Here is a 288358-nt window from a genome sequence, read left to right on the forward strand (position 1 = left end):
ACTGCCGCCGGTGCAGGGAATCCGTCGGTTCCTGGATCTCGAGGGGCACTTCGACTGATACAGTTCCCGCCACCAGGTATCACTAGCACACTAACTTGATGTGACAACTTGATGTCAACAACTCGAAAGCAACAACTTGACATGACTTTGGTCCAACGCAAGTATGGTCCTACTCAGTTTTCACGTCAATACGCTTATTTTGGCCTTACATGAACGGACGGAGCAGTGCTTCGCTTACGTTACCACCATAATCGGTTCGGAGATGGAGTATATTGTAGTAAACTGGAAGCAGGTCTAGTTAATCTGCCTGCCTTTCCGTCCCCCCCTCTCTCTCTCTCTCTCTCTCTCTCTCTCTCTCTCTCTCTCTGAGGCGCTTTAAGACAGGACAGTTTTAGACATCGCATTTCTGCTTATGAATTTAAGTATGATGCAAACTCAGTTCTAAATAGGATGGTCAGAGCCATGGAACGCGGCAGGTTAGGATCTAGACTTACCACCCTAGACGTTCAGCTGTCTAAAGTGATTAGAACATCGTGAATACAGTAGGAAAACTAGGAATAGATTCAGCAGGAAGTCTGATAGCATTAAAATTAGACAAATTCTATATTTTCCTCTGTTGGCGACGCCCCATCCGCGCATTGTAATTCATTCCTGAATGCTTTTTTTTTTTGTTCTGTTAGTTGAACACCCTATACCTCTTAATCCCATTAAGCAGCTTCGTGTGATTGATACGACCTCCGATTTCATACGACAAGCGGTTCGCGGTGCTGTGACACCGCAGCGGCGCCAAATGTCTTAAGACTACGTTGCTGTGCTAGTTGGTTCAAAATGGTAAACTACAGAGCGCAAATTAGGTACGGGACACAGAAGAACACACACAACACTTGTCCGGTGCTTTTAGTGCTTTTCCTGTGCTGTGTATGCTCTATGTCCCTTACCTAATTTGCGCTCTGCAGTTTACCATTGCCAAATATCTGGTTACCGCCAGCATCAACATGGAATCGCTTGATGAAGGTGCCACTGGTGCTGACTATTCTGCCCCGCAGGACGATAGGCACCACCATGGAACATGAGATCTTCGCCGGTGCGGATACTGCTGGCCACGAATCCCTGGTCTTGGACCGCAGTGGTTTCTGGATCCGGCCGCCTTTCGCGATGCCCCCTGTGGTCGTGGGCGCGCCCCATGCGCTCCAAACGGCCGCCGCCGGCGCTACAGTCGAGGGCCTCGAAGTGCCGGAACCGCAGCGCGAAGGCAGCCAGCGGTCTCGCACCAACACGCTCTCGAGGCCCAGCCCACGTCATTGCCAAGATAGCGCGCGCGCCCAATCGCAGGAGAATGGTGGCGCTGCACGGCGTCCATCACAGGTACTAGAATCTCTCATCATCACTATCAGCTATGTCATGTTCCCGCTACGAAGGCCTCTCCAAATGATTTGCAATTCATTGCATTGTAAAGTGCAAGCGGAAAACAGCAGGAACGGAAAGGAATCGACAGCACAGACGCTCAACTTACAACAGGAGTTTATTAGAAATTTTTCAGAAGACCACGGAATCGCTTATGTGCAGACAAACTTATCACAAGGTGTTACCACGCCATCTTGACCTCTAACCCATCCTGTCCTGCACTACCTGATTCCTTTTGATGCCTACAAATTTCTTAAGTTAATCGCTTCACCTAACCCTCTGGTATCCTCGGTCGCGCTTCCAATCTCTTGGTGTCCTTTCAGACGCTCTGACCATCGCTTATCTGTCCTTCTTATGATATGACCTGTCCAAGCCTTTTTTTTTCGTTTTAATATCTACTAGGACATGGTCAAACCTCTGGAATACAAGCAAAACTTGTTGCTGGGCTAGTTGGTACATGCTTATACTTCTTTGCACCTGCCGGCTACATCTGTTCGTCCTCTGATACACTCTGCTGCTTTCCCGTCTCTATCTGTCTCTGTCGCCTATCATTTTTCGTTTTACCGCACGTTGTGTAGTTCTTAACTTCTGGAGTTCCTTTGTTCTTCTCTCGGCTTCTACCCCGTATGTTAGCACTGGCAAAATACAACGATTGTACCACTTCCACTTTGGTTACTATGGTAGATCGCCGGTTATGAGTTGAGAATGTCTCAACGTACCAACCAATGTAGGCAAAGGGTTTAGCTCGAAGTACACGCACATTAGACCACAAACAAACAAAAGAGTCAGTTTCGCAAGGGCGAAGCAATGAATGCGATAGCACCAAATTGGAATGTCCCTCGAAGAACGGCAAGCAGCTCGAAACGTGCAGTGCGCTGCTCAAGCACAAAGGAAACACACACAAGACGAGCGCGAATTGACAACGTTCACAGCTTGACACTTAAAGCGCGCTGCTCAAACACAAAGGACGCACGAAACGAACGCACAGGTATACACAGGACAAGCGTGAACTAAAAACTGTCATAGTTGTTACTTCTTTGTGTTTGAGCAGTGCACTCCTTTCACAAACGCGGCCGCTGCAATGAGCGAAGTGACGTTCGTGTGCTCTGTAACTTCAACGCAAGCTTTCCGGTGAGAGCACAAGACGTAAAAACCGCCCCCATCACGAGATAAGCGCGCGCGCACGGGGGGGCACGCCCTGTATGGCAAAGTACATGTGGTAGAGGAGTGCGCGCATCGCAACGAGCAGGCCACGAACTTTAAAGCGCGCCATTCGTGCCATCTCGTTGGTAATGCAGAGAACACGCTGAAATGCCTCCGAGCTCTGCATACCGTCAGCGGTAAATGGTGTATAAAAATAGCCCACCGTTAATATGCTGAAGGATGTACGCTCCATGGCCCAGCCGTCTAACGCCGTGCGTTGCGGTTCGAGGGGTCGCAGGTTCGAATCCGCGCTTCAGAAAATATTTTTCTGAATTATTTTTCTTAGTAGATTTCATATATATATATATATATATATATATATATATATATATATATGACATAAAGGCAACGGTGACGCCGACGGCAAAAACCAGCCTAGAGTGTCCCTATAATTGCTACCGCAATAAAAGCAACGATAAAAGGACGCGAAATCACCAGCACCGGCACTCTTGGCACGAAAGAACAACATCCTCGGCGTGTTTGTATTATATAGTAGTGTTAGATGAGTCTTCACGTTGCATTTTGACGGGTGCAGTTTTAGTAGTTCTGAGTGACGTATATATTTCGCTTAATGCAACAATGGCGGTTCGTGTCTACATTTCGGGCACATGTACTTTTCCCTGACATCAAGCTCGCTTTGATCTGCTGATAATGCTGTTTATTATTTTCTCAAATGAGGTATCATGCTCAAACCTTTGATTCCTGCCTACTGTTGATCATGACATAAGCCAATCAGTTAAGAAATCACTCACTGCAGGAAAGCCGGAAATCGCGCGGAGGCAGCACCGGTTCGATGCAGCGCAGCGTTGGCAGTATCAGACCGAACCAGGAAGGAGACAACCTAGATGAGGCCGTCGGCGGCCGGTTCCAAGGACCGCGCTCCACAGCGGAGGAGGACGAGAACCGACACATCCTGTACGCAATTCTCTCGAAATTCTTTGCATGGGACGTCCATAGCAGAACACGATGCTGGGACCTTCCCTAGCATCGTATTGGGGAGCACTGTATGAGAGCTTACTTTAATGCCTCGCTAGAATTCACTGTTGTGCACCCTTTTAATGTTAGGTCAACGTCGACAAATCTCTCATTTTTGGCACAGTGGAATTGTGTACACGAACTTTTCATATGTGGGACCACTGAACAAACGAAATGGCACAACACTGAATTCTAAGAAATGGTCGTGTGCAACGCAAGCCTTTTATTTGTTCATTTATTTTTGTCACCCGGATCGATGGTCAAGCAGATCGCAATTTCTTATGGACGACAACCTAATATCCTGAATGGAAGCAGCTGATAACGTCAGAAATGTATATGCGAAATACAGCAGCTATAAAAGCGGCTTCTACTAGCTATAGTAATGGCGCTATGTGTGTATAAAGGCTCAATCCATTAGGAGAAATTACTCTTGAAACTTTAAAAAAGGTCTATATGCGCCACAAAGGCATTTTGGCCCTTACGCAAAATCAAGATAAAATATCTAATCAAAGATCAGGCGAAATGATAACACCGAAAGAGACTGCCTATACACATCTGTATATACGTACAACAATTATGTGCCCTCAATCTTTCTTTCTTTTTTTTCTTTTTTTTTTTTGACGCAGGGCGACGAAGGACCGCAGCCCGGAGCTGTCATACGGGTCGTACATGATCTTCTTTGCTGCCCTGATTCTCGTCATTTTTTTCCTCAGCGTGATGATGTTCATGCCAGGTGAGTTTCCTTCTTGCAATGAATTTCGTTAACTTGTTAAGCGACGCGACGCTGCAAGTTAAGCAAACTCTCAACCATTTACACACTGGAAATTGCTAGTAAAACGTTGCGCAAAAGCTGAAACAGCACATCACGATCAAATACGTATACAGGGTTGCTTTTGTATAATTAGCACGAAAGCGCGTGTCCTCACTACCATATAGATAACACTTTTACGATATGGGAATAGAGTTTTTTGCCAGATGTAATAGATAACCCGCCTGATTTGTGAAAACGTAAGCGTACAGGTTCTGACTAATCATCAGCTCCCTTTTTTCGATTAATAGCTCGTAGGCTTTAGGCAAGACGTTGGCAATGATCGCGACAATGCTTTGGACTCCTTAGCCAAGTACTGACATACTGCTGTTGATTAGCGTACCTTGGAGAAGAAACTAGGAGCTAGTAAGTGTCACGTGATGAAACTGGAGACAAAAAGTAGGCTTAGTATGTGATCACGTCGCAGCAGGTTTTTTATGCCTCACGCTCTTCTCAGGATAACTATATATTGCTGGGGCAGCGTGGTATTGAGATATACTGCACTTGCAATGATGATAATGCACAAGCAGATCGGGCTAAAGAACTTGAGCCGAGAACAGCCGAGGCTCAGTGGTCGCGTGGCGGGCCAACATTCGGAAGTAGGGCAATGAAAGCAAGCGAACAGAATGGCTGCAAGGAGGGTTTGCTTGTGAAGGCTGTGTGTCATGATAATCGCTCCTAGTTCACAAGGTTCCCTTTCTTCATCTATAACGCGGACTTCTTTTTCGCACATTGGCGTCGCCTGTTACGCGAAACGGTAATAACACCCTAAACTCACTATTATCCTGTGTGCACGTTCAGCTGCTAAAGAGAGCAAGCTATCCTAAGAAAGAAACGCATATTTTGTATGGATATGATGCTGCTGTAATGCATTCTTGATGAAACTTATAGTAAATAAAGCCGAATTCACAGAATGGATAGCTGAAAGTCTCCACGGCTTTCGCAGAAAGAGTGCTCCTACGAACACCCGGTGATGTCGGAGCATCCAGACAGAGGGCCATCGTCGTGGAAACGACCACAGGTGTGTTTCTATTAACTACAACGACCATCGGTGATAGAGCCTTTACATGAGCTGGTTAACTCGTTGAATAATTAATCTCTGATTGAGCATACGAGTAGCCTTAATAAACGCACTCCTTTTGTGTCTCTCATTCCCAAGGGACAAAACGATATCTTAAAGATCGCCCCACAGCGGTGACTTCTCTTTCTTTCTTTCTTTTTTTTTTTTGCGCACATGGTGATGTATGCACACAGCGGCGGAAAAGAAAGAAGACACGAAGACTTATCTGAACATGCCCAAGCAATATAGGCGAACCTATCAATCCGGCACGCGTGGTGGTCTACGTGAGAGATAACTATTCAGACACTTGATTTCTTCTTTATGCAGGTTAATCGATGGTTGGCTCACGCATGCGCTACCACTATTATCGATATGCCACGCCTCAAACGTTAAACGCGTTTCTTCATTCCTGTGTACTGGCACAGGCATGAAGGAATGCGTTTAATGCCTGAGGCCTGGCCATTTCAGTTGTTAGTCGGCGTTTGTGGTGTGATGTATGCTATTCAACTGCTGACTGGTGATCTTTGTTATAGCTTGGAGAATTGAGGCTAATTCGTTATCATATCCGCAGCCTTACGTTAACTATTCATACAACAACAACCTATGTTGTCAGTGTATCGACATTTTGATCAGGCGGGGAAGCAGTGTCAGTCAGACAGCGCGGCATGTCAGTTTCTTTCCCGGAAGATGGCGCGAGCTGGCGCAGTGATTATAGCGTGGTGCGGAACGATATGGAGATGTTTTACTTATTTCTGCGAATTTAAAAGCAATTTCAAACAAGTTAAAAGAAATGAAGCAAAATAAATAAAGGCTACAGCACAGATCGCATTCCTATCATCTGAAACTTCTTCCGCACTAAAAGTGGGTTTGCTTGTCTGAAAGATCAATCACCATCCAAACAATCTGCCCCAGTGTTAAGGATTAGCCAGTATATACCGCGCCTTACCGTCACTACCAATGCTTTTGTTTTCCAGTTTCAACTGCAAACGAGACGGAGCCGCTCACCAATGAAATGCTGGGGACAGCGGCACCTAGAAAGGCTTCTCATCGAAGAACATGACACACGTTTTCATACATGGTCACTTATCAACATTGCAGGACTTTACATGTGCACTTTTTCTATTGCTTTGTAGTTGCTGTAGGCTGCCGTGTGTTAATGCGGCAGTTCACCCCTCAGTGTATGCATCGTAGAAGGTTTGATAAAGTCTCTCATTAACGGCAATTCGCTTTTCTTAGTTCGTATTATCGTCCATTTCTCGCAGCTCCCACAGTCATCTGAAGCTAACGCATCATCCTTCTGTGTTTTAAAGCTACGTGACTGTTGACTATTGCGTAGATTAGCATGCGCCATGTGATCTGAAAAGAGGAAGCGAGAGCTCGTTTGCCCAACCCTACATTTTTTGCCCGTGTCATCTTAGAGTCAGAGCTCTCATCGAGACATTAGTATCACTCCAAAAACTCGAGCTGCTTTCATGGTGTAGGATAGGGGCCCGGCGCTAAAGAAAAAAAAAGGGGGTGGAGTAGGAACCATATTGCACTACCCCTCTGAAGCTATACACGCTGTGCACTCGACCCCACTCTAGCACGTTGGATGTCATTGCCCAGATGTCATTGCCCAGATGTCACTTGCAGCCGTGCTGGTGTGAATAATGCAGCGATGGGCGTAATTACTCCTAGAAAATTATTTAAATTACATTACTAGATACTTTTCTAAAAGCCTTTAAAATGTAATGAAATTACATTACAAATTACAGCGTGCCGAAAGTAATGACACTACATTTGACATTACTTTGGAATTTAACAAAAGTTCATCATTCGTGAGAAACTCATGTACAGTTTTGTTTACAGCACATATACACTGAAAACTCGGATATCTTTGTTCAACTTCCCACACTTGAGGATTGACACTCATGTTAACTTGTCTTTAGTACTTTTCTTTACAGTTTAGGTCTATCATGCCATAAAGGAAGTGTACATACTGTATTTTGGTCAAAAGTGATTGAGCAAATAATGAGTAATTTTCTTCAAGTCACTTCCTTGAAGTAATTACATTACTAATTTACCAGCCAACAGAAGTAATTCATTACATTACTCGTTACAGAAAAAAAGTAAATTACAGTAATTATATTACTCTAATGCCAATTCTGCCAAGTCTGGAATATTGTCATGATCGACAATGCGCTTATGTGATTTTTAAAGTTATCATAATCATGTTGGTGACAACTCCACGAGTTTGTCGACCAATACGTCGTGCCATGACTGTCCACATAACCACGATCTGAAAAAAGCATCGCATAGAATTGAACGCTCCCTTCTTCCTCACAGAATTTCGCATAGGCCATCGCTTTTCTCAATTGTAGAATATGACATTATACACGTGTGTTCTTTCGACGTTATCGAAATAAGTGAAAGATCACTAGAAACGAGGTGAATCACCGAAAGCCGGCTGTGAAGACGAAGACCGAGCTGCAGGAAAGTGTACTACGCGCCATGACGAGTGTTAACTAGTACATATGTTCCACATGCGCGACAGGCAGAGGATATTAGCTCCGAAAATAGCTGAAATGCTAATGTAGCCGAAGTAGCTGCAATACATCATGTCCTATGCCACACGCCTAGGCTAGTGCAACTGTGATTAGCGCTTTGTAGGTGTTATATGCAAGTGGTACACGTGTATTCCATATTTTGCTGTTTCTGAGCACGCATAGCCTCATTAATGTGGTCCACAATGTTATCAGGTTTTCTCGATTTCATAGATCGATGTAATGATAAAAATATTGGTGCACTGAAGGAAACCGCCGCCCCTCTCCACTTTTTTTGTTCTCGCTTAACCCTAAAAAATATAGAGAAACAGAGAAGTGATATTCCATGGCATGTCGTATGAGAAGCCGCCGCTGTGGTCTAGTGGGTTACTGTGCTCGGCTGCTGACCCGAAAAACGCGGTTTCAATCACGGCCACGACGATCACATTTGTGGAGGCAAAATGGTTGAGGTCCCGGCATTGTGTGGTTTCAGCGCACGGTAAAGAACCCCAGGTGGTCGAAATGATCTGGAGCTCTCCACTACGGCGTCTCTCAACCAGCCATATCGTTACTAAAGAACAACTAACCAACCAACGATATCGTCCTAGTTTGCTGAAAAATACGGTGTACCGACAACAGAATACAACGATCGACACGAGGTCATGAGGACGACGGTTTGAAGCACATTTAAAATGACCTTCAGTTGGCATCGAAATCTCGAAAAGTTAGTCATCGCTCTACGCGAGAGCGTCAGAGCGATGACTATCGTCAAGTTCATGAGGTCTTTAATCACAAATGTCACTGCCCAGATGTCACTTGCAGCCGCGCTTTAGCTGCACACCACTCGCTTTGTTTTTCTGACCGGCTGCTCAATACAGTGAGACTGCAGTGCGGAGCACTTTGGCAAAATGATTTTATCGCTGAGTGCGCTTTTTGCACTGCTACCGCTCGGTGGTCGCGGCGACTCAGTTGATACATGCAGCGCAGGAGAAAGCGCTCCCAGCATCGCCAGCTATTTTCAGCATTACCCGAGCGCTGAAAAAGTAAGCTTTTTCAAATGTGTACCTCTGTTTGGTGTCGTGAACATACACTGGTAATGCACGAGCTTCTATCTTTCGTTGAGCTTTGGGCATATGGCGCCGATGGCCATGATTCTCGCGGCGGCCAGAGCATAGATACCGGGACCCTACACACTAAACATTTTACACCCTCAAGGGTGTAAATGACTAACACCCTTTTCGCATTGCACTTCCAGTGTGAAAAGGGTGTTAATGTCATTCACACCATTTTTACACCCTTCATGGTGTAAAATGTTTAGTGTGTACGCTTAATAAGGCTTCGTGTAACGCATATTTATACTAAAAAATGGCAGGAGGTGGAAGACGGAAGCTTGCGATGGAAAAATCCGTGAGTGCTCGAGCATCAACCCCCTGATTACGGATTTTTGTATTTATACTAACATGTCGAACCTTGTTTTTTTTTCTGCAGTTTTGTTAACAATGGTTATCGCACAAGTACCGCATGCATGACAGTTATAAATAGCCTTCCTGCACTCAATTGCCTAAAACAAACAAATAAACGTACGCCGTTATGCGAGGAGAACCTCTGTGCGCTCTTTTTAACACAACCACCGTGCTCGCTGTGTTTTCTTTGTCGAAAATGAAAGAAAATAGTGGCTTCGAACGCTGAGGATATGTTTATATGTATTATCGTATTTTTGTCTTCGTCGCGTTCGAAAATGGAAATGGCGTTCGTTTTTTTAGAGGTTTTTCATTATTTGCATCACAGCGCTTGAGCTAGTTTCATCGTTTTTTTTTAAGTTTTTGTTTATAGTTCGTGAACAGCTGGGATTCAATATAGGAACAATGAAGAGGCAGCGTTGTTTATAGATGCCGTTAAGGTTTCTTGTTCACTGACACTGTGGCACAGTGGGGAACTTTAATGTCAGTGTGTGTGCTTGGCATTGTGTGGCAGTGCTTTAACATCTGTTCAGTTGCACATAGCCACCGGTGAACGCTGACAATTATTTGTGGGCAACATATTGCACGAAATATGAGAGCAGCCGTAGTGGAGGGCTTCGGAAATTTCGACCACCTGGGGTTCTTTAACGTGCACCTAAACCTAAACACACGGGCCTCAAGCATTTTCGCCTCCATCGAAAATGCGGCCGCTGCTGCCATATTGCACGAAAGGGGAACGAAACGGTACCACCTAAGTGTTCTTTGAATAGATGGACGGATGGATGGACGATATTTTGAAGTACTTATTTTGTAACATATACATAGGCGGACTTAGTTGGTCGGTTGATTCATTGACCGATACCGGACTAGACGTGTGTATAACAATTGCGTACAGCATGTCTCGAATGCTACCTTAGTGAATAAATTTATACCAGTTGGAGTTTGCTACACAATTAAGTCACACAGTTGCAGAGAAAACGAAAGACGTCATTCATAATTACTAGAACTATACCCACGGCCTTTATCGTGGGAACACAATCAATTGGAGGACGACTCAAATGTCGCGAATCAAGTCATAAGTAAATACGGAATGCAAACTCCGCTCCCATGTTTTTGCCTAAACGGCCCCTAAACCACTCCGAGTTCAAAGACGAGAGAGTGTCTTCTTTCTCGCGATCCCTACTCATCCTACAGACGCTATCTCCTCGTCGCCGCTCATTTCTTCATAAAACGCGTGGACAATATCAGCAATAAGCGTTGAACTATTCAGGATTTCACGTTTTTCGGCTACACGCTGTTATCTCCGCTTGCACGTCGAAAACGTCCAAATCCAGTGAAATCACTTCATCGCGCACGATAGACAAGGCAGAACGGGCGTGTGACTGCATGACAAAGCAGGCTAGGAGACCATTCACAACTGATAACACTCTGATATGGACCAATCGAAAGCTTACTTTCTCATGACGTCACGTGAACACACTGCTGGCTTCACGAATTGTGCCGAAATGACTGGAAACGCCGGGAGAGAATAACGCGCTCGTTCTTTGCATTTTGAGAAGTTGTTTAGGGGCCGTTCAAATGTTGCTTCCCACAAAGCATTTATTTGAGCCCCGATAATGTATCCTTGCAGCTAATCAATCACACGGAGTCATTACACTGTTTGGTGTACCATTCGGCTAACGAAGATTTTCGAACGAAAATGCCCTGTCTGTGCGCGCGTGTTTCTTTAAGGGGTGACAGGTTGGAAAGCCTCACGTTCTTGTACCAATACTCACCCAACAAAACACACCTGTAAGTATCTTCATGTACCTTGGAATGCTCATGTGAGATTATAAAATTTAGAAGTCGCGAAAGAAATGGCAGCGTGGCTTCTCTGCATCTATATCTATTCTAATTTTCCTACTCTATTTCTGAAAGAAAAAAAAAAGATTGCTTTTAGAGTTTTGCGTATTTTTGTGTTTTGCGAACCGCTCGCCATGGATGTGGTGATGGTAAGCGCTCACCACAAAATCACCACCGTTATTTATTTATTTTATTCATTTGCATATTCTCGTCTTGCATAGCAAAGATACCGCAGGAGGCAGTACATACATATTGTCAATCATTTGAATACATATTAGAAGCAAAAATAACAAAGAAAACAAGCTATATAAGAAAAAAGTGTGAGATATTTTATTCATGAACATGATTAGGCAACTGCTCCGCAAATTCGTCATTTAGTAACTCTCGCAAGGATATTCAACGTAGTTCCGCATCCCAATAGTATGTGAAAAAAAAGGAAAAACCAACACAATCAATCGATAAATTCAACGGAAAATGTTAAGATGGCGACTGCTGGTGCGCTGAGAAGACGGGGTTTTGAAAATAGCTGCATCGATGATGGTCTTCCCATGAGCAATTGTATGCAGTAGAGCAACGCGATCACAAGTGCGTCTACAACCCAAAGGTCTTTGTAATAGCTTGTTAGCATATAGTGTGGACGAAAAATAGCAATCGTAATATGAACCTATGAACCTAAAAGGTTTTTAAATAGATCTCAACAACTCTGTATCTGTACAATGATGTGGCAACCACAAAACCGACGCATACTCATGCAGATGCCTTATTATTGATATTTATGACGTTAATTTACATGCTTCAGTTGCATCTCGCAAGTTTTTCTTAAGATAATCCAACTTTCTTGAAACCTTGTTATATGTCTAATCTGAGCATGCCATTCGAGATTAACGGAGGAAATAACTCCAATATATTTAAGTGTTTGGACGCATGGTAGCTGATTTGCTTCATTAAAATAAGTGAATTGTAATAGTTGTTTATCGCTTGAAAAAGTGTAATGAAGCTGTTTGCTTAAAATTAAACAAACAACATTCTGCAACATTTGTAAAAACAGCCAAGGACTTCATTCAACTCTAACTAATCATGAGTGCCAGTTATAGCAAATTAAAGGACGCAGTAATCGCCATATAGGCGCATTTTAACTAAAGAGGTCGCAGTTACTTTAATGACACCATTTATATATATAACCAACATCAATGGACCCAATACCAGGGGCGTAGCCAAAAATTTTTTCGGGGGGGGGGGGGGGGGGCGGGTTTCAACCATACTTTATGTATGTTCGTGCATGCGTTTGTATGTGTGCGTGTATATATACGCAAGCAAAACTGAAAATTTTCGGAGGGGGGCTGTTGGAGGGTTCAACCCCCCCCCCCCCCTCTTACTACGCCCCTGCCCAATACAGACTCCCGTGGCACGCCGGATGTAACACAGGATGAGTGAAGAAGGTTAAATGCATCAAACTAGTTTCTTGAGCTTAGGTAGTCCTGTAGGTTCAGTCTAGCAGTTTGGAGCCGTGAATTATGGCCTTTATTTAGTTACAGGACTGTTATGACATGCTGTATCAAAAGTTTTGCTGTAATCAATGAAAATGGCGCCAGAACTGTCATGTAACGTTAAACGTGAATGCAGTATCATGGGAGAAGTTGCGTTACCGTCGAGAAGCCACAACGGAAACCATGTCGAACACAAGAGAAAATATTATTACCAGATAAGTACTCAATGATATATTTGTGAATAATGTGTGCCAATAGTTTACAAGATGTTGGTATCAAAGAAATAGGTCCGTTGTTAGACATTACCTGCTTACTTCGGTCCTTGTGAATGGGAAGAACGTTAGCAGATTTTCAGGGCAATGGAGCAGTCGATGATTCAACAGACTTTGAAAAAGACTAGAGATAGATATAGATAGCTCGATCCAGAATGTCGTCGTAAAAACGTATACGGTATATTTTGTGGCCCAGTACTCTTCACAGATATCCATTTTGGGCACAAGGTTGTGTACACCGGCTGTAATTATTCGCATACTAGGAAGAGGCGATGACGAAGAAACAGCGCAAAACGCGGGCTTGCGTTCATCATCTCAGGTAAACACATAATTAAAGTAGTCATTAAAGTAGTCAATACAAATAGCGTACTTTTGGCGATGTAGATTACTTGTAACCTGTGCAAAGATTATGATGGCAAAATATTCAAACTGTACCCCCACTGCTGTTCGATTTCGCGCGAGAATCGCACATTTACGTTGCTATTTGATATAAACGGATTTTAGTTTGAACTTCGGCACACTATTGCGAAAGACGTGACGACAATTTGCAATTTCAAGAAATACACCCTGTATCAGTCGACGGTGCATTAATGAAAACGCACGTGACAATGCATCAACTATGTCCACGTCCGTTTGTGAACCGTAGCATTCAGTATAAATCAATATTTACGAAAATACTCCCGTGGTATGCTTTATTTGCAGGTACACCGGAGCATCATCTGCGAGTACGAACAGAACGGATATAGCCTACAGGCAACACAACGAGATAATCGTTCAGTGGGTTACGGGTACGTGTTTATTTACTGGTACAAGTTACTTTGTCAACTGCGTCAAAAAGTATTTAAACTCGTGTATTAAACAGCAGCCCAACACACTCCTCCATTTCACAGTAATGATATTTCTCATATTCCTGGAGGCCGGTCTTCTGACATTTCGAAACAGCAGCAGCGATAATAATAACAAACGTAACACTTTGCTTGTCGGATTCGAGTTCTGTTGCAACTTGCGTTGACATCATCCAGGGGCGTAGGCAGGAGCGGGAGGGTTTCACCCCCCCCCCCCCCCCGAAATTTTCCAGCTTTGCTTGCGTACATATACACGCACACATACAAACGCACGCACGAACATACATAAAGTATGGTTGGACACCCCCCCCCCCCCAAATAATTTCTGGCTACGCCCCTGATGTCATCCAACACAGTTTCTCATGAGTTTGCTTGGATTCGAAAATATTAAAAAAGTAATCGGAGGCTAGATCGGGACAGTCTGTGGGAGGTGGGATGTTCAAGGCTTTAGAAAGCACATTATCGGCTAGCAGTTCCTGTAGCAAAAGAGTTGCGTTGTCGTGCAGTGTGAGGACGCCGCTTGTCACGGTGCTCTGGTAGCTCAGGTAGGCTCTTATTTCTCAATCAGGAACATCTGCTTGGCATGCAAAAAGAAAATCGTCGCCACCTTTCTTTTAGATGCGAAGCAGCTCTTTGACTAGCCTGTGTAACGCTGTCCCTCCGTCCGCACAAACGCGAGGCAACGCGCTTCCCTCGCCGCAGGTGTTGGAGCGGTGCCAAGTAGGTCACGCCGCAGCTGGGCGTTGACGTCACGCTCCCCTTGCAGGTGCGCGCGTACGTCACTCTCTCCCTCACCCGCCGGAGCGCCCGCAGCTGCCGGCTACAACGCCCGCTCGCCTCCCGTGTCTGCGTTTCAAGCAAACGTTTACACCAGTAAACGCTACACCGAGTTTCGCTTCAAACGAATCTTCCAGCGCTCACCGCAGCACCCGCGTTAGCGCCGTTCAACCCGTGACGCCACCCGTGCGCAACGCTGCTGCTTCGCATCCCATCAGGGTTCCCTTCGGGGAGATGGTCCAATCTTTTCTTCTTAAGCTTAAGTTGTTAGGGAGTGGGAAGAATCCGAATGCCTCCAATTTTATTTCTAGGTCTCACTGGTAAAGCAACGTTTCATCTCCACTCTGGAGGACAAGAAAATAGCTTATTCGTTCTCACAGGCGTGCGCAGGGTTCCCCAATCGGGGGGGGAGGGGTCATCGCAGCGCCCCCCCCCCCCTCTTACCCTCTTAGGTGACAAAGGGGGGACGGCCGCCCCCCTCCCCCCCCCTCCCGGTGCGCACGCCTATGTTCGTTCCTATATAGGTACATGCTCAAACGCGCCCATGATAAACGCAAGCTGTAATGCCGATATTGGAGTCGCGAGACTTTATGACACAAATTCGGTTGACATATCTGACATACCCAATGCGTTGTGGATGATTTCACACATGTTGATATGCAATTTTTTCAGCTCGATGGCCGTTGAGGACGCTTTAACAAAAAGATTGTACGAATGTCAGCTATGGCTGAATCATCCACATGAGTAGAAAAGGTGGGATAGCACCTCAGCTACACCTTGCTTTATGCTGGGAGTATTGACATGTTCCAAAATGCTTCAAGGGAATCCGCCAATTATAGTCCCGCTTTGAATGCGTCTCTGTCGCCATCTCGGCCGCAAACTATAAAATCAAGTAGCCCAGAGTTGTCGTCATAAACTTAAATTTATATTTATGTTGCTTCCAGACGGCAATGTTCACAAGGAGAGGATAAGAATTTTATATGCCGATTACCATAGCTGCGCCGTCCTCAACTCAACATACTTGGGTGAGTTGTTCGACGCACAGTATGCACGTAACATACTTACGATAAAACAAATAGGCTTGCTGGAAAAAGGCAAACAGCAGAGTTTCTTTTTTATTGCGATGGCAATTATATGGACACTCTCAGTTGGTTTTTGTTGTCGGCGTCGCCGTCATGTCCTGTATATGTATGTATGATATAAAAGTCACAGCCACAAAGAAAAGTGATTCAGAAGAATTTTTTTAAGCGCGCGACCGGGGATTCGAACCTGCAACCCCTCACTCCGCAGCGCTAAACGACTCGGCCACGGAGCATACACCCTTCAGCATACTAACGGCGGGCTATTTATATACACCATTTACCGCTGGCGGTATGCAGACCTGGGAGGCAGCTTCAGCGTGTTCTCTTCATCACCAGAGAGATGGCGCGAAGGGCGCGCTTTATAGGTCGTCGCCCCGCTCGGTTTTCACCGGAGGTGCGATGCGCGCGCGCGTCCCTGTACTTTGCCCTATAGGGCGTGGTGGCCCGTGTGCGCGTGCTCATCTCGTGAGGGGGGCGGTTTGTACGTCTTGTGCTTTCACCGCAAAGTTGGCGTTGAAGTTACAGAACGCACGAAGGTCACTTCGCTCGATGCAGCGGCCGCGTCTGCAAAAGGAATGCGCAGCTAGCTACAAGAGCCAAAGTAGGGGCAGTTGGTTGTGCACAGTCGACACTTGCGGCGTGCTGTTCAAACACAAGTAACAATTGTGACAGTTCGCGCACATCCTGGGCATACCTGCGCGTTTATTTCGTGCGTTCTTGTATGTGTTTGAGCAGTGCGCTGCTATAGCGTCAAGTTGTGAGAGTTGTTCGCGCTCGTCCTGTGTGTCTTCTTTTCGTGCGTCCTTTGTGCTTGAGCAGCGCGTTGCAAGTTTCGAGTTGCTTGCCGTTCTTCGCGTGACATTCCAATTTGTTGCTCTCGCATTTATTGCTTCGCCCTTGCGGCGAAACTGTGACTTTTTAAACAGCGAAGCTGTTTAAGCTAGCCGTAATTTGTGTGTGCGGCCTATCAGAAAACTATCATCATTATAAACTTGTATGTGCCACAGAAATTGGGCAAATCCCACTACTCAACAGTGGTTCACTAAGAGAGCAAGAGAGAGAGAGAGTAATGAAGCTATGTAAAGAGAGAAAAATATAGAGAAATAATGTGAATAGGCAAAAAAAAGAAAGACAGAGAAAGATATAGAAAGAGAGAGACAGACAGAGGAACACAGAAAGAGGGAGAAAGAAGCAGAGAGAGAAAGGGAAGAAAGAGAGATAAAGATAAAAACAGCAAAAAGGAGAAACAATAGAAAGGAAGAAAGAGGAAGAAACAGATACAAAATAGAGATACAAGACAAAAAAGAAAGAAAGAAAGAAAGAAAGAAAGAAAGAAAGAAAGAAAGAAAGAAAGAAAGAAAGAAAGAAAGAAAGAAAGAAAGAAAGAAAGAAAGAAAGAAAGAAAGAAAGAAAGAAAGAAAGGGACGAAAGAAAGAAAGGGACGAAACAATCAGAAGCAGAGAAGGCCACCCAGCTGCGCTCTTCCTTCAGGCTTGGCACGACTAATGTGAAGCTGCCATACTAGAGAACGGGAAAGGCAACGGTAGCTGCGAGAAGAGCCCAAAACGATGGAAACCCTACGTCAACGACGACGCACCCGTAGATCTATGAGAGGTGCGCACGCTCGGTTCTAGTTTGGACGTCCGTGTCGTGGCTGACCTAGCTAACTAGGAACAACCTAGAAGCAACCAGATTAGACTTCAGAATCGTCCAGTTTCGCTGTTTCAAGCCATACGTGACTTAGTACAAGCTGCGCCATCTTTTTTTTTCATGAATCATTTAAGGCTTCTCAATTTCTACTACATTTTAGAATCTGTCTCATGAATCAATTTAAGAATAAGCAATATTTTTCAGTTCGACCGTCTCACGAAGATAGTATATGTTCTTTTTTAGATGCCAAGCATCTTATGGCGGAGCTGAAACGGTGTGTGGCGTGACCACCCTGACTGCGCATGCGCATACCCTCTCCACACACACCTCCTCACCACTCCCCGATTACTCTCCCCTATTCCTTTTTCCCTCTCCCCTTTCTCGTCTCCCATTTCCCCCTCTCCTCGTTTAGATAAAAGGCTCGCGTTAAGTCGTACACAAGCTCAGTCATTGCGCCGGTTTCATGAGTTCCAACGTCAACGTCGGCGCCAGTTGCAGTAATAACTTAACGCCTGCCGAGATCGCGAAGCAGCGGGTGGAGCAGCGGAAGGCTCGACGCGCCGAAGCGTAACGTAAACGTCGGCAAGCGGTCCCCGAGCTCCGGGCTAGGGAACCCCAGCGCAAACGGCAACGTCGGCGGGAAACCGCTAGGGATGAAACGCGGGCTCGGCATGCTGAAACGTAACGGGAGCGTCGTCAAGCAAACCCAGCCGTACGCAACGCCGACGTCGAAGCCAAGCGTCAGCGTCGAGCCAACGCGTCGGCTGTGGACAGACGACGCGTGTCCAACGCCCGTGCAGAACGCCTCGCTAGACAACTTCAACGCCCGGACTTCGACGGTGCCGACGCCCGGTTCCAGCGCGAATTCCTCGACCGGATCGAGCTTCGGGAACGTGTGCGACCGACTTTGGATCGATGACATTCTGACCGAGGTCGGTATACCATGCGCAACGAACGCCAACGGAACGCGATCGTGAAAGTGCTCCGGGCATCGCCTCATGGTCCCCTTTAGCGGGAGATGGTGTAATTTTTTGTGAACCACCGCCTCATCTTGATTATTCGTGTTGAGTCTCATCCTCATAATTTACTTATTTTGAGCATTGTGCCTTGTCTTCTCTCCACTCTGTCGCTGTTTGTGTGCGCCACAACGTTTCTAAGATACAACAGCAACTAGCCCAGCAAGCCATCCTCGTGGCATGGAGAACAAATAATACAACGAAGAAAACGAAGACGTGGTTAAAACCTTATGCAATAATCAAGGCCGGAACTTCAAGGCTGGAAGTTCCAGCCTTGAAGAAGACAAGTCCACTTGTCGAAACGTCGGCTCGAGCACCCACCCCCTGTTTACGGATTTTTTCATCGCAAGCTTCCATCTTCCACTTCCTGCTGTTTTTTTTGCATTGGGAGATATTGAGTTTTATTACACAATGGGATGACCACGTTGCGTATACATTTTTTGGAGGAATGCTTTTGCGTTCTCTGTCGTTATGCTACTAAAGTATGTAGTAGTTCGTACAAAGAATCCTAATCAATGAGAGCGAAATAATATTCTTTGAATCATGTGTTCGTAAGAAAGGCACAGTTCAGAACTTTGACATATACAGTAGAACCCCGCTGATACGTTTTTGAAGGGACCGTAGGAAATAAACGTAAGAGCCGAAAAACAGGAAAAAACATGGCTGATCCCTCCGTCATAGGAATCGGTATAACACGAAAGTTAAACGTGTCTTCACAGAAGTAGTGCTTATTGTGTAGTGATATATGAGAGCTTGTACAATGTCTATTCGTGTTTGGCAGCTATAGCACCGTTTGACGTGGATGGACCCATGTTGACAGCATGTCTCTATCGCGACGACTAACGCCCATGATCATTATTAAACCGTTGTGGTAGCTGACGATGTGAACATATATTTGGACACAACGAATCGTGAATCCCGCGTAAGGATGATATCAACAAGCTCATAACCAACACTGGTACCCAGTATGCGCTTCTTCAAAGCGTCGTCAATTAAGGAGAGAAACGGCACGGTGTGCGCTTTCTAGCAATGGGTAGCCGACGCCTGTGCTCATGCATACATAACACACACTGCGCTTCAGCAACACGGGAGGTAGAGGTTCGTAGCCTGAGCCGCAAACGCGTGCGTTCCGCTGGCCTCTGTCTCGCAGGCGCGGCTCCCGCTCCACCAAGGCACGACATTCGCCCGTCGAAATCGCGTCCTTTCTGCAACGCATACTGCAGCAGTTTTGTTAGTCAGTGCTCTCACAACTGAAGCAGTCGGCCGCGGAGAAATCCCGTTGCTGCACGTGGAAGCTGCACTACTCCGATGAGCCGACGCACGCTAACACGAAGCCAAAGGCAAAGAACGTAACTGCGTCAAGCGTGCCTCGGCGACGCCAGCGCGGCCAGTCTACCTCTCTGGTATCGAGACGCTTTAACCATTACCTCCGATATCGCGTGCAATCTCGGAGGAAACGCTAGTAAGTGTCGATCGTGAAGCATTACTTCTTTTCACACCTCACAGACGGCGGCACCGCCCCGCTCCGCCCGCCGTGAAAGAGAATGTGTGAAAGATATAAGGCGCGTTCGCGCCGTGTCTGGCATCTCCCGAGTTAGCTGACTCGGTAGAGCGTCGGGCGCTTGCCGTCGCGGCCGCAACGTCGTGGGTTCGATTCCCAGCGGGGTATATTTTTCTTGGTTTTTTCTTTCTCACCCGTTGGCGTCCATTTTATAACGTCATATCCGTGACGGATGTACTTGGTGGACCCCGGCATAAAACACTTTCGTGTTAAAACGGCAAAATATTTAGTGGTACAGAATTTTATTTCAATTCTTACGAGCAGCACGAAAATTGGCGCGCTCAGCCGCGATCTAGTCGATGGATAGAAACGCGGAGCTTAGGACGGCCTCATCCACAGAAATGTAATCAACGTATGTGATTTTTTTTTAACACCAACAGCTGTAGGTATGAAAGAACTAAGCACACGCAATCACGACCGGCGCGGCGAGTCCGACCGCGAACCGCACGCACGACCATGCGAGCTCCAACCAGCTCGAACTCCTCCCAAGGTCAATCTCCTCCCGTTCTCCGACAAATAACGATGATGATGAATCTACGCCAACGCGATGGCAGAAGTGAATGCCAATCTCAAAGGCCTTGCTTTCGCAAGCAATTACGTCATACACGCCATGTTTGTGCAATACAAATCTCAAAGGCTACGCTTTTGTCAATAGTAAATGCCAATCTCGAAGGCCTTGCTTTTGCGAGCAGTTACGTCATAGACGCCATGTTTGCAATTTGAATCTCGAAGGCCATGCTTTTGTTTGCATCAATTGAAAGATTCTGTTGCCTGCGCCTCTCATGCGGCTAATATTACGGTCAAACGAGGCCAAGCTGCGTGAAAATGCACCATGGCCGCTCTCTTTGGTAGTCACTCGGTCGGCTCCGAGCGCACTTCGCGACGTATCATACGGGAACGGTCCGACAGTTACGACGTAACAGCGGGGTTCCCAATACATTGTATCCTATGGCAGCTATGCCGGGACCGGCGGAAAACGACGTAACAGCCGGGAAAACGCAGCAGTGAGGAACGTAACAGCGGGGTTCTACTGTATCACAAAAGAAGCATTGTCACAGTTCTAAGTTACGTTTGCACGAGCCGTTACACGATCATATTTTAATCTTTAATTATTGATGCGCGATGTGCCATTGCTTCGAACAGCACTTTAGCGTGGTATCACTTTTACGAAAATAATTGCAGTTAACACCAAATCTTGAACATTGCAAAAACACTTCAGCATTTATGTTCGACTGGTCACAAATAGAAACATCATGTTAATTCAATGACTAACACGTTGGATGTGACACAATTTTTACTTTACTGATCGTGTTTGTTCATACTTAACAAATTACACAGAATTACGCAATCACCAAAAACTGTCACCAAAAATTATAAGCAATCAACACAGCATACACAAAAAACAAAGGGAACAAAATTGGGAGAAGCGAATAAAATGAATGACGACGTCTTCCTCTTAGCGCTAAAAGGACAAACACATGAAAGACCACAGTACAGGGGCTTTCACGTGCCTGTCCTTTTAGCACTAAAAGATGTCGTCAAGTATAGGCCAACTAGCCCAGCGACAAGTTCTTATTGACCAATATGCACCCGCGTCAAAATTCATGTACAAGTTCAGTAAGCTGTCACACGCGTAACGTGCGAATGTCATTTTTTTTTTCAATTCAAGTAGACATATCAAGCACTCAACAAAAATAGGCTTAATAATATCTACATCAAATGAAGTTACCCAGATTCCTATTTAGAAGGAAATCCCATAAGACTGTCAAAGCACGTTTCTGTTTAGCGGGGCACGACCATCAAACGATTCTATGATTCAATAACGCCTATGATTCGAAAAACATTGAGGGTGGCATTACGCTGACTCTCCCAACATCTGCGTTCAGCTGCTTTGTTTTTGAAATAAAATAATTCTCTACTGCTCACCCTTTTTCGTCGTTTTGTATTCAAGGCACAATGTTGTGGGTTAGAAGCGGACTCCTACTTGAAGAAAAACCGATGCCATACTTGTGCACGCTCACATACGAGCTCGCCGCTCAAGACACCCGTTACATGATGTACGACTGGAAGGAGTGCCCAGAACGCGGAAGCTATGTTAAAAATGTTGATAAACCTACCCGGAAGCCTCAGAACAAAAAAAAAGGTGGAAAGCGTGCGTGAACTTGACGTTTTACTGTGTGCTAAAACAGTGGCCAATAAATGGATCTGTGCTACTCCATCGTCTCTCTCTTGCTTCGAGATTTAGTTGTGGCGAAGGATAACAAAGCCCAGCGGAAGGAATAGTCGCAGCAGTAAGAACGCCAACTGGCATGTTGGCTCCTTCTATATACGACCTATTCCTTCTGATGCGCTTTCTTACAATACACCACAGCCATTTAAAAGGGTGCAATTTGATTCTTTGAAGCCATGTTAGTATGACGACGACCGTCATCTTTTTCAGTTACATGAGTGCTTATACCCGGTCCTTGTTATAGTGAAATGTGTCAATCAAGCAGTCGTGACATTTCTATAGTTAAAGGTCATCGCCTCGACGGCCTCCTTAGGAATTGTGCAAGCTTGTCGACAAGCCAGTTCTGTTTTCTGCGCTGCGAGGGAGAAGCTGCAAGTGGAGTTGGCAATAGGCTATGGCGGTAAGACTGCTCCTCGTTCAGCTCCTTCTTGAGCTAACGACCGTATCTGGTAACGTGAGAGAAGCTTACACGACTGAAACTTGCGACGAGGGGAAGAGCCTCGCGAGCGAATTTCTTCACCCACCGGATGCTTGGAAGGTAAGGGTGTCCTCGGAACCTTTACGACACACTTAGTCTTTGTCGAGACGTCGCGTTTCAACAAGCGCTATGACCTTAGCAAACTTCGAACACATCACAATGACGTACGGCTAAGTTGTCAATACTATAGTCAGGCACAACCATAGAAGTCAGCAGCATTTCCTCCTCAAAGGTGGGTAAATATGAACCTGAACCAATAGGCGCGCACTCTAGACCGACGTCATGAGCCACACAGCCGGTGACTCCACGCCTGGCTTTTAAAGTTGAAGTCTGTGTCAGTTGGTACATAATGCTGAAAGAATAAACCAGTCCAGAAGACGACGGACACAGGTGAGAAGTGGCACACACAACACAGTTGTTAGTCCAGTCGTTGCGTGTGCCACTTCTCTCCGTTGTCCGTCGTTTTCTCGACTGGTTTATTCTTTCGGCTTCTTCTTTAGTCGCGGATGAGGGAATCGACGGTCGCGCTTCGGTCATATGGGTGGGGCCTCTACTGCCATCTTAAGTTGCATCTTACTATACATTCCTGTATGCCAAGAGCATGCACGTCTGAGCACATAATGTTGAGAGTTTCCGAGTTCAAACTTCTCTAATTGAGCTCATGAGCTGTTGTGAGCTCAACAACTGGCCGTCTTCAACGTTCGTAGCGCACCAAAGGAACAGGACACAGTAAGGAGACCCAGTTTCAATTTTGTCAGAGCAGAGCAATTCATTTCTATTTAATTGCGTCGAAATGCAGCGGTGCCCACTACCGCACTCACAATCGTGGGCGTCTGAAATGGAAGGGGCAAGGAGGGGGGGGGGGGAGGGGGCTGCCCCATCCCCTGGAATTTCAGATATCCTTTACGCACTAGCAGGCAACTACACAGCTTGATTAGCAGACGTTTCACGTTGGACACTATGACTAATCTTGGCAGTTGTCACGGGAGTGAAAGAAAGGCTGCACTGGATATGCCTCCCCTCCCCCTTGCAAAATGTTCTGCCGACGCCCTTACTGACATCCGCATTTATAGCGGAGCTCTTATAAGCTAGTTTCCAGCCGATCGCTGTGCGCGTAGACCAAAAACAGTGGTTGTCGTCTCGCCATTGGCCAATATACGTGGGCGCGCCTGCTGCGGCTGCTGCCCGTTATATGGTGGTGTGCTGCTGGTGGAATAAAAGGCCTCTGCAGGACAACATGTAAAGCGGATATGGAGAAATGCACACTTTATGAAAATTCTGGCATCGCGAAAATTTCATGCGAAACACGCGTTTCGACGAAAGCCATAGAAAGAAGGCGCATTGCCAATGTCGCCCGAAAACAGCGTTCTTGGGCATTCGATTTGATACGATTTGCTTCTAGCACTATTGGATTCGTGCTCGATTTAGCATAAAAAAATCATTATTCAAACAACCCTGAAAGGTCTCCTTGTTTTTCAGCTGGTAAATCACACAAGAAATCTATTTTGTTTGGTGTACCACTCTGCGAACAAAACAATCCGACATTTATTGCCGTGCCTGTGCGCACGATTGTCATCCACAGAGGAAAGCAGGCACAGAGCGAAGTATCTGTACCAGTATTCCAACAAAACGATGACGTAAGTATTAGCCCACACTGATCCTGTTGTGTATGCCGGAAAGGGCCCCTAAACCATTTCGTATTCAAAGACAGGAGGAGAGTGATTTCTTTCTCGCCTTCCATATGCCTCCTGCATTTATTTCATCATAAAACATGTGGACAACGTCAGTACTTAGCGTTGAGCCTGTCAGGATTTCGCGCTTTTCGGCTACACGCTGTTATCTCTGCTTGCACAGTCGAAAACACGCAAAACGAAAAGGCGTGCGAATGCATGGCAAAGCAGGGTAGGAGACAATTCACAACTGATAGCCCTCGTACACGGACCAATCGAAAGCCTATTTCAGCTTATCTGTCTGTTTCTGAGTAGGCACAAAGGACTCCCTCTATAACTAGGCGCGAATGACTCTTGCACCTGTCGCACTGCCTGCAAGAAGGGGCGCCGTAATGTACACCCGAGTTTTACGCTGCACAGTGTGAAGCAGACTATGGAAACAGCGATTCCTTAGAACACAACGTGAAAGAAACAGATAAGCCCCAACATCACACGAAAATTTAAGCATAAGCGATTTGCTGGTGTACGTGATACAACTTGACACTTTGCACGATGCTGCCACGAAGCACCTTCATTTTAATTTCGTCACTTATGGTCACAGCGCGTTTCTGTTGGACATGGTACAACATTTCTGGCGCTCTGGGGGGGGCCCTGAAAATCGATTTCGGCCATCTCAAGTTACGTGCGGGTGTACACTTAATCGCGCTGACAATAGACGACAATTGATAGTCCGCGCTTGTGTTGTCCCGTGCCGTTCCTTCTACGTAGCTTTCGTCTATTTTCAGCGCGCTTAAGTGTACACTATGAAAAACCAACTGGCCCTTACGCTGGCTCTTTTACGTGCGGGTTTTTGAATTTCTACAAAATGGCACTTCCATAAACAGTGACACTCTACGACTTTTTTCAAAGAACTACACTAAAGTTAGTAATTAAAATTTTAGTTACCATTTGCCTGTTAATTATAGTCTTTTCGATGTCATTTTAGAGGTGGCAAAACATTTATGCCTCGACATATATAGAGTTCGCCTGCAAAGACGACTGGTGCTTAAATGGGTCCTGAAGCACCCCTTGGGCTTGTTGAAAAAACACGTCCTGTGGAAAGCTGACACGGCTATGAACTGCTCTGCCAAATATTACAGTCGTGCGCGCCGCGTAGGCCACAAGCGGAGCGCGAAGTTGCCGTTTCCCCAGGCACCCTCTTTTCAAACAGAGGCCGGTTCTCACTCTCGTAGGTGTCTGCACGTTGACGTCGCGGATCTGCCAGTTTACGTCGCAAGAGACATAGCATGCTTATTGGCCGATAGCCGACGTAAATCGAGAGCGGCGTTCGGATCAGATGCGCTTCTTGCCACGGGGTGCCGCCACTTGCCGGCGCCGCACTCCTCAGTACATGGTAGCCGCACTCGCGCACGCGAATCACAGCGAGAGCGCGATCGCGTTTCATGACGCGCGCTGACGTAACTTCTTTCCCCCGTGCCATCCCTCCCTATGTAGCTTCCAGTGCGCTCGTCGGCACGAGAAGAGAGAAAGCGCTGAGAGCGTGCGCCAAACCCCCGTAACTCCGCTCATTCTTGACGGATTCGAGAAATTTTTGCGGCAATCGATTCGGGAGGCAGTAAACTCCGATACTGGGGTCATTGGATCACTACTTGGAAAAGTGGTTCATGACCCCTTTAAAGGGACACTAAAGAGCAAAACAATTTTTCTCATATTAGTAAAGTACTCTTTCACGATACGAAAGACATCTCGCAGCATCTTCTCGCAGCAAGCGTGGTCGCTTGGTGCGAGAAGATGCTTAGTAAGCGAGAAAACGTGCAAAAACAAAATGTGGGTGGCGATGCCACCTTGAAGTTTCTGCACCATTCGCCGTGACGTCACATGTTTTGACGGCGCCTACTAGGGACTAACTAGTTCCTAATCGGTAAATATGAAGTACATTGTCCTGTGAGGGGGTCACAGACTTAACATACCAAGTTTGGGGTAATTTTGTTGAGTCAATGGTGCCAAAATACGATACATACTTTGAAATCCGTGACGTCACGCGGCGAGATTTCGGCGCGAAACGTAAAAATGAAACTTTGAACTTGATTTTCTTTTCTATTAATAAACCTATGATGGCGAAATTAACGACATTAGAGTTATCAGAGCACAATTTATCGATCTAAACTGATTCATTGTTTCTCTTTAGTGTCCCTTTAACTCCTTCGTTACCCCGCCTATTCAAATCGATCACCGGTGATCGATGCTTTGAATCGTCGACTTTGGCATGTTGAAATTGTTTCTAGTGCACCTAGCACCTCCTACTAGTTAGTCCATCCACTGAACTTTCAGAATCAGTTTGAATTTGCCCGTTTTGGCAATAGTGATTTCTGACAGACCTTTGCGCAAACCAATGTACCTGTGTTGTTGGGAAAATGCGCTTGGCTGACGAACTTGAGAGAAATGCATGCCGCTTGGGGTTATGCTTCAGTTACATCAAAGTTCTGCTCCAAAAGAACTTTTGCAAGTCAAATATCAAATTATGGTGTCAGCTTCGCAATCTGACAGTGTTCAGCGGTAATAATGGCCTGAAATTTATGCCAGCTATTCACTAGAGAGCTGTTTGGAGTCGAGGAAGATTTATTTTGCCAAAAATTATTTCCGAAGGTCCGCCGCATGCATGACATGTGGACGTGGCCTTTTCAGCCAGTTTGCAGCAGCTTCGGTTTCGCTTCTATTGTTAGATCAGACACGAGGTCGCATCCCGTGTCGCTAGTCGCGCCTATGGCGTCGTCGTCATGCGCGCATGGGTGCTCTCCTGCGCCGCGATTAGCGCGCGCCGCTCGAAACTATCTTGCAACCACACCCGACGAGCTTTGAGTCCGAAGATGACAGCACCTCAGCTTCAAGCTCTGACAGAGCGGCGCGAGTCGTTTTAGGACTGCACGTGATTTCTTTCTCTTTTTTTCATACTATCTGCAAAAATACGAATAAATATGCTTCGACGCATATTTTGGAACGCCAACCTATGCGGAGAGAGGTGTCTCATGGAAAGAGGTGACGCCAGACAAAGTGGTGAAATTCATTGCAAATCTGATTTATATAGGTGTTGTTCACATCGCGGGCATCCATCAGGCTATTCTCGTAAAAAAACAAAAAAATTACGCGAAAAGTGCACGAGGGCACTTGTCTCACGAAAATCAGATGCTTCACCGCATTGCACCAGCCGCGAAGCAGTACCTCGGTTCAGATTTTTTTGTATGTTTTAATAGAAACATTGCGTAGAACATTTATTATTTTTATACTATTCCTGGGCCATTTATCTTCAAATGTATATTCTAAATTTTCTTTGTTCCGAGTCTTTCTGCATATAGTGTTCTTTATTGCTGTTTTCAGCTGGCAACAAAAAGTTACTTTCAAATTTTTATACATTCCACAATACTTTTGTTGCTTTATAACTTATAATTTTTTGGAAAGACCATTTCATTGTGCCTTATTTGGTATGCTGCAATGCAAGCTGGAGTACTTTCCAAACTGGCAGAACCTTTCTTCCCGCGAGACATATGAAAAATAACCATTTTCTCGCGGTACCGAAAGAGTTAATGTCACATGACATTTTTATTTTAAACTCTGCACCGTCAAAAAAAAGTGCGGTATATTTCATTCCTGAGGAAATAAGTAAGTATACCGACAAAATGCAATTCGATTTCATTTCAGGTTGACAGGCCTGAAGCAGGTAGAAATAAACAGGACAGACAAAGCATTCAAGCACAAAAATGAATTTGTTGTGACAAACTATGTTGGTACGTTCTGCACAATTTTTACGTGTCTCAAACGCGTATAACAGAATAAGAGAAAGCTGTCTCCGCAAATAAACGAAACACGCCAAATAGGCGTATAACATTAATTCTTTATGCATCGATATACATACACCAGAAGCAAAAATTAATTATGCAAGAGCAATTTTCAGCTATTTGTTTCGACTATAAGTTACCACTCAAAGAGCTTCCGCAGAGAAACGCGAAGCATTTCCTACGAATAATTTGCATGTGTTGCAAGAAAGTTTTGATTGAGGTGAAGTTCGCATCTATAAAAGAAATTTGGATGTTGCGACTTACGCCGACCTTTACTCTCAGTAAAAATTACACTGTATAATGTACCAGCCTATTTTGAGCGCATTGGCAAGTAATTCTACCTCATTGTGCGCGCACTTTTGTAGTCCACATCACTTGCGGATGTCTTTCAGCCCCGAGTATACTGAGTGCGTTTCAGCCATTTTTTTTTTCGTGTAGATGATGTTTGGAGAGCGCTAACCAAAAGATTATAAGCCAGCCGCAAATTTTAAGACGTTCTGCACAATTCTGGTCATCCTTGTTCCAGATGAAAACACTGTCAAAGAGCGATTTCGACTACTATACACTGACTACAAGTCCTGCGTTGTTTTTAATTCAACATCCCTCGGTGAGGAGCTAACTGACTTATGAATCAAACAAGTGTACCGATTCCTCCACCTCCCCCCCTGCCTTTTTTACATCGGTACCTAGAGAAAAATTGTGCCACCGAAGTATACACAATTTTATTTTCGGTTCGTAGGCGCCGCCATCTTGGGCTGATAAGCGATTGTTTTGCCGGTTTTCTACGTCGTAATATGAAATGATCATGACCATGAAACGTTAAGTGTACCGGCCCAAGCGTTTTCGTCGGTGCTAGTTCACCGTAGCACTGTTTGTTTATACGGATACAAAACTGCAACGTTATCAGTCCAAGATGGCGGCGCTTGAGCGCGTCCGGAAAATAATGTATATGCAAATTTCCTAACGGAAGCTTCGCTGTCACGTGGACGCCAGGATATAGACAGTTTCAATTGTCTGCATTGCAGCTTGGCCTAAAACGTGGCCATAGGAGGAGTTTTACGACAACCTAGTTGCTGCATAACATACGAGATTTAAGAGTGCTGTGGGCGAGGGAACCACAGGAGAGCACTACGAATTTATGAACTTTCACTCTAAGTTTAAGTGACATAATCACGGAGACTGCCTTGTTTCATTATCCTTTTAAAGACTCCGTATGAGATCCCAATTTTGTTTTTAAGCAGTGCAACGTCCTTGGGAAGTACAAGTTTTAGCACATTGAACTTCTTTTGTTAACAGAATGGAAATAGGAAACAAACAACAAAAAAAGCCGGCTCTGTACAGGCAAAAGCTATTGCTGCAACTTCCTTGAAGAAGCTCATTATAATGATATAATACTATTGCAATCACTGTTTTAACTAATGTGACTAAGCTGTTGACATTACAAAACACTCAGAGGATCAGATTAAAGTTACCTAATGCACCTAGACATGGGATGAATTTATTAAGCTTGCTTTTGTTTGTTGCATAATGTATGTACAATAACTGCTTGCAAAATAAAATTAAGCACAAAGTTCCTGCCTTTTTGCACAATAGTGCAAGACCAGTGTTCTAATTTTTACGCAGGAAGCAGTGAGCACACAATGCTAAAATGTTTGAGCCATTGGAATCAAGAGTGTGTGTGTGTCAATATCGTTAATTTTATCATGCTAATTATGTAATAATATTACAGCGAATGATACCCACATCATTTTAGCAATCTCACTGTGACAACTGTTATTTATCAACTATATAGCTGTAATAGAAAAGCCACGATGACCCATATAACATCATGAACAATATTATTGAAATAATGATACAACAACCAGCCACAAACTGCACCGACACGTCTTTCAATTTAATTCTAAAAATCTCTCTTTTCCTTCCCTGCTTCAATGCAACTGCTTCAGGAGCACAAGTTTGGGTGGAGCGCCATCACTTAGTCAAGCTAAGAGAAGTTCCTTACGTCTGTGCCGTTGTGTATGAGCTTGCAGCAGGAGACATCCGTAACATGGTATTCAACTGGAAGGAATGCCCAGAACGACAAAGTTTTAAAAGACACACCGCAGCCCCTGCTACAAACTCATGAACTAATAAAGTGTACTCTCTTAATTCTCTCATCTGTTTATCATGTGAAAGTAACTATCTTCTTTTCGGTAGCAAAACCGCAAGCTCTGCTCATTAATTGTCTAGAACAGCGCATATACAAGGGAAAAACAAATAAGAGGAGACATACATGAAATCAAGTAGCCCGAATCACCGCCACTGTAAACTGTAAGTGCAAGGAAGCAAGCGTGAAATTTGTAACAGTTTACAACAGAGTAGTCAGGTTTTTCAATTTTTGAAGCGATGCTCACAGAAGTGTAAATTTTTTCTAGCAAAGCAAATAAATTACAAAAGAATGAAACGCTTTTTACTTAAGACGGGGATTGAAAAGGAACACGGTATGGTTACGAATGTGCAAAGTGTATCTTAGTTGTGAGGGATGGCTTGGAGTATTCGGTGACCTCCAGCTTGCCGTATTGCTGGGTGATCTAATGCATGAGATGCATGCGTAAATGATGCGTCCCTTTAAAATGACACTAACGCGAAACGATGACTCAGTTTAGACAGATAAATTATACTCCCAAAACTCTGCTGTCATTAATTTCACCACTCTAGGCTTATTAAAAGATGAGAAAATCAGTGACAAAAAGCTTCATTTATAAGTTTTCCTCTGAAATACTGCGCGGCTGATGTCATGGATATTAAGGTGCTATTTTTTTGTATTTTGGCCACATTGGCTGGATTAAACTTACTCAAACTAGGTATGTAAAGTCTCTGCCCTCTCGGAGGAAAATGTACTTCATTTTTGCTGATAGGAACTACACAGGCCCAAGTAGACACCCGTCGTATTCCATGACGTCATCAATTTGGTTCGGGAACTTCAAAGCGGCATCGCAATTTGCATTTCCTTTCTTCACTTTCAAAGCATCTCCTCACGGCAAGCATGGCTATCTTATTATTGTGAAAGCATAATTTACTAAGGCAAGAAAAATGTTTTTTCTCTTTAGCAAGCTGATTACATTTAAGCCTGCATTTGACTGCACGGCCTTATATATAATGGCTGGAAATCAAACCCATTATCTAGTACATGGTAAAATAAACGAAGGCGCTGGCATTTTATTGACACCACATTGACACAGGTATCTCTGAATTATCAAAACAATTAACCTTATCGTTTTAATGTGGGGTGCGGTGCCTGGGCCATATGCAAAAATAAAAAACGCTACTAACATGTGTTCATTCACTTGAACGTTTATTGCATACAAGGCAGAAAAAGGCTGTCAAAAAATAAACATGAAAAAACAACTCAAACGCTCTGAAATACTGAGCACACTCACCAGGCCCATTTGGGAAGCAGAAATGGTTTTCAAGCTAAGTCACCGTGTAACTCAATAATAAACAAGGTATTTTCTGGCAAAACTTAAGTGCAGGAAAACATGCTTAGAACCCAATTGTGTGCGCAGTATATGTTACTTTTAAAACTCTTTTGAAGGTTGTTGCACGATCTTGTCATCAATACTTGACCCTTGAGAGCCTTTGTCATGGTCTCGTTCGACAATGTTAATAGCATCTGGATATTTTCCACTGCCACGGCAGGTGCTGGTGCCAACTCCAGTCGACTGACGGTGGCAGTGATGGGCCTTGTGGTACTTCAACGCGGCCGCGTAGGGAAACGACTTCGCACAGCCGTCACAGTGGAATGGTTTCTCTGTGGAGTGCGAGGACAAATGGTTTTTGAGTCCGTGGAGCGCCACGAATGCCTTGTCGCACAACTTGCACTGATATGGTCGCTCGCCGGTGTGTGCGCGCATGTGGACCCGCAAACAGTTGTTCACGCTGAACCTGCGGTCACACACTTCGCAGCGGTACGGCCGTTCACCCGTGTGCGTACGCATGTGTTGCCGCAGCGTGTAGGACAGCCGGAAGGTCTGGCCACACACCTCACACTGGTGCGGCTTCCCGCCCGTGTGCAACAACTGGTGGGGCCTGAAGGCGCTACGGTGCCGTGTCTTGAACGGACACAACGGGCAGGCGTACTCTGGCTGCTTGACAGCCAAGATGCCCTGCCGGGAACTGTACGAGTGCTCCTCGGCTATGTTCATGGGCCCGAGGCTTGACACCGTGACGTAGTAAGCACTGTTGCCTTGCCGCGCCTCTGCGGCCCTCGAAGACTTGTCACCGGTCACCGAAACGGTCCTCGAAGGTTCAGACGCACATTTGATGACTGCTGCGAGTGCTTTCTCCACTTCCGTAGCATTCAATTCATTATCATCATCATCGGCAGTCGAGGATGCGAGTGATCCGACACTTGTAGCTTCGACTGAGGACTTTGCAATTGTCAAACAGCCTTCTGCTGGTTCGACACCAGTTGACGAAGCACTCCAAGGTGTGGGCTCATCTAGAAATACATGCGCTTGCTCTTCTCCGATAGCACTGCCCGTATTGCGCTTGAGCAAGAGCGTTGAAGGTGTGATCGACACAGCGCTGGCTGCTAAACCAGCGGAGGTATTCTGCGGCAAAGCGTCACTTACCAGTATGTTTGCTTGCTCTGTGCCTGTATTGCCAACTACATTCCGACTGGTGGATTGGGCATCAGTCCCTATATCTGTCACTGCACCCTTTTGCACCGAGTCAGCAACTAGCACGTAAGAGTGTGCTTCTCCCATAGTGCTAGCTACGTTGTATTCGGTGAAGTCTGATAAAGTTGTGGTTAAGTCAGCACCAGCTGTTGAAACAGTGGCTGCATGCAGCGGTACAAAGCCGGTGTCTAGAACATAAGTCTGTCCTGACCCTTCTGCACCAACAACCTTGAACTCGCCGAAAGAACTCAAAGCCGTGGTTAGCGCAGCACCATTCACAGAGCTAGTCACTGTACCCTGGTGTGCAGCATCAGCAAATGGTACATAGACTTGCTCTTTCTGTGGTAATCCCTCAACGTTATTCTTGCCAGGGGTCGTTTCTGATATGGGCGGAGCATTCTGCCTTTCAAGCTTGGAGTAGACATAGACGCTGCCAGACGAATGAAAGTGGGAACTGCGTGACGTCTTGGGGATCTGCTGCGGTTTCACTTCACGCATGTGATGACGAAGTTTGTCGGGCACTGCGAAATTAAGAGAAATCATTCAGCAAGGATATATGTAGTGTCCAGTTACTTAAATGTTCTTACGTCACAATGCACAAGAACCTCAATGAACTTGCAAGCACAGGAATACAATAGGAAACAAGAAATACATGCAACTAAACTGTCCTATCCTAACAAACCAAATGATAATAGGCACTAAGTTGTGCAGGTGCCACGACAATGGAGCTAGATAACAGTGGGAAATGAGCTCTGCTAATAAGAGCCCAAGGTATGAACACCACACTATTTAGTGAACACTTGAACCCACTTATAAACTCACTCATTTATTTGTTTGACAATACATAATTGTCGTGGTGCAGGAGACTAAAGGTGATATTATGAGTTGCCTGACTAGGCCTCAAGCACCACCCTGTACATTCATCACACAACGCAACTACATTGGAAAAAAAAAGAGTGCATGAGTACAACATTTTGATTAACGGGGGAAAAAAGCTTATAGAAACACAGTATAACAAGACAAGGAAAAGACAAGGAGACATGCGACAAGTCTGAAAATGAGGCCGTTATACATCAGTACTCAGCTATATTTGAATTTAAGCCAGGAAATAAGGGTAAAATACAAAATTACAATATAAGCCAACAAAACTTCACAACGAAAACCGGATGAAATATGCCTTTTCTCCTATGTACACCTTCGGCACCACTTTCCAGGTAGTTCACGTACAGCTTTTCAGTAAGCTCTTTAGACAAAATGCGATTCTAGGCAGGCATATCACGATGAGACATTTCTGTTTTGTATTTTTCCTCGTCAGCTTTCACAAAGAACGGCTGATGTCAGCTTAAAAGTGGTGTCCGATGCAATGAGCCAATGATGAAAGTGAAAAAACAAACTAGGCTCGTACAAAATGCAGCTCCAGGATAGCGATGCTTGGCAACGCCTCATTGTACAAGGACACAGTCGACGCAGACACGCAGCCAGTGCAGCCACGGTGAAAGGAAATTCACAGCGTGGCGACATGGTCGAACTGTTGCCGATTCCTCACAACACAAGCGAAACGGCACAGACATGCAAGGGAGATAACTTTCTTTTCATTTCACATCCATATTCCCATTTTCTTCAGCAAACTTTGAGAAGTACATTAACACAAATCAAGACCTTGCAGTCTTTTGTTTAACTCCAAGCTGAGTATTACCAGTCGCCGGAAACCCTCACTGTGATATGACCCTTTGAAAATCAGCCCATATTTTTGTGCTTTCATGTGGTCAAGGCCTCCATCTTTAAAACTCAAATCTGGTCATTATAACTGACAGGCCATTATAGGTGGGATCGTTAAACCATGTTCCGAATGTAGCCCCCACACACGAGGACCAAGATTGCATGTTTTCGAGTATACTTGGAAAATCAATAAATTGAGACCCATTGGTATTCATACTTATTCGCTTGACGCCCGAGAGTAAAACGAATTTCGAGATATCAGAGGCATTTGCAACAAATATATATAAGCTGCATTTTCCAATGCAAATAAAAAAAACAGAAACAAGAGGGAAATAATCATGTTACTGTTGCAAAACACTTTTACCACAAGCTATATTACGTGTATATGCAACTACAAAGCATTTTTTTCTTAACATTAATTGAATTTTCATAATTGCTCAAGGCATAGAGCTAGAACCTGTTCACTGATTTAGATTATTCAAAGAGGTGGATGTTATTTCACAAGAACTTAAAGTGCATAGTTAATTAACAAACTTCATTAAAAATATAATATATAGTATGAATACATCCCCTGTTTTCTATTTTATGTTGTCGTGTATTTCGTGCCTTTTCATGTCAGGAGTCAAAACCAACTCGCACAACTTTCCATTGAGCTGAAATATAGTAGCCAATTTATTTACCAAATGCACTGCAATTTACAAACCAAATCCAGTAATCTTACTAGGGGTGTGCGAATAATCGAGTTTCGAATTCAAATCGAATAGTACCTAATCGAATAATTCGATGTGGCTAGTATTCGAAGTTTTGAATAATTCGACAGGACGAATATCTAAAACACGACAAAGGGCAATGGTGCAACTTGGTTAGGGTGGGGTGGCTAAAACTAACGCTAATGTCGTTACAGTAGGCCTTTCGTTAAAACTTTCACCGACACCCTGGTTCAAATGCGAGCGCATGCTGATCTTAAAGGAGATTATGTCATTTCTGCACGTAGAAAAACACATGAGAAAACTGTCAAGCCCTTCACAACTTCGGTCCCGAAACGAAGTCACGGACTTCTTGCGCAGTTCGGTCGCATATGCCGCAAGCGCCGTGCGTCCTGACTTTGGCCTGCGAAACCCTCGGTGATTGGCTTTGCATGTAAAAATTTGGCACGCTCGGCAATCGCCGTCGCACCGCACCACTCGTTCAGAAACCGCCACCTTTCCGGCGCACAGTTAAAACGCTGCTGTGAACGGGCGACCGAAGATTTTTGGGCCTGGAGCACCCATGGCAATTAAGTACATTACCGTTGTCAGATGAGCCGTATTACGCAACCATAGGGGAAAAAATCTAGCTACCTCTGTTAGCTGTTAGGAGGTTAGGAGTGGCGCTGATGACTGGAATGGTGGCTCCTCTATCAACATGCTTTCGTGCGCATAAAAGCTGAAACAAAAGCCACTCCCGAGCAAGTGCATAATAAAGGTGACAGCACGCCGTAGCGTACCTGATTTTTCCTTTGTCTTGCCAGAACTGGTGGTACACATTTTGTGCAAGTATACTATTCGATATTCGATATTTTTGGCCACTATTTGGCACTATATTCGATTTGAATTCGATTCGAGATGAAATTTCACTATTCGCACACTGCTAAATCCTACAATAGAGTTGCTTGGAGCAAATTTTGAACGGCCAGAGGATTTGAGATAGGTGCTGTCAATCATGTTGTAATACTACCCTTTCATTTTACATATTTATCAATGTGTTTATGTGAAGCTAGAAAAAAACATCATCACAAATGCATTTAGTCACTCATTTTCAAAATGCACATCTAGAAACTGGTGTCAGTCTGAGAATTTTTTCGAAATGAATATGGGCCATAAGGCAATCAGTTTAAGTACTAATTAGAAAAGCCTTTCTTCATTATTATGTTATGCATTATTGTTTTTTAGAAATAATGTTCACCTACTAGTGTAATGCTGCTCAGGAAATTTTAGAAATAATGTTCACCTACTAGTGTAATGCTGCTCAGGAAATGGAATCGCAGCATCGCATCTGTAACTCTACCTCCGACTTTGCAGGTTCCAAGCACAACACTCATTAATTACAAGTATTAAAAGCAACAAGGTGACAAGCAAAGTAACATGTCACAAAATTGGTCGAAGGCACCGGTCCTATATGCTTAATCTGTGTACCATAGAATTTACTGCAACAGTTTCGAGAACAAGGCAGACTTGTGCTTCATTCACAGATAATAATGGAAGCAATTCCGGCAGACTGCAAAAACTAGTGACAAATTCCAAATGTTCTGACGGACGGACAATACAAAACCTAGGTCCATTAGTTTTCTGCACCACAGACACGTCCTAGTGTCAGTCTTCACTTCTAAGCTAGATTAATTGTGAGCCAGTGATATTGCTGCTCATACTGCTGCTCACCTGTGTGTGTGCGCCTGTGGGACGTCAGTGCATTCAGCGTTTTGAAGGCTCGGTCGCACACGTTACAGAGGTAGGGTCTCTCGTCCGTGTGGGTGCTCTTGTGCTCAGTCAGCGACTTCCTGCAACTGAAGGTGCTTGGGCATAAACTGCATTGGTATGGATGCTCGTCCGTGTGTGTGCGCATGTGGTACCGCAATGTCGACTGCCGTAGGTAGCCGCGTCCGCATATGTCGCACTTGTGTGGCAGGATGCGCTTGTGCATCCGCCTGTGATGGATCATGCTGGCTTTCCACTTTGTCATGTACGGGCAAAACTGGCAGGCGTAATTTGCTTGCCTCTCTAGCAAGATGCCCGCCCCAGATGAGTAGACGCGTTCAGTGAAGAGACTTGCTCCTTTCTCGTGCGATTCCGCGCACGATTCAGCACCGATGCAGACAGATGGAATCATGGCCTCCGAACCTCCGTGGTGGCATGTGTCTTCAGAATCTGCTGCACCCTGGAACATAGCTGCAGAAGCTTTCAAGGTTGCTCCATCGACAGCTGCACCACGCTCTTCAAAGGCGCCCACTTCAGAAGCTTCAAGCGATCCGGCTAGTGGGTTGTCGTCGTGCGAACAGACCCGCAGATCTTCAGATGGAGGAGTGCTACGACTGAGTGATGTCTTCGGAGGCTGCCGGGAGCCAGATTCAAGAACAATGAGGTCTTGTTTTAGTAAAGGCAGAAGTCCAAGGCTGTGCTCTTCAACCAACCCTGCAATGTTACAAAGCACCAGTCAGCAAACTAAAGGGTTTAACAGAAACTACTATGTCAATACTGGAACACTCAAACTAGCTAATGGTCATGACATTTCTTGCACAGGTCACACCTGTCAGTATGCTAACTTGTTTCTTAATATATTATCCAAAATTAAGATCACACTGAGAAGCAATAAACTGAAATTAAGTTAGTGCTGTGCAGTACTAACGAAGGTAATGCAGCACAATCACAGATATTACAGGAAAAGATTTCGCAAGAGTAGGTACCACATCCACACTTACCCATTATTTCCAGTTTCTTTACCCTACATTATGTTTAAAACACAAAAAAAAAAAACACATTTTGGAACATTTCCTAGCATGAGACGATTCCTATTGAATAAAGATGCATTAAGCCCATGACCACCTAAAATACTGGAATAAAAGCATGCACTCTGAAGTTATTCACAAGGACAAATAACAAACATTTTGTTCTGGAGTTAATCAGTCAATATTATAACAGTTCTAAATGAGAGCAAAGTGTGTTCAGAGAAATAAAAGTAGGTACATCTTTACATTATCAGCACTGCTGTTAGAAAAGTAAAATATGATAAAATAAACTAGTACAGGGCCAAACACACCACAAATGGCTCTTCAACGGTCGCAGGTTCGGTCCCTGCCGGCGGCAAGTTATCTTTTCGTCCACTTTACTTTCTTCACATCTATATCCTAATTACTAAAAATAACATCCCCTATACTTTCCTTGGCATTATTGTCTCTTAGTTCTTATTAATATTTGAGTTTGAGTTTATTCAACCACGTGACAAGTACATGAAAATACACTGTATACGTGGTTTGGTGCGAAGGGAAAAAAGCTGCATTTCACAGCTTGACTGGCCCCTTCACCCAGAAAAAAATCCAAATTACAAATTACAAAAATTACAAAAATTACAGGCAGCGGAAAGCGACAATACAAAAAGAAACACGCATGTGGCCCATGACAGCAAATAATAGAATGACAACTCTGAAATACATACAAAAATATTCATAACAAAGCAATGTATGAAAGAATGAAACTAAATAACCATTTCAGAAATCACGCAACATTCATTTACAACACAATCAGCACATCTGATTTAACATTTCAGTTTTAGACAATATACGCAGATCATCAATTGTTAGTTTCCATTTGTTCATCACACTTGGAAGACGGTAACGTAGCGTTTCGAATCCATAGTTAGTGCGAGGACATGGTACATGCCAAGTCTCCGTATACCAAGTAACACAACTGGCAGGATTTGGTTAAAACAAAGAAAACAAAGAAAAATGAGCCCTTAAAAGTCATCTTTCCTTCACAAATGGCTAAGAAAATACGAGGAAGAAGTGCAAGATGCAGCTTCATAAAAAAAAGCAACATAAGAAACATCTTGCTCATGTACACAGACATCATTTGATAAGCAAAACAATGATCACAACAGATGAAACAGGTAAGCGTTATCAACAAGCTTACTACATGCTCCTAGACAGACTCAGCTAGTTTGACCTAAAACAACGTCATCAAGAATGCAATGATTGGAAACCAAACACATGACTTGTCACACTGTCAGAAGTGATCATTGCACCAAATAAAAAAACCATTAGGCTGTACAATCACTCGCCGTGTGATGGCCCTCAAGCCTTTCACAAATATCATGCTATTACCAGTGAATCCAAAGCATATGAACATAATACTAATGCTGCAACTGCTTCAAAGCCATTAATAAAGGCTTATCAACAGGGAGGTAATATGTGGCTTTGAAGGAAAGTCTAGCTAGCTATATGGCATAAAATACTCCAGAACTGAGAGCTTGGCAAGAGTGTATAGCCAAAAAGTACTCTTAAAAGTTGCAATATATTGCTACAAAAAAAAAATAAAATGGTTTTTCAATCCTCCTTGTAATATAAAACGCTTTTCAAGCAGTTGCAAAAGCAGCCTTACAGTCACAGGATACAAGCATGACTGACAGGATTTCACAGTTCGTGGCTAGCAGACAGAAAATGGGCAGTACCCCACCTAGACACACAACATTACTCGTATCTTCTAGCAATTAAAGCTGGACATGATTGATTGGGTGAGGGACATTATTTTTTTAGCTTCCCACCGAAGAAACAATGGGTGCAGATTAAAGTAAGGCACGCAATTAAGGTACTCTTGCAACACGTGCTGAAGCACGCATTCTCTGCAAGTGCACGTTCATCATGGAAACAGTTTTTCTGCAGAAGTGGGGCACATGCAGCTTCCAGGGTATCTGCATGCCTTCAAAGGTAGCACCTCGAGGTATAACAGGCCACAGAGGTGACATTGCGGAAACTGCGATGCTGACCCATGTACCTGCCTTTCAGGCAGTTTCAGTCTCACACGACACTGTCTTGCACCTGTACGGCAGCTTGATTGTATGTGGAGATGCATAGGCATGACATCTTGTTTCCAAAACTTGTGCTTCTGATGCTTTTTCTTTTATACGCGCTAAAGGCGCCGGTGCTATGCCATGCCGCTTTTGCATCCTCATAGCCGTAGCACTTGTAGTTGTGTATGGGCAGAAAGAGCAGGTACGCATTTTTGAATTGGCACAATGTGCCCAGCCGTTTGCTGCAGCTGCATTAATGCTTTGAATTGCTCTGCCAACCTCTAAGAATGACATGGCATCACATCGCCTTTGGCAACACGCACTGCAGCTTCTGAAGCTAGTGACCTCGTTTTCCACTCATTGAGTCTGTATTCTAAAGTGGCTTGCAAGTGCGAGAACCTGTCAGAGTGCAACAGAACTGGCTGCCACAGACCCAGCTATGATATAACCACAGGCTCACTCTTTCAGTATAATAACAGTCTTGAGCTGTAAGTATATGTCACTGATCAGTGGTAGACCACGTGGGAGCTATGTCTAAGACACGTGTCAGAGTCCGAGATTAAGAAGGAGGAACTTGTCTGCAGCTGGCAGGAATCCTTCACTGGCATTCGTAGATGTCACACTGCAACACAGGAAGAGCACTTAGAAAAATGTTGCGTTCAAGCTCATCACTCAATACTCCAAGGGAGCCTTGCCTGAAGAGCAGGAATTGAAAAACAAACTCACTGAACTGGTGTAAAAAAAAGCCGAGGGCTTTCGAAGCAACCTAACGTACAGAAAAGTTTAACTAAAGTTGCAAATAGATTTCAACAGAGCAACACCAATGCCAACTACAAGCTACAAGTGATTGTATAATATTTAGCAGTGCATCTATTTGTAAAATGTCCTTGTTACCAGAGAGAAACAGTACTGTAAAATCCAGGAAGTAGTGACTTATACCAGCTTACAATTACATAAACGTACTTGCAACAATCTTGCACAGCACACAAGGTATCTTTCTCCTGTTGCCATATGCTACTTCAGAAGTGGCATATACACGTACCATTTCTTAGAAAAATCTCATCATGTCCTAGTGATCACTAAACAATGCACATAAGAAGAGCACAGAAAACGGCATTTACACCACATCCATATTAATTAGATTAAAAATGGCTCCGACAATTCTGGGCATGCAAGCACTAAACATAGTGTGTTCTCACACAGCCAACGACTGCGGCTGTCTAATTCTTTCCAAACTATAACTAATGTGAAATATAACTAACGTTGCTGCACGCAGTACTTTGTAAAGCAGTGGAAGCTAGCTTATATTATATGATTGTCACACAAGGCAGTAGTACAGGAGAAGTAGGAGGCTTGATGAGATGAATATTATGAACATGGGGTGTCGCTAGAGCCAATGTATCGACTAGTGGTCTTGTCTTCTTTACGGTAGCAACTGATTTCTTTAGTTGTCTGTCAAAGCGTGAGGTATGAATTTTTATTTGGATTGGAGTCAGAATAAGGTCGAAGTACCTGTGATCACTGTACGCCTGTACTATGAACAAGTGCCCTTTAATCTGTATACTAACATGCTACTCATTACATATTGTTGAGGTGATTGGATCACTGCAAATGACTGGCTGAGAACACTACTCCACACATCGCAAAGGAGAGTTGGTTAAACAAAGTGTAAAGCAATGCAACGGTAAAGGCCTTCGCGATTCCAGTCCCAAGAAATACGTCCAGGCTGTACTGTGGTTGTCTTCCATACTCCATCCTGCAACAAATTGCGGCACAGCAGATTTATAATGTCATGGCAATGCCATGATTACTTTTTATTGGTGACTGTGCATTTAATGCACAGAATTGAGCATATAGCACCTAAAGGGAACATGCGTCAAATGTCCTAAGCTACTTTTCAAAGGTGGTTGTCCAAAGCAAAAGACAGCAAAAATGTATCAATACAGCTGCCTGATTTCCTTGCCTCTGCTATGCTTGTTTTACGCAAACAGTTTGTATGCATGTACGCTACAGCTCATCAGCATTAAAAGAAATGCCATACATTGCTAATGCTACTTTCTGTAAGGCACTTTTTTTTTTGAAAGCCTGCCCTTAGTCATAGTAATTAGTGGCGTCAAAAGTACACATGCAATCAAGGCAGTGATGTGGGCTAGTTGGTTTGAGTCACTTGTAATCATATTCGTAGTGCAAAAAAAAAAAAAAAACAGACACAGATACAAGTAAAGAACACATACACAGGATGGGCGCTAGAAGCACACTACATTTTAAGCACACTACAGTGCTTAAAAAAGGCGAGGATCAGGCAACGCGAGAAATCATAGAAGCGTTTGCTATAAGCGAGAATGAAAGAAAATGTGTCAGTGTTGCGTCGGTTGCTTGAGTATCTGAAAGCAAACCTTGCGCATGTAAGGTGGTAACACATGGGGATGCAGTTATAAGAAAGCACCTCGTAGTGGGATGGTGCGCATGCGCTCATGTCCGACGGTTTTTGGCCTTTTCATGTTGTCTTTCAGTAATAAATCAGTTGACGCTAGCGGCCATCCTGTGCATGTGTTCTTTACTTGCCTGCATCTGTTTTTTTTTTTTTTTTGCGCTACGAATATGATTACAAGTACACATGCAAATTTGCTTCGTGTATAAGCCTAATGCAGACAGTGATGGGTCTACAGAGATATATAACACAGTGACCAACCTACATACTACAGTACTAGAAACGAAAGCATAACGAAATGGCAGCAACTTTCATGCCCAGGTAATGCTGAATGTTGGACGGATGTCACAGTCATTTATTAATGACCCTCCAAGTTAAAAGTCGAGTTATTCGATCTCGTATTTCGTACACAGGGTGGCAATTCAAGTTGCAATTAATCTTAACATAGTTCGACGTAATATTTGCCCGACTCATGCAGAATACGTCATAACTCATTCGCAAAGCTGCGAGCTTTTCTGATACATTTACTGTTGTCATGTGCGGTGTCGAAACGCAATACTGAAGAAACAAAACGCGCCGCGATACACCACCACTTCTACGTTGATCCTAAGAGTCACTCATACAAAAGCGAATAGTAATGACAGTAGACATTCATCACGCACGCGCAGGTAGTAACACTTTGTACCTAATGTGAACACATCACTTTTGCGAAGAGCTTTATTTTAACGAGCCCGCGCACACGTTAGCGCACACTACCACCGGTCATCACATCACGAACATGCGAAGCTTGACCATCGACACACTAAGATTGGAGGGCATGCAAATGGGAGCAGCTGCAAAAACAGTAGCGGGTAGTTCTTTGGTTGTTTCATTCTTACGCTACTGGAAGTAGATGTAGGTAGAAGCAGTAGCGGGCAGTAGCAGAAAACACAGTAGCAGTAGAGCTGGTAGAGCCTGCACAACAGTCGTGAAAATGACCAAATACGCAAGGAGCCACCCGTTACGCGAGCCGTTGCGTGAGCGATGTTTCAAGCCGCGCCAAGCCGAATCCGGAGATTCGAAACGGCATTGGTTTGAAAATGGCCGCCACGTCTGACAGCACCGGCAGCATGTCTGACGGCGTGGAGACCGTAGTATGCGAAACCAGCAGCTGTGATGCTGCGTCAACTGCGCCAGCGGGCGAACACACGTTCGAGTCGACCTGCCGCATCGAGGCGACCGTGGTTACCGGGTTGGAGCACATTGCACGCGACGAGTGCGTCGACAAGCTGGGCGTCCGTCCAGAGACGGCGCGCGGCCGCGTGTTCTTCGACCTCCCAATCGACCGCGTCTCTGAGGTGGGTTTAGTTAGCTTCTAACAATAATGTTGTGTTGTTACCGTGACATATCCACCAGCGAACTGTAGAAAAACTGGGAGCGCACCAAGTGAAGAAAATGGTCTATTTTGATGTCACATGGGGGTTTGAAAACCTAACGCAGGTACGCGCTCGTCGACCACTCGTTCGGGAAACGTTCGGCGTTAATGCGTAAATAGTATGAAAATGCGTTTACGTATTTGGCGCGTTAGTTTGACGAAACCTTCATTGTTGTGTATGAGGATGCTGATGTTAAAAACTCGTATGTTGGAAGACGGACGCATAGAGCGTTGTGTGTGGCGTTCGTTCTCGAGCTGTTGCATTCGGCGTCTGTTGCGACAGTTATGACAGCTTGGTCAGGTGTTGTTTTCCGAAGGGCTCAGAATTGCGGGGTTTAATCCTAAAAAGTGCATTACTAATTCGAAACGATGCTCGAAAGTGCATAACCCTGCTGTGCACAGACGCGGCTGCACAAACGAAAGTGCACAAACGCGGCTGTTAACTATTGTAAGACGACAAACGAGAATAGGGTACCCAAAGCTTTGCGTGCGCAATCGCTTATGTTTGTTGCCACTGCACATGCGTCATACGCATATCGGCAGTGGTTGACCCAGAGTGCTGCTGCAGCCTCTGTGATTGGCTCAAAATGCCACCATTACCAAATTTGACACCGTCGGGCGAGTTGGTATTGCAGTTGGTATAACAGTTGTTAGTCTGCGCTCGTCTCGTAGTCCTTCCCTTCGTGTTCGTGTTTTTCGCGCAAAATGCAATCTGGATAGCGGAATTCCAGAATCGCACCTCAGGCCTGAACTCCAAACTTCATCAACTCCAAACTGATTTGTTAATGCTGTTCAGTGTGCATTCTTTACGTATTAGTTGACAAAGTGATGGTGGTCGATTGACAACAGGTGTGGAGCCTCCAAGGCGTGGACAACCTCTATGTGGTAGTCTCAACCTTCTCAAACATGGAGGTGCCCGCGTCCAAGGAGGAGATGGAGGCCGCGCTCGTTCCCCTGGTGGAGAAGATGCGCTGGGAGACTGCTCTCGAGGTGTGGAGGCGGATGCGCCCGAGCGCCAAGTTCGAACTGGCCGATTTCTTCCGCAAACACCAGAAGGAGGTTCACAGTGGTGCCGGTGATGAGGTGACGCAAACTGCTTATATTTTCTATCTTGTAATTCAGTGTGTTTTAATGATTGCCAACAGACTGAAGAGAGAGCTCCAAGTGAAAGTGCCGTAATGCATTTTCAGTGCATTGCATTAACAGTTGCAATGCATTGTACCTGAACCTGCTGCATCACTTTGCTTTTAAAACAGAAAGAGGCAGAGAAGAAGGAAGGTCCCAAGTTTCGGGTGACTTGTCACCGGTCGGGTGAGAATCACAAGTTCACCTCGATGGAGGCGGCGGCTGTGTTCGGGGGTGCTGTGAACGACACCTTCGGCTGGGGCGTGGACATGCGCAACTTCGACCTGGAAGTGGTGCTGCACGTTGACCCCGGATGCGTGTATGTCTGCCTTACACTGACCCCTGCCAGCCTGCACCACCGGCACTTGGAGCACTTTGGACCGACCAGCCTTCGCTGCACCATCGCTTACAACATGCTCAGGTCGGTATTAGAGAGCTTTAGTGCGTCCGCAAACTTTGCGTTGGTAGGGGACACAGTGTGAAACAAATATTCACCCTTCAAGATTTGTGTTGGTGTTATACCGTAGCCGTAAATGTGAGAGGCCGGATAGGTGGTGCCATCTGGTGTTGCAGAGATGAACCAGACAAGCACTGTAGTCACTTACAACCTAATGGCGTTTTTCACTGGGAGGTTTGGAGTGGCCGTCAAAACCCTGAAGCGACCACTTGGATTGCACCAAGCTAAATCTACCACTGGAACCCGGGAATGCTCCACATGAGATTTTGCCGGTAGTTATTTATGCGCACGTCACGTTAACTGGTTCTGAAAACTATTCCTGCTTCCACTCTGTACGTTTCCATGGCAACCTTGGTCGTCGCTGCAAAGCGCAACCAAGGTTGCTGGCAGAATGATAGAAGTGACGTGCCGCTCATCCAATTTTCGCCGGAATCCGTGTCTTGGTGATGGAGCAAGTGAGAGCCATCCGGCGTGGAGTGCGTTGCCCTGAAACGACCAGTGGAATGCACGAACTCGCTCCAGATCGACTAGTGAAAAACGCCATCAAAATAAATACAAGCTGCGCCCCCAGAACTGCTGCGTGCCTGCCATTCATCTGTGCTGGAGGGTCGTGCTGGGTGGTTTCCATTCCAACCTTAAGTACTTAATCGCTGTTGATGTCAATTCTACGCATATTAATAATTAAAAGTTTGTCGTCCCTACTTGAAATATTAGGTTTCCCTGAGCAGTGATGGTGGAATCTTTCCGGAAGTTTGCCAGGAAGTTAAAGTTCTTTGACCAAAAACCAGTGACATGAACAGATGTCTATATGAGAAGATCACCTACCTGAAATTCACTTAAGGTGCTTGACTTCAGGAAAATGAGCAAATGCAATTGGATGGGGCCTATGCAAATTTTCTCGTGAGTGGTGCAGCCATGGCTGTGGGTGGAGCTTATACTTATTCTGTAATTGTAACCAAATGCAGTGCATTCTGCTTCTGTGCTGGTGTGAATTCTCGGCAGCTGCCTAATTTCGAATGAGTCGCCTTTTGAAACTCTTTTACCCTCAAGGACACTAGGTGAAAACAAACGTGTCTATAATTGTTGTTGTACGAAGCGTCACAAGATGTCAAGACCATCGTCGAGTAACCCAGTATTCCGTAAGCCCCTTGGCATATTCTGGAATACCGGACAAGTTAGAAACCTCTACTTTGTCATAAGCCTCTGTTTTACTCGGTGTGAAAGCTATTCTACATGGTTAAGCACCTGCTTACGATAGGGCACTTAGGAAAGGCACTCTAGTAGAGATACGAAAGGTTTATAAACTTAAGAAGACTGAGCAATGCTTTGATTTCTCTGCAGTTTTGGCAACCATGGCCGGTGTAATAATCTAAGGATGGGCTTTTCCCCCATTCTGTCGCTATTGCTTTTTTATCATTCACCTGTCGATACAGATTATGCAGTAAATGTTAGAACTTACAGGTTGTGTTTCAACCGATTCCTGAAGCATATAAAAAGAATAATAAAAAAATTCTTGCCCAGTGGTGTTTTGAGGCTCAGTACCTCCAAATGACCCAGCACATGGTAAATGACGCGGCACGTGGTCTTTTATAAGGGCAACTCCTGATCACTGTTGTAGAAAAAACAGTGTGACTCTTACATGAGTTTATATATTATGCACTATTACCCCTGTCACACAGGCACTTGAAAGTCTTTTGAGCAAGAAGACTTCTTCCACAAAAGACTTACGTCCACAGACAGACAGGCAGAGAGCGATGTCCTCTTCAGAAGGGGTCTTTTCAAGAAACTGTGTTCCTAGATCTCTTTCACAGCAGTAAAAGACTAGCCTAGAAACCAGTGGGGGCCAGCAATTATGAAATGAAAAAAAAAAAAAAAAATGAGCAAGTCGCCTAGGCTCATCATAAAACTAATTTCATATATATTGTGGAAGGAGTAATAAACACTTTAGAGCTTACTTCCTTGTGTACTCTCATACATAGGTTAAATGAGTAGGAGATATCGCATGGGTACGCTCAGCGCGTCGCCTGAAGCGCGCGTGGAATCATAACATCAATAGCCAACGCCGGTGAGCAAATGGCCCTGGACGTGCGCAAAATGCAACGGCTGCAATGGTTGGGGAGGGACACTTGGACTTTATATGTCAAGACATATAATTTTATTTCGACTGGTTCTGTTTTGAAAGCTAGCGCCGCGCTTTTCATAGCACATTCGGAAGAAAGCACTAAAAAGGGATCGTCGGTGCCTTGTGTCTGGGAGGCAACACCTCTTCATTAAAGAGTCTTTCAACTTTTTAAAAGACCGCTTACGTAAAAGAATTTTTGCGTGTTCGTGTGACAGGGGTATAAGCTATGCCTGTGTGTGTAGGATTTATTTATTTGTTCACAATACCCTTAAAAGCACCCCGTCAAGTGTATTACATAAAGGGGGCCCAGTGCAAACATAAGGGTCATTACTGACTAGTCATCCTAGAAAGGATTTCATGCATCTTCTGACACGGCCACATATTTTGGCACTGGCTAACACTTGTAGGGCTACAACTAATGCACATACACTAATAGCCAAGAAGGTGGATGGGAAAATGGTGTTGCATTAGGTCATTTGGTGAGGACATTGCACAATTAGTGTAACAACATGTCTTCGGACCCACCTGTAGTATACTGCTTTCTTTTTGTTGGCTTTCCTTCCTCGCTATCCTGCTTACATTTCAGTTTTAAAAGACGTGCTTATTTAACTCATGGTTTCCTTGGTTTCCATTATCTGTCGGTGTCATACGTTTGTCACCACAGGCTGTGTGATCTGAAGCCGAGCGACATAGTGTGCGACCCCATGGTTGGCGGAGCATCCATTCCATTGGAGGTGGGTATCTTCTCGACATTTGCTTCTGCCACTCTTGGTCAGTTGCTTGATTGTGTTTTTTTTGGCAGCATTTCTATGGGGACCTCTCTGCGTGCTTGATTAGTGAAGATTTCTTAGCCTACTAAAAAGATTGAAACGAAAATTTTGCAGCATTTCCACAGCCTTGGCTGTCATGTTCTCTTCTTAGCAGACCTTGCAGACAATTCGAGTCAGTGTCATGTACCGTATTTACTCGAATCTAACGCGCACCTTTTTTTTCGGCAAAACGAGTCGAAAAATCGCATGCGCGTTAGAATCGAGTACCGGAAAAGAAAAAAACTCGGTTATCGTATTGCCATCGGCATTTCAGAATGGCCGCCTCCTACGCGCCTCGGCCATACCTCGGCCATTTCTGTCATTGTTTCAGTTCGTACGTGTGCTGAGGAGTTTGTCATCCCGTTCTGCATTCGCATCGGCGGCATGGAAGTGCCCACTCTAAATACTCGACGAGTGCACCACGATGTCGCCTTTAAAAGAAAAGTTCTTGCATGTGCAGACACGGACGGAAATCGGGCCGCATCGCGGCCGTTTGGAGTTGCCGAAACGTGCGTGCGAGACTGGCGCAAACAGAAGCAGAAGATTGTTTTACAGCAAAGCTTCACGAAAAAGTTTCTGTGGACAAAAGCAGGGCCAGTCTGCCGAAATCGAAGAGCGTTGACAGCGACAAGGAGTTGTCCGACAGCGACGAAGAGTGATCCATTACGCGACTCGTATCGCCGCCATAGTGGTGACAGTTTCAGCGGCAAGGCCCGCTGTTTGACTTTGCGTTTTCTTTTTTTTTTTTGAAACTTCAGTTCCTTAAAACCCAAATACTTCTTCTTCTGAATGTAAAGATGATAGAAGAAGAAGAGCAGATAAAAAGGAGGAGTGAGTAGCGTGGCAAGAGAGTGTCTTGTCAACGAAGGTGGGAGCACGAAGCCAAAGTGTTCATCTATAAGGCGGCGAGGTCTGCAGAAGCAGAAAACTCCAGGAAGGCTCGCAGGGCTTTTATCTTTGACCGTGCGAGAAAAAGGAAGCCTTCCACCATTGTCGGAGGGAGACTGAGCAGGCAATAGCAGCTCGCCATCACACATCGTTCAGCGGCCAGGGCAAGGCAGGGGCAAATGATATGCTCCAGCGTTTTGTCGCCGCCGCATCTGCGGCACGCGGGCGATGAGCAGCGACCCGTAGAATACATGCGTGCCGCATGCCAAGCGCTGCCGGACGGCTGGCGAAGCAGCAACCATTTCTCGTATCTGTCCAGGCTGGTCTCCGGTAGGGGTGGCGGTGGTTTGCCGTTTGCGACCCGCGTGTCAGGGTGGGCCGTTGGTAGTAGCTGCTGCAGTCGTTGCCGGGAGTAGTCTGACAGGGCTACTTGCCTTGGTGACTGGGGTGTCGCCATGGTGTGCTGCCTTAGCGTCAGCGTTGGTCTCCTCGTTCCCAGCTATCCCAACGTGCGAGGGAAGCCAGTGGAGGGACAGATGCACACTGCTAGCCTCGATGGCGGTTAGCTTGGCGTGCAGCAATAGTACGGTAATGCCGGCTTGGTCTGGCTGCAGCAGCGCTTGTAGCGCTGGCCGGGAGTCGCATAGGATCGCGATGAACATGTGCCAAGCAGCTCCTTGCATAGCATAGTCATTCATCGTACAGTATAGCAAGGGGCTGGGAAAGGGAACTGAGTACTGTAAAGGTGGGGAAGAAGAATAGGGGGAGGGGAGAGGGTGGAGCTTGGCATACCCTTGTATAGTATAGTTTAGCAAGGGGATGGTAAAGGGAAGTGAGGTTGAGGAGGAGGGTACTGAGGAGGTGAGAGGGTAAACCATAGCATTGCCATGTACAGTATAGTATAGCAAGAGGTGGGAAAGAGAAGTGAGGGTGTGGAGGAATAAGGCACAGGTTAAGAGGAGGGAAAGGAGGAGACAGGGCAATATTGAAAGAAGTGAAGAAAGATGATGAAAGAACTCAATCTGCATTCACCAGGTGGTGGCACTTGCTTACCAGCTCCGCTGTTTACTCAGATTTTATATGCGTGGAAGTGGCTTCAATTTTTTGTCTTCATGGGTCATCCTTGTTTTTAATGAGAACACCGTTGGCATCCTTGCAGGGTTGTGTCAATTGGCCCCAGACTGTGTTTGTATGCGGCGACAACCACCCATTGGCCGTGCAGCGCTCTTATGACAACCTTTCCGCACTCAACGAAAAGCGTGCCAAGGCAAGCCCAGAGGGAAGGTGTGTATTCGCTAGGGCATCTTAGTGAGCTTATTGGGGCATTTTTGTTGACATGATTGATTGCTCATAAAAACGTAAACCACGCAGAGGCAGGGACAGTATTTTCTCAGAACTACTGGTGATCGCAATTTAAGCGAGATGTCTTGGTGTTATTGAGTTGCGTGCGGCGCATATCAGCCCCACTGTTTCGTTTGTAGTGGCCCAAGAAATATCATGCATCTTTGAACACACCAAATGGCATTTTAACTTATTGAAGCTCTGACTTATTGCGATGGTGTTGCAGGAGCAGCCAGCTGTGCATGGATATTTGCCAGTGGGATGTCTGTGCCCTGCCACTTAGGACTGCTTCTGTTGACGTCTTCATCACAGACCTGGTGAGCTGCTCTGACTAAGTCTCTGCTTGGTTGTTTGATTAGACAAAGTGCGCTTGTTGGGCCACTTTCAGTGCGAGAGGCATTGAGAAAACTATTTCATATTGGTGTTGAAATCAATCTTGGGCAGTAAGTAACTAGTTAATAGTGACGTTACCGGTGACTAGTTACTTTTCAGTCACTTGTAACTGCAACAAGTTACTTTTAAGCTAGAAGAACTTGTAACTGTAACACTGTTACTTTTTTACACAGTAACTCTAACAAGAAATGTTGTTAGAGTTACTTCCTTATTATAAAAAGTTTATCCAACAGCAGCATTCGTTAAAGTGGACAAACAGTTCGTGCTTTCCACTTTTTCGAACTTCATCAACCGAGGTGCAACAGTGGGTCAGTGATCCCGGAACTGATATCAGCGAGCTGGCGAAGTTGTCCAAGATCAAGAAGAGAGTTATCCAATGGAGCACAGAGAATTCGTTCAGCGTGCCGGCTGAATGCATATTCAGTGAAGGACGCAACATATCCTTCATCAAGAGAGGGAAGTTCTCAGATGCCAACTTAGAGAAACAGCTCATCCTAAGTTAGAATGAGTTTTAGAAATAAATACCCTGACGCAAGGGTGCATCAACTAAACACTTGATGCAACAAACTGAGGCATACACAACGACTGCTGGTGTCGGGCTTGCACGTGCCCCCATTTAGGTTCCGTTCATCTAGGGTGTTACCACGTGCAGTTTTGACTACCCGCATGTCTTCGTACTTTTCTATTAAATAAACTCTATCATCTGGTTTGTGATCTATGTTAGTTTTATACAGCAACAGAAAAGTTATGACATTAGTTTTTTACTGTAACTGTAACAAGTTAATTTTGGAAACTGTAACAGAGTTACAGCTTTTTGGCTTAGGTAACTGTAACGTTGTTACTTTTTGCTGGTAACGTGGGCATGACTGACTCGAAGGTCACTGTATGGAATCATGGTTGCTGCAGCCACATTTTTGATGGAGGCGAAAATGCTTGGGGCATGTGTACTTACATTTAGGTGTATGTTAAAGAACCCCAGCTAGTCGAAATTTCTGGAGCCCTCCACTATGGCGTCCCTCATACTCATATTGTGGTTTTGGGACGTCAAACCCCAACAATTATTCTATTATTAGTGACCGTGACTGGTTGAAATGAAGCATGAACATCAGGCAAAAAAAGGTAACTTTATAGTTCTACTGTTGTCGTATAGAGTGATGCTTCAGCCGTGAGACGTTTCTTCACATGTGAACTAACCTCTCTTAGGAAATGGTCAGGTGATTTTGTGCTACTTGCTGCTGTGCGAGATGCGTAATCACGGTGGGTAAGGTTCCATGACATGGCTGGCCATCGATGCTGGCAGGTGTAGTGTACTTTCAGGGAGACGTTTTTCATTGAAAGGCTTATCTAGCTCTCGCCTTGTGTCATGCATTGATAATGATCCAACACACGTTCGAGAATGAAAGTGTAGAAAGCTAATGAGGGGATTGTTATTGAATTGCTGTGGGATGGGAGACTAATTGAGAGTTACTCGTAGGCCCGCCTGTGAACATTTACGATATTGTCCTGAAATGCCAGATTTTTTTTTATTGCTTTTTTACCATTGTGTTGACACCAATATTGCCAAGTTTGGGCACGAGCACAGCTCCCGGAGGCCCCTTTTTTTCTCTTGAACTGCGGATCAGTTTAAAGATACTGCCCTGTCGCGGTCTCATGTCTCACGCTGGTGTCACGCAGTCTCATGTCTCTCGTTGGTGTCATGCAGGTCCCACGTTTGATATGCATAAGTCAAGCAGGCTGCGTGTTTAGAACGCCAGTGCGCGCTTGCCCATGAACGCCAGCGTCGGGAGTTAGGCGCAGAATGTTTGGAGCAGCAAACAGTAGAAAGATGGTTCAGTGGAATTTTTTGCTGGGCGAGTTGGTTCATACTTGCAAGGAAAAATGGTAGCGCACAAACTGGGCATGGACGCAGAAGACACTGACAAGCGCAGACTTTCAACCAACTTTAGTTTTCGTCGCGGTCAATATATGAGCACATTCACTCACGTGATAACAGTGGTAATCACATTGTCACACTCTGCAGATTACAAAAGGCTGCGCAGGAAGCTCATTTCATGGCTCATTAAAGAAATTGAAGTTTGACTAACACCGGACAGTGCATCAACGTTCGTGCTAGGGAAGATGAATTATCAATTATCAGTAAAGAGGATGCACATTTGCCTGCGCACGTCCGACATTGCACGTGTGCTCGGAATTTCCGAGGCATGAAGATTTTGGGCAAAAGCCATGATAACACTGGCTATGAACTGATGGAAGCTTCTTATAGCTAGTTAAGAGGGGATGCCTGTAGATTTATGACTTTATTTGAATTTTATCTTCGTTCCACCTTTGTTTTTTTCCAGAAGGGGTTTTATCTGCAGTAACAAAGGATTTGCACTGGGTTCTGTGTGGCGCCTGCCTTGTGCAACATATTTTTAGCGAACCTGGATCGTTGCTTGTTAAGTACCTTAGAGAAAACTAGTGTTATCAAAGTCTTTTGATATGTAAATGATTTTTTAATGCTTTTAAGGAAACCCTCTGTTTTTACTCTAAACAAGTCAATTGATTTTATCCTTGACGCTTTTCAGCAATGTGGGAAGGGCCTGACCTTCAGCCATGAAATTCCTTATAATGACTCACTGCAGTTTTAGATTTACGGCTTTGTTTAAGCGGTTACGTTTGTTGGCCATACAGCCCCCGAGCACAGAAGGCACTGTTGCCATATGACTCTGTACAGTCAAAGCTAGTTAAGCGGGGGGGATTGTGAAACTTTGCCTGGCTTCTGCGCTTAGAAAATGCCCGCATGCTATGCAGGATAGCTTTAATGACCAAGTTCGGCGAGTGTTAGATGCTGGGTATCCTTGCATGATCGTTACGGCAATCACAGAGGTTCTCCTGCGTGGAATAAAAGCACTCCGTTTTGGTGCGAAACCTGGGCCGCAATCTGGGCGCCGACCTGGAGTGTTGCCCTACGTGCACTGCACTTCTCATAATTTGAGTAAGGTTGCGAGCAGGCACGATGTGCCGATGGTTTTTTTTTTCTGCCCCAGGCAAGCTGGCGGGGCTCTGACTGAAAACATCATCTGCAAAGAAGAAAGCCGGAGGGTTCAGCAAAAAGCACGAGCTGCTTATGCATAGGTCGGCGAAAGATATAGAGTTCACTCAGACTCACTCATGAAATATATTTTGCCCTTAGGGCTCACTCAGACTCCCCAAAATTTTCCTAAAGCGGACTCACTCGGACTCTTACTCACTGAAATTTTTTTCAACCGGACTTACTCGGACTCAAACTCGCTATATTATTACTCACTCAGACTCAGAATCACGGCTCGGTCTGAGTGAGTTGACTCATGAGTCCGTTAATGTATCATTACTAGGGGTGTGCGAATATTCGAAATTTCGAATATTTTTCGAATAGTGTTTGCTATTCGATTCGATTCGCACTGAAATTTTACTATTCGAACTATTCGAACTTCCCAAAGACAAATGCAGTCAACGTCCGGTTGAAAGTGACCCCTTCAGATTTTCAATATGCTTCACCTCATTACACTCTCGTACTGCGGCAAAGCTGCCTTTCAAGCTCCGTTACGGTCGAACTTAGCCAAGAGACAAAGTCCGGTTGGAAGTGATCCCTAGATTTCCAATACGCTTCACCTCATCACACCCCCGTATTGCGGCAAAGCTGCCTTTCAAGCTCCGTTACGGTCAAACTTGGGCAAGAGACAGTCAACGTCGGATTGGAAGTGGTCCCTAGATTTTTCAATATGCTTCACCTCCTCACATCCCCGTATTGCGGCAAAGCTGCCTTTCAAGGTCCGTTACGGTCGAACTTAGCCAAGAGACAGTCAACGTCCGTTTGGAAGTAGTCCCTAGATTTTCAATATGCTTCACCTCATCAGAAGCCCGTATTGCGGCAAAGCTGCCTTTCAAGCTCCGCTACGGTCGCAAATGTATTAACTCAAGAAAACGCTGGTTCCAATATGGAGATGAAAAATGTGGCAGAGTTGGGGCTCAATTAATGCTGTTTTGGACCTGAAATTTGGGCAGGAAGTCCGAAAAATCGGACACCGAAGGTTTTTAGCATCCAAAATTTCAGATGTTCTTATATATCTACGTCTACGAGGCAGATTTGGAACTCCGGACTTGAAGGGAGCACACCCTTGTCTGCCACACCAGTTGGCCTTCCACAGAAGTTGAAAGAGGAGGAGAGGCTGAGGAAATGGCATCTCTGCCTATCACGTGTAAAGTGTTGTCGGCAACACTTTGGTTGCACCAAATCATGTACATAAATACAATTCGGCCTCTACATTGCCTCATTCTTGATAAGAAAGACAACTATGAAATATGACCCCACCAGCGCTTCATCAACCTAGCAAAAAGAAACACTTTCATGTTGCTATCTCACAAGAACATACTTAGGGATTCTCTGCAACTTTTTCTGTAATTTCACTTCGAAATATTCGAAAAATGTTTGAGAAATATTCGAAAATTATTCGAAATTATTCGATTCGATTCGCACTCAATCTTTATTATTCGAATTCGCTTCGCACCCAAAATTTTGCTATTCGCACAGCTCTAATCATTACCTTTATTGACCATGGTGTCAATGCTCTTTAACAGCAATATGTTGCATAATTGGTGCTCTACTTGGCCCCTTTTCATCTCGTGTCTTTAAATAGTGGTTCCAATCCAGTAAGAACATTCTTATTGAACGATATGACCTACGAGATATTTTTATCAAGAACTTGCCACTTGCCGTGAAAGAGTTTGCGGGAGAGATGTCATAGCACCTCGAACAGAAAAGGATATGATATATCACATAATCACGCGAAAAGAGCAGAGAAACACAAGAATACAAAAAAAACAGAACAGAAGGGAAACACAGGCGAATCAATGCTCTGCAGTTCGTACAGCTTTCATTTGGGGTGGAACTGACTGGCTTTGATGTTTTATTTTTTTCACTCTGCCAGTGGGCGCTGCTAAGCTGTTATGTCTCAAGGTAAGACGGGACTGAAGCTTCCAAATCCACTCTTTATTATAGCGTCGAAGTGTACTGGTTGGTGGCTTCTTCTGCTCTCTCTGTCGAAGGCAGCGGGTGTCCCGAGTGTGGTCCTCCGGGGCAACTGAAAATGGTTTGAGAGGTGCTGACACCTTGGTGTGCACAGGGGCGCGAAGTCTGGCGAGCTGTGGTTGGCAGTTGGGGTTGTGGCTGGCGGAAGAGATGATGGAGGCGATATCTGGGGAGCTATTCTCGACGTGTCTATCTAATGGACGTGTGCATTTCGGTGGAGCGCATTCAGTTACTCAAAAAAGCAGCGAGCCGTGACATTATTGCGCTCTTGACCACGTCGATGCACCGAACCAGCACAATACACTCCCATCGTAAGAAGAAAGTAAGCGGATGAAATGTACAGTAACAGAACACTTAAACAAACTGGCAAGTCTGTCCTTGCATGTGAGTGTGTCTCAGATGCTTGCATACGATGCAGGGAATGCATACCAACCTTCACAGGTGCTTTAAATGGGCGGCCACATTAAACCTCATTCGAGGGCTAACACGATCATAGAATCGGGAGTTCATGCATGGTCTTTGAGATTCGCGTGGTCAAAAGCGGATCTCTGGAGGCTGCATTTGTTGCATCGAAGTGCGTTCCAGCCTCCTCATTTGTGTCTAGAGTTGTGAAAGCTCCGTGACATCAAAAAAGTGTTGCGTGAGAAGAACTGAAAACAAGGGGCGGGCTGCTTGCCGAGCTCCAGCGAATGCAGCATTAGATGGACACATCGAGAGTGGCTTCCCTGGCATAGACCTTCCAGGAGTTTGTGCCTTCTTGTTTCATGCAGCCCTTTGGCAAGCGTATGGGATCTCGACCGGATAACCGGGTGCTGTACCCCAAGCTGCTGCAGGAGCTAGCTCGAGCTGCCCGTCCTCGCACTGGGCGAGCAGTGCTGCTCACGCAGGACAAGAAGAGCCTGTCACTGGTGAGCACGTGCACGCTTTCCTACTGCAGTGGAGTGTCATTGAAAGAGCCAAGGTAGGGGCTAATTGGCCATGCACAGCTGTTGATTGCAGTGCGATACTCAGACACACCAGAGAAGAAAACGCAAGGAGAACACTGGCACAAACAGGGAAATTGAAAACGAATAACTTTTTAGTATTTACCACTTTCGGGATGGAAATACTATACGTTTTCCTTGCATTTTTTTCTTCTGTGTCTATGTGATACACTGCAATCAGTAGTCATTTGAAAGTTTTGGAGAAGTTTACTCATCTTCTGTAAACTGTTGATAGGGTACCAGAGATGGCTGAGAGGTGCTAGAGTCAGCTTTCTCACCAAACAGTGTCAGCTCAAACATGCTGACATTTTTTGGTTGGGAAGCCTTGAGAGTGCAAGAATATCTTGAACAATAGACCTGCGCCTCTGACAATGCTGCCATTGTGCGACGTGTTCAGTCATGCTCCGTCCATTTGGAAGACCATCTGTGTTCCTGCATTCTATAGCAAGAAACATGAACTTTCATGAACAAACATCACAAAAGTTTCCATTTGTCTGCTACACTGCAGAATGCCATTTCGTAGCAGCTCTACAGAACACTCCCTAAGACTTGTATCATTATTGGATTGCTTGGGCGGAGGATGTCTGGTGAAAGCTGCAGCATTCTCTTTCTGTAGCTTTGTGTTTCAGGGTGTCTACCAATTTGGAAAACCGGGAATTGTCACGGAATTTGGACATGGTCTGCAAAAGTCAGGGAATTGTCATGGAATTTTTGAAAAACCTGGCTGGGTCATGGAAACTGACTGATGGCAGTCTGTGTGGCTGTCATGAAAACCATCTTTCCATTTGGCCATCTTACCATCTTTACCTCGAGGGCTTGTTTCGAGTACACAGATCCAAACAGTCTTACCAGTCAGGGAATATGCTCAGAATCATCTTGAAAAACCTGGAAAAATCTGGGAATATGGAAAGGTTAAATTGGTAGACACCCTGTGTATGCACACAAAAACTGAGCCCAAAGAATGCATAGGTTACCGTACGGGTCAAGAAACTTCGCAATATGTGTCTTCTCTCGATCCATCTGCACCTTGGTCACGTGCAATGGCTCATGTGTGCAGGCCGTGGGACGGCTGGGCCGGCTGTGGCGCCAACTGCGTGTGCATGGCGTCAATGTGGGTGGCCTGGCAGCGGCCATCTATGTTCTACGACGCACCGACGTTGTCCTGTGAGCCCCCTGGCAACACCGACTGGAAAGCTACCGGTTGAGCCGGCTGGATGGTTGAGTGACTTTTCCAGAGGCAACGTAATAGTGCGTGCAGTGTGACAAGCCACGAAAACCTCGTGACAATCAGTGACGTTTTCTGAGTTCCCCGCTCAGCTCTTCTCATAAGCACGAGAAGGGTTAACACGCGGGCTGTGTGCGACGATCTCGTCTGTGTCAGGAGGACACATCCATGTTTGTTGTTTGTGGTGTGAAGTAAAACCTGAGAACCTTTTTTTGATCATTGGTGTTCTACTTATGTAGATCAAGAGTGAGGATTAATAATCTCTTGCTAGTTTTTATGAACCTGTGATAAAGATGTTAAATAGTTGGGTGTGCTTCATGGAAATTGTAACAAGGCTGTTATTGAGGCATATCCGAGGGTGTGCAGCCTAACGGCTATAACAGGGGCTCATAAAGTGACACGTACAAGCACTTACTTACAACTGAAATTTATTATAAAAAATATTAAAATATGTAAAGAGGAAGTGAGCCTACAGTTTTATCTCAAGCAGATCATATAAGACAAGGCAGGAAGAGGTAATCATTAGATAAGATTAAACACTATTTGGTAAACATTGCTATTAGAACCATCACTGTCTAAAGTGCGCCCCAAGAAATCTGGTCTCTTTATTAGATAGAGCAATAGATGGCTTGGGACACAATCACCCGGTTGGTGCATCATATGAGCTGCCTCTAGAAAGACCCAAGTGCATTTGTAAGCGCAGTGGTGTTTTCGAAGGCAGGGGATCAGCCACACATGATTGTATGGATAGCCAATAAAACCATCTCTGCCATTCGTGCATTTCACGCATGCTCGTGTAATCGATCGTTAAAGGGGTCATGAACCACTTTTCCAAGTAATGATCTAATGGCCTCAGTATCGGAGTGTACTGCCTCCCGAATCGATTGCCGCAAAAATTTCTCGAATCCGTCAAGAATCAGCGGAGTTACGGGGGTTTGGCGCACGCTACCAGCGCTTTCTCTCTTTTCTCGTGCCGGCGAGCGCACTGGAAGAGACAGGGAGGGATGGCATGGGGGAAAGAAGTTACGCCAGCGCGCGTCATGAAACGCGATCGCTCTCCCGCTGTGATTCGCTTGCGCGAGTGCGGCTACCGTGTATGAGGAGTGCGGCGCCGGCAAGTGGTGGCACCCCGCGGCAAGAAACGCATCTGATCCGAACGCCGCTCTCGATTTACGTCGGCTATCGGCCAATAAGCATGCTATGTCTCTTGCTACGTACAGCGGACAGATGCCCCGCCCACCAACGAGAGTGAGAACCGGCCTCTGTTTGAAAAGAGGGTGCCTGGGGAAACGGCAACTTCGCGCTCCGCTTGTGGCCATTACGCGGCGCGCACGACTGTAATATTTGGCAGAGCAGTTCATAGCCGTGTCAGCTTTCCGCAGGATGTGTTTTTTCAATCAGCCCAAGGGGCGCTTCATGACCCCTTTAAGGCGTCTGCCAATCTGTCTCGCATATTGGGCTTCACAAAAAGAGGGGCCCAGTAAACAGCCTTTCCTATGCAATGAACAGACCTATTGTAACGTTTACCATTGCAAAGTATTTCAGGCTTCAAGCAAGAGCAGCTTTTCCATGAAAGCTGTGCATGTTTATGCTATCTGCAAAAAGCTATCGGCACTCCCACCTTCTTCCCTGTACATTTAAAGCCACACAACACATTGTGTCATCAGGGGATGACAGTGACACTGTTATGCTTCTGGGATGCTATTTCATTCCCTAGTTTAATTGCCCTTTCTTAGCTGTTCCTGTCTTTGCGGATAGACTTGGCAATGAACAACGGCAAAACTGAGTAGCTGGCTGCCCAAAGGTACTTGAGCTATCGAGCTAGTGCCTGTATTGAGCAATGGCAAGAGTTACCAAGGATGCTAGGAAAGCAAGTCTTGACTGTAATGTTCTTCACCAATTTGCTGTGATCTGTAGGGCCGAAACAGCTTTGTGGCAAGGGGATCATAAGGTGCAGCTCGCCGAAAACGTAAGCTTATGTTCACTTAGTGGCGGTGCGATGGATGACTTTGCTCAGTTATATTTCTAGCGATACTTTAGACAACTGTTCCTTTGGGTTTCTTCATCCCTGTATTTTAATTTCCTGCATTGCCATTGCCTGGTGTCATGCCAAGGCTTTTCCCTTCAGTATTCGCACTAAGCACTTACCATAGGAAGCCCAGTTCCTTTTTGGCAGGATTAGCCTTTCAACCAGCCATGGAACTAGGGCCTGCAAGACCTTGAGATCAGAGTACTAAGACAAAAACGATTTCACTGGGAACCTCTGTACCTACAGCTTCAGCAAAAGCCCTGTTTCATTTCAGCATCTGGACAAGAAGATTGAGGGTATACTCGGTATGTGTTGCGCGCACCGTGGACCACTTGTGGGCAGGTGAGCTGAAGTGGCTGCATTGAGAGCAGGGTTCATACAGTTCCTTGAAAACCTTGAAATCCCTTGAATTTGAAAATTACATTTTCAAGGCCCTTGAAGGCCCTGGAATTGTATTCTGTCCTTGAAAACCCTTGAATTTCAGGACCAATGTAGTCTAAAGTCCACAGTGCAACCTGCTTTCTTTTGTAGATTAGCGTCGATGCGGCAAACTTTCCATTTCAGAAACAATACATCTTGCAAGTTTGCATGTATTCTGTTTGTTCATGCCTCGGCCTAACGTTCATTTCACTCCTCGGCGGTCAGTGCAACTTTTGTCGCTTTCTCTCTCCCTCTCTCTACTCACCTCCTTACGACTTCACTCGTACGTGTGTCCTACATTTATACTGCTTTTTTTCCTGTCAAGGGGGTAGTGCATGTGGTTAGTAAACTGTAATGATGTCAAGCCTTGCTAATACTAGAGAAGTCTTAGCACCTGTCCTGAACATTTGTTGTGTGTTGGGAACTACTTTAGATGGCATCAAGGCTTTTTCTACAGTATAATAATATACAGTTAAAACTCAATCTAACAAAACCCGATTTTACGTACATAGTTCCCAATCTAAGGAAGAAATTCGCATTCCCCGACAGGTACTTATAAGGTTCAACGTTGTTGTCAACCCGAATTAACGAAACTAACTTGGCAGTTTTTTGTGAAATAAATTAGTAAAAAAAAGCGATTTTGTTTTCAAACAGATGGCTTTTTTCTTCATGTGCGGGCACTGAAGCTATTGCATTCAAACATCTGTCACCCATAGTCACGAGCCTGGTGTTATTTTGACAAGGCTACACACCACCCACATGCACGGAACAGTGGACTCGACTTCGCGCTGTTACGTGCCAGATGGTACTACGGGTGGTGGTGGTTTAGTGTTCCTCTCGATGCTCCCACAGGAGCACTTTTGTTATTTCATGATTCATGTGACAGACGACACTGACCGTCTCCTTGCAACTTTCTTGCTCGCATATGACTGCATTCGTTCTCCCAGTCTTTGCATTTCGGCTGCATACCATATTTCACGTGACGGTCTACGTGGCCTGCATCGCCTGGACGTGGGGTTCAATGTTTGGTACACCTGAACAGACTTTTCACACGAACACGCGTGGCTTAGCAGCAAAAACAATGCCTTAGTAGATTTTGTGTGCCTCTGTTTCTATTTTATGTTTCTAAGGACTAAAAAGCCCCTTTGTTGATTTTACAAACTTCTTGATTTAAGAAAATAATTTGAGCGTGGTGATGACTTCATTAAATTGAGTTTCAACTGTATATGTATATGTGCAATAAATTTAGTCAGAATTTGAACATTGTTAGAAAAATCCTCATTTGGATGCCGTTTTTTTAGTCCTTGAAAAACGTGTGACAGCCCCTTGAAATTCCTTGAATATCCTTCAATTTTCTCCTTTGAAACCTGTATGAACCTTGTGAGAGGTACCTGCCAAGCAGAGTACGGAGGGTGTTGTCTGCATTTGCGATGATGTCACTATTGCGGAGTTCGTGAGACAAACATTCAGCGTCGACCCCAAATTTGCTTCAAAAAAGAGTTCCTTATCAGATCTAGCTAACATCCGATTAATTTTCAGCTTGGCACTCCAACAGAAGTGTGACAGGTGTGTAAGCCTGCATCTAGCAGTGTATGTCTGTGCCAAATTGTATCTTATCCTTACACCATGAACTGTGCACAGGGTCATCGGACAAGGAGGGAAAGTTGTCTGTGCTGACAAAGCCTCCGTATTTAGAGAAAGCAAGTTGAGCAGTCCCTTCATCAGTTCATCGATGTGGTCGTCTTGAGTGCTCACCTAAGGGCCCTAATTACCCTGAGCTCGAGAATCCGTTGCATACCAACAATCAACATGTAAATGCGAGATATTTTTAAAAAATGACGCCATAAACGAAAAGTAGAAGGCATTCGATGAACCGATATACGTGGTAAGCGACAGCATATCAGTCTGCAGGTCGTTTTTTACTGGCTCGTCTTGTGTGTTTATCAATGTTTTAGAAGGCAGCAGAAGCTCTGCAATGCATCTTAGTGCACCATTGACTGCTCTGCATGACGCCCACTGAATGCACACCCTATCTTCTCTCATGACACACAGCCGGCTCTCGCATGTTTCTCTCGTGGATTTTGTTAGGGAAACTAGAGGCGTAGCCAGAAAAAAAAATTTTTTTAGGGGGGGGAGGGGGTAGGGGTTCAGTCACTCTTTATGTATGTTCGTGCGTGAACATGTATATATACACATCCAAAGTTGAAAAATTTCCGGGGGGTGGGGGGTCTTTGAACTCCCCGGCCCCCCTGGCTACGCCAATGCGGGAAACGGCACGTGAAGATAGACCGCAAAAGCCCGAAAAATGACGATGGTATTCGCCCTCCCTCCCTCACCCCCTACAGCACAGCTTATTCACGTTGTTGACCCATGATAACCGAAGTACGCTGGTTGTTTTGTACGATGCGTTATGCTTTATTCCATGTCAGTCTTGTCATCCAGCAGTGCTCACGGCCAGCTAATCCCTCTGCCAACGTGCCATCACCTCTGATAATGTGGACGGACCGTCGCCCTGACCACTGGCCGAACGCAAAAAGGCATTAGCACTGGATAATGCGTCGCTGTAAAATACTGCCTTTGGTTTAGGAAGCCTGAGGACGTAAGTTGGTTTCGAAAAACCACATATCTAGGGCATCTAGGGAGTAGTCGTCCGGATGCTCTTAGGTGCCGTGTGTACGCGTTACCTTCGATTAGTCATGTCGAGTCACGAGGTGTGCTCGCTCCCTAGCAGACGAGAAAAGGGAAACGGCTTCAGAAGGCTGCCTGTAGCTAGGCCAGCTAGGCTGCGCTGAGCACTTCGAGAAGCTTTTCGGATTTTGGCGGGACTTGTGACTCGGTACCTCATCGCGCGGACTGTCGTACCCTTGTTTACTTTGGCGCGCACTTTCGAAATCGGCGGACACCATGGACGTGTAACAAATTACTGTTCCTTCTGTGATGTGCGGTTCCAAGACCACCTTCTGTGCACTTACGGGGGGAAAGCCTCTAAATGTGTGAGTACTGCAAGACAAAGCCACTTTCGTTCGTTGTGTCTGTCGCTGTGCGCGCTTGATGCATTTGCGGAACGTTAAAGCTACTGCGTCACTTTCATAATTATCGTAACTCGGTGGATTTTAGCGAACAAATGTCTCATAGCCAGGATTTTATTCGCAGTGAGTGTGCGTGCATGCGCGGGGGAATTTGTGAATGAAGCCTCCTTACATTGATATGTTTGCGCTTGTCTGTGCGTATATATACATACCAAAATACTTGGGGACGGGCACTGGCTGCAGCTGTGCTCTACATCGTCTGCGATATCGGACAATTGAGAACAGGAATAAAACGGAAGTTTAGGTTCACCCGCCCTGACGCCATTGGTATTTTTTTTTTCGGGGAGGAAGCTGGTTTCGGAGGGCGTCACAGCTTGTTGCAGCGTAAATGTTCTTTGTATTGACTTACCTTGTGCCGTTCACGACTAGCCGTCGCTGCTTCCACAATCTCGGGCAGTGTTATCTGAATCTGAACCTGCTGTGTTATCACGTGGAGAAGCCCGTCAGGGAGAAACATTTGATTAGTTTACGATCTTCAACAAACAGCGCAGGAGCGGGCAACGGACAAAAAGGGGTAGAGAGCAAGCTCAAACCAGAGACAAGCGCTCAAACCTTGTTTCAGTTCGATTAGGAAATGCGTTTTTATTTTAACCGCTCTTTGCTCAAGTCACCGTGTTGTGCCTTGAGCTTCGGAAGTTCCTGGATGTGCTGCGTTTATGGGAATGTACGGATTCGGGGATATAGATATTTTCCAGCATGATCGTGTTTAAGCTGCACCCAACGTGTATTTGCACTCGGCGCAATAAGAAAACATAAACAGCCACGAACTGGTCCAGTTCATCGCTTTTTTTTAACCTTATATATACACGCAAACTGAAAAATTACGGGTGGGAAATGAGTTGGATATTTGAGCCGTTCGTTTTCTTTAATGACGCAGCATAGCTCACCGGCGAGCCTTATCCCAATTGGCGGGAAAAATCTGGGGGAAAGGGAGTTCTGTCGCGCTTGTGTTGATTTCTGTCGCATTCGGCAGATTTTCGATAGAGATGTAGTTTAATCTCACTCATTACTTTCGCAACGTACAGTGGGGCTCAGTAAACAGAAAGGACGTTTGGAATGAAATCATGTGCGTATAACCAGGGCGGTGTTGAATGCCCGCCAGAGCACTGGCCAGAGATCGGTCCCATTCACACGCCACTGCGTTTGCACGTACGCACCAAGAGGCAAGGCCTGAGCCTGCCGGTCCTATTCAAGTGTTCCGCTTTCCATATGCTCGTATTCGTGCTGCAAACTTTGACTGCACGTTCAGGCATGCAACCAAGAAAGCTGGCCTCACGACTTCGAACTTCCCTTACTGTTACCATTCAATACAACTTTGCCTAAGCACTTGCCCTGTCACATATTCTTCAACACACAATCTGTCGGCGACGAATCGATTCTTGCACTAGGATCTTGCATTCATCGCGTCCCTTGCCCGAAACGTTAGCAACCTCATCGAGCAGCGAGTCGGTCGCCGAGAGCAGCCGCAGTGCCTTTATCGACTCCTCTTCAGCCGAAGAGTTCAACACGCACTCGACCGCGCGATTGAGAAGCGCACGATTCCTGTCTAGGATGGGAAGGATGGGATACATGTCCACGTTAGGCGAGCGCTCCAAGTCGAATGATAGAAGGACGAAGTTGTCCTCCAAAGCACGCGCCAGAGAGCGGACAGCCTGCTCGCACATGTAGTGAGCCTTGAACGACAGGCGATGCAGAGTTCGGTTCGTGCGCATCAAGTCTCGCAGCGGCTTGAGGTCGTAGTCCGCGGGAAGGAACTGACGAAAGTCGGCCTCGCTGACGCTCTTGTTGCGGACAAGACCACGGATGACCGCGTTCACGTATCTGTACGGGTGGGCCTTACACCTCAAGGTGAGTTTCTTCAGTGAACTGGTGCCCTCCAGAAAGGACACCGCAGCTTCGTCGCACTGACGAGCGACTATTCTGGGACAGCTGATGACGAGTTCTGTGATTGAAATGCCGCTCGCCTGCGCTGCGTCAAACCACTGCGCGACACCGAACGACTCCGCTTCCGAAGTCCAGCTGACGCAGAGTCGAGAAAAATGGTGTACTCCTTGACGTAGCGACGAGGCCCAGTCTCGGAGACCGCGCGTGTTCCACGCAACGTCCAGACGAACGCAGGTGTTCGCAGTGAGGGGCGTGCTCGGTGTCCACGTCTCCGGAACCTCCACGCCCCCAAGCCCAACGTACTCGACCGTGGTGTTGAGCGAGAGTGATGTTACAAAAATCGACAGGGCTTCATAACTCAACATGCATTCGGAGATGTCCAGGCGCTTTAAGGCCGAGTTTTGTTGCAAGGCCTTTGCCAACGCGCCCGCTCCGAGATCCGTGATGCTGTTGCTGGATAGACAGACTTCTTGAAGCACGTTGTTCTCCCGCAGAATGTCCGCGATGACCAGCGCGCAGCTGTCGCTCAAGCCAACGTCTACGAGTCTCAGGCACTTGAGTGCTCGGTTAGAACGCAGCATCTCCAAGCCCTCCCAAAGGATGTTCGCCTCTTCATACGTGGAGCAAAGTGCCAGCTCCTCCAAGATCTCGTTGTCTTTTAGGGACTTGAGCAGCCTTCCGGTCGTGCCATTTTCCGAGCACGCTATTTTAAGCTTCCGCAGCGTTTTGCTTCTCGTCAGCGCGTCCGACGAAATGACGGCGTTCCGTATCGGCCGTGTCCTGGTACCCTCGATTTCAAGCTCACTCAAACGGGAAGAATGTCCGACAGCTCTGAACAACCTTCCCGCAATCTTGGTTTTCGTGACGTTCGACATAACGAGACGGCGCAAGGTGCCTCTTCTAAGCGCCTCGATGATTGCTTCTATAGATTCGACAGTCGGCATGAGGTTGTTGATGTCCAAGACATCCAGTCGCAGAGACAGCTTTGCCAGTGCGGAAGACAGGAGAGCCAAAGCGTGACTTGCGCGCCAACTACCTCTCACGTCAGTGATCTGAACTCGAACCTCTTCAAGTCCACTGTTCTGTACCAGTGCTTTAGAAATCAGCGCCGGGAAGTAGCGGAACAAAACTGCTGACTCACCCACGTCCAGACGCGTGACACATCGGTGCTCTTTCAACAGCAAGTACACCAAGGTGACGCACTCGAGAAGGGTGCTCTCTATGTTCTGGTAATTTGAGCTAGCGTTCTGAACGGTGCTCAGCGTGAACTTGCCGGGAGCATGTTCGAATACGTGCATCGAAGCGACGCGCATCGCTGCGTTGAGCGTGGGCAGGTACCACATCGTCGAACAGCGACTCGCGCTGTCCGCAGTCTTGCCGCACGGCTTGTCGAGGTCTATGCCGCAGGTCTTAAACTTCAGTGAGAAACCCTCGATCCTGGCGGCGAGTTGCCCGCAATCCACACAGGGTATTTCACCTTGGATGCCGCGGAGATAGCTGGACCCCGACGTCATGTGGCCGTTTCTTTTTCTGCAAAGAAAACCCAAGAGACGCTTTTAGGCATAGTCAAGGTTGTAGTGTCGTAATAGGTCACTGTCATTCGCAGTTTCACTGGCCTAGCGGGGGAAGGGTGGGGGGTTCAACCCCCCCCCCCCCCGGTACTTTTCAGTTGTGCATGTGTGTATATACACGCACGCATACAAACGCACGCACGAACGTACATAAAGTATGGATGAGCCCCCCCCCCCCCTCGAAAAAAAATCTGGCATCTGGCTACATCACAAATTGTGAAAGTGCACGTACGTGCATTCTTACCTCAGCTCAAAATTGACGAGTTTTAGTCTACGAGCGCTGTGTGTTCGCACCCATACGTACGGCGCATTACTAATTGATGGCAATACTGAATTCAACATATTATTTGAAATTCATGAGTTATGCCTCTGTGCATAGGAGGATATCTGTCACTCGTCCCCGTTAGAGTGCAAGGCCACGAAAGTTTATGACGATAATGGCGACTGAGGACCACTGATGTCATTCGATCAGCTGTTTACATTCTATTTTTACCTCCGAAAGTCAGGGGTCAGGCCGTTGTGCGAAGCACGTCATAGCTTCATTTTCATGACGAAGGAAGGAAAGAAGAAACAAGCGGAAAGACAGGGAGGTTAGCCAGTTCTTAGTTCATGACGAAGCTTGTTTGCTTTCGAACTCGACCATCGTGGAGGGAGTGCAGCGGTAAGATTTCGCCCCCCCACCCCCTTCCCTATTGAGAACATTGCTCACGTATATGGTTTGAGAAGCGCGGAATGTATGTTTCTTCTTCTGTGGTTATTAAGGAAAGGAAAAAGGCACCTAATTTTTGTCTGCCTATAGGCGACACGGCGCAGTGCCTTGTAGGGGTGGGGGTAAGGAGGGAGTAAAAGAATAGTAGGAAAATAGAGAGAAAAGTGAGAGAGCCATCCATCCAACGAAGAGAAAAGAGGACAGGAAAGATGGGGAAACGGTCACGGGAGTTCAGGGACGGGTCCGCGAAACACAGCTAGAGGCACGGTGCACAACATCGGCGAAGCGGCGAAGGCCCCGTCGATGAGCGGCGCACGGCATAGCGGGCGAGGAGTCCGCAACGGGGCGCCGATCAGCGAGAGGTACGAGGAGTAATCCAGGACATCGGGGCCGGCACGTCCGTCTTGCTTGAAATCCAGCGAGCGAATCAATGTATGTTTGCCATAAGCAAGTTGTGCGTTTCGCTTGGATCTCTCTCCCTTATGGCTCATTCACACTAGGGAATCCGCCGGCCACAGCGGCCGGAATGCTCCTGTCGCCGAAACACAGTGTCGTTCGCACTGCACGCGCACCGCGCCGCCGGATAGCCATATTGCGCCATCTGTCGAGTAAGCCATCAACCACGGGTGAGCGCGGGATGGATTCGCAGTTGCCCGGATGTTCTCATGATGCTGTCGCCAGGGGGAGGTTACTCCGTATACCTTCCCTATTGAGAACATTGCTCACGTATATGGTTTGAGAAGCGCGGAATGTATGTTTCTTCTTCTGTGGTTATTGAACATTCCTGAAATGCAAAAACAATGAAAGCAGTTGAAATACCTAAAAGTAGAATAATAATGTAACGACCATTTTGAAGATGTCAAAATGAACTCTACATATAACACAACTAATATTGGCCGCACTTTATTGACTACATTTCCAAAAACCTTGATTTTCATATAACTAATAAATAATGGGGGAAAAATAAGGTCATTCTGCCTTAAGAGGCAGAGAGATGGACCGTGAATTTATATTTTTTGGTATAATAACATAGATTTAATCAATGTAGATAAGGTATTAGGCCAACATGAAACAAGGAAGCTTTTTTTTTTTTTTTTTTTTCTTCGAGCCTGGTGGCAGACATGTCACCGCCCCGTTTTAAAGGGGACGCTCATAGCATCCATCCATCCATCCCATAGGATGCCTTAATTCATGACGTCAGCGCTGGCAGCGCCAAACGTCCCTTCAGTTAATATCCTGGCGGCTGGGATTCAGAGACTCGAACGGCAGAATGGCGGCGCACACGGTATGCGTCGTCATGGCAACACTAACACCAGCCGCGCCTCCTCTCCTAGCACCCTCGCGCGCGCCGGGTTTTTCTCTTTTTGTTTTGTTTGCGTGCGCGGGCTCCCTCTCCCTTTCTTTTATGACCCCCTCGCCCCTCCTCCGCGTGCTGCGCCGTGCAGCGCGCCGGGCGCTTTTTTTTTTTTTTTTTGCATCCGCTGCGCGTGCTGCACCGCGCGTTCATTGCGCGTTTGAATGTGCGCAATTTGCAATCAGGCATTCTGCAAACACTGCAGTCGTGCAGCATGTGCCAGAACGCAGAAGAATGAATTGCACTCACAACACAAAATATCTTTGGTCTCTTTTTATTCTCCTCGTTTCCGAAAATCAACATTCTATCAAATGTGGTGCGATACAGGCTCAGGATATTAACATACACGTGTTCATGATCACTAAACAACACGAAAGTTCTCGGCAACGTTAAGAATTTAAAGAACAGTGGAAAAAGAAAAACAGAACATAACACTAGGGCACATATTCAAAAACACAATATTTATACTTACAAAAGTGCGGAACAGCTTCTGATATATGCGCACGATATTGCACAAAATTATCATAACTAACAAAATTGAACATTCCTGAAATGCAAAAACAATGAAAGCAGTTGAAATACCTAAAAGTAGAATAATAATGTAACGACCGTTTTGAAGATGTCAAAATGAACTCTACATATAACACAACTAATATTGGCCGCACTTTATTGACTACATTTCCAAAAACCTTGATTTTCATATAACTAGTGATGATAAACGCGGAGAAAATGAACGGCTGATATCGGATGATTCATGGCATCTCTTCTTGAAGTGCGCCGATTCTGCAATTCTTCAGCTTTTCTCTGGGCGCACCGATCAGCTGCGTTGCGTTCCGAAATACGCCCTAAAGAAAAGGGCAAATTTCAATCAGATAAAGAGCGCCGTCGATTCGTGCAAAAGTGAACTGGTTTGTTCGTCTCAGAGCAGCATAAGCTTTCATACATCTACCTAATGTCTCACAAACGTGGTTATAGGCGATGGGGAGTAATTAACCGGAGACAAATGCAAAGCACACACTCAAGCACGCGGTTCTGTGAGAGTTGTAAACCTGTAACTATAGTTACTTTGCATGGGCTTCATGTCCGCTGCTTGTTTGTATAACGATTTAAACGCAGCATCCTGCCCTTTTCAAATCAGTCATTTTTGAAAACAGTAACTGTAGCCCCACTGCAGAGAACAGCTACTCGGTATGGACGTGAATTCAAATTGACACAATGAAAACCGCGACTCAAAGTTCGTTGTCTGTCTGTCAAAGGGCACGCTCACCTGTCGTTCTTTTGGGGGCCGGTACATATATTCCGGGACTTGTTCTGGAAGTATTCAAGCAACAAAGCACTATGCACGAACAGCGCGAGTCGTAAAACATCGCGTCGGACAAGCACACAGCGAGCGGGCACCATGAAACGGACGAGCGACGACGGCTAACGCACGCCTTACCAACGCCAGACACGAAACTTTCTAATGGATTTCAAAGTCGGCGGCGCCAGCAAGGCGGCGGAAAGCGCGCCTCCCGCAGGAAAGGGAGTTGATCCCGCCAGAGAGGGGGTTGAAGAGAGTTGAGAGGAAAGAGACGGAACGCAGATTTTAACTCTGATCCCAGTCAACAGATGGCGCCTCAATTTGCCATAAAGGACGGTGGGCCGCCTCGCGTTGGGCGCTCACGGGAAGACGACAAATGAGGCGGTAAAGGGTGATATGGGATGGACAGGCTTTGAAGTGAGGGAAGCGCAGAGCAAAATGAGATTCGAAGAGAGGCTGAGGAAAATGAAGGAGAGTAGATGGGCAGAGAAGGTTTTCAGGTATTTGTATAGAAAAAGCGTTGACACGCAGTGGAGAAAAAGAACTAGGAGGCTCACCAGTAAATATACGGCTGGCAGTGCGGGCGATATGGCAACAAGGAGCATTAAGCGGAAGGTCAGAGAGGCGGAGAGGACTTATTGGATGACAGCGATGGAAAAGAAGCCGGCTCTGAGTAACTACCGAAAAGGAAAAAACGAAATAAGGAGGGAAAGGTTTTATGATAATTCAAGGGGAAGCGCTTTACTGTTTGAAGCAAGGTCGGGCTGCCTTAGAACGCGTAGTTATAAAGCGAGATTTAGTAACGAAGAAGAACAATGTACATGCTGCGGGGGAACTAAGGAAACGATGGAACATGTACTGATTGAATGTGGCGATATTCACCCAGGTATACGTGTGGGCACGAGTCTACATGAAGCCTTGGGTTTTAGGGACAACAATGGAAAGCTGAACACGTCCGCGATAGAAATAAGTAAGAGACGGTTAGAGTATGGTGGCTAGAGTATTGGTGGCAGAAAAGTAGAGATAAAGAACAAAAATAAATAATGGGGGGAAAATAAGGTCATTCTGCCTTAAGAGGCAGAGAGATGGACCGTGAATTTATATTTTTGGTATAATAACATAGATTTAATCAATGTAGATAAGGTATTAGGCCAACATGAAACAAGGAAGCTTTTTTTTTTTTTTTTTCGAGCCTGGTGGCAGACATGTCACCGCCCCGTTTTAAAGGGGACGCTCATAGCATCCATCCATCCATCCGGTCACGTGGGTTTCTTTCACTAGCCTGCTGTCGCGGCTCGCAACTACGCCATGCAATTTTGCGGGTCTTCAGCGCTGCTATAAACGACCATGATCGTTTCAACGCTATTTGCGACTAGGGCGTGCAAGGCAGCTACATCGCAATGCTTGAACTGGTGCTAGCTGCATCAGAAACAAAGCAACATAGACAGCAGTACTCGTACGTACCAGTCAGTCCAAGCTCGTTGCCAATTTTATTCCACAAATCGTCCTTCAGTAAACTGTCCTTGTGCTTCGGGTGGCGTTTGTCGTAAAGCACGAGGTAGTTCCGCACCATTTCGATTAGCAATTCCGCTGTGTGGATGTTTTTCGACCTCGACGGGACGAGCGTGTCGGACTTGGCCGCCATGTTTTCAAGTTCCGCGGCGAGCGGATTCGGCGGCGGTTGCCGCAAAAGTCGGTCCGGGAGCGATCGGCGCGGAGGGGGCCGATTCGGCGAATCTCGCCGCCGCCGAACCGGATTCTGCGGCTCTCCGGTCGCCGGAATGCTCAGTGTGAACGAGCCTTTATATAGCTTCTCCTGAGCACTTGCGAAACCACGCGCTTTTTATTCGGTGAGCTTTATGAACCCTCTTCGGCTGCTGAAGTAGACACCATTTGGAGGCGCTGCAGACAGTAGCGATGGCCAAAATGGCGTTACTTGCCGCCTCACGGCTGCGTGTTTCCATGACCTCATAGTGCAACTTTAGTAGCGGAAGTTCCGGTCGCCGTCACGTGGCATGAACAAAAACGTCACTTGTGTTGTCATACCGCCGCCATAACTTGAATGGAAGGGAAACGTTTTACCTGGCGTTGCGTAAGTATGGATAGTTTACGAGAGTCAGTGTTCTTTGATGTCATGGATCACCAACTAGCCCAAAATGCTGCTCTCATTAAGTCAGTGTTGTTCCCACAGATTTGCCAGCGTCACTAGTGCCAGAACCAGAGTCAACAGTGACGTGCAGCTCTACCGAATGACGTCATACGTGACGTTGACTACCGCACGTAAGACTACTGAAAGTTCTGACGCTCTTTAGGACATGGACACGCGCTCACAACCAACAGCGATACAAATGGTACCAAAATGTTTCTGATTACTGAAGGCAAAGCGCAGTTATTAAGCGTGCCTGTCTTAGGAAGTTCGTTACGTATTATGTGCTCATGTCTCATACCGTATACGTATATATAGTATTCGCGTGATGTCAACATATTACGTTTTGTGTAACGACTCGTTGCTTCCAATGTGAATTTAGAGATAATCAGATTGAGATATGCTGGATGTACGACAAAGCGGCAGCCTCTGTGATGTGGCGTATTAGAAGAAGTCGCAGAACAAAGAAACATTCCCTTTCGAGTCACGTACGTTTATTAGAACAAGATCCAGCAGCAGGAGCAGTAACCCCAGTTAGCCTGCACCGAGATGCAAACTGACAAGCACTTCAAAGGCACTTTATTTATTGGGCCAGGCGAATTCCACTCTACATCAATAGCCTCAGAGAAACGTGCCTTAAGAACACTGAAGTATAAAAATTTTATCACCGTTTTATTGATCTAATTTCAATAGTATTTAATATATACCTTCTGTTGAAATGGAATCAAACCTTGGGCACTAACTTCGCGTTGAAAAGTGCGCAAAGCAAGTCGAACGCGTACAGTTCTAATGAAGTCATACATCGAAGAATAAACAAATAAATCAATTAGGTTCGCACGGGACTTCCGAAGGCAACCGCATATTCACGAGCCGGGGCTCGATCGACGGACGTTCGGCTTTCAGGCTGTGCTGTTGCTGCTGCTACAAGTGCTGAGACTTTCTTGGGGTCTATATTCTGGTATACACCCTGTACCTGTGAGGACGGCAAGATAATGTGAGTGACTGCGAAACGTAAATATAAGGCTCTTTACAGTTGGCACACTTTCTCGCACATAACATCGCTTCAGAATTTGTGACGTCACGCATTCTTCAGTCGCGCTCTAAAGGCGGCGAACAGATCCCTGCACTAGAATCCTGCATTCCTCACGTCCTTTTCCCGAAACGTCGGCAACAGCATCGAGCAGCGAGTCGGCGTTCGAGAGCATCCGCAGTGCCTTTATGGACTCCTCTTCAACCGAAGAGTTAAGCACGCACTCAACCGCACGGTTGAGAATGTAGCGATTCCTGTCGAGGATGGACAGTATGGGATACATGCCGACATCTGGAGGGTACTTAAAGTCGAACGAGAGAAGTACAAAGTTGTCCTCTAAAGCGCGCCCCAGAGTCCGGATGTCGCGCTCTTGGAGAAAATGAGCGCTGAAAGCGAGGCGATATAAGGTCCGGTTCGTGCGCATCAATTCTCGCAGCGCTTTGACGTCCTGACTTATGTGGAGACCCTGGCAGAACCTGGCCTCGCTGACGCTAGTGTTACGCGCGAGGCCCCGGATGATGGCGGTCACGTAGCTGTAGGAGCGGTCGGCGATATCCACCGTGAGCTTCTTCAGGGAACTCGTGGCCTCCAGAAAGGACACCGCTGCGTCGCCGCACTCCCGAGCGATTCTTCCGGGACAGTTGATGACGAGTTCGGTGAACGAAACATCAGTGGTCCGCGCCGCGTCAAACCAGTGCACTGCGGCGGACGACTTGGCAAGTTTGGTCCAGCCGACGCAGACTCGGGGAAAACGGCGCCCTACTCCCTGTCGTAGCGACGAGGCCCAATCTTCAAGACCTCGCGAGTTCCACGCGACGTCCAGGCGAGCGCAGACGTTCGCAGTGAGGGGCGTGCTAGGCGTCCAAGTCTCCGGAATGTGGATGTCCCCGAGTCGAACGCATTCGACCGTAGTGTTGAGGGAGAGCGATTCAACGAAGCTCGACAAGGCTTCGTGACTCAACGAACACTTGGAGATGTCCAGGCGCTTTAAGGTTGAGTTGTATTGCAAGGCCTTGGCCAATTCCCGAGCTCCGTTATCGCTAATTCCGTTCTCGGGAAGACAGACCTCGCGAAGTTCGTCGTTATCCCTCAGAATACCCGCGATGATTATTGCACTGTCGTCGAACAAACTAACTTGTAGGAGCTTCAGGCACTTGAGTGAGCGGTTCGAGCGCAATTCCTTTAAGCCCTTCCTAAGATTGTCGTTTGGCTCGTCGCACGAGTACATAAGCGTAAGCTCCTCCAAGGACGCGTTGTCCTTTAGCGATTTGAGCAGAGTTCCGGTCGCGTTGTTCGCCCATTCTATGGAAAGTTTCCGCAGCGTTTCGTTGCGCTTCAACGCTTGCGACAAGATAGCGACGCTCGACGGCGGCAGTTTCATGTCGCCCCCGATTTCGAGCACCCTCAAAGAGGAACTGGCAACGGCGCGGAACAATGTCCCGGCGATCTTGCTCGACACGCCATTCGAGATTACGAGACGTTGTAGCCTACCTCTCCTTAGCGCTTCAGCGACGCGTCCCGCCGACTCTACTGTCGGCAAAAGCTCGTTGATGTCCAGGACGTCGAGCCTGGGAGACAACTTTGCCACTGTGGAACACAGGATAGCCAGAGATTGAGTTCTACGCCAGACACCCATATCGTCATCGACGTGAACTCGAACCTCTTTGAGTCCTTTGTTCTGCTGCAGCGCTTTGCAAAGCATCGCAGGGAAGTGTAAGAACAGGACTGATGTGTCACCCACATCCAGACGGGTCAGGCATCGGTGCTCCTTCAGAAGCGCACACACCAGCGTGGCGCTCTCTAGTAGTTTGCACTCGATGTTTCGATGGTTCAGGTCGACGTCCGGAGCGGAGCTGAGCGCGAGCTTCCCGGGAGCATGTTCGAAGACGTGCATCGAAGCGACGCGCATCACTTCGTTCACTGCGGGCAGATGCCACGTCAACCAGCAGCGGCTCGCGCTGTCCACACTCTTGCAGCACGGACTGTCGAGGTCAGCGCCACGGACCTTAAACTTCAGTGAAACACTCTCAATCTTGCTTGCGAGACGTCCGACGTCGACGCAAGGCATATCAAGTTGAATGTCACCGAAAGGTCCGGACGCCATGTCTCCACCTTTCCTTTTTCTGAAACGAGAACGCCCACATACCCCTTCTGAAGAAAAGTCGAAAAGTGTCATTGCCAAGAAGACATTATGCTATCCAAAGTATATATAGACTCTTTTACGGATGGGTATCAGCGCCGCCATATTAGGCTGTAGCCTTGCCGTTTTGTATCTTCTAACAATTAAACGAACAGTGCTATGGTAGACGCATACGCATGAAAACTGTTGGGTTGGTGCATTCGACGTTTCGTGACCTTATTCATTCACGTCGCGATATACAAAAATAACCAAATATTCGCTAAACAGCCCTAGGTGGCGACGCCCACGTATCACGTAAAATCGTCTATAGCAGGGGTCTGAAACACGCGGCCCGGCCCGGCCCACCCATGACTGTTTTTGTCACATTTTTTTTTATTTCCTTAATAAGCGTGTTAATCAGCTATACGCAGATGTGACAGCTAGGTCTCAAGCATTTTGTTTTCGTGAGGTATTCCAAGCGGATGAAACATAACCGTGGAACAAAAAATTCTGTAACTCAGATATTTTGTACCTGCCCAGCATACGCACGTGAACGACATTAACTGATTTCCTCTACTGAACGATTTCGTAATAGGGGATTAACTGATGAGGTTGTCCTGCGCCCTTGGCCTGACACCAACAGTGCAACTATGGTCGTAAGAGCGGTCATAGCCTCCCTACAAGCCACTGGACTTGATGCACGGCTATAGCATTGCGCCAATTTGACGGGACTGTATATACTCACCTCCCTTACTTAACATCGTCGTTCATTATTCTTTTTCTTCCCCGTTCCCATCCCCCAGTGTTGAGTAGCAGGCTACAGCATACTACTTCTATGCCTTGCTATAAATAAACCTCTCTTTATATATATATATATATATATATATATATATATATATATATATATATATATATATATATATATATATGTCACGTGGTCGTGACGTCGACGAAGGCAGCAGTGAACACGTCCGAGATGAAACTCTTTATTTGGCCGAACTTGTGGCCGAGAAACTAAAAGTCAAACTACAGCAATACACTGATAGCGGCGGACAGAACGTCGACCGTCGATCAACTGACAAGCGGTCACGCGCGTCGGCTTTTATACAGGCGCTATCGAACTTTCCAGCAATATCGCTGGTGGCGGCGTAATCTCTAGACAAAGCTGGAATATTCGCGTGCGGGGCGCAATTTTAACAAACCGATCTACTACAATCGCGACGCTTCTAGAACACTACTTCGCGGACAGCGTCGAGCGTTGATAACCGTCCCTGCCGGTCAAACCCGAATACATCAAAACAAGACAAGAAGTGGGCGTGGCAATATATATAATTTACAATCGGCGTTCACATTTTAGTCACTCTGGATATCAGTATCCACATATTTCTCGAGACCTGACGTCAAATCCTCTTCAGAAATGACCCATACATGAGATAGGGGAAAGGCCTTCTTTCAAATGGCAACGTTAGCCGACGTTTTGTACAAACACCTCCTCCCGCTCTAGTCTTCTTCACTGTCCCGGCCCTTGTGAGTGACTAAACTTCGTGACTGCGGCCCACTAGCGGAGGTGAGTTCGAGACACCCTCGTCTATAGCGTGCACCAAAACCAGCATGCCATCGTTCGTTTGTGTTTATTCGCCCGAACTCAAAGTACGTCACTGTTACATCATTGTTGGAAATTTAGCCGGTCTCTTGCATCTTTCTTTAGCAATTGCCTCCACCGAATTCGATGGAGCCGTCAGAATCGTAACTGAAGCTAGATTAGTTGGTACGTTATAAATCTAAATTTTCTTGATTTGTTAAATGCAATTAATGCGATCATAGTTTCGACATGACATTATTTAACGAGTGTATATTATGCGGATCGCATGACTTGCTCCTATCAACACGGGTTAATAATTGTATAGCCCCCCCCCCCCCCCCCCAACAAAAAAGTGCCCAGAGACAAGCAGGGGACGTTTAGAGTGTTGGAAACGTGATGTTGATATAACCGGAGAGGTTATGGGCGCATAGGTAGCAGTACATTATATAGATTCCTGTGTGAAGGAAAAGATAGCCAGGAAATTCGGTTGCATAATATCGGTGTCACACGGTGCATTGCTGACCACAGTCACTTCCGATAAGGATCGTATTTCTGAATAGTGATTGCCTCCCTTTTGCGGCTTGTGTGAAGGGGCCAGTAACGATCAAAATATTCATTGTGCGCCAGGCCCGATCGCAATAACAAGTGGCCGTGTGACACGGTGTTAGATCAAGTAATAATAATTGTTGGGGTTTAACGCCCAAGAAACATGATTTGATTATGAGAGACACGGTATTAGATCAAGTAAAACTTGATTGTAGCAAAGAGGTTAGAATGGTACTTGTAGATGCGCCCTATTTCGAAAGATATGAATAAAAATCATCACCATAATGGTCACTTAGCCCATCAAAGAGGCGGACACGCGGTCTACTGCTATTCTTGGCCAAACCGCCTGAGTGTGTAGGTACCAATGTTCTGAGGATAATCAGCAGCAGCACCGCTACGACCACCGCCCACGGAGATACATCCAAGAACTTGAGTCGAGGTGACGGGTGACAGTGGATACGGGTCAGAACTACGCACTCTATTGTGAAACAAATGAACAAGACTTGCAAAACTCAGCAGGCATAAACGTTGACAGTTTTATCACGCTTTTAGAATTTTATCTGAATTCGACAGCCATTAATCACAATTGAACTTTTTACATTCAACGCACCGGCATTTGTATTGTTTCATCCATTGTGCCCATTCTCAGTGACATATTTTTTATCCAGCGTTGACAACCGTATTTGCGCTGTGTTAAATGACTCACCAGTCAGTGGTATTTATCGCTACGTCGATGACTACCTCATTCTTTTTTAAGAAACGTCCGGGTTACTGTTTTGATGACGAAGTCCAAAATATTCTGGGCATGTTTTAGGATGCATGGAGGGGGACTGAAGTTCACTTTTGAAACGCCTAAGAATAATACCATACAGTTTTTGGACATTAATATTTCATTTCTTGAGTCTAATGGATATGTTTGCTGGGCGTATCGACCAAGATCTAAGAAAGGCATCCTTACGTATGATAGTGCTCTTTCCAAGCTTGTAAAAAAGGGAATCGCCATCACTTGTACACAAAGTGCAATTAACAAATCATGTGAGCACCAAATGGAGGCTAGCTAATGCAACGGACCGAACGACTTAAATCATTCGGTTATCCAACTTCCGTCATCACAGCTGTGAGTGAAACTTCGCTACAAAGATTGAAACCTTCAGGAAGAAAAACTGATGAGCAAGAAAAAATTGGGGGACGCTTAAGCTTCGCCTTTAAGAGTTGAACGCGATAGCGATATCCTGCCCCTAGTGCGCACTTTGAACACTACGAGTGTTTAACAGAATGCGCGCACTAAGGTGTGTGCCTCATGTAATGGGTAGCATGCCTTAAACCAGGGGCAATTATGCGCGAGAAACGTTTTCGAAGTTGCGATGCACCCACTACGTGGTCTTAAGGTAATACGCGCAGTAATGCGTGTGCCTTCTGTAATGGATGGCTGTCTTTAAACCACCAAGTCGTTATGATATTGACATGGTGTGATGCCCGATGGCAATGTACGCTTGTACCACGCAATATTACTGCGATATTACATCTCGTACTGTGACACCTGTATACAGGACGCGTATTTTTGGGAAGCATGAAAGTTACTTTCAGCGCAGCTCTAAGCAGAGGCGTGGCTGTGTGGTAGAACACCTGCCTGACACGCAGACGGCCTGGGTTCGATTCTCACTCGGACCCAACATTTTTATTAATTTTATTTGCAGCTTTTTCGATTTTTCGGTCACGGACAAGATGATGATTTTTCGCTCACAACCAACGGTGCCGACACCGACGACGGAATTTCTGCGATACGAGCTCTTTAACGCTGTCGCGTTAAAAGACAAGAGACCGTTTCATGTGATACCATATGTGCACAGGTTATCGCATAACCTGAAGAAAGTGGCCAACAGGCACCAAGTCAACCTCGTATTTTCCGCTCCTCGTAAACTTTCAACGCTGTGTAATGCTATGAAAGGTCGAAAACAAATGATATGTACTACTAACCATGAAACAAAATTCACCAAGTGCACCTCTGAAGTTGTTTATGAGATACCATTAAGTTGTGGGAGTGTGTACATCGGACAAACTGGGCAATGCTTTAATGATAGGGCCAGGCAACATAAGAACAATGTCAGAAGTGGCTGTGGCAGCCATCGAGCCTCCCACTGTAAAAAATGCGCATGCACACCCAGGTTCGGGCAAACTAGTTTTTTGACGTTTGGAAAATCCAAAAAAGGAAGAGAAATCGTGGAAGCTTATTTTATCAATAAAGCTGGTAATAAGTGCGCCAGCGCGGCGTCACTTAGTTTAACTACTCATGAGAGATGTTTTCGCGATAGACACCTGCTAGTATAGCAATACGCATGTCCGCAATTGTTTATTTTTGTGGCGTTTTTTGTGTGACGAGGCGTTTTTGGCGGCATAGCTATAAGTGGTGATTTTTCAATAAACATTCAGTTGGCAGTACAGCGCTAGTCCTGTTGTGTGTGTTCCTATTTTTGTCGTCGTTTTTTTCGCGCCGCTTCTAGTTTTTGCATCACGAACCGACTCGCCCAAACCTACAAGTTGTTGCTTACGCAGTCTTACGTGTTGCACCTATGTGGACTGAATGAGCTTGAATTTCTTACGTGGTCCTTGCTGACTTCAGCAGCGCTGTGCTCAGCAGAGCAGCTGCAAAGCTACAGCAACCGAACAGCCTTCGGGCATAGGAAGTCTCGGTGCAGCCGACGAGTAACAATGAATGGGAAATCATTACGAGTACGTGTAAGCAAAACAGCGCAAGATGAATGATGACCAAATAAGTATGGACACAGCACATCCTCGTGTATTTTGCGCAGTTTTCGGTATATATATATATACTTGCTGTGAATCCTTACAAACTTGCCCAGTTCTCAATCCTATTCAATGAATGGGCAGTTAAGTATGTCAATATTCGGTTGTTGTTGTTCACCGATTAACTGTGGCTCACACGCACTGTGCGGGATTGGCCAAGAATTGAGTGGTTTTATAAAATGTTATAAAACTTTAGAACCGGGCACCTTATAAAATAGATACTTTACAAAATTATATAGAAAATTTTGGTGCTCGACCAAATGTATAAAAAAAATGCTTTTTTTCATATTAGCCATATTAGTAATATGGCTAATATGAAAAGGCGAGGCGGCGAAGAGGCAAGACCTCGACGTCCCCACGTGGGAGGCCTAGGCCAAGGAACTTAAATTGCTGGTTGATAATAAAGTTTATTCCTCCTCCTCCTCTATATTAGTAATTGATAATAAAATAAATCAATGCCCTAATTTTCACACACACATATGTCTGTATATATATATATATATATATATATATATATATATATATATATATATATATATATATATATATATATGTCTGTGTATGTAATCACAGGAGGATAATACCCTTTAGCTAGTCAACCGATTGGTTGCTTGAAGGCGCGGTGCACCGTACTTTTAAGGTAATTCCGCACAGCCACGCGTACCTTCGCATTGGAGAACCCAGAAATGGAGGCTCCAAAACAGAAAATGACAGGCATAGATAAATCCATTCCAATAGCACGTAAACGTGTTTCTAACAAGGTTTTTCGTGCTGTAGTAAATCGCCTGCAGGTCAAAAATAAACGATCTATTGTTTCTAGCTCACAACAGAATGCGCACAGTGTAGGAGGGCCCTGACCAGAGTTGTGTTGGTATAAATTTAGTTTCGGTACACGGCAGCGTAGCCTCGTAATGGGCACTTCAAGTTAGCTTGCTTGCTTGCTTGCGCCTTCATTCTTGGCTCCTGCCCACTAAGTGGGGTTGGCCAGAAAACCGGGTGGTAATGTAAAGGGACAAATTTAATTAAAACGAAGGATAAGGAATAAATCGGTCGCCTAGTGTGTAAGCGAAAATTGAAGAATGACTGGATTATATAGCCATAAAGATAAGCTGCAGTACAATAATATGAAATGCAAGCAACTAGAGGGAAGAATTCCGAAGTATCAAATTTTGATTGGGAATAATATTAACAAGGAATCATTCTTGTCACCAAGAAAATTGCATAAATGTAAGCAGACGTTCCTGTTGCTATATCACAATGAAAACGCCCCAAAGGAAAGAATATTTTCAGAATTAAAAGTAGCTCTTAGGATTCTGAATAAAATTTCGAAGCGCGTAGTTATGTTTGCAGTCACGCGCCTTTGAAACGCGCGCCGTGGCGTCTTGGCGGCAGCCGCATCGACGTGACAACCGCAGAACTCGCGACTGCTCGAGCCTCGCGAGACTCGCGTGCTCCTTCTAGATCACTTCCAACTCGCTGTTTTTCCGACAGAACACAAAGCAAACAGTACAGCTAGAGTGTGACTATTTTTATAGAGTACTTCTGAAAGATTGCCGTAGCAATTGAGATTGAAAGAGCTGCAGAAATTGCTTACGATTATCCCCTCCCGGCCGTCGGTGGAAATGCACACTGCGCTCGCGATCGCCCAAAGAATCAATCAAGCACTCGCAATAAATATTGTGATCCATAGTCGATGGTACCATAGTGATACCATCGAGGGAATTGCGCTGTACGCAGCAAGCGATCAAGAGCCAAGACAATGCTTACCAGACGCCAGCGGAAACGTCGGTGGACCGCGCACGGGAAATACAGCAGCGGTTGTCGCCCCACGAATTAAACAGTACACACGGAAAGCGCCCGGCATCGCTACATGGCACACACGCACATGTGACACACTGGTCAAGCTTATATCACGTCACTCACGCTTGCGCTAATTGAGATGTTTAACATGTGCGCGACACCACGGCGGTCGGAGTTTATTTCAGTTTCTCCCGATGCGAGTGGGCGTGACAGTGCGAGCGTGACGTAATGCTCAACAGCGAATGCGGCTACGCCACCGCGCGCACGCGGGGAAAAGCGGCGGCTGTTTGCGCGAAGCCTCAGAGATTGGCGCGGCTATGGTGGCTCTAGCCACCATAGCGCGGCCAAGCATCGGCTAGCATCGGCGCTGGTGACTGGCGGGAGGCTCAAAATCGGCTTGTAATGACGCTGCTTCATAGTCCGCGTTTGGGAATGGGAATGCGAGGGGAAGGAACGACTGATAACGATGACAAGGTGGTGCGCATAAACAAGTTCATCACTCTGTGATAACTCTAAAGCAGCGCGTCGAGATCGCTGGCTTGTACAAAGGCAACAGCCGCTCTGCTGCTGCGCTGTTGGTGTCGAGCCGATGAGCGCTGCCCTTTCAGCTTAACCGCTTCTTACAGCATTGGTCAGCACCTACCTATTCGTCCGCACTAAAACCAAAGTGTGTGTCGTTTGCGGTGACACCGCAAGGTTACGCAAGCTACAGGAATGCCCAAGTAGGTCAGGAAGACGTTACACTAGCAGACATTATATGCTCAACTTGAGCGAGTAAGAGATGCTCGTCGAACGTGTCATAATATTTTACGAACATGTTTATTTAACCTGTCAAACTCGATGAAGAAGTGTCGAAATCCGGGCCAGTTGGTTCATGTTACTTGAAGAAAAGCCAGCAAATTCACGGGACATGAGAAAGAAGCAAACGCTTGTTGTGTGCGTTTGCTTCTTTTTAATGTCCCGTGAGTTTGCTGGCTTTTCTTCAAGTAACTGTCAAACTCGTCAGGTTCGTCTTTCCCGTGAAAGCCAGCATTTTCGAAGGAATTCTGCACAGTAATAAAAATTCGCCAGATCCCACGCCTCGTGGGAATCGGTGTCATGCGAAGCAGTCAGCCAGTAGTTGGTGGTGGTGGTGGTGAAACTTTATTGAGCCAGTAGTTCTATGCTGCGTTTCTTGGCTTTGAGCCAAGCGTTACTAGGTGGATCGACGGGTTTTTGTAAATGGAGGAGTTGTGTGCACATCGTAAGCTTACCAGGCATGCTGACTACACGAAGTTTAATATGGTGTGACGTAGTATCAGCTAGCACTCACGTTAGAGCACAGACGTCTGTGTTATCGCAACGAAGTGCACGCTACGGTGCAATGATGTGAATATGACACATAACTTTCGTTAGCGCATTCGTCCGGGGTCGAGCAACGCTTGAATATAGCTTGCTGAATCATTTGAATACAAATGTAATGTTTATTAGACTGCTAAAAAAGCGGAGCCAACACTGGAACCACAATTGATGTTAACGCGACATGGCGCCTGTGTCATGTATGTAGTGTTTATTGCTTTTTTATAAATTTAGATAGCCAGCACTACAACCACAGTCGACGTTGCACGGACATTACGCCTGCATAGGGTCTTTTTCGAAAGCAGTTTCTAGACCTGGCGTGGCTCTGTGGTAGAATACCCGACTCCCACGCAAAATGATTGGGTTCGATTCTTGCTGGGATCCTAATTTTTATTCTTTGCATTCGTTGCGTCAGCGCTGCCGGTGTCGGTTTTTCTTAACGCTCTCGCATTTAAATTATCAATGTCTGTTCTCGCCGTTCCTGGGTAGATATAAACTGTCGATCACCTGTGGCGCATAACCGTATACCACGGCCCGTGGTGTACGGGTATGTTCCTCACGTGTCTGGAGGAAAGGGTTTCGACGACGTACGCGACATGATTTTCATGTTATTCATGTCATGACCAGACAGTCATATTCTTCAAACCCTCTTACTCTCCTATGCCAAGTTTGGTCTACACTAAGTTAAGGAGGTGATCACGAGAGCACCAGACAAAGAAGGCTAGACAGATAGATAGATAGATATAGATTGATAGAAACGCTCAAAGTGCGTTGGATTCGCTAAAAAATGCTTCGCATTTAATAATATCTGGGGTTTTACGTGCCAAAACCACGATATGATTATATGAGGCACATCTTGGTAGAGGGCTCCGGAAATTTCGATCATCTGATGTTCTTTAACGTGCACTGACGTCGCACAGTACACGGGCCTCTAGCATTTCGCCTCTATATATCCAGGGCCGTAACTAAAGGGGGGGGGGGGGGAGGCTAAGGGGGTTCTGACACCCCCCGAAATTTTTTCACGCTCAACTTTTCGGGTGAAACTAAAATACTTGCACGCCTTTACAGCGACCACCAGTTGCCAAAGTGAGCCGTCCTGCACACACAGCCCCCCGAAAGAAATTCCTGGGTACAACCCTGTCTCTATCGTAATGCGACCGCCGCGGCCGGGATCGAACCCGAAACCTTCGGGTCAGCAGCAGAGCACTGTAGCCACTTTTCAACCGAGGCGGACGAATTCTGTGCAGTACAGAGGAAAGCAAGCAAATACGAAAATTCCAGGAAGCGAGACCTATTAAACCATTGCCGTGGTGGTCGGTGCATAGCAATGGAGCCAGTCGCCAGCCAGTCGATAGAGATAATACCGGGATTAGAAATTAAGTACCAGAAAATTTGTCAGGTATATTCTAATAAGCAAAAAAAAAATGAAAAGAAAAGAATTCCACACAATTACAAGTGCTGAAGGTAAAAGATATTTTTCTTCCAGTCTGTTATATTATCGCGAAGGAAAATTCAATCGATTTATATTCGTACAAGTATAACCACGAGCTACAACAAAGGAATTGATCACATCGAAATAAGGAATTACGTGCAGCAATGCGTTTGCGACCCCGGCAGAAACAAATGCAGAGCTCCCGAGTGGCGGGTCATCGAGTTACTGCGGCCAATCGGCCTAACGTCACGCAACAACTACATGCACACATTAGCAAATTTAGCAAGTGTTATGCCATAAGCCGCCGTAACGTGGCACGTCGCCAGCCAGTCGTTTATTCGTCCACAACTAAACGTCAGCGCAGCATTTGATGACGCAACGCTCATCCTCTCTCGCCGTCGAAGCTTGTTCACGCTCGACGTCAGTTGCCCACCAACATAGTTCTGACATCGGTCAGCACTTCAAAATCATTTTGGGAGCAGTCCCTGGTCAGGTCTGCCAGGTGAGCGTCGTACAGTAGCCAGGACATGTTGGCGCGCAGATTGGCGCTACTTTTCAACGCGTCCACCTGCGCAGGCGATTGCCAAAGCCAAGAGATGGCGTTATCAGTGTGCGGTACCTACTGGTGTTCTGTTAATAATACAGGGCTAACGTAAATGATTCATTCATTTTGAGGAGGCTATATTTTCAAAAGTATTGCACGTATACACATGAAAGGTAAGTGAAAAGAACCACGAACTCGTTAAGCTTGCATTGTGCATTCCAGGTGGCACGCCGCTACCACAATCCTTAGTCGAGCTCAAAGAATGCATCAGTGCTGAAGTGCAGACATTCGACAAGACTATGCTACAAAATGTATGAACTCGATTATCGTCTGGACGATAATAGAGCTCATTCCATCTAGTATATAATGAACGCTTTAGAGGGCGCATAAACTTGACGAGTTTTTGGTTCCTTTCCTATATCATTTCAGATGCATACGTGTAGTGCTTTTGAAAATATAGCATTATCGAAACGAAATACTAATAACTGTTGGGGTTTTACGCCCCGAAACCACGGTATGATTATGAGGGACAGCGTAATGTAGTGGAGGGCTCCGCAATTTTCGACCATCTGGGGTTCTTTAACGTGCACCTAAATCTAAGTGCACGGGCCTCTAGCATTTCGCCTCCATCGAAATGCGGCCGCCGCGGCCGGGGTTCGACCCCGCGACCTTTGGGTCAGCAGTCGAGCTCCGTACCCACTAGACCACCGTGGTGGGTGACGGGTGTTCTGAGATACGCAAAAGTGACACGTAACCTGTTCGTTTTTTAACCGTCGTATGTGACATCTATCGCACATAGTGCGAACTTTAGGCGCTAGACAGGCGGAAACAAGGTAGGCAAAGAAAAAAATTAAGAAATAACCTAAGCTTGCGCATGTTGGTATTCCGTATCAGCATCTAGCGCACAACACAAAACAGAGACCGAGACAAGAACTTTGTCCGTCGACTTAAAGATATGTGAGTGGCTTACTACTCAATCCTATAGGTAAAACACGCATAAAACCAAACAAGTACAATAATCCGAGCACTAGCCTTTGTCTTAATAGTATCTTGGTCGTCCCAGAAGTAGATAACTTCCGGTCTGTCGGGGATGTAGCCGACGTTGAAGTTCTTCTGCAACGTCTTGAAGGGAGGGTTGTCCACCATTTTGCATGGCTGTCGTGAGAGAAATGGCAAAAAAGTCGCCGTTTTTCAGGCTGCGTTCGTCGTTTCAGATGTCGTGGCACAAAAATTGAGCTGCAGTCATCAGAGCTTTGATCAAGCCATGACCGGACATAATGCCTATATCGACCCACATGAAGAAGTTTACTGGATTGCTTATTTCGCGGTAAAAGCTTAATTACCCGCTGTGGTCGCTAAACGGCTATGGCAGGGGTCTCAAACACGTGGCCCGCGGACCTCTCGTTAGCGGCCCGGCCCGCACATGACTGTGTTCATACCAAGGAGGTTAAAATAAAATTTGCTGGAGTGGAGGAGGCGCCCCTCAGCTGAAGCCGCGTGCCGCCATCTTGCCATAGGCAGAAAGCGCGCCTTCCGCAACGCATGCTGCAGCGGCCGCATAGATGTTCTAGCTGTTCTCTGGCGTGGTGGCGTCCGGACGTTGTTGGATACATTGTGCGTTGCGTACGGCTGTATAAATCGAGCGAAAAGGTACTCTGGGATGAAGTTTCAGTTGTAAGCAGAACATTTCGAGCTCGATGAAAACTTCTCTATATGCCGGAACATATGCTGACAGCCCGCAATCTGTCTCTAATTTAACATCTGACGGTCATTCTTTTTTCCTAACCGGTTTCGTAAGCACTCAAATGTTCGAAGCACGTCAAGGCAGGCTGTTTGACGGGAAGTCTGGAAGCCAAAAGACGGCGATCGCATATGTTAGAGGCACTTTTCGCCAAATTGTTTCGACCGGACTAGGCTGCGACCTGGGAGTTCTTCGACTAGCTGTGCTTGACGCATTTGTAAAACATTTGCAAAACCCAGTGATACACATTCTTGTGCTTGTTGATACCACTGGTGCGGAGCGCGAATAGGAAAATAACGCACCGCTTGCTATTCATTGAAATTATATAAATAGGCGAGATTTCGTTATCGGTTGCCCTGTTCGTGCTATAAAAGGGTAGCTCGCAACTACGAGGTTAAGTAACGTCATTTGGGCAATATACAAGGACCTGTTTTTTCTTACATTCGTGCATTTTTTCGTTATATTTGTATTTGCTTTATGCAGTGCAGCGAGTAAAACCAGCAGGTCTGAACTGTGCAGTGCTCTTTCCAGCTGCAAATAAAGCGACCTAACCGATCGCCCAGGGGTACTCCGGCCGTTAGATGCGTTCAAATTGAAAAAAGTTGTTGAAGATGTGACAGTTGCATCACCTATACGGCAGCTTTACGAAGAAATGCTTCATCTTTTCCAAGAAGAGATAAAACAGCTCAAGATGAAAATTCTGCAGCAGAAAAATTACACGCTAACCAAAAACAGCGAGGCTCGATCCTCAAGCGATAATAATTAAAGGAGCTCAAGGATCAAAAGCTCATGTCTGAGTAGGGCAGGGCGGTGTTCACTGCAGCCTTCCCCCATACATACAGCAACCCCTAGGGCACGAAAAGGGCACGTATTCCATCAGCTTACGAGTATGTACGCACGAAGTTTAATCGCGCACTGTCAGCAGAGCGCTCTATACGAGAACGGTGTACAGAATTCCATAAAAGGAAATGCTGGCTTCACAGATGAGTCACTGTCTCGAAAAAGCTAGCCTAATGCCGCACAAAAACTCTACTGTACTTTGATTGTTGATGACAAATGAGAAAACATGCTGAGATTGTGGGCGACTAAACGGTTAGATATGGGGACTTTGGGACTGGAATACATGATGACAGACTATGCTCGTTGACTTAAACTTATGACTTATGCCACTTGGGCGTTTTTAATTGATTCATTAACAGGAAAGAGAGAGAGCGGCCGCGAGCCTACGAAATAGTATCGAAAAAGCTGTATCTATTGAAATAGTGTCGACTGCAAGCTGAATGCCCTTGAAGCACGTCCATGCAAAGCCAGAACTATTCTTTTTGGAAATTTTGCGCTTGTCTTGAGAAAAGAGATGGCTTTCAAGCCTTGACGAATATATATCCTTCTCGATCAGCATATCGAGTGTGGTGCTTTGGACCCACATTTATATTCCGCTCAAAGAAAGTGGCCGAACTCCATATATGCATGAGACTCCGTCACATGACGAACGAAATAAACAGGAAAATGAATGCCGAGAAGTGAGGTCTGCTCTTACGAGGATAATTATTAAAAAAAAAAAAGCAACAGTGATACAGGCCCTTCGGTGTGCATGCTTGCAAGGAAAACGCCAAAAGAAACAGAATAAAACTGACCGCATTCTTACCTGCGATTTCGCTTCTTATTCTTGACAACTTCTCCCTTAATGTTCGCCATTAAAACCATTAAAAACCACGGCAGAAAGACGCGGTCAGCGCGGCGGGCGCGCTTTGGCTCCCGTTTCTTGCCTATGGCAAGATGGCCGCCGCGCGCGCGGCGCGGCTTCACTGCGGCCCATTGGTAAGTATAGGCGGCCTCCACTCCAGCAAGTTTTATTTAAACCTCCTTGGTTCATACTATATATATATATATATATATATATATATATATATATATATATATATATATATATATATATATATATATATATATATATATGTGAGCTACGCGGCCACCATGTATTAAAACATGCGTAAGCGTGGAACAAAAACTATATTTCAGAATCAGCGTCCAGATTTCAATCATTCTGGATATCAGTATCGATATGTTTCTCGAAGCCTGTCGTCAAATCCACATACGAAACGACCCATATATGAGATATGGGAAAGGACTTCTTTGAAATGGCAACTTCAGCTGACATTTTGTTCAACTCATGATGGTTAGCGCAAACGAAACACGGACGAAAAGAAGAAAAAACGACGACACAAGCGCTTGTGTCGTCGTTTCTTTTTTTTTTTTTTTTCGTCCGTGTTTCGTTTGCACTAACCATCATGAGCATTTTCCAACTCGCCCAATTCGCTACCTTCCTACATTTTGTTCAACCCCTGCCCCCCTATTCCCGTCAGATCTTCTTCACTGTTTCGGTCATTGCGGGAGACTAAATTTCGTGGTCGCGGCCTGCTAGCTGAGGCAAGCTTGAGACCACTGAGCTGCGGTATAACGCTGGGCGGCCGGTTGACGCGGATTCGTTTCCCGGCCACGGCCAGCGTTGCCGCTGTTAGGTACCAAGGAGGTTAGACAAATTCTGGAGTGGAAGCTCTCACAACGTTTTCCGGCAAAAGTGTAGCCAGCATTTGCCTCCTTTAACCTCGAAAATGTGTTTGAGTGGTGTCCGTGTAGGGGTCAAGTGGTTTTGCTCGGTAAATGTAAATCCAAGATTATTTATAAAATAAGAAATTGTTGTCCCCGATGAAAGTAACGTATCGAGATGAGTATTGATGGCTTGATCTTCAATACCATTTGCCAAGACACTGAGGCTTCTTAATGAAACCAGTACAGACACACGTCGAGCAATAAGTGTTCGAAAAAATTTGCCACATTAGGAAAACGCTCGCTTTTCTTCGCTGAACGCTAACGTTCCCTGCAACGATGGTGGCAGCGGCCGTCATCATTTGGGGGCACGGCTTCATTCTTGAGGCGTAATTTCCACTGCAGCAATTATTTTGTACTACACTGGCCGAGCCAGAGAGGTTTCGCGTGCACGTACAAGAGCCGTGCTGCGCATGCGCGAGGAGCAGTGACGTCACACGGCGCACAGCTGGCGCACCAGAGCCGCCGCCGTCGCGCGCGCCTCGCGATTTGTGCATTCCAGAGGAGTGACGTCATAGCCGTGGCAGACATACTGGCGCCGGCGTTGGGCCGGGCTTGACTCGCTACGCAACCAGCAGGAAAGAAGGAGGGAGAGAGGAAAGAGCGCAGCGCCGGCGTTGCCCGGTCCCAACGCTAGAGGTGTGCACGGGCTCCGGGTAGCCCGAAAGCCCGAGCCCGACCCGGCCCGCGGGCCGGGCTCGGGCGGGCCGACGTATTTTCACCTCGGGCCCGGGCCGGGCTCGGGCTACTTGGAGTTTTATCGGGTCGGGCTCGGGCCCGGCGCAAAGCCCGACTCAAGCTTGAAATATAGAGAATGAGCGGGAATTGTTTTTCAGCACGCATGCAGCGCCTTTTCCGCGACCGCCCTTTACCGCTTTTCCTTTCCATTCGCTACTTTAAACAAAAGGGGAGCAGGTAAAGCAGGCAACACTGTCTGTGTTGCACTCCGACAAACAGAGAAGTAACACCACCTGAGCTAATGAAGGCGCCACGCGACTGTTCGCGTTAAATTTAAGGCCAAATCCCATATGAGTGAAAATGCGCGCGACAGCGACCCGACGTAGATCGCCTTCGGGCAAGCTGACGCTTGCATGGGCATACCCCATACACGTGACGGCTTTGGCGAGCGAACTTTATTGTTGCTGGCATGAGGCCGTCTACTTGTAATTTGTAATCTGTGTAATACAGACTGTTCGTCGTGTGTCGTTTGATCATATTCGATATGCTCAATGAAATGCCAAATTACCGGAAAACGATTTTTTGTTTTTTCAGCGAACCTTCAAAAAGCCGGGCCGGGCCGGGCCGGGCCCGGGATTGTGTTTTCGTACGTCGGGCCGGGCCGGGCGGGCTCGCAGCCCTATGCCGTCGGGCTCGGGCGGGCCTTCGACAAAGTCAGCGGGCCCGGGCCAGGCTCGGGCTCGGAAATACGGCCCGTGCACAGCTCTACCCAACGCCGGCGCTGCGCCGGGCTTTGGGACCAGGCACGAGACGCTGCCGTCTCTATGACCTCAACGCCGGCGCTGCGGCGGGCGTTGGGGCCATAGAGACGGCAGCGTATTACTACACTGACCACCGAGCCATCTTTGTGGCAATAGAGAAATGGCGTTGAGCAAAAAATAAATGTACATGCGTCACATAATGCGTACACCGTGTGTGTGTCATTGAAGCAGCAGTAAGCATGATAATCAAGCTATTCCTAGACAACCAGGAGAGCTAAGAATAATCAACTGAACCTTAGCTCACGCTACATATATCCTGGCATAGCCGAGCAAAGTCACTACAATTTTTTAAACCTTATTGGTGGCTGGTTTGCACCCCTCTGCTATTACAGAGACGCGCCCGTGGAGCTTTTTTTTTTCATCTTTTCATTGGCACGGCTATACGCGGTTACAACCTATAAGAAAAGATGTCAGCTCCGCCCCACGACGAGCCTGCCGTTCACCTGTGAAAGATAGCCGTGCTAGCAGGTGTCCGCTCGCACCGTTAGTACTTTTTCTCGGCTAATCTAAAGACTACGCCTGATAAGAGTTAACGGCTCTTCGTTACAACCTAAAATATCACGTTTGGCTGAGCAGCGACGTCAGAATTTCTGAGGAAATTCTCCAGGACGTTCAAGTTTCTGACTTAAAACCAGCGACACAAACGTGTCGGTATGGGAAAGTCGACTATCTGAAACTCTCGAGAAGTGCCTGACGTCACGAAAATGAGCAAGCGCTATTGGACGGAGCACCTACGCAAATTCTTTGGGGAGGGACAGCGACGGCTGTGAGCGGAGTTGATATCTTTGTCTTAGGTTGTAACCGAGTATAGCGTTAACGCCGTAAAAACAGCTTGCCAGAACGAGGATGGAAGCTCACCACTACGTCCAAGCTGGTGACGTAATAGCTCTTGCAAATGGCATAGACCACGCTGAAGCCCAAGGACTTTCCGTCGTTATTGGCCAGTTCGTAGACCATCGTGCCCAGCTCGAAGGAAAGGCCCAGCTTAGCGTCGTCGTTGCCGTACTTGGCATCGTACGACACGAGCGCCGCATGCTTCATCTACGCGCCAAAAGAGTTTCAACGCATTTCGATCAGGGAGCGAAGCAGCGCGCGACGTGCAGGCATTGGCATTCACACACAAATAAACTTTTAGGGGCGAAGCATCTTATGGCGGAGTTCAATCCGGTGGTGGTGGTGGTGTGCGACGTGACCACCTTATTGTGCATGCGCGAACGTTCTCCAGTTCCCCTCTCCACTCCCTCTCTCCCCTTTCCCTCTCCACATCACCTCTCTCCTTCCCTTTCCCCCTCCCATTTCTCTTTCCCACCACCTCTCAACTTCCCCTCTCCACTCCTCCTCTCCCATCCCCTCCCATTTCGCCCTCTCTCCTCCCCCTTTCCCCTTCTCCCCTCCCCCGCTCCGCATCACCTCTCCCCTTCCTTTTTCCCCTCCCCCTGTCCATCCCCCCTCTCCACTTCCCCTCCACTTTCCCCTCACCACTCCACCTCTGAAACGCGGGCTCTACATGCCGAAACACTGCTTCGCATCGCCTCATAGCGGGAGATGGTGTGATTTTTTTAAAAGGCTCTATCTTTAAGGCACATTTTTAAAGGTCGGCAAAAAAAATGACGATGGTTGCATAAGTCTCGCAAGGCTTGAAACAGAGAAGCTGGACGATTCTGAAGTCTAATCTGGTTGCTTGTAGGTTGTTGCTAGGCTTTTGCTAGGTGATGCTAGGTTATTTCTAGGTTGCTTCTAGGTTGTTTGCCGGCTTAAGCTAGATGGTGCTAGGTTGTTTCTAGGTAGTTGATAGGCTTTTAGCTAGATGATGCTAGGTTGCTCCTAGGTAGGATGCCGCGTGCTAGGATGTCACATGGCCTCTCAAGCGCGGCTAGAGGCGGGCGTTCACTTCGTCGTTGCGGCGTTCGCACGACAAGAAAAAAATTTTAAAACGCGGCGTTAGCATTGACTCGGCCTATTAATGCTTTTGGAGAGTAATCGGGCGCGCGATGGAATAAGCTCCGAATTAGTGAATCAGGGTAATTAGTGAGTTAGGTAATAAAGTTATGCAATTTGTGAGATTTATTTACCTATAGCTTGTTTTAAAAGACCGCGTAAGCTTTCGCATTCAAGTCGTCTTAAAGGTTACGTGTTCTGGCGCATTCTGCCGAGAACTTCAGCACAAGGTTGCCTATGGTACTAAAAAGCATGTCGGTGAATTGGAGAATGAGAAGGCGAGGCCATTGCCGTGTAGGGACGGACGTCGTATTTACAGACTATAGTACTATATCAGTTCCTGCGCATAAGGCAGCCCGGTAATTTGTCCGTTACCATGCTCCATGTTAAGACTGGAACGCATCATTGTGGTAAACAGGGACGTAGGCAGAGTTTTTTTTTTTTTTTTTTTTTCAGGCGGAAGTGCAAAGACTCTCCCATACGTCGTCGTCCAATTTCAATGACATAGGCAATAAGGATCGTGATCATCTTCATAGTTGAATATGGACACCATCTATTGAACACAGCTTCCGATACCGGGCGCCCCGGTCTTAATTGGAGGCCATACATGACGCCACAGGAACTCGCGCCGCTTACCAGGTCCGGAAACTTCTCGGCTAAGCTTTTCTGCGGTTCGGGAAACGAGCCGGTGTTGATCGCGGAGGGCGGCGCTGTGTAGCAGGTTCCGAGGCTCTCGAACCAACCCGTGGAACTCAGCGCTATCACCGTATCCGCGTTTCTACTCCTGCATGTGAAAACAGAACCATTGCCTGCTAATGAGGCTGCAACGGGGGTCAGTTGGTAAGGCTTCATCTTGTAATGCACCTCCAGGAATGAAAAGGACCGAAGAAAACGAAAGACCCATGCGGGGTGATGCGCAAACTAACAACTTACATTATTTCGACCATGGACAGACTTCTGTAAAGTCTCGAAAAAGAAAGGAGAAACACGAAAAAGGAAGCAAAAATTCAACAATCAAAAACGGTAGACGGTAGTCAAAGGAGGCATACCAGCCTCCGAGTTAAACCGCGCCAATGACACGTGTCATGCGTTATGCATGCTGATATGCCTTCCTTGACTATCGCCTACCGTTTTTGATTGTTGAATTCTCTTTTTTTCTCGTGTTGCTCTTTTTTTTTCGAGCCTGTACATAAGTCTGTCTAAGCTCGAAATAAAGTAAGTTGTTAGCAGGGCTGGGCAAAGATACTTTGAAATTGTATCGCCATACGATACAAGATACTCAGGCAAGAAGTATTGGAGATACAGATACAAGATACTGCCGCAATAATTGTATCCGATACGATACTTTGCAATTGTATCTTAAGATACTTCGATACATTATCAAATTTGTTATTATAGATCCATATAATGTAGCAACAAACGCCAATGTACGAAAATGTCTGCTTGGAAATTTCTCAACTGTGACATATTTTGTTTCACTTGAATAAAATGTCTGTAAGTATCTCGAAAGTATTGCCCTTCTTGCTCAAAGTACATTAGTTTCCTTCCAAAACAAGTTATTGGGGTTTGTTTTAGCTTCATCACAGGACAACTCTTTTTACACTTCGCTGACAACGGTTCTTGCTTGTTATTTTTGCAATTGATGGGAGTCGCCGCTCAGCTTGCCGACCAGCTAGCGGGTTGCCTTATAATCACAATAACTGCAATAAGAAGCCTTCCAACGACGGCGCAAATACCGGTGTGGACTTTTACCTTGTCCATAAAAGACAGTTGGCAAAATACCGTATATCCGGACAGGTGTACAGCAGCAGCAGCGCTGGTAGCGACATTTTCTTTTTTTTTCTTTTTTTTGGGGGGGGGGGGGAGGGGGCGGGGTGGAACGCATGGTGTATACTAGGGGTTTGAGACCTTTCGCTAGCGGCCCGGCCCACACACATGACCGTCTTCGTCCCATTTGTTTTTATTTTCGTATTGAGTATGTTCGTGAGCTGCACAGACATGACTGGTCTCAAGCATTCCTTTCGTGAGGAACATGTGGTCACCATGTGCTGAAACGTAACCGTGGAGCAAAAATTCTATATTTCACAATATGCGTCCAGATTTCACTCGTTTTGTACATCGGTATCGGTGTTTCTCGAATCCTGACTCCAAATCCCCTTCAGAAATGACCTATATATGAGATATGGGAAAGGCTTCCTTTAAATCGTAATTTTGTTCAAACTCTCTCCCACCATCCTCACTGTCCCGGCCCTTGAAACTAAATTTCGCGGCGACGGCCCGCTGGCTATAAGCTGAGTTTGAGAGCCCTGGCGTATACGCAGATGACGTAAAACTGCAATGAATTTTCATATTCTACTTATCTGCTGGCGTAAAAGATTCTTTGTTGCACTAACGTGCAATCTTTTAGCAATTTTTCTTCAACGAGAGAACATGTGCAACACAGAAACGTCTCAGACGTATTGTATAGTTACATAGGGCGTCGCAGGACGCCGCCGCTATTGGCGCTATTGTCGCTTTTAGCTCACATTACGTAGCGATTAGTAACACGAAAAATATTTAAGAAGGCCTAAAAGAGGAAAACAAATATAACCAAAATAGAGAGGTGGTTGTGTGTCAAACATTCACATTGAATGAGTACAGAAACACAATACAGATGGCGCCCTTAATAGCTATGAGCATGAAGTATCGTCAACTTGCCTGTTGAGACAATAGAAAATTCAGTGCCTATGGAAAATCGCCTGAAACGGCTCGTTGGGACGCTCATGAGTAAAAGGGAGCATTCAATAAAACAACGTTTCTCGAATCCCCTTCCTAACATCTTTAAGGCGGCTCCTAATGATTTCCATTATTATAATGCAAACTCAATTTCGCTATTTTCCTAAGCGGTAAGCAGATGTTTTGTACTGTATACTCAAGCACGCCCACATAATTATATAGTTGTTTTCAAAATCGTCTTGGCAACGTGTACGTGTGTTCACAGTAGTAGAAATAAAGCAGACAGAAGAATAAAGCAGAGATCTTATTTTGGGAGCGCGTTACAAAAGACCTACTGCTGTGACCAGACTGGACAAACAGTGCAGAGACCTAGATAATGTATGGGATGCAAAATGACAGCTAAGAAAGCACCTGTGCAATTAATGACATTATAATTTCATAAATTTTTGAACAAATGTAGCAGGAGGTGAAAAATACGGTACGCCAAGATATTTTCACTTAGGTAAACGCTTGCTCTTTTAGATCTAGCTTCTGTACCAGTGGCGCTAAAGTTGTTAGAATCTTATTTGCATTTAAGTTAATTCATTGCATGCAAGTCAAGATTACATCCATGAGATCCTTCCAATCGCTGATATGTAAAATTTACAAGACGCAAACCAACCCCATTCTTGCACGCATCACATTTGGTTACGGAGCAAGACGCAAGACGCAAGAGAATCTTCAATAACGACACTGTAGCAATATCAAAATTTGCGCGATAGACGCCGCACGCAGTGGAGATTGCGGCGCAGGACAGTTGCTAAGAGCAAGTGTCGCGGCACTGGCGCAACTAAAAAGAAAAAGAGATAGAGAAAACAAAAGGTACGTGGGCTGGGCGTAGACGTCCGCGCGCTTGTCGTCCTTATCTTCTGCCCTCACTGGAGGACTCTGGCGAAAAAATAAAATTGCGTCACTGCCCTAAGACTTATTCAGATGGCTTAGTAGCACCAGTACCAGCTTGAGAAGCGGAGATTGGCCAGCGATTGTTGTTTCGCACGGTTATGTTGCGATAGAAGTATCTTGTATCTTAAGATACACGATACATTATCGAATGTATCAGAAATACAGATACAGATACTCGTCTTTCGAGACGTATCGCGATACAGATACAAGATACCCATAGAGTAACTAAGATAGTATCTGCGATGAAAAAATCCGTAAAACAGGTGGTGGATGCTCGAGCCAACGTTTCGACAAGTGGACTTGTCTTCTTCAAGGCTGGAACTGATTTCCTTAGCTATCGTGTGTATGTGCTTCGTGCCCTCTCCAAAAGAGGGGAGAAGGGGTGGGGGGGGAGAGGCCACCGCGACGATTGGGTGAGTCATAAGGAACGAAAAAAAAAAAAGGGGGGGGGGGAGGACGGGAGGGTGTACGTTCCACTGAATGATTGTCGATGGAAGCACGTGGCATTTTAACAATAGTAGGTTCGAAAGCTTAGAAGAAGGGATTAACTCTCATTCGTTTTCGTTGTGTATGTACCATATCGAATAGATTCGAGAGCCCCCTTAGAAACGTTAATGCCTGCTGGCTGGAGTGTATTGAACTTGTGAATAAGGTATGACTCTGTATATTTTCTGTCTCTTGGGGACCGGAAGTTCGACTGAAGTATGTAAAGTTTGAGATCTTCGAAGTTGTGACCTGCTACATTAAAATGCTGTGCCACTGCTTTGGGTAACTTTTTCGCTGTGTCCGCGCGATGCCCGTTTAATCTAACATTAACAGGTTGTCCCGTTTCGCCAATGTACCGTTTTTGACAATATGAACATTCGATCATGTAGATAACGTTTGAACTAGTGCAGGTGAAACTAGATTTTATATGATGGACGTAATCACTTCCGGTGCTTTTAACTATAACGTCATCTTGAAGGTGCTTACAAGTCTTACATCTTGGACGAGAACACGGTGTTATGTGGGCAGTAGAATGAGGGTTTACTTTTGCGTGCACTAACATGTCCTTAAAATTTTTATTGCGGCGATACACGACCTTTGGTACTCCGGGAAACGCTTTTCTAAGCCGCTCGTTGCTTGCCAGTATTGGGTAATACTTACGGAGGATATTATTTATGTTTGGTAGCGCATTTGAGTATTTGGTTATAAATGCTGGCGGCTGGTTAGGCTGTGCTACGGGGGCCCTTTGAGCTAGTGATGATTTCCTATCTAGTTGACATGCTTCGTTGAAGACCTTGTTTAGAGCATCATGCGGGTAATTTCTTTTAACTAATGTTTCCTTTAAGTTGCTTAAGTGGTGAACGTAGTCGTTGTCATCGCTACAGATCCTTCTTATACGCCTCGCCTGTCCTACAAATATCCCTTGTTTGCAGTGTCGCGGGTGATGACTAGTGTAATCTAGGTATTGCTGGCTGTCTGTTGGTTTTCTGTAAAGCGTCGTCTTTAATTTTCCTGCTTCAATAGATACCGTCGTGTCTAGGAAGTTAATTTCACTGGGAGAATGGTGCATGGTGAATTTAATACTAGAGTGGAACTTGTTACAGTGGTCGATGAATGCGTTTAGTGTACTTACGCCATGTTCCCATATGATAAATATGTCGTCTATGTAACGGAGATAGGTGGAAGGCTTCACTGGACATGACTCCAACAGCTCCGATTCTAAGTGTCCCATAAAAATGTTGGCGTATGTTGGCGCAAAAGGGGTTCCCATGCTAGTGCCGAAAGTTTGCAGGTAGTAGGACGAATCAAATTCAAAATAATTTAGCGTCAGGACTAGTTTAAGTAACGATAGGTAAACTTCAGCATTATGTGCTTGCTCTCTTTCTATGAGTGATTTTGAGACCGCTTCAATCCCTTCATCGATAGGTATATTCGTATACAAGGAGCAGACATCTAATGTTACCAGAATGGCCTGGTTCGAGAGTGTTTGTGTTTCGTTAATAGAATCTATTATTCGAAGGAAATGAGGTGTATCTTTAACAAAAGACGGTAGGTTAGATGGTATTTTAGATAAATGATGATTTAGAAATGTTGATAGCGACTCAGTAGGTGTATTGTTGTTAGATACTATAGGCCTGCCCGGTATTTGCGCGATAAGCAGTTCATCTATGGACACCTTATGGATCTTCGGAAGAAGGTAGAAGCGGCCTGCTTGCTTGTTTTTAGGCATCAGGAAGCGGTGCTCAGAGTGTGTGATTAATTCCCTAGCTAGAAAATCCGTGATCGTATGTTGTATGCTATTACTATATTCTTGAGTCGGGTCGGTGGCTAATTTTCGATAGTGCGTATTGTTGCTGAGTTGTCTGATAGCTTCGTTTTTATATTTTTCTATAGGCCAGATTACTATACTACCTCCTTTATCCGCTGGTTTTATCACAATGTATCACAAAGATAGTATCTAAGATACATGTATCTTCGATACTGCCCAGCACTGGTTGTTAGTTTGCGCATCACCCTGTGTCTTTCGTTTTATTCGGTCCTTGTCATACCTGGCAGCGCATTACAAAATGAAAACATTACTGCAAGAATTGCTAGATCAGGGGTCTGAAACATGCGGCCCGCGGACCTCTCGCTAGCGGCCCGACTCGCAGATGACCGTCTTCGTCTCATAATTTTTATTTATTTTCTTAATAAGTATGTTCATGAGCTACACAGACGTGACTGCAGTGTCAGCCATTTTTTGTTTCGAGAGGCACCTAATGCGGTCACCATGTGTTAAAACATAACCGTGCAACAAAAACTCCATTTCAGGATCGGCGTCCACATCTGAGTCATTCTGGGGATTAGTATCGATATGTTTCTGGAAATCTGACGTCAAATTTTCTTCAGAACTTACCCATATATGGGATATAGAAAATACCTTCTTTCGAATGGCAACATTAGCTGCCATTTAGTTCAAGATTGCACGTTTTCTGTTTGGTCTGTGTGAAATTACCCCGCCCCTCCTGTGTGATACCGTAACAGGGGCTTTTAAAGAAACACTAAAGTTAAACGCGAATCTTATATAAACTGATGAATTGTCTTTGACAACGCTATTGTCGTTAATTTTGCGATCATAGGTTCATGATAAGAAGAGAACTGAGGTCAAAGTTTCATTTTTGAATTTCACTCTCTAATCGCGGCACCTGAACGTCAGTGTGACGTCACGAATTTCAAAGCCCTCTGTTATATTCAATTATAGCAATATTGAACAACGTTCCCCGAAATATGCCACGTTAAGCCTCCGAATTGGTCAGAAGACGATGTAATTTTTACCGAAAAGAATTATGTACGACTTGGAAGACGCCGTCAATATCTGTGACGTCATGGCAAGTTGGTGTGAGAACTTGAACATGGCGTCGCTACCTGTATTTCCGTCTTGTGTATTTTGCGAGCTAGCAAGCGTCCCCTTTCGGCAAGAGTGGCGTTTTTGGTATTGGGTCATTCCACGCCAAACGTCCCAGACATTGCGCTCGACCCCCTCCAATTGTATTGTAAAAAATTGTGGACGTTCATATCAGTGCACTATTTGCCCTCGGAAAGTATTTTTTGGAAAAAAAAATTTTCTTGTCTGTTACAGCGATTTGAATTTTGCCGTAGTGGGTCAAACATAGGTTGCGAAAAAATACTCTAAAAGATACAATACTTTACGGAACGCCTTAAATATCTGCTGTGTACTGGAAAAGGAATGGCACTATCTTTTTATTGCCCATTGATGACCACTACTTTGTCTCACGATGTGCTTTGTGGTGAAGCAATGCTGCAATTCTGCGCCCATTTTGATTATTTTTTAAAAATTCTACGAACACTACAGACAAAATAAGACTATATCACATGGCTGGATAGTTGGCAGTAAGCGTGCCAAAAAAGTATTGAAGTCGATGACCGAGTAGTTTCGAAGTGGAAGGGGCGCAAACATTGAAAAATGTGTGAAATGCTCCACGTTCAGGCACATGTAGAGTGGTGATGCAGTCCAAGTAAAAATGCACGCTTGGTCTCGTTGGGAAGAGTAAACAAAGGAGATTTATTTGTGAAAGTTTAATCGGAGTGTTTTTTTGTTTTAGGCGAGAAACAAAAATTTATGTTGAGCGTTCGCGGCGTGCCTGGGCGCGGGCCCGTAAGTCCGCTTCACTGCGCCGCCACTGTTCCTTGGGGCAACGGAAGTATGCAGCGCCCACGCGGGTGGCACGATCGTGTGCTGCTGTGATTTTTCACGTTTCGACACGCATTCTTCGGCTTTCCTAGTGCCGCCGACGAAGTGTCAGGGAAAACGAGGGAGGGTTCGTTTAAGGTATATTATTATATAATAAAAGTGGCTAACAGGTACCGAGAATACACTTATAATTCGTTTTTTTTTTTTTTTTGGCCAGCTCGCTTGAACGTGACTCGCGCCATTCGTGCCTCGGAGCCGAATGGTGCTACGTATTCTTACGCTCGGATCTTCGGCAGAGGTGAACTTTGCTCCGGTGATCGCGTCGCAGAGCGAGCACGCGGCACTCGAAGGTTCGTCTTTCGGCCGCATCCCTTGGCAGCGCGCAAGATAAACATTGCGAACGGTGAGTATACTGCTATTGTGTCATATTTTAGACGGAGAGCCTGTACAACGGAAACCGAAAGCGATAAATATACAAAAGGACGAACAAGGCGGCTTCGTCCTTTTAAATGTCTATCGCCTTCGCTTAGTAATCGCAAGGCGATTACTAAGATGAAGGCATCGCATGCAGCGTGGAAGAAAGTTGAGCTCTCAGCAAGGTTTGAGTGCAATCTCTCTCAAAGGTACGTGCACGTTTCACCATCTCGTGCCATCATCACTGACCACTCTTAATGCCGGGCTCACCACCTACTCAGCAACACAGGCATTTCAAGTGGCGAAGACCGAGCAATAGCGTGGCTCTGTGGTAGAACAAGTGGCGAAGACCATACGTCGGCAACGGAAGTAAGAACTGCAACCTCCGCACAGATCGAAGACACAACCCAACCTCTGCGCCTGTCGTACGTGTGCATGCAGTGACGTGGCAATGAAATTGTGCTCTGCTCCGACTACTACCCGGCAGCCTTTAGTGCCCTTCCGAAACATTCTGCCAGCCATATACACTGTTTGCAAGTTTTCAGCAACGTGAAAGCTCACAGCAGCAGACGATCGTGCCACCCGCGTGGGCGCTGCGTACTTCCGTTGCCCCAAGGAACAGTGGCGGCGCAGTGAAGCGGACTTACGGGCCCGCGCCCAGGCACGCCGCGAACGCTCAACATAAATTTTTGTTTCTCGCCTAAAACAAAAAACACTCCGATTAAACTTTCAGAAATAAATCTCCTTTGTTTACTCTTCCCAACGAGACCAAGCGTGCATTTTTACTTGGACTGCATCACCACTCTACATGTGCCTGAACGTGGAGCATTTCACACATTTTTCAATGTTTGCGCCCCTTCCACTTCGAAACTACTCGGTCATCGACTTCAATACTTTTTTGGCACGCTTACTGCCAACTATCCAGCCATGTGATTTAGTTCTATTTTCTCTGTAATGTTGGTAGAATTTTTAAAAAATAATCAAAATGGGCGCAGAATTGCAGCATTCCTTCACCACAAAGCACATCGTGAGACAAAGTAGTGGTCGTCAATTGGCGATAAAAAGATAGTGCCATTCCTTTTCCAGTACACAGCAGATATTTAAGGCGTTCCGTAAAGTATTGTATTTTTTAGAGTATTTTTTCGCAACCTATGTTTCACCCACTACGGCAAAATTCAAATCACTGTAACAGACAACAAAAATTTTTTTTCCGAAAAATACTTTCCGAGGGCAAATAGTGCACTGATATGAACGTCCACAATTTTTTACAATAGAATTGGAGAGGATCGAGCGCAATGTCTGGGACGTTTGGCGTGGAATGACCCTATTGTAGATGGATATAATATTGCTACGAGTGAAGTCGATTTTGCCGTAATTGACTGATTTTAAAAATAAAGTTTTTTTTCTCTCTCTCTCGTCTCTCCTTTGTGTCACCTTAACATGCTCCAAGTGATTTAAACTCCATTTTCTGCTCTAAATCTGCTCCAAAACACAGCTCCTTCTGCTCAAGTCTGCTCTAAAGCAGCTCTTTTCTGCTTCAAAAATTGCTCGGAATGCTAAACTGGATGGATCACCACTGATCAAGGGGACCCTGAAATTGTTTTGACGATTTTGTAAAAACGCATTGAGCCGGTAAAGCAAGTACTAAGAACAATTTGCAGACCGATTCAGGCTCTCTGCGTCAACTGTATAATAGATTACGAGACTTTAAACATGCGAATCGCTACAGAACGCAGCGCCTCAGACGAACGAGTTTTCAACTTCCCACGTCCATTCTACGTAGCATTGTTTCATGTTACGTAGCACCTGCGACCGATCTGATTGGATATGTCCAATCTACGTCACTGAACTTCCGGTTGACAGCGAGCGAGTGTGCTTGTCTTACCAAGTGTTCCGTGTTAACGTGATCTGCGCGATAGTGGTTATCTTGAGGTTTCTTTTCCCGGGCTCCATAAATTGCCCTAGCTGCGTCGTGTGCCGCAGATCCAGCGATTCGTGACTTGTAAAGCTGGGAAATCGTGTAAGGCTTGTAAGATAACTGGCAAGCTCTTCGCTGCAGTGAGCGTTGGGCTTTCGCTATCCGATCAACGTCAGGATCCACGCGTCTGCGGCTGTAACGTCAGCCCTGAAGACACAACCACATTGCCCGAGTTTAAATACGTTCCGTAGTAGCTCCAAATATTGACACAACGTTGCCACTACATTGAGAAAGTTGCTTCAACGTTATGGCAACGTTGCGTGCTACTAGGGTTGTCGTTCATAAATACTTTCTTTGTTCGCATATTTCATGGCCTTTGCAGATTGTCGACGCACAGGAGAATAAATATCCGGCAGATCCCACGCACTGTGGGAATCGATGTAATGCGAAGCAGCCAGCAAAGAGCTGAATACATCGCCTTGTTTGTCTTTGAGCCAAATGAAATCATTCATGCCATGGCATCTAGTCCATCATATATCGCATGTTTGCCATGCACGCATGCATGCACAATCTAGTATACACCACGCCAATGAAACGTATATTCTGTTATATACAATGTATGATCTGTCGTTTATGTTCACCACGCACTCGTGTCATGCCATACCAATTTTGGTATATATCCAGTTAACAAAACGGCCGGAAGCGCACCATGACAGTGGCATGTAAAGCATACCGTACATACATGCATAACATGACTCGCATGTTAAGACCTCTCATTTATGTTCGTCATGCAGTCACATCGCGCAATACCAATTTTGGTGTATATCAAATGACCGAAATGGCTGCGAGTGCACCATGTGTAGCATGCAAATCATGACATACATGACATGCATATCATGGTTTTTCATGTTACCACCTCTCACTGATGTTCATCATACAGTCACATCGCGCAATACCAGTTTTGGTGTATATCAAGCTAGCGAAACGGCCGCGAATGCACCATGAGCGTGGCATGTAAATCATGACATACATGGCATGCATGTCATAGTTTTCATGTTACCACCTGTTATTAATGTTCTTTATACAGTCACATCGCGCAATACCAATTTTGGTGCATATCAATCTAGCGAAACGGCCACGAGTGTGCCATGAGCATGGCATGTAAATCATGTGGTACATGTCATGCATGTCACGATTCTCATGTTACGACCTTTCATTTACGTTCGTCATACAGTGGCGTCGCGCAATACCAATTTTGGTGTATGTCAAGCTAGCGAAACGGCCCCGAATGCACATTGAGCGCGGCATGTAAATCATGACATACATGACATCATGTCACGGTTTTCATGTTACCACCTGTTATTCATGTTCGTCATACAGTCGCATCGCGCAATACCAATTTTGGTATATATCAAGCTGGGAAATGGCCGCGAATGTATCATGAGTGTGGCTTGTAAATCATGCCGTACATGACCTGCATGCCATGATTTCCATGTTACCACCTCTCACTTACGTTCGTCATACGGTCGTGTCGCACAATACCGATTTTGGTGTGTATCATGCAAGCGAAACGGCCGCGAATGCCCCATGAGCGTGGCATGTAAATCATGACATACGTGTCATGGATGTCATGTTTTCATGCTACCACCTGTTATTCATGTTCTTCATACAGAAATGTCTCGTCATACCAGTTTTCGTATATATCCCTTCATTTAAACGGCCGCGAGCGCCCCGAGACGATGTCATGTAAATCATGCTGCACATGACATGCGCGTCATGATTTGCATGTTAGGACCTGTCATTATGTTCGACATGAATTCTTGTCACGCCGTACCAATTTTGGTATATATGAAATTAACGGAACGGCCGCAAGAGCCCAAAGACCGTGGAATGTATATCGTGCTTTTCATGACATGCGTATCATGATTTTCATGATATGACCTGTCATTTATGTTCGCAAAATGTTATGACACACAAATTTTGGTATACATCCGATTTACGAAACGGCCAGGAGAGCACAAAGTCGTAGGCGGCTAGATAGATAGGTAGATAGATAGATACGCTCAAAGTCGCAGAAGTTCGCTAAGAAATGCTTCGCATTTAAAATAAGAACGACCGATGAGGAGGCTGGAGGGGGGGGGGGGTGTCTAGTGAACCTCCCCTTTCCCCCTAATGGGAACACTGCGCGGAACGCCTATGCCTACAACTTAATGGACGCTACATGGGTGATTCCACGTAAGATCGAACAAACGATGGCTGGTCGACCTCTCAAATTTATTTCAAATTTTTATATAGTATTGCCTGATGAGTAGAAAGAAGAGATCCGCAATTTGTTTTGCCGCCAAAAATTTTTTCGAACCACAGGAAATCAATAATGACGAAGAGGTGGAGTGGAGCGCTCATCCGCTCTGCTGTTTTGGCCAACTTTCGTTATGAATTGCACAAAATATATTAAAGTTAGGTAGCTGAAATTTATTTACCTAAATATATGCATGTTTTTGCTTCTGCTCAGGTATTTTTAGTTTTTATGTGTAGTGTAGATGTTTTTATAAAAAACCTAAAAAATGGCCCAATCGGCAAAATTTTCTTTACTTTGAAGGTCTTTATCTCGAAAAATACTTGTAGCAGAGGCACGAAAATTCCGCATTACGTTCTTCGCATGCGTATCTACCAAACTGCCAAATCTTGTACTTACATAGCTTTTCAGTAAAGAGATATGATCGGTCTAAGTTCAAGAAAACACCGAACAATGAAAACTTCTGACGACAATTACAAAAAAACCCCATTTTTTAAATTTCTTAAACTTTGTCCACTTATTCTCCTCCACATCAGCTTTCAAAATCATTAAAAACATGTTGCATAATGTCGTTGCACTAATAGTTACGGCCCCTCCAATGAGACCCTTAGGCAAGGATGGGCAATTCCGACTTCTTGCCCAGCAAGTGTATAAAATGCAGGCAGGATTAAATTTCTTTTTATTAAAAGATCAGCAGGTACCTAAAAAGGTGTCGCCGGCACTGAAGACGTTAATTTTGAAATTATTTGGTCACTGCAGCGGCCACGAGCGCGGAGCTACCGAGTAGGCGCGCGCGCACCCGAGATGCTCGTTGTAAGAGACGGCGCAGTGAGAGCTCGTTCTCGCGTCCTCAGACCGATTGAGTTCGAAACAGCAACACCTCTCGGGTGACTTCAACGCATGTGCACTGGAGCTTCGCTATTCTATCCGCCCTCTGTTCACATCTCAGCTAGGCGCTGATAACACGGCGGAGATGGAAGCAAGATGAAAACTCTATAAAGGAGCTATGAGCGCTCGCTTCACGCACGCTGCTGCCACAGAAACTGCGCTGCGCCAGTTGCGATCAGTGGAAAGCATGAACGTGGCGCTCCAGTGGCAAAGCAAAATATGGATTGTCAAAGAAAAGAAAAGCAAAACTATCGGTAACCGGATGCGCTTGTCTATATTAGATGTCGGCAGCAGACGGCGTGAACTGGCCGCGCCTTCGGTGCGCTGTTCACACTTCATTCGGCGCGGATAGTTCTTGTGCTTTGCTCTTACTCTACTCCTCCTGTGCGTCTCATGACGAGAAAGTATAGCTCTGAATGAGTCTATTGTGGAGACTACCTTTCGAAGCACAAGAAGCTTAAAGGAGTACTGACACGAATTTAAAAAAAAATCGGATTGTTGCTCTAAATAAAAATACTGGTGTCGAGAAACGTAAAACGACTATTGTGGTGCCTGGGAATGCATCCTATATATTTTAATTAGCGCCACCTTAAAAAGACACTTTCGGTTTCGATATCGAGGGGGTGGCTTCTCAGTGTCGTTTCATAGCAGTGTGACGTCACGGAGATACAGAAATTCGCGACGTACTAGCGGGAAATCCGTCATCTGCTCGTGGTGCAATAGACAACGATGAGTGAATTGTCGTCCAGTGACCCTGACAGTGATTTCTACGATTTAGGCTGCATGCAGGACGCAGCACTCGCTAACTCGGAGGAACTGTCTTGACTTGTCGGGATAATTTCCTTGCAGTGTGGCTGGCTTGCAAATGCTCAGCGACGAAAACTTCAAAGTCAAATTAAAATATTTTATACGTGTTCTCCGACTCCGGCGTGTGGACAGCGTGGACACTGCATACCAACGAAGCAAAAAATGTCCCTTTTGCGATGTCTCAAAATCGTGTCAGTACTCCTTTAATTATTGCAAAGAAGCCAAAATTTCGCAGAGTTACCGACCTAGACATAAATGCTTTGAAGGAACGTTTAACGCCCGAAAGATCAGTGACTGTCAGTGAAACGGACTACTTGTGCTACGCGTGCTTTTGCTACCACTGCAATGAAAGATCTTCACGGAACGCACAGTTTAACGATGACATTCTTATGCCCCCTGAAAAAGAAATCGACGCAATTAACCAGATCACTGCGACTACCGGTGCACGTGCGTTCAAGTCACCCGAGAGGTGTTGCTGTTTCGAACTCAATCGGTCTGAGGACGCGAGAACGAGCTCTCACTGCGCCGTATCTTACAACGAGCATCTCGGGTGCGCGCGCGCCTACTCGGTAGCTCCGCGCTCGTGGCCGCTGCAGTGACCAAAATATTTCAAAATTAACGTCTTCAGTGCCGGCGACACCTTTTTACGTACCTGCTGGCCTTTTAATAAAAATAAATTCAATCCTGCCTGCATTTTATACACTTGCTGGGCAAGAAGTCGGAATTGCCCATCCTTGCCTAAGGGTCTCATTGGAGGGGCCGTAACTATTAGTGAAACGACATTATGCAACATGTTTTTAATGATTGTGAAAGCTGATGTGGAGGAGAATAAGTGGACAAAGTTTAAGAAATTTAAAAAACGGGGTTTTTGTTTAATTGTCGTCAGAAGTTTCCATTGTTCGGTGTTTTCTTCAACTTAGCCCGATCATATCTCTTTACTGAAAAGTTATATAAATACAAGATTTGGCAGTTTGGTAGATAAGCATGCGAAGAACGTAATGCAGAATTTTTGTCGCTCTGCTACAAGGCTTTTTTGAGATAAAGACCTTCAAAGTAAAGAAAATTTTGCCGATTGGGCCGTTTTTGAGGTTTTTTATAAAACATCTACACTACACATAAAAACTAAAAATACCTGAGCAGAAGCAAAAACATGCATATATTTAGGTAAATAAATTTCAGCGACCTAACTTTAATATATTTTGTGCAATTCATAACGAAAGTTGGCCAAAACAGCAGAGCGGATGAGCGCTCCACTCCACCTCTTCGTCATTATTGATTTCCTGTGGTTCGAAAAAATTTTTGGCGGCAAAACAAATTGCGGATCTCTTCTTTCCACTCATCAGGCAATAATATATAAAATTTTGAAATAAATTTGAGAGGTCGACCAGCCATCGTTTGTTCGATCTTACGTGGAATCACCCACATACAGCAGACTTGTACTCATGAGAAGTTGCGGCGTACAGATACAGTCAGCATTTTCTGACATTGGTAATTTAGCGCCGCGATGCACAAAGCTGAAGAAAAAATTCATTCGTGCGGAAGCCCAAGATGGCAGCACCCATGAATCTTAGATAATAAGGATACCATTAGAGGAGTACGTTTAAACATGGTGCACTCACTCTACAAATTGTGTAAACATGCTTTTGTATATATTCCATGCGTCCCTCTCGGTGTAGTCGTACATTCCGATGCCTACGATCGTCTTCCTCGTCTTGTCGCCGCCTTGTATTTGCTTCAGAATCTGCAGGAGATGTGTAATAAGAGGAAGGCACAGTATAAAAACAGTGACACTGTTCGTGTAGCATGCGCACGAAAGAGACAAAATATATCTATACTCTAGGCGGTTTTGCTTGCGGAAACGGCGATATGATTGAGACGCGCCGTAGCGGGAATGACCCTGACCACCTCGGATTTCATCAACGTACGCCTACGCCTAAGCCGTGGCCTGGAATCGAACCCGCGTCCTTTATATTATCAGCGCGACACCTTAACCTTAGCTCTTGCAGCGAATTAAGAGAAGTCACAGGGTTCCATATGCATTCGCCCAAGTCGACTCGAAGGCGAAAGCCATATGACTCTGTTTAAAGAGGCATGTCTACTCCCTTTGGAGATTATTATACTCTCTTCGGAGAGTCATGTGGCTCACAAGAGAGTTGACGTGCCTCTTTAAAGAGAGTCATATACGTGGCAAGTCAAGACTCCCCGAAAGGAGTCACACATACTCTTTTCTTTTTTCTCCGAGTGTAGCGGAAAAGTCGCGAAAGCCTCTTGATATTGGAGGCTTTCTTTCTGGCGATACCGGTTGCCCCGGCCCCTACCAAAACGGCAGAGGGCAGAACACGAAAATAAAAGAGGCGGAATATCGTAGATCTTTTCTTTGGAAATTTCCTGCTTGAAAGTTCTGTAGGTTTGCATGCTTCCCGTATGATTCCTTCTGTGAAAGCAGTTAGCATTCTGTGGCACGACCGCTTGCACGTATACGTACCTTAAGCGCGTTGAGCGTATCCTTTGTCCGGCTCACTGCATCGTTGGACCGGACAATCAGGTTCAGAAAACCGTAGTGCATGATTTTGTTTTTCGTGGCCAGAGTGTCAAGGTGCTTGCGCAGCGTATCATCGCTCAGGTCAATCGTTGCCACGTACCTGCGAATGAATTCGTTAAGCAGCTTTAGCAGTCCACTTAGCTTTCGCCAGTTCTGCTGCGTACGCAATTCGCAAGAGCCCTTCGTAAGCAAATTTCGTTAGACCATTGCACGTGCCGTATCCGCCACGATGCGGACAAATGAAGATTTTTGTTTTGTAGCGTTAGCTACACTCGCCTAGCCGAGCCAGTTTCGCGCGCCTCCTCAAGAGCCGTGCTGCGCATGCGCGAGGATCAGTGGTGTCACACAGCAGGCGCGCCGGAGCCAGCACCTCCCGCGCACTCCGCCGCCACGCGCGACTCGCCGCCTCCGGTCTGCGCATTCTGCCACGTCGTAGCCGTGGCAGACTCACTGGCGCCGGCGCGCGCCCATCTATTCGCCTTCGCAGTGCAGTCGCCGTCCGACACTGCGCTGGAGCCGCTTGATAGCGCCTCTGACTGGCGTTTGCCAGTGTGGTACAGCCATGGAGAAGGAGGGCGCAAACGCTGCTTAACGGCGCAGAAGAGCGGAGAAGCTTAACTCGTCGGATCCCGAAGTAGTTGTCTGGCAATTAGCGGTTGAGCGTAGGAAGCGGAATGAGCAGAAGGAAACTAAACGTGCAGCGGAGACACGAAAAGCAAAGAATAATCAGCTGAACCTTTGATAACGCTACGTATATCCTGGCATAGCCGAGCTAAGCCACTGCAACATTTTTCGTTATCTTTTTAGGGGCGCGGGCATCGAGACGCCTGCCACGGTGGTCTAGTGGTTATGGCGCTCGACTTCTAACATCCGAATGCGCGGCCACTTTTCAGAGCCTGCCCGAATACGCCATTGCAGGGTATTCCAGCTAACTTGCGCCATGTATTAAAGAAACATATGCACGACGCATCTCGAATTGTTACTGCATTGTTCTGAGCCGTGCAGCACGTCATGATCTTTCTTTTCAATCCACCAAGCTGGATAATAAACAAAGATTGCTTAATTAACCTTTTTTAATTAGTAACGCTAGGGAAAAATCTTCAGTACAAAAGTCGTAGAACTTGTTCAGAAACGTCGGAATATCTCATCTGTTCTAGATAACTGCCAATCCCCCAGCTCGGTAATTAGCAGATTGCTTAATTAACCTTTAATGTATTGACTCAAGCGAAAATGTTCAATAGGAATCTTTCAACGCTTTTTAGCAACGTCGGATTATTTAATCTATGCTAAGATAATTGCCCTGGTCAATTTTTCTCGGTTTTTCGTTAGAGTTAGCGAAATTAAGAAAAATACTTGGCCTAAGTTAGCTGAGATACCTTGTATTGCCTTACTAACGACGATCGTGCCTCACCGGCTGTCGAACCCAATGCCGGCGCCTGTCGTGTCGCGTTGCATCATTTCCGTCTTGAACATTTTCCAGCTGACGTCTATGCGGTCACCGTACAGTTGGCCGTTGGACACGACCAGGTGGCAGAAGTACATGTAGTCGCACAGGCCGTCCGGGGGCAGCATTGATGTCACGACGGCATACGTGCCGATCGTGCAGACGAGCTCACTGACAGAGACTGCGCGTGGCGGAGAGCAATCAGTCAACCAATGACCATGTTAGACAGGCAGTCAATGACTAGGTCAGACAGTCAGTCAATGACTTGGTCACAGTCAATGACTGTCAGACAGTCATTCATTGATTTCGTCAAGCAGTCAGTCAATGACCTGGTCAGTCAGTCAGTCAATCAGTCAATCAACGGCTAGGTCAGACAGTAAGTCAGTCAATCAACCAATTACTAGGTCAAACAGTAAGTCGCTGATTACCGTATACGTACACCAGCGTAAGAGTTGCACCCTCGCGTTGACAGCCCGAAAGTTTTATGGGAAAAAATATTCCGACGTAGAACCATGCAGTCACGTTGGGTGCTTCAAAGGAGTACCCGCACAGAGACGAATAAACCATTTGCAACAATGCCCTGGACATGGACAGGGCATGCGCAGTACATGCCGCGCATGCACAGCTGCGCATGCGCGTTTCTATCCTGTCTGCGTTTCAGTACGTTTCTATCCTGTCTTATTGGCAGAATATTTATCGCCACGAACATATATAAATGTTTACTTCAATCGATACTGCGCAAGACTTTCTGTCCCCGCTTTTAAGCAGTCCACTATTCTACACCCGAAAGAACAGGAGTGTGAAGGACTATTCTGAAGCTGATTCACTAACGCTATCCAGCTGGCCCAGACACAACGTTTAAGATAAAAAAGGGGGTATAGGCGAAATCAGCAAAGTAACAGATAAGTTGAATGAGATGTAACAATCCCTGTCTTTGTACTTCGTCAGCGAACACGTCATGAAAAGGAAACATAAGGATGATACGTAGCCTGTACTGCGAGTACACATCTTGCTCGAAGAATTAGCTGACGCAAACTACCGAGATGAAAAGCGCCTGCAGGTTTTTACTCGCACAAAAATTTTAGTGGCCAAGCATCCTTAATTTTCGTAAGGCATTCTTTTGGACATAATACCGTTATAGCACCCTGAAATGAGAAAAGGTAAAATAAGTCTTTTATACCTCACCCACCAAAGAGGGTGTTATTAGGGTGTTCATTTGCTTGTGTTATTTATGTCTGCTGTGTGTCCCTTTTTCTTTCGCGCTCCAATCTTCAAAAAAGATTGCCACGTTGGACGACACATTCTCTTTCTAGACCTGCCACGGTGGTCTTGTGTTTATAGTGCTTGACTGTTGACCTGGAGGTCGCGGTATCGAATCCCGGCCGCGGCGGCCGCATTTTCGATGCAGGCGTAAATGCTTCAGACCCGTGTACTTAGATTTCTGTGCAGGTTAAGGAACCCAAGGCAGTTGTTCGAAATTTTCGGAGCCCTCCACTACGGCGTCCCTCATAATCGTATCGCGGTTTTGGGACGTTAAAACCCAAAATTATTATATTATCGACGACACTCTCTTTCCTTCTTATTATTGTGCTAATGTGATTGGTCAGGAAACGCACAAAATGCGTCTCTTCCGGGTCTCTGTGCCGGTCGTTCGTTGCTCGACTACCGTGTGTCGTTTTACCACTGATACCTAACAATGTGTAGAGCGAACTAAAGTTTCGTAGCGTGCATGTTTACGCGTCTTGAGCATGTGCTTACACTTTGGTGGAGGCGGTGGAGGCGGTGGAGGCGGTGGTTGAGTTGGCGGAGGCGGTGGAGGTGGCGGAGGCGGCGGAGGCGGTGGAGGCGGTGGAGGCGGTGGAGGCGGTGGTCCAACAGGTGGCCCAACAGGTGGTTCAGCAGGGGGCTCAACAGTTGGCTGAACAGGGGGCTGTACAGAAGGCACTGCAGAAGGTCGTACAGGAGGCCCTACAGGTGGCGTGACAGGTGGCGGGCCAACAGGCTGTGGTCTAGGGGTGATGGCGTCTGGGTAAATCAAGCATCAAACAAAAGAGAGGCAGTTGACAACAAACAAAGTATGCAGAAAAACTCACTTATGCATTCACCTAAGATGACTAGAACACAAGAGCCATCTTTTTCTTCTATATTGATCCCCCCGCCCCCTAAAGCTTTCTGCACCTAGCATGGATTTGCACTGCCTCCGGGATCGGAGGCGTTGCTAGCAAGGCGCACTACTTGAAGTAGGCCTCCTCTACCTTCTCAGGGCCTCGAGCTGCGCAAGAGAGCCTCCTACTGACCCTCCTATAGTTGTATAGAACTTTAGATGTCTGCGGTACGTATTTTCTCCTCAAAGGCGGATGCACAAAAGCCTGCACAAATGGGTGCGCACTCCAGACTGACGTCATGAGCCGGACGGCCGGTGACCCCGCCTTCGGAGAACATTGCGGAGTGCATGAGCGGGACCACGACCTCCTCTAGAGAGGAGGTCGTGAGCGGGACTGCTTTAGTCGCGGAGGTGATCGGTTGCCGCGCTTCGGTCATCTGGGCGGGGCCTCTCCGGACTTCTTAAGTTGTATCCCACTTATACAGATGTTTTTGAGGAAAGGGGGAAGGGGTGCTTAGGGCGCCACCAAATGACATCGTTCAAGTCTGCTCTGGGACGGACGCAGAATTTACAAGAGGAAGAACTGGCTGAATGGAGGGATGAATTTGTTCGTGTCGCAGTAGCGAACGGCGATTTACCGAAGCGATTCATGGCTTCGCTTGAACGCTTTGGGAACTCCACATTTATCGTCCGCCAGTCCACCTTTTACGCCAATTACTCCCGTCAAGGAGTTTCTGATACTCGTTAACGCTAGTCTTCGTCATGCGGGAGATGTGAGCATGTTACACTGTATATGCCTCAGTGTGGGTGTATCCATGTCAAAGGCTCCAGTACCGGCCCAGTAGCAGTGACGCTGAGCGAACTGTATTTCCTAATGTGCAAAAGATCTTCAACTCTTTACTTCTATGAAGACGCGTTTCAGTTTCTTCTTGTGACCTATTCCTAGGAATGAAGGATGAACCATATTTTATTTAAGAACAAGGTATTGCGTGGAGATTGGTCTGCATACAATCTCGTATGACGCAAGTAAATGGCGCTCACTTGGTCGTGGTGCTGGCGGTGGAGGCGATCCACCTCCGCCGCCGCCTCCGCCGCCTCCGAAGTCAATGTTGCCAAGGTTGTCATCAGCATCTGCGTGGAACGTATACCGAGACACTTGAAATGTGGTATTGGTTGTTATTCCACATGAAAACAGCGCAGAAAGATGGGAAGACCAGTAGAAGAAGCCGTCCGTGTCTTTCTCTTACTGGTCCTCTGCCTTTTTGCGCTGTCTTTATGTGAAGTATGTCGTACCAACTCGCCCAAGCAACCACTTTAGTGGTTGTAAGTACAGGTAGTAGTAGTAGTAGTAGTAGTAGTAGTAGTAGTAGTAGTAGTAGTAGTAGTAGTAGTAGTAGTAGTAGTAGTAGGAATAAGGGGAATAGAACGATGGGTCCGTTTTGAAGCGACGCTCTCTCAGTCTGCCATGTGCCCTAGTAGTAGTATAGTAGCATTACAGGCGTCACTCAGGTCACGTGACCAGAGGAGCAGTCAAGAAAGAAACAAATAAAACGAAATGATGACGATAATGACACCCGAAATCATGATGATGACTTGTTTGACCGAAAGCCATCACCATCATCATCATTGCAGCTTCGCTGTCCGACGGCTCTCACGGCGTAGAACTGGCTGAATTTTTCTTTTTTGTTGTTGTTGGACACAGTCATACGAGGCCAACAAATAATGAAGTCAAGAAGCATAGTAACAGTAGTAAAAAGTATAGCTGCATGGTTACGTAGTTGCAGTTCCCATTTCCATCGTAGACATAATTTCCCATTCGATCGTAGCAATGATTTCCCATTCGATCATAGGCTGCGTGGTCCTTATATTCTTTGCTTGGGCTGCTTTAGCGTAAAGACGCGAGATGAACTTAGCCAAGGCTTTAGGTTTCTTCTGTTTAAACGTTCGCTAAGGATATCTAAGAGTGTTCTGTAAGTTAAAGAACTGTTTGCTCATAAGGCACGTTCAGGTACTGAACGCGATTCTCAAGCGTTCTGTTAAATCTGATGACTGACCTTGCGCCTGCTGCCCGAACACCGTGTAGACAATGGCAACAGCAAGAGCGATGAACAAGATCGCAACGGCGACCATGCACAAGCTGGTAAGTCCAGAGCCCTGATCCCTGGAGAATTGGCGCGAAAATAACACAATTTCATCGCGGTCGTCGACGCATCACCAGGCACGAATACCATAATTTTTAAGACGAAAGCCTTAGATACCTCGTCAAACGCGAAAAACTGATCGGCGGCGGCGTCCCGCGTCGCCTGCGTCAACACGAGTGATGTAAGAAACCATCACGTGATGACGTCACCATATGGCATCGTGACGTCATCACGACGTGACAGGTCGCAAAAACTTATGACGCCATTCTGTCGTACTCGTGACTTCAATCTGACGTAATCGTGACGTCACATGACGACGGCATCACATGACTCGCTCGGTCAAATGTGGTCACGGAGGCAGTGCAAAAGCAGGTGTAGTGCAGAAAGCTTGCAGCGCCTCTGATCCTGGACGAAATGCAAAACCATGTTGGGTGCAGAAAGCTTTCAGAGGGGGCGGGGGAGGATAATTACATCGACACTGTCAGAGAGGAAAAATATGATGGCTTTCGCCTTCGAGTCGTCTTAGGCGAATGCATTCATGCACCTAATACCCCAGTATTAATACTCACAGGGCCCCTTATAAGGGACCCTACGAGTTTTAATACTGGGGTATTAGGTGATAAAACTAAGTGTCTAATGATTAGGAGGCACACCACAGTTAAGAGGTGGGGGGAGAACGTTGGAATAATTTGGATCACTCGGGTTTCTTGAAAGTGCTTGGGTGTTTTTTAAACGCGAAAGCGTTCCTTGGCTTGGCGAAAGTGCGCACACTTCTGGCGCCCGCAAAAGCCGTATCCGGAAAGCACGTGACCTATCTCATCGGAACTGCGCACGCTGCTGCGGCGTAGGAGAGGGGAATCCCCGCTGCGGAAGGGAAAGTCCCTACTCAGCCAACATCACTTCGAAGCGCCCCTCCCTACAGCAACAGAGCCAAGGGAAACGCTTTTGCGCTCTCATCTCAGAACATGCTTAGTGACACTACAACTTTTAAAAACTTTCGCCTGTATCGTCATGCAACCGGTGTGGCCGGCAATCAAACCCGCGTCCTCGAACTAAGGAGCGTAACGCCTTAGCAGCTAAGTTACTACAGCGGGCAAAGTTACAAACACTGACACATATATGTGGCATGTGTATTACTGCGCTCACATATATCGACATAGGGAGAGTCATATCCACCGTTAAATACGCCTTTTCTTGTGCTACAATCAGCGATGTACGTGACGTCACTTCAGTTGAATATTTTCACGAGGTAGATACGGCAACAAGCCTTGTGTAGCTGTCGACTTACGCTTGGGGAACTGAAAAGCGCGGCGACAGAAAGGAACGGATTAGACAGGCTTTTGCGAAAACACGTCTAGAGTTTCAACGAAGCTTTATATCAGAACACACACACACTATTATATATATATATATTATGTCGAAGTGTCATCTGATCGTTTCTTTTTCTCTGTTGTACTGGTAACAGCACAATCGGGATTAGCAGAATCTATACAGATAGATTTACGGCTACCTAATCACCCGTTTAGACCAAATTATCTTACTTTAGCAGCCGCTTTTAGAGCAAGCATAAATTCATTACCAGTCGGCGCGCCCAGGACAATGCCTGTGGGGTGCGTCACAACTCCTGGCGAGTGGACACTGGCGGCAAGCACGCGATAAGCACGGACTTGGAATGCTATCGTTATCTTTCGTTCGAGCGGGTATGCATGCACCGCAACAGCTTGGGGTCACGTGGACTGGGCAGAAACGTCACGTGTGACGTAATACCACCGTGTGACGTAATACAATTTGAATAAAAGGCAAGGGTTCCGCATGCAGGGCGTTGCATACGTATTGCTATTTTGCCATAGTCAGTGGTTGGTCCGTGATGGGCCGTTAACCAACGATTGGCGGTTCTCACTATTTCGCAGGTATCACTACTGCCAGAGCCAGGGTCGACAAATCACACTCTACAATTGACGTCACACATGACGTTTTGTTGTCACGGGATCTCGAGCTGTCGAAGAGCAAATAGGCTACCGCCGTTCGTACCACCTCACCCGCAGCCCCCCAGCCAGAGATGGCTGGCACTAACAAGGGATGAAAATTCTGGGCCCGCATTCACAAAAACGTCTTAAGGGAATATTTTGGCCATTCGCGATGCGGGACATATCATTCGCGAAGGCGGTTGGCCAGTGGAAGAATGCACTTACGAAAGAGAAGTTTTGTGAATTCGGCCCCTGGTTTACACTGACATGACCAAGAGGTTATCGTATCTTCTTACACACATCGTGATAATCTCAACTCGAAATCACAAAGGTGATATCGTTTCTCGGATATATATCGTCATTGCCTTATATTCTCTTGCTACTTAGAAGTCTCTCGGGAACTCATGCTGCTTATCAACTATCGCTTTTTTCTTTCTTTTTTTGAGTTGCTCAGTATTCGGTATGGGGACGAGACTTACCTTCAGTGCCGCTCATGCTGCTCATGCCGCTCAAGCTGCTCATACTGCTCGCACCGAATCCTGTCAGACAAAAATGAACAAATTTGTGATGTGCGTTATCTTCTACAGCCCTGCCTTGCTGCTCGTATTTAACTATATGGCATTTTGACAAACGACGAAGAGCCGTGGCCGTAGTGAGTTAACATTTCGTCTTCTAAGACTTTGCCAGGCTTGCTACACCTTTGTGAGAACTCCAGGATTGCATTCGGGTCTCGTCGATTCGTCGTCTCTCCTGCGTGCTACTGTCAGTTGATGTTTCTTTTAGTGGGTACAGATTTTTTATAAGGCAATGACTATGAGCCTAAATGTACTTGTTGTCTTCCCATACGATGTCTACGATGAGGCGTAAAAACTTCGCCACTTTGCCTTTGCTAAAGTTACATTGAAACGACTAATTAACAAGCATTTTGTTAATAAATATTTTTATTATTAACTTGAGCGTTTATGACATAGGCGTCACGACTTATGGCACACCCATCACTGAGAAATTAAAGAAAAAACTTAGAGTATGCTTGAGCTTCGCCTTCGAGAGTAGAACGCGATAGCGTAGTCGGGCCCCGTGCGCATCACCTTCTGGATTGCTAGCCTGGCTTCGGTTCTCGGTGGGTACATCAACCGAGCCGTAAGGAAACGAACATGTGTGCGCGTAACATTGGCCGTATCAAACTATCCTATTGTCGTGGACCGGGAGGTCGAGGGTTTGATTCCCCGGTCATCCAAATCAACGAAACATTTTCTTCTAGTTCTTTGTCATCTGTTCGTGTGCATTTTACCACCGTCACTTCTGTCATGGAAATGACGTCAGTGAAGTCTTGGTGGGCATCGACATAAAACACATTCGTGTTAAAACAACTGACTAAAGAACGCAATCCCATGCTAATGAGACAGGGCGTGCAAACGCAGACACAAGAAAGAAGTCAGGACACCACAAACGCATGCTTTCACACTATAAGTGATAGCTCTTACCTGATGATCCTATTACAGAGTACCCACTAGCCATCTTGCCTGAAATATCAAAAGCAAGTAATGAGGCGTTGGACATGATGTTAGAAATTTTAAATTTGAGCAGGAAACGTGACATTAACAGTCCCTAGCAGCAAACGGTGGCTCATTTGGGCAGCTGAAGGTAATAGCCCAAACGTAGCGATAACAAAAGGAGCGTTTGTATCGGTAGCGTTTGTACAGTGTGCTGGTACAGTGTGTAAAGATTTGTACATTGCGCTGAAAATACTGCCATGCAACGCGACGTACGTACGTAGACCAAGTGAGAAAATCCCTAAATTACAGATAAAGAAGAGCGCAAGATTAGCACGAGAAAAATATAGCATCTGGACATTTAACATCGTACTTAAACAACAGCGCAACAACACTGGTAAGCGTCGGAATTTTTCGCACGTGCGTGTATGAGACAGTTTTTTTATGCTATGTGTACTTACCTGCGTTGTTTCTGACTATGAGCATGCGCACATGCTTGTTATCTGGCGTAAAAAAGCGAAAATTTTCTTCCAAATACTTCAGTTGCAAGTACAGCGTCGTGTGTGTCTTCTCTCTTTTTCTTGGTGCCGTCTTTTGCGCTGTTGTAGTACAATGCATATCAACCAACTCGCACAGTCTGCCATCCTACTTCAGTGGACATTTAAGTCCCTATTGTTGAAACTGCGGCTGCGCTCCTTTGTTTTAGAGTGCTAGCCTCCTATCAAAGCCAACTGATCGGTTAACTAGATATATGATAGAAGCTCTGCAGAGGAAGTGCTGAACGAACCTTATTAGGCATGACCTTTTGTTACACCATCAGTTAAGGGTGTCTGTTTGCTACCAGCGCCTGTATTGGACGCGCAGCCACTGTTCAATTTTTTTTTACTTGGGCGTATCTAGTGTCTACTGTTCGTTCTTCTACAAACACTTTCTTTTGCGCGTTCGAGAAATGAACCTTCGCTTGTCCTTCATGTTCCGTTTGCTGCTACAATGAAAAATCTAGCCCTATATGCGATACCGGCCTTGTTTGAAGCCCCGAAGAAGGCATATACAACGAAATTGCTTCATGAAAGATATTGGCGCGCATTATCACGTATATTAGCTGCGATTGGAAAATTCAGCTTTTTATTGTTAATATATCTGGGGTTTAACGTCCCAAAACCACGATATGATTATGAGAGACGCCGTAGTGGAGGACTCCGGAAATTTCGACCACGGGGTTCTTTAACGTGCACCTAAATCTAAGTACACGGGCATCAAACATTTTCGCCTCCATCGAAAATGCTGCCGTCGCGGCCGGGATTCGATCCCGCGACGTTCGGGTCAGCAATCGAGCGCCACAACCACTAGACCACCATGACGCGGCAGACTTTTGTTGTTGTGCTAAAAAAACCACGAAATGATTATGATGTACTCCTTAGCGGGAGGCTACGGAGTATCCTTCACTACCTGGGGTTCCTTATGCTGCGGCTAAAGCTACGCGCACGATGTTCTTGTATGTTGGCCCCATGTAAATGCAACTAGGATGGTCGGTAATGGAACCTCCGTCTTCGAGCTCATTTGCGCAATATTTCAGCTTTTGAATCTCCGCAACCGGTGAAAATTCAGTTAAGATGTGTCATTTTAAACAACGTTCTAAACCAGCACACCTACGGAGGTTGCTTGGTGGGGCTACATATACGCACTCGAATATCACTTAAGCTTTTTTTATGTTAACAGGAGATCTCACAAGACCTGACATGACATCGCGAGAAGTGGAGAGACCTAGCGGTGCATCGCGAGCCATTACGAGATAATGTGTATAGGTCACGGAGCAAGAATTCTTGAGGAGGCGAAACTGCGCTCGCTCGGGCGTCCTAATAAAGTCACGAAATCGGGCACAGCGCTCACGCGCCCTCTGTCGTGAGAGTCCGCTAGCGGAGAGGGAAAATGCGCGCGTCCCTCTCACCGCGCTCTCCGACGAGGCTCGCCGGTTCCCCAATCTTTTCCGTCTTCTCTCTTCGCCGCCCCTGTCGACTTCGGATCACTTCCTTCCCTATTTCTTTCTACTTTTCTTTTATCCCCCCTTGCCCCCACCCCTATAAGGCACTGCGCCGTGTCGCCTAAAGGGAGACAGAAATTAGGTGCCTTTTTCCTTTTCCACCCGAACCACCAAGAGAGGCCATTCGTCGCCGATTCGCCGTTCGCGCTTCACGCCCGAGTAGATGTGTTTTTGTGCGTCCTCGCCGGCTCCATATTTTAACGGGACAGCGTTAAAGAGCTCGTTTCGCAGAAATACCCGTGTCGGCATCGGTGAGGTTAGCAATTGAGAAGGCGATGCGCACGGGGCCCGATTACGCTATCGCGTTCTACTCTTAAAGGCGAAGCTCAAGCGCACTCCAAGATTTCTCGGTAAATTAACGAGAAAAATTGCGTCACATACAGGAAAATTAGCAGCGTGATATATTTTGTACAACGTGAAATCTATAATTTTTGATAACGTGAACTCAATGAGTTAGGCATAATTTATTTCAACGAATGATGGGACTTATCCTATATGCCATCAATTTAGATTTAGGTTGTTGCGGCGGCCGCATTTAGATGGAGGCGAAATGCTAAGGGCTCGTGTGCTTGCATTCAGGTGCACGTTACAAAACCCCAGGCGGTCGAATTTTCACGTTGTCTTTTTTTTAGAACAGCAGACAAGTAGTTGGGACAGCGCGCGGAAAGATTGAAGGCACGGCGTCTCGTAACAATACTGGCCGTTTCGGTTTGTCAAGGAGAACTTCGCCACCAAGCTCGCCACAGTAGCGCCGCCTGTCTATGTCACTGTCCGAGAAGTGCTTCTCGCAAACGTAGTCACGAGGCGTCAGCTGTCGGTCTTTTCTTGGTATGGCGCGAACCCACACTTCCAACCTCACTGGGTCACAAGGAACTCTGAAGGTAAATACCTTCTCTTTGCAGGACGCGTACCCACTGCTGCAGTTCGGCACGACACATTTTCGCCCCATGCTGAAGAAGCACTGGTCGAAATCCGCAAAGCACTCTCCTTTGTCGCGGCGTGAAAAGCGCGCGCAAACATCGAGGAGTCGGCGCCGCCCGCGCAACGCGCGAGAGCCTCTGCGAGCGCTAAAGAGAAAGAAACCAGCAAATAGCGAAGGAACTTTCTCTTCCAAGGCCCCCTACGCATGCGCGCGCACAACATGGGAGCGAGGAGCCAGGGGCGCGTGCATGCGGCGGCAGACGTCGTCTGCTCAGGAGCCACTATTAGCAGTTCGTTTCAAGCGCTGTACGGCCTATAATTCCGGCAGTATCGATTAGTAACTACAGTTAAAATATCTGTCATCTCTGCCTATTGATGTTACAGACATAAATCTTGAAAATTTTACATTGTACGAGGTGCTATCACGATTTTTATGCGTCGCGTCCATAGAAGAGCATGTAAAAGATGGCATGGCAACAGGCCGAAAGCGTCATCTGTCGTGCTTCGGCGTAACCGCATTCCGCCGTGACGCTATCGCGCCGCCCTCGCGCGCTGCCGCGGCCGAGAGATTCTCCTCCTCAAATACTTCTTTCTCCGTGGTATAGGTTCTCTATCAATGTTTCGCCTAAGAAAGAAGGGGAGGGGGTAGGCAGGTAGACTTACTTTGCTGGTAGGAAGACTTCTTTTCTGCAGGAAGAAAGAATTCGATGTCAGCAGGCATTCAAACATGACGTATAGATATATACTTCGTACAGTTGTCAACTGCAAAATTCTAGTATGTTGTGGAGACGTGCGCAGTATACCTACCGAAGGTTAGGAATGCCTAGCAGGCTTTCGCTCAAACGGGGACTTCGTTTGGAACACAGTCTGTTAGCGAAGGAAAAAAGTGAAAAGAAACATAACGTTTGCGCTTTCGCTTGAGCACAACGGTGAGCGGAGAGAGCGTTGACAATTTAGAATTAACTGTTAAAGAGCCAAGAATAACAAACTGTTAGCCCGCATAACTTTTTTTTACATGTACTGAGAATATAAAAACAGCCTCCGTAAAATGGTTCGCTTTCGTTTTACTAAGCGATACGTTACAAATAATCTTTGCAAATACAGACGTTGTTATATCCGACACTGTAAAACACACGCGCGCGCACGTGGCTCGCACGGTTTGCTGGAAGTGCGTCCTGAATGCCAAAGAAAATAGAGAGCCTCGTTAATACGGCCTCCGAGACTGGACGCGCCCGATGCGGTGGGAAGAAAAATCTTGGAGGCGACCTGTAACGACTGAGATCGTATCTGCTAACACATACGGTAATATGGTATCTACTAGGAAACCGTGTAAGAGAAATTACCCTATTATCAGCCCTCTATTTTGGACATGATGCTTCAGCAGTACATACCACTATTGTACAACCTATTCCCACAAAGTGAAATATTTTTCCGGTGGGCTATTATTTACAGGTTGGCTAATAATCTATCGCGGTGGCCGGTAATGTATAGCGTCTGACCCAAGGTCTTTTATAAAGCCCGGCTATACAATCGATACCGTGAAAGTTAGCGCATGGAGTGTTCTTATAATTTTATTGCTTAGCAATCTTGTATTATTCTGATGTTCTGCCTGATATAATCGCCACATGATTGTGCGGCACGACAGCGGGGGACTGCGCATTAATCTTGACCGATTCACTATCGTGCACCTATTTACAAGTAAACGAGTGGTTTTGCATATCACCCGCCGTAGGCTACAACGGCGGGTAACAGACTAACACAAAGCCCTACTGATAAAAGCGATTCCTTGTCCGGCCTTTTCGCCATATTCAGGAACAAAGGCCGCTCAATGAAGCTGCTAAATCATGCCAGGGCAGTTGCTAGGCGTTATTGGGAAGGGTATGACGTCACGTAATCTACTGTTGCCGCGATGATATGAAACCGAACACTGACCTGTACCGTGAAGGGCAACCAAGGACCGTTCTGCGCCACGAGCTGGAGCGTGACGGGTGCGCTTGCTTGTCGACAGCGACACCAACCCACTACGGAGGACTAGATTATGGTACGTAGTTATTCCTTATTCATATGAAGCCGACTGACAAAGAATCCTAGGAGAGCACGAGGGACATTATACAAAAATTAATCGTTGGTTCTATTTAGGAGTGCACAAAAGTAATAAGGATAAGAGAAATGATATGAAAAAATCACATCATCTCTCGCTAAAGGGGACCATGAGGCGATGCGAAGCAGCGTTTCGACATGTCGAGCCCGCGCATCAGAGGGGGAGCGGAGAGGGGGAGTGGAGAGGCGGAAAGAGGTAGAGGTGGGCGGAGAGGGGGGAGTGGAGAGGGTTTGCGCATGCGCAGTATGGGTGGTCACGCCGCACATTACCACCACCACCGGTTTGAACTCCGCCAAAAGATGCTTCGCATCTAAAAGCATGTGGCGGTGGTGAACAGAGCGAGAAGGAAAGACAAGGCAGAAAGATTGGTCTGACGATGTTGCTAGAGGCGATGTTAGTCTGGCGGACCCGGCTGGCAGTCGCTTCGCCTGAGCGTCTCCTACCGCATCGGATATGCCACCGCGCATCCCTTAAATTAGTGAAAGAAGTCAGAGGAATATGATATCACTTTTGAGGTGGAGTGCAATGCACTCGCTCATTGGGCGTGTACATATACAGGCCTGTGTTTTTTTTAAACGATGCATATTTTTCATCAAAATGCTATGACAGTCAGGCCCCTGTCGTCTTCGCAAACGAACTCTACGCCGAGGCGGTAAGACATTGCCGCACTTAAAGATACATTAACATGAGTTAATTAACAAAAAATCGTTAATTAACTTTTTAATTATCAATTTGAGGGCCGTTGATACGGAAGAGTTGCAGGACGTGACAATTTATGGCATGCCCAGTTTTTTTAAACATCGCAAAAAACGCACGTAGTTCGAGACAATAATCATTGAAATTCGAGGCCCCTATCTAGGTAATACCGAAACTAGAGTGTATTAGAAGAGGGAAGTGCTCGGAACGGCCGCAGCACCAATGTACAGAAAGTGAAGCCCAAACAGGGTCAATCCGCTTGCAGCGCTGCGATCGGTAGTCTGTAATGTGTCGCCGCTTTAGAGTTGCGCGCGGCTCTGCCAAAGTGGTGCAGGGGTAGAATGCCCGCTTCCCACTAAAAAGGCCCGGGTTCGAATCGCAGCTATAGATGGTGGGTTTTTATTCTTAGTGTCACCTCTTATAGCAGTGTTGGTTTTCCTTTGATTCTTAAAGCTAGCTTCTGTTGCTACGTATTGTTACAAAAGTAACGTAAAATGTGAAACCTCGTTTCGAGGCTCGTATTCGCCAAAATCTCGGAGGCCATACTTTACGTTTTTGTTCAATCCCGGGTGGTGGCGCTGCAAATAACTGCGCTCACTGCCAAATTTCTTTTATTTTACTTCACATTTTGCGTTACTTTTTGAACTAACACGTAGCAACTGAAGCTAGTTTAAAGAAACAAAGGAAAACCAATGCAGCTATAAAAGGTGACACTAAGAATAAAAATCCACCATCTACAGCTGCGATTCGAACACGGGCCTTTTGAGTGGAAAGCGAGCATTCTGCCTCTGCACCACTTTGGCAGAGCCGCGAGCAATTAAGGCGCGTTTACACTAGAACGACACGACACCGATTTCGGTCTGCCGACTGTCGCCGGGAGTGTCTTTTGTCGTGCCGTCGTCCTATTTACACTGAAACGACGCCAACAGTCGGCCGATCGTCTGTGAAAGACGCCGTAGCTCCCAGCCTCTCGTCGGCCGATTCTCTTGTCACACAGAAGGCGCGCACAGCGACACCGACTAAACTTGCGCGCAAAGTTGAAAACGGGGGAACACTTGCAGCTCATTTCGGCCGTCCTCCCTCCTCTACCATTGTCCCTGTTGGGGTAGCGGCGCGGCCCCCGCCACCCCTTCCGGCGTCGGGGACGGGGGTGCGGACAGACAAAGGGATGCAAAGAAAAGACGTCGGAGGGGTGCGCGATATGCATGCCCATTGTCAAATGCCCGAGTATGTCGAGGGGGATCTCCCCCAAGATCTACCCCTTCGACGTTCGAAGCAACGACATGGGAAAATTTTCGCTCGGCCACCGATCTCCCGAAGACCTCCCGATGACACGTCGGCCGATACGTTCTGCTGGTGTTTTTGGTCTGCCATCATGTTACACTACTACGACATGCTGTCTTTGGAGGCGTCGGTGTCGTTGTAGGCCTAGTGTGACCAGACGGTCTGGCGACATCGTCGGCGGGCGACTCATCGGACGACCGTCTGCGTCTGCCTCGTGTCTGCGTCGGTGTCGTGTCGCTCTAGTGTAAACGCGCCTTTAAACGACGACACATTGCAGATTACAGATCGCAGCGCTGCAAGCGGGTTGACCCTGTTTGGGCTTCACTTTTTGAAGCTCGTTCCGAGCACTCCCCTGTTCCAGTGCACTCTACCGAAACTGAGCCCACCGGGTTTCGCAGGAAATGCGTCAGCTGTGTTACGTCAGACGGGAAGCTCACGTGACGAACTTCAAAAAAAAAAATGAAGCACTCTTGAGCTTCGCTTCAAGAGTAGAACGCGATATATACCGCAATCGCGCCCCGTGCCTTCTCAACTGCTGGCCTTAATTGCTTCGGTTCTCGGTGGATGCCTCAACTGTGCCGCAAGAAAACGAACGTCCGTGCGCGTCCTAGAATGCCTACTGCAATTACAGTTGCGAGGTGCCAACTGCGCCATAATTCTTTCTTTTGCCAATCAACGAAGGGCCCACTACGCGTCCGTAAGGCGACACGCGAACCTACGCAGCTGTTCACTTTCTTGATGCTTTTGATGCTGATGATCATTGAATATGTCTGAGCGCTGTGTAATGGATGGGCATTTAAGACACCCCACTCTTTGCGCAATTAACATGTTTTGACGCCTGGCGCGATTCTACGCTTCTGCCGCGCAATATTACATGCGTTAAGGAGACTCCTCCCACTACATGCCATTCATATAGTGTTTCTTTCCAAAGCAGTTTCAAGCAATGTCGTGACTCCGTTGTATCAAACCTGCTTGTCACGCAGAAACCCTGTGTTCGATAATGCGGTGTGAAATATGGGACATTTCTGGAAATCTTTGTGTCTATTTCAGTACGCGGGACAGTTCCGCGAGTGAGTAAAACCATATGTGCTATTGTACACACATTTGTGTTTCCACGGGCGCTTTTACGTCTGAAATGCAGAGCCCGGCCGGACGGCGCAACGACAAATTCAAGTAGTTTGGCGGAACACTGCGTCACCAGATGCCGCAAGCTGATTTTCCTCACGGCTTGTCACATACATACACGACCACGCTTATACAGAATTACCGATCTGAGGACCTCTCTAGCTCTGCTGGTTGCGCCGTTTTGTGACCCTTTGCTGAAAAGCAACGAGTCAGAAAAGTTTCTGTAACGACCGAGGATCTTGTCGTCAGAAAAAAATGTAATGCTGTTCCACTCAGCGTGAAAGCTGTAGGAAGTGCGGAACAGTGATTCGCTTACCCTTCGGCGACGCTGGCGTTCACGGGCAAGCAAGCGCTAGCGTTGCAAACGTGCAGCCTGCTCGGCATCCATGGCGGGAAAGGAAACCTTCTATTGTGATGGAGTGGCGCCTTGTACTTCCCTCCTTTCCCTCTTCTTCACCCTTACTTCCCTTTCCCACCCCTTGCTGTACTAGACTACACATAGATGTACTATACTATACACGGCTATACCGTGCTTTACCCTCTCCCCTTCTCCTTTCCCTCCTCCTCACTCTCTACTGTCTGTTCTCGCCCCCTGGATATATATATATACATGGCTATGCTACATGGTTTTGCCTGCGTGATGCCATACATGGCTGTGTTGTGCTTTATCCTTTCCTCTTCTCCTCACCCTCATATCACAGCTCACCCTCACTTCCCTTTCCGGTCTCCTTGCTATACTATACTATGCATGGCTATGCTATATATGGTTTTGCCAGCATGACAAACGACGTGACACATTAGACGCCGACAGCACTTAAAAAATAAGTGCTCAGCACTTAAAAAATAATCAAGCAAGTGGATGATGAAAATAAAACTTTATTTCAGAACATCAGGAGCTTCAAGGCCTGGATAGGAGAGCACGGGCAAAAAGAAGGCAGCGAGATTTCGAACAATGTCCAGTTCCTTTGTTGTGCGAAGTCCGACAGGTACAGCAGCGTGGTGTACAATCCACGTTCCTGATCTGGCGTTGTCCTGAAACTCAAGTAAGGTGTGTCCTAACGGACGTTAAGCACATTCATCATTACGTCAGCGCTTTGTACCAGCCAACAGCGTAGAAAACTACAAGGCCAGTGTCATGTGAAACATTCTCCTTCCGCTGATTCTACTTATTCTACATCAGTAATCAATCGTTCATGTCTAATAGATCTTGTTGACAATGCTCACGTAGCGTCGGTATTCATAAGCACGGACAAGAAGGGCAATCAGAGAGCTTTAGTTCGCCGGTAAGCTGTTGGCGAATAACTGTACTGCCGGTGAAGTACAAGGCAGCGAGCACTTTGATAGCGACAAGTCATGATGCAGTCTAACGGGAGACTAAAGCTGATCAGCGACTTACATGCTCAATTTACCTGTTGGTGCAGTTTGATATTGATGTACTCGTTAGTTGCAGCGCAATTAGGTGTTTCCTTCGTGGTGAACACTGACAAGAAAGCAAGAAATCGTTCCCATTGTATTTCGATAAGAGGCCGCAAGGTTGTCGCTATACATTGATCCGTAATGTCGTCCATGGATTAAGTTACACAGTAAACCTCGAAAGGTAAGGAGTTTAGGGTCAAACTAAAGCTTCCTGGATCGTCCCTGCCTAGGTGATCATTGCAAATTAGCTCTGTGTCACCTCTGGTAGAAGTTGTCATAAGTTGGTAATGTCACTGCGAGTGCTTATGTCCACGTATCCAGTAACATTTCGTGACAGGCTGTCAGCTACACAGAGAAGCTAAATCTCCGCACTACCCCTTACAATTTCAATTATGCAAGAAGAAAAACTATAACAATGCAAAACACGTACCAGATCGAGATAGCTGTTCATCTATAACAATAATAATTTAAGACTGGAATGCTTGAGCATTGTTGAAGTTGCAATTTCTCTAGTGCGTCAGACGGGTTTGTGATGTGCCAACTTATTGGAAGACTAAAAAATGTGAATCCCATTGCCGAGTCATACGATTGTACGTTTACTCACACTAATCGATCCCTAGACCATTACAACTTGGCACAGTATCATGTACTCACAGCGGATTTAGTATTAGAGTTTTAGAAACAGGGGATCCAAAACACCACCCGGCGGTGCGTCGCCCTTCATACCCGGCCGTGCTTGAAGTTAGGGGTGGCTGTGCAATGGAGTTAGGCTTTAATACAAGCTAAGCAGTTTGGGTACGTCATTTCTAAATCTCCCTACTATTATCAACGAACACCGGAACGTCAGCTGTGTATAGTTTTCTTAACACGCCGTTTCCAGCGCAAGGCACGGAACATCAAGGGGTCCGCTACCTCTTCCATGTCCCCTTTTTTCACGTTCCGTACTTTGCGACAGAAACAAGCACTTTCGAAGTGATCTGTATACATGCATATACAGTGCTTCCGGTGAATGTTTATATCACGATACAGACACATGCGATACCCTAGAGATATTTCAGTTCACCTGCGGAGGTTAGTTAGCTTCAGGCGTCAATCAGCGCAGCCAACGCCACAATGATTAAGATCGCCAGTATTATCTGCCTTGATGGTGTCCCATTCACCCGCATGTGTGGCTCGCGCTAACCCTCTGCGTCAGTGACTTTGCGATGAGGGACGTGAGCGACCTTGGTCTAGCGATATTTCTTGCTTGACCCTCACTTCGTTATTCTTCAAGTTTGACACAATTATTGAAAGAAGGGTTTTGTATTTTCAGTTGCTAATAACGTTACTTATAATAATCAATTTCATCAGCATGCAGCAAAGCGAGCCCGCGAGATTCTAATGCTTCTTTTTCAAGCTTTATTGATTTATAGATATGCCTTGTTTGCTAGATGTGTAACTTTTGGTGCAACACTTGTTCCAATGTACCTTCTGTTTATTATGCTTTATTTGCTCAATAAGAGGGACCGCTAGGGCGTTTTGATAGAACTAAATAAATAATGAATTCACACTATAAACCCGCACGCCACCTGCGGTTTCAGTCAGCTTGTATGAACATACAGTACTCATAGTTATCGCGATTTCCAGCTAGTCTTAAGTTATCCCAGTCATTTCTGTCTAATGAGGCTAACATTTATATACGTTATTGTTGTGTCCTCAGACACAGCTTCATCTTCCCTATACTGACTATTCCGAATGCTGACAATCGAGACGGCGCACTGCCTCAAGCACCAAACACCGGCACTCCTCGCGCACTGTTCCCGAAGCCGTGCTGACAGCGTCCAGAAGTGATTCGGTTTGAGAGAAAAGACGAAGAGCTCGCGTCGAGCGCTCGTCTCTAGCGGCGTCCAAGACGCATTCGACTGCTCTGTTCAGAAGTGATCGGTTCCTGTTCAGGGCCTTCACTACTGGGTACATGTCGTTGTGCGCATGCTGGTATTCGAATTCCAGCGTCAGGAACACGAAGTTGTCCTTCAGAGCACGGGCCAGTATAGCAGGGGCCTTGCTGGGGAGACTATCGTAGCTGAACTTGAGGCGGTGTAAGGTTCGGTTGGCTAGCAGCAGCGCTTCCAGAGCCTTGATGTCCTGGGGAGTGCGGAGAGTCTGGTGAAATTCGGCCTCGCAGATACTTTTATTACGGACTAGACTGTTCAAGACCGCAGATGAGAAGACATAGTCCTGCTCGATGGGACGCACGATGAGCTTTTTGAGCGATTGTGTTGTTTCTAGAAAGGAGACGACCGCTTCGGTGCTCTTGGCATCCACAGGGCGAGGACATTCGATGACCAGTTCCACGAGCGATGCAGTGCTAACTCGAGCTGCGGAAAACCACTGCACGATGCCAGAGCAATTAGCATCTTTCGTCCAACCAAGACACGCTTTGGGGGAGCGGAAGCTCTCACGCTGTAAACTCGTCGACCACTGCTCAAGCGCTAAGGTGTTCCACGGAACCTGCAAGCGAGAGCAGACATTTTCCGTTAGGGGAACCGTCGGTGTCCAGTCTTCGGGAATGTCAAGGTCTCCGAGGCGCACGCGCTCAACCGCGCGATTTCGAGAAACTGTTTCTACGAACTTTGACACGACATTGCTGGTCAGTCTACAGTTGGAGAGGTCGAGGCGCTTTAAGCAAGAGCTCTCCTGAAGGGTCTTAGCCAACGCTCGTGCCCCAAGATCGCTGATCGTGTTCATGTAAAGCGAAAGCTCTTCGAGAGCATTGTTATGCCTCAGAACTTCGCCTATAACCATTGCGCAGCTGTTGGAAAAGTGGGCATCCGTAATTTCGAGTCGTTTGAGCACCTTGTTATCCCGCAGCGCTTGAAGGCCGTCCCACAATGTAGAACGCAAGAAGTCAACTGAACAGTCGAGCGACAGCTCCTGTAGTGCTTGATTGTGCTTGAGCGATGCGAGGATGATGCCGAGCACGTCAACAGCCATGTAGTTCACGCGCAGTTTCCGCAGCGTCATGTTGCACTTCAGGGCAGTTGCGAGCGCTTTGGCGCTGGATAGCGAGAACTCCCTACTACCGGCGAACTCGAGAGAGGTGAGGCTATGACAGGAGCTGACGGCAGACAGCAGTTTCCGTGCAACAGTGGCCGACATTTCGTTGTAGAGGTGCAGGCGCTGCAGGTTGCTTTTCGTTATTCCATTGGCGATGCACTCAGCTGCGACGTTATCAAGTTTGAGCGACGTGACATTTAAGCAACTTAGCCGCTGCGACCCACTGCCAAGCGCGCAGGGCAGGGCTCTATATGGACGCATTTCCCGCCAATGCACAACCTTGTCGTTAGGGTGTCCTTCAACCTCTATGATACCTCGGTTGGCACGCATTGCGCTGCCTAGCAGTGATGGAAAGTGCCACAGTGGAAACGCCATGGTACTCAGAAGAAGTCGCTTGATACACACGTGACGCTCCAGCAAAATGTACAACAGGATGGCGCCGTCCATGAAGGATGTGTCCGCACGTACCGTGTCAAGATCGGTGGTCTCTATATGGGAGAGTGTCAACGCGCCGGGTGCATGTTCCACAACCTGCATGCAGACTTTCCAGAGGACTTCGTTCACAGCAGGCAGGTGTAACCTCAACCAGCACTTGGTCGCTCCAAGGACGTCGCTGCAGGGAGCTTGAAGGTCCACGCCACCGGACTTAAGTTGGTCACGCAACCTTTCTGCCATGAGCAACATCCGCGCAGTATCCAGGGAGCAGATTGCACTTTCCATGCCAGAGACCCGAGTGGATGGAGGTTCCATGTCGTCAGTTAGTCTGCAATGAGAAGTTACCCGCGGTGGGTTATGCGGTCAGTATACTGAATCGACGAGATTTACGCAAACGTGAGCCGTGAAATCGGGCATCAAGAAATCCACCAGCCGGTCAGTCCAAGATAGGTGATGTGGATGAGACAGCGGTATAGATGAGCTCTCGAAAAAAGAGACAAAGTAAGGATCACATTTCAAAACAACAGGAGCGCTGTTTTCACGAGGTGGCACTTCATGGAATCGGATGACAGATGTTCTGATTTAGTTCGTAAGCATTAGATAAGGCGAGCCTCTCATGCAGCGAGATAAATTTACATGTGACAAATCTGAATGTATGCTTTTGTTGGAACGTCGAGTTTCGGAGCTTTAGTATTACTTTTGCAAACCGAGCTCTGGATACGGTCGACACAATTAAATACTTATGAGTTGCTTTTGACCATCACTTGCATTGGAGAGACCAAATCAACACCGTGTGTAGAAAATTGGCTTTTAGCTGTTATGCACTGGTCTGCATTTTCGATGGAGGCGAAAATGTTTGAGGCCCGTGTACATAGATTTAGGTGCACGTTAAAGAACCCCAGGTGGTCGAAATTTCCGGAGCCCTCCACTACGGCGTCTCTCATAATCATATCGTGGTTTTGGGACGTTAAACCCCAGATATTATTATTATTATTATTATTATTATTATTATTATTATTATTATTATTATTATTATTATTATTATGCACTGGTGTGTTCCCGGCAATATTTTCGTTTTTTTTTACTTCGTTGCATATGCTTTTCTTTGCTACATACGCATCTCGGTTATTGCTGTGAAGCATGGGGCCTAGCACACTAAACTCATTTAACACCTATACTGCAGTTACAAGGACGCGCTCTAAGAATAATAACATTCTCCTCCGCTGATTGTCCTAGTGGCATTCTATTTAACGAACTTCATATTCTTTCACTTACCGCGCTAAGAAATTGTAGGGTTGCTTGTTTATTTCACAAAATACTGCACACGAGCTTTGCGCTACCCAACATCACATTCAACTTCCCGCGTGCAAACACGAGACAAGCAAGTCACCACAAGTCAAGTCGTCCTCTCTCTAACAATGCTTACGGCGAACGATTGCTAGCATTCTTCGAATCGGTAACCTGAAACACTGTGCCTCTAGAAATAAAAACTATGCGAAACTTTTACCTTGCTTGTAAACGCTTTTTCTTAATTGTCTTGTGAATTGCAACACCTGTTCCTTCGTAGACACGGTGTAAGAAAAATAATTTAGGTGTGGACACTTTCCGCCCGTCGCGAAGGAGAGCGCGTCCAGATAATGTTCGCCTTTAATACATGCGCCGGCCGCAGTTTCGTGGCTGGCGCTGCGACATGGGGGCTTAAGAAACCTATTGCGACGAGGCGAACGCGCGTTTTTCTTCATTTTTTTTCACCTCATTGCATTTTTTTTAACCGTGCACGCGGAGGAGGATAGAGCACGGGATAGAGCAACTGAACGGCGAGTTTTCATACGGCCACGGTGTAAACGGCGCACCCGACGCACATAGCGTCCCTAACAGCGTTGCGTACGTAAAAGCGCGGCGTCTTGCTCAGAGCGCGTGAGCAGTCTTTCTGCTCGCTGACTTCTCACGTGCGCAACGCGGTTACGGACGCTACGCACGCAGCTCGTCTTCTATAGTACATGCGCCGGCCGCGGTTGCGTGGGAGGCGCTGCGACATGGGGGCCGAGAGGAGGAAAGAGGCGAACATTATGTGGACGCGCCGTCGGGCGGAGTGTCCACACCTAAATTATTTTTCTTACACCGTGTTCGTAGAGAAACTTTCACATCATCAAAACTTGAGTATTTCATTCTATGACCAATCATGTGCCTTGCTAACATTTATGTAATTTCTATGTTGGACCAGCTACTAGCAACGCAGGATATTGATCCAAGTATTCTGTATGCATTCTCTGCAATTATGTCTCAATAAAACACATTTTGATTTGATGTGTAAGCCTGTATTGCGCTTTATCCTCGTATTTTTGTTTCTGTAACATTGCCGAAAATGAAGCCTTCTAGGGCTGCGCAAAAGAACCTGCCTTAAGGCTTGCGTACGCATATCACTTGAGCAGCGCAAAACCCTGCCAGTGCTTTGTTTCTGGGATATGACAAGGAGCCTGCGTTCCTCATCTGTCATTTTGTTAGGCACTTTGACAGTACGATGAGTATTTCGAGAGGAGCTTGTAGGGAAATATAAACATTCGCACGCGTTTTAAATTACGCGCGCTTGCTTTTGACAGACGGCGACAGCTTGACTTCGCTTCCGTTGGGGTTCTGCGCCCCCGTTACACGCTGACGCGCAGGACACAGTGCAAACGTCACGCTAGTTAAACACAATAGAAACGTCTGCTGAGCTTCTGTGGAATCACTAAGCGAGCACTTTGTGGCGCACATAGCACAATCCTGCGAAAAGTCCGTGAACGACGATAATCACAGTGTGAGAATGCAGACAATAACTTACGAATCGTATACGATGAAATAACTGTAGCAGCCATAAACTGATGTTCAGCCCGTAGCCACAATAGTACCCCGACTTTCCACGATGCCGAGACGCAAGCAGATCGACACGCTCTGTGCAGCCGTTCAGCAACGCCTGCAACGACGTCGCAACTCCTGCCTCACGGCCGCACGTGTCCGGTGAATGAGCGAGCAGAAAAAACCCGTTCTCCCGTCGTGGGCTGTGCAAACGTCATACTGCGTCATAACAAACCCCTGCCGCCACGCCGCGGCCCTCGCTACCAGTCACGCCACCACAAGTCGGTGGCGCCGACGGGCGGATCTGTCGACAACAATTAGGCTGCCCTTACGACCTCAGAGATGGCGCGCTCAAAATCTCGGAAGCTATGCAACCTTGGGTAAATCTACGCGCGTGAAGAACACCGTTTCTCAATTGTTTCCATTTCACGAAGTCCCTTCCTAGGTGACGGTGCGTGGCACTAGCACTTGCACTTGTCTTATGGGTTTTAGTACCGCGTAGTTGAGATTTCACTATGTTAGAAAGCGGTCGCTGCCAGGCAGATGGAGAAGGTACGCCAGTTCGCGCGCGTTGCGATTTCAAGGGCGGGCACCATGACACGATAGAGAAGACAACATGGGTTCTGTATTCTCATGTCCTGTTGCTATGACACAATAATTTTAACTGAAATACAAACAAATAGTCGACAACCTCCTCTGACCATCCTTATCTTAACACACCCAGCAGCTGCTGCTTCGGTGTTTGTAAACTTTATTCGAAAACATCCTTTCACAACGAGGTGATAGCGAGTAGGTAATCGGTTCAATGAGCCGCAACGCAAGCCTCCAGAGCCATCCTGTACACTCTTTAAAAAACAGATGTAGTGAAAAAGGTAGCAAACGCAGCATTTACTGCCCCCTTCACGCGTTTACTTTCGTTCAGTAACGTTTTCTCCTTTAGAGATATAGTAGGTATTGTCGTTACAGCAGCCAGCGTTATTACAGCCATGTGAAGCGTGTCGACTCGACAGGACTTTTCTTAAAGTTCACTGATATTTAATACGGCGGCAACAGGGGCTATTTGGTACGTCTTCATGCTTGTTGTGCGCTGCCAGTGGACACGGACCAGGAAACAAGGAAAAACAACACAGGGTGTTGCGCATCACCCTGTGTTGTTTTTCCCTGTTTCCTGGTCCGTGTCCACTGGCAGCGCACTACAAGCATGAAGCATGAACGCTGACATTTGTCATGTATTGCACAACTGAAAAAGTTCGAGATGCTTGTTTAGTTGCAGTTGAGCATTAGGATAGTTAATAACAAAGTACATTAGATAGTCGACCGCTTGCAGTCTTGTCTTAAAGTTATGTGCGTCAACAATGTCATTTATATAAATTCGAAGAATAATGGGCGCGACACTGATCTTTCGCGTTCAAAAGAGGGAGCTGAAAACGTGTCTGAAGTGGATTGGTTAAAAATGACCAACTGTTTCCTAGAAGTCAAAGAAGACTGTATCCAGCTGCAAATCATACAATTCTTTAAGCCTCGGTGAAATCTAAGAAAATGTCGTCGACTAGAATGCAATTATTCATTGCCAAAGCAAGGTCACGAATTACCTCAACTAGCTGTGTGACAGTGGGAAAATCATACCTGAAACCACATTGCGCTGGTGATAAAACTGAGCTAGCATCGAGCTAGCATCGAGGAACACGTGGGGATATTGTGTGTTTTAGTAGCTTACAAAATGTGCAAGTGTGAGCTATGGGCCTATAGTTAGTTATCTGGTATTTAAGTCTGTTTATGTAGAGGTTTAACAGTCTACATTGTCCAGTCATCAGGCAATTTACCACTTGACAGAGGTTCGTTATAAATTAATGCGAGATACCTTGTGCACCAAGCCTTGTACCGCTTATAAAATACGTTATGTATTTCATCTGGATGGGGACCTTTTCTTTTTTTTTTTTTGTCACGGCAGACCTAGCATCAAAATGAGTGTCCCAGCGTCCATGGGCTTCCAAACTTTCCATAGGAGGAAGATCATTAAAATATTTATAAGGTGGTCAGCCGCCGTTATCCGCGCCAAGTACAGATTTAGAACATTCTTTAAATGCATTATAGACACATGCGATGCTCTACTACAGGTGTTTCAATGCAGGTGTGGAGTAAGATCGGTGGGTTTATATTTCAGTTGGCACAGTCAATCAAACGATGACTAAGAGCAATTTTATTAATTACTTGATGGCGACAAAATGATGTTCATGTGTGGTCACCTTACCCTCTGCGTCGATGAATTGTCGCTCACAGAGATGAAACCACCTTGGGCCTGCGGTGTTCCTTGCTCGAATTGCACTTTGTATTTTTCAAAATATGACGCAGTTGTGAAAGGAGGGGTCTTCAATATAGGCTCCGGTGCTCACAAGGTTCCTTATAATAAACAATTCGATAAACCCCGCGGAAAAACGAACCAGTCAGGTCGTAATGCTTCTGTTTCAAGCTTTATTATGTCAGAGTGATTCTTTGCATGCTAGTTGTGCAGATGCCTAGTCTTGTCTTGTCTTGTCTAGTCGTCTTGTCTTCCTTTGTCCCGTCCATTTGCGCTCAATCTATTACATAATGAACCAACACGCCCAACAGAGCATTTTATTGTGCAGATGATCTGTAAGTATGACACATCGCGTGTTTGTTCCACACCGCGGATACAATGATCCTACCATTTTGTGGCCTTCATTTGAGAATTGTCCTGAAAGTGACCACTCGGACTGCTATTATACAAGTGATATAGAAAGAGCCCACACTATAACCTTGCGAGTCACCTACAAGGCTACGCAGTCTATCAACGAGCACTGCTCAGATATCTCGATCCCTAGCTGGCCTTAACTATCACAGTCATTTGTCTAGTTAGGCTATATTTATGTACATTATTGATGTGTCCTCTCACATAGTTTCATCTTCTTTGTACTGACTACACTTTTCTATTGTTGACACTCGAGACTACGCACTGCCTCAAGCACCAACCATCGGCACTCTTCGCGCACCTTTCCCGAAGCCGTGCTGACTGCGTCCAGAAGTGATTCGGTGGTAGAGAGACAACGAAGGGCTCGCATCGAATGCTCGTCCCTAGCACCGTCCAAGACGTATTCGACTGCTCTGTTCAGAAGCGATCGGTTCCTGATTAGTGCCCTCAGTACTGGGTACATGTCGTTCTCCGCATGCTGGTATTTGAATTCCAGAGTCAGGAACACGAAGTTGTCCTCCAGAGCACGGGCCAGCTTAGCGGGTGCCTCGCTGGGGAGACTATCGTGGCTGAACTTGAGACGGTGTAAGGCTCGGTTGGTGAGCAGCAGCGTTTTAAGAGCCTCCGCTTGAGATGGAGCCTGGAGGGTCTGGGAAAATTCGGCCTCGCAGACACTCTGATTACGGGCCAGACTGTTTAAAACGGCAGCTGAAAACATATGGTCATACTGAAAGGGACGCACGATGAGCTTCTTGAGCGAACGTGTTGTTTCTAGAAATGAGGCGACCGCTTTCGAGCTCTTGGCATCTACAGCGCGAGGACATTCGATCACCAATTCCACAAGCGATGCACTGTTCACTCGGGCTGCAGAAAACCAATGCACAATGCCAGAGGAATCGGCATATTTCGTCCAGCGAAGATACGCCCTGGGGAAGAGGAAGCCTTGGCGTTGTAAACTCGTAGCCCACTGCTCAAGCGCTCGGGTGTTCCACGAAACCTGCAGGCGAGAGTACACGTCTTCTGCGAGAAACAACGTCGGTGCCCAGTCTTCGGGAATGTCGACGTCTCCGAGGCGCACACACTCAACCGCATGATTTCGAGAAACAGCCTCTACAAACTTTGGCACGACACTGCTGGTGAGTTCGCACTTGGAGAGGTCAAGACGCTTTAAGGTAGAGCTCTCCTGGAGGGTCTTAGCCAACGCTCGTGCCCCAAGATCGGTTATCTTTTTCGCAAAAAGCAAAACCTCTTCGAGTGCGTTGTACCGCAGAACTTCAGCCAGAACCATTGCGCAGCTGTTGGAAAAGTAGGAGTCCGCGAGTTCGAGGCGTTTGAGCACTCTGTTTTCTCGGAGTGCTTGAAGTCCGTCCCACATAGTAGAACGTGAATAGTCAGTCGAGCGGTCTAGTGTCAGCTCTTCTAGTGCTTCGTTGTGTTTGAGCGATGCGAGGATGATACCAGGGACATCATCTCCAATGAAGCTCACCCGCAGTTTCCGCAGCGTCCTGTTGGACTTCAGGGCATTTGCAAGCGCTTTCGCGCAGTACAGCGAGATCTGCCTAAAACCGGCGATCTCTAGACATGTTAGGCTTTGACAGGAGCTGACGGCAGACAGCAGTTTCCGCGTAACCCTGGGCGACATTTCGCTGCGTAGGTGTAGATTCCGCAGGTTGCTCTTCGTAATTCCGTCGGCGATGCACTCTGCTGCGAAGTGATCGAGTTTGAATGACGTGATATCTAAGCAGCTCAGGCGAGGCGACAGCTTGCCGAGGGCGCAGGGTAGAGCGCTGCATTGTCGCACAGGCCGCAAGTACCTCACAGAGTTGAGAGGGTGTGCTACAACTTCCAAGATACCTCGGTTGGCACTCAGTGTGCTGGCCAGCTATGAAGGAAAGTACCGCAGTAGAAGCGCCCTGGGTGTCAGAAGGAGTCGCTTGACGCAGGTGTGGTTCTCCAGCAAACTGTACAACATGATGACGCCGTCCATGAGGGATGTGTCCGCACGTAGCATATCCATATCGGCGCGTTCAACGTGGGAGAGTGTCAACGCGCCGGGTGCATGTTCGACAAGCTGCATGGAGACTCTCCAAAGGACTTCGTTTACTGCAGGCAAGTGTAATCTCAACCAGCACTTCCTCTTGCCGAGGACGTCGCTGCAGGGCGCTTGAAGGTCCATGCCACGGGATTTAAGTTGGCCACGTAACATTTCTGCCACGAGCAACAGCCGCGCAGAATCCACGGAACGGATTCGACTTTCCATGCCGGAGATCCCAGTTGGTGGAGGTTCCATGTCATCAGCTTTTCTGGAATGAGAATTTGCCCGCAGTTCGTTATGCCGCCAATTTAGAAGGACACAGTACAACGAACAGGAGATCTCCTTTGACTAGGTGGCACATCATTGAATCACATGCTCTGATGGAAGTACGTTGTATGTGCATCAAAGTACCGCTCGCCTTTCACGCGGCGAGATGAATTTACATTTGACCAATTTGTATCTATGCTTCTGTAGCTATGTCAAGTTCCGGGGATAACTGTAGTGGGTTTTATTGTCTTAGTGTTTGTCTGAAATCATAAATAAAGGGAGCTGCTCCGGCTCATAGGCGAATTTTACATCAAGGTTGCGTAAAGCGCTTGTCCTGGCTTGCGTACGCAAGTCGCCTTAGCAGCCGAAAGCCCTCGCGGGCTTTTAGTTCTCGGATATACCAAGGATTCTGCGTGCTCTTAATATAAAACAGTTAGCTGTGTGGTAGACGTTGTGGCGGCGAAATGATGATTCCAAAACCAGTTTATAGTGCGATCAACATTCCTACGCGTTTTCAATGAAGCGCGCTTGTCCTTCACGTCCGGTGAGAACTCTACTGCCTGCTTGTGCTCGGATACTACTACCTTCCGTTTCATGGCGAAGTGATTGACATAAGCTGCGCCTTAAAATGCATCGTCATACCAGTGTCACAACAGTCTTCGATGCTTCCGCGGAAGAAGATCTGTACAGCGGTATGTCTAGATGTACAACGCTACATCCTCTCCAACATTCCCGATTTTGATGAAATTTACTTTAGGCGCAGGTTTTGAACCCATACTAATATTCTTGAAGTTATTTTTTGTGAAAACAGAAATTTGCATTCCTAAAAAGCTTAGTTTTCCGCCACCGATAGGTCTATTTCGGAGTTTCTGAATTTTGAGCTCACTTAGCTAAAATATGGTACAGTTCCTGATCGCTGTATTTCTTCGCAAAATAGAACAAGTGAAATGGAACCTTACCAGTATTTTATTAAATTTTCTGTGGAAGGCATTGAGAAAAAATCGCAAACATGGTACACGGCCCAAAATACGTGTAATTTAGGAATTTATTGCTGTAGACAACTTTGAACTGAGGGTAACAAAGCTTCGTTGATATGGACTTTGGTGTATGGGCTTTCTTTAGGGATAATTTTGTGACTATGTTATGCGTCGTTATACTTTAATGTTGTACTGGGACGTATGTCGTTTACCGATAACTCCAAAGTTTGGAAGTAGTTAAAAAATAAAGAACAGGCTACCTTTAATAAATTTGGAAATCTCTCCGATTCAAGAACGTTGTCTACGAGTCTGCGTAAAAACACGTTGCATTGTTTGAGTTATAAAAAGTTATAATGCACCCACCGTGGTGGTCTAGTGGCTATAGTGCTCGACTGCTGACCCGAAGGTCGCGGGATCGAATCTAGCTCGGCCGCGGCGGCCGCATTTCAATGGAGGCGAAATGCTAGAGGCCCATGTTCTTCGATTCAGGGGCTCATTAAAGAACCTCAGGCGGTCGAAATTTCCGGAGCGCTCCACTACGATGTCCCTCATAATCATATCGTAATTTTGGGACGTAAAACCCTGACAGTTATTATTTATGAACAAGTTACAATGCGTCGAATGTGACCGTTTCAGCCAAGCGATCGCGACACTTCTGTTGCGCTACAAGTCGGAAGCAGGTTGTTCAATGTAGTTGTATACCCGACATAGAAAAAAAGCTGTTAAAAGAAGAACAACTGCGCAGGCAAGTTACATGCGCGACAGGGTATGTTTTGCGATGCACAGACTATCGAACTTGAGTAGACAATCCGTAGAGGCGGCCACTCCCATTACATTAGTGCCGCTTTAATTGGTAACGAGCTCCGCTTCCTCCTGGAATTGACGTTCAAAGGGTGAGTGAGATAAGGAATGTGTTACCGTGATAAGCGCTAGAAGATATATTGGGCTGGCTGGTGATAATTAATTATGCAAGAACAACAGCGCTCAAAAAGACGAACACCAAGAAACACACGCCTGTGTGATCGTGTCGAGTCTTTCTTGGTCTTTGTCTATTTTACAACTGTTGTTCTTGCATACTGTGATAAGGGAAAACTATTTTCAAATTTCGACGTTTCCGGTCCATCATACATGTTTCATACAATATTGAAATACAGCCGCGCGTGGCAAAGTCACAAAAATTATCTCAAAAGAAATGCCGAGTACCGAATTTAACATCCACCAAGTTTTACTACCCTTACTTTAATATGCCTACAGCAATAAATTTCTCAACTGGAGGTATTATGGGCTGATTATCATGTTTCTGTTTTTTTTTTTTTGCTGTAAAAAATCCCTCCCATACCAAAGTGAAATAAGATACTCGTAAGCTAGCGTTCCACTTCTTCTTTGTTGGGAAATAACATTGTGATCAAGGACTTTAACATCCCATTTTATTCAAAATTCTGGAATTGCAAAATTGGCGGAACAATGTTTTCGGCAGCCGAAAATTGTATATTTTTTTAGCCATACCATTTTCCCATTGAACTAACATCAGAGTCATTGTTTTCAAAACATGCGCTTATTCGGAAGTTGCAGATTCGGTCCCTGCCGATGGCAAGTTATCATTTCGTCCACTTTAATTTCTTCACATTTATATCTCAAAAGCTTCAAATAACATCCCCTATACTTTCCTTGGCGTTATTGTCTGTTAGTTTCAATTAATATTGAGCCTAAAGTAAGTTTCATCAAAATCGGGAATCGCGAACTGGACCAGCTGTTCGCCCCTCCCTCTACACGCCCCCTGAAGTAGCACTCAGCAACGTACAACGTCAGCGACAATCCTGCCGCACATTAACGGGACGGTACGACGTTATCGCGACTGTCCAGCGAAAGCCACGATAAAATGGTATCAAGGAGGATACCATGAACAGCAATGGCCTCGACAACAACTTACGAAACATATACCATGAAACAATCGTTGCAGTTCAATATTGACGTTTAGCTGGCCCAGGCTTTTCACGATTACGAGAAGCAGGTAGATCCACACATTCCCACAGCGCAGGAGACGCAGTGAGCCGCTGCAGTCCTTGCACTTCGGCCGCACATTCTCGATGAGTAAAAACCACGTGCTACCGCACCCGGTTCGATTGCGTCGTCGTCGCGACTGCCCGCCGTCGCCACCGGAGTTCGTCAACCATACCAGTCGCCAAACTCCGTTCCGACAGCTGGACGAATTCGCGGAAGGTATCAAACTGACGCGTCACCTGGGAACGACAAAAGAAAACGCACTGCATCGCCACGACCGCTGCAGCCTTTGCTGTCATTGCACTATTTGCCGCGTCAAGAAACAGAAACGGCTTCAAGGACGGTCTAAGAGTTCTATCGGGGCAGTGTCAACAACAAAATATGAGCCGCAAGCATAAACACTGTTCGCTTCATCAATGCAGCATCGCTTGCGAGATTATGTATCGGAACGCTCAAACTGCCATTTATTAGCTTGTTCCATCGCCTACAGGTGTCGCCACAAGCAGCAGACATCGCGATTTTGGCCGATGGCGTGTCCACAGTCATCGGGGAGTTTCGCAACTTACATGATTGGTCGCCACCGCTGATCTCCGTATCCACCGGTCGGTGGCGCCATCGGGCGGATCTGTCAGAGATAATAAAGCTGCCCCGATAACCTCCAAGATAGCGCGCGCGTGATCTCTGCGTAGATAAAATTTAACTCGGCGAGAAAGCGTCAATGTCGAAGAGACCGATAGGCCGTGCCTGCGCGCGTTGCGATTTCAAGCGCGTACAACAGTCAAGAGCACACGATCGGAAACATAACACAAGCGTATTGTTCTCGTGTCCTGTTGCCATATACAGTGAAACTTCACTTGAACGAACTTCAAGGGACCCCAGGAAAAAGTTCGTTAAAGTGAAAGCTTGCTGTTTTTAAATAGCTATGTTGCAACTTGTTATCAGGAGCTAAAGAAAACATCAGTTGTTGAAATGAAATTTGAACTGTTATTTCTTCTTATTTAGCATGTTTTGAAAAATGTAGTATTCTTTTGCTGCACTTGTGCACTTACGACTGCAGTGGTCATGAACTGAGTCGCTATGTTCAAGCTCCCATAAACCTTCTCCGGCGCAGCACTCTGCTGGGCTGCCAAGGTCTTAACTTTTTCCCAAGTACAACAGCGCTTCTTTAGCTGAAATTCTCGCTGCTTCCTATTCAAAGGTTACTTCTTTCTCCTCCTTTTCTTCTTCCCGAGGTACGACGCTCGCTGCAATCCCTTCTGTAGACAGAGTGGCGCATGTCTCAACGCGAGAGTAACAGGTGACATAGTCCTCAAAACGCAAAGCGCTGTCTGCACCCAGTCTGACTTTTTTTTTTGCGCACGCAACACGAAGACACAAACGAAAAGTTCGCAAGGACCAGCGCAGACTATCAACTGACCTTTATTCAATAAGAGAACACAATATATACTCGCTGCAAGCACCTCATGATCACTGTGCATGAGCAGGAGCATTTCCGTTTTATTGTACCGAGTCTTTCAGAACATTTTTATGAATATGACATGAGAGGCATTGGATGGTGTCACAAAATATGTTCATAGAACTGAAAGGCGCTCTGCCCTAATTTCGTTAAACTGAAACGCGTTAGCATTGGTACCAATGGCGCTTTGGCGGGCGACTTAAAAAAAGTTCGTACAACTGAATAGTCCGTTTAACTGACGTTCGTTCAAATGGTATTTCACTGTAAAAGTATCCCTGAAATACATAAAAACAATTGGGGCCATCCTCTGAATGCCCTTATCTGGACATATCCAGCAGCAACATATCGGAGAGCAGATAGACCCTTGCCTACCACCCCGCCTAAGAAAAATATATATATATGCGAATCCTGGGTGGACATTCCGACCGGATGGGTCCCGTAGAAGTTTTGAATTTATACATCTAGCAGATACCGGTAGTTATTGCATCGGGTTTCAATGTCAATCGAAACACAACCATTTGCGATAGCATACCTGAGGTTTGTGCATACGTCTGCGGCCTCCATGTCCAGTCTGGCAGCGTCGCATTTGACCAAGTATTTCCGGTGGAAGTGACGCAGCGCCTGCCATAACACTGGTTGATCGTCAGAGTGAGACCCGGTTGGATCCGAGAGTATGCCCAACGCGACCCTTACCACGCTGGGGTCTTGCCGTATGTTTGTAGCTTTTAAATGAACAATGTATAGGAAGAGGATTAACGGGCACAAAAAAAGCAACCATAGTGGTTCGACAGACAAGTCACGCATCACTACACATTGCACCAGCTGTAAGGACAAAAACAAAAATATATGTGATCTAGTGTACGCGGAGCTGCACTTCAATTGTGTTTAGTTCATACATAGGCGTAAACTTCCAGTAAGTCTTTGCAAAGAAAACCAACGCCTTCGTTGGTTTCACTGTCACTATGGAATGACAGAGTGTAATGAAAGTGAACTCGTGGCGCTGTCTCTTCAGTAGAACTTCGGAAATGTTGATGACGATTGGGATGCACGCTTGCGATTCTCAGGTCGAGTGCAGGGGAAGACTTGCCGGCTCTCCTCTGTCCTATATTACAGCTATATGCGAGCTCTCAGTGGGGGTGGCTGCATTAATACATAGCCCTATAGTGGGGAACCATGCCCACTCCTATCACTACACCCATCTAAGAAATGCAAATTGCTATGTTTAGCTGTTAAATTATCCAACTTGACTTCAGTTAACCTGGAATGCAAGGTCCCATCGACGAAATGAACCGTCTGTATAGGCTGCACGGTGAAAGTGACGTCATCTACAATGTTCCGTGCGATGCCATAGTTTCGGAACAGGACTGTGCCCTCGGATGGCCAGTTCTCACGCGAAGGCGAACCTTATGTGTGCCGCTCGCGTGAAATTATAGGCGACACAATAAATATGAAGAACATAGACGAGGCTGCGTTGTCAGCTGTTTATTAGAGCTTTATAAATACATTCATTATTAAATATTGCAATATGCAACTATACCAAAGAACTTCGTTTAGCAAATGGAACAGAGAAACTTCTGGGTCGAAAAACAGTGCATCGTTCGTGTATCACAGATCTACAAGAAGTTGTAGCTTTTCGTTTTCCATCGTCTACGAGCTGATAGGTGAGTAGTCGCGTAAATACGGATTATGTATTTACGCGACTACTCACCCAACAGCCACTCGCACACGTACGCCCGCACAAACAAAAGAAAGAAAAATAACTAAGGGCACTTGTCAAATGCTCAGTTCCTTGTCAACGAATTTGCCTTTAAGTCTACCTTGTGAAGTCACCGACGTCCTGCAATTCGGCAACCGTAACGAATCCCTTTCAGTAAGTCGCACGGTTGTCCATTTTTGTAATTTTCTTTGTCTTGCCATAACTTGCGTGCAGCATTGCAACCTTTTTTTTTTGTCAGCACCCTGCTTTTGTAGGTTTAACATTGGCGTAACAGTTAATCAACTGCTATAGCCTTGTGTTTTGCAGAATTATGTCACGCATTGTTCACATGACATTCATTTGCCCGTACTAATAATAAAATTACGCGTAGTGCGAATTAAGGAAAGTTATTCTTTAGAAAGCACTATCCCACTTCGTCTTGTAAAGAAAAAGGTTTGCAAATTTTTGCATTGTTTCCGCTATTTTCTTTACGTAACTATTTTATACATTTGTAATATTTGTTGTCGAAAATATCTTTTTTCTTTTGAGCCATTTACTAAGGTAAAGCATAATAAACAAACAATAAATAAATAAATAAGTAAAACTCATCTTCACATTCGCGGCGACATCGCTAAGCATGCGTGGTAGCAGCTCACACTACAATAACCGTAACGGCCGTGCGAGCCTCAATTTTAGCCTCTTTTTCTGTAAGCTTAACGTTATTATTAAAAGGAACGAGTTACTAGCCGCTTTCAATTTCAATTAAACTAAAGTTTACAAGACAGATTTACAGGCAGCCTGAGACAAAAGCCGTTATGTCATGCTTGACATCATGATTCGGCAAGTATTTGCCACTGCATACTTAGTGGGAATGCTGCAAATCAATTTCTTGTCCACATCTTTTTAAATCAATCGAACCTTCCGGAAACTTCCGTACGCATGAGAGCTAGCTCGACCGTTCCACGAAAAGAATTACTGCGCCTTACTCTGTAAGCACTGGTGGTTGCCTGCAATCAACACCGTCCATACAATTGCAGTTACAACCAAGACCAGGGACTCGATTTCAACAGCGACGAATCGGACTGACAGTGTTAAAGAAGTAACGTTTCCATTGACTCAGCGAGACAATACCAAAACATCCAGTTTGAAACGGGTACTGACACCTTTTTTGGAAGGCGAGTTTACTCTGCCATAAAAGTGTCCTGTTGGCAGAGACGGCTCCGAGCAAGTGTGAAGCTCAGCAAATGCTGATAAGATATTTTATTTTGATATTAAAGTCAATTTGTCCATGGCGCACCTACCAACATCGACACTAGCTCGACGTCAGGCTACATGACTAATTCTGGTGACTTCACGCAGCAGTCTGGCTAGCTGTGATGACGTCAGGTACCAAAACTTCCAAGATGACCGCTTGTGCGTCACCAAAACATTCAGAATGGCTGCTTGTAAGTCACCAACGGATCTTAAAGGGGTACTGACACGAACATTTTCGTGTCAGTACCCCTTTAAGTAAAAAAAATTATGCGGGGCTTTACCTGACTTAACGTCGTAAGGGGCAATGTATAGTGGAGCTGAAGGGAAGCCTCAGCAATGAAATGCAAATTTATGCAAAGCTAGGCGAACATGGTCATATAGTTTAGCACCGAATGAACCTCCTCTCCGCTTGACATTCTTCATGTCCCAAAATTCCAAGTCGGCTCCCTCCTCCACTCAGCTCCGCTATTCTATGCTATACCCTCCCTCCTCCTAACCCCACTTCTCTTTTCCACCCCTTGCTATTCTATACTATACTATACTATACTATACTATACTATACTATAATATAATATACTATGTGGAGATAGGTTTGCGAGACGCTTACCCTACGAGGCGACCGGCAAGGGACGCGACGTTCTCCACTGCCGCAGCGAACAAAGACGCTACGGCCGGGTTCGTCGATTCTCCGGCACGGCGCAGAAAAGGCACTCGAGGCAGGAGGTCAACAAACAACACGGGTTTATTAACCCAAGATGCAGCACAGTACGACAGTCACGGGCTTGCAGGCCGTAAAGGGAACTCCGCAAGACCGATCGAGTACGCTTGCCAGCGGCGCTGCGACTATCACACAAAGGGCAGCGGTCGAGCACACGAACGAGAAGCCGCCCGCTAGAGCAGTGCGTCAACCTCTCGTGCTAGCCTACGAGGGCACCGACAGGCGCGCGGAGTTGCGAGCGGTTTTTGTCCGTCTGCCTGCGTGTGCGCGTGTGTGGCTGTTTGCGTGGATCATACATAGGCTTGTTATTGAGTGCGACAGAAAGGCGAAAATTGAATTTCACCGAAGGTCCAGCGCTGTTCATCGACTTGCAAGCGTCGCATTGTGATGGCGAAAAATTGCAATAGCACGCGGTGTTAGTGAAAGACAACACGAGAAAATGGGAGCAGTTCAAAGCAGCAAGAGCGACGTGCGGCTGCGGACCGAGCAGCGTCTACGTGAGTGCAAAAACAGGTAAAAATATCCCATCCTGCAGAGAAACACGTCGGCTTCCGCGCCGTACCCTGACTGATTTTTTCACACGTTTAATAATGCGGGGCAGTGTGGAAGTCACAATTCGCGATTTGAAAAGCACCTGCGCCACAGAAACAGAGCGCCACCAGCAGCTGAAGGAGCGGTTGCACGGGAAAACCGACGTAGTGACGGGCCGTTTCCAGCGGCAAGCTCGGGGACATGAAGTGCTCGCTTCGAGAAGCGGAACCTGCTCAGCAACACATCATCGCTGAACTCTTCCATGGAATTTTGATGGTTGCCGAACACTCGCAGCGTTAATTTATGGACGCCGATCGTTTCGTCACCTTTTCTTTATTGGCATTGTGAAGCTTCTCGCGTAATCAGTCATAGCGCGCGGCATAAGTGGCGCCTTAAGGTACCTGCCGGGCTACCTTATCGAACGCCACCTTTTCACGGCGATAAGGTTAAGGAAAGGTTGGACTGAGGCATAAGGTTTGTTTATGAAACGCGTTAAGGAGCCGAAAAGGTAAGGAGGGCAAAAGGTAAGGATAAGGTTGGTTTGTGAATACGGGCCAAAGAGGCGCCCTGGCCACCATCTTGGCGATTGCCGGTGCCTAAGTGCGCCCGGGCTACGCGGCCGGCACGCGCGCGGCAGCTGGGGAACGAGGCGCCAGGTAGGAGGACGCTCTCGATCCCCACATTCCCCCCTCCTAAAGACCGAGGCCAGCCTGTGAAAGAGGCTGTCCGAGGCCAAGTGGCAAGGTCAGCTCAGCCGCAAGGGGGCTGGCCAACGGGGCAAAGTCCAACAGGGGGGTGTCGTCTTCCTGAAGATACAAGTCCAAAAGTCTGCCATGGCCACACAAAAGTTCCACCAAAAGTTCCACCACAAGGGGAGAGCCCACCGCCGGGAAGAAGGTCCACAGCCCAGGAGGAACGGGGGCAAGACTGCACACGGGCGGGCAGCCAGCCCCCTTGAAGTTCACCGGTCTGGAGAGGTTGGCAGCCGGGAACGTACGAGGCGTGGCTGCCAGTTGCGTGCGGCAGCCAACCGCCGAAAGTCACTGGGACGGGGGCCTCACAGGAACGGAAGGCAGGAACAGCAGGCAGCCAGGAACGGAAGCCGGAGCGACCACGCTCGGGCCTGGGCCAAAGCTTGAGTGGGCGGACCAGCCGCCGAGGGCGGCTGCCGAAGCTGCCAGGTGGGCAAGGCAGGATGGAGGTGGCTGCAGGGCAGAAGGCAGGAACGAGACCACAGCTGAGAGGACCAGGGAACGGCAGGCCATCAGGTCCGGAACAGGCTGGTGGCACGGTAGGCGCAGGGAGACGACGGGGCGATGCAGGGGTGGACAGAAATGCCCCCGGCATAGCCGGCTTGTCAAAAAGGGGTGCCTGCCTGACAGTGCTGCCCAACAAAAGGGGGCGCTTGCCAGGTTATGGCTTGGACAACACACCAGAGGGTATTTTCAGCCAAGAGGGCCTTCTACCACTTCCAGACGTGTGCCGCCGCACCTTAGCGGTTATCTCCATTCACTGTCAAGGTATGGAATAAAGTCCAGCTACCTGTTAGCGGGAGAAAGGTTGCTTAGGTGCGTTTCCGCAGGTTGTACCGATGGCGTGGCTTGGAGCCAGCCTTCTCACGGTTTTCCTGCGGTTCGGTGACCGCCTCCCCCCCTCCCAAGTCGTTGCTGCGGGCAACGAAAGGTTTGAGGTCGGAGACGTTAACTGGACCGCCGACTTGCCTCCCTTGGGAGTCAGCCAGCTTGTACACCAGAGGCGACACTTTGGTCTGCACTCGGTATGGGCCCAACCACTTGGCCGACAGGGAGGCAGAGATGCCTTTGGCAGCGTCACTCAAGACGTGATTGCGCCTGAGGACGAGATCGCCGACATCGTAGTGCACTTCCCGATGCGACCGGTCGTATTGAGCCTTCTGTCCAGCTCGCGCTTTTGCCAGGTTGGAACGCGCCAGGTCGAGGGCTGCGTCCATCCGTGAGCGCAGTTCTGCCGCGTAGCCAGACGGGCCGGCTTTTGTGGCGGACGCCCCGCTACCGCCCCGCAGAACACGGTCCATGGGGTTAGGCAGCTCTCTCCCGAAGTTGAGGAAAGCGGGCGTGTACCCGGTTGAACGGTTCACCGTGGACCGCAAAGAGAAGCCTATCTCGTTAAGACAGGCATCCCAATCCCTGTGTTGCTGCGCGAAGGCTGTCAGCAAGGGCTTGAGGTTTCGGTTTATCCGCTCAGTCGGGTTGGCCTGTGGGTGATACGTGGTTGTTTTGCGGTGCTTAATGCCAAAGGCAGCACACGCATCCACAAACACCTTGGCCGTGAAGTAGGACGCATTGTCCGTGATCAACTCCGCCGGAAAGCCAAAGCGGGTAAAGACCTCGGTCAACTTGTCCCAGATTGCGCGTGCCGTTAGCTTCCGAAGGGGAAACAGTTCGACCCACTTCGTGAAGTGATCTGTGACAGCCAGGAGAAAAACATGGCCTCTCCGGCTTCTTGGGAAAGGTCCCATAATGTCACAGGCCGCGACTTGCCAGGGTTGTTGGCTGTCAATCGGCTGCATGAGCCCGGGAGGCTTGCCACCACGAGGCTTCACGCATTGGCACACGCGGCATGAGCGGGCGTAGTGAAGGGCATCACGCTTCATGCCAGGCCAGGTAGCAGAGCGGCACAACTTTTGAAAAGTCTTAAGGCCACTCGCATGTCCGGCCAACCGCGAGTCGTGGAAATAGCCGAGGGTGGCTTTCCTTAGACTGCGGGGTATCACCACCTTGAAAGACTCCTGGGGAGCTTCTTCAGATGGGACATAGCGCAGGAGAACGCCATCAGCATCAAGCAGATACGAATCCAACGTGCCCGCAGCAATACCAGTCTGCGTCCGGCACTCGGCGCCGACAGCAATACCAGCTGTCCGTTTGCGCCCGGCGGCTTGACCGCCACGCTCCTCTTGGGAGCTCAGCTCTTTGAGCCCGTCAGCAATTTGCTGACAAAACGGATCGTCCTGTTGTGCCTTAAGTAGGTCCTCTCTGCTGAAGACGATACCGGCGGACGTTACAGGGTCTACCAGGTATGCGTCCTCACCCGAGGCGGTCGACTCGAAAGTCACTGCGCCGTCGGGGTTCGCGCCTTTCGACCCATTGGAGCCAGGGGCCCCTGAGTCTACTCTGTGCGAGTGCTCTTGGGAGTGGCGGACACAAGTGTCAGACGCCAGAACGGGGGCACGCGACAAGGCGTCGGCCACGACGTTCGAACTCCCTTTCCGGTAGCGCACAACAAAGTTGTACCGCTGCAAGGTCAACGCCCAGCGCGCGAGGCGGCCCGAGGGCTCGCGCAAGCGCTTAAGCCAGGTGAGTGCCATGTGGTCCGTCTCCACCACGAATGACACGCCGTCGACGTAGCAGTCGAACTTCCGGAGAGCAAAGACTATAGCGAGACATTCCCGTTCAGTCACGCTGTAGTTGCGCTCGGCGGCGTTAAGTGACCGGCTCGCAAAGGCGACTGGCCGGAGGACGCCGTCGTGCTCCTGAAGCAGTACCGCTCCGAGACCCAGGTCGCTCGCGTCCGCTTGGACAACGAACTCCCTGTTGAGGTCGGGCAGCTTCAGATCGGCTGTGGCCACTAGAGCTTGAGATAGAGCCTTGAAGGCTCGCTCTTGCTCTGGCCCCCAGCTCCATCGTGCCGACTTTTTCAACAGTGCGGTCAAGGGCGCTTGGAGGTCCGCGCAATTTGGGATGAACTGTCGGTAGTAGTTCACCATGCCCAAAAAGCGCCTCAGGCCCTGAATGTTCGCCGGCGTCGGGTACTCCACAATGGCTCGTACCTTCTCCTCGCACGGCAGAACGCGACCGCTCTCGATGGTAACGTAGGAGAGGAGGATGTCACCAGCGGCCCAATGGGGAATGGCGCTGCGTTGTGACGTAGGCCCGCGCAGCGCGCCAGCGTAGCGTGCCCGGACATGCCAGCGTGGGACGGAGCCGACGCTTGGCTCGCCCAGACAAAGAGGCGCCCTGGCCACCATCTTGGCGATTGCCGGTGCCTAAGTGCGCCCGGGCTACGCGGCCGGCACGCGCGCGGCAGCTGGGGAACGAGGCGCCAGGTAGGAGGACGCTCTCGATCCCCACAACTAATACTGTACTATATATGTCTGTGCTATGCTTTAACTCTCCCCCGCTCCTTCCCTTTACTTCCCTTTCCCACCCCCTTGCTATGCCCCACTCTCTTCCCCCCTCCTGATCACCCTTCTTCGCTAGGATGCGGGCGATACTGCGCCCGTTTGAGCAAGGCGTTAACAGCTCCGCACTAAAAAAAGACTGCTGGTAACCTCCAAAGAGTGAAATGCACACCTTTAAGAATACTTATAAAACACTGCCTATATTCTGCAGTATATGGCGAAGAGGGCAGTGCTTTATGCAGCGACCGGCTTGCCTTTATTGATGGACGGTACAGAAGCAGCCATTCGCGGGCACTCGTGGCAAAACATCGGGGGCGAAAATGTATAATATCACAGAGTGTTTGCATCTTTAAAAGCAAGCCTTTGCAGCAACGTTACAATGCGATAAACGCTATTCGGGATATAGTAGCAGGAAGCTCTCGCAAGCAGTGATAAAAGAGTGCTCGTCTTTTCACAATGCCACAGGAAAACGAAGCATGCCTCAGTAAGCACTGTCCTGCTGCACTGCTGTTGTATCACAGAACACGAGCGACATCACATGTCGCGTAACTGCAAGCACCATGTCGTGCGCAGGAACAAAAAATTCCCTCAACACTGTAACAAGCCTCACAAATATTACTTTCCAAATGAGTAAGTAAGGCTGAGTTGAACAAGAAAAGGCCACTCAAGGTTCAGTAGAAAAACAAGCAAATGTGAAAGTGCCGCGCACTGTGAGTATCGTTTAAACAAATTTGTGTGTGTGTGTGTGTGTGTGTGTGTGTGTGTGTGTGCGCGCGCGCGCACGTAGAAAGGCTTTAGCGAGCGCAGAGCGCGTTGGGAAAAATGACGCGTTTCTAGCGAAAAAATCCACGCCGACGCCACTCCAAAATAGCAGGCACGTCCAACAGAAACCAGGTTCTGTCTCACACATTACACACTCGCCACAAAGCGTTTTTCTGGAAAAGGGTTTCTTTTTTTTTCTTTTTCTTTCTTTCTTTTTGCTACCGTGAATGGTACGGTCCGGTTCCGCTGTTTCCTCACCTCCGCGAAATGATGTCTCACCTGTTGTCACATCAGTGGATTTGATGTCTTTATTCTGTTTATTCCGTTTGTTCTGACCCAAGCCCTGTTTTTACAGCTTACGTGACCATCCAGCGACGTTAGCATTCTTCTGCAGATCACCACCGCATATAGAAGCCACCTGGTTTCGGATTAATAGCATCGATACAGTCGCAGTCTGAAGCACTTTTTCATACATACTGGTTGCTTCTTTTTTCTTTACCGGTGCCGTCTGGAGCACAAGAAGCAATTTGACGCTTACCACGCGGAACAGGCGGCGTACTAGAAACATGTGACAAAAGGATTTATGGAAGGTCAACATGTTCAAGCCAAGCACAGCGCCGTACAGCACTGCTAAACTCATATCGAGTTCAAAAGGATAATATCTATAGTAGAACGGAATGTGGCCCATCTTATTCCACTGACCCAATATATCTGAATACTGCGAGTAGACTAAAGTGAAGGAATGCTGGGAAACATCTGTAAGAGCCAGCTTGAGTCTACTCAAATTTCATCCATGACACCGTAGGTAGTCGCGTCTCCACTCAGCATTCGAGGCTCGAACGTGCTACCTCACGAAAATCTCCACACATGGCGGCTTTCTTAAATAAATAAATAAATAAATAAATAAATAAATAAATAAATAAATAAATAAATAAATAAATAAATAAGATGTGCGACGTCTATTTAAACAGCAGAGCGTCAGCTGTTCGAATAAATTGTTCTATGTGTTGCTCGGGTCTCCCGCCCGCAGCGGAATTCGATGCAAGAGCCCCCATTTTAATTGTCTGGGACCTCGCGTGTACGTGCTCGGTTGATAATGTCCCTGGTCGCTAAGCGACGTGACCTGCTCTGCATGCAAGCTGCTATGCCGACCTCGCGGTGCACTAGGCCGACTCTATTCGACTTTCTAGCTTCTCGTTTCTAAGTCATGCGGATTATGCTGCAAGTATTTCTCCCATGCTGTTTCCGGCGTACTACGCTGGATAAGACGACTGAAGAAAATTGGAAGCCTCCTCTAAAGGAGGAAAATCAAGAGGTTCGTCTTATAAATCTTGAAGTACTCCGTATGCTTTCCTCTAGCACTGATTGCACATTTGCCTTTGTTGCCTTTGTCCAATGGAAAAGCATGCTTAAACCAGAACCAGCTAAAGTAGAAGAGAGACGCAAATTAATCGTCACCGTTAAAAGTAATTGTTCCGAAATTTGAACCACATAAGTTACGTGTGTCCCTAGGTCAGTTTGAAAATGTGCACTTTGCAAACACTTGCGATTCTGTGTGTTTTGCAGCGACGCTAATCATCGGAGGTCGGACGTTCAAGACGGCCCACTGCTTCATGTATCAAGCGCTGGCACTCATCGCGCGTACTGCCACAAATGTTACTGACAGCGTCGAGCAGCGATTCCGTGGCACAGAGGAGACTGAGAGCTCGCGCGGATTCTTCATTCCTGGTATCATCCAAGACGCACTCCACTGCCCTGTTAAGAAGCGACCTGTTTCTGTTCAGAGCGCACATAACAGGGTACAGGTCGTTTCCATCGTTGTAATGATGAAATTCCAGCGTTAGAAAGACGAAATTTTCTTCCAGAGCACGCGCCAGAAAGTGAGGTGCCTTGCCGGGAAGAACGTAGCCTGTGAACTTGAGACGTCGCAACGTTCGATTGGCCAACAGCAACGTTTCAAGAGCCTTGACGTCCTGGTGGGCCCGGAGATTCTGGTTGAATTCGACCTCGTAGACAGTCTTGTTACGAGCTAGACCGTTCATAACGGCAGCTGAAAAGACGTAGTTGTGATCCAAGGGGCGTACGACGAGCTTTCTGAGGGAATGTGTCGTTTCTAGAAAAGAGACGACCGCTTCGGTACATTCTGCATTCACCACGGTAGGACATTCGATGACCAGTTCCACGAGCGATGCACTACTCCCCTTCTCAACGGAAAACCACTGTACGATGCCCGAGGAATCGGCAGCTTTCGTCCAACCCAGACTAGGTCGAAGGTTACGGTGACCTTCCCGCGGCAAACACTCGGCCCATTGCTCGAGAGCTGGCGAGTTCCACGAAACGTGCAAGCGAGCGAACACATCCTCCGTGAGAGGCACAGTCGGTGTCCAGTGTTCGGGAATGTCGACGTGGCCGAGGCGTACGCACTCAACCGCACTGTTTCGAGAGACCGCTTCTACAAACTTCGAGACCACATCGCCGGTCAACCGGCAGCCCGACATGTTGAGACGTTTCAAGCTGGAACTGCTTTCCAGGGTCTTAGCCATTGCGCTCGCTCCTAGGTCACCGATCCAGTTATCAGAAAGCGATAGATCTTCGAGTGTACTATTTCCACGGAGGACATCGGCTATGGCTATTGCGCAGCTGTTGATAAAGCTAACATTGCTAAGTTCGAGGCACTTGAGCCCACTGTTAGCGCTCAGAGCTTGGAGGCCATCTAGCAATGTGGTACGCGGAATGTCGGCCGAAAAGTCGAACATCATCTCTTGCAGCGTATTGTTGTGCTTCAGGGAAGCGAGGATTAGACCGAGCACGTCGTCATCCAAGAACTTCACGCGCAGTTTCCGCAGCGTTCTGTTGCTCTTCAAGGCGGCTGCGAGCGCGACAGCGCTCGACCGTGAGAACATGGTGTAGCCGGCGAAGTGGAGAGACGTGAGGCTCTGACAGGTGTTGACAGCCGCGAACAGCTGCCGCGCAACTCTGCCCGACATGTTGTTGCAGAGGTGTAAACGCTTTAAGTTGCTCTTCCTTATTCCGTCGGCGATGCACTCGGCGGCGGCGTTGTCAAGTACGAGCGGCGTGACGTCTAAGCAGTCGAGACCAGGACACAACTTGCCCAGAGCACTGGCCAGAACCCCGCACCTGAGCATTTCGCGCCATCTCTCACCCATGTCGACGTGGTGTCCTGCGGCCTCAACGATACCCTGGTCGTTTTCTAGCGCACGGCCGAACATGGAAGGAAAGTGCCACAAAAGAACAGCCGACATTCCCAGGACAAGTCGCTTGATGCACCTGTGATACTCGAGGAGGCGGTACACCATGAGGGTGCCCTCTAGCAAGGAGGCGTCCGTACGCTGGACGTCCGGATCGGGGCCTTGAACGCAGCTCAGCGTGAATGCACCGGGCGCATGCTCGATAATCTGCATGCAGGCTTTCCAGAGGACTTCGTTTAACACGGGCAGATGCCATCTCAGCCAGCACTTCGCTTCTCCTAGGGCGATGCCGCAGGACACTTGTAGGTCCACTCCACGGGACTTGAGCTTGTTATGCAAGCTTTCCGACTTTTTCAACAGTCGGACTGAATCCAGTGACTTGATTGCACTTTCCAAGCTCCGCACTCCAGTTGACGCAGGTTCCATGTTGTCAGCTGGTCTGCAACGAGACAGGTCAGCGGTGCTTTGCAATGTGGAGTTTATAGAAAGAAGCCTTTATGCAAGCGTGCGAAAGCAAAATTACAAGTCTAGCCTTTGGGCAGAGGTGGCTGAAGGTGAGGAACACTTATTTCTATGGGAAGTGTAATGCCGTGCTACGCGAATGAACAAAGCGTATAAATAACATTCAAGTCGGTCCTGTTGAGTGCACACCGACTAAACAACGGAATCCTTCTTCACAGATCAAGGCCAAGACGCCTTGTATTTTCTGTTTGTCGCTGTCGCAGTACTCACTTTACCCTTGAGTCATGAGTTAACCCATCGGTAATATATGTAACCGATCTCTGTGCACTTCACTATAGTTTTTGCGTATTGAGGAAGCTACGTTACCTAAAGTTCTCCTCACTCTTTCTTTGGCATGCAGCCTCATATGAAGGCAGCTTTCCCAAGTTATTTTAATTTGCAATGGTTTGCGAATGCGATTAAGATCCGAAAAATACGAGGTCTAACGCTACCATATGGCAGCTCTTTAGCGCTTGGATGGTAACTCGAAGTGTTATGTCAGCTAAAGCCTCTGCACGTGGTATATCCGTACGCCCGAAAAGCAACCGTAGTTTCTCGCTAGTCTAAAAAAATGACGCTTAGAAACAGCCTGGGTGTCACCACGTTAATCAGGTCGAACTGAAAAAATGTGAGAATGAGCATTCGCGATTTGGACACTGAATTTTGACAAGGGCCGCTCGGGCGTGGCTACAAAGAGAGCAGTCGACGCAACCACTTACGAAACACACACGATGAAGTGGCTCCAGACCAGACTTAAAACTGTGACTCAACAACACGTCTCCGCGACGACCAAGTGCAGCCACACATTTCCATTTGGCAGTGCCCGAGTTGCCTTGCGAAGACTTTACACTGAACTGCTCAAATTCCTACAACAGAACGTCTCGTGCACTCCTGCAACACGTCCGTACCAGCTAGATAAACCGAAACATAGCCCCGCCCACCGGGCGCTCTGAATAAAGAGACGCCCGAGAGGTTCCGGCCTCATATCGATCTTCTGTCGCAACCATGGACACAGTGTGGCGCCACGAAGCGTCTAATATAACGAAGAAGATCGTGCTTTCATTATGGCCTCAGAGATAGCGAGCATAATGTCCGAGCTCACGGCGCCTTTGTAGCCTGCGAGATATAGTGGAGCGGGCATTTACGCGGTAGAAAACAAAAGCAACGATTCAGTCACTTTTGTAGCCAACGTCAGGCCGGAGTTGGTGCTACGTGGCTGTTTAAGGCGCGACGCGTGAGGTCCATGCTGACACCAGTGAAACTTGTGGTGAAGTCCAGCACTGCCTTATCAGATGGGAAACTGTGCGCAAAAACCAGACAATTCACAAGACGAGATAGACAGGACGGGCGCTCGTCCTGTCTATCTCGTCTTGTGAATTGTCTGGTTTTTGCGCACAGTTTCCCATCAGCCATGCACCATCTCGCCGAATTTCAAGTTTTGTTAAAATGCCTTATCAAGTTCACATAGTGAAGGTGGATGAAAGTGGAAGGTGAAGGTCCACGAAATGGAGCTGCTGTATAGAAATTGTTCGGAGGGCCCGCTACCCTCAGAGATTGGCCATCCTACGTGAGCATGCGGTCAAACGTGAACGTGAACCATACTACTGGCAGTCTGAGGAACCCCGCAGGGTATTTTCTGATCAGCGTTTACCATACGTGTACACTGCCTGTTATACAATAATTGGATTACCGATAAGTGAACCTCGGTAGCTGTGCTCGTTGCGGCATATTGCAACGGTTTGCTCGAGAACGACAAGTCATAAACGTTTTTGTGCTACCCAGGGATGCTGCCGTACAAAAAAAAGTCACAGACAAATAGATAATGAAAATAACTCTTTATTTCGGAATAGGAGTGGTTTGAAGAACTGTATAGGGGAGCGGGTAAAAGGAAGGAAGAGAGGCAGCCACATTTGAAAGGATGCCCCGTCCCTTACTTGTGCAAGGCCCCAGAGGCGTGGCGCCGGCTCAGCCTTCGTTGTTGGGCGTTGTCCTCAAACTCAAATAACGTGTCCTAACGGACGTTAAGCCAATCCATGATTACATCGCTATCAGCGCGTTGCACCAACCGGCAACTTAGCTGAACAGAAAGCCAATGCATAATATATACCTCAGCTGATATAGTTCTGCACCACCCATCGTTCACGACAAGCGCATCCTGTTGATAGTGCTGGCCTAGCGTTAGTGGTCATAATCACTGACAATGACAACACATAGGGCGTTTTATTTACTCCGCAAACTTCATACCGTCTGCGAAATACCGAGTTACCGAAGTAGACATTCTGACCAGATACCACTAAAAGTAACACAGCAATGACTTACCTAGTGGGAGAAGGGATTCTGAATAAACCCCCAGGTGCTAATAACGTTGCTCATCAGGGGCGTAGCCAAGGGGGGGTTCAAACCCCCCCCCCCCGAATTTTTTTCAATTTTGCTTGCGTATATAGGCACGCACACATACAAACGCACGCACGAACATACATAAAGTATGGTTGAACCCCCCCCCCCCCGAAAAAAATTTCTGGCTACGCCCCTGTTGCTCATAATAAAACAGTTTGATAAACTGTGCAGTCTAACCACGCTAAGGGAACCAGTGAGGGTGTAGTGGTTTTGTTTCAAGCTTTAATGTTTTATAACTATGACGTTTTTGCTAGCTGTGTACATAATCTGCGTATATTACATATTCGTGTTTGTTCCACATTTCTTCCAAGGCACCTCGCGCTTTTTTATGCATGGCTTACTCAGTGGCCTGAAAAATGCAACTAGGTCGCGTTTTACATATAAATAAAGAATGCTCACTGGAACCCCGCGCCTTGCCTGCGGAGTCACCATCTGTCTCTGTGAACACGCACTGCAAAAATATACCTTGATTCCTAGCTAGCCTTCATTATCACAGTCATTTCTCTAATAAGACTATTCTTGAATCTATTATTGTTGTGTCCTCTCGCACAGTTTCATCTTCTCTGTGCTGACTATATCTTCCAAACGTTGACACTCAAGGCTACGCACTGCCTCGAGCACCAAACATCGGCACTCATCACGCACCTTGCCCGAAGCCGTGCCGACAGCGTCCAGAAGTGATTCGCTGTTAGACAGAAGACGAAGGGCTCGTGTTGAGTGCTCGTCTCTAGCAATGTCCAAGACGCATTCGACTGCTCTGTTCAGAAGCGATCGGTTCCTGTTCAGGACTCTCATTACTGGGTGCATATCGTACTGCGCATGCTGGTATTCGAATTCCAGCGTCAGGAACACGAAGTTGTCCTCCAGAGCACGGGCCAGCATAGCGGGTGCCTTGCTGGGGAGACTGTCGTACCTGAACTTGAGACGGTGTAAGGTTCGGTTGGCGAGCAGCAGCGCTTCAAGAGCCTTGACGTCCAGGTGGGCGCGGAGTATCTGGTCTAATTCGGCCTCGCATACACTCTTATTACGGGCTAGACTGTTTAAAACCGCAGTTGAAAAGATATAGTTGTACTGGAAGGGACGCAAGATGAGCTTTTTGAGGGAATGTGTTGTTTCTATAAAAGAGACGACCACTTGAGTGCTTTCGGCACACACGGCAAGGGTATTCTATGACCAGTTCCACGAGCAATGAACCGTTCACTCGAGCAGCGGAAAACCACTGCACAATGCCAGAACAACTGGAATCTTTCGTCCAGCCAATCCAGGCTTTGGAGGAGCGGAAGGCCTTACACGCCGCCCACTGCTGAAGTACTTGGGTGTTCCACGAAACTTGCAAGCGAGTGCACACGTCTTCTGTGACAGGCAACGCGGGTATCCAATCTTCGGGAATGTCGATGTGTCCGAGGCGCACAAGCTCAATCGCACTATTTCTAGAAACCGCTTCCACAAACTTTGACACAACGTCGCTGGTTAGTAGGCAGTTGGAAATGTCAAGACTCTTTAAAGAAGAGCTCTCCTGAAGGGTCTTAGCCAACACTCGTGCCCCAAGATCGCTGATACAGTTCGAAGAAAGCGAAAGGGCTTCGATTGTATAGTTACACCGGAGAACTTCGGCAATAACTATTGCGCAGCTGTTGGAAAAGTAGGCTCCCGTGAGTTCGAGGCGTTTGAGCACCCTGTTCTCGCGAAGTGCTTGAAGGCCGTCCCACAATGTGGAACGCGAAAGGTCAACTGAATAGTCGAGTGACAGCTCCTCTAGTGTTTCGTTGTGCTTGAGTGATGCGAGGATGATACCGATCACACCATCTGCCATGAAGCTCGCACGCAGTTTCCGCAGCGTCCTGTTGCATTTCAAGGCACTCGCAAGAGCGATCGCGCTGGACCGTGAGAACTGCTTTAGATCGGCGAACTCGAGAGAAGTGAGGCTTTGACAGGAGATGACGACAGACATCAGTTTCCTTGTCATACTGGCCGACATTTCGTTGTAGAGGCGCAGGCGCCGCAGATTGCTCTTCGTAATCCCATTGGCGAGGCACTCTGCTGAGATGCGGTCAAGCTTGAGCGACGAGGCATCCAAGCAGCTTAGCCGAGGCGACATATCACCGAGGGCGCAGGACAGAGCCCGGCACTGGCGCATTTCTCGCCATAACTTGGTCATGTCGACTGGGCGTTCTTCAACCTCTACGATACCACGGTTGGCACGCAGTGCGTTGCCAAGCAATGAAGGAAAGTGCCACAATGGAAAAGCCATTGTGTCCAGAATAAGTCGCTTGATGCACACGTGGCGCTCCAGCAAACTGTACAACAGGATGGCGCCGTTCATGAAGGATGTGTCCGTACGCACTGTGTCTACATCGTCGCGTTCAATGTGGGAGAGTGTCAACGCACCAGGTGCATGTTCGACAAGCTGCGTGGAGACTTTCCATAGAACTTCGTTCACAGCAGGCAAGTGCAACCTCAACCAGCACTTGGTCTTGCCGGGGACGTCGCTGCAGGATGCTTGAAGGTCCACGCCACCGGATCTAAGATTGTCATTCAACCTCTCTGCCATGAGCAAAAGTCGCGCAGAATCCAGGGAATGGATTCCATTTTCCATGACCAGAGTGGATGGCGGATCCATGTCGTGAGCTAGTCTGCAATGAGAAGGGTTCGGTAGTGCGTTATGCCGTCAATATACGAGAAACAGACGTTTGTGCAAACGTGAGCTATGAAAGCCGGCACCAAGAAATCCAGCAGCCAGCCAGTCCAAGATAGGTGATGCGGATGAGACACTGGTACGGATGCACTTTCGAAGAGAGATACAAAGTAAGACACACAGTGCAACGAACGGGAGCGCAGCTTTCACGATGTGGCACTTCATTGAATAAGATATCTTCCCACGTTGGTAAGCACACTGGCGGATCCAAAGGGGCGTCTGGATGTCGTGTTAATTTTTAAACGTATAGCTAAGTGACGCCCCATACGCAGCTTTAGGTATCACGCTTCCCCTAAAATAACGCACCCCCCATCACCCCCCCCCCTCAAAATGCTGTATCCGTCGCTGGGCAGGCATCACATTACGCGAGAATCTATATTAGACTAATCTGCATATACACCTCTACTGCAACGTCAAGTGTGGGGGACCCTAACGCGTTTTATGCTAGTGTACTTGTTTCTGTGGAAGTACTCTACGTCATGGCAGCTGCTCCAGCACAGTGGCGAAATTGATGTCAGGGCTCAGGAAGACCAATGCGTTGGGCTTGCGTCCGTAAACCGATTGATCAGCGCAAAACCCTAGCGAAAATTTAGTTCTCAGATATGCCAAGGTGTCTGTGTGCGTTTTATACAAAACTGTTATCATTTTGTCAGACGCTGTGCCGTACGATGATGATCCCAGAAGTGGTTTCTACCGCAGTCAACGATCTTGCGCGTTTTGAATTACGCGCCCTTGTTTTTGAAGGCCGGCGACAACTCGCCTGCCCGTTTCTGTTCGGATACTACCACCTATTATTTTACGACGAAGTGAGGGCACCACAAAATGTAAGGTCAGATTAGTAAAACAACGGAGAAATCTGCGGTGCTTCCGTGTACCCACATCTGTACAGGGGCAGTTTGCTGATGTTTAAGGCCCCCAACTCAAAGTCTCTGCATATCGGCTGAAAAAGCACGCGGTAGCGTACGCCGTTAGCTTCTATCAACTGACACACTAAACGCGTTCTTATGATCAAAAGGGTTTGACGACTGGCAGAGACGAATTCCGATAAAAGCGTGTGAACGAAATTATCATCGTGAACAGTGAGCAACAACTTACGAGCCCATACGATGAAACAACGATTGTAGCTCAGGAGTGATGTTTGAGAGATCGCATCCACGACGACGAGAAGCAGGCAGCTGATCCACACATTTCCAGCCTCACATGTTGCATTTGAACACCGAGCAGCCGCTACACCGGCTACACACCGGCGCTCCAACTGCTCCAACAGCTACTGCGGTGTTGCAAGGATTGCAGAAAGATTGCAACTCGTGCCGCACGCCCGCACATGCTCGATGAATCAGCGAGCAAAAACCCCGTGCCCGTTCTCCTCACTTGAACGATTGTGACGTCACAGCGATCCCACGCCTTTTTGCTACTTTTTTGCATAGAGTTTCCTACAATACTTACTAGAGGGAACTCTGGCGCTAGTGTCTATGGGAGCTGCAATGCATCGCGCTTCAGCCAGCATGGGAATCATGGGTAGTACACGGATTTGTCTAAACTTCGTTCTTTCGGCTCCGTTCGGCTCCGCGTCGCCTGCATCCGCTTTGTCGAAAAACGAAGTTCAGCAAAAATCAGCAGTTTCACTTCACCACTTTAACTTCTTTAGGCTCACCGATTCAAATCTGGTCACGAAGTTCATAACGATCCATTCTTTTATCCGAAAGAAAACCAAAACATAGCAATAAACAAAGCCACAAGTGCGTTCGAAGCCCACAAGCACGAAGACTAGGCAAATCCGTGTACTACCCATCATTCCCATGGTGGCTGAACGATCGCAGCGCCAGAGTTCCCTCTAGGTCATTTTAGGAAACTATGCTTTTTTGCGAGTGGGTGGCGCCAGCGTGCGGATCGGTGAGAAAGCACGATGCTCTCATGACCTCCGAGATTGCGCGGGAGGCGTCTCGGAGGCTATGCAACCTTTGCTGGCTATTCGTTTGCTGAACACAGTTTATTTATTGTTAATTGTCCAAGGTGAAAGTGGGAGTAATACTTGCACTTTGTTCGCGGATTTAAGTACCGCGTAATCATTATTTCATTCTGTTGCAATGTGGCCAATGTCACAGAGGCCGCGAAGGAATGGTGGCGCGCGATTTCTCTATTCGCGAGTGTTGCTAGTACAGTGTAGTTGCTAGCTATTTCAAGCGTAGACCTATTGAGACGATACAAAATTTACAGGAGTGGTGACAGAAAATTTGTGAACCTCTGTTTTTTTGCTGTTACTCAGTGGCTACTGACTCGTTACGAGCGGCAACGAAACTCATTAGCCCCAGCGCGAGACGAATGTTCTCGTATGCTACGGCTGGAGGCAGTTTCGATTTTGAAGACTCGGTGGCCCCGTTGCCCCGTGACGCAGTCGGCCTACTGGTTAACAAATACTATCAAGTGACCGCGAGAGCCAGTGGTGTCACCAGCTTCTGCCATGTTGTCTGCGCAGCTGTTTCGTCTGCTGTGTTGAGCGTTGCCAGTGCTTGTCTCCTCAATCATCAAACAACGTTGCTTATCTAGTGCGGCGATGGACGAAAGAACTGGGAGGAGTGTAAAAATCACTCAGAAAGGCTCGATTCACATCGCGAATCTCGCCGGTTTCTGCGATTTTGTTCCTGTCGTCGTGTTCCGTGAGGCTTGGAGCAGCCGCAGCATTAGACGTGCTGGCACATTTTCGCTTCGATCATTTGTGGAGTAGCAGGTTGAGAAGTGACGAAAGAAGCAGTGAAGTCACAACATTGGCACTCTTTGACAGTGTTTATGTGAAGATGCAAGTGACGTTATGTACGCTTTACTGGCTCGTATTTAGATTGGGCAACGCTGCGTTCTCAAGGCATAACAATCCCACGCACGCACGTCGGAAGCCGAAGCAGTTATCTGTCCGCTACGCAATGCGATCCCGGCAGTAGAGAGCTTTAGTCTGTAGACTTCCTAAAGTTTGCGGATACCTGGTTACCGGAGCTGTTGACGGCTGCAGCAGTAGCAACAGCCGCGTAGAGTGACTCTACAGCCTAGTGACTCTACAGCCGCGGAGCCGGTAGCGACATCTGGTGGCGTTTTGTCCGACTGCAATATTTTTTTGTTCTGTTTTCTCCGTCGCGTTGCTGTCTTGTCGCAAAAAGCAATGAGAATACTTTGAGTCGCTAATTATCTCGCTGCTAATGCTTTACACAGAGTCAGTAAGCAGGTAAGTCGCTGCAATGTTATTTTGTAGGTCTCTAGTTAATCTATGCATCATCAGATGTCGCAGCAAGCGTTGTCCGTCTCGTACACGCTAAAGCCCCTCCATGAGTTTCCGCCGCCGACGCGGCGGAAACGCAGCGGCAGCAGACGCGATGAGGGGGGGGGGGGAGGGTTTAGCACACGCCTTCGGTAACCTGGCCAGAACTCGTGACGTACGCTGTTTAGAAAATGGCCCCACTCGATGACATCATTGCTTTTTGCTTCTATTTCCGATTCGGCACTTTCACGAACTTCAAAACTCAATTAAAATACTTTTTAGGTTGTATTTGTGGCTGATGTTTCCAGATGCCACCTATATGCACCCATTAGGGTGATGCAACAGTCAAATTGTGTCCGAATTTTTGCGTCACCACTCCTTTAAGCTCAAGCTATGGAGACTGCAAGCGTGAGTCCGAGCTCTCTCGAGATACTCATTAAATTGCTTTGTTGTTCTAATTTGATTGCACTGTTCATTCTTTTCTTTACCTCGCCTAGACATCACCACTGGTTGTACACCCTGAGCCTTGGTCGACGAGGCGTTAATTCACGTTTAATTCACGGTTAATTCACAGTAACGTTTCATTTGCTTCAATTCAGCTTAGTATTTCAGTCAGTGTTAATTCAAATTTCATTCATCTTTAATTCATTTTAATTCACCTTAGTTCATGCTTGCTTCGCTTTAATCACTATTTATCACATGTAATCTCTCGATCACTGATTAGGCATCTATATTGTGCTCTCACAGATAAAAGCCGCCAAATGAAGTCGTAATAATGAAGTCTTAATACATGAACGTATCAAAGAAAATCTCCGCTGTGTGAAGATGTGTGGTAGACGATTTCACCTGAACGTGTCTGTTTAATCTGACGGTGCATGCCCTATTGGTTGTTCTTACGGGAAGTGCGCTTCACCACGGCGATTTCACGTAAGGAAAGGCACGTCACTCCGATCATCGTGCGTCGCCCCCGTCTAGTCTTGGTCTTAAAAAAAAACAGGAAAAAGAAATCCACCAGCTGCTTTCATTGTTTCTTTTTTAAGTTTACATTTACGGTATGGCATTTGGCATTTTCGCCCAACGAACGAATTGATGTGGATAGTATAGTTGAGCATCGCCGCGCGGTGGAAATCTTTCGTACAGGCTATGGTAAAGGCAAAAGGAAGACTCGGGCAAATTCCAGGTATCGGAGGTACTCGTCGAAGAGTCCAATATGGCGCGCACGCACGCACGCACGCTCGCACGCACACACACGCACGCACACACACACATGCACGCACACACGCACACACACACACACACACACACACACACACACACACGCACGCACGCACGCACGCACGCACGCACACACACACACACACACACACACACACACTGTAACGATCTCGAGAGGCAGTGGCCAACCCTGCACCCTGAAAAGAACTTGTGGCAAAGCCACTGCTCGTGGCAGCCAAAACAGAGCACCACGCCAGGTGAACTTATTGCAATGTGTTTGATTGCATGGTGGGACTTGTTGCTTTTTTCTCCTCGGTGGCAACTTAAATTGTAACTGCGCACACTATTATTTGGCCGTCTTGCGTTTCTACCTGGCCCGTAGCCAGGGTGGGTGAGGGGGGCGCTCCCCTCTCGATATTTTGATGGAGGGGGGTGTTTTCCATAAACAAGTAATGAAAATAGGTGCTTTTCTCGCCTGTAGTTAAGGCTTTAAGCAAGTGCCCCCCCCCCCCCTGCCCCCCCCCCCCCCGAAAAAAATTCCTGGCTGCGGGCCTGATTTCTACGGATGGTGTTCCGCCATCACAGCAGAATTCATTCGCTCGAGCGATGGCAGTTCCAACCGGTTTAGCGGGAAAAGCGTCACACGGTGCCGCGAGCTGTTTTTCCTCATCAGGTTGTTACGTGCGTACACGATAGCGCTCTACGAAATATCCGTTTGCGAGGTGCCGGGAACGCAGAAACGGAGCTTGTTGTTGTGACATATCACGAAGACTTGCTCAAGAAGAAGGAGTTAGGAACATTTATAAGTCACCAATAGGTGTTTAAAGAAAAGGACAGAGACCAATTGGTTATAAAAATAAATATTTATTGCGGAACTTCAGTGGTGTGAGTAGTCAAATACCCATGCGCGCACTCTCACAGGCACAGCACCGCAATGTATGCTCGACCTGCCTTGTTAGGCGTTGTCCTGAACGTGGCCTCCACGATCGTCGCTGATCCATAGGCTAACGTGGCCAACTCGTGGCGTCTTAAGGCGTTAACGTAATTATGCTGCTCCGCTTGGCAAAGTGCCCAATGGGACGGCCGGAGCTCATCGCGGGTGCCACGCCCTGGAACTCCAGCAACGCTTGTCTTGACGGACATTGCGTACGTCCATGATTGCGTCGTTCTCATCGCTTTCCGTCAGCCAGCAGCTTAGCATATGTAATGCCAGTACAATTTACAACATGCCTTTCAGCTGATGATATCGATTTAGTGCACTCGGTGCAGGCCCGTAGCCAGGGGGGGGGGGTGCCCCCCCAAATTTTTATGATACATGGTGTTTTACCGAAAATAAAAAATGAAAATAGGCGTTTTTCTCAAATAGTCAAGGCTTTCAGCAAGTGCCCCCCCCCCCCCCCGAAAAAATTTCCTGGCTACGGGCCTGACTCGGTGGTTTACGGTTGGCTGATCCTGTTCATAGTGTTGTCGTAGCATCCGTCGTCAGAAGCACTGAGAAGCATATTAGCGATACTTATCTTGTCCCTAGACTACTTATCGTTTGCGGATGACGGTACTACCAGAGAAATACACAGCAGCAAGCACGCTCGTAGCGATGTCTGATCATGCCGTCTCACCAGAGGCAAGGAAAACTAATACATGAACATCTGACTACTGGTGTAGAGGTTGGCTGGAAGGTCACAGCTTACTGTCATTACCTCTATTCCTTAATTCCTTAATTACCGCTGATTTCTCTAATTAGGCTAGTTTCTGTATGCATTATCGTTCTGTCCTCTTACACAGTCTCATGTGCCCCATACCACTACATCTTCGGAGTGTTGACACTCAAGACTGCGCACTGCCTCAAGCACCAAACATCGACATTCATCGCGCACCTTTCCCGAAGCCATGCTGACAGCGTCCAGAAGCGAGTCGGTGGTAGAGAGAAGACGAAGGGCTCGTGTCGAGTGCTCGTCCCTAGCAGCGTCCAAAACGCATTCGACTGCTCTGTTCAGAAGAGATCGATTCCTGTTGAGGGCGCTCACTACCCCGTACATGTCGTTCTGCGCATTCTGGTCTTCGAATTCCAGCGTCAGGAACACGAAGTTATCACCCAGAGCACGGGCCAACATAGCGGGAGCCTTGCTGGGAAGACTATCGTACCTGAATTTGAGACGATGTAAGGTTCGGTTGGCGAGCAGCAGCGCTTCAAGAGCCTTGACGTCCAGGTGGGCGCGGAGAGTCTGGTGAAATTCGGCCTCACAGACACTCTTATTGCGCGCTAGACTGTTTAAAATCGCAGTTGAAAAGATATAGTTATCCTTGGAGGGACGCATGATAAGCTTTTTGAGGGAAGGTGTTGTTTTTATAAAAGAGACGACCGCATCGGTGCTTTCGGCATCCACACGGAAAGGACATTCTATGACCAGTTCCACAAGCAATGCACTATTCACTCGAGCCGCGGCAAGCCACTGCACAATGCCACAGCAATTAGCATCTTTCGACCAGCGAAGACACGCTCTGGGGAAGCGGAAAGCCCCACACGCCGCCCACTGCTCAAGCGCTCGGGTGTTCCAGGAGACCTGCAAGCGAGAGGACACATCTTCTGTGACAGGCAACGTTGGTGCCCAGTCTTCGGGAATGTCGACATGTCCGAGGCGCACGCACTCGATTGCGCTATTTCGAGAAACCGCTTCTACAAACTTCGAGACGACGTTGCAGGTCAGTCGGCACTTGGAGACGTCAAGATGCTTTAAAGAAGAACTCTCCTGAAGGGTCTGAGCCAACGCTCGTGCCCCAACATCCCTGATGAAATTCGTTGACAGCGAGATCTCTTCGATTACATTGTTTTGACGCAGAACTTCAGCTAGAACTATTGCGCAGCTGCTCGTAAAGTAGGCGTACGTTATTTCGAGGCGTTTCAGCACCCTGTTCTCACGCAGTGCTTGAAGACCGTCCCACAGCGTTGAACGTGAGTGGTCGACCGAATAGTCGAGTGACAACTCTTCTAGTACTTCGTTGCTCTTGAGCGATGCGAGGATGATACCGGGCACATCATCTGCCAAGTAGCGCACCCTCAGTTTCCGTAGCGTCTTGTTCAACTTCAGTGCACTCGCAAGCGCGATCGCGCTGGACCGTGAGAACTGCCTAAAACCGGCAAACTCGAGAGAGGTGAGGCTTTGACAGGAGCTGACGGCGGACAACAGTTTCCGTGTCATACTTGCCGACATTTCGTTGCAGAGATGTAGGCGCCTCAGTTTGCTCTTCGTAATTCCTATGGCGATGTCCTCTGCTGAGATGCGGTCAAGCTTCAGCGACGTGATACTCAAGTATTTTAGCCTAGACGCCAGATTGCCAAGAGCGCAGGACAGAGCCCTGCATTGGCGCATTTCGTGCCCTGACCTCACCATGTCGACTGGGTCTTCTTCAACCTCTAGGATACTTCGGTTGGCACGCAGTGCGCTGCCGAGCATTGAAGGAAAGTACCACAGCGGAAAAGCCATGGCGTTCAGAAGAAGTCGCTTGATGCACATGTGACGCTCCACCAAACTGCACAACAGGATGGCGCCGTTCATGAAGGATGTGCCCGTACGCTCCGTGTAGATATCGGTGCGTTCAACGTGGGAAAGTGTCAACGCGCCGGGTGCATGTTCCACGACCTGCATGGAGACTTTCCAGAGGACTTCGTTCAGAACAGGCAAGTGTAGCCTCAACCAGCACTTCGTCTTTCCAGGGACGTCACTGCAGGGCTCTTGAAGGTCCACGCCACCGGATTTAAGTTGGTCACGCAACCTTTCTACCACGAGCAACAGTCGCGCAGAATCCAGGGTATGGATTGCACTTTCCATGCCAGGGACCCGAGTAGATGGAGGTTCCATGTCATCAGCTAGTCAGCAATGAGAAGGGGTCCGTAGTGCGTTGTCTTCAGTGTACGAAAATGGGACGTTTGCTCAAACGTGAGCCATGAAAGCCGGTGCGAAAATGTCCAGGAGCCCGCCAGTCCAAGAGAGCTGATGAGGATGAGGCACTGGTACGAATGCGAAGAGATGGACAAAGCATATATTGTAACAAACGCGTGCTGAGCTTTTGCAACCTAGCATTGCATTGAATCAGATACCTTATGTACGTTGGTAGGCATCACATCGGTAAGCATCATACATTGGTAAGCATAGAATAACAGAGAGCTAAGCTAGTTGGTAAGTATTCAAAAGACAGGGCGTGCAAATACGGACACAAGAAAGAAGTCGGCGTTTGTGGTGTCCTGATTTCTTTCTTGTGTCCCTGTTTGCACGCCCTGTCTTTTTAGAATGAACATTGGTAAGCATCATATACATGTTGGTAAGCATCAACTCACATGGCGAGATTACCCAACCAGAATCTATATTTGACCAATACGAATCTGCTCTTCTCCTGCAACGCTGTGTTTTGGGGAGACCTAGCGCGTTTTATTGTCGCATTCTTTTTTCTGTGAAATTACCGAACGTGAATTCGGCTGCCCCAGCACAGTGGCAAATTTGATGTCGGATTGCTTCCGCAAATCGATTAATCAGCGCGATACCTTAATGGAACATTAGTTCTGAGATATGTCGGGGAGGCTGAGTGTTTTTAATATAAAATTGCTTTAACTGTGTAACACACTATGACTGTACCATGATGGTTCAAGAAGCGGTTCTCTGCGCAAGCAACTTTCCTGCGCGTTTTAAATTAGGCGCGGTTGTTTTTGACGTCCGGCGAGAAATCGACTGCCTCCTTCCGCTTGCATACTACCACCTTGTCCTTTACGGCGAAGCGAAGTGTGGTAAGATGTACCTCAAAATTCAACTTCAGATTAGTAACACAACTGAACAGTCCACAGATCTTCCTTGTGCACGCATCTCTACAGGGGCAGTGTGTTTATGTGTAAGCGTAGGCGTGCGCACAAGGGGGGGGGGGGGCAGAGAGGGGGGCGGCCGCCCCTCCTAGTCACCTAAAAGGGGGGGGGGGCAAAGAAGTTTTCAACATGCTTTGACTTAATAGGGAGGGGGCGCGCCGCGACAAACCTTCGCCCCTCCCCCCCCCCCGGCTCTTAAGGGGACACTGCGCACGCCTATGTGTGTAAGACAATGCAAAGCCTCTACATATCAGCTGAGGAAGCACGCGGCAGCGTACAACGTTAGCTACAATCACACCGACGCAATAATATGACTGAAAAAAGTTAAGGTGGTCGAAATCGGAGTGATGATGCCACGAATTTGGCAGAGGCAATTTCGTGAACAGTGATCGATAACATGAGCAACAAATGATCGTGAACAGTGAGCAACAACTTACGAACATATGCATACGATCAAACAAGGATTGTAGCTCAAGACTGATGTTCAGGTGATCGTATCCATGTCGACAAAAAGCAGGCAGCACATCCACACATTTCCGCCGCACATGTACTGGAACACCGTGCAGCCGCTACACACCGACGCTCCAACCGCAACTGCGGTATCGCAAGGATTGCAAAATGGTTGCAATATGATTGCAACTCCTGGCGTACGCCTGCACATACACGATGAAAACGATGAATCAGCGAGCGAAAACACCGTTCTCCTCGCGTGGGCGATTGCGACGACACCGACGACGCGGTCGGCGATTCCATGCCATCGTTGCGGGCCAGTAGCGCCAGCGTGCGGATTTGCCAGAAACAATAAATGCTTCTCCGAAAACCTCCGAGATCGCACGTGCAATGTCTCGGAGGCTATGCAACCTTCGCTGGCTATTCGTGTGCAGGCACTGGCGTAGCTGCCTCCCCCCGAATTTTTTAAATTTCGTACTTGTATATATACACGCACACATATAAACGCACGAACGAACATACATAAAGTAAGGTTGAAACCACCCAGAAAAATATTTCTGGCTACGCTACTGTTTGTAGGACACCGTTTCACCATTTCTTTATTTAAAAGGTGAAGGTGGCACTGCTACTTGCACTTATCTCGATGGTTTCAGTACTGCGTAATCGAGATTTCTTTCATATTCAATGCGGTCACTGCAATGCTGGCGCTCGGCATGTCAGTTCGCGCGTACTGCGATTTCTAGCGCAGACAACAGCATGAGGTTGAGAAGACAGAATTTACAGCCCAATTAGGTTACGCTAAGTAGACTGCAAGCGTGAGCCCGAGGTCTCACGGGACACTCATTATTAAATTACTTACTCCCTCTAATTTCATTTCACTGCTGGTTCATTCAAAAAGACAGGGCGTGCAAACATGGACACAAGAAGGAAGTCAAGACACCACAAACGCTGGGGTCGTTTAGAATGAATACTTACAAACTAGCTGAGCTCTGTTATTCTAAACTGTTAGTTCCTTTTGCATCTCCTAGACATCAACACTGGTTCTACATACTGGGACTTGGTCGACGCGGTGTAGATTCACAATTTGATTCATGGTACGTTTGATTCAGTTTAGTTCACATTAACGTTTCATTTGCACTTGTTGCGAACTCGTGGCAGGGGCGGCGCAGCGGACAGCGCGGGCTTTGCCCCGTCCTCAAGAGCAAACATAGTCAAAACTGCATTTGAAGCAGCGCAAAAGACGGAAGCACAATACAAAGACCACAGGACAGGGCGCTGAACTTTGAACCGACAGGTTTTATTGCAAACAGGAAGCAACATATACACAAAAACAACTTTTAGCGTGCGCATGATATGATATGATAGATAACAGTTCACTGTCAGTACTTTTATGAGTTTCCTCGGTAGTGACTAATTATGGTGACCCTACGTACAATTCCTGTACGTAATTTTTTTTAATGCAAACATATTTCTTTAATATGATTGCGCCGCTCACTGCGACAATGTAACGCGGGGGCTAAGGACACCTCAAGCTGTCTCACTGCAGCTTTTCCTTTGGCCTCTACCATTGCTTGAATGTTCGCAATGGAAAGAAATCGAGGAAGTAAATGAAATTGCAACGCAGCGCGTCGCCCTCGGTGTTAGTTAGTTTGTATGAACGGGCTTTGCTCGGAGATATCGCGATCGCTACCTAATCCTTAACTATCGCACTCATTTTTAATAAGGCTAGTTTTTAGATCTATTATAGTTGTGTCCCCTAACAAACTCTCGTGTGTACTGTACCAGTACATCTTCTGAGTATTAACACTCGACGCTGCCTCGACACTGCCTCAAGCACCAAACACCGGCACTCCTCGCGCACTTTTCCCGAAGCCGTGCTGACAGCGTCCAGAAGTGATTCGGTGGTAGAGAGAAGACGAAGGGCTCGCGTAGAGTGATCGTCCATAGCGGCGTCCAAGACGCATTCGACTGCTCTGTTCAGAAGCGATCGGTTTCTGTTGAGTGCATTCAGTACTCGGTACGTGTCATTCTGCGCGTTCTGGTAGTCAAATTCCAGTGTCAGGAACACGAAGTTATCCTTAAGAGCACGGGCTAGCATAGCGGGTGCCTTTCTGGGGATACTATCGTAGTTGAACTTGAGACGGTGTAAGGTTCGGTTGGCGAGCAGCAGCGCTTTAAGCGCTTTGGCCTTCAGGTGGGCTTGGAGGGTCTGGTCAAATTCGGCCTTGCGTATACTCTTATTGCGTGCGAGGACGTTCAATACCGCAGTTGAAAAGGCACAGTCCTGCACGAAGGGACGCACGATAAGCTTTCTGAGCGAATGTGTTGTTTCTAGAAAAGTGACGACTACTTCGCTGCTTTCGGCATCCACACGGCAAGGAGGTGCGATGACCAGTTCCGCGAGTGATGCACTGCTAACTCGAGCTGCGGAAAACCACTGCACAGTGCCAGAGCAGTTAGCATCTTTCGTCCAGCGAAGACACGCCTTGGGGAAGCGGAAGCTCCCCAAGGCGCACTATTTCGAGAAACCGCTTCTACAAACTTCGAGACGACTTGCTGGTCAGTCGGCAGTTGGAGATGTCAAGACCCTTTAAGGAAAAGCTCTCCTGAAGTGTCTTAGCCAATGCTCGTGCACCGAGATCGCGGATCGAATTTGAAGAAAGCAAAAGTTCTGCTAATGTCTTGTTATCCCGCAGAACTTCAGCTATAACTAGAGCGCAGCTGGTGGACAAGTTGGCTTCCGTAAGTTCAAGGCGTTTGATCACTCTGTTCTCGCGGAGTGCTTGAAGACCATCCCACAGTGCAGAACGGTCACCTGAACATTCGAGTGACAGCTCCTGTAGTGCTTCGTTATGCTTGAGAGATCCAAGGAGGATACCGAGCGCATCATCTGCCAAGAACCTTACACGCAGTTTCCACAGCATCCTGTTGGACTTCAGTGCACTCGCAAGCGCGGTAGCGCTGGACCGTAAGAACCTGCTAAAACCGCCGAGCTCGAGAGAGATGAGGCTTTCACAGGAGCTGACGGCAGACATCAGTTCCCGCGAGACACTGGCCGACATTTCGTTGGAGAGATGTAGGCGCCTCAGGTTGCTATTCGTAATTCCTTTGGCGATGCATTCTGCTGAGATGTGGTCAAGCTCGAGCGACGTGACACTTAAGCAGTTTAGCCGAGGCGCCAGATTCCCGAGAGCGCGGGACAGAGCCTTGCATTGGTATATTTCCTGCACTGACCTCACCATGTCGTCTGGGTGGTCTTCAACCTCTATGATACCTCGGTTGGCACACAGTGCGCTGCCGAATATTGCAGGACGGTGGCACAACGGAAAAGCTGCGGCGTTCAGAAGAAGTTGCTTGATGCACATGTGATGCTCCAGCAAACTGTACAATAGGATGGCGCCGTCTAGGAGGGATGTGTCCGTACGCACCGTGTAGTTATCGGCGCGTTCAACGTGAGAGAGTGTCAACGCATCGGGTGCATGCTCGATAAGCTGCATGGAGACTTTTCAGATAACTTCATTCACAGCAGGCAAGCGTAACCTCAAAGAGCACTTGGTCTCTGCAGGAACGTCACGGCAGGACGCTTGAATGCCCACGCCACCGGATTGAAGTTGTTCACGTAATCTTTCTACAATGAGCGTCAGTCGCGCAGAATCCAAGGTATGAATCCATGCCCGATACCCAAGTGGATGGAGGTTCTATGTCATCAGCTTGTCTGCAATGACAATGGGCCCGTCGTGCATTAATACCTGAATATACAAGAAACAGACGCTTGTGCAAACTTGAGCCATGGAATTCGGCATCAAGAAAACCAGCAGCCGAGTCGAAGATATGAGATGAAATTGAGACACTGTTACGGATTCGCTTCGAAAAGAGGGTCGAAGGCACACAGTGGAAGAAACGGGAGCGCGGTTTTCACGACGTAGCACTATTGAATCAGATGGCTTGATGTACGTTGTTAAGCATCATTTCATCAGAGATGAAAGGCAGGTAGGTTACCCAGACGCCCGTCGGATTTGCTACCCTGCACGGGGGGGAAGGGATAAAGGGGCGAAATGAGAGACAGAAGATAGGTTGAAAGAATCACGCGCCCACTTGGGGGAGTACATCAAGCATACGTGCAATCGTACAGACCTGTTGACGATAACGTCAGCAACGCTTTCGTTGCCTTGTGCGCCTTCGAATCCATATGCATATACACTTCTCTTGCAATTTCAAGTTTCGGAGGAGCCTTTTGCGCTTTATTCTATTCTTGTTTTTGTGAAATTACCGTATGTGAAGGCGGCTGCTCCAGAACAGCGGCGAATTTCATGTCGGGGCTGCGCAAGACCAAGGCTTGTGGCTTTCTTCCGCAGTTTGATTGATCAACGCAAGGTCGTATAGCAGACGTTCAATTCTGGGAGATGCCACAGAGGCTGCGTGCGTTAAACATAAAATTGCGATAACTGTGTAGCAGACTATGCCGGTAGGATGACGGTTCCAGATGCGATTTTCACCGTAATCATAACTGCGCGTTTTGAATTAACCGCGCCTTTGTTTTTGACCTCCGGCGACAACTCCACTATCTGCATCTGCTCAGATGCTACCCCTTGCTGTTTTACGGCGAAGTGAAGGACTTAGGCTGCGCCACTAAACGTAACGTTAGATTACTAACAAAACAGAGCAATTTGCGGAGCTTCCGTATACACACGTCTGTACAGGAGAGATAGTTAATGTGTAACGCAGAACAAAGCCTTGACACATCAGATGAGGAAGTATAGGGATGTGTAGACCGTTAGCTATGTACTACAATCACAGTCGGACTTGCGAGGACACTGGTTGTGGCGACTGGCACACGCAAATTTCGACAAAAGTGTGTGAACGAGTATATGATCTAGAACGGTGAGCAGCAACAACTTACGGACATGTACGATGAAACAACGATTGCAGCTCAAGAGTTATGTTCAAAAGATCGTATCCACGATGACGAGAGGGAGGCAGCATATCCACACATTCGCAGCGCGCATGTTGCACTAAACAATGTGCAGTCGCTACACACCAGCGTTCCAACAGCTACTGCGGTATTGCAGGGATTGCAACGTGCAACTCCTGTCGCACGCCCGCGACGCCCGCACATGCTCGAGGAAACAGCGAGTAAAAACTCCGTCAACTCCGTCCGCGAGGTCATTGCGTTGATTGCGTTACATCTCGCAGGCTATGCCATCTCTACTGGCTTTTGGCGTGATGAACGATGTTCCTCATTTGTTTCTTGTTCGCAATGCGTTCACGGTAAACGTGGCGCTTGTATTTGCGCTTGCCTCAGGGGTTTTAGTGATTCGTAGTTATGATTTCACTCGATCGGAAAGCAGTCGCTGTCACACAGACGATACGCCTGCAAGCGGCTTCTCAGTTCGCACACGTTGCGATTTCAAGCTTTAAAAAAAGACAGAAAAAACCAGGACATGACTGAGAAAACAAATGTACAGTCCCATCAACTAACACTAAGGAGAGAACATGCGAAAACCTATGCTCTCGTAGGACACTGTTGATATACACCAAGAATCATTGTGTTGATGGTGCAGCCTTCTTTGAGTATTGCACTCTTACTTCCTCTTGTACTTTTTCGGTCGCCTAGACATCCCCACTGGTTCTCTATGGTGAAACATGGTCTCCGAGGTATCTTTGATTTCCTTTCACATGTCATTCAGTTTAAAGGACCCCTGACAGCGAAAGTTTTGTTTGCGACTTCTTTACTGTAATTTGTAGCTTTGTGTCTGGCAATCCCGAAATCGAATCGTAAATGCTGTAACACATCGTATAATTAATACTAGCGTCGTTATTTGGGAACAGTTTTGCGTCAGTTGGAAACTCCCGCCTAAATACCATAAGAAACTAGCGCCCTACCTACAGCGGGGGAGCGCCCACGATCACGTGCACTCAAGCTTTGGTGTCGTTCAAAGCGCATTTTTCAAATCGGGGCCCCGCGCGCGGTAAGAATGAAACGATGCGGGGGCTTCGGTATGTTAAGCGCGTGCCCCCCCCCCTCCCCCCTTCAGGAAAAAAAAGAAAAAAGAAGCACTCTTGGCCGAAGCAGCTAGAAGTACGTTGAGAGCAGCCCGACAACAGAGCGAGAAGGCTAACGAACAATAGTCTTCGCCGGGTGCCAGTCGTGGTATTGAGCATTGAGCGCGCCCCGCCAACCTTCTCTGACGTCGAGAATCGTGGAACGTCGCAGGGGGCTTCGGTATACGTCATACCAGTCGCGACGTGCGGCCAACTCACATGAGCACTCACGCTTACTTTAAAACTTAATTAAGATATCTTAGAGCTAACGTCCGCCACTGATAATCGGTCAGAAGTGCCCCCGTATACAGGACAATCAAGCACAAACATCTTGAGGCTTCAATTTTGGTGTACAGGGGTCCTTTAACATTCGATTCTTTCTTAATTCCCGTTTGTTTGACTTGCTTATCCTTACTACCTTAATACACATGTGGCTCACGTTTCATTCAACTTTGATTCCTTTTAAATCATCGTAATTCACAGTTGATTCACCTTATGCATAAATTATCATTTCTGATCACTTGGCGTACCCGCCGTAGCACTCGCTGTAGCAGTATCGTTGGGATTCGCCCCGCTAAGTTTTGGTACCATTGCTGTTCGCGCCACCTGACTGTTTCACTCATAAGCCATGTGAAGCTTTCACCTTAATAACAAGCGCGATATATTGTCGTGTCCTACTGCTATGGCATATAAACGTTTCGTTGAAATAAAAAAAAGCACAGTCGGAAGCCTCCTCTGACAGTTCTTACATGAACGCGCCCATCACCACCTTGGCTGTATCTAAAGTTTATTCGAAAACGTCCTTTCACAACGATGCGATAAGTTCCTCCTCTGACTGTCCTTACCTGAACGCAAGGAGCAGCACTTTCACTCTATGTAAAGTTTATTCGAAAACGTCCTTTCACAACGATGTGATAAGTTCCTCCTCTGACTGTCCTTACCTGAACGCAAGGAGCACCACTTTCACTGTATGTAAAGTTTATTCGAAAACGTCCTTTCACAACGATGTGATAGCGAGTAGGTGATCAGTTCGATGAGGCGCGACGCCAGCGTCCAAGGCCATCCTGTAGAAGCAGCTGCTTGGATCGGAGAGCAGAGAGGTGGGCGTGCCGAACTCTTTTACCCTTCCCTCGTCCATGACGAGTATTCTGAAAGGAAAGAAGTGTCGCGGTTGTGGTGTCCTCGCCTGAGAGACAGTTACTGCGTCACTTACCCCCACTATTCACCTAATTTTCCCAAATAAAGAATCTCTTTCAAGACAGTCCCGCGCCATATTTTTAGGGGATTGTATGTAAACAATCAAGCTGCAACACACTTCATATGTCAGCCTACGTTGTCGCTGTTGCGATGATCGAGTCGCTGTCGGTTCCTGGTGTCAGGGCCTCCTAGAGGAGGCGCTGCTTCCTGAGTCCCTGTATAAGTTACGCGCTCGTATTTCTAAGTATCATGAATCACCAACTCGTCCAATCAGCCATTTCAGTGGTTGCATTGTGCACGTGTTTTATGTAGAAATAAGTGGCGAGGAGGAGATATCACCTGTAGGAAGGGTAGTGAAGGCGAGAAAGAAACCACTCTCTTAGAATTAATATTATTAATTCTTGGGATTTAACGCAGTGATTCAGAACTATCGATGGCAATATCGATGCTATCGAAAGCTGAGTCACTATCGAACTATCGATGGTATTAAAAACTATTGATAGTGCTATCGATAGAAAATTCGACAGTACTGTCATAGTATAAAGTCAACCCTGCGAACGAATTGCAGCTTAAACTTGGTTCCCCGAGTGCGCGGTATAGAGTAGGAGTAGCATGCTGAAGGGCAAGAAAGTTGACATGCTTGCGTTCCTTCAGCAGAATGCTTTTCTGGCACATGATACTTAAGTTGAACAATTCAGCTTCAGCGGAAATGATGATGATGATACCTGGTGTTTAATGGCGCAAGGGCCAATTGATGGCGAAAGAGCGCCAGGTCATGAGACAAGAAATGTGAACAATGATTGTGGTAAGTGCCTGTATAAGGGCCTTAAAATTCCGCGTTGACGAGGGCGTTGACGAGGCATTCGTGCTCATTTCATGTCATTCCCATGATTTTAATACTTCTATGTTTTTAGCGGAAATGAAACCGTTACATGCGGCGGAAGTGCGCGGCCTCAAATTTAGGTTGTATTTTGGGATTTCAAAATATAAATATCAAGAAGTAAGTTTAATTGTAAGGTGTAACTCATTACTTGTGAATGCAAATTTTTTAATGGATATATTCCGGCATTTTCACAGCGGAAATAATTTATTTCTTCAGCCAAACAAGTGGCTGATAAATTCAGTGAACTGAGTATTGTTGATAGTAGACTATCGCGAATGATTTTGGCCATATCGCCGGCCAACAGCAGCAGAATTATTCACGGCGCTATCGATAGTGTTATTGTTAGTAATACTACTGACGGTACTATCGATTGCACTATCGGTAATACTATCAATAGTTTCTTTACACTATCAATAATTTCAAAACAACTATCGATGCAATCGATAGTCCACTTACTGATGGTTTTGCATCACTAGTTTAATGTCCCAAAACCACGATATAATTATGAGGGATGCCGTACTGGAGGACTCCGGAAATCTCGACCACCTGGGTTCGTTAACGCTATTCTTTGAACTTGGAGTCGTTTAGGGCATAGAGTTTCCTACAATTACCTAGCCCGGTCACACACCTTGCTTCGTTAACGCTATTCTTTGAACTTGGAGTCGTTTAGGGCATAGAGTTTCCTACAATTACCTAGCCCGGTCACACACCTTGCTTCGTTAACGCTATTCTTTGAACTTGGAGTCGTTTAGGGCATAGAGTTTCCAACAATTACCTAGCCCGGTCACACACCTTGCTTCGTTAACGCTATTCTTTGAACTTGGAGTCGTTTAGGGCATAGAGTTTCCTACAATTACCTAGAGGTAACTCCGGCACTGCGATCGTTCAGCCACCATGGAAATGATGGGTAGTACACGGATTTGCCTAATCTTCGTGCTTAAGGCTTCGAACGCACTTGTGGCTTTGTTTATTGCTGTGTTGTGGCGTTCGTTTCGGGTAAAAGAATAAACCGTTGTGAACTTCGTGACCAGATTTGAATTGGTGAGCCTAAAAATGTTAAAGGGGTGAAGTGGAACTGCTGACTTTTGCTGAACTTCGTTTGCGACAAAGCGGATGCAGGCGACGCGGAGCCAAACGGAGCCGAAAGAACAGAGTTTAGACAAATCCGTGTACTACCCATCATTCCCATGCTGGCTGAAGCGCCATGCGTTGCAGCTCCCATAGACACTAGCGCCAGAGTTCCCTCTAGTAACTGTTGTAGGAAACTCTACGGTTTAGGGGCCCTTTAAACCAGAGATGTAAGGTACGTGCAAACACAATGTAGCATACATGTTTTGCATTGAACATCACAGAGCAAATGTGAAAATTGTCATTACATACTTCTGTGAACGTGCATGTTTGCAAAAGTTCTGTCGTGCTTAGAGCGTACAATACAATACAATAACGAACTATGCGATACCGATATGCTCCTATACCTGTCGTAGTCGAGCACGGTGTGTATCCGGTGCGCTATGGCGATGAGCGTGCTGTTGACGAATGCCTCCCTGAGCGTGGCCTGGATCAGGCGGTCCGTGTCGCCGTCCATCTGCGAGGTGGCTTCGTCCAGCAACAATACCTTGGAGCCGCGAAGCAAGGCTCGGGCCAGGCAAACCAACTGGCGCTGACCGACGCTGCGGGTGAGACACAATGCACGCCGTGCGTCTTTGTTTCCCTTGTTGCTGGTGATTGCATTAGGCAAACTATCCCAATTTCACCATGCCGGTGCCCGGCGTAAGACGCGCACTTAGAGTAGCCAAGGTTTGTTGAACGTTTTTTTGTAAATTATTTGGTCGAAGCTGAGTTAATTAATTAATTAGCGCTTAGCCATGAAAAAAATACAGGTTGTATGTACACACGACTACCACTAATGTACAACAGGAAGAACTTTCCTAGAGGGCATGTTTTTTTTTTTTAATCTTATCTTGGTACAAGTTAGATGGGAGAGCCGGTTCATGCGCAAACACAAGGAAGTAATTCGGACCCCCGCACTTAGAAAGAACTCTTACGGGGCTAGCGTTATGTCTGCTAGCTAGGGTATGTGGCCCGGAAGCGGAGGAGAAAACGGAAATTCAGCCATTGCGGATGCTGCAGTTATCGCAAGAAAAGCGTTCGACCAATGGGAAGGTACATTATGGTAGAAACGTCTTGTCATATTGAACCCTGGGCCAGCTTTGCGGTCTTAAAGTTGCCTTTGGTTCGTTTTCTAGGGTTTAACGTCCCAAAGCGTCTCAGGCTATGCGAGATGCTGTAGTGGAGGGCTCCGCATAATTTAGACCACGTGCAGTTTCTTAACGTGCACTGGAATCGCACAGTACACAAACCTCTAACGTCTCTCCTCCGTCGAAATTCTATCGCCGTGGCCGGGATCGAACCCGCGGCTTTCGGGTCAGCGGCGAATCACCGTAACCACTGAGCCACTGCGGTGGCGCAGCCGGCAGGGTCTCGTGGAAGTTCGACTTGATATACCTAACATGGTAACTTTTAGCGCTTCAATACAACACGAAGAAAAACCACACGTAACAGCGCTTGTCTCAATTGACCACTTGAGAGTTGTTGTTGTTGTAACCTCTGCCGTATGGCTCACACCCACTCTGGGGGATTGGCCAAGAATTGATCTTATGAATTTTTTTAAATAGGTATTTTGAGTTAAGCGCAGAGTTCTGTCTTTATCCTTGTGTCGTTTTGTTGCGCTACAAGCTACCATGGACAAGAACCAACTAGCTCGTCAACGCTTTGTGCGTATACCTAACAGATCACGTGTTCTGTGACAGTGGGCTTGACTCAAACGAAATAAAATCATTTGCGATACCATACCTGAGGTTCGTGCCTCCGTCAGCGGTCTCCATGTCCAGTCCTGCCGCATGACCTTTGACCAAGTAATCCAGGTGAACGTCGTGCAGCGCCTGCCAAAGCTGGTGGTCGGAGTGAGACCCAGTCGGGTCCAAGTTCGTGCGCAAAGTGCCCCGGACCAGGCTGGGGTCCTGCCGTATGTTTGCAACACCAAAATCTTTCACTAATACAGATAATGGATGTAAAGAAAAAAATGGTGTTTAAACTGCCAAGCCATGCATCGCTGCCCATGCGCATGTGATAAGGAGACAAACAATTTAATAGTTGTGGGATTTTTAGTTCCAAAACCACTATATTATTAGCGTCATCAGAGCGGAAGGCTCCGGAAATTTCGGACTCCTGGGGTTCTTTGACGTGCATCTAAATCGCATCCATCGAAATGCGGCCGCCGCGGCCGGTACTCAATCCTGCGACCTTCGGGTCAGCAGTCGAGTACAATAACCGCAATAAACCATCGCGGCTGGTCAAGGAGAAAGAGAAGTTCCATGAATTAGCGTACACGAAACCGCGCTTAAATTGGGCTCAGTTCATGCATGGACGTAAACTTCCCGTAATACTCTTTGCGAAAAAAAAAAGCAGGAGGTGGTTCGGTTTCATTTGTACCTGCGGAATGACAGTGAGGGCGCGGCGCAGCCTCTTTAAAGGAACTTCGGCAATGTTGACGCCGTCGACGAGGATGAACCCTTGCGATGCTCTCAAGAAACGCAAAAGAGCGAGCACAAGGGAAGACTTGCCGGCCCCCGTCCGTCCTACTACGCCCACCTGCAAAAAAAAAAGAAAAAAGAAGCAATGATGAAAATTAAGAGAATTTCTTGCTGGGCTAGTTTTTTCACAATGCTAAACTGCAAAGCGTAAATGCGGTACAGTACACAGAGGAGCACACACAGCACAGGACAAGCGCTAACTCGCAACTGCCTTTATTCCGAAATAACTTTCCTAAATATATGTAATGTACAACCAGCATGCGCAAGCACACTGCCCATCATAACCACAAGAAAGGCATATCGCCACAATGCACATTACGACATCAAATCTAAAAATTCCTTTTATTTGTTGTGAAGCACCACAGAAGTATCACTGGTGCAATCACTTTCTTTCTTTCTGATATGGTAAGCTTCCATAAGTTCTCTGGCCACCGAATTCCCACTCTTGCCCAAAATGAAAATTACGATGTCGATGTTATTCGTATCTCCAGATTGACTTCACTTAACTGCTGGAATTGAAGAGCTCTTCGAGGAAGCACAAACACGAACCTTCTGCATAGGCTGCACAATGAAACTGACTCCATTGAGAACGTCGGGTGCAATGCCAGGTCGATAGGAAGCGGAGTAGTTTCGAAATTCGACAGCACCCTCGGACGGCCAGTTCTCACGCAGAGGCAGGCTGCCAGGCTCCCGTTTCTCTTCTCCAGGCGTACTGTCGAGCTCACTCTGCGAAGTCGAACAGAAAGCTGCAATAAGAGTACTTTTCATTACCGCTTCGTTATCTGCGAGTGCCTTATAGTCAGACTAAGGTATAGTAGAACTAGCACCTCAGCTGGGAGCTCCGTGTATTCCAGGCAACGCTCGAAGGACACAATCACCTGGAGAGTGCTGAACATCGTCAGGCACAGGCTCATCAACGCCAGCGGAATCTGCGAAAGTGTTGGTTTGAGCGCTGTGCAGATTAGCTTTGTCAACGAAAGTGTCCATTGCTAAAATACACTAGCTTCATTGATGAGTAAAGTCTCGGGGATCCTGCTCTGAAAACTAAACCAAAGAGTTTTTATTGAAGCCACTGCAAGTTTTTAGACATCACGTGAGAGCAGGAGAGATTGATCACATAAAGAAAATGCGGGTGTGCGATTCAGTGCAGATATCTGATTAGCTACCCTATAAATGGGGGAGTGAGTAGGAAGTAAAGAGATGGAGATAAAAGCAGAGCACGTGCACACAATCACTGCTGTTCACAGAAGAGAATGATACTCGTCAGGACTATACAGAATGTGAGAAGGGCCTGGGGGGCCCACCTGCACCACTAATGATCAGGACTATACAGTCTCTCACGTAGATTAGTTGATCGTAGGAGCCGCATTTTTTTATTGACATGATGTAAGGGGATGTTGGTGCACAAATAAGGCGCCGGCTACTCCTTAGCTCTTAGAGGTGTTTAACATAGATCACATAGGGTCCAAATTTCTAAGCACAACTAACCCGCAGTACATACAATATACAACTTAGCGTAACAGTCAAGACATGACATAACATAACAGTCAAAACAACATATTCGACAATCACATATATGTGTACACATGGCGATGTTAAAAAAAATGAAGAACAACCGTTGCATAGCATATCCAATACAAAAATAGTCAACACGCACACAAATATACACTGTTCCGGCCAAGAATGCCATAACGCGTTCGTAACCTTCTGCTGCGAAGCCTTGTAAAGTTCGTGAGTATAAAAACTTCTTTACAATACTGAATAATGATACCGACAGGGAATTACGCCAAGGAAAGCAAATAGGATTTTATTTGTGGTTTTTAACTGTAATGTAATGGCTATGACCTGAATTGAAAGGAACTATAGTGGATGAAAAAGCACCCCTTCCGTCGGTGGGATCCGATCCCGAAACTTTGGAATTACGCGTCCGTTGCTCTGCCAATTGAGCTACGACGGAAGGCGCTCCTTCGTCCACTTTTCTTGTGTATTTGTGTGCTTAATCCCTGGGAATGTTGCCCAGTGTCACTCGTAGCCAACCTTCGAATTACTCGCGTAATTCGAAGGTTGTGGGTCCGCGTACCACCGACGGAAAGTGTACTTTTTCATCCACTATAATTCATTTCAATTCAGGTCATAATCATAAACCGAAGATCAGTGCGAAAGGCAGAAGTCTGATATCTTTTGCTTCAGACAATGAACTTTGCTTGCTAAATGACGGAAGTCCCACGTTTTTACGTGGCTCTGCATACAGCAGCTGCCTTGACTTGGCTTTTGTCTCACGATGCCTCGCCAGACGTACCGGGTGGTTCGTGGACATAGAAACACATGGAAGTGACCATATCCCCACATATGTGAAGATCAGAGGTTTGTCGCCTCTCAAGGTACGCGACACCATCCAAAGAGTGGACTGGACCAAATTTCAATCGCTCATGGAAGAACAATGTCAAGACAACAACATCTCACTTGACTTAGAAGAGGCAATAAAGTGTACAGTGCAAGACGCGATGTGCACTATCACATGCTCTTCGAAAGTAACGGAATTCGATGTAGAATTAGAGCGACTTCGGGCACTCCGGCGACGTGCTGAACGAAGGTACCGACGCACGAAAGCAATCGATGATTTACGGACCGCCAGACGCTTACAGAAGAAGATGCAACGCCGGATAGACAAGTTAGAGTCACAACGTTGGGCTGCCTTCTGCGAGTCGCTAGATCCCCGCAAGCCTTTATCACACTTGTGGAGGACAGTAAGAGGGCTCCGGACACCCCCCGTCCAGCGGTCTCCATTTAAGGCTCTAGCCCTGTCTCAACGGCGATCGGAGGTCGACGTGGCAGACGAGTTCTGTGCCAAATTATCCAGCCAGCTCACAAATCACTACTTCGCGCCTTCAAGTGGCTGCCCGATATCGCGTGACCACCGCATGGACCTACCTTTTTCAATCCAAGAGCTTAAAGCAGCCCTGGCTTTGTGTGGACGGACATCAGCACCCGGACCTGATGGTATTTCCTACAGAGCACTGTGTCATCTTGGCGAGCGTGCGAGAATTGCTCTCCTCGAGGTATACAATGAATCCTGGCGAGAGGGCACCCTCCCCGTAAACTGGAAGACCAGTCGCCTGGTCCCATTACTGAAGCCTGGCAAGTCACCATTGGTGCTAACATCGTACCGCCCGATTGCACTGGCTAGTTGCGTGGGCAAAATAATGGAGAGGATGGTACTAGGACGCCTAGAATGGTACTTGGAGCATCACAACATCTACCCAGATGCTATGACAGGGTTTCGCCGTGGTCGGTCATCGATTGACAGCGTCGTCAACCTGGTCACCTACGTACAACACGAAAAAGGCCGTAAGCGTCTCTGCGCTTCTTTATTCCTGGATGTTAAAGGGGCGTATGACAATGTCACCCATGAAGCTATCCTTGCCGCTCTCGGAGAGGTAGGAGTGGGTGGTCGGATGTTTCAGTGGCTACGGAGCTATCTCTCTGAGCGTTCTTTTTTCGTGAGCACCGCGGACGGCGACACTTCGCTACATTACAGCCATCGTGGTGTTCCCCAGGGTGGCGTACTTAGCCCTGTATTATTCAACCTGACGCTAATCGCTTTCCACGAGCACCTGCCAAGCACTGTCAGACTGTCAATGTACGCAGACGACATCTGCGTTTGGACGTCTGCAGTGACACGTCTACAACTGCGAGCTCGAATTCAAAGAGCGGCCACTGAAGCTACTATTTACCTCCGTAACAGAGGTCTAGAAATTTCCTCTGAGAAATGTGCACTTGTGGCATTTACGCGCAAACCAATAGAGAGCTACAGCGTAATGATAAACGGCCAAAGACTACCTTACCTCCGATCGTACAAGTTCCTAGGTGTTATAATTGATAGAGACGTCTCATGGAGCCCTCATGTGTCATACATGAAAAAACGGTTGACAGGCATCTGTCATTTGTTCAAGTTCTTCGCTGGCAAGACATGGGGAATGTCCACAGCCGCTATGTTGCGACTATACAGGGTTCTTTTCCTCGGATTCCTACGGTATAGCCTGCCTGCATTATCCAACGCAAGCAAAACAAGCCTACGAATGATACAAAGTGTACAGGCTCAAGCACTCCGGATTTGTCTAGGCTTGCCCCAGAGTGCATCAACAGTCGCGACTATAGCCATCGCAAGGGACCACCTCATCAAGACACACATTGAGGTTGAAGTGCTGAGGACACATATACGACATCTTGCTCGCACTCCCCGCCATCACCTAGCCTCTCTACCAGCGGACCGACCACGCACATCTTACTCCCAAACAGTGACCGCCCATGATGAATCAATACCAACTTCCTTCACTCCTGCCGCAAGACCTCGGACTCCTCCATGGTGCCTTACTCAACCAAATATCAACATTACAGTACCTGGCGTCCAGAAAAAAACGGATTTGTCGTCACCGGCACTTAAGCAGCTCACTTTGCTTCTCTTGTACGAAAAGTACCAAGACTCCATCCACATCTACACTGACGGATCTGTGCTGACGAACAGTTCAACCGGAGCAGTCGTGATACCAAGGTTGGTTACGACAATTAAATTCAAGACATCTCACGCAACAACATCGACGGCAGCAGAACTGGCAGCCCTTCATAGAGCGTTACAATTCGTCAATGACCAACCGATGCACAAGTGAACTATTTTCTGCGACTCGAAGGCGGCACTGCAGTCTCTACTGTCAGCTTTACGCCGCGGGCCGCACGAACAGCTGGTGCTAGAGACAGCAGAGGTTATCCACCACCTAACTGAGAAAGGACATCAGATCACTTTTCAGTGGTTACCAAGTCACTGCGGAATCATCGGCAATGAACGGGCCGATCAAGCTGCCCGCTCAGCCCACGCAGAAGACCATAAACTACTACTACCGCTTTCTAGGACCGACGCTGCACGGAAGCTTCGTTTGCATGCTCGCCAACGCACCACGTCACAGTGGAATGAGCCACACTTCAGACATGATCGACTGCATTCATTTGACCCTACATTAAGTCTTCAAGTCCCATCAAGACTTCGCCGAGCAGACGCGACCCTTTTGTGTAGGCTGTGGTTGGGCGTTGCGTTTACCAACGCCTATCCTTTCCGCATTGGGATGGCCGACACCGCAGCCTGTGACCACTGTGGAAACGCAGAAACAATTAGACATATTTTTTGCGACTGCCCCCTGTACAATGCACAGCGACTATCTCTTTGCAACGCGCTGAACAAGTTGGACGACCGACCTTTGTCGGAAGAAAGAATTCTACGCCATCGACAAGACGCAACGTCACAGAAGAAGGCCATGCAAGCGCTACTGCGCTTCTTGCGATCTACCGGCCTTTTTGAACGATTGTAAGAAGAACTTCGTCCCTGTGTGTTTTTTTTTTATCTTGTGTGTGTACGTGCGTTTTTTTTCTCCTCTTTTTTCCCCTCTCTCTCTCTAGACCCTCTTTCTTGCCCCTATTTCCCCTCCCCAGTGCTGGGTAGCAAACCAGATGCTAATATCTGGTTAACCTCCCGGCCTTCCTTTTTTCATCTCTCTCTCTTTTTAAAAACAAGAAATAAAGTCCCTTATGCTTTCCTTGCCGTACCGGTCTGTTGGTTTCATTGCTTGTGTCTAACAAAGAAACAAGCTTCTGGAACAATTCCCCTTCTTTCGTTTCTTCGGCTATGGTGCGTCGTCAATGCGCGCTACCGCAACCCGATCGTTTGTCTTTGAGCACTGCAAAACATCGCGCCAGAAACGTTGCTGAAAGTTTTTTTTTTTTCTACATTACAGACTGTTTACAACGCTTACCGATGTGGCTGAGCTGAGAGCGAGACCCAAGCTACTCTGGTCGGGAGCCGCCGTGCCCACGGTATTGAGGAGCACCGCTGCGAGCACGACCACGAGCCCGCCCGAAGCGGTCAGAGCCCTCGAGAAACGGAAGCAGGCGCAGTAGGCGGAATAGCCGCGCAGGCACATATCGTCGATACGGTAGAAGTGCCGCCGGAACCTCTCCAGGACGCCGTACGCTCTCACGCTGCTCAACGCCTCCAGGGTCTCGGTCATGTGCTGCAGCAGCTTCGAAGTGGACACGCTGTCGAAGTAGCGCGAGCTGTGCGACGCGCTCACGGCCAAGCACTGCGTAGTTCCGAGAGGGAGGAGCGAAAATGGTCATTTGCGCCGCACGGGCGGATCAGTGAATGCGATAGCGACAAATTGGAAAGGTACACAAAAGTAAGGTTAGCAGCTGATTTCTCAAGCATCCGTCTTGGCGCAATGAATGCGATAGGAACATATTGTAATGCTAAACGAAAATAAGGTTACAGTTCTTTTAGCATCCGACTAAGCGTAACCAATCAAAACGCTGGCGTAAGGAAACTCGGCCGCCGCAGCTAGCCAAGCGACCATCGTGAGCGGTGAGACCACAGCACGTGTAAGCGTATGAGCTGTCTGCCGATTCCTGTCAAGATTGGGCGCGCGCGACCACGCACGGCCGCTGAAGGCACGCAGTTCCTAAGCCATGCTTCCCCGTCGTCGCGTGCGTGGGGAACACTTCAACTTTGCTCAGAAAATCACGGCGACGGCGAATGCTCACCTGTAGTGACCCTGTAATAGCTATCGCAATAAAACATATGCCCTGGAAGAAAGTATAAATACAAAGGGGACAAGCATTGGCGAGAACATGTAGATAAGGTGCTTACGAGTCCCTTCGCGGCGAGGACGGCTACAACTGCAGTGACCAGCACAACCAGAGGCGCCTGCGTGGCGACCACCGCGACGCTGGCGGCTGTGATCAGCGCCCCCTGAACGCACTGCTTGCCGGAAACAAACGACTCGGCGTCCACGTAGTCCAGGTCTCCGGCGAAGCGGTTCAGTACCCTTCCTCGGGGCGATGAGTCGAAGAAAGACACCGGACTACGAAGCACACCGTCTAGCATGGCGTGATGCAGCGAACCGGACATGAGCCGCGCGGTTGCCGCCAGCAGCACACCGCCCAGCAGTCGGCCCAGCACTGCAAGTTTAGTAAAACGTTTTAACGTGCGAAGCACTTTAGGGGCCCGGGCTCATGTCATCTCATGTGATCTGCTGTCATGTCATCTCACGCCGTCGCTTGTCGTCACGCAGGCAAAACCATGTATAGCATCGCCATGTATAGTGTAGCATAGCAAGCGAGTGGGAAAGGTAAGTGGGAGTGAGGAGTGGTGTGATGTTGGGGAGGATGGGAAAGGGTAAAAGATGACATATCCATGTGTGGCGTCATGCAGGCAAAATGTTGTGTAGCGTAGCCTTGTATAACATAGCCATGAACTATAGTATAGAAGGGGGACGGGAAATTGAAGTGATGGTGGGCCGGATGGAAAGGAGGAGGGAAGAGGGTAAGGCATAGTATAGCATAGCCATGTGTAGTGTAGCATAGAAGGGGTGGGAAAGGGATGTGAGGGTAAGGAGTAGGGGGAGGGTAAAGCATAGTATAGCCGTGTATGTATTAGCAACGGTGCGGAAAAGGGAAGTGATGGTGAAGAGGAGAGAAGCGAGAGTGAGAAGGAGGTAACGGAGGCGGTGGAGGATAGAGCATAGCATAGCCGTGTATAGCAAGGGGGTGGGAAAGGAAACGGAGAGTGAGGAGGAGGGAGAGGTGTAAAGGAAAAGGAGGAGGGGAGAGGGCGTCACTGCGTAACAGAAGGTTTTCTTTCCCGCCATGGACGCCGAGAAGGCTGCACGTTTGGAACATCAGCGCTTGCTTGCCCGTGAACGCCACCGTCGCCAAAGGGCAGGCGAATCACTGCTCCGCACTTCCGACTGCTGCTTTCACGTTCAGTGGAACTGCATACATTTTTTGCATACGTACTGCGTTTTATAACGCACTGCGAGGTATTGGACCATTTTAGTTTGTCCGCAGACTTTTTACCGTTTACGTTGTTGTGGGTTGCTGGGGAGAAGGAAAAAAACTTTGTTAAATTCTGAGTCTACTGAGACTTGAAGATGATCTCGGTGGAGGCGACCTAGAGAGCCCAGGTTGTGAGATCACATGCGGACTCATAGATCCAAATTGTAAAAACTGGTTTATTGGAGAAGTACACTGGATTGGCAACGCTGGTAGCGACACCTGGTGAGGCACAACCTATACAGACACACAAAGCTAATATTGCAGTTACTTACACTCTTTACTCTACTGTTTGTGTAAAGCATTGTCAGTTAGATAATAATTAACTGACGGTACTTTCATTATTTTGTTTCGTCGAGAACACTAACGTGACTAAATTTTTGCAAAATTATTGTAGTTGGACAAAACGCCTCATGGTATCGCTTCCAGTTCTGCCACCGCCGCCCACGGCTCCGGCGATTCTCCGGGAATTGTCAACGGTAAGGTGTTCCCGGACTTACTAAAATTCTCTATTGACTAGGACCACAGGAACGAGCGGCACACACATGGCGGCAGCGCGTTATAAGATGAAGTCGTACCAACCAGCCTCCGTTGCAGCCCGATAAGAAAGGTACTGCAGCTCGTTAAATATATAGGAGGAGTGTCTATTAAAAACTGGCAGAGCTGCAAACATGGCAAATCCTTGAACAGGAGGTGTCTCTGGATTCAACGTTTCGACAAGTGGACTTGTCCTCGTCATTTCACCAAAGGTGCCACCGGATGCGCAAACACGCAGAAACAAAAATGCAACAAAATGTATAGACAGCTGAAACTTCAGGTACAGCAAAATATTGCGTGCGGAAAAGGATCCCACCATTAACAACGCAGATGCCGACGAGTCCTCCGATCCAGTACCGGGATGCCGCCGCCGCTCCGTCAGGATCCGCGCTGGATGCGTCAGTCCACGACTTGATCCAGAGCTGCTGCATCGCGTTAGCTACGGCTGCTGCCGCTAGAACGGCCACGCCCGCCAGCGCCGGCCATTGTGAGAAGCGGATGAGCGCCATGAGAAGCTGCCAGCCCGTCTGGAATCAGAGCCGGCAGAACCATCCAACGATACTGCTGTCGTGCACTACTTCTAAAAATGAAGCTTAAGCGTGCTCCAAGTTTTAACACGAAAGTATTTTATGCCAGGATTTACCAAGAATTGAAGCCCGTCACTTCCGTTACGGATGTGACATCAATAAAAAGGGCACGTGGGTAACCCAGAACGAAATTCAGAAGAAAAACTATTATGCAAGAGAAAAGGAGTAGCCGGAGCTATACCTAGGCACCAACCTCTCCTTAAACACATTTAATTAAAAGAAACTTACTGAGTTACCCGACATGGGAATCGAAATTCCAACTCCACGGCTTTGCAGCGTGCACTACCTCGAAACATTGAGGACGACAATGCCATCCTCAGGAGGTTAACTTTAAGAGACATTCTACGGGCACTGTGCATGGGGATAGTACCAATTCGCTTGCGCGTCGCCCGCGTTCTTGTGTGCTTCCATTGTGAATGAGGAGATCTTGCAGCCGAATCGAAACATTGTAAAACGTTAGGTCCACCTGAATGCCTAAGTTGGCAGAGCAGGTGAGGCACCTGAAGTTTTGTTACGAAGCATAGAACGCGTCTTCAAAAACTTGGCTTAACCCTGCTCGACTACGTTTAACGAAGGTTAGAAAGTTTTTCACACACCAAACTTGTTTAGCCAAATTTAAGACATTTGTATCTCGAAAAACGGAAATCGACCTCACTCGCCTTGTTCGATTGAGCCAGTTCTTCTTGCGTTATTTGTCCTGCAGCGTCGTTTTCTTCATGGTGCTCGAGGACAGTGCTTCCATCAGGACAAAAAGAGTACATATATATAGATAAATTTTATAAGTTAAACCTAAAGCCACCTCTGGGCATAAAAAGTCAGGTAAAATTTCTTGTTTATCAAGACAAAGTGCACTACCCAGTACAGAGTGTTAGCATGAGGGCTACTTAGAGCCGGGATAGCTAGCTCAGGAACTTCATAAAAACTGCAAGTTCGGCTTGTTCTATATGCTCTTACATATCCTCTTACTAGGATCTGCTCATACATATAAAACCGCCACATAAGTACCCTGATGGCAATATTGATTTCATAGCGACTGCTGAGGTCTAGTTCATTGAATGAGTATATAAGAATTCCATTGTGTTCTAAGGAAGCCGACGGCTCAACCTTCTAAGTTTTGACTGTTATTTACAATGGCTCGAACCTTAATACAAGAAAAACGGTAAAAAATTGTGGCGTCAACAGACGCACGATTTAATATTACAGCTATTCGAAGAAAGCATACACTGAGCTTATGTATGTCCACTAAAGCGCTGGTGCTCAGCAGCACTGCTTGGTACCTCACCTGTCCGTAGCAATGGACTCTAGCAGCCTTTGCTTTAACGCCACGTGGAAATTCTGCGGTGACGCTGGGTCTTCTAATAGATCGTTGACCGATGCGTACACCATTGTTTTCTTGTTGTGTACGAAGACAATCTTGTCCATGTGACGCAAGTAAATTCCTTGGTTGCAAACCATAATTCGAGTCTGAAACGCAGGCGTACGTGTTATTTCAAAGCGTCAATAACATATGTGTCAAGGTTGACGCAGGTAGCCTAGTGAAGCAAAGCTGTAACAACTACAAAAACAGTATGGAATCGCCTCTTCCAAGGCCTATCAATAATCATTTGCTTAAAAGCACTGCGTTAACAAGTAAGTGACAGCTGCATTTTTTTACCGACTTTTTTGCCCGGCCATTTAGATTTCTTCAAGAATCAAGGTAATGTTCTATAGTAGTTGAATTTACGCACCATTCTGGACATTTCTAATATGTTGAATGAGAGATAAGTAGATAATCTGTAGATATTCGTGTCCGTGTTCGCCGAGAGGACTTATAAAATCCATACTTGTATCCTACTATCTACGAAATAACTCCCGCTTCGTTTCAGAAACTGAGAAACTCGGACCAATTGCTTAGTTTTGTTTCGCGCTTCGGTTCACTTGTCAATCCGCCGTGGTTGGTCAGTGATATGCAAACTGACGAGGGACAGACTGGTCAGGGACAGACAGGCAAATTGACCAAGCCGCCGTTGTTGGTCAGACTGCGTATCTGTGATAACCTGCTACTGGGCACAATGTGGCGCATTCGATTCGCTGCCACGGTGGACGCATTAAACACTCTAAGAAAAGAAAAAAAGAGTACGCGTTACTCGGTAGGTCCTGACTTTCCAAGTATACAACTCTCTTTAAAGAGACGCGTGAACTCTCTTTTGGGTCTCACGACTCTCCGAAGAGAGTATAAAGATCCCCAAAGACAGTTAACGTGCCTCTTTAAAGAGACTCGTATACGTGGCAAGTCAGCACTCGCATAAAACAGTCAAAGGACTCCTTTTTTTTCTTATAAGAGGGCTTCATGCACTGAGCTCTCGTATGCCCCGCTACAGAAAATGAAGTCCGGTATAACGGACCTTGTTCCTGAGGAGGCCGAAAGGCCCCAAGACTTCGCGGAAGATGACGTTGGCCACCACGGGGTCGAGTGCGCTGAGCGGGTCGTCGAGGAGGTACACGTCGCTGTTGCTGTACGCCGCGCGAGCCAATGATATTCGCTGCTTCTGGCCACCGCTCAGGTTCGTACCCTGCGACAGCGTGAGTGAAGAAGGAAATTTTGTTATTTCTATCTATCTATCTATCTATCTATCTATCTATCTATCTATCTATCTATCTATCTATCTATCTATCTATCTATCTATCTATCTATCTATCTATCTATCTATCTATCTATCTATCTATCTATCTATCTATCTATCTATCTATCTATCTATCTATCTATCTATCTATCTATCTATCTATCTATCTATCTATCTATCTATCTATCTATCTATCTATCTATCTATCTATCTATCTATCTATCTATCTATCTATCTATCTATGATTTACACATTCGACCAGTGTGCCAGGCCGCTAAAAACCAGACGGTTTTTAGCGGACTTGCTTTTTTTTTATGTGTGTTCGCTTTGTATGTGTGTTGCGTGGCATCACGGTCATGGGTGCTAATCACATATCATGTTTGCAAGTTATTTCGTCATGGAACTGAAGGTTGGGCTTTGTTGTTTACCATGCGTGATGAAAATTCAGGGCGCACAATATACATGGACACACTGAAGTGGACAAACTATTGTCGTGTGACTACTTTTCACTGCGTCCGTGTCTTTTGTGCGTGCTGAAATTTCACCATGAGGTGTCTTGTGATTTATGTGACAAACGGTAGCATGCATCAAAAGGACTAGAGGAGTTACACCTTGTCAGACATCTGTTTAAGTAAATGTCGCAGCTATAATTATCGAATATGGCCATAAATGCGCAGCAAGCTACAAGAGTGCTTACGCACCTTCTCGCCAACTTCGGCCGCATCCCCGGCGGGAATCTTGTTGAGGTCGTTCATGAGCTGGCAGCAGCGAAGCACGCGTTCGTAATTGCCAGGATGCATGGGCCGGCCGTACAGGATGTTGTCCCGGATAGTCATGTTGTGGACATTCGGCAGCTGAGGCACGTACGCTATGCGGCCCTACAATAAATATAATAGATTGTAAAGTCCAGGAAATGATCTTGGAGATATTCAGGTGCGCCTCTCGGCAATGCGATATTTGCCTAGGAATGACGGCACCCTGCGGACTTTGTCAAAAGCTGCCTACTCACTATCTTTGAATGTCAATCGGCTGTTGTGTGCGGTTATTTCATTGTGAGCGCCGTTTTCTTAAAACCCATATAGGACATGGGGACATATGGCCTACCACACGAATTACCGTAAGCAATCTGTATAATCAGCTAGGCGTTCGTAGTCCTTATGCTGTTGAAGAAGAACAAATCTCGTTCAAATGGACAGACTTCGAACTTCACAGACAGCTGTGCTCTTTCCTCTTTTTTCATGATTTTGCCAGTAAAAGCCAAGTGTGTATGTTTTTTTCGTTTTTGCACGAACAATGCAGACGTGCGCGAAAAGCGAGACCGGTTACGTTGCTTATAACGCCTTAATTTTCATGACCGTTAACTATCCGCGGAAACCGGAAAAATGAACACATGAGAAGGAACATTTCATTGACTACGTTGCTGTATATCAGCTTATCAAAGTTCATGTAGAAATGTTGCACCGCGAAGCAACGAGGCGGAAGGACGGGAAAAAAGATCACGCCATATCCACGAAGTATGATGATTGAGGAGCTGGCTCGGAGATAATCGGGTAAACCGTGAATGCTCCGTACAATTCTTCTACTGTCATATAAAGGCGTCACGCGTTCTTATAGTAGCGATTGTGGTCAGGTTGTTGTCGAACCACAAGTGGTCGCGGACCTTGCAGCTGTGGCCGAACGTGTGGTCGAGGAAATTGAGGAAATGTGGTTTTGCCTGCGTTAATGTCATCATCAAGGCGCTCGAAGAGCAAGAGGAAGAAGAGTTCTCTTTCGCGCGAGCTGTGCCAGTAGCGGTTGCCTATGGAACTAAGGTTACGCTTACAACCCCAGCTTAAGTACCTGGCGAGGCAGCTCCTAAAACAGCTTGTAAGCCATTTGCGCTGCAGCCATTAAAACTGGAGCGCTTAAATTCATCCATCTCCCTCGGAACTCTGACACAGTTGACGGTACTCACCGTGCGTTCAACATTTCCTTCTAGACACTGCATGTCTCCGAGGATGGCCGACAGCAGCGAAGACTTGCCACTGCCTACGAAGCCAACGACTCCTACGAGCGATCCGGGCTCGATGTCGAGCGTGACGTTCTTCAGCTGGGGCTCCGCGGATTTCGTTGTCGAGGCGTTCCATGCCAGCGTGCACTTTTCCAATCTCACAGTTCCTGTGGAAGCAGTTGCGGTTGTCGTTGCCATGTGAAGTTATACTTAATTATATGCCTGCGCAGGGTTCTCCATTAAGGGGGCCGAATTCAACCCCCCCCCCCCCTACAAGCTTCGTTATGTAGGCAGAAATGAAAATGAGGCGATGATGTGCTGGTCACAACGACCTGCCTTTGGCCTCAGGCTTCCCGGGGGTCAATATGGGACGCAACATCAGTGGTTCTCGGCCGGCAGTATCACCAAAACATTCGTGGCCATAACGTTGAACAATAAACAATATCGAAACAGGTCCGACAGAGTGAAAGTATGGGGCAGACTTGGCACCCCCCTCAAACGATTAGGGAGCCCCCCTTCCCTCGTGTGCGCAAACCTATGTGCAGTACTCACGGATTGAAACAGGTCAATTTTGGGCTAAGTAACGCGCATACTTTCATTTACGCCATCTTCAGTTCGGGTCATATCGGCGTAATTTCGACTCGAACGCGTCGATCAGAGCCCAGATTATTTTTAGAGACCAAATTCGTCGCGACATGACGTCGTTAATTCAAGCAACTGCGCGTACCAGTTGTTATACTAAAAAAATGATGTCGCATTTGAATCCGCGAGTACTGTACTTAATGCTTTGAAAATATCCGGCACCACTGATCTTTTCAAAATCTTATTAATGCCTGACTTAACTCTGTGCTGGTGCACACTCGAAGTACCTTACAGCCTTCCTTTGTCTCGTACCAAAGTGGCGCTGTGAAATGCCAAGATGCACATTGAAATACCGTAAGAAATGCGCAAATAGTAGTAAATCCCCACGGTATTTAACAATTCAACCTCTAAGCTTCCGTGCACAACAATATGTAAGCATAGGAAAACATTGAAACGTATGAAATCACTGTTTCCAGATACTATAGAATTCGATTGGCTGATCAATTTGGTCTTTCATGAAGGGGGTCCCCCCCCCTTCTCGAAATTTTCACATTTTGTTTGTGTATGTATAGACGCACACATAGAAATACACGCACAAACGTACATAAAGTAGGTCACCACCTTCCCCTCCCCCCCCCCCCCCAAAAAAAAAAAAAAAAAAAACCTGGGTACGTCCTTGCTCAGTATTCTCGTACCTTTCTTTCTGACGCTGGCATTCACTTGCGATTGGTCTTCCTCGCCATATTCTTCGGCGGTGCAAAATTCAGAGATACGTCTCAGTGCAACTGCGCCCTGAAAGATGGAAGGTGGAAAATTAGGTAGCATCCTTAGCGTAACATTGAAAATACTGAGATCTAGAGGAAGAGCGAGAAACAAGGATGTTACCCAAACGCACGTCTGGTTTGTTACCCAGAACGGCACGCTATGAGCTCATATCGAGAACATACGGATATGACGCCTTCAATAGGATCTGCAATCCAGCGGGAGCCACGTATATCGGGGTCAACTATGTGAAAATCACGAATTTTTCTACAAAGGTTACTCTGGAGAAAACCTGCGCTATGTTCAACTGGAGCTGCAGGTATGACTGTTACACAACAAACAGGAGAGATGACGCAGGGATTATGGTTAGACGAGATAAAAGGTGGGTGGCTATTTTCGTACACTGTATGTGACGTAAGGAAGTGACGCCTTTCGTGTGTGGTCCTTCTGGCGCTTTGGATAAACTAAGCAAACTGTATTGCTTTAAAAGACAGTGTAGACCCGCCGCCGCGGTGGTCTAGTGGTTATGGTACCCGAGCTGGTGCCCCGAAGGTCGCGGTATCGAATCCCGGCCGCGGCGGCCGCATTTCGATGGAGGCAAAATGCTAGAGGTCCATGTGCTTAGATTTAGGTGCACGTTGAAGAACCCCAGGTGGTCGAAATTTCCGGAGCCTTCCACTACGGCATCTCTAACATTCATATCCTGGTTCGGAGACGTAAAACCCCGACAATAATTATTGTATCACAAATAGGGCTCCGTGTTTTCGGAGTTATATTTCTTGAAGTTCGGAGGGTGTTTGTCGAAGATTATTTTTGGAGGGTAAATTCGGCGCTTATAGGAGTTTATTTCTCCTAAATCCCCAATTCTCAGAAATGTGGAGTTAAATTTTGCATTATTCTCAATACTCCAAAGTGAAATGATATCTTAACACGAAAACATCAGAACACACGAAGCGTATGTTAGTTTTCTGGAAGGTTTGACATGACCAATAAAATCACGTATGTCACACAGGCCTGTGTGTCACACGTGTTTTTTGTCCGCGTCTGTTTGTGCGCTTACGATTTATTGGTCATGTCATACCAACACGCCCAAACCGCCACAATTGGACGTTTTGAACGCGCAAACACATATACACAGAAGCAGAAATACTTGAATACAAAACACCTACGTTCGTGCGCATTACAAGGTCAAAGCTTGTTGTAGTAGACGCAAGCATACTTTACCAGCTTCGAGAAAACTCTATACTACAGCTGAGAGACTTGGTCTTTCTGTACCGACACGGGAGCGGCCCGCAACGTGCTAGAGCGCGTTCCGAGGGACCAAAATAAAGTTTATCCATCCATCCATCCATCCATCCTTCCATCCATCCATCCATCCATCCATCCTAAACACCACGACCAGCAGACAGAACAAGCACATAAAAAGATCGTGGTGCTTAGGCGTCCAGGTGTTTCTCGAAGTTATGTACCAACTAGCCCATGGCGACAAGTTCTGCAAGATACTTTACGAGGTAGCTGTAACTGCCAGAAGGGCGCTCCTTTCGATTGATGATTCTCAGCTTTGAATCGGAGCACAACACATGCTATACTCCGGCTAAGGCTTTCTAACCTTGTGAAGAGCGGTTTGTATCAACATGCCAATTGATACCGCGTTACACTGCTGAACTACTTGTAAGTCTATCATGAGGGTCCTACGTCCAGGAAGCTCGTCGTCGTGGACGGTTTCAAGTACCACCACTGCCGGACGTCCGCAGTGTCCCGGAATTTACATAGTGTAGGAATTGGGGATGTCTATCATCGAAGAGCTTATAAATCGTCGCAATGTCTTTCGCACTGACCTCATGTAGGTATTTCGGAATGATTCATGATTACTTGGCATCATGCGTGCCGCCGACACTTGCTTGGAAAGAGGCTGCCATGGAGGACCAACAGCCTGGTGCAGTGGAATCCCAGCATGACAGAGTGCACGGCAAAACTGGTGCGCGAGGCAAAGTTTATATCGGCCAAACCGGCCGAAATATCAATGGTCGCTCAGAGCATGCCCTTTCGATAAATAACGGAACGTGGTGACATAGGCCGTTACGATCGAAGTTTATCAGATAAATCCGAATTCTCAAATGTTAGCGGCCAGTGTTTATCGAATTTTTTCGGACTTATCCAAAAAAACGGAGCACTAATTATAAAAGACAGTGTACCTTGCTTAGGTTCCTGAAGACAAGAGCAAGGCCGTTAGCCATCAAGTCACTGATGTATAACAAAGAAACGCAAGAGAAGGACAACTGTGGACTGAGGGCACGTTCAGGCTCGAAGACTGACATGGTTGAGAAGAGGATAATCATCATCTGAAAGAAAAAAAAAATGAAGGAACGATTGGAATATGCGGACTCTTATTTGCAGTCGGCGGTGACCTCAGTGCATTGGCAGTGTAAGCTTCATACAGATATAATAATGTCCTTGGTTTTCAAAAGGCACTACATTGTAGAAACCATGTATATGAGCTTTTGATACAACTTGCTTTCAACGATTCCTTGGTCGCCCGCTAATCCATCCACACTTTGGAAACAGCGACAGTGTCTACACGGCCTGGTATACTCTATTTATGGAAGATGAAACTGGCAACCACCCGTCTGCAGCACAAGGCTACAAGGAAATCCGTATGGATTTCTCAGAAATAAAGCCTCATAATTGGCAAACAGTTTGTCCTGGTGTAGTGATCGAACCCGGGACCAACGTCTTTCCGGGGCAGTCGCTCTACCACATGAGCAATGGGCAGTGCGATCGCGAATTAATCGACAACTCGAAGCACGTGGACACATAGTGTTGGAAATGAGTGATGCAGAATCTCACGGGATTTCGCAGGACTCATCTGCAATGTACTATATTTCCGTTGAAGCTGCTGCATTATTCACACTGAACACAGGAAATTTTACACGAACGGATATTTTTGATAATTACGGTGTAGTAAGTACCTCGTACACTTCTGCTTCCGTAAGTAAATTTCTTTCATCCACTGCTTTCCCATAGATTTTCTTTGCTACCAATCGCCAAACGCGACATTCGTCGAGAGTTGTCAAATCACTACGCCGTCAGATAAGTCGAAACAATGTTTCGAGGCACCGGCGAATAAGAATAAATCGCCTATCGTTGACAGCATCAGTGTGCGGCAGTCTATTTCGCTCCTCAGAGATTACAACGGAGCTATTCACTCAGGCATCGGTCCCATTTCTGCAAAAACGCAATGCACAATGAATTCGTTCATTGCACTAAAGACCCACGAGCTGAGGCAGCACTCGTCAGCAGTTAAGCCTAAACAGAATTATTTGTCACCATACCACAGCGCTGCAGGAGCTGCACAGAGCGTCGAGGGCAGCGTTGAGCACATTGATCGCAAGCAGGTTTCTGAGCTCCACTCTCCTCGATCTGACCACGTTCTCCTGCAGGGCGTCTTCCCAGGCGTACATTTTTACCACACGGATGTTGCTCAGGAGATCCGTCAAAGATTTCAGCCTTTCGTCCCGAGCTTTGATTTCCACGTCCTGCGGAGAAAGGTCGTCGACGTTATTTTGTTAAGTGAATGAAAATGGGAACATAAGGAAAGCCCTCTCGAAGCCTGCTGTCCTCGAGTCCATGAAGACTTCCTATAAACTTCTGGGAGTTCATTGAACATTACGAACACGTAATTCTGAGGCTTTGGCGTCGGATCCCACCGACGGTAAGGGTGTTTTTTTCTCGTCCACTTCAATTCGTTTCAGTTTACGTCGTAATTATTATACACTACAGTTAACGACAACAATTAATGTCCCCAGTACCACGTAGCGACCGTGCCAGTACTTTACTTGGCCGATGTGTATGTTGGATTCATTCGGTTGTGTCGAACATTGCTTGAAACATTCTAACGAAACACGTACCAGCCACTCGTGGGTCGGCATACTCTAACGAGGGCGCTCATATCCTATACGCGCGTTTGAATATGTCATTTCTCTAGAGTGGGGCTACACGTTAATCAAGACCAGCAAAAAAAAATTGTATCACTTATAGGGGGCACCCATCTTTGGCCGGGGGCTGCGGGTCAGGCGGATCGAATGACCACGACAGTGTCCGGCCTGTCCTTATTGCATGCTTGCTGCCAGTATTCGCTCACCATCAGCTGTAACGTAACTATGACGTCAGCAAACCTGCAGCCCCGGTGCTGGCCACGTGGAGAGGTGACAACTGGGGTCGAAATTATGCATAATTGTTATAAACGCGAGTGCGAGAGTGAAATAATATCGTCTATGCAGCTTGGTCATTGAAGGCAATAACACGGGCTGGTATCGCTACCAATAATCTGTGCTTGGGGCCTCACCCAAAAACGTTGCTGTGCGTACAGTAATGCCAGTGGTGAGAGGAGCGTGACGATCGCCCAGGCTGCGCAGCAGATGGCGGGCACCACTCCCGCCCTCTGCGACAACATCCAGAAGAGCAGCGGCAGCGTCAGGACACCGAACGAAGGTACCGGCAGGGTGTAAAAGCAGTTGCAGAGCTGCAGGCAGTCCACGCTCAGGAGTGAAGCCACGTACCCCGTGGGCTGGGAAGCAGCCGACGGCAACAGCGTGGCCTGTGCGATCGGAATTCGACTGGTATTATTGCCGCAGCTTTTGGACACTAAGAAAGAAATACAAAATGTCTGAAGTTCTCGTTGTACATTCGTTCTCCGATAGACTATCAGGTTAATGGAAATCAGCATTGTAAATGGCTTTTGTTCTAGCGTATGTCGCGCACGTGTAGGTGTTGATTTGTATCTGCGTTGAAGAGTGTGGTTGCGCCTTGCATTTCTCTCACTGCAATCATCTTATCCCTCAACATCACACCTGGGATATTATGTCGAGTCATTCGTCATTCGCTACACACTACATTAAACATCTTCATTTTCTCTTTTGGTGCAGGGTTTACATAGTTCTGCCCCTGTCAGTGAGCTCCTCTATCTCTGGTATGTATTACGGTTGAAAGTTTCCTCGAGGTATTCGAAAAACATGAAAGACTCAGAATGGTGAGTAGCATGTCGTACTGGTTAGCACCTTTCTGAAGATTATCCCTTGTAGGAGCCCCCTGACGCGGCATCCGATGATGGCTATCAGGTCCAAGCTGTACGCAGACAGGAGACACTCGCCGGCGCATGTTGCCATGAACAGCAGGGATGAGATCATCAGGTCGGTTTGCCCTCTGCTGTCAATCACCAGTCTCGAGAAAGAGCAAACAGGCGAATAAATTAAATGAGCGTGACAGTAGTGGCACAAGCGTATACATGAAGTATTCCGCGAGTTGATTGTAATTCAACCTCTTGCAGCTGCACCACATTTCGTGGAATCCCCAGCGCTAAGTGCAAACAAAAAAAAGGGCATTTGTTGCAAATACGTTCGAGAGCTGCCTGACTCGCTTGTAGGCCCGCACCGAACTGTCTCTTAATCTGGTGTGTAAGAATTGCTGTGTAGAATTTTGCTGAGCCTGAGTCCGATTGAGCCCTGCTGAGTAATATTTTGGGAAGACAGTCTAGGGGGTACTAATTAGGAATGAATATATTTCTAAAGTTAATGTGAGTGAGTGAGTGAGTGAGTGAGTGAGTGAGTGAGTGAGTGAGTGAGTGAGTGAGTGAGTGAGTGAGTGAGTGAGTGAGTGAGTGAGTGAGTGAGTGAGTGAGTTTATTTTGACTAAGATTAGGTCAAGCTAAACCTAATGCATCTCGGCCTAATGCACGGATCTGTAGCCCACTATAGGCTGTGAAATCTGCTCTATCACGCGTCTGGCTACATTGGCCCCAGAGCGCGAAATCTGCGAAAACCGTAAACTTCCATGCAATATAGCTAATATCTGAACACGCTATCAAGTGCTTTCTTTTTTTTTTAATTTTGGAGACGCTCCACCCTATGACTATAGATGTTCCTACGGCGTCTGCTTCTTACGCTGTGAGGCGTCGTGCTTAAGTTGAATGACCACACGGTTGCCACAATATTTTTCTGTGTTTTATGGTGTTAAAAAAGGGAGAAAATTGCGATGCAATCAAGTTAGCGTACTTTGTACACTGGGGTATCAGCAAGATTGCAAGTGTATGCTTTGTCACCATCTAGGGTGAGTTTAAGTCATACTTACTCGAGAGCGGGAACCCTTGCGAATATGCAAAAGAAGTAGGCCGCGGTGCTGAGTGTCGTGCGCAGAAGATCGATCCACAGCACGCTGAACACACGCCCAAGGAAGGCCGTCTTCGGTGACCGTGGTGCGTTCCTTCATTTTGGGAATACGAGAAAACGCAGAGAGCTTGACTTACGGACAGATCAGTGCTGAGAGTTCACTTGAAACATTGACAGATATTTTATTATTTTTTTTCACGAAAATTCTCTAGTCGCGCCGAACCCCTAAGAAGGTGGCGCAGCGTGTGGCGGCATGCCCTACCATCCAGTTCATCTATGTCAACTGATGGTTTATTACAGACCACATGCCATGTATATCGTACCAGCAGTGGGTGGCAAGCAAAATAGCAGATGCCGCCGTAGACTGTCGAGAAGCGAAAGGTCGGAGGCTTAAAACTTATGAGCTTACCCTTTGGAGAGCAGTGACGTCAGAATGTGGACCAAGCGTTTGCAGCACACTCCTCTTCGTAAATGGGGAATTTCCAACTTGGATTTTTCCTTCTTTGTGGCCTCTGAGAAAGTCCTGCGACCGTAGAGAAAAGTTATGAGTCCAACTTACATAACCTAACTCAGACGGTACACAGTAGCGCTGTGTCCCGTATGTACCAGTCGCCGTCCGCGCGATTCTTTGCGCTACTGTTCTGAGTTATGCACTACCAAGTAGCCCATCAGTCTGTCCTTTTGATCTTTCAACCTAAGCGCACTTTACCGTTAACCAATTGGCTTCACTGATGGGTGGACGCTATACCCCCGCTTAATACTTGGTTATAACGTTGCGCTTCTAAGCACGAGGTTTCGGATTCAGTTCCCGAATCCGGGGCTGCGTCTCGTGGGCGCTAAGTGCCAAAATGTTCGCACTTGGATTGTCGTGGCCTTTAAGCGTCCCAGCTGCTGTACACAAATGGAGAGATTCCTGACTGTAGGCTGTCTGTCGTCGACGTTACCTCAATCAATCAGTCAATCAATCAATCAATCAATCAATCAATCAATCAATCAATCAATCAATCAAAGGAAAGCTTACGGTAATAAGGAGAGGCATGCTATCCTGGCGAAAGGTGACACACTGTCCTCGTCCAGAAAGCCTTGATACCTCTGCGCATGACAGAAAAATCTAAAGATGAACATAAAGAATTGTTTCATAAGCTTTCAAAAAAGCGTGGGTGATTCTATTAAGACAGGGATACGGCACCGTACCTTGGTCAATTCAAAGTTTCTCTTTAGCGCAAGTATAGCTTTGTGACGTTAGCTACAGTTCCATTTTCTCATCTAGTTTTACGTTTATGAAACGAGGTGTCCATGATATCATCTCCCGTGATGCGCTGCTGGTGCCTAAAATTGGTTTGTGGCATCAGAAAAAAAAAATAATCGCAAGATTTTTGTTTTTAACATTTCCATGCCTCAAGCAATTTGATTTTATTCACCTCACCCAATATCACGATTGCAACGAATTCGTGCTTCTGTCTTCCAAACAGTAGCCTGCTTATACTGCGCCATCTTATGCATGTATGGTTCGGTTATGTAATTCCTCTCCCGCTATAATTGCAGCCCGCCATTGTGGTCAGGTGGTTATTTTGCTGGACTGCTGACCATCAGGTCGCGGGATGTAATATCCCGGCCGCGGCGGCCGCATTTTCGATGGAGGCGAAAATGCTAGATGCCCGTGCACTTAGAATTTGGATGCCCGTTAAAGAACCCCAAGTGGTCGAAATTTCGGGAGCCCTTTGCTACGGCGTCTCTCACAATCAAATCGTGGTTTTCGGACATGATACCCCCACAATTATTGCTGTATTAGCTGTAAATGTATTTACCCCCCTCCATCCGTTTTCTTACGTGCACCCTGAAAAATAACATAATGAAACGACCAAGCAACACAGCGCTCTGCGTACTCTCGCTGCGAATATTTACTACCCAACACAAACGTTTAACTGCAAGGAAAAGACACTGCTGAACTTACCTTAACAGACCTTGATCTGCAAATGACTTGGTCCCGTATCCCAGCGCCGATAAAATTCCCGGCCATGCACACCGTCAAAAGACATGTGATAACCAGGAAGCCTTTGCTGAAGTAATCGCTGGTCGCATGTATCTCCTACACAGAGTCGGCAAAACGTAAAATTGATTACAGCATGCATTCTTAGTCGCGCTAGTTTGACTGTCTCCTGTACAACCGTATTGATCCTTCTGTATAACGCGTTCTGAAAAGAAAGAGCGTATTTTGGGCGTCTTTCTGTCCCACGCTTGTAGCTGGTGACAATTATAATGATTATGGTGATCAGCGTATAGGTCAATAATCGTCGTTTATATGGCATTCATTTCCTTGCGTGATCGCTGCGCGCCCTCCACTTCGAGGTCACGAACGACGTTCGCACTGTAAGCTTGACGTAACTTTCATAATTGAAAAGTGGCTAGCACCGAATCTTCAAGAAAAATCAGAAGCCCTCGCCCTATCGGGAAAATGGGGCAAGCGAAGCTTTGCGTGTACGTGCCTGACTTACTGCTTCTCTTTCCTTCTCTCTCTCTCTCCCTTTCTTTCTTTCTCTCTTTCTTTCTCTCTCTATTTTGTTTTCTCTTTCTTTATTTCTCTCTTTCTTTCTTTCTCTCTGTATTTCTTTCTTTCTCTCTTGCCCCTTTTCTTTCTTCCCTTCCTTGTCTTTCTTGCTCTCTCTCTTTCCTTTTTTATCTCTTTCTTTCTTTCTCTCTTTTTCTTTCTCTCTCTCTTCCTCTCCTTTCTTTCTCTCTTACTCCCTTCCTTTCTTTCCTTCTCTCTCTTTCTTTCACACTCTCACTCCTTCTTTCTTTCTCTCTTTCTAACTTCCATTCTCTCTCTCATTCTCTCTCTCTCGGTTTCCTTCCCTCTCTTTCTTTCTTCCCTTCTCTCTCTCTTTATTCCTTTCTCTCTTCGTTTCTTTCTCTCTCTCGCTCTCTTTCTTGCTCTCTTTCTCCCTTTCTTTCTCTCTCCCCTTCTTTCTTTCTTTTGCCTTTCTTTCTTTCTTTGTTTCTTTAACTCTTCCTTTCTTTCCATTGCATTTCGCGATGCTTCCTCCATGCCTGGAATGCGACCTTCATCCATGTGCTTAGCGACGCAACAATTCCGTTTCTACAGGCAACAAAGATGGTCATGAGTTGATACGCAGGCAACAATGAAGCGTAGCAACGGGAAATGACACGTGACCTCGATAAAAGATCAGATTACCACATCAGAAACAGCTGATCGCCGACAAGCCCACGATTGAGGGAGCATCACTTATTGGAAAACGGTGCGTACAGATACGAGTGTGACCGGCGCACCTTCGAGGGCCGCACTTCTGTACTCTCGCCAACGCCGGATATTTCGCGTACGACCCTATCACCGAAATCTGAGAGTTATAAAAGCTTCGCTGATAAGGAGACGCGAGCTCTCCAGATGATTATCGTTTCGGGACAAAGAGACTCTCCAGGGATGCAAGCTATAACCCTCACTTTCTGTAGTTCATGTAATCAGAACTTATCATATCATCGTATAATATGACAGCTAATGTGACAGTATACAAGTATAGCGAAAACGTACCTGGCTGTCTCGCAGAAACACCGCGTCTCTGACGGCATCTAGAACTGCGGCTGTGCTCAGAAAACCCAGCAGCGTGCAGACGAATCCCGAAGGCGGAAGAGACCGCCTCCACCGCTTCCACACGATCACCATCATCGCCACCTGTTTACATGAGAAGGAAGGTCACCATCCACGCTTGTTAAATCTCGTATAGCAACATATACGCCTGTAGTGTCCTGTGGAGCGGTTTTGTTCCGCTCACTTAAAACTTACAGCTCACTGAGAAATTGAGTTAAACGAAATTGAGCGCACGTCACGTGGTCGAAAACCGAAAAGAGAGAGAGGAAATCAAGGAAGGACAGGGAGGTTAACCAGACGCACGTCTGGTTTGCTAACCTGCACTGGGAGAGAGGGATAAAGGGGGAGAGACAGCGCAAGGGAAGAGGGGGAAGGGAAAGTGGAGAGGGGGACGGGGAGAAAGCAAGTGGAGAGGGAGAGTGGAGATGAGGAGTGGTGAGGGGGAGCGGAGAGGAGGTGTGTGGACAGGGTATGCGTATGCGCAGTAAGGGTGGTCACGCCGCACACCACCACCGGTTTGAACTCCGCTATAAGATGCTTCGCATCTAAAAGGAACACACGCAAAGGAGCGCCCGTCCTGTCTATGTATTCCTGCATAGTCATGTTTCTGGCGCCATGTTCACTATTCATACCAAAAATGCACCAACTAGTCCAACGGCGAGTACTACGAAGCTACTCCTTGTTTTTGGCTCTCGGTGACTTGAAAGCGATCATTCGAGGTGTTGAAGCGGAATCAGAAATAAAGACGAGAGAAGTTAGCGCAGAAATGAAGAGAGCTAACGCAAGAATTACGACAAGTACAAGGGCCTCTCATTTGTTGTTACTTGTCTTCGCTTGTCGCGCTAATTTATTTCTGCCGCAATGCAAGACCACCGAGCCAAATACTAATTCTTCTCGGATATAAATTCTTGCTTTTTTTACGCGCAAGAAGATTAACGAAGAAACCGGGGAATAGCCAATTTCATTTATCTAAATGAATCTTACGGCGTGACCATAGATGACAACAGTAAAAATAACAGGACAAGCTTGGTGGTGGTGTAAAAGCTTTATTAATTGTTCAAGGTACGGAAATTGGAATAAGGGAATAAGATCCTTTGTTGTAGCAAAACTGCATGGCAAAATCACTTACGGATGAAAGTGCCACTGCCAGGTCACATGTCGCATCCACCAAGGATGCCACGAGCACGCTGTCCGCCAGGCGTCCCATCTTCAACGTCAGGCAGCCCTTGGCCACGCCGAAGGCAACGGGCAGTAGAAGCAACGTCTGAATTATAGATCATGTCATTAGAACAGTTGCGCAGCTCGCGGCATCATTCATGTTCAACCCGAACACTTCAGCGCCTAGGTCCATATTAACAAGGTCTTTTGTTGCAATAGAAACTTATATGAACACTCCAGGAGCATTTCTGCCGTCGCCGTGAGGTTGCACATAAAGTTCAAGGCCGGTAACTTCGCCCCACTCACCTAATGGTCTATGTGCTAGTGCAAGTGCGCCGGGGGGGGGGGGGGGGTGAGTGGGTTGGGAGGGATTGCGTGGCTTAGCAGTGCCTGCGTACATGGAGCGGCCGGGTGCGGTCGCGCACGCCTTATCTTGACAGGGATCGACAGAGTGCTTTTACATTTGTACCCGCTGTGTTCTCACCGCTTGTTTGCGCTGAAACAACAGACAGCACGAGGGTCGCTTCGCTCGCTTAAGCGGCCGCGTTTCCTTTCTCCATTTCGGACGCTGAAGTTGGCTGCCAGGAACACTTCGTGTAACGTTCGAGCTTGTTGTTATCCCATTCCTTGATTCGCCCTTGCGGAGAAACTGTGGGTTTTTTTTTTTTGTTCATAAATGCTCTTTTCACTAATGATACATCAGGCATCAAGACTGGCTAGATTGCCTAGAAACAGTTTTTTTTTACGTTTGTGTGTGAATTCGGGCCCTATTTTCTAGTACGGTCACCCTACTAGTGAATACTAGTAGGGTGACCATCCGTTCTGCGACTCGCGGGACTGTCCCGCATTGGGGGCTATTGTCCCACGTCTCCCAAAATATGTCTCGCATTCACACTTTATTTTATTGTTCAAAATAAACGTTTATTCTCTCTCTTGGCGGCGCCTTGAGTTCAGCTGCATTTGGCCACCCTCTTGCTGCAAGCCTTCCAAGCTTCAAAAATAAAATAAAATGAAATAAATAACTTAAATCAATAAATAAAAATAAAAACACGCCAGGCCTGCGTGGATAGCGCAGCACAGTCACAGCGAAAGCTGGAAGAGCGGCATTTCTAGAGCCCGTTATAAACTCTCTTGTGGCTACTAGTACAAGTACACTAGCAACGTACCCAATACGCCACAAATAATAATTTTTGTGAAGTTGGGAAGCACCAACCACGACATTATTCGTCATTCTGCGGAGAAGCGAGGTTCCATCTGTAAGGCATCATGTCCAATTTGTTAATGCGACGGTTTTTGATAGGATGACGACGAAGTGTGCCTCTTGCACAGCGCTTTGTTTACCGGGTGACAGTTTTTGGTGATTTGTCATGTTCCTCGCGTAGCCATCGGTATTTTATTTGGCTACACTGGAAGTAGACTGGCTTCCACACCCTCCAGGCATGCCTCCGCCGTCGGCGGGCCCCTCGAGGAAACGGAACAGCGAACTCAGCGACGCCGACAGTGAGTCCACCGAACTGTATTCGGCGAGCAGTGACGATTCCGACGATGGATTCACGCCTGTTTACAGTCGTAAACCAAAACGAAGATCTATGGGTGCTTCATCAGCTTCAACCGCATCTACTGTGAAGCCGAAGGTGGCTTCAACGAACTACACAGTCTTATTTGTGCCTGTTACGCCATCGGACAATCTGAGACACCTGAATCGGCAGACCATCTCGAGGAAACTCGAGTCTCTGGCTCCAAACGAAATCAAGGATGTTCGAGTCAACCCCCGCAAGAATGTCTTGGCCATCGATGTTATGCACCAGGCATCTCTGCTTGCTCTGACCAGGGTCACAGACTTCGACGGTATAAAGGTTCGAGCTCACCTTCCACTTAACAAGGACATGGTGGTAGGCGTCATATACGATGTCGACATCTCCATTCCTTGTGGCGACCTTCCAATGCTCATCAAGGAAGTTAGTGATCATAGCAACATAGTCCTAGTCTCACGTCTGGGCAACTCGCGTTGCGTAAAGATTGTCTTCAAAGGCGACATATTGCCATCCCACGTGAAGGTCGGACACTTTCGTCACGTGGTCCGTCCATTTACACCGCGACCACTCCAGTGCCGTAAATGTCAAAAAATGGGTCATGTGAGCGGAGTTTGCAGGAACGTGGCGATTTGCCCCCGCTGTGCAGAGCCACACAATGCGGAATCCTGCCGAGCAACTGTCCTGAAATGTACCAACTGCCATGGATCACACGAAGCCTCATCAAGGGACTGTCCATTGGTGAAAAAGGAATGGAGCGTCATGAGACAGATGGTACGGGACGGCTCAACGCACAAAGAGGCCGCTGATGTGGTGAGAAATAGACAACGATGCTCGCGACGGCGACGACCGTCTAAGGCTACTGCGGCGCGATCTGGACGGACAACGCGATGTCCTACTCCGACAGACCGTCAGACTTCTCCGAAGCGACAGCTACCACCACTGCCGCCACCACCACCGCCCACTGCATCACAGTCGGAGAGCCGAAAAGACGCAGAGGCTTTGAAAGCGGCGGCGGATGTCGCGTGGCCCTCACTGCCACCACTGCGCAGTCATAAAGAGCCGATGCAGAATGGCCCGCAATGTACATCATCGTCCACAGATGATTGCCACGACAAAAACCTACAAGTCCTCGCTGTGTTGAGGTCTCTCATGACCACGATGCGCACTCTCCTCAACGGAATGACAACTCCGTCAGCTCAATGTGCTTTGCAAGTTCTGGATTCCTTGGAGCCAGTCCTTGCAAGCCTTTTTTAACGCCTACTTCTAGACAACCGCAGAGGAAGCGATGTCAAATATTTCTCGGTTGTGACTGTCTGTGGGTGTGCGGTGAACACTGTGCGCGTATTACTTGTTCCTTCTTTCCTCCTTGCTCTCTCTATTCTTTTTTCTCCCCTTCCCCCTCCCCCGTGTACAGTGGCGTAGCCAGGAATTTTGTTCGGGGGGGGGGCTCACGTTGCAGCGCGACCTCCTCATTGAATTTTTAGAACGACTAAGTATATGAATAACATTTATTTATTTATTTATTTATTTATTTATTTATTTATTTATTTATTTATTTATTTATTTATTTATTTATTTATTTATTATATCCTCAAAGGTCCCATATGGGACTTTACATGAGGGGTGGGCGTCATAAAATGGCGGTATCGATGAAGGTGTATGTTAGGATGTGGTTGAGTCTGCTTACTGGATGGCATTTCTGAAGCGCGCAAAATCGCGGATGACTGCTGCTTCGTTCGGAAGGTCATTCCAGTCTCGGGTGGTGCGCAAAAAGAAGGGCTGCTGAAATGAGGTGGTGTGGGCACATGGCGGAATCACAGCATTTGGATGACTTGTGCGATGACCTCGATGGACCGGCTGGATGAGGTGGTTGTCACGCGGGGTTGAATAAAAGAATCTGTGAAAAAGGCAGAGACGTGCAATACGACGACGAAGAGCGAGGGTAGAAAGATTTAACTGGGATTTGAGGGCGGAGACGCTCGAGTAGCGGGAATAATCTGAAACAATAAATCTGGTTGCTCGGTTCTGTACTGACTCAAGTATTTCGATATGATTAGTTTGGTGGGGGTCAAAGACAGCAGCTGCATACTCAAGTTTTGGTCTGACAATGGTGTTATAAGCGAGTAGTTTAACGGAAGGTGGTGCCATGGAAATGTTACGGCGTATGTACCCGAGAGCGCGGTTATCGGAGTGAATTATGTGATTTATATGGTCGCCCCAAGATAGGTTACTCGAAAGATGGACACGCAGGTATTTAATCGAGTCAGTAGCAGCTATATGACAGTTGTTGATTGTGTAAGTAGCCGGCGTGTGGTTTCGGCGACGATGGAAAGAAATTAGTAATGTTTTTTTCGCATTAAGGGACATCAACCAGGTGGTACACCACTGCTGAATGCGTGAGAGGTCATGCTGTAGAGAGGAGACATCGGTGGGGTTATTTAGAGGGCGGTAGAGGACACAATCATCAGCAAAAAGACGGATGTTAGATTCAACGGAAAGCGGAATATCGTTAATGTATATTAGGAATAAAAGAGGCCCTAGGACGATACCCTGGGGCACGCTGGACAAGACATGCGAGAGGTCGGAGGAGTGATCATTAACATGCACGAATTGTTTACGGTTTGTTAGGAATGCTTTAATCCAGTTAAAAACATGCCGATGAAGGTTTAGACGCGAGGTTTTTTGAAGGAGACGAGAGTGGGGTACCTTATCGAAGGCTTTTTCAAAATCTAAGAACAGTGTGTCAATTGGGATGTTACGGTCCATATGAAGGTTAATGTCGTGCAGGAATAATGTTAGTTGGGTCTCGCATGAGTGATCTTTACGAAAGCCATGTTGGTTTGGGTGAAAGAAGTTTACGGATGATAAAAATGTAGCAACATGCGAAAAGATGACGTGTTCCATGATCTTTGAACAAACACTAGTGAGCGAGATTGGTCGGTAGTAACCTGCAAATGAGCGGTCACCTTTCTTGAAGACCGGAAAGACCTTCCCAACTCTCCAGTCTAATGGGACTTCACCTGTGTCGGGTGACTGCTGAAAAATGATTGACAATATGGAACTGCATAGATGTTTAGTATTTTTCAGAATTTTGACGTTTATGCCATCTATACCGCATGACGAAGAGTTCTTTAATTGGTTAATAACTTTTACAATTCCCTCTGAATTGAATGCAATATTTGGCATTGGCGGAAAAGCAAAATGCGGAAAATCAGGAAGTTCGTTGTTAGGTTCGTTAGTAAAGACGGAACAAAATGCAGAGTTGACGGATGGAACGTCGCAGTCGGCAACGGGGGATCCAGAAGTGTCACAAAGAGAGACTGTGGTTTTGTCGTCCGGTTTCATAATTTTCCAAAAGCGGCATGGGTATGTACATGTATTACCATGTACATACATTGTCACTGGTATTACCATTAATATGTATTACCAGTGACAGTTTGTATTAGATGCTGCAAATCACTTCTTGAATGCTGCCCTCTGTTAAGAACGAGTAAGAAATGTGTTTTTTCGTAAAAATATTATGTTGGCATGCCCGCAAAGTCTTTCCAGGAATAACTGTCTTCAATGTTTTCAATATTTGTGTTTGTGTGTGTGTGTGTAACAGGTACGGCAAATATCACGTAAACTTCGGACCTGCATCAGCTTTGAACTGAAGAGGTGCCTGATAACAAAAAAATGAAGTCCACGAAATAACCAGGATTTTAATGCAGATTGTTTACACAAAATGTTCATCTTTTTGCACAAATGATGCGGCCAGGGAAGAGCAAGAATGGGAAAGTACACCTCGAATACGGGCAAAATATAAGTCACCGGAAACAGTGCGCAGTATGCTTACGCGAAACTTCACAAATGTACATTTAAATATGCAATCAATAAACGGAACTAAGCAATGATCACTATACATAATGGCCAACTGATATGTCCTTGGGCCAAGCTGCTGTTTCGGAAGCACCATGTAAACAGAACTATAAAGGAAGAGCGCAGAAATAACGAAAGAAACTACTTCAAAACTGTTTTAAAAGTGCGAACCACTATTGTGCACTCAATTTAAAGGAAGGTTGCCGCTTCTAGTTCAAAAAGCAATGAAGAACAAAAACGACAAATGAAAGTAACAAACAATGCTGTTTGTACGGCTTCCCAATAGTTGAATTTGTTTGGTAACGCCGCGTACGCCGACCTCTCAGTGAACAAGGTGAAGCTGTCGATTGGCTGGTACACTGTAAACCACTTTGCACCCTTAAGGGAGTTTCAAGCAAGCAAAACACCCTTTTGCCTAAGCAAATTTGCAAAAATTAGGGTGTAAGGGTGCTTTCCTTCCCCAAAACAGCCTTTAGGGGGTAATGCTCTAGCTAAACACCCTTTAGGAGGTAAGGGTGTTATGTGTTATCGAAACACCCATGGCCCATACCAAAGCGTGCCAGATGATAACTGGGACTCGCTGATTAAAGTGTCGTTGGATCTTCGGCGAGTTTAGATTAAAAGATATGTCTCTTTTAGGGCTATCTACAAGCGTACCATAAATTTACGCCTATTCTCCTAATGTTTAATGTTCATTTATACGGCACAGAAATATCTCCACCGGCACTGAACGGCGGCTTAAGATACTATGGCTATATATACCAGATGGTCAGTGTAAGGCTGTGTAGCACGAGCGCTCCGTCCATGTGGTATTTTACAATACGCTTTGTTGTGTGTGCCGCGGTGTGGCGCGTGCGCACACCTTCTATGCTGATGTCATCTGTAATTGCATGTTCCCTGACTGGTAGATTTTTTTTTCAAAGTTTTCAGTGATAAGGGTGTTTAGGCCATTGGAAACACCCTATGGTATGGGTGTTTTGATACGTCAAAACACCCTTTTCCTAGGGTGTAAGGGTGTTAGTTATAGACACGGCAAAACCCCCTTAAGGGTGTAAAGTGGTTTACTGTGTAATGTCCACCTGATGCCCGTATTCTTATGTTTATATTAGGTCACAGTGTTAACTGCTAAAAGGTACAAAATCCTCACGGCTTTAAAAAGTGGTGAACAATAATATTGCGTCAGAATTACGGGCTCATTGACCTGAACTCTGGAACAGTAGTGTCTTTTCCTTTCGTTTGCGCTGATTTTTGTCCTGCTCGGTATCAAAGGACAACGTTGACCCGGCGAGGAAGCTTAGCGAAGCGGTCAATGACTTCCGACACGCTGATGTCGACATTTCTGTGGGCGTACAGAAGTGCCTGGCCAACCATGCGTTCCTCAGACATCGTGGAGCGTAAGTAGTTCTTAAGTAACCTCATGCTTGAAAACGTTCCCTCTGCGCTGGCAGTGGTCACTGGAAGGGTGACTAGAATCCGGAGTAGCTTGTACACATTCGCACAGAACCTGCTGTCGCAATGAGAGAGGGCATCGGTTCCTGTACCGGGGCTCTGGTTTGCTGCTTTGTTCGCCCACTTTGTCCACCATAGTCGCAGTTCTCCAAAACCAGCCCTCGTTTCAACGTCATGCGCAAAAACGGTCAGGAGATTTTCTGCTCCTTTCTCCCGATCATCTTGCATTGGTGGTATTGCGGATGATACAATTAATGAAAAGTCCTTTAGAAGTGTCCTGTGCTTTTCGAACCGTTGGTTTAACTGGGCTAGTACGTGGTTCATGAACGGAATGAACAGGGTTCTGCGAAAATATTCTTCCGCACTTTCGAATGCATTGCTCCCAAGGTTTTGCTTCCGGACACCGGCTCGACGGCTGGTGATCTCCACATTCAGTTTTTCTGCCAATGCCTGCATTTGTGCAAATATTTTAACACGAAAGTGTTTTATGCCGGGGTCCACCAAGTACATCCGTCACGGATATGACGTTAAAAAACCAAGGAAAAGGTACCCCCCGCTGGGAATCGAACCCACGACGTTGCGGCCGCGACGGCAAGCGCCCGACGCGCTACCGAGTAAGCTAACTCGGGATATGCCAGGTGCGGCGCGAACGCGCCTTATATCTTTCACACATTCTCTTTCGCGGCGGGCGGAGCTAGAGTCACTGGAAAAATTTCAGAGTATCGCATCTGTTTTCCGCGCGCCGCCGCCGTAGCGATTGGCTTACTCGCATCACGTGACCTCTCGCCGCCATATCCCTTCCAAGCGCTTTGGGTGCAGGCGCGTTCAATGCAGAGCGTGGCCGGACATTTAGCCGTACCACGGTCCCCAGAAGTACTTCGTCACTTTTTTAAACGCGTCATGCAGACAGGTGCGTAAGCAGACATTTTTTAGGGGTGGGGGGGGGGGGGGGCACGGGCCCGGTGTGCCACCCCTGGCTACGCCACTGCATGCAGATGCCAGAAGAGAGTAGCTCACCATCAATCGAACGTTACTGATGAGCTACTCTGGGAATCTCGTTCGCCGTGTGGGAAAAATGAATGTCAAAAAGCGCCGTTCTAGGTGGCTGCATAGTTGGCCTGAACGAATTCTCCCCCCTCGAATAACAATCCTTCTTGCAGTGAACTACACTAACTTTGCTGGAAATGATCTTATGCGACAGGATACTTCACCTTTTCGGTTCGCTATGGTCAGCGATATTGAAAACTACATACCTTTCTATTTGCTCGGCTGTTGATATCTCGATGTGTTGAACAGATTACGCATGTTATCCGAGTTATAAGCGTGTCACGCACGATAGCAAAATCGAAGATTTATTAAAATAATAACTGTTTACTGGTATACCTTGAAAGCAATTGTGGCATGATCTTTGGCATTGCACAAAACAGAAGCGTGAAACCCTGTTGATAAACTTGGTATAAGGCAATGTTATCAAGCGTATTTTTAAATATGTCGCAAAAAAATGCTGCTAATGCTGCCTTGTTCCGAGCGCACCCTTGAAATACTGTATAGTTGGTGAAAAATGGTCACAGCAAAAAAAAAAAAAAAAGCAGATCCCACGCATTGAAAGAGTCGATTTTATGCGAGCCCTAGGTCTATATACAGACTGTGATGCAGTAGCATGCGTTTTAAAAATTCCGGGATGTTCTATTTCTGATCAAAAGAACATAAAACACCGTACCGAGGAAGTTTTAATAAGAGTGCATTATGAAAAAAAAAAAGTGCAGCAGTGCCGAAACCGAACCCCAGCTGTTTACGCGCTGACAACGCCAAAAAAAGAGCTGTTTGTCGGAACACAGCAAAATATTTGCAAATTCAGTGCAACGTTAGGAATATTAAGGAGACAAGAAATAGGAAATGAAACAATTAAGTAGTGATGTCAATCATTTTTGATGGCCTATTTTCTACGTATCGTAAGATAAGATGCACCTTACTTACCGCACGCCGATTCGCCCGTCCGTTCGGCTACTGGCGTTCCGAATCAAGACGTCGCGCACAACTTCCAATCACCGTACGCACACAACTTCCATTACACATATCAACCAGTTGAACAGCAAGCACGGCGCGCAAGCAAGCTATGCGTCAGCGATCAGTCGAAGGACGCAATGTTGAATGTTCTCGATGTTGTTCGATAACGTTCTCGAGCGCAGTGAACCTGAACACCGACTGCAAAGCTAGCGCAAACAGTCAAGATTCACCAAATGTCGAAGTAAATGGCATCTCGCACGATGTCACTGCGCTAATGCAACTATGTTTACAGATCCGGACCTAGCGAACACGCCCGGGCGTGACCCGAAAAGAGACCGATGAAGCCACGAAGAGAGTTCGCGAGCACATGGCAACATTCGCCGTACGTTTCATTAGTTACACCGCTAACCGCGCAGTCGATCCATACCTGTCGATGACTCGAAATCACTTCTAATATCCTCTTGAAGAAACACACACACATAATGCCGTTCTGCCGAGCGTAACACGACACTGAGGCTAAAAGATCGGTCACTTCACAACACACGCTAGCAACGCGGCGGATGGTCTGGAAGGGACATGGCTGCCGCCGCCCAATGTTGCCCGCGTGCAGCCTACCTTTGCGGTACTCTGATTTTCTAGTGACTCTAGGCGGAGCGGGGCGGTGCCGCCGTCTGTGAGGTGTGACAAGAAGTAATGCTTTACGATCGACACTTACTAGAGCTTCCTCCGAGATTGCAAGCGATGTCGGAGGTAATGGTTAAAGCGTCTCGATACCAGAGAAGTAGACTGGCCGCGCTGGCGTCGCCGAGGCACCCTTGACGCAGTTACGTTCTTTGCCTTTGGCTTCGTATTAGCGTGCGTCGGCTCATCGGAGTAGTGCAGTTTCCACGTGCACCAACGGGATTTCTCCGCGGCCGACTGCTTCAATTGCGAGAGCACCGACTAACAAAACTGCTGCAATATGCGTGGCAGAAAGGACGCGATTTCGACGGGCGAATGTCGTGCCTTGGTGGAGCGAGAGCCGCGCCTGCCAGACAGAGGCCAGCGGGACGCACGCGTTTTCGGCTCAGGATACGAACCTCTACCTCCCGTGTTGCTGAAGCGCAGTGTGTGTTATGTATGCATGAGGACAGGCGTCGGCTACCCATTACTAGAAAGCGCACACCGTGCCGTTTCTCTCCTTAATTGACGACGCTTTGAAGAAGCGCATACCGGGTACCAGTGTTGATTATGAGCTTGTTGATATCATCCTTACGCGGGATTCACGATTCGCTGTGTCCAAATATATGTTCACACCGTCAGCTACCACAACGGTTTAATAATGATCATGGCCGTTAGTCGTCGCGATAGAGACATGCTGTCAACATGGGTGCATCCACGTCAAACGGTGCTATAGCTGCCAAACACGAATAGACATTGTACAAGCTCTCATATATCACTACACAATAAGCACTACTTCTGTGAAGACACGTTTGACTTTCGTGTTTTACCGATTCCTATGACGGAGGGATCAGCCATGTTTTTTGAGAAAGAAACATTCGTGTTCTTGCGGTCACTTTCAATTGTCTGCTGTATCACTTCTATGTCGTCAATGGCAGCGCTCATGTCGATACTCCTCGTCTGCAGCTTCTTTGACATGGGCGAAGTCAGTGCTAACACGTGTTCCGTCACATGCAGGCTTACAAGGAACCCTGGTGAAAAGAGTGCCAACATTAGACTGTTTGCCTGCACTGGACTTTCGCCATTTCCGTTAAACTTTATCTCCTCTAGTGCTGCGATCAACGGCTCAGAGGCTTACAAATGAAAGCACTGCATCGTGCTTCTCGGCCCAGCGCGTTTCGTATAGTCCCAAAAGGCGCTGCCTTGTAGGCTCAGGACAGCTCAAACTTATCACTTTTCGCAAAACGTGTGAGCGGCTAGAAGATTTACGGAAAAAGGCTGACGTCGCCTTCAGAGTCCCAAAGCAGTTTCGAATGTCTGTGATGGAGCATGCTGCACACACAGCTAGATAAAGGGAGTGACACGCGCAGTGAGTACATAGAGTGCGGCTGGATATTTCTCACGGACAGCAGCTTGAACACCATTCCTTTTGTCGGCCATCGAACTTGCACCACCGTAGCCTTGACCACGGAGATGCTGCATGTTAATTCCCATTTCTATAAGGAGCCTTATGATGGTGTCGGCCAGGGCCCGGCCATTTGGTCGTGAATTGGCACAAACCTAAGAACACTTCTTCGATTCCGTTCGCATCCTTATTAAGGTACCTTGCACAAACAGTAAGCCGCTCGATACCCGCAACATCCGTCGTTTCATCAGCAAGTACGGAGAAGCCGCCTGCAGCGTTTACTTTTGCGACTAGGCTTTCCTTGATGATTGCAGCAGAGATTTCTATAACGTGGTTTTGTACATATAAACTAAAATATGAGACCTTATTTGGGCAACTTTCCAAATGCTTTTTTTTATCTGTGTCGCCACAATCCGCGCGCATGCGAAGCAGCTCTTTGAAGTTGCCTGTATTTGTAGAGGAGGCTGTGCTTGAATCCATGGGACCACTGTCTCTATGTCCACGGAGAGCCACACCTTGCCACCCGCAAAAGAGAACTGTCTCAACAATAGGCTGTAACTTCCTTCGGATCTCTCTTACTTGAATTTGCCTGCCATGGTCCAGCTGATCAACAACACTGGGCACACATCCTGAGAAGGTTTGAAGAAAACTATCGGCTACCAGATGAGCGTCAGTGTGATATTTAGTGACTTCATGTGCACCGAAGACTTCGAGGGCGTGCTTCCACTTTTGAAATGGCTTGGATACGAGGGCCTTAGTGCGCGCATGTTGGCCCTTGCCAATCTCACTTCTGCTAAAAAGGACACACACTCGGCAAAACGCACCCTCTTGAAGCGCTGAGAAGCTAAGCCATCGGTACCTGTCTAGCCAAGCCACGTAAACATTCGTTTCTGCTTAAAATCGTTCATAGACTTAAACATATAGCATGGCGGAGGAATCCAAGGAGAAGCTAGCAGTTGATGTTTTGTGTCATCATCCACTTTTGAGCCATCTGTGTAGAGCCCGATATCAAACTTGCTTCTGCTAACATTTTGAGGGTCATAAAAAGATAAATAATTAAATAAATGATAATCAGGCTGAAGCCCAATAAATACCACCACCCGGGTGACGCCGCTGGTTGGTGGTGTATGAGAGCCCGAAAAATTTCGGGGGGGGCTGAAGCCCCATAAGCCCCCCCCCCCCCCCTGGCTACACCCCTGCCCGTGTAGGGTAGCAAACCGGGTGCAACCTGGTTAACCTCCCTGCCTTTCCTTCGCTTTTATCTCTCTCTCTTTGATGACGTTGAAGAATTATGGCTGAGCCCTTTGTATTGGGTTGGGAGCTTTAAAAGACCAAGTTGTTACGTAATTCGCATTGTGTGACGCCTGGTCGTTATTGAACTCTCCCACCACGCTTTATAACATACGTTAACGTGAGAAAGATTGAGAGAGAGAGGGAATTAACTTTATTGAGACCCTGAGGAAATGTATCATGGGAGCCTTATGGTCATCCTTGGCAACCAATAGAAGTGCACTGCGAGGAACCAACTACGCTATAAATCGTCATAATTTTTGGGAAGAAGGGAAGGAAGCAGCCATATGCAATTTTTCGTTATTCTGCGGAGAACCGTGGTACGCGCTATATACCTGTAGGACATGTTCTCTTTGTTGATGCTGTGGCTGATAACGATGAAGAATTAATGGCAGATCCCTTTGTAATGGGTTGGAAGCATTCAACAACGCTCTCGTTGCGCAATCCGGGTTGTGTGACTCCTGGTTGTTATTTTACTCTTCTACCACACTACATTACATATGTTAAAGTGGTTCCTTCTGGACATCAAGCCTGTAAAAGGTCATTTTGCAGAGCATTTTCAAGCACCGGCATGGCTCTGGGGTAGAACACTGGGCTCCCTCGCAGAGGGCCCAGGTTCGAACCTCGTTGCATCCCCGGTATTTTTTTCTTATTTCGAGCGATAGTGGTTACGGACACCGGCGGCGGACAACTACGGCGCCAAAAACGGCCCTTGTTGTGATCTCAGTAAAAGATCAGTCAGCCGTGCTGTTCACGGTGGTGACGGGTGCTTCTGGCGCCAGCTGCAGAAATATGATTTCAAGAAAGCCAAACAAGCGGCATCGCGTACTTATCAGGCTCTTTGTCCGCAATGCGTGAAAAATAAGCCACAAAGATTTTAATGCGATAGCGCTAAAGAGCTGGTTTCGCAGAAATTCCGGTGTCGGCCTCGCGTCGTTGGTTGTGAGCGAAAAATCGTCGTTGTCGGTGAGCGAAAGTTTGATATAGATGCAAACAAATAAATACAACCGATGATCGAAGCTCCTCAGAAATGGGACGCAAACGACTATGCGCCTGATCTCGCTGCTGGCTTTCATGAAGGCGATAGGGTGGGGAGCGGCTGAGGAGAGCGTGTGCTGCGCTCGGTGGCGGGAACGACTGAGCGAGTGAGTGCGGTGCGCTCAGAGCAGGGAGAGTGAGACAGGTGGGAGCCATAGATGTGGGAGCTTCGAAGACGGCGACGGAACGCCGCGTGCAGCATTTCATTGTCTTTTTGCGCCGGCGCCGGGTGGGGAGACCATTTGCTACAACCTTCGACAAAGCGCCAAAGCGGTTGTCATTTCACAATCCACGATGAAGGTGGTGAAAGTGAAGACGACCATTATAACCAGTTGTGCACAGAGCTTATTTCTTTTAACCTCGAATTTCTGGTGCGCTACAACCAAACCGTTCAAGGCCTAGACATTTCCTCTTAAATCACCGGCCACTGCAAACCAAACCGATGCTTGAGAGAAGGGAGCTTCAACGGCGGGGTGCGGGCCTAAGGAGCTTCGCTCCTAATAAATAATAAAAAGAACTTAGGTCTGAGTGAGAGTCGAACCCAGGCCTTCTGAGTGTCAAGCAGATGTTCTACCACGGAGTCGCGCCAGTGCTTGAAACTCCTGCGTAAAAATACTCTATAAGAATGTCATGTCGTGGCAGGAGTTTCCTTAACGCATGTAATATTGCGTGACATAATCGCAGACCAGCACCAGGCGTGAAAACACGTGAATTGTTCAACCCATTACAAAGTGAGCATCTGCGCAGGTCCGCGTGGTACCTTATGGACGTGTAATGGGTATCTTTGCCAATTAGCAAAATGAAGAATTTTGGCTTAGGGGGCTCTTCGCAACTGCACTTGCACAAGGAATTCTAGGATAGTTTGAAATGGCCAATTTGCACGCGCACAGCCGTTCCTTTTCTTGCGGTATGGCTGAAGGCAATGCGCACGGGGCCCGGTTAGGCTATCGCCTTCTACTGTTGAAGGCGAAGCTCAGGCGTCCTCCGAGTTTTGTCAGTAACTGTTTTTGAAGTTGCCGAATTTTTGTGCTGATAATAATAACTTTGTTCTGTGTCGGAGCACATATTATAGGGATGTATAATATATTTTCAGGGTGTCTACCGACCCGGAAAACCGGGAAAACCGGGAATTCTCAGGGATTTTGGGTAGTCTGGAAATTCTCAGGGAAAACTCAGGGAAATTGTGCTTCCATCAGGGAAAATCCACAGTAATTTTATTGAAAGGCAACGAAAGTCGCGGTAGCGTTGGCTCGATATTTTGTGAACGCATTTTTCAAATCAAACGGCCGCGGCGGCTGCGGGGAAATGGCGCACTACGCGGTGTAGTTCTGTATTCTTTCTCGCGCGTGCTGTGCGTTAGCGCCCGATATGGTGTTTTTGTTATCGCCGCGTGTCAAGTAACAAGCATGATTAGTTGTAGAAGCGGTAGTAGTAGATGTAACAAGCTTGAGTTATCTTGCAAGCGATCGTTCAGGAAGCGGATGTCTTCGACAAGGCTGGTATCTGGCAAGCCATCCCGATCGGCGAGAAAAAAGACGACGCTTGTTGGCTGTTATCGGAGAGCTCACTCGCTCTGATCCCGAGCTTCAAAGATGCGTGAAGAATAGAATAAATTTCCAGGCGAGAGCTAACGTAACTAACGGGCCCACTCACAGCAACTGAAAGCTTTTTTCTTTCTTTTTTTCCCGATGAGGGCACTGCTGAAACAAGTTTTAGGCAGTCGACCGATATTTTGGGGGGCTGCAGCTCGCGATTACCAGCCACACCACGTGGATGTTTGCTACAAAGCCGAATTACAAAACTTTTCAGAGCCAAGGCATAGCGGCGACCGAAATTCGCGACACCAGCACGGGTCCCATTTGCTCGATTCGGCGCGCGATGTCGAAAAACAGTAGCGTTTCCACCATAATCGGATGTGCCGTAATTCAGGCTGTTGCCGTGCTTTCATGTGATCTTAGCCCACAGCTATATTGCTTTTTTTGCGATAGCAATTATATAGACACTCCGACACGAATTTTTTGCCTTCGCCATGATCTTCCTTATCAAGTCCAAATCGCGATTACATCACCCCGCGCGTCGTATGCTCCATGCGCGAGTGAAAGCGCGCGAGCGCTGCCGACGAACGGGGCTTAAGAAGAGGTGAAACGAGCCGACCGTCTCCTTCGCGCGATGGGCACGTGGAGATAGGAGCCGGAGGGTTGGGGAGGTGGGGGGCGGGGGGGGGGGGGGAGGCTGCGTGTGTTCGACAGGAAGTGGGTACTTTGTACCAGCGGGCGTGGTCGCGTCCGCCGCGGTATCTTTAGTGGGGATCAGCAGACGGCTCATACCTTTGTAGGTGTTGTGCTCTAATTGCAAAACTTCCGTTGAAGCCATAGCAGTGGCGGATTCTTCAAAGGGGGGGGGGCGTAGCGGCGATCGCCCCCCCCCCCCCCTTAAGCCAGCCCCCGCCCCCTCCCTTCAGTGCCTGTCGTCCACCTCCTTTTTCGGGCTGCCTGTTGAGTTTGCCCACTTTTTCAGGTTGCTTTGCCTGCCACCGCCCAAAAGGGGTAAAGAGAATCTTGTCCCCCCATTAGGTACCTGAATCGGGTACTTCTCTTAGTGCAGCGGCTGCGTTTCCTGAAGGAGCGAGCTGCTAGCCTATATTCATATAAAATTCCTCTTTGTTGCTATCGGATTTACTATCTTGCTCTCGTGGTGAAACTGTGACTCTTTTTTTCTAACGTGGGATGGTTTTCGATGTTTTGCGTTCGTGGAGAGCAAAGAGAGAGAGAAGAGGGAGAAAGGAAAGACAGGGAGGTTAACCAGAAGCAGTCTCCGGTTTGCTACCCTGCACGTGGGGAGGGGAAAGGGGATGTAAAAGAATGAAAGAGAAGAAGAAGAAGAGTTTGTGACGACAGCACGCGACAAAATACTACAACAACAATAAAAAACAAACAAACAAAACGAAGTCATAACAGCAGTCCAAGTACTACACAGCAACATCAGTCATTTTTCTTCCATCAGTCATTTTCTTCCATCAGTCACAGTTTGACATTTAGTCTGGTTGCTTGGAGAAACCGCAACAACGCCTTCAGAGCGGCTCGTGCTGAAGACCGGGTAGGCCAGGGCCCTAGGATTTTCTTATGGTTCGGCTGGGCAACATGGTAGTAAAGGCGTTGCATTGCTCTGGGCAACACGCGAGGATTTGACTACAACCCGCAGCAGCAGAACAAGCGCAATTACACAGTGCATTAAACCCGCATTTGTTTCGTATTTACATGTGACATTCTGGCAAGGCATCTATTTGTGATTGCTGCACCTCAGGCTCAACAAAATTGATTTGCTCAGTTTCTACAGCGCGACTGGACGCGGACGGAGAAGGAACACGCAAACACACACACAGCGCTGACTTTCAACTGGAATGTTTATTTTTCATATGCACGTGACGCTTATATAGACACACGCGAGCAGGTGCACACAAAACAAGAAACAAAAGCAGGACCCAAACGCGCATGTTCTGCCGCAATCACAACCAGTTGCCACCAACCTAGAGTGACCTTTGCAGGCGAGTGAACGCCGAAAGAGAAAAAGAAAATGCTTAATGTTCCACTAAACATAGCGAGAAGTTTGTTGCCTGCGTTAAAGACGTTATTTATTCCGTCCCGCTGTCATGTTCCCGTGTGTACATTGGCCCGTTGTGTGAATCAAAGGTTGCGCGAACGTAAGTACAATGTCACGAAAGTTATTTCCGGACACCTTGCCATTCACTGCCAAAGATATGGCTGTTTTCCCATTTTTGATAAAACTAGTATTCTCAACAGGGCAAGAGATCGATTGACTAGAGAAATTATTGAAGCGTATGAAATAGATAAAATGAATGATACATGTGTCAGCATGCCATCCTTGTCACTAACAGATAAGGAAAAGAGATATCTGGATCCGTCACTCTAGGTTGGTGGCAACTGGTTGTGATTGCGGCAGAACATGCGCGTTTGGGTCCTGCTTTTGTTTCTTGTTTTGTGTGCACCTGCTCGCGTGTGTCTATATAAGCGTCACGTGCATATGAAAAATAAACATTCCAGTTGAAAGTCAGCGCTGTGTGTGTGTTTGCGTGTTCCTTCTCCGTCCGCGTCCAGTCGCGCTGTAGAAACTGAGCATGAACAACCAACTAGCCCGCCAACGCACTTTAGTCAAAAATTGATTTTTTTTCGCGCAAAAAATAAAAAAAGTTTTTTCATGCTACCATATTAGTCTAGCATTCTTGTGGCATTTTCAGTTTAAGGTTAATCCTTCAGTAACTATGCCTTGCATGAAAGGTCGAATTTCAGTTTAACGAAGTGAGTTTCCGCTTTTACCAACTTCGCTCTATTGAGGTTTAACTGTTCTATGTACTATTCAAATGGGATTAAGTCGTTTTTATTTTCTAACGTGCGTATTAGAGAGTGACATCACCGAGCGATATGGTCCCTACCCATCTTGACATAAAACAGATTTCTGCTTCATTCAGGCAATTTTAGCAAAAACACTCAGGGAAAACCTGGAAAACTCAGGGAATTTATAAAAGTCAACTCGGTAGAAACCCTGTTTTTGCTCAGATCTGTGCTTGAGCTTATACTTGTATCAATTACTCCAGAGATGACAAAATATTGCGAGGGAATATTTCTCGCCGAAGCTTAAAAATAAATTTTTTACTTAATTTCTCGCAGTGCAGTCTAAATCCAACCTCTACCACGCGCTAAGCATGTTCCGCATTTCCCTAGTATAGGAAAGTGGTCACACTATTCACTAGTATTGATTAATCTACAGCTTTGCACTTTCGATACGATTTACTGTTGTTTTATTCACTAATGCCATGTCTGCTAATAGGTTTTATTATTGTTCCCTTTACAGGTTGCCATTGTCTGTAATAATAATTGCAGTCATGCACAGGAGGTCCCATTTCAGTTTGCAGCTGCAGGACCTCCTTCTGTATGTATATGCGGGGTAATTATAACCATTTATTAACGTGCGTTCGAAATAATTCCGAGCCTTTGGATGGTAGGCTGTTTGGTTGCTTGGTTGCTCGCACGTTGCACGCCTGCTTGCTTGCTTCCTTGATGATAGATAGATAGATAGATAGATAGATAGATAGATAGATAGATAGATAGATAGATAGATAGATAGATAGATAGATAGATAGATAGATAGATAGATAGATAGATAGATAGATAGATAGATAGATAGATAGATAGATAGATAGATAGATAGATAGATAGATAGATAGATAGATAGATAGATAGATAGATAGATTATTATTTATTCATACTGTCGATCCCATTAGGGATCTTTACAGGAAGGGCATATTGAATTGTTACAATACAACAATACAAGATAGATAGATAGATAGATAGATAGATAGATAGATAGATAGATAGATAGATAGATAGATAGATAGATAGATAGATAGATAGATAGATAGATAGATAGATAGATAGATAGATAGATAGATAGATAGATAGATAGATAGATAGATAGATTTTTTCGAATGATTAACTCGGAGGTGTAAGCCTGGCTTGCCACTCCAGCTGTCGGGTTTGACTATGATATGTACAGTGATCACATATGCACACACACACACACACACACACAAATATATATATATATATATATATATATATATATATATATATATATATATATATATATATATATATATATATATACGAAATAGTTATTCATAAAGCTTGGACCGGTCGTTCGGTCGGCCTGAATTATCTTTTCAATTGTTTCGCATTTGGCCCGACAGCAGCAATGAATACGACCACTCGGTTACTCAACTCACAAAGTGGACGACGTCGAGCAGTGTCAAGCAGGGACCTCGACACAGTTGAGGGTAATTGTTGTGCGCCGTCTGTTGCGCGCCGAACAGCACCAGTGATCCGAGCGTGGCAAATTTTAGCATCAGCGACGCGATTCCAGCTGCATGCCGTGTGACGGCTGCCTGCAAACGAAAAACGAAGCACAACGTGAGAGGTCTCTTATTACATAAGCGGATTGCGTTACGCAACATTAGTGAACTCAACTTGGACGCATGTAAGTTCTGGGGGGACAATAATAACGTGTTCGCGGTTCTACGTTTTGCTTATTAGAAATATCATGAATAGACTAAAGAAATTGGGGCCGCTACGCACTATTATTGCGAAGACTGGTGAAGCAGCAGAGCTGTTGGCGCGGCCCTCCTCCTCACCCTCGCTTCCCTTTGCCACCCCTTGCTTTATTATGCTAGCATGGCTACGCTTGCTCTCTCTTCTTTCTATCTTTTTTCTGTGCCTGTTTCTTTCTATTTCTCTCTGTATTTTTTTTCTCTCTCTATCTTTTTCTCTCTTAATTCCATTTCTTTCTCTTTGTTTCGCTCTCTGTGTACTCGTTTTCCTCTCTTCCTTTTCCTCACCCTCACATCAGTCATCACCCATAATTCCAGGCGCAATGCCCCCTGAGTGAGTGGTGCTCCTTTGTCGCGTGAACGGTTCGCATGGACGGTTGCCTTCGCGACGATTCGGAGTCGGTAGCGGACGACGAAAGAGCACCACTCAAAGTGCGCACTGGACCTGCGCGAAACTCATTCCTTTCGTCGGCCGACGCTGTCGCCAAGTGGCCGTCACGCGTTATGATGTTCCCTTTAGCAGTGGACCGCTGCGTACACTTTGGCATAAGGTGAGGTTAACGCATTGCGCTACGACATAGGAATGGGCGTTAGTTGAGTGAATTATCACGCACGATACAGTTACAGTATCCCTGACATGGCGGACACGTCACTGGTGAATATAAGGATTCCGCGGATGGACCATCTCATGGCGTTAAAAACGGCGCAGATCAGCTAATGAGTGAGCAAATAAAAAATGCGTATTTTCATGATTCATCAATATTCGCGCATGGCTGTGCAGCTCAGGTGACGTCCCGTTGTTTAACTTGCCGAGACATGCTGAGCACGGATCCGCACATGCAGTTCTGTTCATTTAGTTTCCAACGCAAAGAGCAATAGGGAGATAAAGCTAGCCGGGTGATAAGAAACACCTGTGCTCTAGTACTTGTTCCTGGGCTAGTTGGTGTCTATGCTTGCTAAAGATGTTATTTCTGGCGCAAAGCCTAAAGCATGAAAAAAAAAAAGACAGGCAAAAGACAGAGGAGAGAGAGAGAGAAGCGAAGAGACAGACAGACAGACATGGCGCTCCTGTATCTCTTCTCTGTCTTTTTCAAATGACACTTGTTATTAGTTACAGATTTTTCAAGTGACACTTGTTAGGAGCTACAGATTTTCCAAGTGACACTTCTTATGAGTTACAGATTTTTCAAGTGACACTTGTTATGGGTTTTACAGATTTCGGTGGCGGCGCTGTCGTACGCGAGAAACCCGGCGCAGAATGGAGCCCTTAAGGGTGAGCCGGTCGCATCCGTACTTCTATGCGCTGTTTTCCAATAAATTATGGTCTCTCGATCATGGGCTTGTCGGTGAGCAACCATTTTTGATAACGCAGTCTGATTTTTTCTCGAGGTCAGTTGTCATTTTACGCTGCCACATTTCATTGTTGCTTAGATAGGAACGCATGACCTCACGTTCCGGTGCCGGCGCCGGAACATGAATCATTTGGCACGATGCCAACTGCCTAGGCACGCCCTCACGCTACGCCCGCAACCAATCAAAGCCGTTTCGCTTCCTCCGGGGAGGGAAAGAGCACGAAAGGGTTCCTCGCGCGCTGCGCCGACTTCGTTTCAATTCAGACGAAGAAATATTGAACGAAAGAAAGAAACAGTGAAAAAAGAAAGAGAGAACGAAAGAAGAAAAGAGAGAGCAAAAAAAGAAAAGTATGTTATGCACGCACACGCCAAGCTTCGCATCCCTCCATTTTCGCGATAGGGGAAGGGCTCCTGAATATTTTTAACACGAAAGTGTTTTATGCCGGGGTCCACCACGGCTCCACTGACGCATTTCCGTGACGGATATGACGTTGTAAAATATAAAGACTAACATATGGCAAGGAAAAACTAGAAGAAAAAGTTCTGTCACTGGTAGTCAAACTTACGACCCCTCGATCCCCAGCGCGCAGCGCGAAACGACTCCGCCACAGACGGCATGTTCTTCGTCATACTAACGGCGTGCTATTTATACGCACCATTTGCCGGTGGCGGTACTCAGAGATCGGTGGTACATCAGCGTGTTTTCGTTATCACTGGCGAGATGGCGCGAAGGGCTCGAAGAGCGCGCTTTAAAGGTCGTCGCCCCACGCGTTTAATGAGCGCGCGTCTCTACAGGGCGTGGTCGCTCGTGCGCGCGCGCTTATCTTGTACGTCTTGCGCTCTCACCGCAAGATTGCATTGCACTTAGAGAGAGCACGAATCACTTCGCTCACCGCAGCGGCCGCTTTTGCGAAAGGAGCACGCTGCTCACAAACAAATAAGTTACAGCTGCGACAGTTCGCGCTCATTCTGTGTATGCTTGTGCTTTTGTTTCGTGCGTCCTCCTTTGTATTTGACAAGCGCGCTTTAACTGTCGAGCTGTGACAGTTGTTAGTTCGCGCTCATCCTGTCTATGTTCATAACGTGCGTCCTTTCTGCTTGAGCAGCGCGTTGCAAGTTTCGAGCTGCTTGCCGTTCTTCGCGTGATATTGCAACTTGTTGCTATAGCATTCATTCCTTCGCCCTCGGGGCGAAACAATGCACAACAAACGCTCAACTACGTCTGTGAAGACACGTTTTACTTTCGTGTTATACTGATTCCTATGACAGAGGGATCAGCTATGTTTTTTTCATGCTAGTCGCCCTCTCTGATGAAGCAGTAATGGCTACAACTTAATGCTCGTGTTCCATGCCCGTAGCCAGGAATATTTTTCGGCGGGGGGGGGGGGGGGGGGGCACTTGCTGAAGACCTTGACTATATGGGAAAAACACCTGTTTTCATTATTTATTTTTAGTAAAAACACCTATTTCACCAAAATTTCAGGGGGGGGGGGCACTTGCTGAAGACCTTGACTATATGGGAAAAACACCTGTTTTCATTATTTATTTTTAGTAAAAACACCTATTTCACCAAAATTTCAGGGGGGGGGGGGCTAGAGCCCCCTTGGCTGCGGGACTGTCGTGATCGTAGATAGATGTTCCTTCAGCAACACATCTTTTTGCACCTTGAGTAAGTTGCACTACCTCCAGGATTGGTCCATGACCAAGTGACGATGCTGTCCAATGACGTAATTGAGTATGTCATGTGACGTATTTTTGGTAGAGTTCGTGTTGTCGACGCTGGAGTTTTCGAAGGATTTCGCACTTAATATTTTATTCTTAACGTTTTCTTTGACACGTGTCGTACGCAATCCGCCAGGGCCCGTTTTCGCGAGAACCTTCTTATGTTTCAAAATTGTCGTAAGAGAAAGTGTCAGCCAATCGCAATGGTGAACATATCACTAGCAAAGCCGGTGGGTCGATGATAATTTAACTTGCGCGTAAACTTTCTTAATGAATTCTACCGCGTTTTCCCACCTCCGCAGCGAACGTGTCTTGTCTAGCTTAGCAGTGCTTGATTACTCCAGCTAAACCTCTTTCACGGGGAACCACCATCCTGAAGCAGCATCGCGAGTTGGGCTAGTCGGTGAATGTTCAGTGTGGAATAATTAACAGCGCAAGAAGGTTAGGATACGGACAGTAAGAAGAAAAGGACACACAATTTATTTTTGAAAAAAGAAAGATTATATATAGATAACAATGAGTCACCAAAACTCTGCGCATGTGTGCAAAACAACATGAATCATGTCCTGTCTAACAGATAACTGTACTCTTCATCTAGTAGAGTGATTTAGTTGTGAGTTGAGCAATGGGTACTTTCCTTCTTACTGTCCGTGTTCTAACCTTGTTGGGCTGGTTGTTATTCCGCGATGAACTACAATCACGTGGAAACTACCATCAGTTGGTGTCCCATATCAACGAAGTTTATCAGCCCGTCATTAATCAAGGACATAGTTTTATAATGGCGGCCAGGACATGGTGGCATCAGTAATAACCACCTCGCCGACGACGCTGCCCGATGTGCCCACGATGGAGCGCCCACACTGCTCGTACCCGTGTCAAAAGTAGAGGCTGCAAGAGAACTTCACCACATCGCGTATAATGCCACTCCAACCCGCTGGAATTCTGCGCTAAACGCCAATCGTCGCTTAGAGAACCTTGATTTATTGCTACAGCCACAACTGCCAACAAAGATTTATCGACGCGACTTTACAATGCTGTGTCGGCTGTGGGTCGGTGTATTATTCACCAACTCATTTAGCTGTCGTATTGGTATGGCGGATTCATCTATGTGCGAAAACTGCAGCTGTGTAGAGACTTTCGATCGCCTCTTGTGCCTCTGTGCACAAATTGAGCAACATCGCCGGACTCTCCAGATTTGATGATCGGACTAAAGGAAATATATTGGAAGCCTGGGCTCACAGCACACCAGAGTTTCGATATGCTACCGAGCTAACAAGCGAATAATCATCATGAAAGAAGTAAAAAAAAAAGCGGCTCGACATTCGCGAAGAAGCCCAAAAGAAGCGGGAATTGAATGCATCCTTCCATTCTTTAATATATTTTTAATAATAAAAAAATCTCGCTCAAATAACGAAGGAAGATGAAAAAAAATATCTATTTATTTTGTGCAGCGAAAACTGGCGCAGCTATGAACGAAAGCATACATTTATTACTTAACATTGTCGCTAGGGTAGTCTCCATTCGGTTGAAGAGCACACCATCCCAGAAGTCCCCGCGAGCCCTCCTGCACTTCTTGAAGGCAACAGAATTGAGCGACCGCTTGTGACACGCCCCGTTGTGTGCGTGTTGTGCAGTGTGACTCCTCCTCTCTCTCTCTCTTTTGTCCCATTATTCCCTTCCCCATGTGCAGGGTAGCAAACTCAACGTAGTCTAGTTAGCCTCCCTGCCTTTCCTGTATTCATTCTTTCTCTCTCTAGTGTACCCGCAACAAGCTTGTCTTTACTCACCGATTCTCCGTAGCCTTCCATCACCGTTCTTCACTCTGCGTTGCACGGCATGGCATATCGTTGCGACGAACACGATGAACTGCTCTGCTCCATCCCCTGTTCCATCCGCTGCCTCGGTGCAGCGGATGGAACAGGTGGCGAGCACATATTTATATGTACCTTTTTTAAACGTGATTTGGTTGCGGCATTATTGCTGTTTTATTTTTGAAAAACGAGACTTGTCACCGTTGAATTTAACGGCATAAGCTAATGGAAAGGCCACTCTTAACAGGGTCAGCATACACGCGGACGGTGTTCCGTCGCACACGTACAGCCTACAAAAAAAAAAAGAAAAAAATCGCAATGTTCTATCACGTTCACTTTTTTTTCAGGCATGTAAATTTCTTTATCGAATGTCTCAAACTTTTTAGGGCTCGGATCAAATAATTCATTTTTTTTCGTATTTCAAGTTGAAGGGTGCAAGAAACAAGGGATGAGAAGATGTGTCCGCGACGGGTGCAATTAACAACCGAGTTTATTAACTGGGAAACAAAACATAGACTCTTTGACGGATTGGTTTCGGTAGCGCCACATTGGGCTATTAATTTCGCCGTTTTGTATCTTTAACAACTAAATGAACAGTGCTATATACGGTAAAAGTTGTTGCATGCGATGTTTCAAGACATTATTGCACGTCACGATACGCAAGAATTACGGCAGCTTCGCAGTATGTTGCCAAGACTGATGAAGAGCTCAACTGGGTGGGCTTCCTTGTTTCTCTTTATTTTTTCTTTCTTTCTTCTCTTTCTGTCTTGCTCTCTTTTTTTTCTGCCTCTTTTTCGTGCGTGTTTCTTTCTATCTCTTGCTTTCTCTATGTCTTTCTCGGTCTTTCTATCTTAGTATGTCTTCAGTCTCTTTATTTCTCTCTATTTTTCTTTTTCTTTATATCGCTTTATTCCTCTATCTTTTTCTCTCTTTCTTTCTCTCTCTACGCGAAGGTCGCCGTATCGAATCCCGGCCGCGGCGGCTGAATTTTCGATGGAGGCGAAAATGTCTGAGGCCTGTGTACTTAGATTTAGGTGCACGTTAAAGGGGTACTGACATGAATATTTTCAGTTGTCCTTTTTTTGCGTCGAATGAAAGGTCAAGCCCTCAAGAGCCTAGAAAACGTAAGGCTAAGCACGAATGTGTCCTGAAAAAGTAATTACTGTATGTTTTTATAAGCTAGTTTCGGTTCCTACTGTACCCTGACGTCACAACACGGTATGAGTTTCTCGTCACGTGCTAGCACAATATACAGTGACGTTTACACGGCCGCTCCGCACCGTGGCTCCGTTGGTGACGTACAAGCGGCCATCTTGAAAGTTTTGATGACGCACAAGCGGCCATCTTGGAAGTTTTAGTACGTAACGTCATCACAACTAGCCATACTGCTGCATGAAGTAACCAGAATTTGTACTGTAGCCTGACGTCAAGCTAGTGTCGATGTCAGTAGGTGCACCATGAAAAAACTGACTTTAATATCAAAATAAAATATCTTATCAACATTCGCTGAGCTTCACACTTGCTCAGAACCGTCTCTGCATACAGCAGATTTGTATGGCAGAGTAAACTCGCCTTCGAAAAAAGGTGTCAGCACCCCTTTAAAGAAACCCAGGTGGTCGAAATTTTCGGAGCCCTCAACTACGCGTCCCTCACAATCATATCGTGATTTTTGGACGTTAAACCCCAGATATGATATTATTATTATTATTATTATTATTATTATTATTATTATTATTATTATTATTATTATTATTATTATTATTATTATTATTATTATTATTATTATTATTATTATTTCTCTTTCAAGTGTTTCAGGTGCTCAACTTCGCCGAGCAGAGTTTTCGTTTAACGCTCGCACCTGCTGTACACCGTAGTGGGGCTTAACCAATTCCAGTGGCGCATACACACCTGAGGAGTTTTGCACGATGGAGCACAAGTTACCGATAGCTTTAATTAGCCTTACTGCTAAAATAAGAAAACGTTCGTTTAACAGGCCAAGGTGGCGACGCCCGTGCGTCTTACGCAAATTTGTCTATATGAGCATAACAACAATCCACCATCTAAAGATTCGTGACAGAATGTTTCAGATTCACGTGGTGACGCAGAAGGCCTCGCAACAGACGTGTCACCAGACTCCTGATTGTATAACACTTCGGTAATCTCCCGCGTAGTCTTGTCCTGTGGTCTTCGTAAAACTTTGCTGTCAGAGAGTAGCGGCTTTCACATGCAGTCGCTGTATTGCAATGAAATGTTAGAAGAGGGTTGCCCATTTCATGAAGCTCCGTGATCCGTTTGGCGGTTATTGACGTATCTGCCAGTCGGGCCGATGTACCACTTCCCGAGTGGCAAATGGATCTTTTAAGCTTGCAACTCCTTTACCGCACTCGAGCAATTTGTTACGGTTGACCGACTGCCAACTTATAAATTCCCAACTCACCCATGTATTCAGTTATTTTTGGAATTTCGATGGGGGCGGAATACAGTGACTCTCATGTACTTAAGATGTTCGTTCTAGGATCGAAAATCTTAAAACTCTCTATTAGAAAGTTTTAGATTTTAGATTAGGGGACGCATGCAAGCCGCTTTCGTTTCCTTATATAATGATCTTTTATATAGTAAACCCGGCGCCCATATTAAACCACGACGTTGTTGTGGATTTTAATAATAATAATAGTTGTTGGCTTTAACGTTCCACACCATGATATTATTGCGAGGGACGCTGTAGTAGAGGGCTCCGGAAATTGCGACCGCCTGGGGTTTTTTAACCTGCACCTAAATCTAAGTACACGGGCCTCGACCATTTTCGCCTCCATCGAAAATGCGCTTGCCGCGGCCGGGATTAGATCCCGCGACCTGCGTTTCAGCAGTCGAGCACCATAACCTCTACAGACCACTGTGGTTGGTACCAGTCTTGGGCAGTAACTAGTTACTAGTAACGCGTTACCGGTAACTAGTTACTTTTTTCAGTAACTTGTAACTGTAACTAGTTACTTTTAAGTTAGAGGAACTTGTAACTGTAACACTGTTACTTTTTTCGCAGTAACTGTAACGGAAAATACCGTTACAGTTACTTCTGTCTTTATGAAAAATTATCCAACAGCAACACTTTTTCGAACTTTCTTGTTTACCATATATCCTCTCCACCCCTCAACTTTCCAGAATAGGGCTCCCTTCGCAGTTTAGGAGAGGAGGTGACTAAGCGTATCTTCCCTGCAGAAGACCGAGGTTGGAGGTCTGTCATTAACGCAACATGTAAATCAATCGTAGTTCAACTGAACAGCCTGCTAAGTTCGCGTCCGGTTTTTTTTTTCAACGTATATATCCTTTTCGTCACTTGAGCATCTAGCTATGTTCTTGGTGTACAGGTGGAGGAGCATTAGGATGTCATGTTTATAGTCTCCCTCGTCTGAGGCTCCGAGCTAATCGTGTTTGACAGGTGGCTAGAAAACAGCAGAACGCGAAACGGCTAAGGCCAGAAATTCCGTGAACTAGCGAAGCGATATTGTAAAACTTCTTTATAACTGGTTGTAAAATGTTTACTCCGACTTAATGCAACAATTACTAACAAAATGACAGACGTTTCACCCCCAATGCAGGTGACATCCTAAAAAAGAAAACAAAATGAGCCGAGGTCAACCAGTCCACTAGTAACACATGTCCTTGTAAATGTCCAGTGGGGGGCAGCGGCTGTTTTTGCAAGCCGCGGCGAATGAACCACGATTCCAGGAGTTGCTTTTCCCCCACCTTCGTTCACAAACCGGCGTCGTCGCATTGTTTAGGTCAAAGCTATGACCTGTCATCCAGCAGTGCTCAACAAGCTCGGTCTTAGAACGCGTTGCATGGGTTGCTTTAGCGACATTCCGCTTGAGTTCTTTAGGCCTCGTTGATCATTTCCTGCCCGTTTCGCCGATCCCCGCATCGCACTTTTAGATACCGCCATGATCATCCGCAGGTGTGCAGTCTTAGGATTTCCTGAACACACGTTGTCATGTTCCAAGGTATAATAACGGGACTTAAAAACGGTTTGTATGCCCAGCGGACCCGAAGCTCTCCGAACAGAGTCTGACACACCTTAAACATATGGAGCAGACACAATAGACGTTGTAACCACTCGTGATGCACTCCCCGCTGCTCTTCGCATGCGCTTCTGGGTATAGTTAATAAACGCCTTAGAATATACTGCCGTCGTTCCAGTCATCAACCACGTTTTCCACTTCAAGTAAGAGGCGTTCAAAGTGATTGCTGGTGTTGGGCCCCCTTTTATGTTTCCTTCGTCTAGGGTTTTACGACGTGCAACCCTTATTAAATAAATTCTATAATTTGATTTGTGATCTATTATTTTATACAGTAACGGAAAAGTAACGACGTTACTTTTGCACAGTAACTGTAACTGTAACAAGTTACTTTCGGAAACATTGTAACTGTAACTGTAACAGAGTTACTTTTTTGGCTTAGGTAACTGTAACTGTAACACTGTTACTTTTTACTGGTAACGTGCCCATGACTGGTTGGTACTTGTGGATTCTAGAAACGTCGCGTGATGTAATTTAATTAAACATGAATTTTAAAAAAGGACCTGAAGGAATGCTAACATTTGAACAATGTCCCGAAATAAATAAGCGTGCTACAAGTATCCAGAAACCTGCTTGCGCAATGTTCTGGTCGACGACCACAAAAGCGTTTCCTGTTGACGTCGGATTATTGTTTCAACACCTGTTATGCCAAAAGCGGAAAGCATGTTTGCGCGGCGTATGCACGTCACACGTTTCATGTGTGCAAGTACGCCTGCGTGCTTCGCGCGATCAAAACGTTTTGCGAGGATTCTGCCAATCCAACTAGTAAATGTATCCGTGCTATGTATGCGCTCAAGGTCAGTTGACGCAGCGAAAATTTTCCAGCTTGCAAACGAAGTTGCAAGGTCCTTAAGGAACACACCATGTTTTCCAGCGCACATGTGTGCTCCATCTTGAGCTGGTGCCCTTGCGAAATATGCTATTTAAAGGATTTACTGTATGATCTTCCTGCATATCTAATTGTCTCGTCGCAAAACCTACATTATCTTATGGTGGACTTTGATTTATATAATGTCGTTACTGTACAAGTTCCCGATAGCGTTACTCCCTACATGTATGTGTACAAGGGAAACATGGTGCTATAGGGGCCTAGTCAAGTAGTAGCGGCGTATCCAGGAATTTTTGTAGGGGGGCAGGGGGCGTTAAATTACCTTTGTGCATGTTCGTACCTGTGTTTGTAGTGTACGTGTGTATATACACATGCAAAATCGAAAGATTTAGTTTGGGGGGTTGAACCCGCTCCTCCCTCACTTGCTACGCCAGTGTCAGGTGACTCACATCGGCACATTCCGCCTTGACACTGTGAACATCATTTATTAATGCAATTGTCAAATGAAAGTTGTCATCAACTTGACTCCGGTCTTCGACTTTGGCCCCCCTGTGACGCAAATCACGGACTTTTTTAATCTAGCCGGCCATGGGCGGCTATGCCTTGGACAGGAAGGTTCATGGCCGTACCTAGGAATGTTTTTCACGGGGATTTGCGTGTAGAACGGCCGCAATTCTGAAATATTTATACTGGCTTATTTTCGCGTATGAATGAAGCGCACAGCTTTATTATTATGATTATTTGATATGCATACACAAATACACAAGGACACAGAGGAAATCCAGGCTGATAACTGCCACCCTTACAGGGGCACAACGCCTGCCTACCTTTTCATGAAGAGGGAAGAGATAGAGGAAACAGGTTAGTGATGTAAATAAAGAACTGACGAAAACTTGGATAAAAATAAGCAAGTACACGAAAAAAACAGCTTACTTGCATAATTAGATCATTTTTTTTAATTAGGTGGCTTAATAAGTTCGTTTGAAAAGAAATCGAAGTTTTGGCAGCTGCGAAGATGTCTAAATGTTTCAGTACGACAAAAAAAAAATCACCGTTATAATTCGGAGGTGGGAATAGGGGTTCTGGAACCCCCCCGCCCTTCTCTCTCCATGTAATGGCGCGGCCCTGGACAGGTGCACCTGTCGAAATGTCGGCTAGCCGGTCTGAAGCTCCTTATTTCTGTTTGTACAGCTTTTACCGCAAACACATACTGTAGCCATCCACACATAAGCAGCTAGAGAAAGATACATAGCCTGAAAGGCCAACGGCGCGGAGCGTTCATTATTGGACGTTCACGGCCAGAGATAGCAAAATGACTCCTAAAAAGTAGTTAAATTGCATTACTAAGTACTTTTAATATTTTTCATTAATGTGAATAAGTGACAATACAAAATACAGCTACATGAAAGTAATGACATTCCATTACTATTAGTTTTTAAAGTAATGACATTACCTTGAAATTTACAAAATTTCATCATTCGTGCACTAACTCATATACGCGTTATTTAGAGCAAATTTACGATGAAATCTCATACATATTTGTTAAACCTCCCTCGCTTGAGGTGTGGCACTGAGATTACCTTGCCTTTGTTATTTTTTTTCTTTTTGCTGTCAATTTTTTATGTCCTAAGTGAAGCGGACATGCAATATTTTAGTGAAAATTGGGAAGGTAATGAGTATTTTTCTGGACTTTACTCGCAACAGCAAAAAGTAATTTAATTATTTTGATGTCATTACTGTAATCTCGTTGCTGCCAAGTCTTTTCACGGCGTCAGCGTTTGAGGAGACGGAACCGCTACGAAAATGTGCACAAGTTCCATATATTATGTGCCCATCTCGGAAGCCAAGTTGCTTCGGCGGCTGCTTTGCCTCTCGAACGCGAGATGGCGACACTGCATCACCTGCTCTGAGCAGCCTGCTCACACCCCCTTCGCCCATGCGGGAGCACTGTCTCTTTTCCCACTGATTCATCGCTGTTTCCAAACTGCGGTGCTGTACGACAGTACGAGGCCGTCTTATGATGCAGCGTGGTGAATCCCGTGTGCGAACGAATGTACATTAATGAAGTCGCGTACATCGGTATCTGTTTTTCCGTGTGCAACTGTCCGCTTCACGTCGGGACCAAAAGCGGCGGCCAAGTGAGCTGTGTTTATCGTGCTTGGCCTGCCGCTGTTTACCCTGGCTCTGGAAAGTGCTTGCTCGTCACCGATTACTGGTCACTGCGTTGTCGGTAAATACTGATTCTTACTCTACCAACCTCTTTGACCAAGACGACGCTAGTGTCAGCTTGCAAGTGTGTTTACGTCTTCCGATGGCTGGGAGGAGCGTGTGTGTTTTCGTCACCATTCCGGCCCGTTCGCGCAAATGCTAACGCTGGTAAGAAACTTCCACGGCTCGGCACCATCTAAGACGGTTACTAGGGCCGTTACAGATGTACAACCTATCGAATCTTGCCATATGCGAGCTTTTCTGTATCGCTTGCCGCACGCTTATCGCCCTCGAAACAACGTGCCGCACGAATCTCGGGACGGGAGTGCCGTGGCGTTGTTGTTGCGTCGATGCGGCTGCCGCATAGTCGGCGCGGCGCGCGTTTCAAATACCGAGATGACCAAACAGCGTCTTGCGTGCCTTCATAGACATACAAGTTGCGATGCTGTCTTTATACTAGTTATTGTTAGTTTACGTAATGTGATGTCACTAAAGGGACATCAGTGAAATATATAATTGCGCTTATAAACGAAATACGCTTTCACAATTGCAAGGAGTTTTGGGCGAATTTCCCTCATAGGAACTGTCGTTGTGTGTGAAGTATTTAACGGTGTGAAGCAGATGCGTAGTAGTACGCGTGTAATAATTGCGTTGTTTAACACCGGATAGCCAATAGTAACCAACAGTGGCATTGACAGAATACGAGCAAGTACGATGGGTCTTGCACAAGGCTTTTTCCTGAGGGGTGTTCTGTTGTATGTTTCGTTTTGATTTTACTTTTATTAGTTTGTGTGTCCTACTTTACGTCACTAAATATTATTCCCCATATTTTAATTTAGCTCTAAAATTCTTTATTGAGTTCTAACCGAAAAACTGGCGCCGAAACATAACTTCCCCTATGATGCTTCGGAATTAAGTTACGCTTATTATGGGAGGAGACTTCAGCAGCCAGAAAAGACGAAAGAGCGAATGACACGTGGCAAAATCGAACCTCTCCCATCAACTCAACCGTACGTTTTCGGGACTACATAACATTTGATCCGTAAAGATGAACCTAGGTCAAAAGACGAAACCCAAAGGGAAGACACTTTCTAGACATACTAAAAAAAAAAAAGAGACAGGTTGCCTATCTGAGAACAGTGCTCCAGTAAACGCGGGAGCCGAGCCCGATTACACTGCATACGGCATAAAATTTACAATCTGATGTCATAAGCGCATAAAACTCGCCTGCTCTCTCCTTCGTAACGTCGTCATCACTTACGCAGCATGCAGGATGTATGAACGATTATCTGATGGCGGTTGTGTGAATGTTACGCTCTGCCATGAATGGCATGAACGTATTTCGGCACTGGATCTTCGATTACGACTAATTAGGGCATTTTGCGTTCTCGTTACAGAAAAAGATCGGCAGCATGGAGTCGCGGGCCAGCTTTCTCGGTGACATCAAAGGGGAAATCCCCTGCGTGGATTACACGCGACTCTTCGCTAGGATCAAGAGCATTTCCCTGAAGTGTAAAGCCTGCGGCGTAGACCTCGACAAGCCGTGTGGCAAAACTGCGGAGAACGCGAGCCGGTGCTGGATAACGTTTCACCTGCGCTCACTGAACGAAGCGTTGCGCGACGTCGGGATGCACGTCTTCGAACATGCTCCCGGCAAGTTCGCGCTGGGCACTTTCCCGGACGTTTACACAGAATACGAAAAATCCGAAAGCACCCTCCTCGAGAGCGTTACGTTAGTGTATTGGCTCCTGAGAGAGCATCGGTGTGTTACGCGTCTGGACTTGGGTGACGCGGCAGTATTGTTCTGCAATTTCCCCGCGCTGCTTTGCACAGCTCTGCGGCAGAACAAAGGACTCGAAGAGGTTCGGCTTCACCCCAAGGACGTGAGAGGTGTGTGGCGCGAAACGCGAGCTATGATTATCCTTTCTTCCACTGTAGGAAAGCTGTCTCTAGCACTCGATGCCTTGGACATCAACGAGCTTACGCCTACCATTGTGTCGTTGGGAGGAATCGCCGAGGCGGTCGGGAAAGGAAGCTTGCGTCGTCTCGTTATTTCGAACGGAGCGTCGAGCAAGATCGCGAGAAGGTTGTTCCGCGCCGTTGGATGGTCTACCTCCTTGAGCGAGCTAGAAGTGAGGTGTAACAAGAGGTTGCCACTATTCAGCGCTGCTATCTTGTCCGACGCGTTAAAGCGTAACAGAACGCTGCGAAAGCTTACCATAGAATGGTTGGAAAAGGACGCGGTTGGAACGCTGCTCAAATCCCTGAAGGAAAACGCTACCTTGGAGGAGCTGGTGCTGATTTACTCGTACGACGAACCGAATCACATCCTTTGGGACGGCTTCGAGGCGCTGAGGGTGAACCGTGGACTTAAGTCTATAAAACTCGTCGGTGTCAGCTTAGTCAACAGCTGCGCGATAACCGTGGCTGATATTCTGCGGCAGAACGACGTGCTTCGAGAAGTCAGCCTGTCCGATAACAGCATCGGCGATCTCGGAGCTGGCGCACTAGCCAAGGCCTTGCTCAAGAACTCGACCTTAAAGCGTCTGGACATCTCCGAGTGCATGTGTAGTTACGACGGCTTGTCGAGCTTCTTAAAGTCGCTCTCGCTCAACACTACGGTCGAGTGCATTCGACTCGGGGACATTGACGTTCCGGAGAGTTGGTCACCCAGCTCGCCCCTTGACGCGAGCGTCTGCGCTCGTCTGGACGTTACGTGGAACACGCGTGGTCTCCAAGACTGGGCCTCCTCGCTACGACAAGGGGGAGAACACCATTTTCCTCGACTATGCGTCGGCTGGACTAAGGATACAGCGTCGTCCGGCATTGTCGAGTGGTTCGATGCAGTGCGTGCGATCGGTGCTTCGATCACAGAACTAGTCATCAGTTGTCCCGAAGGAGTCGGCCAGGAGTGCGGCGACGCCGCGGCGTCCTTTCTGGAGACCACGTGCTCCTTGAAGAAGCTCACTGTGAATGTGAAGGACCGGTGCTGCAGTTTCGTGAACGCCATCATCAGGGGCCTCGCCCGTAACAAGAGCGTCAGTGAAGCCAAGTTCCTCGAATGCTACCTCATAGATCAGCTTACCAAGGCACTGCAGGACTTGATGCGCACGAACCGGACCTTGCATCGCCTGGAGTTCAAGGCTGTGTATCTGAAAGAGCGGGCTGTCCGCTCTCTGGCACGTGCATTGGAGGACAATTTTGTCCTCCTCACGTTCGACTTGGAGTACACGCCCGATGTCGGCATGCATCTCATCTTCAGCGTACTGGACAGGAATCGCTCCCTTCTTAGTCGCGCTGTAGAGTGCGTGTTGAACGCCTCTGCCGAGGAAGAGTCGATACGGGCCCTGCAACTCCTCTCATTGACTGACTCACTGATTGATGCGGTTGTTGAGGTTTCGGGCAAGGACCGTGAGGAATGCAGAATTCTGGTGCAGGAATCGGTTCGCCGTCTATAGTGCTCGCCTATGAAATTATGACGTCGCAAGTGCTAGAAGGTTATGTTGTCTGGAAGACAAGAGTGCCAAATGGAAAACCTGCAAATATTCACGCTGCCTTGCTTACTTACGCAGATGTCTTCCTTAAAGGTGCCCAGACTAATTGCTCATATTCTTCTATAGTAATAAGTTACATACGTGAGATTCGATGGCTGTTCAATGCAAAGCTGCCGAGCGCAATAAAATATCAATGAAAGGTGTGACAGAATGTTTCAAGTGACGTAATTTCTGCCCCTAACTGCAGATTTTATGTCAGAAAGGTACATTCATTGGTGTTGCTATAGCCTCAGCGTAGAATAAAAATCCGCTGTGTTAGATGTGTCCCCCCCCCCCCCAACAAAAAAATTGCGTTGCTGTAAAAGTTGAAAGTTGGATGTCATCTTTCAGAGATTGAACATTAGCGGCAGCGGTGCGGCCCATAATTATAGTTATTGGGGTTTAGCGTCCTAAAACCGTGATATTTTAATGGGGAATGCCGTAGTGGGGCTGTGGAAATTTCGACCATCTGCGGTTCTCACGAGCCTCAAGCATTTTCGCCTCCATTGAAAATACGGCCGCCACTTCCAGGATTCGATCCCGCGACCTTCGTGTCAGCAGTCGACCACCATATGGCGTAAGGAAATAAGCTATACTCGGTTACATACTGGGGAAAAAAATGTCAGCGCCACCCACACCCACAGCTGTCTCTTCCACAGCGAATTTGTATTAATGCTCCACCCAGAACTGCTTACTCATTTTTGTGTCGTCACGACAACATGTCTTGGCAGTGTAACGAAGGCCACGGAGGCGAGGCATCCGCACATTTGTGTTACTACGCAAGTAGTCTGGCAGCTTGCAGTCGATTTCAGTTCCAGTTACGGTTTTGCTCGCTCGAAGTATTCGTTGATGATTCGGGCTGACGGCACCTTCCTTACCCTCAGCATAGACGTTGCAGATAACTTGCTGGGTCGTTTTGACAGCCACTTTTTGCCACATTTCGAGTATATCATTCCGGAGAACGAAACAGCGAGTGTGCAGCCGCACATGGTCAAGCCGGCAACGGGGACGCCATGCTTACTGCGAGAACAGGCGTGAGGAAAACGCCGTGCTGTTCAAGAAATGAAAAAAAAAAAAACGAAAAAAAGTTAGAGCGTACAATAGCCTTTTTGCACCAACGGCTCCCCATACTTGTTTTATTTTTATAAAGAAGAAAGCTTTATTTATTCGAGCTAGGTAACTCTGAAAATGGGAAAATAAAAATAATTACTATTTCCTGGCGCGCACAGGCAAGCGTTTCGGTTCTGTAGCCTCCACAGTACTACTGCCAAGAAAAGTTGTCGCCGACTATAGCCAGTCATCCAAAATACTGGAGCAGTGACACAAAGGTGAAAGAATGTAGCGCATGAGGCGGAGGGTGTCATTTCCACAGTATATTAAGGGTGTGACTGCGGTCACAGCAATGTATAAGGCGTGTGTGCGCTGGTATCGAGTGTCTGTGCTCTATGAATGGTTGTGCTTTTTTTGCTTTTCATGTGTAGGGGCATGACAGAAAAATTTGCAGGAGTTGTTTGGTCGCCTTGTGTGCCTTTAAGCGTGTTGTGCAATACTATGTATCCCTGTCCTTTTATTCTTTCTCTTCTACACTGCCTAATGTATCGCCCAACCGAGAAGAGGGCAGAGGATCTGCCCTTTTGAAGTTCATACACGGTTCAAAACCGAATGCGTGCCGTTGACCACAAATTGCGATACTTAATACAGAGCTTAAGAAATTACTTCCAGCTTCGCCCACAAAGAAGAAAAGTACTCAAGAACACACAGAAGAGATGAGAACATAATGCGAATTGCCAAAGAAATTCTTTCCTTAAGAGAGAAGTTTAGACAAATTCATGTACTACCCATCATTCCCATGCTGGCTGAAGCGCCATGCTTTGCAGCTCCCATAGACACTAGCGCCAGAGTTCCCTCTAGTAAGTATTGTAGGAAACTCTATGCTCTCCGCTACGACGTCTCTTATAATCATATCGTGGTTTTGGGACGTTAAACCCCAGATATTATTATTAACCTTGACCGGTGTGGCTTTCGGTTACAGCCGTGAGAACCTCTGCAGCTGAATCTGTTGTGATTTACGAAGGTTTCGAGGCTGACAGAGAGTTGTATTAGCCACTTTTTTTTTTCACATCACGAATACTACGGCAGGGTAACGGCGAAACAATGCAAAATTTTATTCTGTTCAACTCAACGCTGCTATAAATTGCCCTTAAAACACTGATAATAAGTTTGGTGCATGCAGTGTTTTGACCTACCATGGTAAATCTGCACCGTTGTTCGAACCTGTACGAACCGCTGTCTAACAACAAAGGCTGCCTAAGCAATACGTGTTAGATGAGATTGCAAGGTGTTGGTAGTCGAGCTGGTGTAAACGTTCTGTAAATATACACATTAGTGTTTGTAACATCTTGCAGAACATCGATAATCATTGTTTTGTATATATTATGTTTTGATGCGTTAAAGTAAGGAAATGGGGTACGTTCAGCAAAGCGCTGGTTGAAATGGAGCCCGAAAAACTTGCCAGAGTATACGACCTTCATCTCTCTCCCTCTCTTTATCATCTATATCGCGTATCCACAAGAACTCTAGGCCCTTCTCTCTATTAAGGTTGGCAGACATCAGCGTATTTCCTGAACCCAAATTAGTGTCTGCTTGCCTAAAAGTACGCTTCGCAGACATGCGGTTGCTGTTCTTTGTATACTTCTTAACTGGGGAAGTTCTGTTAGGCAAAGGCCATCTTCTTTGAGTATTAGCACCTACTTATTTGCCATGTAAGCAGTGTTGCACACATCTCTGTATGGTGGTGGCTTAGTACCTCCTGACAGCCGATATCAATGCTCAAGCTCTCGCCAAATCGGGAGAGAGGAGAGAAATACGCCTGTATGTTAAGAGAAAAAACGTGGCGGCAGCTTTTATTGTTCCAATAAAATCTACGAGAACCGAGATCTCTGCTCGCATGTCCAATTTCCGTTGCTGGGGTAACCTTCGCCCACACATTCACATTCTTCTGGGCAGGAATATGGTTCCAACGGGTGGTAAGGCTAGAAGGACAAAGTAAATAAATAAATATGCATTGTGGAGCTCCGTCTTTTACTGTGCTGTCACATCGTTTTTATTTTTAAAGGCACTCGCGAATGTAGTGAGACAATCCGTAAATAATCGCTCTATTAGCTCGCTCCTTTTTGCTATAGATTTGATCACGACTATAGGCCGATGGCCAATTATGGGCGACATTTCCGAAAAAAAAAAAACAAAGCTAGACCTATATTCGAATAAGTACGGTATATAATCGTTCGTATATCTATCAGCCAATCTTATTTTTTCCACTCGTTATTGCAGAGTGTATAGTGCAGAATTTTTTGTGTAAGTATTGTTCAGCACTTTAAAATTTTGAAACACACTCGCAACAGTAGTGAGCTAGTCTGTATATGTTATGAAACAACAATGTTTCCGGTAGACATCATAAGCGTTGATCCGAACCTAAGACTTTGACGTTATTCTTTTCATGCGGATATGTAAGGCAGTACGCGTAATTGTGTACTACGGATTTCTTTTTTGTGATTTCCCAGTTCTTAAACGTTAGCATACAACCATTCATATATGTTGCAACCAATCTTTTTCTACTTCACTCGTTATTGTAGTTGTACCTCCATGTAATAACTTTCATGAGAGGGTCAACAGCATTTATAAATAATAAACTAATAGAGCGTTGAACTTCTTTCTAAAGAATTGATTAAGATTGAGGAACTAGTGGTGCAATTTTCTTCTTGTCCGCATCATTCCCTAACTAGTTTTGAATGTTTTATTTTAATCGAAGAAGAACAACCATTCCTTTAAACCTACAGCCTTGGGGAACACACGTAAATTGCATATTTTACTGCTTAACGATTCGGCCGTAGCACGGGCTTTGTCGTTGCTAAATGTCCAAAACGCCGTAATTCATCCTCTTGCGAAGTAGCGAAGTACCCAGCACGCGTACGTATTGCAATAGAGGCACCTGCACACTTTGCTAATGCTGTTGCTGAAGATGATGCTAATGCTGTTGCTGAAGCCTGAGCGCTTTGTAATGAATGAGCCTTTAAACAACCCATACTTTCCGCAATTCACATGGCGTGACGCCTGATACGATGCTACGCTTGTCACGCAATATTACATGTGTTAACGCGACTTCTTGCACTACATGACGCCTGTATAGGTTTTGTTTGCGTTACGCCAAGCTAGGACAGCATACGGCAGCCCGGGCTCCTAAAGTGCTCGGCATGTGTCGTCATCAAGGCGGTCGAAGAACAAGACGAAGAAGACTTCTCCTTGGCGCGAGCGCGCGCTCAATATGTTACAGATGGCTATGGTATATAGGTTTTAGAAAGCGGACGGTCGCCAATGGAACTACGGACAAAACCCAGCGCAAAAGCTGCTTCGCATCTAAAAAAAATTGGCCGCGTATCTTCGTGCTTCGTTGAAAATGTCGTCGAAAGACGATAGTCTTCCGCTGGCCGTTTCTGCGCCATTCCAGCGCAGCCCAAGAAACACTAGCATTTTCAGCGCAGCCTAAGAAACACTAGGGTCTTTAGAATTATGTATCTATGTATTTTCTAGTAAAGGAACACACCACCTAATACTTACGTATTGAGGTTGCGCCTCAGATATGCGCAATATTTGCTTTTTGATCGACAATGTTCACAAGTATGAACGCAGCTACCAGTTCAAGATGGCCGGGCGTTCAGCAAGTGCCTAAACTTTGGCCGGGTGGCTGAATCATGTGACAGACAGACAGAAAGACTAAAATTTCTGCGTTTAGGTATCTCAAGAAATACTATCGTCTTTAAAAAACGACGCCAGGCCTGCGCGGAGCGCGCAGCACAGTCACAGCGAAAGCTGGAAGAGCGGCCTTTCTAGAGCACGTTCGTAACTCTCTTAAGGAAACTAGTACAAGTACACATGCAAGGTACCGACTACGCCAAAAATCATAATTTTTGTGAAGCAGGGAAGCACCCACTATGCCAATATTCGTCTTTCTGCGGTACCCGCTGCACATCTGTAAGGCATTATGTGCACTTTGTTGATGCTGCATGTGGCTGATGATGATGGGGAACTATGGCTGAGCAGTTTGCAGTGGGTGGGAAGCTTTAAACCACACACTCATTGCGCAATTAGAATTGTGTGACGCCTAGTTGTTATTTCACTCTTCTGCTGCGCTATATTACGCTTGTTAACGCGATTCATTGTCCGACATAACGCCTGCAGGTCTTTTTGCAAAGGAGTTTTAAGCAAAAGCCTGACGCCTGTATAGGGTCTTTTTGCAAATGAGTCTCAAGCACCAGTGTGGCTCTGCGGTAGAATACTCGACTGCCAAGCAGAGGGCCCGGGTTCAAATTTCAATCCGATCCTGGAGATTTTTAAAATATTTTCATTCTTTTTTTTCCTATTTCGCGCGATAGCGGTCACAACACCAGCGGCGGCGGTGGCGGACAACTACCGCACTGCCGTTGCGATCTGATAACAGCTTTCGCTGGAAACCAGAGAACAGTGAATGGTGAGTGAACATTGTTGATGATACAATGATGATGTCTATTGTATATCTATACATATGTGAGCCCGGATGCGTGACCGACTCGGCAGCCTTGAAATGACTTCAGTCGCAAATACGTTAATGCTTCCTTGTCCGATTGCGGAGCACGTGCCATTGTTGGAGTTCGAGGTAGCTGTACTCGAGAAATTTCTTCAGTAAAAGAGAAGACATGGGATTAAATTCAAGAGCACTTCACCTGAATACTTAACTACTGCTTCTTTGACGAAAGATAATAAAAGATCAGCAAGACCAAGAAATTCAGGCATATTGTTCACAATATTAATGCATATTCCGGTATATGTTGCTGTAACATTTTTTCCTTGTTCTCATTTCTCTATATATTTGTACCCCTTCATTTTGCGATCTATTTGCTGTACATGTTTTAACAATTTATTGTGTTATTCCTCTTACGCAATGCCTCCAGGGGCTTGTAAAGTGGATTTAAATAAATCAATAAATGAAATGCATATTTAGCATCGAAAGTAACATCACGATTCTTTCATCCCTATATGCTAGATTGCCTGAAGGGGTATATGAGGAATTTAATATTCCCATTTGAGGTGAAAACGCAACATTGTGTGAGCGAGAGATTTATGCATTTCACATAAGAGTGGTCTATTCAAGAATTGTGGATAGCGTACTATAAATTATGTTGGAAACCTGAATAACTGCCAGTTCAGAATACTTTGGTGGTTTTATATTCCTCAGTTCAAAAAATAGTAAGCTTCTGGCTTCCACGTTAATTTCTCTTTCTGAAATAAATATATTTTCTCAAAATTGACGTTCAAAATGAAAAAAAGAATACATTAACAGACAAGCATAAAGAACGTATACAAACTGAGAAACAATTAGCAACTTATATGAAGCCCCAGAGGCTTCTGAAGTGGAGTGCCTGGCTAGAGGGCGCTGCTTTCTTGATCCTCACTGGAAGAGGCTCATCGCCCATCGCTCCTGCTTTATCCAACCTTCAGCCTTCGTTATTTTTGTGGCTGACAACCCCAATAACCACGTCACCTATATGGTCACTGCACGAAAGAACATCTCCCATTTAAACTGATCAATGATTCTACGCTAAACCTCCATTCCTATACGCCTGCCACATGTCGTCAGTGAATGTGAACCTGCTAGGTTGTACTTTGAACACGCACCTGTTCTATGTGTAGAGTAAAAATTCCTGAAAGCACCAATTTCCCGAAACACGAAACTTTTTGTATATTATGGCATTAATTTTGTTGCAATAGAATATTGAGTGCCTTGAAGTAACGTTATATCAGTTTGACACATTTACAGGACAGTTCATAGAAATGGTTAAGTTCTTCGCCTGAAATGGTTAGGGAAGACTTTCGAAGCTTCAGAGAAGCTCGGACAGCTATACTTACATAATGGTAATTGTGAGTGCGGTGATTAGGAGAAGCGCTGGATTTGCTGAAAACATTGTAACAAAGGAATCTCTGCTTGTTTACCTGCCTGTAGACCACGATGCTGTGGGAAATTTTGAACGATTTTATACACTCGCTGTGATGTTAAGTACAGAACCAGTTCCACATATCTCCTGTTTTTAATGGCGTGGCTTTCGAAGGAGGAAGAAACAATTGGCCGCATGTTTTCCTGGCCTATGACACGTTTTTCGCGCAAGACGCAATTCGCGCACGTCGAAAATTAGATTTCCGCACAATAGACACTGCGAACAATGAGCTAATATTCAATGGCATTAGATGCACCAGAATCTATGCAAGAGCCACGACAATAGAGGTATTTTCAGTTCTCATGCGTGTGCGAGATACAGGAACAACATAAGGGTCAGCCAGCGAGTTAGTAAAAACTTGATTTCCGTTCAAATATAATTGGAAGGAAACTAATGCACACGAGAAAGCTATCAGGCATTCCTTGTAAACAGCTCTGACAGTGGCTCCATATTACACGTATGTGCGCACGTTTCGGTGTTGTTTCAGGCCTGGAAAGTTCTTACGGTGATAAAATCTAAGGCTGAATTGTGGACGGGAAATCGCAGTTCATATAACGTGCCTAAACCGCAGTAATTTTTTCATCTCGTTGTGTGTCTGAAAATAGTTTTATTGCCTTCAAAACGGAAAGTTACATTTTGCATGCAAATAAAGTCATGTTGGACCAGTGCCAAGCCATTCGCGCTCATTTGATCGCTGCGTGAGACAGCTACATGTTTCCCTGCATGAAAGTGACCGCAGCTAAAGAGAATTTTGCAAGCCACTTAGAAGTCAAAATTTACGTCATTATATCGCCTTATACGCCAAATTTTCCGGCTGATAAAGAAAGCCTACTCGGCTGTTTCGTATTTTATGCCAAGAGATTACGGCTATTTGTGTTCGCTACCACTTCATGATTCATGACAAGAGTTTCCATTTCTACCACAAAACATAAGAAACCACGTGACCTAGGAGAACAAAAGGGATCCATGGGTCTTTATTATAGGCTAGTGAAAACCTGTAGCCAGGCCGCAGTGTAGAAAGAATAGGCACACTATAATAGGATTAAAAACATCGCGCTAACAATGTATACGCTATTTATTCTTTAAGGGAACGTCTGGCAGACAAAGCCGAGAGTGCGACACCTTGCAGCTGTCTTGAATTCCACTATATGAGGTCAGTGCTATAGCAAGTCATACGTTTTGAAGTATGCGGCATTAAACGGGCTTTGCATTTTTGCAGGAGCGTACGGTTCTACACCCTACAAAGTTTCTATATTCTATGAGCGCAAAGCGAAAATAATGCGCCGTTGTACATAATGAGAGAAATGGGTGTTTTGCAAGGTCATACGGTTCTACGCCCTACAAGATGTCTATGCTCTTTGTACGCAAAGCAAAAATTATTCGCCATCGTGTATAATATGAGAGAATGAGGCAGTACTGAAGAAAGAAACATATCATTGAAGGGAAAATGAAAGAGACAAGGGAGGGAGTAAACAGAGGCTTTATTCTCATCTTTCGCTAGTCATTCTCAAAGGGGCTCTCTACAAATGCCCGTTTTCTAACCCAGAAGTAAGCATATGTTCATATATAAATCAAGCTACACTCTAAAAAACATTTGTGGTACTCTTTTTGGTGAGTCCTGACACGTCACATACATTGCTCCCTCTAAAAATACACGTTCACTCTCTTTTGAGAAATTTTAACTCTCTTTTTGAGGCTCGACTCTGTGAAAGAGAGTTAACGCGTATCTTTAAAGGGGTCCTGCCCCCAAATTACGCATCTTTCTTATCGGCCGTTTGTTTGCTATGGGTCTTGATGACTGCTGTGGCACCAGTGAAATAGGCGAGAGCAAAGCGTTTCATATTTTAATTTATTTCCAAAGTGGGTTTCCGCGCCGACTGCAGCGTCGTATATCAACTATTTCTGCTGCCGGAAGAGAGGTATCGCTCAGCTGAAGCTGTTCGTTTTGATATGTTTAAAATAAAGAATATATGGCGCACGCCTACGATGTACTGATCGTGAGGAATTCAGAAATTGTAATGTGTTTAATACTTGTTAGAGCTGCGAAAGAGACACCAATTCGTGCATCAATTGCAGTGTCTGTGGTGTTCAATGCCGCTGTATCGCTGTCGAACGGTCTACGCAAGGCGCAGCCTGCACAAATGCACCATACTTGGCGTTTCTGTATCAGGGCAAAACCATTCATTCCTCTATCACAATACACAGAATTTCCCTGCATTGTCATGCGCTGCGTTGGTTCAGTCAGCTTGCGTATGGGGGTGTTCCATTCGGCGTTCCTGCATGGCCCTCGTCGTTGTCCTCCTCGAGTGGCATCGGTCTCGGTGGCATCCCGGCTACTTTTAGCGTCGTGTCTTCGAACGTAACGACGCATAGCGCGTCGCTTTTTCGTGGGAGCTCGCGTTCAAAGTCCGTCCACTCGGAGCAGCGCATCGTTTCTGATTCGTTCCGACCTCTCATTTGTCAACAGAGAGTCGTTTCCTAAATTGTACTAAACTGAATCCGCCAGAAAGTGCGGCGCCCGCTTGCGGCAGGAAGGCCACCATGTGCTGCAGGGTTCCAGTTATACTATATAGTTCCAGTACTTCAATATGTAAGCCGCGTTTTGATTGGAAGCAACGAAAACGAGCCTGACACGTCACTGGGTGAATGAAATACGAAAGGGTATGCCAATTTCTGTCATCTGCTTCTATGTTGAGTTTGGAAGTTCAATAACTTCTCTCTGCGAGCGTCTATCTCCAAAATTCTTTTTGCCTTCATCTCAGGACGACACAAGGAACGCGTTGCAACGTAAAACTACGTGAATGAAATTTGGGTGCAGGGCCCCTTTAAAGGGAGTTATGTATGTGTGCAGTCAGGACTCACCAATAAGAGGAACAATTAATGCGAACAATTAATCTTCTTTTCTGGTAGTGTAAGAAGTAAGTAAAAGCAGTACACCCTGTATGTTACACTATGTCATGCTGTTTTTTAAGCCTTTGCTTTTCGCCGTAAGGCTGGCCTTTTTGACTGTATTAAGCTAATTTACTGGCACAGCTCTACTAATTTTTCTCTTTGGCTTTGTTGTGCTGAGGTATGGCTTTCCTGTCTAACATCAGTCAATTCTGTGCAATTCTATGCATGTGCAGTGAACTTCTGTGCATGGGATCTGCATGTAGACACGTTGCCTTCCAAGAACATAGATAGTAGTCTGCTTAGATCATGGCCTTTTAAAAGCAACTTGACTGATCTTCAGATTTTCCGAAACGGTACACTGCGTTGCAGATGCAACTGAGCCGTGCGACAAACACAACGCCTTGCAGTGTGTGTCGACTTGCTGCAGTGTTTAGTCTTATGTTCAGGATCATCGCAAGGGAAAGTCACAGGCATAGTACTACATAAGCAGCCGTGAATACGAGTCCTAGAACACGGTCCAGAGCTCGAGCCGCCGTGTACCACTCGCGGGCCACGGCGTTGTTGAAGGACTTGTTCTGTACGCCTCCCTCGTCGTCCCCGATGCCCGATCGGCCTGCAGGACAGGGACAGGGCAGCCGGTGGGCCACGAACTCCGATAACTTCACGAGGAACACGGGAAGCGCGCAGGACGGTGGACTCCGTGCCATGTTTGTGCTCAGGACAGCGCTGGCCGCGATGAGGGCGTTCATCAAGACCCCGCCTCCAACAACTTTGACTGCAAAGCGCGAGGGATAAAAAAACGCCAGGCCTGCGCTGAAACCGCAGCACAGTCACAGCGAAAGCTGGAAGAGTGGCGTTTCTAGAGCCCGTTATAAGCTCTCTTGGGGCTACAATACAAGTGCACTAGAAACGTACCCACTACGCCATAAATCACAACTTTTGTGAAGTTGGGAAGCACCTACTAAGCCATCATTCGTCATTCTGCGGAGAAGTGAGGCACCAGCTATACGTCTGTAAGGCATTATGTGCACTTTGTTGACGCGACGACTGATCATCATACTCCGTAACACCTCAAGGCGAAAACCTGCGGACACTTGGTAATGCATTCACTTTTACAATCGGGGACCATGCTTCTTTCAAGGAATAACGAATTGCAGTGTGAGAGACACGCACTAAGTTACCTAGACGTTCTCAGTCATTGTTTATCCCCACCTCAAGCTTTCTGCGCCTGACGTGGTGTTGCTCGACTTTCGGGATCGGCGCATCTTTTCCCCAAGCGACGACGCCGTGTGACGACGTCCTCATGTAACGTCGGTGGAGTATAATTTTGGTGCGCCTGAATCCCAGTACGCCGACTCAGTAAATTTTTTATGAGTTGGAGCTCGAGTGTTCTCAATTAAGTAGAATACCTGAGAACCTGAGTCCAAGTAAGCAAAGATTCGGGAGAATATTCGGGAGTCTGAGTGCAAGTGAGAGCCCAGCCAATATTAAATTTCGATGAGTCTGAGTCCAGGTGATCGCTAGGCAAAAATATGTTCTCTGAGTGAGTCTGAGGTAGCTCCCTTTGTATTCCTCGCCTATGGCTAGAAGTAACAATTGTCTGCCCGCGACTTTCTTTCCTGTGTTTATACTCTTGTACATCTTTTCCGATTTCTAACTTACGCAGTCTACTTACCAATCCTAGGCACTTTTCCCGAATAGGAGACGGTCTCGTCCGCTCGGTATAGCAGAAGCAGTGACATCAGCAGGGCGGCTCCAACGAGAGTGAGCTTGCGCTCCGACTCTGGCGGAAGCCAGAAGACTAGCAGCGAGAGCAGAACCACAGCGACGGTGGGCAGCAGGACGGTGAACAGGTGCAGCGACGTTCGCCTCTCCAGCAGCACGTGGAACGAGATCTCGGGATACTCGAACTCGCCCATTTGGAAACTCAGCAGGGACCTGGCCGATGTGTGTCCGGGAAGTTTTGCGGCGTCTCAAGATTTATCATTTTTCAACTGTCACACAAATCAGTTGCGGTATTTCACCAACTCTTTAAAGTCCTCCTTAATAGTTGAATGCAAAAGACGTGGAATGCGCGTTTTCCTCTAGCGTCCTGCGGCTCCTGAATCCCCAGTGTTGCTTTGTCATATTAAACCTCGTAATTTAATTAATATTGTTACGGAGCAATACGAACATCGAGTTCCGCAGGGCTCTGATGAGTGATGTTTACGATGAGTGCGTGTAACACGCTTGCGCGTGTTGCTCTTCAGCCGTATTGTCTTCCTACTGACATACACGTTAAAAGCGGGGCGTGTAAACACGACCACCAGAGAGAACTCAGGACAACACCTGTCGGTCCTCTCAAGTGAGCAACATGAATTGCTCATATGCACCTGATTTTAATAAGTAACGATGCTGATTGTGCAAGGAGCGGCCGTCACTAGCCAATAACATCTTCTTTCGGCAGTATAGATGCTCGTCTAATGTTAAAGAACGCAGATTTATCGAAGTTGTTGATACAAATTGGAAGAAATTAGCACTTGTCTTATTTGTGTTCTAAGGTTCCAAAAAGGAGATAATTTCAGTGCGACCAACTGTCAACTAGCTCAGGTTTCTGTTGATCCGCTGACATACTCTTGTAGATGGAATTCCATCTACCTCTCTGCCTGTTGACAGTATTGCAAATAACACCTTCTTTTGAGGTAATAGTGAGTACGAGGAAAGGGAGTGTAGAAAGACACAGGTGTATTGCAGGCTCACCTCTTGCCCTCTATTGAGAGAACTGCAAACTCCGAGTGTTCCTGTTCGGGAAGTGTCGGCTGGCCCGCCAGCGTCAGGTTGACATCCTTCTCCTGCGACATAGCGTTGGTGAAGGCCACGTGGCAACTGTGCCGGTCGAAGGGAAAGTCGCTCATGTCCGTCTAGAGAAAGTTTGATCGAAAAAAGAAAGAAGAAAAACGAGAATAAACGCCAGTTGATTGTTAGAAAGTTGTAGAAAGTGAAACAGCAATACCACCATAGAGTTGTAGCTTAATCCTTGACATCATCCTCAATACTGTTAAATGCTATGTGGATTGAACTTGTAAGAAGTAATTTCGTTGTAACGAATATCAATGTGGTGCAGCACAAGCACCCGTGTGAAACGGTCAACTGAACTACGTACAACTTTGCTTACCAGCACACTAAGTGGAGGTTAACTCCTGCGGAACAAAGTTTCAGTTGTTCTATGAAACTGAATTTAATAACTAACGTGGCTGATTATGTGCAAGGAGCCAACGTCATAGCCGAAAATTACGGAGAAAAATCCTTCATCTTTCTTAGTTCGTATATCGTGGTTGTCAGTAGCACTGGCTAGAATGTCAAGGTGCCTGCCTCACCTCGCATATCCCACTGATGGAGTAGAGCGGGCACCATGTAGCCTCCCCGGCACTGGTGAGTGACACCATGGCGTCCCTGGGCCTACTCAACTCCAAACTGAAACAAGCGTATTCATATGACGCCACATAGTGATTACCGACTATGTGTTATTACCGCTGCAATAAACGATACTTACATTAGTGCATCAGTGTAGTTACATGAAAGCTACAAGACAGGCGACAAAACCAGGCTAACCTCTCCGGGATTTTCATTAAAAATTATTCTCTCTCTCAAGACAAAAATACGAGACATTGTCATATCAGGTACCACAATTACGTTAATTAAAGACGCGCTATTGCGGAGGCGAGAACTTGGTGGCGAAGTTCTATAATTTAAATAATGAATAGCTGCGACGTTAAAGGGCCTCGAACTTTCGGTAGCAATGCTGCATTAGTTTTTTTTCTGCCAACCGAGTTCTATATGCGGAAAGAACATAGTATAATATTCTTGTTCTATTCATTACTTCAATGTTTCGTTTGTCCAGTGTTGTCGCTAGCACAAGAAGTATTCTTTTTCTCGCAGTACCATCCAGGCGATGTCTAATTCTGACGTCATTTAACCTGCAATTAATCAACGCTGCAATCGCAGCTTAGCGCCGTTTCGCACGACATATCATTTAGGCTCTTTATAATTGTTCCGTTCATGTTGTTATACCACCGCCATTTTCTATTTGTCTCAATGTCCAGGTTTTTGTTTAGCTAACTTGATACCAGGTAACCAGTGCTTTTAGACGCTGCAACATCCCATCGCAAGCACGCTCGTTTGTGTTTTAAGTATTCAATTACTTGTTCAATACAATACCCACTGTACATTCGAATGATATGCAAACTAAATACTGCGATAAAATTTCAATGAGCAAGGACATGCCTCTTATTTCAGTGGGCAATAAGAGGGTCTTTAAGAGAGAATAGCTCGGTAGATCTATTAAGCATGGACACGAAGTAGTAGTTTGTATTTTTTGTCTTCAATATAATATATATATTGTACTGGAAATAATGGGTAGTGGGGATCTGGTTTGGAGGGAGAAGACGACGACGAGATTATTCATAAAAGCTACGTTTCGGTGTTTCCTGATGTCATCTCTCGCTGCTCGGCTATACCATCTGAGGGCTTGGTCACCCAGAACGCCTCGTGACATTTGGTGGAGGTGCGGGGTACTTCCAGACCTGGAACTCCGAAACGGACGATCCCTCCCGTGCCAACCATGCCTGGACGATGCTGGGCAAAGCACTATTCCCAGGCGTCACCTGCAGTCTGTTCAGGTACGCCACGCCAACGAGACCCTCCCATTTTCAGTGGAGCTCGAAGATCAAGGACGTGGACTATTGGTTCATTGTTACGACAAAGTCAGCGTCTCTAATAAATGGAATGACGCGGATAAACTCAGCTTCGTCGCTTCTACCTCTCCGGAGTCGCCAACGTTGGTTCCCAAACCACGAATCAGAGTTTCCCACCTGGACAGCATTCAAAGCAGACTTCAAGAAGTATTCGGTCGCCCCGCCCGTCGCAAGCTTCGGGCTGAGCAACAGCTGCGCAGGTCGGGCTCAACAAAAGGTGAAAACTTCACAGCTACATAGAAGATGTAGTTGACATTTGCCGGCGCAAACCGTCCATGACCGAAGACGAGAAGATAAGGAATATCCTGAAAGGCATAGAGGACGACGCCTTCCAAATGCTCTTGGCGAAAAACCCAAGACGGTCAACGAAGTGATTACACTATGCCAGAGCTACGAAGAACTGCGCAAAAACGGCTTTCCACACGACGAGCTTAATACCAGACGGCACGCTTTCGGCTTTAAAAACGTTCATGTGCTTTTGCTTCCGACTCGTCGTTCCTTGACAGGTCAAGCAATTTGTTTCGGGAAGAAGTCGCGCGTTTTTCTCTTGGCTTGTTGTGCTGAGGTATGGCTTTCCTGTCTAACATCAGTCAATCTGTGCAATTCTATGCATGTGCAGTGAACTTCTGTGCATGGGATCTGCATGTAGACACGTTGCCTTCCAAGAACATAGATAGTAGTCTGCTTAGATCATGGCCTTTTAAAAGCAACTTGACTGATTTCAGATTTTCCGAAAACGGTACACTGCGTTGCAGATGCAACTGAGCCGTGCGACAAACACAACGCCTTGCAGTTGTGTCGACTTGCTGCAGGTTTAGTCTTATGTTCAGGATCATCGCAAGGGAAGTCACAGGCATAGTACTACATAAGCAGCCGTGAATACGAGTCCTAGAAACCCGGTCCAGAGCTCGAGCCGCCGGTACACTCGCGGGCCACGGCGTTGTTGAAGGACTTGTTCTGTACGCCTCCCTCGTCGTCCCCGATGCCCGATCGGCCTGCAGGACAGGGACAGGGCAGCCGGTGGGCCACGAACTCCGATAACTTCACGAGGAACACGGGAAGCGCGCAGGACGGTGGACTCCGTGCCATGTTTGTGCTCAGGACAGCTGGCCGCGATGAGGGCGTTCATCAAGCCCCGCCTCCAACAACTTTGACTGCAAAGCGCGAGGGATAAAAAAACGCCAGGCCTGCGCTGAAACCGCAGCACAGTCACAGCGAAAGCTGGAAGAGTGGCGTTTCTAGAGCCCGTTATAAAGCTCTCTTGGGGCTACCAACAAGTGCACTAGAAACGTACCCACTACGCCATAAATCACAACTTTTGTGAAGTTGGGAAGCACCTACTAAGCCATCAGTCGTCATTCTGCGGAGAAGTGAGGCACCAGATAACGTCTGTAAGGCATTATGTGCACTTTGTTGACGCGACGACTGATCATCTACTCCGTAACACCTCAAGGCGAAAACCTGCTGGACACTTGGTAATGCATTCACTTTTACAATCGGGGACCATGCTTCTTTCAAGGAGATACGGAATTGCAGTGTGAGAGACACGCACTAAGTTACCTAGACGTTCTCAGTCATTGTTTATCCCCACCTCAAGCTTTCTGCGCCTGACGTGGTGTTGCTCGACTTTCGGGATCGGCGCATCTTTTCCCCAAGCGACGACGCCGTGTGACGACGTCCTCATGTAACGTCGGTGGAGTATAATTTTGGTGCGCCTGAATCCCAGTACGCCGGACTCAGTAAATTTTTATGAGTTGGAGCTCGAGTGTTCTCAATTAAGTAGAATACCTGAGAACCTGAGTCCAAGTAAGCAAGATTCGGGAGAATATTCGGGAGTCTGAGTGCAAGTGAGAGCCCAGCCAATATTAAATTTCGATGAGTCTGAGTCCAGGTGATCGCTAGGCAAAAATATGTTCTCTGAGTGAGTCTGAGGTAGCTCCCTTTGTATTCCTCGCCTATGGCTAGAAGTAACAATTGTCTGCCCGCGACTTTCTTTCCTGTGTTTATACTCTTGTACATCTTTTCCGATTTCTAACTTACGCAGTCTACTTACCAATCCTAGGCACTTTTCCCGAATAGGAGACGGTCTCGTCCGCTCGGTATAGCACGAAGCAGGAGAAATCAGCAGGGCGGCTCCAACGAGAGTGAGCTTGCGCTCCGACTCTGGCGGAAGCCAGAAGGAACTAGCAGCGAGAGCAGAACCCAGCGACGGTGGGCAGCAGGACGGTGAACAGGTGCAGCGACGTTCGCCTCTCCAGCAGCAACGTGGAACGAGATCTCGGATACTCGAACTCGCCCATTGGAAACTCAGCAGGTGACTGGCGATGTGTTGTCCGGAAGTTTTGCGGCGTCTCAAGATTTATCATTTTTCAACTGTCACACAAATCAGTTGCGGTATTTCACCAACTCTTTAAAGTCCTCCTTAATAGTTGAATGCAAAAGACGTGGATGCGCGTTTTCCTCTAGCGTCCTGCGGCTCCTGAATCCCCAGTGTGCTTTGTCATATTAAACTCGTAATTTAATTAATATGTTACGGAGCCATACGAACATCGAGTTCCGCAGGGCTCTGAGAGTGATGTTACGATGAGTGCGTGTACACGCTTGCGCGTGTTGCTCTTCAGCCGTATTGTCTTTCCTACTGACATACCACGGTTAAAAAGCTGGGCGTTTAAACACGACCACCAGAGAGAACTCATGGACAACACCTGTCGGTCCTCTCACGGAGCAACATGAATTGCTCATATGCAACTGATTTTAATAAGTAACGATGCCTGATTGTGCCAAGGAGCGGCCGTCATAGCCAATAACATCTTCTTTCGGCAGTATAGATGCTCGTCTAATGTTAAAGAACGCAGATTTATCGAAGTTGTTGATACAAATTGGAAGAAATTAGCGCTTGTCTTATTTGTGTTCTAAGGTCCCAAAAAGGAGATTATTTCAGTGCGACCAACTACCAAGTAGCTCAGGTTTTTGTTGATCCGCTGACATACTCTTGTAGATGGAATTCCATCTACCTCTCTGCCTGTTGACAGTATTGCAAATAACACCTTGTTTTGGGGTAATAATGAGTACGAGGAAAGTGAGTGTGGAACGATACGGGTGTACACTGCAGGCTCACCTCTTGCCCTCTATTGAGAGAACTGCAAACTCTGAGTGTTCCTGTTCGGGAAGTGTCGGCTGGCCCGCCAGCGTCAGGTTGACATCCTTCTCCTGCGACATGGCGTTGGTGAAGGCCACATGGCAACTGTGCCGGTCGAAGGGAAAGTCGCTCATGTCCGTCTAGAGAAAGTTTGATCGAAAAAAGAAAGAAGAAAAACAAGAATAAACGCCAGTTGATTGATTAGAAAGTTGTAGAAAGTGAAACAGCAATACCACCATAGAGTTGTAGCTTAATCCTTGACATCATCCTCAATACTGTTAAATGCTATGTGGATTGAACTTCTAAGAAGTAATTTCGTTGTAACGAATAGCAATGCGGTACAGCACAAGCACCCGTGCGAAACGGTCAGTTGAACTACGTAAAGCTTTGCTCACACTAAGTGGAGGTTAACTCCTGCGGAACAAAGTTTCAGTTGTTCTATGAAACTGAATTTAATAACTAACGTGGCTGATTATGTGCAAGGAGCGAACGTCATAGCCGAAAATTGCGGAGAAAAATCCTCCATCTTTCTTAGTTCGTATATCCTGGTTGTCAGTAGCACTCAGATAAGGTGGCTAGAATGTCAAGGTGCCTGCCTCACCTCGCATATCCCACTGATGGAGTAGAGCGGGCACCATGTAGCCTCCCCGGCACTGGTGAGTGATACCATGGCGTCCCTGGGCCTACTCAACTCCAAACTGAAACAAGCGTATTCATATGACACCACATAGTGATTGCCGACTATGTGTTATTACCGCTGCAATAAACGATACTTACATTAGTGCATCAGTGTAGTTACATGAAAGCTACAAGACAGACGACAAACCAGGCTAACCTCTCCGGGATTTTCATTAAAAATTATTCTCTCTCTCAAGACAAAAATACGAGACCTTGTCATATCAGGTACCACAATTACGTTAATTAAAGACGCGCTATTGCGGCGGCGAGAACTTGGTGGCGAAGTTCTATAACTTAAATAATGAATTGCTGCGACGTTAAAGGGCCTCGAACTTTCGGTAGCAATGCTGCATTAGTTTTTTTTCTGCCAAACCGAGTTCTATATGCGGAAAGAACATAGTATAATATTCTTGTTCTATTCATTACTTCAATGTTTCGTTTGTCCAATGTTGTCGCTAGCACAAGAAGTATTTTTTTTCTCGCAAAACTATCCAGGCGATGACTAATTCTGACGTCATTTAACCTGCAATTAATCAACGCTGCAATCGCAGCTTAGCGCCGTTTCGCACGACATATCATTTAGGCTCTTTTATATTGTTCCGTTCATGTTGTTATACCACCGCCATTTTCTATTTGTCTCATATGTCCAGGTTTTTGTTTAGCTAACTTGATACCAGGTAACCAGTGCTTTTAGACGCTGCAACATCCCATCGCAAGCACGCTCGTTTGTGTTTTAAGTATTCAATTACTTGTTCAATACAATACCCACTGTACATTCGAATGATATGCAAACTAAATACTGCGATAAAATTTCAATGAGCAAGGACATGCCTCTTATTTCAGTGGGCAATAAGAGGGTCTTTAAGAGAGAATAGCTCGGTAGATCCTATTTAATGCATGGACACGAAGTAGTAGTTTGTATTTTTTTGTCTTCAATATATATATATATATTGTACTGGAAATAATGGGTAGTGGGGATCTGGTTTGGAGGGAGAAGACGACGACGAGATTATTCATAAAAGCTACGTTTCGGTGTTGTCCTGATTGTCATCTCTCGCTGCTCGGCTCTACCATCTGAGGGCTTGGTCACCCAGAACGCCTCGTGACATTTGGTGGAGGTGCGGGTTACTTCCAGACCTGGAACTCCGAAACCGGACGATCCCTCCCGTGCCAACCATGCCTGACGATGCTGGGCAGAGCACTATTCCCCAGGCGTCACCTGCAGTCGTCTGTTCAGGTACGCCACGCCAACGAGACCCTCCCATCTTCAGTGGAGCTGAAGATCAAGACGTGGACTATTGGTTGTCATTGTACGACAAAGTCAGCGTCTCTAATAAATGGAATGACGCGGATAAACTCAGCTTCGTCAGCTTCTACCTCTCCGGAGTCGCCAACGTTTGGTTCCACAACCACGAATCAGAGTTTCCCACCTGGACAGCATTCAAAGCTAGACTTCAAGAAGTATTCGGTCGCCCCGCCGTCCGCAAGCTTCGGGCTGAGCAACAGCTGCGCAGTCGTGCTCAACAAAAAGGTGAAAACTTCACCAGCTACATAGAAGATGTAGTTGACATTTGCCGGCGCATTAACCCGTCCATGACCGAAGACGAGAAGATAAGGAATATCCTGAAAGGCATAGAGGACGACGCCTTCCAAATGCTCTTGGCGAAAAACCCACAGACGGTCAACGAAGTGATTACACTATGCCAGAGCTACGAAGAACTGCGCAAACAACGGCTTTCCACACGACGAGCTCTAATACCAGACGGCACGCTTTCGGCTTTAACAAACAGTTCATGTGCTGTTGCTTCCGACTCGTCGTTCCTCGACCAGGTCAAGCAATTTGTTCGGGAAGAAGTCGCGCGCCAGCTGTCTCTTCTGCCAGCCGCCCAAGCGTCTGAATCGCTCCTGACTCCCGAGATCCGTCAGGTCATACACGAACAAGTCGCAGGCATCGTACCACTTGCTCATCAGCCGGCTCCAGTGACAGCTCCGCTTACGTACGCTGCAGCCGCCGCCAAGCCGAGGCCGCCGTCTGCGGCTGTGCAATACGCACCTACGCCCACCTTCTCTTCACCTTTACCCGCGACCGCAAACTATACGCCGACAAGAAACTACGGTCCACCACCGCAGCCCCTTCACCCGGCTCGGCAATACCTCGCTGAATCTGCGGCCCCTGTTTTCAATCCGTGGCGCACCCAAGACAACCGGCCCATCTGTTTCTCATGCGGATGTGCTGGCCATGTAGCACGATTCTGCCGCCGCCGTGCTTGGTATTCCGACTCTGCACGACCACAAAGCAATGGTCCGGACTACACTTACCGTTCGGCTCCTGCCGGTCCACACTTCGACGCCGCGCCTTCTTCCCGAGGCTACAGTACTCGTCGGTCTCCATCTCCTCGTCGACGTTCTCTGTCTCCCCTCATCCGCCGACCTGAAGCTGTCCACGAGGAAAACTGAATGACGCAGTTCCGGAGGCAAGAACTGCGATATCAGCGAACTGCGCAAGTCCTCATTTATTCCCGACCAATGTAATTGTCGTTTTTGCCGAAGGTATTGCCGTTCATGCGCTTGTCGATACGGGAGCAGCGGTGTCAGTTATTTCTGACCAGCTTCGTCTTAAGCTCAGAAAAGTCACGACGCCGTTTTCTGCGATTTCGCTACGTACAGCAAGCGCCGAGCCGATTGACCCATTGGGAGCGTGCACCGTCCGGGTTTCTATAGACGATGCCCTGTACCACATCGAGTTTGTCGTTCTGCCTCGCTGCTCTCATGCCATGATTTTAGGCTGGAACTTCCTGTCATCTCATGATGCCGTTATCGATTGCGCCCGTGCTGAACTTTCGCTGTCTCCATTCGGCGGCAACATTTTCGAAGATTCCTCCGGCGCCTCTTCTCGGGTGTTAGTCGCCAGCGACACCGACGTTCCTCCTTTCTCTTCCACCCTTGTACCCGTATCCTGCGCTGCATTTTCGGACTCCACAGTTCTTTTCACACCGTCGAAGCTTGCTACTCACCGTCATCCTTTCTTGCTCCCTTTTGCCCTTCTTACCGTTCGACAGGGTGTCAGCGCTCTTTATGTTGTGAACATGTTTTCTTGTCCTGCTACCTTGCACCACGCTGAGTGTCTCGGTCATGCTGACGAACTTGACCAAAGCTTTGTTTATACTGTGCCTGACAACCCGGCTTCTGTCGAGGTTGACGCCGTCGGCGTTGACGCTACTCCTGCGGAGCCGTCTCGTGAAGTCACGTTTTCTCGGTGCATTGACCCCAACCTCACTACGAGTCAGCACGCCCAGATTGTGGCCCTCCTTAACCGCTTTCGGACATCATTCGACCTACAACAAGCTCGTTTAGGCCGCACTTCCACAGTTGTCCACCACATCGACACCGGAGACCATGCGCCATTGCGCCAACGGCCGTATCGTGTGTCAGCAACGGAGCGCCGCGTCATCGACGAGCACGTAGGCGACATGCTCAAACGCGGCGTCATACAACCTTCGAACAGTCCCTGGGCCTCTCCTGTAGTGCTGGTCAGGAAGAAGGATGGCACCATTCGGTTTTGTGTAGACTACCGTCGACTCAACAAGATAACCCGTAAGGATGTTTATCCTCTACCACGTATTGACGACGCGCTAGACTGCCTCCAAGGCTCCGAATTCTTCTCGTCCATCGACTTACGGTCCGGATACTGGCAGGTCCCGGTGGCTGAGACAGACCGCCCGAAGACTGCGTTCGTCACCCCTGACGGTTTATATGAGTTTACCGTCATGCCCTTCGGTCTGTGCAATGCGCCTGCAACGTTTGAAAGAATGATGGATAACATTCTACGCGGACTTAAGTGGCAGGTCTGCCTTTGTTATCTCGACGACATTGTCATATTTTCACCGGACTTTCAATCCCATCTACTTCGACTTGAACGCGTCCTGACATGCATCGCCAACGCGGGCCTCCAGCTCAATTTGAAGAAGTGTCGCTTTGCAGCTCGGCAGCTAGTCATTCTCGGCCATGTCGTGTCAAAAGATGGGGTGCTCCCTGATCCGTCCAAACTTCAAGCTGTCGCTGAGTTCCCGCGGCCAAAGACCTTGAAAGAACTTCGCAGCTTCATCGGGTTAAGCTCGTACTTTCGCCGCTTCATCCGCAATTTCGCGACCATCATAGACCCTTTGACAAAGCTTCTTCGTGCGGACCACAACCTTTCAACCTGGTCACCAAGTTGCGAGGCCGCGTTTAATACGCTGCGTCATCTCCTGACCTCTCCTCCGATCCTACGGCATTTCGACCCCAGCGCTCCGACAGAAGTTCACACGGACGCCAGCGGTGTCGGCCTTGGCGCCGTTCTTGCCCAACGAAAGGCTGGCTTCGATGAGTATGTCGTTGCTTTCGCCAGTCGCGCACTCACGAAGGCTGAATCCAACTATTCTGTAACAGAAAAAGAATGCTTGGCTATAATTTGGGCCATAACTAAATTCCGACCTTATCTCTACGGCCGCCCATTTGACGTGATAACCGACCACCATTCCCTGTGCTGGCTTTCTTCTTTAAAGGAACCTTCCGGTCGTCTAGCTCGATGGGCGCTTCGACTCCAAGAGTACAACATTCGAGTACTCTACCGTTCCGGCCGAAAACACTCCGACGCAGATGCCTTGTCTCGCTCTCCTCTACATAGCGAGACTAATTCACCTAACGTGCCGTTATCGGCGTCGTCCATATCTGCAACGAACATGCCTTTGGAGCAGAAGAAGGACCCATGGATTGTTTCTCTGCTAAACTTCCTGCAACACCAATCGGCACCCCCCGTCAGCCGTGCATTACGTCGCCAAGCACACCACTTTTCCGTTCGCGATGGGCTGTTATACCGCCGTAACTACCTCCAGGACGGTCGCAAATGGTTACTTGTGGTCCCTCGGCATCTCCGTTCGGATCTCTGTGCGGCGTTTCACGATGATCCACAGTGCGCGCATGCAGGGGTACTCAAAACTTACACACGCCTCCGCCTTCGTTATTATTGGCGTGGGATGTACAGATTCGTCCGTCATTATGTACTCTCATGCCTCGCGTGCCAACGCCGCAAAGATCCTCCTCGTCGTTCAGCTGCCCCGCTGCAACCTCTGCCTTGCCCAGGACGTGCATTTGATCGCGTAGGCGTCGATCTCTATGGCCCTCTACCAAGCACTTCAGACGGCAACCGCTGGGTTATCGTGGCCATCGACCATCTTACGCGTTATGCGGAAACTTCACCTTTGCCCAGCGCCTCTGCGCGTGATGTTGCCTCGTTTCTTCTGCGCCACATCATACTTCGCCATGGAGCCCCAAGAGAATTACTCAGTGATAGAGGGCGTGTATTTCTATCCGACGTCATAGAAGCTCTTCTCAAAGAATGCCGTATCATTCACCGTACAACAACTGCGTATCACCCGCAGACTAATGGGATGGCTGAGCGCTTCAATCGCACTCTTGGTGACATGATGGCCATGTACGTCGCATCTGACCATAGCAATTGGGACCATGTTCTCCCATTTGTCACATATGCTTATAATACCGCCACGCAGGCCACCACAGGATTTTCCCCCTTCTTCCTGCTTTATGGGCACGAACCATCCTCCACCATGGATACAATTCTTCCGTATCGCCCTGATGCCTCGGAATCTACCACCCTGTCCCAGGCTGCTGCACACGCAGAAGAGTGTCGAAAGCTCTCCCGTATGTTGACGTCAGAGGACCAGCAGCGCCAGAAGCACCACCGTGATGCCGCGGTCGCGCCTGCATCCTATTCTCCTGGCTCGCTTGTGTGGCTTTGGGTGCCTGCCTCGACCCCTGGGTTGTCCCCGAAACTCATGTCAAACTACCAGGGTCCCTACCGTGTAGTGAACCAAACATCTCCCGTGAACTATATCGTGGAGCCTCTTGAACCACCTTCGGATAAGCGTCGTCGCAACCGCGAAATTGTGCATGTAGAACGTTTAAAGCGTTACTATGATCCCCCTGTGCTATCGTACCCCTAGGTAGCCGGGACGGCTTCTTTTCCCCGGGGGAGATAACTGTACTGGAAATAATGGGTAGTGGGGATCTGGCTTGGAAGGAGAAGACGACGACGAGATTATTCATAAAAGCTACGTTTCGGTGTTGTCCCTGATTGTCATCTCTCGCTGCTCGGCTCTACCATCTGAGGGCTTGGTCACCCAGAACGCCTCGTGACATATATATATATATATATATATATATATATATATATATATATATATATATATATATATATATATTATATATATATATATATATATATATATATATATCAAATTTGTTCGGAGAACTTCAAGAACTGTAGTATCAAGTTCACAATCTTCCAACTCTGCAGTGAAAAAAAGTAACGCAATTTGGGTACTTTTACTTAGCAACATCTCTAAATTGAATAAAGTTGGGTTTGACACCTCTCTCAGAAATGCTGCAATTTCGTGATTAGGAATTTAGCAAAACCCTCGTAGGAATTCTAAAAATTTCCTGTAAGCTATATACTCTTATTTATATTCAGTCAGCTTTGTATATTATAAAATATACAACATAAAAAACGTTAATGTCTGTTTCTCGCACAGAAGTGCGAATTTAATTGTTAATTTTGTGATTCTACTTTCTCTATTCCTTTCCCAAGTTTTAACCATTTCATTAAGAAGCACGGGGTCCTCAGTAAAATTCTTGCTTTTTAAGGTTGCCAGACGTTTTTCACATGCACCAGATAGCGAAATCGCGATATAACCCAGCTAATTCTCGCAAGCGTGCAAGTAATTCTGGAGACTGCAAAAAGGCTTACATCATGATGCATGCTGTTATTATAAAGCACTCACGGAGAAAGTTCGATTATCGATGGCGTCCATATCTCGCTTGAGTTGAGGAATACGCTATCCACACCTCCGTAATTCTTGGGATCCCAGCCGACACGCTTGTCTCTCCACGACTAGAAAACGAAGAAAAGAAAAAAAAGAGACCAACACGATATCAGAAGCACGATTTTATATTCGTCCTCGTGAGGCTACGTAACTCTCGGAAATACAGAAGATAGAACAAAGCCAGCGAACGTATTGGGGGTATGTAAACCAGGAAGATCTTACAAAGATGGATGTGACGTGTTGTAAGCGTTAACATGGAAGCGAAAGATCCTTTATTTTGTGCATATTGCAGACTGCTCTATAGAAACACGTAAGTCTTATACGCGATGATATAAATATAGTAGGTTATCATGTAACAATCTGTTTCAAAACATATGAAAGAAGTCGTGCATGATTTGTTCCGTATGACATTTGGAAACAAACACTTGCGGGAATATGCGGAATACACGGCTCTCACTGAGGGATCCCCGTAGGCTCATGTGATCTGGAGCATGTTGAATCGCAAATGTGGATTTTAATGTTATACGGAGATCGTGTGTATCGTGCTGCATGCGATATGTGGGAAGCCAAGAATTCCATATGCTAATGCAGAAGCATTACGCGCTCATTCGTGTGTGTGTGTGTGTGTGTGTGTGTGTGTGTGTGTGTGTGTGTGTGTGTGTGTGTGTGTGTGTGTGTGTGTGTGTGTGTGTGTGTGTGTGTGTGTGTGTGTGTGTGTGTGTGTGCGTGTGCGCGCGCGTGCGTGCGTGCGTGCGTGTGCGTGCGTGCGTGCGTGCGTGCGTGCGTGCGTGCGTGTGTGTGTGTGTGTGTGTGTGTGTGTGTGTGTGTGTGTGTGTGTGTGTGTGTGTGTGTGTGTGTGTGTGTGTGTGTGTGTGTGTGTGTGTGTGTGTATGTGTTGCACGATATACGACGCGAGTTTATCAAACTGTGGCAGCATTGTGTAAAACATGTGAATCACTGAATAAGAGGCTGGGTCCGAGCTAGTTGGTACACTGACAGCGCTCTGTGTGTCGTCTTCTTGTTCCCGTCTTTGTGCGCTTAACGGTTTCATAATGTGAATCACCAGGATGCTGAAGTCGAAAAATAATGAGACCCATCGAAGAGATTCATACACAATAGCCCGACACTGATCATAAATAAACGGGTTACAGCGGCGCCAAAGCAGGTCAGTTTTCCTTACCAGGCAAATGAATGCGTTCAGGAACAGGTGACGGCGCCTTGGTGTCTGAAAGAACCAGTTCGACGGTGTAAATATGATAAAAAGAGATCGCTACAGAAGAAATTATAAGCATCCTTGATTTGTGCTTTCCTTCGCATATGCTTTCTTTTTTATGGTTTGAAAAGTGGAAAACACATTTCAATGTGAAATCTTGTGGAAGTTAGTGTACTAAACACGTAAGTGCCCATTTGCCTGGTTATAGTATCAACGGCTTATAGTACTTATCTTAAACTGTTGTCGAGTACAGTGACGGTGTTACCACTTGCACTTATCACTGTCACACTCAGAAGCGTCATTTGTAGTGCAGGTCGAAGGTATCTCGGACATGTCTGCTTTTGGATTGTCATAGCGATTCAGTGCCTTTGCATAGTATCGCTTCTAGCTATTTCGTCATATTATGTCCACTTTTTTTCAAACACGTTGCTCTTGACTATCAATTGCTATGACTATTAGCATGGAGATGGGTACAGACAGGTAATACACCGGATGTGTACCTTTTTTACAATAACACGAGGACTTTCACAAAAGACCTCCTACCAGACAGGGGACACTGACGGCTTTCAGTTCGAATGAAACAACGGTCGTTTCATTAGCGGTAGTCTGCGGCCTCGCCGTCCTCCTGTATTTGGCGGTATTCGTGATGTTATCTTTTATACGCTTCGTCTGCTCCGCACGATTGTCGAGCGCTGAAAAAGAGAAGCATTGAGGCTTGTTAAAGGAGCCTGTTAGCGGAAAGGGTCGCTGATAAACAAAATTACCGTGAACACTGTACTGATCGCACTTACGCGCCATGGGTTTGTCACCTCGTTTTTAGTGGACTTTCGTACTTGTTACGCTTTGCAATCGAATAGGTATTATCTCTACACATCTCGGAACCACTTCTACCTAAGACCTATCAACAGAGGATGGCAGAACGCTCGAAATAATGACATTAACTATTATAAGAAAATAATCGTCGAACACCATGAGACGCGATGTGCGTAGAGTTCAAAACTTGTCCATATACTTACAACGTTAAGCGCCTAATAAACAACCACCCGGTTGATGTCAGCAACAGTTACAATAAACGGTGAAATTTGAACTGTACTTTAAAAATACGAAACTATCCCAAATATTGCAAACTATGGCGGTATCAAAGGTTTGGGGGCGTGCTGCAGATGACCTTTACGAAATGTGCGTTAATTTGCACTATACGTGAAGCTGGATATCAAAACATGGCATTAAACCATTTGCGAAAGGGTTTCCATTGAAACTTACGTAATAGTCGTGGATAGTTCAGCTTTCCAAATATACAAATCGCAGCTGAACACTGGCTTACTACCAGCGAACGTGCGAGTAATTTGCTTAAAAGCAGGAGTGTGTTGCACGGTATAGAAGTAAATAGCCCATTTATCAGCGAAATAGATTTTGCTTTGCGAGTAACGATATGCCATTACGTTGAGGTATAGCTTTCCTATCGCATAGCTATAAAACACTGAATGATACTTGAAGCTTTTTCAAGTTTAGGGCCGTAGACAGATTTCCGCGCATTTTTCCTCTTGCTGCGACTACTTCCCAACTCTTCACAAAGGATCATGGCGTTTCCTATATCTGTCTTTTTTTTTTCATTTATTGCACTTCCCAAATGTCAAAACTCAGCAATCGCAACGTAAGCTGAAAATAATATAAAAACAATGGACTTACCTTGTGCAAGGCACAAAACGAAGTAACACAAAACGACAGAACATTCTTGCAGCCGAAGCATTCGCATTTCGCGTGTCGACCGTCAGCAGGCAAGTGACGCCATCTTGTTGGGGGAGTGACCGCCATTCCAGTGCCTCGTATTGTGTTTCTCAGTCGCTGCTGCGAGGGGGGCGTAGCTGCAGCTCATCTCGTGTATAACATGTGTCGTGTCTGTCTGGCTCACCGGATACCGTTTAGTTATGCACTTTGCAAGCATGGGTGACACACGCGACGGGATGCTAAATTCGACAAAAAAAACACCATTATTATTTCGCGTCTCCGCAGAAGAATGCGTCTTCCGCAAAGGGGGGGCGACAAGCAATTACTGCATGCCCATTAGTAATCAAAGAGCTGTACACGCCTGGCAGCAGTGTACTTCGCGTTGTGGCGTTTGATTATTAGGTTAGGACTTAACATCTATAGTTCTCTTGCACACGGTGTGGTTATGGCGCACGCATTGCGTCATCTATTTATCAGAAGGAAACACGCACTAATCGATAAGTTTCAAATCTCCTCGAAACCAGGATGAGTGCAGGGATGTTTTGGATAAGTCCAACTGAGATATATTTAGTTAAATTGAAATTTTGGGTAGTCTCAGTGACTCCCGTGCGCTAACACAATGAAAAGACTAACGCTAAAATATAGTGCACCAGTAACATTTACTAGCGTTGACATGTTTTCAGGGTTGCAGATCCGACGTTGCTTCCCTCTTCCAAACGAATTGATGGCTCATGCCAAGATGCCGATAGCAGTGAGTCCGAGCACGATGAAGAACAGCCGGTCAACAGCTTGCGCCACAAGAAGCCAGCGCCTCCTTCGATCGCGAGAGTCGTCGAATGCAAGTGGGCGGAGAGGGTCTTCTGGCCTTGTCGACGTCTCCGGCTCTTGGTCGCACAGGCAAAGAATAGTTGCGGCTTTTCCAGACAGAGTCCGGTATAGGAAGTCAGGAACTTTAAAGCCTGAGCTAGAAGACAGCTGGTTCAGGACGAAAATGTTTCCGGTTGCAGTGACCACTTGCGCCATCGTCGAAATGCCCAGGAAGAGCACTGCGTGAAAATTAAATGATGTACCTCTCAAAACTGTGAATTAGCATTGTATATGGCGATATATTGTTCCCTAGCCGATCTCTACTGATTGTGTTTTTTTTTTCCTGTATATATTGACGTGCAAACACAAATAAGGTATGGTTGTTAGTCAGGGCCGTGTGTGTGTCCTCTCGTGTTTGACTTATTTAAGCGCCGTTCCATCGTACAAATTCGCTATGTACCAACCAGCTCAATTCAAGTCGCTAAGAAAGTGAAATAACTGCTCTAGACGAAACGAGCACGTGCCTTTGCGAAAACATAGAAGGCATCGTTCACGCTCGTATCGTTATAGGGAACCCAAACTCAAGTTTGGGTGCGCGCTCGCGCGGCTGAGCTATGCGGTACTAGGGCAGACGCTGCCCACGAAGGTGGTTTGTCGCCGGATTTGCCAGCGGCGGCGGCAAGGACACGTGTGCGCATGCGCTCCTCATTCGGCCCAGAGGACAACTAGTCAGCAATAGTTACACTGTGACGCACCACAGATGTAACCCAAGAGCTCTGTGCGTGCGCGGAAGCGGGGGTGGCAGTGTTGTGGCCGTGGATGCCCCCAGTTGCGATAAGAGCAGTGGCGCCGCTCGACGTTGCTTTGAATACCTATATGTAACGGCATATAATTGTTCATGAGAGGGAAATAAGTGTCCCCTATCTATTTGTATCACCACGTCGCAAGGGAAAGGGAAAGCATGGACATGTCTCAGAGAGAAGGTTCCTCAGCTAAAAAATTTGCCTAGATCCTTAATGTCATGATGGAATTTCCACCGCGGGCAATTTTTTCTCCAGATGTGAAACTTTCTGTGACGTCCAAATAGATTTTTTTTGCATCTTAATGCTGCCATAGAGTGGATGGCAATGTTCCATTTGTCCATTTTACAGGCTTCCGTAGAGTTGATTAGCCGTAGCAATATTTAATTTATACCTCGAGCTTTCGCTGACAGCAACGTGTCACTGACTAACCCCCTTGGTGTTGCTAACAGAAAAACAGCACCCTGTTCTTCTTTTAGAAACACCACTAGGTTAATCAAGACCAAGAGGTTAAGCTTTATAAAAGTGTTACGAACAGCTAGTCAATTCTCTGAAAGTCCACAAACTTAGAATAGTTTTGATCAGAGAATACACTCGTATTCTCATCCACTGAACCACAAGACGGGTACTAACCTGAATTCTGAACCTGAACGAACCTGAACAATGCACGGGCACGAACCTGAATTCTGTGCCTACGTTTAAAACACAAAACCGAGGTTCTCACGTATGTTCGACGTCGCCACAAACAACCCGAGGAATGTCGTCATCCTTTCCAGCATTAGCGCCACGACCAGGATGTTTAGGGCTACGAGTGTAAGCCGGCGCTCCGAGACCGGTGGCATCCAAAAGGCGGCGAGCATCGCTAGCGTCACGGCCACCAGGGGTACGGTGACAGAGTAGCGGTGACGCTTCAAGGACTTCCGCAAATGGAACGACACGCCCAGGGATGGCCTGCATCGGGAATGTTAAATCCACGTTACGCACCGTAACTTACGTACCAGTGATCCTAGCTATGACACTTCTCCAGGCTCAAGAGGTCCCAGCCCTGGCCGGGCGAGGAAGATTTTTCACGTGGATGGCCTTTGCAAGGAAACACCGCGGGAAACACTCACTCGGCTTGCGAAAGCTCTTGTACATTTTCTTTTAATGTCTGCTTTGATTTTCTTTTTGAAGCGAAGCTTCTCTTGTCTCATAATTGTCCTTGGCGTTGTAGGCAACGTTACTAGAACAAACTCAGTTTCAAAGCTGCGTATCTCCGCCATCGGAGGAGGGTGGTCCGAACGGCGGTCGCGAGAACTAGCGGCGCTGCAGTTCCGTCTTGCGCCACTATCGGCGCGTCGTCTGCTGCCACGGCTTAACGCTGCGGTCCGCCGCGCGGTTGCTCGCGGCAACTTTCTTATTGTACTAGTTAGGTGGATACTTAGGCGGATATGCATACGGTCGTCTGTATGCATTGGCCCGCGTGCGTTGTTCATTGATTGGCTAAAAATCGATGTTCGGTCTATATTGCCACGCCCACTTCTTGTTTTATTTGATGTATTCGGGTTTGACCAGCAAGGACGGTTATCAACGCTCGACGCTGTCCGCGAAGCACTGTACGAGAAGCTTCGCGATTGTAGTAGATCGTTTTGGTAAGATTGCGCGCTGCACGCGAATGTTCCAGCTTTGTCGAGAGATAACGCCGCCACCAGCGATATCACTGGAAAGTTCGATAGCGCCTGCATAAAAGCCGACGCGCTTGACTGCTTCAGTTGATCGACGGTCGACGCTCTGTTCGCCGCTATCATTGTATTGCTGTAGCTTGACTTTCAGTTTCCCGGCCACAAGTTCGGCCAAATAAAGAGTTTCATCTCGGACCTGCTGACTGCTGCCTTCGTCGACGTCACGACCCTGTGACAATATTTGAGCTGTCTACATTGCGCTTAACTTCCAAGCATAGGAGTTTCTAAGCGAATGAGGGTTTTCAGAGTAATTTTTATAACTACCACCACAATTTTAGCCGCTGCCGTCTTATCTAGACCAAGAACAACCCAACACGTTTGTAAAAGCCTTTATAGTGCACAAAGAAGCGTACTTACTCGAGATACAAAAACGTTCTAGAAAAACAGTACTCATGTTTCTACAATTTATTCAAAAAACTTTCTCGAAAAACATCACCAATGCTTTGCAATGTTTACAAGACACGTTTTCGCGACGGTTAAAGGGATACTGACCCAAAATCGGAAAATTTTACGAGAACTCGCTAAATGAAATCTCAGTGTGCGATTACATCGAATAGATGTCTTCTCTGAGCAATTTTTTCAGCGGATAGTTTATTTTCGGTGTCTCATCTTTCTACGTCGCATCCTTTTACGGCGCCTTAAACAATTCGAACAGATCGGCCGTGATGTGAGCACCGAGCAGTTATTCGCGCGTACTCTGTCGCTAGAAGAGTCGTCAGTATTCAACTTCGGTTTTCAACTTCACCGAGCAGATGTTCCATGCCCTCAGCACTTTACACTGTGCGACAGCCGTTTGCGTTTCGTGCTGTAACCGTTCACTACGCAACTACAATTATCTTTTGCACAAGTAAGTCTCCGTTCCCGAAGCAAGGTGTGGGATTGGGCTAGTTGGTATTCCATTATTAAACTGCTCAGCGCAAAAAATTCGACACGGTACACATAGAAAAGACGAGGACCAGCGCTGGTCCTCGTCTTTTCTATGTGTACCGTGTCAAATTTTTGAGCTGAGCAGCCCGTTCCCGAGCCGGCGAGTGTAAAATATTCCGCACATCTTGTTCAATGCCTCGTCGTAAAATCTCTCGAAAATCCACTGCTTTGAAGGCATAGCGACAGCTGACAACTGATCGAATGTTAGTGTGATGCAACTCTCAGTCTCGGTAGCGTATATAGGTAATCGCCTGCCTTTCGTTTTGGTGTTCTATTTCTGGCGGCTCCTCCAAACTGGGCACTGGACTTTCGCGGGACGCCGTGCGTTTTGGGGGGATTTGCGCCTCGGTCCCGAACATTTTGGCTTTGAAATGTGGGGTAGAAGTGCTGGTAACAAGCGCGGCACGGCACCGCGCGCGAGTTCCCACTTTCCACGTGCGATCAAAACGTCTTGTCCCGCAACGACACCACGATAGTGCTTTACAATGTCGTCACTCTCAAAATGAACGTCACAGACCTTGCATTTCGCAGTAAGCTTTCTATCTTTGCGATGCAAAGCTTGAATGGCGTAGGGTCATTTGGAGGTCCGAAGAAGTGTCGTGAAGCGGAGTCGTCGTTGCGGTAGCCGCTCTTGCAGCCCGGCGCAAAGCAAGTCGGCATACCGCACTGTGAATCTGTTCGCCCTCGTTACGCTTTGTACATCATACACGTGTCTTCATACAAGACGCTAAGCCTGGTCAAGAACAGTCGCAAAAATGACGAGCTAACAAAGCGCAGACGACGCTGTAACCCACGCGCGCTCGTACATCGGCGGCGCCGGTCACAACAAGCGCCAGCCGCGGGAGCTAGACGTGACTGCAGCGCCACTAGTTCTCACGACCGCCACGCGGACCGCCTCTCCGGCGGAGCTTTTAAACTGAGTTTGTTGTAGGTGTGACAAAAAAAGAAAAAAAACGGCGCCCGCGGGCGCGAAGAAATGCAGCCTTCGAAGGTACGCCGGTAACATACGCAGTTGCATGCGCCGTTTTCCAATAATTGACACTCTCTCGATCGCGGGGTTGTCTGCGATCAGCCCTTTCTGATATGGTAATCTGATCTTTTATCGTGGTCACTTGTGATTTCACGTTGCCATATTTCATTGTTGCCTGGATACGAACGCATGACCACCATTGTTGCATGTAGCAAGAGAAGTGTCGCGCAGCTCCCGACATAGAGGAAGGAAAAAAGTTAGGAGGGAACAATGCGAAAAGAAAGAAAGAAAGAAAGAAAGAAAGAAAGAAAGAAAGAAAGAAAGAAAGAAAGTCAGCCACACGCCAAACTTCGCTTGCCGCCATTTTCCCGATAGAAGGATGGCTCCATAATTTTTCTAATATTACACTCGCCTTTTGTACTCTGTGTAGTTGGTGTACGAAATGTTGGTTATAATCCACTCCGTCTTTTCATCTTCCTGAAATTCTTCCCAGACTTCCTTGCCTTCCACGAGCGCCACCTCACTGCTCTCGTGCGTGTCCAGCGTCACCACCAGAATCGTACAGACCTGCAAACACGTGCATAGCTAGACTTACATCGGTGCATTCACATTCTTCGGCTGCCCAAGTAGAAATGTCTGGACGAGGTTAAAAATGTCTTCCTTTGTGAAGGCTCCGCTTATGCGCTGCTGAATACGAAGCTGTTCAATATTGCAAGATTTACGACCCTCCACGTTATGGTAAGAGAGCGAGACGAAAACGCTTTAACGCGTGCTGAAAACACTCGACTAAATCCTTGTATCATATGGCTATGGGCCAATATATCAGACATAATGCAAACAAAGAATAGTATAGGAAAAATTATTTATTATTATTCATTTATCTGAAAAATGAAATGATAGAGTAGAAGGAAGTAAAATGGACAAAGAACAACATTGCGCAGGGGGCGATCCGAACCCACGCTTGAACAAGGCTTGGTTTTGGCAAGTTGTTTATGTGTCCAACTTATTATTTCTCTATTTCAATTTTAAAAAATGAAATTGTTTATTTTTCACGCATCATTAACTTGTTCGACAACAAAGTAAGGACAAATACCTGTTCGCCGGTCAAGAATGTCGCACTGTTGGCAGGGCACGGCATCTTGAACTTGGCAGAGAAGCAAAACCATGCAGTGCCATCTGATTGGATAGTGAGCAAGTGTCTCCAGTAGTCAAAATCATGGCCCATCCTGCGCAGGCAGGTGAATGTTCGATTCATACATAGAGAGAGAAGTGCTGGTCAGGTTAACTAAGTACGGACGGTTCACTACCCTACACAGCAGAAAAGAGGTTGTGTGAGCAGAATCAGCGATTAGGAGAGACGAGTAGGCTGCCGGCTCACGTATGTATGCCCACTTACGCCATGTGTCGGGTCTATGTGTCTGAGGTCTGTCCGTTTTAAAAATTTTGCAGCAATGTCCGCATTGTTTTATTGTGGTAGTATTTAAATGGATAATCGAGGCGGATTTTTGCCGTCACCATCGCCGTCATGTTCCGTATAAAATACAAGTCGATAACATCGCCCCGCGCGTCGTATGTTCTATGTGCGAGCGAAAGCTTGCGGAGGCTACAGGACACGGCTAAAGCAGAGATGAAACGTGACCGCCAGCTCAGTCAGCAAAGGGGCATGAAGGTCTTTCAGTGAAGAAGTGGGGGGAGGGGTGAGGGAGGGCTGCGTTGCTCGGCCAGTAAGTGCGAACTTTGATCAAAGATGGCGCGCGCTATCTCGACAGACATTAGTAGACGGCTCCTACCCTTGTACGTGATGCGCTCTTACCTCTTACTTCTCGTTGAGGCGACGGACTGCACGAAAACCACTAAGCTCACTGAAGTGGCTATGTTCACTTACGTTAGCGTTTTGTAGAGGTACGCGAGATCGGAATCTAATAGCCTTAGCTGCTAGCCTTACTTTGTTGTTGTTGCTACCACATTCATTGCTTCGCCCTAGCAGCGAAACTATGACTTTTTTCAGTGGTCGGCGCGTCAAATCGCATGCCTTGAAATTTGACAAAGGCTCAGCGTATCGTATGAACATTGCTATGACGGCACCTTTCTTTGACGCTTAGTTTTGACATATAGGGAGCAAAACTACATATGCCGTTTAGGTTATGAGTATGTGTCGTTCAGGATGCTGCTGCTTACGTACTGGCGGATCATGTATCTATCTCGCCTAATTCGACAAGACCCTTACATTCAGAAAAGCTTGTGTAGGGGCTAGTTAGAACATAATAATTGAAAAGGGCAGCGCTGCAAAGTTCACAGAGACGGCAGACAACAATCACACAGACGAAGCGCTTAGTCGACGTCGTTCTTGTTTGACGTCTTTGTGAACTTTGCAGCGATACCTTTTTCATCCAAGACCCTTACCGCCTTATTGCACTTCTCATATCGCATAATTCCACTCTGCCTCAGCGATGAAAAACCGCGATAAGTTCATGTTGAAGTTATGTTACTGATATTTTTTGTTACTGGTCCCGAAGACGTGTACGCGTATCTGTCATCTATAAAAGAAATTCATACTCCTGCACCTAGTGTCTACTTATAAGGGACGCGTGAGTATCCAATTTCGAATACAAACGTAATATTTTACTTTGGAGAAGTTATTCGATTCGTGAACTTAATATGTGGCATTTTCCAATATGCGCTGCACGGGTGGTATTCCAGTTATTTGAGTCTTGAAAATCAGCCGGCTTTTATGCCGGCTCTTCTGCTCTGTAAAAAAAAAAAAATTAGAGTCTTTAGAAAATCATGTTTTCTTTTCGTTTCATGTTATGTCTCTTAAGCGTTTTATACCTGCAAGATATTTCCGATTCACTAAATAACTCAGGTCTGTAATTTCTAAATACTTACTTTCGAGTCAAAACGTCACTCTTAGAAGGTTCCTCAAACTTACGCATTTATAACGTCCAGGTTTGGTGACCAGATTTCTCTCCCAAGCAAGTGGAGGAAGGTCCTGTTGTCGAACTCTTCCTGGTTCCAAGTCAACCGATGGTCGTGCCAGGACTGCGGCATAGGAGTTCGCGAATGAGCTCGTCTGATACAAACAACATTTAAATGTGCTCGCTTGCATTATGACCCGCAAGGCTTTTTCTTATCAACATTATCCAACCAAGATATCGTCTTCAGCAACATGTACCTGTCGCGAATCCCTTAGACTTATATATAGATACGTATTTTTATCCTCCATGTTTCACTAAAAATTATTTATGCTAGATCGAGATATAGAAGCTGCAGCCAGCATGACTGATTTGTATGCAATATCCAAAATCGCTTCTTTTCATTGCGCGGAAAAAGAAATGAGAAGTTACATAACGGCCACTGCACTTTCCTTAACGCACTTTTTTTTTCATGCATGCGAAAAGAAAAACAGCTTTAACAGTCGGGGTTCTGCTTGTATATTTTACCCCTCTTTAAAAACAAGATATAGCCTTCAGTTGGGAACGCTCCACGGCGATTCACGGCATGGCGATGCTACAATATTTCACGGTGCGGTTATTTATGCTCCTGTTAAGGACTTCGACATTACGTAGACAGCTCATCATCATCAGCCTGACTACGCCCACTGCAGTGCAAAGGCCTCTCCCATGTTCTGCCAATCAACCTGGTCCTGTGCTTGCTGCTGCCACTTTATACCCACGACGCCCCGCCACGGTGGTCTAGTGGTTATGGCGCTCGACTGCTTACCCGAAGGTCGCGGGATCGAGTACCGGCCGCGGCGGCTGCATTTTCGGTGGAGGCGAAAAGGTTTGGCGTGTAAACAGATTTAGGTGCACGTTAAAGAACCCCAGGTGGTTGAATTTTTCGGAGCCCTCCTCTACGCCGTCTCTCATAATCATATCGTGGCTTTGGGACGTTAAACCCCCGATATTATTACTATATTATTAGTTATACCCGCGAACTTCTTAATCTCATCTGTTCACCTAACTTTTTTCCTCTCCCTCGCGCGTTTGTCTTCTCTTGGAATCCAGTGAGTCACTCTTAGTGAGCAGCGGTTATCTTGCCTACGCGCTACATGCCCTGCCCTGCCCTGCCCATGTTCATTTCTTCTTCTTCATTTCGGCTAACATGTCCTAATACCCATTTGTTCCCTTACCCACTTTGTTGTCTTCTTACCCCTTAAGGTTACATCTATCATTTTCCTTTCCATTGCTCGCTACGTCGTTCTCAGTTTAAGTTCAACCCTCTTTGTAAGCCTCCAGGCTTCTGCTCCGCAGGTAAGTACCGGTAAGATGCATATAGAGGTACCAAGATGTTTGTCATGCTACGTCAGAAGTGTGCGTGTATTAATGTGTCTTTCGTCTTCGTATTAAATTCAGTTGAAAGCGTGCGCTTGTGTCTGTTTATTCTTGGCCTACGTTCTCAATATGAGCGCAAAATAGCCGTTCCTTGAATTTCTGCCACCTAGCTCCCGACCAGCATGCTTTTAAATTATATAATATTTCCCCTGCGAACAGTGTTGCCGGTTATGTATGCAGGCTAACCCCGCCTGCTGCAACACGATCACCACCACCACCATTTTGACATTTGTGTACACCGCGGATCAACGGCATCAGAAAGCATATCATAATTAACGGAGTTCTTTTTTTTTTTGCTCTTTTGGTATTGATTTCTTATATCACTGTTCGACTGAAAATGACGGCTTACCGCGCACAGCCAAAACACGCCCGTAAACCAGTCGCTTTCGCTCCTCTGAAAAAGAAACAAGGCTTGTACGTGTTTGTTCGACTTCATACACTGCCACCCACATAAAACCAATAAACGTGAAACCAAGGATAACATGCAGGTAATATGAGGAATGTTTCAGCGGTGCGTGGGGTTATATCTATGTGAAGGATAAGATGGTGTCAAATGTGATTTTTCAAAAAAAAAAACAAACTAGCAACGTTACTTATGCATTCACCTAAGAAGACTCGAAGGCGAAAGCCATCCATTTCAGCGCAGTCTTTTTTGTTTCGTGTCCCCCACTCAGTGGGTGGGCACTGCCTTATGCTATAATGATCAACCAACTGGCCCACCAGTACATATTAAGAAATTCAAGCGGTGCGGCTCATCATTTCGTCATCATCATTGGAACTTGAGGGGTCACGTGAGTAGCTGCACACTTTGTTGATAAAGTGCCCTATGATGATGATGATGATTATGAATTACAGCTCAGCCCTTTGTAACTGCTGGTGGCTTTCAACCACCAACTCGTTACGCAGTTCACACACGTGGTGTGACGCTTGTTACAATTCTACAACTCTGTCGTGCAATATTACATCTGTTAACGAGACTCCTCGCCCGACATAACGACTCTATAGGATGTTTTCCCAAAGCTTTTTCAGGCGCTGGTGTGGCTCTGTGATGGAATACTTAACTATCATTTAGGATACGTGGGTGCGATTGCGATTCGAACCCTGATATTCATTAAGGTCACGTGGGCTTTCATACCGCAAGCCGTGTTTTTCCTCTGATGAGGCACCTAAGGCTTTCGCCTTAATAAACTTGTAAGTAAAATAGCCTGGCTCATAGTTGTGGGCCGAAACCACGACGGACGCTGCTGTCCAAGTCGTTCTTTTTTCTTCTTATTTCACAGTCTACGCTTAACCCTATCGCTGTTAACATATTTAGAAAATAAAGGCTGTCAGTGATAAGATTACGTAGTTGGATTCGACTAGATACACGTTCGTTTCAGATTAATAACGCGTTCACAGCTTTAAATCTAGGTCTGTGCCAACTGAGAAGCTTACTAGTGTCTTGATTGCTTGCTTACAGGTTATGTAGTTGTAGTAATGACTCCTTACTACGTGCGTGATGCTCTTGAACGAAAAGTCAAGGTTTATGATGGTCGGCTCAGACGTGTCGTTGGTCGGCCTTGATGTCGCATCGTAGTTCCTCTCTTGAAAGAGGACCCTCCGAAGGCGCTCCACGTCCAGTTCGTAATTGCTGCCGCTTTTGTTTCCTGTGAACGAAGCCGCATTTTTTTTCTTTCTTTTTCTTCTTCAAAGACCACAGGATATACAATGGGGAGACTTGAGCACATGTTGAGCGCATGTTATTTTTTTCTTTCTGATGTGAGATCACCATGCAAAAAAAAAAGAACTTAAAAATGATGAGTGTTCATCATAAAAGTTATGAGAGAAGAGTGATGAGTAGGCACCTGTCTTCTTTGGTGAGCCCTTCATTGCTAAACAAAAAGAACAAGACGGTAGTGGATACATTGAATAGTAACACTAATAAGGAAGATGCCATCTTTAATATCATTAAGTGATTATGCCGTTGCTTGCCCAGAGTATACGAAAAACGCGATTCGCATCACGATTCGTCGACGCTGAAATAATCATGTGGCCCTGCCCTGCGCGAGTCACTATACAAAAGCGGTTACGGAGTCCGATGGGCGTGCTTACCGTTTTGATCAGCCATGACAGTGCCAATGACTAGCGCAAGGAAGACGAGTGATTTTTGAGGTTTCATCGATGGTTCTCCAGCTTGCATCCTGCGTGGAAAAGAGGAGCGCACTGCACCGCCAAGACACTTCTCACTAACCTCCCCGTAGGAGGCGTTCGTTCGTCTGTCTTCGGTTTCCGCGTTTGTCGGGCACTATACCGTGTTCTCCGCTCGTTAGGTCGCCTTCCTCCGTCAAGAGCCTGCGTGCTCCGCAAAGTTTTAAATAGCGCGTCATATACTTTCCTAATACATGAATCCCACGCCGTAAGGGTTCAATAGTCATAGCCGGTGTTATGCATATTTGGAAAATCTTTAACTACGTAATATTATTACGGTCACCGCGTAGTGATCCGCTACTTACTCCAAGTAACACTAAGCTGTACGGCGAATGAAAATAATGCCAGGTTTATTTTCGATCACCTTTTTTTTTCCGTGCACAATACACGTTTGTGTTATATGCACCGCAGATTTGCCACAGAGAAGAGAAGAAATAGTAGAGAAGGAAAGGCAGGGAGGTTAACCAGTTTAGGAAACCGGTTTGCTACCCTACACATGGGAACAGGGTGGGGGAGATTTAAAGATGGAGAGGAAAGAGAGAGAGAAAGATAGCACATGACACAGCACACACAGAGTCAGTCACAGTCGTGGTACGCGACATTTCTGTCACAGCCGCTTGTCCAAGATCGTCTCTCTTAAGTCTTCCATTGTATAATATTTCTGGGATGTTGCTTTGTGAAACGGGGTGAAAGCATTTCTCAAGCATTTGTGGCTTTTTCCTTTTCCTCTCACCCCTCGCATGCATGTTAGACTTCATGTATATCTTCTTGATGTTAGAATGGATTTATTTATTTATTTATTTATTTATTTATTTATTTTGCGGTAGAGCAATATGATGTGACAGCAGAATGCTGCGACGTGGCGGCTTTGACTCCAGGTTACGAAGGCCACATCCCTATGACAGTGCAGCGCAGAACGTTTTCGTCCAAGCAGCAGGGGCAGGTAAAAAAAGAAAACAAGTAGCCGAAATGACTTGGGACTAACAAAATAAGATCGCAAAACAGGTGCATAAACAATTCCACTTCACGTGATACAATGTCTCGCAAAGTTGTATTCCTAGTTAAGCTTTCTTGAATCGTACAATATATGCCACTGTTCATAACATCTAACTGGTACTCAAAGCCACACGGTGTAAAGGAATCATCAGCTTCACTTTCCAAAAGACTTATGTGATATAGTAGATAGACCAAGTGTATGTCTTTTAGAAAAAGTCATGTTTTCGTCTAGCCTTTAGTGCTGTAAACGTGGCTTCATCAGTATCGATGTCCTCATTTATTTAACAGTGATTGATCTACGAAGCAGAAACCAGGAGGCTTACGAAGAGGGTTCAACTTAGGTTGAGGACGACGCAGCGAGCAATGGAAAGGCAAATGATAGGCGTAACCTTAAGGTACAAGAGAGCAGAGTGGGCCGGGGCATAAACGGATGTTAAAGACATCTTAGTCGAAATCAAGAAGAAGAAATGGGCAGGGCACGTAGCACGTAGGCAAGATAACCGCTAGTCATTAAGAGTAACCGACTGGTTTCCAAGAGGAGGCAAACGCGTGAGGGGAGACAGAAAGTTAGGTGGGAAGATGGATTACAAGTTTGCCGGTATAATGTGGCCGCGGCCAGTACAGGACCAGGTTGATTGGCGTAACAGGGGAGATGCCTCTGCCCTGCAGTGGGCGCAGTCCGGCTGCTGCTGCTGCTGCTGCTGATGATGATGATGATGATGATGATGATGATAACTTATACATACTGTATAAGCTCAGCTCGTCAGCTACACCTCGCGCGTTTCCTTTCCTTCCATAAAGGGTATAGTGAACCAGAGTCTTCTTTCCTATAGTTACCATCCTTCTCTTTCCGATCTCCTTTATCTTTCCCTTTCTTTCTCTCGCTCTCTGGTCTGTCCCAAAGTGGGCTGCGCGCTGTACCAGAAACGAAAGGGGAAAGGGTAAATTGTACGTAGTGTGATATGAAAGACGCCCCTTTCTGTGTTCTTGTCGCGCTCACTCTCACTCGGCCGTTGCAGCACGTTGTGTTGAACGCCTTCGCTTTCGGCGTGAAAGCCCTTACTCGGAAATTTACGATGACGTGCGAACTGCTACTCGTCATGTGCTGCCTCACAGCGATCCTTGCAGTAGTCGAAAGTGGTAAGTCGTGCTGGCTAGAAGGCCGAGCTCACCAAACTGTTTGTTTTTAAGCATTCTCAAATTTGACCATGGTCAAATTTGACCATGGTGAAATACCAATCATGCATGACTGGTATCGATGTCGTCTGGAAAGAGATAAAACGTAAGAATGACATTTTCGTTTTAAGCAAGCTACAGTGTTTATTTTAGGGAGAAAAAAAATGATAACTTTGTGGTCTTCGGATTATTAACGCGATAACATTCAAGAGCTCGTGTCGCAGAAATTATTGCGTCGGCGTCGTTGGTTGTGAGCGAAAAATCATCTTGTCCGTGACCGAAAAATTTAGAAAGATGCAAATAAGATATATAATAAAAAAATATTCGTGTTCGAGTGAGAATGGAACCGAGGCAGTCTGTGTGGCATACAGGTGTTCGACCACAGAGCCACGCCATTTCTTGAAACTACTTCGGAAAAAAGCACTCTATGAATGCCATGTAGTGGAAGGAGTCTCCTTAACGCATGTAATATTGCGTGGCAGAAGCGTAGAATCGCGCCAGGCGTCAAAACATGTGAATTGTGCAACGAGTGGGTTTTCTAAAGGCTCACCCATTACAGACCGCTCAGACATATTTAGTCAGCAGCAGCAGCAAAAGCATCAACAAATTGAACAGCTGCGTATGTTCGCGTGTTGCTTTATGGACGCGTAGTGGGCCCCTTCGCTGATTCGCAAAAGGAATAATTACGGCGTAGTGGGCACTTAACAACTGTACTTGCAGAGGGCAATGTAGGATACTTTGAAACGGTCAGTGTTACGCGCACAGTCGTTCGTTTCCTATCGGCACGGTTGAGGCATGCACCGAGAACTGAAGCTAGGCTAGCAGTTGAGATGGCGATGCGCACCGGGCCCGATTACGCTGTCGTGTAATCTCTTGAAGGCGAAGTTCAAGCGTCATTCCAAGTTTTCTTTTTTAATATATTTTCGACAACTTTGTCTTTCGTTCGCTTCACGTAGGTTTTTTTTTTTTTAATTTTACGTTGCCGTCGTTGTCTTATATTTAGCTGTGTTG

At 46.7% G+C, this 288358-nt stretch overlaps 14 protein-coding genes across 20 annotated transcripts in view; 3 read left to right on the forward strand and 11 right to left on the reverse strand.

Moving 5' to 3' along the window:
• Positions 1–31393: 31393 nt before the first annotated feature.
• Positions 31394–43538, reverse strand: LOC119407031 (fez family zinc finger protein erm). 2 transcript variants are annotated; one of them, XM_037673856.2, is made up of 4 exons: positions 43403–43538; positions 38010–40715; positions 36973–37722; positions 31394–33357 (listed from the first exon to the last, which is right to left on the reverse strand). In XM_037673856.2, exons 2-4 carry the CDS (start codon positions 38011–38013, stop codon positions 31733–31735), a joined length of 2379 nt encoding a protein of 792 aa, XP_037529784.1. In that variant the 5' UTR covers positions 38014–40715; positions 43403–43538; the 3' UTR covers positions 31394–31732. The 2 variants fall into 2 exon arrangements, with proteins under 2 accessions (XP_037529784.1, XP_049275922.1); XM_049419965.1 differs by having other exon boundaries at positions 38010–41849.
• Positions 43539–43574: 36 nt separating this feature from the next.
• LOC119407033 (tRNA (guanine(6)-N2)-methyltransferase THUMP3) lies at positions 43575–58783 on the forward strand. The gene is made up of 8 exons (XM_037673858.2): positions 43575–43861; positions 44788–45021; positions 45195–45484; positions 48307–48376; positions 50499–50623; positions 50907–50997; positions 56891–57028; positions 58161–58783. Exons 1-8 carry the CDS (start codon positions 43604–43606, stop codon positions 58269–58271), a joined length of 1317 nt encoding a protein of 438 aa, XP_037529786.1. The 5' UTR covers positions 43575–43603; the 3' UTR covers positions 58272–58783.
• A 5242-nt stretch (positions 58784–64025) lies between these two features.
• Positions 64026–82880, reverse strand: LOC119407036 (NLR family CARD domain-containing protein 3). 2 transcript variants are annotated; one of them, XM_037673862.2, is made up of 2 exons: positions 82680–82880; positions 64026–67280 (listed from the first exon to the last, which is right to left on the reverse strand). In XM_037673862.2, the coding sequence occupies exon 2, from the start codon at positions 67262–67264 to the stop codon at positions 65213–65215; it is 2052 nt and encodes a 683-aa protein (XP_037529790.1). In that variant the 5' UTR covers positions 67265–67280; positions 82680–82880; the 3' UTR covers positions 64026–65212. The 2 variants fall into 2 exon arrangements, with proteins under 2 accessions (XP_037529790.1, XP_037529791.1); XM_037673863.2 differs by lacking the exon at positions 64026–67280 and adding an exon at positions 73317–75983.
• An 11259-nt stretch (positions 82881–94139) lies between these two features.
• On the reverse strand, positions 94140–120145 carry LOC119372348 (uncharacterized). Its single transcript, XM_049419860.1, has 9 exons — positions 120121–120145; positions 118646–118705; positions 115100–115189; positions 113713–113979; positions 111922–112135; positions 110454–110610; positions 109651–109709; positions 94448–94595; positions 94140–94151 (listed from the first exon to the last, which is right to left on the reverse strand). Exons 1-9 carry the CDS (start codon positions 120143–120145, stop codon positions 94140–94142), a joined length of 1032 nt encoding a protein of 343 aa, XP_049275817.1.
• Positions 120146–128689: 8544 nt separating this feature from the next.
• LOC119407035 (uncharacterized) lies at positions 128690–135646 on the reverse strand. The gene is made up of 2 exons (XM_037673861.1): positions 135536–135646; positions 128690–133042 (listed from the first exon to the last, which is right to left on the reverse strand). Exon 2 carries the CDS (start codon positions 133027–133029, stop codon positions 130969–130971), a length of 2061 nt encoding a protein of 686 aa, XP_037529789.1. The 5' UTR covers positions 133030–133042; positions 135536–135646; the 3' UTR covers positions 128690–130968.
• Positions 135647–138225: 2579 nt separating this feature from the next.
• On the reverse strand, positions 138226–172918 carry LOC119372349 (uncharacterized). Of its 2 annotated transcripts, none has more exons than XM_049419794.1 (3): positions 172663–172918; positions 169251–171382; positions 138226–138560 (listed from the first exon to the last, which is right to left on the reverse strand). In XM_049419794.1, the coding sequence occupies exons 2-3, from the start codon at positions 171231–171233 to the stop codon at positions 138498–138500; spliced, it is 2046 nt and encodes a 681-aa protein (XP_049275751.1). In that variant the 5' UTR covers positions 171234–171382; positions 172663–172918; the 3' UTR covers positions 138226–138497. The 2 variants fall into 2 exon arrangements, with proteins under 2 accessions (XP_049275751.1, XP_037529787.2); XM_037673859.2 differs by lacking the exon at positions 138226–138560 and adding an exon at positions 160347–160864.
• Positions 160871–163186, reverse strand: LOC125756172 (uncharacterized). The gene has a single exon (XM_049419795.1). The coding sequence runs from the start codon at positions 162837–162839 to the stop codon at positions 161244–161246; it is 1596 nt and encodes a 531-aa protein (XP_049275752.1). The 5' UTR covers positions 162840–163186; the 3' UTR covers positions 160871–161243.
• A 6630-nt stretch (positions 172919–179548) lies between the features above and the next one.
• On the reverse strand, positions 179549–191637 carry LOC119407038 (uncharacterized). The gene is made up of 8 exons (XM_037673866.2): positions 191082–191637; positions 190192–190518; positions 185218–185319; positions 184940–185116; positions 184290–184448; positions 183651–183817; positions 182273–182467; positions 179549–179865 (listed from the first exon to the last, which is right to left on the reverse strand). The coding sequence occupies exons 1-8, from the start codon at positions 191340–191342 to the stop codon at positions 179715–179717; spliced, it is 1539 nt and encodes a 512-aa protein (XP_037529794.1). The 5' UTR covers positions 191343–191637; the 3' UTR covers positions 179549–179714.
• Positions 191638–192347: 710 nt separating this feature from the next.
• Positions 192348–198180, reverse strand: LOC119372350 (ATP-binding cassette sub-family C member 2-like). Its single transcript, XM_037642824.2, has 5 exons — positions 197947–198180; positions 196694–196870; positions 195774–195941; positions 193129–193329; positions 192348–192383 (listed from the first exon to the last, which is right to left on the reverse strand). The coding sequence occupies exons 1-5, from the start codon at positions 198178–198180 to the stop codon at positions 192348–192350; spliced, it is 816 nt and encodes a 271-aa protein (XP_037498752.2).
• Positions 198181–202649: 4469 nt separating this feature from the next.
• LOC125760136 (multidrug resistance-associated protein 1-like) lies at positions 202650–204512 on the reverse strand. The gene is made up of 3 exons (XM_049419865.1): positions 204384–204512; positions 203672–203923; positions 202650–202862 (listed from the first exon to the last, which is right to left on the reverse strand). The coding sequence occupies exons 1-3, from the start codon at positions 204510–204512 to the stop codon at positions 202650–202652; spliced, it is 594 nt and encodes a 197-aa protein (XP_049275822.1).
• Positions 204513–241350: 36838 nt separating this feature from the next.
• On the forward strand, positions 241351–245458 carry LOC119407037 (protein NLRC3). The gene is made up of 2 exons (XM_037673864.2): positions 241351–241632; positions 243008–245458. The coding sequence occupies exon 2, from the start codon at positions 243023–243025 to the stop codon at positions 245066–245068; it is 2046 nt and encodes a 681-aa protein (XP_037529792.1). The 5' UTR covers positions 241351–241632; positions 243008–243022; the 3' UTR covers positions 245069–245458.
• A 9847-nt stretch (positions 245459–255305) lies between these two features.
• On the reverse strand, positions 255306–273502 carry LOC119407041 (acetylcholine receptor subunit beta). Of its 4 annotated transcripts, none has more exons than XM_037673869.2 (8): positions 273394–273502; positions 272248–272396; positions 271672–271716; positions 270450–270559; positions 258417–258513; positions 257800–257960; positions 256736–256998; positions 255306–255835 (listed from the first exon to the last, which is right to left on the reverse strand). In XM_037673869.2, exons 1-8 carry the CDS (start codon positions 273458–273460, stop codon positions 255525–255527), a joined length of 1203 nt encoding a protein of 400 aa, XP_037529797.1. In that variant the 5' UTR covers positions 273461–273502; the 3' UTR covers positions 255306–255524. The 4 variants fall into 4 exon arrangements, with proteins under 4 accessions (XP_037529797.1, XP_049275595.1, XP_037529798.1 ...); XM_049419638.1 differs by lacking the exon at positions 258417–258513 and adding an exon at positions 263534–263630; XM_037673870.2 differs by lacking the exons at positions 257800–257960; positions 258417–258513 and adding exons at positions 262912–263072; positions 263534–263630.
• Positions 273503–274103: 601 nt separating this feature from the next.
• Positions 274104–285216, reverse strand: LOC119407042 (ligand-gated ion channel 4). The gene is made up of 8 exons (XM_037673872.2): positions 285080–285216; positions 284477–284634; positions 283338–283382; positions 281587–281696; positions 279751–279883; positions 279070–279224; positions 275764–275990; positions 274104–274478 (listed from the first exon to the last, which is right to left on the reverse strand). The coding sequence occupies exons 1-8, from the start codon at positions 285165–285167 to the stop codon at positions 274162–274164; spliced, it is 1233 nt and encodes a 410-aa protein (XP_037529800.1). The 5' UTR covers positions 285168–285216; the 3' UTR covers positions 274104–274161.
• Positions 285217–287141: 1925 nt separating this feature from the next.
• LOC119407043 (acetylcholine receptor subunit beta-like) overlaps positions 287142–288358 on the forward strand; it is a 7645-nt gene continuing 6428 nt past the window's right edge. The window contains exon 1 of the mRNA XM_037673874.1: positions 287142–287311. Within this exon, the coding sequence (XP_037529802.1) occupies positions 287248–287311 (64 nt within the window). The 5' untranslated portion in view covers positions 287142–287247. The remainder of the gene's footprint in view (positions 287312–288358) is intronic.

This window comes from Rhipicephalus sanguineus, chromosome 10, assembly GCF_013339695.2.
Source record: "Rhipicephalus sanguineus isolate Rsan-2018 chromosome 10, BIME_Rsan_1.4, whole genome shotgun sequence".
NCBI classification, from domain to species: Eukaryota; Metazoa; Arthropoda; class Arachnida; order Ixodida; family Ixodidae; genus Rhipicephalus; species Rhipicephalus sanguineus.

Bases quoted from the DNA above. Each gene is read 5' to 3' on its own strand.
- LOC119407031 (XM_037673856.2), bottom strand. The intron at 33,358-36,972 runs GTGAGCAGCAGT...TTAATTTCGCAG, and splicing joins CCACAGGCGCACACACACAG to TGCCCGACAAACTTCGTCAT.
- LOC119407033 (XM_037673858.2), top strand. From the start codon at position 43,604: ATGGCCGCCACGTCTGACAGCACCGGCAGCATGTCTGACGGCGTGGAG. The intron at 45,022-45,194 runs GTGACGCAAACT...CTTTTAAAACAG, and splicing joins ACAGTGGTGCCGGTGATGAG to AAAGAGGCAGAGAAGAAGGA. The intron at 45,485-48,306 runs GTCGGTATTAGA...TTGTCACCACAG, and splicing joins ATCGCTTACAACATGCTCAG to GCTGTGTGATCTGAAGCCGA.
- LOC119407036 (XM_037673862.2), bottom strand. From the start codon at position 67,264: ATGACGTCGGGGTCCAGCTATCTCCGCGGCATCCAAGGTGAAATACCC.
- LOC119372348 (XM_049419860.1), bottom strand. From the start codon at position 120,145: ATGCTCATAGTCAGAAACAACGCAG. The intron at 118,706-120,120 runs GTAAGTACACAT...TTTGTCTGACAG, and splicing joins CATAGTCAGAAACAACGCAG to GATTCGGTGCGAGCAGTATG. The intron at 94,596-109,650 runs GTACGACTACAC...TTTCACATGCAG, and splicing joins ACGATCGTAGGCATCGGAAT to GAGTAGAAACGCGGATACGG.
- LOC119407035 (XM_037673861.1), bottom strand. From the start codon at position 133,029: ATGGAACCTCCATCCACTCGGGTCTCTGGCATGGAAAGTGCAATCTGC.
- LOC125756172 (XM_049419795.1), bottom strand. From the start codon at position 162,839: ATGGATCCGCCATCCACTCTGGTCATGGAAAATGGAATCCATTCCCTG.
- LOC119372349 (XM_037673859.2), bottom strand. From the start codon at position 171,233: ATGGAACCTCCATCTACTCGGGTCCCTGGCATGGAAAGTGCAATCCAT. The intron at 160,865-169,250 runs GTGCGCGATGAA...GCTTCGGGCAAG, and splicing joins TCAGCATGGCTTCGGGAAAG to GTGCGTGATGAGTGCCGATG.
- LOC119407038 (XM_037673866.2), bottom strand. From the start codon at position 191,342: ATGTCCGGTTCGCTGCATCACGCCATGCTAGACGGTGTGCTTCGTAGT. The intron at 185,117-185,217 runs GTGCTAGTTCTA...TCGACTTCGCAG, and splicing joins ACACGGAGCTCCCAGCTGAG to AGTGAGCTCGACAGTACGCC. The intron at 184,449-184,939 runs GTTCGTGTTTGT...TTTTTTTTGCAG, and splicing joins TTGTGCAGCCTATGCAGAAG to GTGGGCGTAGTAGGACGGAC.
- LOC119372350 (XM_037642824.2), bottom strand. From the start codon at position 198,180: ATGGCAACGACAACCGCAACTGCTTCCACAGGAACTGTGAGATTGGAA. The intron at 195,942-196,693 runs GTGCGTAAGCAC...ACGCTGTCGCAG, and splicing joins CGGCCGAAGTTGGCGAGAAG to GGTACGAACCTGAGCGGTGG. The intron at 193,330-195,773 runs GTCCGTTATACC...CTCTGATTCCAG, and splicing joins TCGGCCTCCTCAGGAACAAG to ACGGGCTGGCAGCTTCTCAT.
- LOC125760136 (XM_049419865.1), bottom strand. From the start codon at position 204,512: ATGATCTCATCCCTGCTGTTCATGGCAACATGCGCCGGCGAGTGTCTC. The intron at 203,924-204,383 runs GTGCTAACCAGT...CCGATCGCACAG, and splicing joins AAGGGATAATCTTCAGAAAG to GCCACGCTGTTGCCGTCGGC. The intron at 202,863-203,671 runs GTGAGGCCCCAA...CTTTCTCCGCAG, and splicing joins ACGCACAGCAACGTTTTTGG to GACGTGGAAATCAAAGCTCG.
- LOC119407037 (XM_037673864.2), top strand. From the start codon at position 243,023: ATGGAGTCGCGGGCCAGCTTTCTCGGTGACATCAAAGGGGAAATCCCC.
- LOC119407041 (XM_037673869.2), bottom strand. From the start codon at position 273,460: ATGCGAATGCTTCGGCTGCAAGAATGTTCTGTCGTTTTGTGTTACTTC. The intron at 272,397-273,393 runs GTAAGTCCATTG...TCTCTTTTTCAG, and splicing joins CGTTTTGTGCCTTGCACAAG to CGCTCGACAATCGTGCGGAG. The intron at 258,514-270,449 runs GTGAGTGCTTTA...CGCTTGTTTCAG, and splicing joins TCGATAATCGAACTTTCTCC to TTTGGAGTTGAGTAGGCCCA.
- LOC119407042 (XM_037673872.2), bottom strand. From the start codon at position 285,167: ATGCAAGCTGGAGAACCATCGATGAAACCTCAAAAATCACTCGTCTTC. The intron at 284,635-285,079 runs GTAAGCACGCCC...CTTCGTTCACAG, and splicing joins TGTCATGGCTGATCAAAACG to GAAACAAAAGCGGCAGCAAT. The intron at 281,697-283,337 runs GTAAGCCGTCAT...CCTATGCCGCAG, and splicing joins GCGTGTTTTGGCTGTGCGCG to TCCTGGCACGACCATCGGTT.